The sequence below is a fragment of the Capricornis sumatraensis genome, chromosome 2 (assembly GCF_032405125.1).
Source record: "Capricornis sumatraensis isolate serow.1 chromosome 2, serow.2, whole genome shotgun sequence".
Lineage (NCBI taxonomy): Eukaryota > Metazoa > Chordata > Mammalia > Artiodactyla > Bovidae > Capricornis > Capricornis sumatraensis.
Genome location: NC_091070.1, coordinates 34142949 through 34431306, shown reverse-complemented (window position 1 = coordinate 34431306; position 288358 = coordinate 34142949). Strand labels below are relative to the sequence as shown.

Sequence of the window (288358 nt, the reverse complement as noted above, 5' to 3'; positions counted from 1 at the left end):
GGCTACAGGCCATCAACCATAAGGACTAAATACACTGACACAAGAAACCCGGTGGAAGGGAGTGGTAAGCTGTGAAAGGGCAGCAGCTGGGAGACGATGTCCCTGGGGCAGGGACTCAGATGTGCCACCACCAGCCCTGAGTTGTTCAGTCTGCCAGTGTCCACCTACCTCTGTTTCCAGACTCCAGCCCCGACCCTCAGTCTCATTTTTATCAAGAGACATTTACAGTTTTAACAGCTCATTGAAACCTGTCCACCATGTGGACAGGTAATGGGCATAACAGCTCATGCCCACCCTTGTAGACTTGACTTTTCCTAATCATTTTCATCTAATCATTTTGCTGATCTACCTCATTCATCTGAAAAATGCCAGCAATAATTTGTTACGCAGGTATTTGATTAGAGTTTTTGCAGCGAAACATCCTGGATCAAATATCAATAAATCAGGGTAGCCAGTGCCTTAACCCTTGATCCAATGCATTACTTTTCCAGGAGACCAATTCTAGGCAAAAAATGTCTTTGCGAGTGTGGAATAAAAATCTTTAATAGTAGTATGCAAAATCATAAAAATTTGGAAAGAAAAGTTTTTAATACTTGATTTAATTACATATTAAAGTATGGGATTACATAGTAGCCCTGAGAATGATATTTTTTAATAGCCTTCTTTGTCAGGAAGTCAGTTTCGGTTTTTTTTTTTTTTTTCCACAAGGTTTGTTTAAATATGAGAAACCCTAATAGGAAAAGTGGGATTAAGGGAAGGTTTTGAGGGAATTCCTTTATGTACTTCCTACCCATGTTATAAACTGGTAACAGAGTGTGGATGGCCAGAAAACCGCAAGTAAAGCTAAGCCTGTGTTTTCCAAATCAATCTGATGAGTGTCAGCAAGCATTTTTTCAAGTAAAAAAGAAAAAGGGAGAGAGAAAGGAATGGAAAATATCAGAGTTCATTGCATGAAGTAAGCATTTTTTAATGAAGCATTTGTTTCAATTGTGTCTGTGTGTATTGGTTCTAAAAATTTATTTATTTCTATGGACCTCATAAAAATTTTTTGGGGGAAAACTACTGGACAGACATGAGAGAAAATGGCAGTTTCTTTAGATTGAGAGGCTGAATTATTCTGAATGTTAATCATCAAGCTGAGGAATTTGGCTTCCTGTGGAATCCTTTGTACTTTCTTAGGCATGTAGAGTCCATTTTACCTTCTTAAGCATGTATTAAGAAATGACATGATAAAGGTGAAGTTTTAAAAACAGTTTGGCAGTATATGAGTGATAGCTTGAGGTTAGGGGCAGATATAGAGACTGGACAATCATTGAAGAGTCTCAGAATGGAGACTAATTCTTGCTATCTTAATTAAGCATGGAAGGAATTTTTCAAGTGGATTATTTTATAACTCACCAAAATGCTGTGAAATTTAGGGAATCAGGATGAGGAACAGAGCAGAACTGAAGGGAGCTGTGCAGCAAGAACCATTGTCTAACACCCCCACCAACCTGGTCAGGGGAGGACACTGTCAGCACAGATGCTAAACACTGAGTACCATGGCTTGGCTGACTCAGCACACTAAGGGCTTCTGGATGGCCCTGAAGACACCCACTGCCACTGCAGAAAGGGATTTTTCAACTGTTTCCATTCCTGTGCATTATAGCACCAGATTTAATGTCTGGGATGGATACCTCTGATTGGCCAAGCCAGGTGCAGGCACCTCTGCTCTAGCTGCAAGAGAGGCTGAGAGACAACTCATCTGCCCTTTTTGGTTTCTATGGAAGGAAGTAGTCTCTGCCTCTCATGATTCTGAACCCATTTCCAACAGGTAAGGGTGGGTCAGTGGACTGAGGAGTTCCCACACACCCCCAAGCAGTTCTTCAGACCAGCTGGGTGTCTACTCCATTCCGACACTATCTACCCAAAAGCATCAGATTCCACAGGTTAAGAGCTCAGTCCCACAAGACTGTCTTCCACTTTGGATGCCAGTGCAAAGTTGTCACCTGTGCTTCTGACCAGCTGGCTATGGAGCAGAGGCTCCTACGAGAGCTTTCTTAGGTTCAATTAATTTGCTCGAGTGGCTCACAGAACACAAAGAAATGTTTTACTTACTACAATACCAGTTTACTATGAAGGGGTATAACTCAGGAAGAATCAGATGGAAGAGATGCATAGGGTAAGGCTCAGGAGAAGGGTGTGAAGCTTCCACACCCTCTCTGAGCTTGCTAACCTAGACGCTCTCTGAACCCCCACCCTTTTGGGTATTAATGGAGGCTTCAGTACAGAGGCACAATTGATTAAATTGTTGGTCATTGGCAGTTGATTCAACCTCCAGCTTGTCCCCTCTCCCTAGAGGTCAAAGGGGTTGGGGAGGGGTGGAGAGGTGGGGAGCAAGAGAGGAAGTGGAAGTTCCAACCTCCTAAACACATGGTTGGGTTCCGTAGCAACCTTTGGTTACCTAGGGGTTTTCCAAAAGTCACCTCATTAACATAACAAAAGATACCTTTATTTGCTCTCATCACTTAAGAAATTCCTTGAGTTTAGAAGCTCTATGTTAGAAATGCGGACAAGGACCAAATATATTTCTTAGTATAAATGACATTATCACAGCCTCCCATTGAGAGTCACACAATGAAGAACTCCTTAAACACAGAAAAGGAGTTGGTTAGTCGTAGACTAGCTGGATGATTGCAGTATTCCAGCTGAGGTGATGAGGGCATGAAGTTGTAAAGAACCTCACAGAACTAAAACAAAAGCTTAGTGGAAGAAAGAAACAAACACGTGATGATGGATTGTGTACAGATGATTAATGATGGGGAATGGAAAAAGCTAACCCTGGGCTTCTGTGCTGGAGGAGATGAGAGGCTGACAGACAGATATCTGCAGACGTATTAATGTAAGGACTGAGACAAGAGAAAAATAAAGAACGCTGGTGAAGTAGTATGCAATGGGCCATATGGCTTAATCATTTTGAAGTTAGTGACCGAGAATCTTGGAGTTACAAAATTCCTGCAGTTAGATTCATTCGTTAAGACCATCTCTGTAGACTAATCGCATGATTACATCACTGTCTTTTGTGTGACTCATCTGTACCTTGTCCCTGTGGTCTAATATTCTTATGGGTTCAGGATTTCCTAAACTAATGTTCCCATGTAGCCTATATCATACACAATTTCAAAATGTACTGTTACATGCATTTTGAACACTTGGACTAGAAAGATCCCTAATGAATGTTTTAAGTCTTTTGCAACTGAAATAGTTAATACCCACATGAATCATAATATCCCATGGAGATTTACCTTGTTTAAAAAACTCAAGAGCATATGTATAATGCAAACTCAGAAGCACAGAAAAATATGAGATAATAAATCCATATGGCCATAGACTGCCCATACTTTCCCCTCCCAAGACAAGAAGTTGTCAACTATCTGTCACAGCTCCAATTCCCTTTATTCTCCCCATTTGGAATGACAAGTAGAACTCCATATCTATGGATCAAGTTGATGTGAAGACTTTCTCTTTTGTATCTGATGTCTCACTACAATTTCTAACTGCTCTAGACTGTGTAGTTTAGAATGTGCAATGGGTTGAGCTGTTAAGAGAAGATGGAAAGAGCAGACATGAGAGGCACTCAAATCAGTTTGCAGTAAGTTACATCTAGAAGAATGACTGAAAACCATTTCCAGTTCTAACAGCATTACTTCCCTGGTGCCCCCTTTCCTCATTACTCTTTCCCATCTCCTTCTATAAGCAGAGCTCACTTACATGGTTCAGATTTCCTTGCTTTTAAGATGAAACCAAGATAATGAAGTCTTCCTAGTAGTTCTAAAGCTTGTATTTCCCATCTGGCATCATGATCTCTATGCTTCCAGAATTATGCTCTCTTCCTTTTATTTCAGGATAATAAAGTATAAGTAAGGAATTGAAATTAATGGGAATTAGGTGAAAATCAATTGAGAAACATGTATGCAGGTCAGGAAGTAACAGTTAGAACTGGACATGGAACAACAGACTTGTTCCAAATAGGAAAAGGAGTATGTCAAGGCTGTATATTGTCACCCTGCTTATTTAACTTCTATGCAGAGTACATCATGAGAAACACTGGGCTGGATGAAGCACAAGCTGGAATCAAGATTATCGGGATAAATATCAATAACCTCAGATATGCAGATGACACCACCCTTATGGCAGAAAGTGAAGAAGAACTAAAGAGCCTCTTGATGAAGGTGAAAGAGGAGAGTGAAAAAGTTGGTTTATAGCTCAACATTCAGAAAACTAAGATCATGGCATCCGGTCCCATCACTTCATGGGAAATAGATGGGGAAACAGTGGAAACAGTGTCAGACTTTATTTTGGGGGCCTCCAAAATCACTGCAGATGGTGACTGCAGCCATGAAATTAAAAGACACTTACTCCTTGGAAGAAAAGTTATGACCAACCTAGATAACATATTCAAAAGCAGAGACATTTCTTTGCCGACTAAGGTCCGTCTAGTCAAGGCTATGGTTTTTCCAGTGGTCATGTAAGGATGTGAGAGTTGGACTGTGAAGAAGGCTGAGCGCCAAAGAATTGATGCTTTTGAACTGTGGTGTTGGAGAAGACTCTTGAGAGTCCCTTGGATGGCAAGGAGATCCAACCAGTCCATCCTAAAGGAGATCAGTCCTGGGTGTTCATTGGAAGGACTGATGTTGAAGCTGAAATTCCAACATTTTGGCCAGCTGATGTGAAGAGCTGACTCATTTGAAAACTCCCTGATGTTGGGAAAGATTAAAGGTAGGAGGAGAAGGGGACGACCGAGGATGAGATGGTTATATGGCTTCATCAACTCAATGGACATGAGTTTGGGTAAACTCTGGCAGTTGGTGATGGACAGGGAGGCGTGGCGTGCTGCGGTTCATGGAGTCACAAAGAATCAGACATGACTGAGTGACTGAACTGAACTGAGCTGAACTGAGGTGAAAATCAAGAGACATGGAGTGAGGTGAATCTTTTTCACTTCTGACAAAATATGAAAGACTGAAAACCAATGCTTTGATGACTTTAGAATGTGTGTGTTAGTTGCTCAGTCATGTTAAACTCTTTGTGATCCCATGGACTGTAGCCTGCCAGGCCCCTGTCCGTGGAATTGTCCAGGCAAGAATACTGGAGTGGGTTGCCATTCCCTTCTCCAGGGGATCTTCCTGACCCAGGGGTTGAATGCAGATCTTCTGCATTGCAGGCAGATTCTTTACCATCTGAGACATCAGGGAAGCCCATATTATTAAATTAGATCTACTTAAATCAAAGGAAAGATTAAAAATAAGATGGCTAGGAAAAAAAACTGCATGTTTTACAGTTCATTGGTCAAGAAGTACTAATATTCCCTGATTCTTGAGCAGTATGCACGGATCCACTTATATATATATTTTTCAACAAATATGAACTACAGCACTACCGGCTTTCCAGGTGGTGCAAGTGGTAAAGAACCCCCCCCTCCCCTGTCAAAGCAGAAGTCAAAAGAGACGTGGGTTCAATCCCTGGGTCAGGAAGATCCCATGGAGGAAGGCATGGCAACCCACTCCAGTACTTTTGCCTGGTGAATCCCATGGAAAGAGAAGCCTGATGGGCTGCAGTCCTAGGGTTGCAAAGAGTTGGACATGACTGAAGTGACTTTAGCACACATGCACACACACACAGCACTACATGTTGGATGTGGATCCTCAGATATGGAGGGCTGGTTTTTGATTGCACAGAGCAGGAATCTGTGCCCCATTCCCTCTTCCCCTCCTTCCCTCAACCCCTCCATTGTTCAAAGTTCAACTGCATACTGGAAAACACTTAGGATCTTTCCATTTGTAGTCCCTTCCACCTGGAAACTTCTCCTCCTCTGCCAGGCCACACCTGTTCATCTTAGTAACTCCTACTCATCTGGCTCTTAGAGTTCAGCTCAAATGCCGTTTCAGCGGGGTAGTCATCCTTGACATCCCCAGACCAGGATAAGTACCCTGTTATTTTTTTCATACCATTTGAGTTTATACTTGTAGATCTATTTTCCTACTACACATGAGGGCAGGTGTGTACCCTTTTGACTTATTTGTTCTAGTATATTGCATAGTGCTTGGCATTTAGTAATTGTTTAATAGCTATCTTATGTATGCATGTATATATTTATTTACAAGCATTCATGAATTGGGACCCTGGGTTCTAATTCTAGCCTTGCTTCTAACTGGAGAAATTTTCTAGTGAACTTGGAAGGATTTTCTTCATTTTGTTGTGCTTGATTTCTTCACTAAAGTTAAGGTTGGGGGTTGGCTCTTATCTTAGGAATTTCTGCTCCAAATTTCATGTTTCTGAAATGTTTTGTGCAAATAGATTTCATTTTAAGTATTATGAAGGTGTACCTCTAATAAAAATTCTATAGTAAACTCTGAATAATCGGTGAAGGTAAGATGCCATCTCACCAGTTTAAGCATATTATCAGGATAGACAAACTGATTATTCTGAGCCAGGAGGGGCTGCTTCTTTTGAAATGTTTGAAGATTTCCTGATTTCCTTAGGTTATCAGGTTTGGGGAAATTCATGATTGAATAAATTGCTGAGCACAGGGGTTCTCATCTTGAATAAATTGCTGAGAACAGGGGTGGGAAGGTATATATTAAGGAGAACCAAAAAGTCTGGTACAGCACTAACTGGTAGGAAAAGAAAGAAAAGAAAATGTTTACATCTGTACACTCACACACTTGCATTCTGCCCTGCCTAGGTGGATAGGGAATCCTTTGGAAAAGTAAATATCTGCATACTGATGGATTTTGTAAATTCAGACTTTCATCTAATGAGATCCTGAAAGCCCTGTCCAACTGCATTTTGATCTCTCTGCTTGCTTCTTTGTGTCAAGCTCCTCATCCCATAACCTTAAAATCAGTTTTAGAAAAATGCTCTAGTTGAACATTAGATTCCACAAGAGGCCCTAAGTGGGAATGCATTTCTGCTTCTGATAATGACCAAAGAAAATATTCCCATGCTAATATTTGAAATTCAGACAGAGACTTTTGACATTTTTGCCAATATCATTCATAGAATGTCTAAAAGAGAAACTGCTGCCCAACCATGTTAGAAATGTATCTCATTTTGCTCCAGGACGTTTATCATTCTCTGTTCTACTCTCAGCTCTGCTTTGATCTCATGGGAGTTTTCATTAAAATCCGATCTGAAGAGCAGAAGCCGTGTCAGTGTTATGAATGGGGACAGGTTTCTGATAGCATCTCCTGGCTGAACTGGGATGCTGGGTGAAATGCAAACTCTAGCTGAGAAATAGTCCTGGAGGAGGAGGAGATGGCGATCAGGTGCTGAGCTGGGATTGTGCCCACCCTGCAGTCCAGTGCTCAGTTAGAGGGACAAGAGAAGGCTTAGTAGGGCTGCTGCCCCCGAGAATCAATATCTAATGTACAGTATGCTCAGTAATAATATATTATTTACTTGAAAGTTGCTAAGAAAATAGAACTTAAAAATTCTCATTACAAGAAAAAAATGTGAAACTATGTATACTGATGGATCATTTCCCAGTATTCACTAATATTGCATCATTATTTTGTATACCTGAAACTAATATAATGTTACACATCAATTATATCTCAATTTTTAAGAGTAATGCAGGTAATACTAGTGTTTCAGAAAGGTTTTCTATAGAACACATTTTTACAAGCTAACAAAATTTCTAATGATTAACCATGTTAGAATTGTGTACTGTAAAAAAATGTAATTCAGAGCTAACAAAATAGCCTTATTTAAAAATGACATGTACACACTGGTATATATATATTTTTAAAGATTTATTGTTTAATTTGTTTTTTGGCTGTGGAGGGTCTTTGTTGCTGCACACAGGCTTTCTCTAGTTGCAGTGAGCGGAGGCTGCTCTTTGCTGTATTGTGTGGCCTTCTCTTTGCAGGGTGGCTTCTCTTGCTGCAGAGCACAAGCTCTAGGCATTCAGGCTTCAGTAGTTGCAGCAGATGGGCTCAGTAGTTGTGGCACATGGGCTTAATTGCTCCTGGCATGTGGCATCTTCCTGGACTAGGGCTTGAACTGGGGTCCCCTACATTTCAAGGCAGATTCTTAACCATTAGACCAAAATGGAAGCCCCACACTGCTATATTTAAAATGGATAACCAACAAGGACCTACTGTATAGCACAGGGAACTCTATTCAGTATTATGCAACAACCTACATAGGTTAAGAATTTGAAAAAGAATAGCTACATGTACACGTATAATTGAATCACTTTGCTGTACACCTGAAACCAACACAACGTTGTTAATCAACAATACTCCAATATAAAATAAAAAGTTAAAAAAACAAAATGAATCAATGACATTCATTGCAAGAGGAAGAAGTCATCAGCCCAGAACCCACTGCTTCAGGCTTTCTCTGGTGTGTTGCCCTTGGGCGTACCCCTGGGGTGCAGTGTAGCTTCTTCCTCGTAGCTCCTGATAACCCTCGAGGTGAAGGCAGAGACTTCAGGTCAGGATGCTCAAAGGCTGACAGTTCCTGGTCCCTCGTCACTCAAATGTCTCCTCTCGTCTCCCAGCAGGATTCAAGTGAAGAGACAGGCTCACACAACAAAACAATAATAGCTAATTGTTGAGAGGTTTTGCACCAGCCAATGGGCTAAGCTCGCTCTATACATTACCTCTGTCATTTGCACAGCAACTTTAAAAATACTTTAATTCTTTAAAACCGAGTGGTGAAATAACTTACTCAAGGTCTCAGGTTGGTCAATAGTGGGGCCAGGATTTGAACTCAGTAAATAGGACTTCCCTGTCCACTGCATTATTCTATGACCAATCATCTAGACAAAGCATTGAACACTTATAGACTGGTTAATGGTCATGTGACCCTCAATCAGGCCCCATGCTTGATAAAGATTAGACACAGTGCTTCCTGTCTTTATAGAATTTGCATTTCTGTATCTTATCATAAGGATTCTCCCTCTATTTTTTAGAAAATACTGAATGCTAGGGCAATGTAAAGAAATAATTTGCTAAAGATCAAAGATCAATTAGACTTATGGATAAAATCATGCCTTATAAGAATCCTGTCTCTTATGAGATTTCAGCCACAGAAAAACCTTCATTATTTCTGTGGCTCATGTTTGAGGCAGAGAAAGCACTGGCGACCCACTCCAGTACTCTTGCCTGGAAAATCCCGTGGACGGAGGAGCCTGGTAGGCTGCAGTCCATGGGGTCGTGAAGAGTCAGACACAACTGAGCGACTTTTCCCTTTTCTCTTTTCCCTTGCATGCATTGGAGAAGGAATGGCAACCCACTCTAGTGTTCTTGCCTGGAGAATCCCAGGGACGCAGGAGCCTGGTGGGCTGCCGTCTATGGGGTCGCACAGAGTCGGACACGACTGAAGCGACTTAGGCGCAGCAGCATGTTTGAGGGCTTATGAAACAGGAGTGAGGAAGTCTTGAGGTCTGGAGCATGACTGTGAAAGCTCTGTGGTGTGAACATCGAAGAGACCTGAGTCGTCAATGAGTTCTGCCTTTACTCAGGAACCCCGGAGTTTGGGTTTCTCTTTTGAAAAGTGAGGAGTGGTGACACCTTACAGTGACACCTCAGAGTCACCTGAGAAGTTTCTAAAACTAGAAATGCCTGATTCCAGCCCAGGAGACTCTGACTGAATGTGTTTTGGGTTGGGGGGAGCCTAGAGAGTCATTGCTTTTTCAAGTTCCCCAGGTGATGCTAGTGTATAGTCAGGTTGAGAAGCTGTATCTCTCATTTCTCTGATTGACCTAAAGTCCTGAATCTGTGCTACAGAATCACTAGGCCTGGAAATAGGAAACTTCCTATAGAATTCTATGGAGTTTCAGTCTCAGAAGTACAGAAGGTTGAATGATATATATATATATATATATATATATATATAATACATATATGCTGGCATATGCTTATCTGTTCATATATATGCGAAGTGATGTCAATTTTAAGCACCAAATCTGGTGCGGTATGAGGACTGGGCAGTGCCTCTGCATGAGGCAATCTTTTCATTCTCTTTAAACTGACATAAAAAAGTTAGCTAAAATCCCTAAAATACTCTAATTTGATTTAGCCTGTTTTGGCAAGCTATGAAGTGCACTGTTAAGAGCAGAAGTAAAGCCTAAAAGCATGTAACAGTGAAATCTGTGAAGGAGCCTAAACAAGAGAGTGGGAAGAAGTATTTACTTTATAAATGTATAGCTCGAAGTCTTTCTTGGTAAGTGATTCTTTGAATTAAGCCTGGTCTAGAATTCTCTTAGGAAAGAGTGTGGGCAGGACAGGTGGGCAGTAATGTGAACACATTATGTCACCGGTGATTATACTGGTAAAGGTTTAGCAAATGACTCTTAAGAAAAGAAGGCCCTGATTTGAACTGGCAGCATTTGCCAGCTCTGCTGGTATAAGTACTCCCACCATGGCTGCTTTCAAGCTACCAACCTGCTGTCACTGAATGCAGAATTAAAAAGAGATGCACACAATTGGCTCTTATAAACCACTGTAAACTGTTCCAGCACCCCACTGCTTAGGTCCATAAACAGAGTAGTTGGATTAAGCAATCAGATCGACTTTCTCTGTGACTGAGACATTTGAGCAGCCTGAACGTTCAGGACTGACAACTGGGGGTAACCAAATGGATGGGGGAGGGCGGGATGAGATTAGTGAAGAAAGATGGGAGGTACAACCTGATCAGGTGTCAGTCATTCAGTACATGTTTATAAGCAGCTGTTATTTGTGAGCTGCGTGAACATGCACTTGGTTGTGGGTAGGTGAACTGTCCATACAGTTGGGAAAAGAGTAGATCCTTTCCTTCGATTGGTTTACAATCTGGTTTTGCCCAGAGCTGATTACTGAATCTTGGACAGGGTTGATGGTGATGGAGGGGATTGCTACCCACCTTTTTGCACTAATGAAGCACTAAATGGATCCTTTATAGCTGTATAAAGACTTGATGGGCAGGGTTACTGTCTGGTCTGATGATCAGATAATCATTAACAAGTGATTGTCCTGCTGTTAGTGTTTATGGGAAAAGAGCAGCAATCAATACTGCCATCTTAGGAGAAAGAGGAAAAGGGAAACCTCCCAAATGTCAACCCCTGCCACTCATTCAGAAGCATTCTGTGACCATATTGCAATTGATCATTCTGTTTAATCTTCGTTGGGCCAACTAAACCTTATTTTGGGGGGGCACATATACTTTCGGCCAGCTGTTCAAAATGATTTGAAGACGCTTGTTCTAAAACTCCTGTCTTGTATCAGCAGAAAACCTAGCTGGCTAAATGATGATGCATTGTAATATCTGCTGCTTTCAAATAGGCAAGATGTTTTATTTCTAGGCAGTGCCAGATAACTGAGCTATATATTCATTCATTCATTTATTCATTCATTTGCCAAATGTTTGTTGAGGGTATTCTCAGTGCCAGGCCCTGCAGTAGAAACTAGAGCTACAACAGAGAACTAGAGAGTTATTCACTCCCCTCATTATGTTTAAAATCAACTGGAAAGAATAAGGCAATAAAAAGTCAGAAGCCAATGATTACCAACTGTGGAGGTATAAGAAGATAATAAACAAGGAGCTAGTCTTAGATAAGGTATCCAGGAAAGCCCTGAGTAGATTACATTTTAATTTCAGCATGAAGGAAGCCGCACAAGGTTTGGAGTGAAGGGTGCAGGGAGCCCTGAAGAGCAGACCAGGGAGCTGTCCAGGCAGAGGAAATAGCATGTGTATGCACCTAATACAGGAAAGAGCTTGGTGGATTTGAGAGCTAAAAATAAGACCAGACACACCTATAAAGACAGGAAATAGATTAGTGTTTCCTTGGTCTGAGAAGCTGGGGGGAAATGGGGAGTGACTGCTAATGGGGGAGAGGTGATAAAATGTTCTAATATTGACTGTGGTGATGGTATATATTGAGAGACATTCAATTGTACATTTTAAATGGGTGAATTATATGATAGGTGAACTATGACTTGATTAAGCTGACTTTAAAAAACAACCACCTGAATGTTTGGAGATTAAGGAGCAAGAGTGATGGAGAGTAAGTGAGATGAAATCAGAAATTCTCAGGCAGGCTCATAGCACCTGGGGTCTGTGGCAACAAAATTGGTTTTTACTTCGGGTTCAAGGGAAGTCATCACATGGGTCGCAGAGTGGATCTGAGGTGGGATGGGAAGGCAAGGGTGGAAAGAGAGAGCACTTGGGAACTATTGCAGAAATGTAGGTGAGAAATGCAGGCTAAGATTGGGTGATTGAAGTCAGTGTGGAGAGAAAGGGATGCAGAATACATTTGTGGGGGTTTCTGTAATTGATAGGAATTGAGGAAGAATTAAATGTGCAGGATGGGGAGAAGTGATATATTAAGAATCTCTTCTAACTTGTGTGCTTTCCAAACTGCAGCTTCTAGATCCTGAAGCTGAAGACACAAAAATAACCAAGGCCTGTGGCCATCCAACCCAGACCTTCCTTCAAGAATTTCTGCCTTGTGTGTATAGCTATTGTTAGTACTGTGTGAGAGTTAATAATCTTGGTGTGTGTTGGTCCCTCAGTTGTGTCCAGCTCTTTGCAACCCCATGGACTGTAGCCCACCAAGCTCCTTTGTCCATGGGGTTCTCCAGATAAGAATACTGGAGTGGGTAGCCACTCCCTTCTGCAGGGGATCTTCCCAACCCAGGAACAAATCGGGTCTCCTGCATTGTAGGCAGATTCTTTACTGTTTAACCCACCAAGGAAGTCGATAACCTTGGTTGTTGTTTGGTTGCCCAGTCATGTGACCTCCCTGTCCCTCACCATCTCCCAGAGTTTGCCCAAGTTCATATTCATTGCATTGGTGATAACATCCAGCCATCTCATCCTCTGATGTTCTCTTCTCCTCTGCCCCTGATCTTTTCCAGCATCAAGGACTTTCCAATGAGTCATCTGTTTGCATCAGGTGTGCAAAATACTAGAACTTCTGCTTCAGCATCAGTCCTTCCAGTGAGTATTCAGGGTTGATCTCCCTTAAGATTGGTTTGATCTCCTTGCTGTCCAAGACACTTTCAGGAGCCTCCTCCAGCAATATAGTTTGAAGGCATCAATTCCTTGGCATTTTGCCTTCTTTACCCTCCAGTTCTCACAACCGTGTATGACCACTGGGAAGACAGTGGACTTGAGTATATGGACCTTTGTCAGCAGAACAACATCTTTGCTTTTCAACACACTGTCTAGGTTTGTCATCGCCTTCCTGCCAAGCAGGAATTGTCTTCTGATTTCATGGCTACAGTCACTGTTCATAGTGATTTTGGAGCCCAAGAAGGGAAATCTGTCACTACTTCCACCTTTTCCCCTTCTATTTGCCATGCAGTAATAGGGCTGGGTACCATGATATTAGATTTTTTTAACATTTAGCCTTAGGCCAGCTCTTTCACTCTCCTCCTTCACGCTCATCAAGAAGCTCTTTTGTTCCTGTTCACTTTCTGCCATTAGAATGATATCATCCACATATCTGAGGTTGTTGATGTTTCTCCTGCCTATCTTGATTCCAGCTTGTAACTCATCCAGCTCAGCATTTCTCATATGCTCAGCATATAGGTTAAACAAACAGGGTAACAGCAGACAGCTCTGTCATACTCCTTTCTTGATCTTGAACTAGTCAAGATTTCATACAGAGTTCTAACTGTTGCTTTTTGACCCACATACAGGTTTCTTAGGAGACAGGTGAGACGGTCTGGTATTCTAGTATTTCCAAGAGCTTTCCACAGTTTGTCATGATCTACACAGTCAAAGGCTTTAGTGTAGTCAATGAAACAGAGATAGATGTTTTTCTGAAATTCCCTTTCTTTTTCTATAATCCAGCGAATGTTGGCAGTTTGAACTCTAGTTCTTCTTCCTTTTATAAACCCACCTTGGACATTTGGAAATTCTTGGTTTGCGTAATGCTAAAGCCTAGCATGCAAGATTTAAGCATGATCTTACTGGTATGGGAGATGAGTGCGATTGTCTGGGGTGTTAGCACACTCTTTAGTGTTACCCTTCTTGGGAATTGGGATGAGGATTGACCTTATCCAGTCCTGTGGCCACTGCTGGGTCTTCCAGATTTGCTGACATAATGAATGTAAAATCTCCATGGCTTCCTCCTTTAAGGATGTGAATAATTCTGCTGGAATTTCATTGTATCCACTAACTTTATTAATATGGATCACTGCTTTGTCATGGTGGAGGGGCTTGTGTAACTCAATGAAGCTATAAGCCATGCTGTGCAGGGCCACCCAAGATGCACAGTTCATAGTGGAGAATTCAGACAAATTGTGATTCACTGAAGAAGGGAATAGCAAACCACCCCGGTATACTTGCCATGAGAACCTCATGAACGGTATAAAAAAATAACCTCGGTACACACTGCCAAATAGTTTTCCAAATAGTTATCACAACTTCTATTTCCACCAACAGTGTGTGAGACATTAGATGCCAGAGGGAAGAGGGAGAGCATCAAAATACAATAAGTTAAACTGACAGTATGTTAGAAGATGGTAAGTGTTATAGAAAAATAAAACAGGGAAAGAAAGACAACTTTAAAGACCAAGTTCATTTATGTGTTCCTATTTGTCTTCTTCTAAACATATTTCTATTTAATCTATCCAGGGATGACTTAATCATCTTAAGGGGATTTATCGAGCATTTCCTAGGTTTCCAGCACTGTGTTAGAGATACAGAAGTACAAGGCAACATCCACAGTCAGACAGAATCAACACTGTGGTTGGAAGTCACAGTGAGCACCGATCTAACCACTCACGAGAGTGTGTGTTCAGTGTTGCCCTGGGATGGACTGTCAGTGTCAGGGAGAGAAAAGTGTCAACTCTAGTAACTAAGGGACTACAGGTGGAAGAGAGGCTGGAGAGAGGTGGAAGCACTTGCCATGGTGTAATCTTATTTTTTCACATTTTCCTCCCATTTAAAGGCCCTCCCATTTTGTATTCAAAAGGGCCTCATAATATTCTTGTGCAGCTGTAGCCTGCCTTTTTTGGAAAGATGAACAAGCCATGCATTATTTCATATTTCAATAATGTTTGGTGCACTTGTTCTGTCAATGGGCATCAAGCCTCAGCCTCATGCCAGGCCAGATACCAAAGACACACAGATGCATCGAAACAATCCCTGCCCCCAAGAAGTTTATGATCTAGTAGGAAAGATGAAGTAGATGCACAAATAACTACAACAAAAGAGAAAGTAGATTTCAGCAGTTCCGCTTTGGGGTATGTAGGTGAAGGAAATGAAGTCAGTGTGTTAGAGAATTATCTACATCCCCCACGTTCACAGTATCCTTATTTATAATAGGCAGCACACGGAAACAAGCTAAGTGTTCATCAGCAGGTGAATGGATAGAGAAAATGTGATACATATACAATGGAATATTATCCAGCCATTAAGACGGAGATTCTGCCACTTGTAGCGATGTAGCAACATGAATGGCTCTTGAGGATAATACGCCAAGTGAAGTAAAGAGAAGGACAAGGATTGCAGGATCTCATTTAAATGTGGGATCTGAAGCAAACAAAGTCTGGAACAAAGAATAAACTGACAGTTGCCAGAGGCAGGGGTAGAAGGTGGAGGATGAAGGAGATGAGTGGTCACAAGATACAAACTTCTGCTCCTGGGGATGTAATGGTCCAGCGTGCTGACACGGAGAAGGCAATGGCACCCCACTCCAGTACTCTTGCCGGGAAAATCCCATGGACAGAGGAGCCTGGTAGGCTGCAGTCCATGGGGTCGCTGGGGGTTGGACACGACTGAGCGACTTCACTTTCACTTTCCTGCATTGGAGAAGGAAATGGCAACCCACTCCAGTGTTCTTGCCTGGAGAATCCCAGGGACTGGGAAGTCTGATGGGCTGCCGTCTCTGAGGTAGCACAGAGTCGGACATGACTTAAGTGACTTAGCAGCAGCAGCAGCAGCATGCTGACAATACTCTTTTGTATATTTGAGAGCTGCTCAGAGATTACCTCTTAAAATTCCCCACCACAAGATAAAAAACTGAAACTATGTGAAGTGATAGATGTTAATTCAGCTTACTGTGGTGACCATTTTGTAAGGCCGTTGACCCTTAACATGGGTTTGAACTGCATGAGTCCACCCATACATGGATTTTTTTTCACTAAATATGGACTATCCGTAGATGGGTGAATGCCAAACCATGCATGGAGAGAGCCAAAAATAAAGTTGCACATGTGTTTTCAGTTGTCTGGGGGGTGGTACTCCAACCCCTGCATTGTTCAAAGATCAATTGTGTATGCATATATCAAATCATTATATTGTGTACCTTAAACTAATACAATATTATATCACAATTCTATCTTGATAAAATCAGGGAGAAAAGAGAAAGTAAAATGTCATAAGAAAGGTGTTGGCAAAACATTTCAGGAGTTTGAATAATAGATGTTGAGAATGTGTGTGCATGCTAAGTCGCTCAGTCGTGTTTGACTCTTTGTGACCCTATGGACTGTAGACCACCAGGCTCCTTTGTCCAAGCGATTCTCCAGGCAAGAATACTGGAGCGGGTTGCCATGCCCTCCTCTAGGGGATCTTCCCCACCCAGGGAGTGAACCCAGGTCTCTTATGTCTCCTGCTTTGCAGGCAGGGTCTTTACCACTAGTGCCATCTGGGAAGCCCAGATGTTGAGACCAAGCAGCTAAAATTTCACATAAACAACACACACATGCACACGCACACACGCACACACACGCACGCACGCACACGCGCACACACACACGCACACACCTGGTTAGCTGTTTCTGTGGCCAGTAGCAGAACCCCTACTTGGCTGAACAAACTGTATCTTTTCTCTTTTGTATCTTTCTCACACTCTGAGAGTTAATTCTAAAATGCTGCTTGGAAAAAGAGCTTTCATTTGTGAATCCTGCCATCTTCCTGTGGGATCAAGCAACCCCCAGTGCCACCTCAGCAGCAGCAAACCCTTTAGCTCTGAGATGGGCCTGCTGGACCAAAAGCAGTATGATAATGAGGGCAGGAAATGCAGAAGGAGAACAAGGAGGTGAGTGAACGAAGAAGAAGAAAAGCAGTCCCTAAGAGGAGGGCTTCAGGCGCCCATGCCTTGTCTAGAGTAGGCAGGGAGGGGTGTCTCGAGATTTCTTGTGTGTATCATGCTCTCATGGATGTGAGAGCTGGACCATAAAGAAGGCAGAGCACCAGGGAATTGGTGCTTTTGAACTATGGCGTTGGAGAAGACTCTTGAGAGTCCCTTGGACAGCAAGGAGATCAAACCAGTCAATCCTAAAGGAAATCAACCCTAAATATTCGCTGGACTGATGGTGAAGCTGAAGCTTGAATACTTTGGCCATCTGATGCAAAGAGCTGATTCACTGAAAAAGACCTTGATTCTGGGAAAGATGGAAGGAAGAAGGAGAATAGGGTGACAGAGGATGAGATGGTTGGATGGCATCACCGATTCAATGGACATGAACTTGGGAAAATTCCAGGAGATGGTGAAGGACAGGGAAGCCTGGCATGCTGCAGTCCATGGGGTCATGAAGAGTTGGACACAATTTGGCGACTGAACAACAACAATAATCGCACCCTCACACGTAGAAAACACACACTCTCATATTGCAGACTCACTGTGTGTGACTCTCATGGAACACAGAGGCCAGTGGTTTAGGGAAAATCATGCAGAGAGTGGATCCAAGTCTGCCTTCTTCGTCCCTTTCTCCTCTAGCTTCTGAGGACAGGGTTGAGACGATTGCTGCTCCAGGCTCTGTCTTAGACCACCAGGGTGAAGCCATTCTCTCCATAGGGAGGAGCTGCATGGGAACACAGCTGCCAAATTAGCCCTGGACTGTCTACCTCCAAAGTACTGCCCTTGCTTTTTGGGTATCTGTTATTCACAGTTAAGCCTAATTCTGAGACAGAATTTTTTCTGATACAGCATGGTTTCCTTAACAAATTAAAATTCGAAACCCAATTACCAGACGATTTCCATTACATATGATGAGAGCTGATGTGATCTTTCAATTATATTTTAAATCTCAAAGGCAATTTTGTACTTCAAACAATAAAGGGATATTTTAGGAAAGAGTGAAAATTTATCTTTGAAATGCTCATCTTCCTCCTTCCCCTCTACCAAATTCTACTGTCTCCAAAACAAGTACTGTTTAGTTCATGATCATCTTTTTAGGTCAGTCTTAGCTGGACATTTACGAACATATGTGAGCATTTTACAGAAACTTTTTAAAAAATGACCCTACTATGTATATTATTCGGCAGTTTTTTTTTTCACAGTGGTGAAATGTAGAGTGAATATCTGTTCATATGGGTGTATTTTTTTCAACCACTTTGAAGTACTCCATAAGTGTGGATGAACCTCATTAATTAACCTGTTGCCTGTTGATAGACTTTTAGTTTCCTTCTAATTTTCAGAATCATGAGCCATGTGCATTCAGCAGTCTTGTGAGCATGAGTGAGATTTTGGTGGGATAGATTTCTAGACGGGAATCTGCGGAGTTTTGACCTTCTGAAGTGGACTTCTACGTTCTTTAAGGATTGGAAGTCGCATGGCAGTTTTCCTTGTTTTGCCTCCCAAGAGCAGCTACCAGATGCAGAACTAGAGAGTGAAGGAGGATGGCATGAAGATCAAGTGTCCGTTTCATCCTCCTGTCCTTTTGAACTTTAGGAGACTGAGAAAGGAGCTTGCTCATGACCAGAGTGAGGCTTGGTGTCTCCAGGGAAAGAACAAGGCCTGTGGTCAAATATGGCCGCTGGCTAGCTGAGCAGGTATTCACCCAGCTGCGCGCGTTGTTCTTTATGGCCCTTTGAACGTTAGGATTGGGATTCAGGAAAGGAGAAGACCTTCCTAGGTATAGTTCTACACTTTGCTTGGCATTCCTCTAGGCTGAACAGATTTTGAGACATGCAAACTCTGCTGAGGGATGTTCATTTTAAGAGTGTCTAAGTCATCACCTTGACTCACGGTTCTCATCTGCACAATTTCCTCAAGACCAATAAATGAAACCAGCCCAGAGCACATTTTGAATGAGAGCTGGATCTATAAAGGCCAACCACGTCAGGGAGAAGGCCAGGGTAAGCACAAACCTTGTTTCTTTTTGCAGTGAACTATTTCCTTTCAGTCCCATTCTATTTAAGGAGCCCCTGGAATAGGTCATATCCTTCTCAGTGTAGCATTGCTCAGCAGAAATCCGGGAATTATTGACCAGTCCCGAAGGCTTCAAACCCTGGACTAGAGATTCTTGACCTTTCTTTGGTCCATGGATGTATTTGGCAGCCTGCCGAAGCCCATAAACTCCTTCCTCCATGTTTTTAAAACGCTTCATATAAAATACATGAGATTACAAATGAAACAAGTCCTGTTGAAAGACAGTTATTAAAATTATGAAAAATTCTCAGCCATAAAAAAGAACAAAATAATGCCATTTGCAGCAACATGGATGACCTGAGTGAAGTAGGTCAGATGGAAAAAAACAAAAATCATATGATAGCGCTTATATGTGGAATCTAAAAAAGGGTACAAGTGAACTTATTCACAAAACAGAAGAAGAGACATAGATGTAGAAAACAAATTTATGGTTACCAAGGGATAATGGGATGGAGAGGGATGAATTGGAAGATCGGGATTGACATATACACACTAACATTTATATAATATAACTAAAAAGGACCTATTGTACAGCGCAGGGAACTCTACTCAATACTCTGTAATGGGCCACATGGGAAAAGAATCTGAAAAAAGAGTAGAGATATGTATACGTATAACTGATTAACATTGCTGTACACCTGAAACTAAGATTGTAAATCAAATATACTCCAATAAAAATGTTAAAAAATATGAAAAATAAACGGTATATAATGTGTATGCATGCAAAGTCGCTTAAGTCGAGTCCTACTCTATGCAGTCCTATGGACTGTAGCTCACCAGGCTCTTCTGTCCATGGAATTCTCTGGGCAAGAATCCTGGGGTGGGTTGCCACGCCCTTCACTAGGGGGTCTTTCCAACCCAGGGATCAAACCTGCATCTCTCGCATCTCCTGCATTGGCAGGCAGATTCTTTATCACTAGTGCCACCTGTGCTTTTTTGTTAATAATAAATAATCATCTTTTCCAGCATATTGAGTAACTACTATCATTTTGAAGAAATAAATGTAAACAATATTTTAACATGTCTGCAATAACTGAAAAATGGCATGAAATGGTGATTTCTATCTGCGACGGAGGCAGAGGTGCTGCTGATGCCACTGCGGTTTGTTGCCCAGGCACATACAGGAAATACAAAATTTGAGTTAGAAGTTAGTGAAAATAAAGTTGTAATTTTTTTCTGCTCAAGTTCACAGGCCCTAAAGTCTTTTGTATAAGAACCCCTGCTCTAGATGCAAGTATCTTGCTCACTGGACCACTCCCTGGAATTCCCCAGACAATACCTGTTCAGCAAGTGGAGTGAACTGGTCCTCTTCCTCTCTGTCCCCATTGCCTCCCTCTCTCCACACTCACCAGCCCTCACCCAAAGCCCAGACCTGGGAGTGACCTGCTTCCTCCTCCCCTCACACTCTCCTCCTGTGTGGCTCCTCTCCTCTCTGCCCCTGTCCTCTTAGTGGAGTCTCAACTGGATGTGCCCTTGTGGTAGTCTGTCTGTCTTGACCCCTGCCCTCCAGTCTGCCCCACGGGTGAAGAGGTGACTGTTCCAGAACTCTTTGCAGTTTGCATATGCTTTAACCTTTGCCTGGCCATAGAGTCCAAGCTCCTTAGTGCAACACAGAAGGCCTTCTGGCTCCTCCTTATGCAACACAGAAGGCAGTCTGGCTTTCTGCAGTCTGGCCCCCGCCACTTTGTCATCCCTGTCACTAATTCCTTCACCAACTCTCCAGGGCCCCACTTTATGGAAAGGCTTATACTCCTCTCTGTCACATCCTGGTTGTTTTGCACTTCCATGGACCCCTCCTTGAAATGCCCTTTTCCACCCTGGCATCCTGGTTTATGCCAACTCATCTTGACATGTCTAATCAACCTGCAACACCCATCCCCCACCACTCCTGGCCACCCCTCCATGCACACACATATACATACAATTGATACACTATTTTCACCTTGGTTTCTTCACTGCTTCCAGTAAACACTTCCATTAATAGCAACTGCAAGATCTCATTTCTCTCTCTCTTTTTTTAATCTATCATTTTCTGCCAGGTACGAAGAATATTTCAAGGGTTGATATCATGTTTTTGTCTGTTTTCTCTTTTGATTTTTTAACATTGAGCATGGTATTCCAAGGAATCTTCTCGACCCTGGGATCGAACCCAGGTCTCCCACATTGCAGGCAGAGTCTTTACTGTCTGAGTCACCAGGGAAGCCCCAAGGATACTGGAGTAGGTTCCCATTCCCTTTTCCAGGGTATCTTCCCAACCGAGGGATAGAACCCAGGTCTCCTGCATTGCAGGCAGATTATTTACCATCTGAGCTACCAGGGAAGACGTGTAGCATGTAGAACATGCTTAATAAATGTCTGTCTTTTTGAAAGCTAACCAAAGGGCCAATGAATTAATTAGTGAGAAGAAAAAAATGCACTTGTAATTTCTTGTCTTTAAATAAGGCTTCAGTCGTAGCACTGACTCATAATAAAGAATACTGGGGGGCTAAAAACACAGAGACCCTGTTATCTCATTTCTTCTTCAGCCATTCTGTTGTGCATGCTCTTCAGAGATGAAGGAACTAAGAAATGGAGAGAGTCTTTTATTCTGCTTTGTATCTGAGGTTTGGTGGAGAGAATCCAGGACGCCATCTTTGGTAAAGCTGCTGATTTGCTAGGAAATATGTGCTAAGGAGTATAGGCATTGCTGGTCCCAGGAACTTGTGTTTTCTTGCCAGCCAGGGAGTGGAAATTTCCAATTCCTATTTGAAATGAATTCCAGGCTTGGAGGTCATTGAGCAAAAGTCTCATGACCTCTCACTGAACAAAACTGTACTTTCGGCTTTCTACTGTATTAAGTCTACGCTTATCGCCTTCTGGGGCCACTGCCTGACAGTCTTCTTTAATGGCCTGGTCCCTCACTCTTGAAACCCATATTCCTTCTTAAAACTGTGTTGTTATCCCCCATCTACCATGTTAATTTGTAAATAGCCACTGGACAGCACTAACCTGTCCATGTGATTACCTACTGGTACTACAGAGCTTCTTCCCAAATGGTGTGCAGTAGGGATGGGTGGGGACAACTCCAGTTTCCTAGAATTCTTCTAAATGAGGAAGCAAATTTAACCTTGCTTTGTTCAGTTCTGCTGTGCTCAGTATATTATTATTCTTTGGGTTAATAAAGAAAAGAAGATGTTTGTGAGTTTTTGTAATCATTACTTAGAAACTGCTATTTTTGAAAGCATTACTGTGTTAGTATGTTATTACTATGTATCTCAAGCCAACAGGGTTCTCCTTGGCTGAAAATGTATGCAAGATAGGTGGACAGAAGCAGTGGCCTTCAACTCAGGCACCAGAGCGTTTGACTTTCTTGTTAGGAAGACCCTCATTATCACTAACTTGAGAATTGTTGCCAGTTATAAGACAGATGTGATGTTGCTACAGTTATTCATCAAACGGAGGGATAGAGTGACCTTTGACATCTATTAGGATGAGATGGAAAGCTCTGGTATTGGCTCAGTTAAAATGGTGCACAAGCCCATGCTGACCCCTTTAAGTTCAGAGTCAGGGCACTGCCTGTAGTCACTTGACTAAGCTCTCTGCTTCTGCATAGAGGAATCTTTACATAATTCAGACTCTAGTTCCAAGAGACCAAAGCCTTTCATTGCCACCTGCCTTGGGACAGACTTCTCATTCAGTGCTCTCCATGTTTTTAAGGACAGGAGACAGCTTTTGCTAAACGCTGATGGAATACATAGACATTTAGTTGCAGCTTTAAAAAAAAAAAAAAAACAACTCCCACCAGAGCTAGCTATCTTTAGCGAGGTCTCCCCTTTTTCTTTTTTTGGAATCACAAAGCATACGTTTCTCCTGCTAATTAGTATTTCAAGCCAGCTCGGAGACAAGGCAAGGAATCCAGAAAGCTTTTAATTTGTAGAAATGTTTTGTTTTTGATGCAGCCAAGGTGGCTTAAACACAAGCTTTGTTAGAAGCAGGAAGGTGATGGGGAAATGAATCTGAGGTCTCAAAACTTCTTGGGCACACAGTCTGCAGAGCACCTAGAAATCCCCACAGGGATGTGGTCTCAGGGGCTTTGGAGGCCAACTCAGTGAGGGATGTCACAGGAGTGGACCCTGGCAGCTCAGCTTCCTGTACGGCCACCTTCACATTTGTCTACCTTATTCCCCTTCTGCCAGTACCCTCTCCATCCCACACAGGGTTGGTTGCCCTAGAGACAAAACTAGGACCGGAGAAAGTGAAAGTGCCAACTGGGCCAGGGTGTTGTGTACTCCGAAAGAAGCAAAAAGGAGGTGCTGGGCCATAGACTGAAGCTGTCAGGGCAAAGCCCCTGCCAGACCCTGGTGTCAGGGAGAGAGGGAGTTCCAGGTGTCAGGAGCCAGAGCCAGACACAGAGTCACCACCCACAAAGGAGGGAAGGAGTGGAGATCCCAGGTCACTAACTGCAAAATCCAGGGATATCAGACATATCAAAGAAAAGTTCAGAGGACAGCATATGCACTAAGATGAAATTGGGGGGAGCTTACTATTTTTTAAGCTGCACCTTGTATAAATTAAAGTAGTCTGGGCATTTGTAAGTAGAAACCAATCCTCTTTCCCATATCATAAGGAGGCATCTCTCATCCTCCATCCAAACCTAAGGCCTCCATCAGAAAACCGGGTTCCCCGTCTCTTCATCTTCTCTACAGCTATGCTCTAAATTATTCTGTCCCTGGTATCCTGTCTTTCTTTTATATCAACTTTATAAGTCTCTTCCAGTTTTTCCCATCATAGGAAAAACATGCTTCCCTAAGTTCTGGCTTCCCTATAGTGATAAAAAATGAAAGGAAGGAAGGAAGAGAGAGAAGGAAGAAAGGGAGGCACCTTTATGTTTAAGAATGTATACATTGTTTGTAAATTTGTTTTTCAAATCCAGGAAGTGAATATTACCAAGGTCAAGATGGAATATTACAAAGGTCAAGATGAAAGGACAAGAAGAGAACTCTGCCTTCTGGGGACCTGATAGTATTCTATGTCTTGATCTGGACAGTGTTTATTCAGGTGTGTATTTTCTTATTATTTTGTTAACTGAATATATATATATGTTGAATGGGATTTCCTATAAGTATGTCCCCTTTTAAAATTTTAAGAATTTTTTTTTCTTTGAAAAAATGAAAGAGCAACAAATTCTGTGCTTAGGGTTCTGTCCCTTCTTCATCTCTCATCCTACGTGGATTGAAGTCCTTCTAAGGCGGCTCTGATACACAGTAAGAACATTCAGCATGGGCACACTTCACAGTCTGCAATCCAGAATGAAAACAAACACCTCTTCTGAGACCTGTATATCAAGTCTGCAGGACAGTGTTCCTCATTTTGCCCACATCCACCAGTGTGCCAGTAAGCTGACTTTTCACAGGGACAGCGGGTAAGGCTTGATTGGCAATGTTTGCCAATTTCTGTGGTGTAAACATCTCCACTGAGGCTGACTTTAAGCTACAGATGTGATGCCACTTGTGGGCTGGAAGGACCTGGCTCCAACATATCACTGCCATGGTGCTGATCAAATCTCTGTGGCCAGGGTGATGTGAGGCATACTCTGTTCATCTTGGGGCAGGAGGCAAGCAAGTGTGGACAGGATACCCGAAGTTTGCTTCACCAGTGCTGCATAGAGTCGGGGAGGGTGGCTGGTTAAATGATAAATGAGGAGGTGGCACCAGAAGACTGGAATGAACACTCACACTTGAAAATAGCACATGCCTATTAGACTGCATCTTTTCCTCTCTCCTTTCCTCTTCTGTGTGCTTCCTCTGTGATCTCATCCATCCCCGTGGCATCAATGCTGATGAAATAATGATCTCCACAATCCACATCTTCAACCCTCACTTGGCTTCTGAGCTCCAGTCTTGCCTTTCATCTGTCAGTGGAGTATCTCCATCTGATTGGCCCAGCAACCACACACTGGGCATGCCCATAATCAAAGTCATTCTCTCTCTAGTTCACTAGTTAGAAACTTCAAAATCATCTCACTCTTTTCACTCTCCCTCACTCCCACCCACCCTCACCCCACAGAGCTGGTCCACAAAAGGCATTAGTTGCTCAGTTGTGTCTGATTCTTTGTGACCCCCATCTTCCCAAACCAGGGATGGAACCCAGGTCTGCCTCATTGCAGGCAGATTCTTTACCATTTGAGCTCCCCGGGAAGTCAGCAAGCCAAAGTTCCTTTGATTTGTATCTCTAAAATATCAGATCAATACACTTTTCTCCCTTCTAGTGTCATTGCCCTAAATCAAACCCACAATCTTACCAAATTTTTACCTTTGACTGTATATATGGTTTCCAAGCCTTCTCCCATTCATCCAAATTTCAAACAACATAATCTTTAAAAAATAGAATGCGATTATGTCCTTTCTCTCAGTCAAATTCATTTTAAGGCTCCCCATTGCCCATAGGATAAAGTCAATAAGCTCTATCTCCATCCCCAGGTCACATCAATTCTCACACTTTGGGGCCTTCGTATGCTGTTTTTTCTGCCTAGAATGCCTTCTTTACCTAATTGTCTGACTGGTGAACACTTACTCATCCTTCAATGCCCAACATAAACATGAGTTTCCCCTCCTTGCTACATTATCTGTGTTCTCACAGCTTATGGTCAAAACCTTAGTAATAATGCTTTATACTGTATTATTAACTGTTTATTCATAAATGTTTTTGAATGAATGATGCATTCTAGAGGTATAGCAAACAGGAAAGACACATGATCACACCTACCAAGCTCTGCAGTCCTGGTCTTTTTTTCCAGTGATCCAAATATCTGTTCTGCCTTTCAGACAGTAAAAAGTTTTATTTCAATGTTAAAAATAATAATATTAAGCCATGTAGGCAGAGTCTTGACAGTTAAGACCATAAGCTCATCTAACAATTGGCTGAAAGATGCTGATAGCTCAAGAACACATTTTCATTAAGAAAGAAATCTGTATTTACATCTCATATATAGATAAATGCATTTCATTTTATTTCATTTGTAATCAAATATATTTTAATATTAAAGAATTATTTTTGAGACAATCTTCCACTGCATCTGTGTGTTAGAAGTCACCGTGCTGCATGGTATAAGAATGAAATCTTTCCCTAGTAAACCTGGGATCAACAGGAGCATGGAGGTATTGTCAGCGTTTTGTGACTCAGGCTATTAAAGTGCAGAGGCAGTAACTCATTATCACTCATTTTGCCAAAAGACAAATTTAGGCACAGAAAAGTTGAGTTTGACTTAAAGGAAAAGAATTTGATCGGTATACTGTATTATTTGCTCTAGTTTCTAGGACACACTTGGCCTCTTAAAGAGGATTAAATGGCTCCAAGTGGGAAATTAAGAGATTACTAAAGAAATCAGATTACTGATTACTGAAGAAATAAAGATCTTGTTGTTATATACATGGGAAGACTTGAGAAAAAACACAAAAACAGGGATAGACTATGGAACAAAAATTGAATCAATTTTAAAACTATCATCCACTGGTTCTAAGTTCTATAGGACAACATGGTTTTAAAGTTGAAAATATTATTGTACTTGAAAAGCATTCCCTTTCTTGATATTGGCATTGACATTTGACTATATGCAACATGAAAATGAAAATCACCAATAAGCCTCAACTAAATTTTATTTTTTTATTTTTTTTTAATTTAAGGATTTATGTTTTGGTTTTTTTTTTTTTTTAATTTTCATCTTTACTTTATTTCACTTTACAACACTGCACTGGTTTTGCCATACATTGACACGAATCCACCATGGGTCAACTAAATTTTAAAATCAAAGACCTGATGCTAGAATGAAGTTACCCTTGGCCCTTTACCTACTATGATAAACATCTATGGCAGGAAGAGGAGGAATTTTTTGCTGGTTTTTCCCTTGCTTTCATGCCCAAGGTCAACAGCAACATAGAACGACAGCACATGTTATTATAATCTGTGTGCTAGTCTTCAGTACAACATCACTGGGGGAAGCCATCAGTAATCTGTCACTGTTGACCCACACATGGTCAGCTCAGATGCAACACTCAAACCAGTGACTTTGGGGGTGTTTAATACAGGGATGCTTGCTCTGCTTTGCCACTCCTAGGCCTGAAGTACAATTGGTTTGAAGAATCCAGACAGAGTGGCTGTATGGAGAGGGCATTTGAAAGGAGCTGTGGCCTTTGGTGGTGCAGCAGCCAAACCCTTGCAATCTGGCAGTGGGTGGGACCGGGAAATAAATACCCAGGCCTCCCTCTTCTCACCCCCTCAATCTCCTGCCAGTGTGCTCCATTAATCCGGCCCGGTTGGTACGGTCTGTACTGGGCAGCCCTTTTTGCATGGAGTGGAACAGAGCAGAGTGGAGAGTAGGTCTAGATGGCACAATGGCGTATATCTGATTGAGGACAGATTGAACACATGTCATTTATAGCTACCCGATTGTGTTGTCTTCTGCAAGGGGTGCAAAGACAAAGTAAAATTGGATGGGCTGCTGACTCTAGGATACCACTGAATTTCATGTCTTCATTTTCCCACTGGTTAGGCAGGAGTGAGCCTGTAGCCTTCTGAGGTAGATGATGCAATTCCCTAAGTTTAACATTCTGAACCAATTGAGTCGTTGGCAAGAGAGTACCAGCCGATGTTGTTAGAAAGATGTGATAGACTATTTTGTTTCTAACGTGTCTCAAGCAAAGCACCCAAGGAAAATTCCTCTTTCTCATCTGTCTACAGGTGGGATCCTTGTTTCTCTGGAGTCATCTGTGAGTGTTACTGATCCCCACTCTGAATCCCCAGCCAGTAGAGAAGCGTGAGTTTTCAGGAGGGTTTATTCATATCCCATCTATATATTTTTGATGGAAACCTGATATCTTGATTCCAGAGCCAAGTGTCTTGTGATCTGCCATCATCCAAATGTGTTTTAAGACCTCATCTCAATGGTGTTTTCTTCTGCTGCAAATAGGGTGTTGTTGGTTTCTTTTCTGTTGTGGAAAATGTCTTGTATGCCAGTTTTCAAAAATAAAAATTCTAAAACTGTCCATGGAACATTCTAGGAGGACTCTCAAGAGTGGAGAAGTTCTTGTTCAAGTAGTGTTTGTGTTAGCATCTGGCCTGTGTTTAAATGATCACATTAGGAAAGCAGCCTGTGGGATTTCAGCTTAATTACCTATAACATACACTATTCGTGCAAAGAGGAATGGGGGGAAGTGAGGGAAACTGATATTAAAAATGAATGCAGTGTAATGTATTGCTCCCCATCCCCCAACCTTTTGGTACAAAGATAAGTAAAGCAAAGAGGTGCAAATATATAATTATATATAATTTATCACTATTTCTTATCTGACCGTTTAAAAATTTATTCAAAACATGTTGATCGTCAATGTGGTCAGTGTATCTTATTTACGTTTCATCAGGAAAACTAAAGGAGAATCTTGTATGTTTTCTCTTTGCATTTAAAGACATTTGTTCACTTTAATATTTAAAGAGTACATATGAAACAACAAAATCCTTTTCTTTCTTATACTTCATGTTTGACAATCATCCAAATCTTGATAAATAATAAGCTTCCAAGTACTGCTGTGAGATTTATTTTATTCTCCTTGGGCCTGGAATCTACATGAGAGAAAGAAAGGCTCAAAGCCACGGGACAGGCCTGAGGCTGCCCTCTCTTCTGTCACCTGCCCTCCCCTCTTCCTGCTGACTCTCTGGTTCACTGGTTCCCTAAGCACTCCTGGCCACTCCTGCCCTCCTCCTCAACCCAGATGCTGTAATCCCCATCACCCCACCCTCACACCATGTAGTTCGTTTGTGCTCTCCTCCTTTGCTTTCTCTTTAACACTCACGCCTCCTGCCTTTCCTGAGCCATCCCATAACTTAGGGCTGACTTTGGAAGATGCTTGAGTCTCTAAATACTCAGCAGAACCTACTTATCCTTCCTATCAGTTCAAATGGGTCCAGCCTACCCAGAGAGATATACCACATTAGCAGGTAAAAGGGTGATTAAAATATAGTTCCTGACCTATGGAGCTTACATTCTAATGAGGGAGTTAGAAATACACACACCCAACCAGATTTCAAAGTAATAACGCATATAATAATAAGTGCAGAAATGGGAATCTTTTTAAAAGAGAGGCATCCAAGGAAGAGTTCACTTCTGACCAAGGATGAAAGAGACTGGAAGGCTTCATGGAGAAAGTGGCATTAAGGATGGGCCTTCACTAGAGGAAGGAGAGTGAGGAGGCCTCCAGCTAATCAGAACAGTGCCGGGGGTTAGAGATGCACCCATCACCCAGGGCAGAGGGAGGGCGGTGGGAGAGTCAGACTTCTGAGGGAAAGAACACAATAGGAGAAGGGAAAAGTGAAAGGCAGCAGCTAGGAGCCTGCTGATGGTTAAGAAAGAGAGGCCGGAGAGGGGGTTAGAGAAAACCATCAGCGACGGAAGGAGAATCAAGAGCTCAGTGGCCGGGAAGCTAAGGGATGAAAGAATTTCTAAAAGAAGGGATGGCTAATAATAGTCATGCGGAGAATAACAACTAACTCTTTACCATGTGCCAGGAATCGTATGAAAACTCGAGTTAGGACTTGTATCCAGGTCCAACTGATGCCAATACCCTTAACTCTACAAATGCTGAATAGAATGGAGATGTAAAGCATGTCATTAACTGTGGTGATCGGGAAACTGCAGTGCAACAGTCGGGACAGGTTGCAGTCGAAGAAAATAAAGGAGTCAGATTTAGCATTTCTTCTCAAAAGTCTGGCAGTGAAACTTTAGAAACGGGGCAGTAACTTAAGAAAATGGGAAGGATTTTTTTTTTTTCTTTTAATGGGAGCTATTTAGAAATTAGCTTGAATATGAGCTTGAAAATGTGAGAGGAGATTCCCAGGGAGATGGGAGGAAGTGGAATCAAGGACACATGGGAAAAAATTATTGTGGAAACATTGCTTCCTGCCTCTGAGATAAGAGAAGGGAGGACAGGGTGAGCATTGAGCAGATCTGCTGCCCAGAGTGGGGAAACTGAGGAAGTTGGCTGAGAACGGCCTCCATCTTCCTACAGCGGTGCTGATGAAATGAGCCAGGAACTCTGCAAACAGAAAATAGCTTGGCCACTGTAGATCGTGTGCTCGAAAAAGATGATCTGTAAAAAGTCATAAATGTCCCCTTGGAATGCCTAAGGAGTATATTTGGGACAGAGAATGCGTAGCAGGCAAACACCACCACCATGGATTAGATGGAAAATGTTTTTGAAAGTAAGGAATCCCAAAGACAAAAAAAAAAAAAAAAATCAGATTCATATTCCATTTGAGCGCCTAGACTTCTTCCCTGACTGGCTTTTTTGGCTATGCAAACAATAACCGAGCAGTTTGGGGATCCGTATACCAAAGGCTGAATGACAAATGAAAAGTTACCTTGGCAGAAGGCAAGGTTCTGAATGCTAGTGTTGTAATACAAGGTCCTTGGTAGCATAAACTGCACAGCAAGAAGGTTTGAAGTGGGAGTTTCTGAATTGCCTGGGGAGTCAGCGAGGGACAGCGCAGGAGAATCCTTTCTCATTGTCCTGACACACCATTTGCCTTTCCTAATTGACTGTGGAGCAAAGTAGAGTGAGAAGAGTGTGACCCTGAGCCCCAAGAGACCAGGATTCAAGTCTGAGTCCTCTCCTTACCAGTGCCTGGCTTTGGGTAAGTTACTGACTGTCTCTGAATCCCATCCATATACTGGAGATAACAACACCTGCCATACAGAGCTGTCAGGATGGGATAAGGTCACCTATCCGTTTTCTGCTCCTTTTCCCACCTGCCTGGAAAATCTGAGATTCTAAGTAATGGAAAAGGATATATTTATTACATCCATCAGAGTTCTATCAGGTCCCCTCTCAGAGATTTAAGCATCTTTTTTTTTTAATGGTAGAAAATATTTTTGTTAAGCAGAGGAAGAAATGATCAGGGTCAAGTCCAGTGAAAACCTGGGGAATCCGTGGAGATGCAGGCACTTGCCTAGGATTCCCCAGGGGTCTCTTTTTGGTCCGCTCATCACCACTGCCATCTCCAGAGCATGTTCTCCTGAACATCTGAAAGGATATTTGACAGAGAGGGGGAGCCTCGTGGAGAAGAGAAATGGCAGGCACTCATGAAATCAAGGTTTTGTGTCTCTGCCCCCAGGGAGTGACAGAATCGGGTGTGTGAGGCTTCCATGGAACCATCTGAGCCACTTGTGAGGAATTTGTTTCCAGAAAGACAGGCCTAGTCTTAACATAGGAGAGCCTCTTCTTCAGAGCGTGATAAGTTTGGCATAAACTAAGAAGAGAAGCGCAACCTTTGTCAGATTTCCCAGCCAGAAAATTCTCAACATTGACAGTCCCGAGCTTCATAGAGATGTTGAGAAGTAAGCTTTTTGCTAGAAGCACACACTACTTCAGCAGGAAAATGGAAAGGATCAGAGGAGACCTATCCCAAGGCATTACCTTACATTTGCCAGCCCACCTGCCTTCCCTGCTGCGGCTGTGACGACGTGACTTTGTGCCTGCCTGTGGCCTGTGTCTCCGCCGGGGCACTACACCATCCCTTCAGCCCCATCTAAGGATGTCTTCTCCAGCAATTCTCCCAACCCCTAGTCCTTCAAGTCTCCCCTCTCAACAGAATCATTCCCTCCAGCAGAAAAACATGTTGTTATGCTGAGCAACTTAAAACTAATCCACTTCCTCTTCTGGTTATACTTTATTTTTCTCTTTCCCTTTAGAGAAAAACTTCAGGGAAATAGGCATCTGTTGTTGCAACCTCCAGTTGCTTCTCTCTCCCTCTCTTCTGAACTCACTCGAGGCATTATCTGAGCCCCACTCCTCCCCTGACTTTGCTCAAGGCCACCATTGAGCTACAAGCTGGCAAACTCTAATGTAACCTCTTAGACTTCAGCTTGATTGACCTACAAGCAGCCTTTGACCAAGTCAGTCCCCCTTTCCTCCGAACACTTTCTTCTCCCAGTATCCAGATTCTCCTGGTGTTCCTCCTACCTCACTGGTCAAGGTCTTCTTCACTTCTCCAAACACTTAATGTTGGATCTCCCCAGAGCTCAACCCTTGGATGTTTCACTTTTTAATTACATTCACTCTTTTGGTAAATGTTTCCAGTCTTAAGACATTAAGTACCATCTTTGTGCTGATGACTTCCAAAATTGTATGTCCCATAGGAGCAGAGAGTTTTCTGGAGTGTTTTTCACAATATTACCTCAGCATTTGGAAAATAATAGCATCTATTGAAAGTTTGAATGAATGGATTTTATTGAATGTATTTGAATAGCAAAAGAAATAGTAGTTAAATTTTTAAAAAGGTGTTTGGAGAAAAAGTGGCAGAAATCTAGTGTTCTGGAGTATTTACACTCATGCCAACGCTATCACTCCTAGTAGTTCAGATGGTAAATAATCAGCCTACAATGCAGGAGACCTGGGTTTGATCGCTGGGTCAGGAAGATCCCCTGGAGAAGGGAATGGCTACCAATTCTGGTATTCAGGCCTAGAGAATTCCATTGGACAGAGGAGCCTGGCAGGCTACAGTCCATGGGGTCGCAAAGCATCGGACACACCTGAGTGACTAACACTTCATTTCAGAAATATCACCCAATATAAACCGAACCCATGGTCATCGAGAGGGAGATAATCAGAGGTAACCTTTTCTTAGCTGCATGCTGATGCAGGTCTCCCTCCAGAGAGCTTCTTTCTGCTGCCCGTGAAGAACTAGCTTTACGGCTCGAACATTAAGAATAAACCTGTGATGGTCACGTATACCAAGCGAGGACTCCTGGGCAGAGTGGCATCGTTCCTTCATGATTTATAATATCAAAGCGATGGAATAATGTCTCAAGGCAGTGAGGAAAGGCACCATGTTACGATCTCGGTTATGGTTATGGATGTAGATGGGAAAATCTGTTCTGCCACGCTTGTGACCCAATCACATTTCCGGGGCTCAGAAACGTGAACTGAATTAGACTGAATGTTTCTTTTTGTATGAGAGAAGCATGGCCTCTTTTTTTTTTTTTTTTTTTTGAGGAAGGAAGTTATACTTGAAGCACCAGGTACAAGAGATTTATGGATAATAAACACGAGGTAGTAGCTGAAGTTATAAAGAAATTCAAACTTTTTCCTTCAAAATATTCATTAAATGACTATCTTGTGAAGTTAGGTAAGTTTCTTGACTTTTTGGAACGACAATGTCTGCATCCATGATACAGTATGGTCACTAAGGCCAATTTCTATTCCCTGAACATGGTATCAACTAACCCCTTTTCCTGTAAAATAAGACAAAATTTGTCCTCTATGGTTCATCATTTGCTTAAGATGCTCAAATGAGTTATTTCTGAAACTACTTGGTAAATTAAAACACTTTGGTCATGCAAAGCTTTGACTATTACTATTCCCCACAGCCTGGCGGGCTACAGTCCACAGAGTCACAAAGAGTCGGACGTGACTGAATGACCAACACATACACATTATTTTGATAAGCTGTGTTTAGATTGTTATTTTCCCCAAAATATTTTTAGGAAAAAACTCTAGTGAAGAGCAAATTTGACTATGCTAATACATAAAGCACTTAGATAACTGTCCCTTGAGTGTTTTTAAAGGAAGGTAATTCTTAAAGCTATATTAGTTATGATTATTTTGCCTCTTGATAAGGGTGAAAGAGGAGAGGGAAAAAAACTGGCTTAAAATTCAACATTCAAAAAACTAAGATCATAGCATCCAGTTCCATCACTTCATGGCAAATAGAAGGGGAAAAAATAGAAGCAGTGACAGATTTTATTTTCTTGGCCTCCAAAATCACAGCAGATAGTGATTGCAGTCATGAAATTAAAAGACACTTGCTCCTTGGAAGGAAAGTTATGATAAACCTAGACAGCATATTAAAAAGCAAAGACATCACTTTGCCAACAAACATCCATATAGTCAAAGGGACTCTGGTTCCAGTAGTCATGTACAGATATGAGAGTTGGACCATATGGAAGGCTGAGAGCCAAAAAACTGATGCTTTCAAACTGTGGTGCTGGAGAAAGTTCTTGAGAGTCCCTTGGACAGAAGGAGATCAAACCAGTCAATCCTAAAGAAAATTAATCCTGAATATTCATTGGAAGGGCTGATGCTGATGCTGAAGCTCCAATACTTGGCCACCTGATGTGAAGAGCTGACTCACTGGAAAAGACCCTGATGCTGGAAAAGACTGCAGGCAAAAGAAAAAAGGGGTAGCAGAGGATGAGATGGTTAGATAGCTTCACTGACTCAATGGATATGAATTGGAGCAAACTCTGGGAGATAGTGAAGGACAGAAAAGCCTCGTATACTGCAGTCCTTGGGGTTGCAAAGAGTCAGATACAACTTAGCAACTAATCAACAAAAATGTTTATTATGTGTGATAGATGATATAAATCATCCCATGTGAAAATGTGAATGAAAAGTAAAGTCTGAAAGGGCCTGGACTTCAGGTGTGGCTTGATCAGGCTTACGTGATGGTATTATATACTGATTACTGATATCAGCTTTCTCCATATTGGGGCTTCCCTGGTGGCGCAGAGGTTAAAGCGTCTGCCTGCAATGTGGGAGACCTGGGTTTGATCCCTGGGGTGGGAAGATCCCCTGGAGAAGGAAATGGCAACCCATTCCAGTATTCTTGCCTGGAGAATCCCATGGATGGAGGAGCTTGGTGGGCTACAGTCCATGGGTCGCAAAGAGTCGGACACGACTGAGCGACTTCACTTTCACTTTCTCCATACCAGGTCTAATCTCAAGCCTTAAATATTACAGTGATAAAGTATCTTCCAGCAGTCCCCAAGGCTATATCCTTCCAAGTTTGAATTAAACAGAAAACGGCAAAGCTTTTATACATCCAGTGATTCACACATAAACATCCTAAACCAATTTCTGTGATCAGGAGAAATATAGTATATTGATTGATTTAGGCCTAGATATATGCTCTATCCTGGGCTTCCCAGGTAAAGAACCCACTTGCCAATGCAGAGGATGTAAGAGACATGGGTTCAATCCCTGGATCAGGAAGATGCCCTGGAGGAGGACAGGGAAACCCACTCCAGCATTCTTGCCTGGAGAATCCCATGGACAGAGGAGCCTAGTGGGCTACAGTCCATGGGGTTGCAAACAGTTGGACACAACCGAACTGACTTACCACACATGTACACATGCATAAGTTCTATCCTAAGACCTTTACTGAAACCCTGTTTAGCCCTTCTGGATTAGATGTGAGTAGAAGTGGATCCCCTAACCAAAACTGGCCCATTGACTCAGCAAGAGAGGGGACTGGCCGAATGTAGACATTTCCTAAGAAAAATCTAGGCATCAAGTCTTGCCACTGCTGCTATTACCTCTCTAGCTGCCAAGAGAACAACACATCCTTCGGCCAAACCAATGAGCTGGCCGTTGAGAGATGATGTTAACTTTTGTTAATAGAAAGCTCTGAGCCTGCAGAGGAGAGTCAAATCTCCCTCAGGAGCCTGTGCAGTCAGCAGTGTTTATCTTGTCCTGGCTTTCAGGTAGTGTTGCCTGGAACAGATCAGCCAGGCCACTAACAGCCATGAAAATTGCAGTGTCTCTCACAAGCTTTGGTGTGGACCTTTTCTGGGGCTCTGCAGCTAGGCATCCTTCTCGCGTGGCTCAAGCGGGAGAACTCAGTCTATCTTCCAAGAACAAATTAAACACAACTTTGTGGGTTTGGTGGTTAGCTGCCAACAAGAAGACTGATTCCTGAATTAATAGCTCGTGACAGGATGACTCCGGAGTTCTTGGCAGAAAGCAGGGTTTCCAATACTGATGCTCCTTATGGCAAGAAAAGGCATCTATGCTAAGTGGCCCATAGTCACTGGTAGTATTTGCATAAAGAATCAGCTCTATTATTTTATTCAACACCAAGAGTCCCAAGATGAAGGAGATGGTCGATACTCAGCGTGAATATGGTAATGTAGCTGAACCCCTACAAGTCCTGTAAACAGTTTAACTGCGGAGGATGTACCATCAACATGACAGGTTTTCACAAGAGATTCCACTCTCCTATGAATATGAATTTCCCTCTGTGACATATGAGAATGGAATCTTATAATGGAAGCTCGGCTACAAGGAGATTTGGTTAAGCTGTCAGATGGTTAAATAAATGGTCTCTTACAATTTGTTTATACCTTTACCGAGTGCATTTCAATAAAGAAGGAAAATTTTAACTGCCTGAAGGGAGATAGGAAAGAGATTTCTGAGTCTGTGTTGGTGGCCGGCCTTTATCTCATTTCAGGAACTTAATTTGGGGGGACATTGAGAAGAAAACAGTAGCATAGTTGTTTTAAAGCTTCAGGAGGGGGGAGCCCATACATCTGCTAAAATAGCTAAGTGAGCTCTTGTTAGCCAAATCAGCATCTTTCCCCCAATAATTTGTATTGGAAATAGAAATCAAAGTCTGTACTGTCAAAAAAGTCTTTGTTTTTTTCCTGCCTTCATTGTGATGCTTCTGGATTTAAAATGACACAAAACTGTCCCTCATGTGGAGATTAAAGAACAGAAAAGAATGAAAAATCCTAAGGTTAGAAGTTCACATTATTTTCCTTGCAAACTCTTGGCCTGCTTTAAAATTTTGCCATTTTTGGTTTGTGAGATTGCTAAATTTTATCCCAGGATATTTACCACCAGAACCACCACAGGAAAGTTAGACTAACAATGAAGTCTCAAAAGCAACTGCTCCAGTTAATTCCAAAGTTTTCAACAACCAGAACCAGCTGCTCTCCAAAAGAGACTCGTCTCTGGCCATGTCTCTGTTCCTGTATACAGAACTCATGGGAAGAGGTTGGCTGAGGCATGCCAGTGTAGCCCTTTATTTATTCACAATGGGACTAGAAAACACATCCAGGGCAAGCTTTTCCTTGAAAAGTTCCAGAGGTACAATTATTTGCATCTGTCAAAGACAGACAGGTGAGTGTTGTGGTTAAGTGTTCAGATGCCAGGATCGGATCTACCTAAGATATGTGACTTTATACAAGTTACTAAATCTCTCTGATCTCCAGTTTTATCATCTCTAACATGATGATAATATTAATCTCTAACACAGCATTGTCTTGAGAATTAAATAAGGTACTGGGCATAAAGATTTTAGCATAGGTTCACACTCAATTGCTCAGTAAATGTTAACTATTATTACTCAATTTATCTTAAATATTTGCTTTTGCTCTTATGAGCTGAAAGCTATAAAGACAGAAAAAAGACTATAATAATGCTGGAAGATGCTTATGTTCATGTTTTCAGAGATGGAGATAACCAAACTTTTCTTTAAAATATCACATATTAGAAATCTAAGATTTTAATCCCAGAGCCTAGTTAGATGTAGTGTGGGATTTTTAATTTAAGAGATAACATAATAATATAGGAGATAACATAAGGCTCATTCTAGAGTTACTCTAATGGAACACAACAGGTTATTCACTTTTACTTTGAATACACTGTTGCAGGAAAAACTTCTAAATATTGGATACTGCTGTAAAGATAAAGTATAAGTGTAAAGTTTTCTTGATCATCACACACACATTCACCTACAATCTGAAGGATTTTATGACCGGAACAGTTACCCCTTTGTGGTACTTTTGGATTTGCTGAAATGTTTCTCTTGATGGTGGTACATCTGAAAAAGGAGTTTTAAAAACATAGTTTTGTCTTCATGGACTTAACAAAGCCAGTAATATCTTGGGGTCACATGGAAGGGCCGAGGGCCTCTTTGGTCGAGATGAGCCTTGAAGGACCCAATTCCTAAGGATCCATCAAGCAGGATCTGCAGCTGATGAAAAAGGAATGTCAGGCAGCTGCTGCCAGCCATGCCATTCCATTTTGCCCACCTAAAGGGTTGACCAGATATCCTCTCCCCAAATAACCTAAAAGAAATTACAAATACATACTTACACTTTGAAAATTATCATGTGAACACAGGGGGGAAAAAAAAGAAGTTTCCCCTTTTCCTTATTTTAAGAGAAAAATATCCTTCCCATTTCTTTTTTGTGAGACAGATGCATCAGTAAATTCTCTAGGTAGTGAGACAAAACATACTTTTATTTCCTTGGCTGATGAGTTTTAGAATTGGAATTTGGGGGGGAAATATTAAAATGGAAAATAAGTAAAAGGTAGAGCCTCCTCTGGTTTCCTTTGTTACCCTGCACATTCTCAGCCATTAACAGGGTAGCCCAGCCAGGACGATTGATGGGCGGAGATGGTGGAGTCCTGGTCTCAGGTGGTGCGTTGCGGGTCACCAAGGCTATGGCCTGCAAATGGAAGGCGCGGGCCATTTAACAGTGTGGGGCATTGCTAATTAGTGGCAAATTTGGCTGGTGTCTGTCGTGAGAAGCTTGAGCTGATTCTGGCCCCATCTGCTCTAAAAATAATGATGAACAAATTTTATGCAAAGGCTATTCTTTCACAGGGAACTCCTATTTGGTCTTTCATGGGAAAATGAACTACACAAATTTTTATTCTCATCGTTGCAATTATTTTGTTGTTGTTTTAATGTACAGAGGATGTTCCTTCATGATGTTTTTGTCTTGAGGCTGGTATTAAAAGCCCGCCAGTTTGAGATGATTCTCCATTTCTTTTGTTAAGCTGATTCTCCCTCAAACCCTGAATCTGTGGAAAATACTTTAGAAAAGGAGATTTTAAACTTAGCTCTGCAGGATCAAGTCGTTTCCCTATATTCCATCTGCCTCTGTTCCTCTTTTACAGCTATACAGGAGCCATGCCTCCAAAAGCTGATTTATTGGGGACTGACTTTTCTTGGAGAAAATGCCAGGAGACTCTCCCTGTTCTCATAGCGGTTTCTGACCTGGGAAACTCATTTCCTCTTGTTTCTATGTGTGTGGATTTACTTTTTTTAGTCAGGCAGCAATTGCTCACGTTTTCCTGTGTAATCACAGTTACCTCGGATTAAAAATCAGGAAAAAGTAAGCAAACAGAAAAACAAACACACTAAGAACAATAGCATGCAAATTTTCTCAGATCCTGTGTATAGATTCCAAAAAATAAGTGAGTAAGCAAGATAACAGACTTGTTTCATTAAAAAGTTATTTTATTGAAGTATATATACTTGATTGACAGTGTTTTGTTCATTTCTAGCATACAGCATGATCTTTTTAATTTTTCCTCCCTTTTCATAAAGGACAGAGCAGAGAAGTATCTGATCCCTTTATGTATGTGTGTATCCATGTATGTATGCATTTGTGTACTTATGTGTTTATTTTATTATTCTTGTGCCACCTAATCACTTTCTGGATTTTCTTGGAGCTTTCATGCGTAACCCTCTTTAGCTGGAAGCTAAGAATGCCCAGCACCTCATTTCCAGCAACATTAAAAAAAAAAAATCCAGTAAGAATGCAAGAGTCTGATGCTACTTACAGCAAGTAACTATTTCTCTGTTAATTATGTTGTTCTAATCTTCTTGCTATGACAAGGATTTTGCTTGCATATCCATTCACTCTGTAGCCCAGCATAATGAAAATTCTGCAAGAACCTTTGCTGATAGGTGTACCTTTGAGTTTACAAAGATTAATGATTTAAAAATTGACTCTACAGACCACTAGTAATGAAATTGACCATATCCAATTTTGAAAGCCCTAAGACCTGAAAGAAACCGCAGATTAACAGTGAAATGGTAGCAGGTTCCTGGAGATGTGAAGCCCAAGCTGATGTTGCTCCAGTGAAGTGTTGCAGAATGCAGCAGGTTAGGTTAATATTGTCACACGTGGTCAGAGACCAGCACAAGAATGAAAAGTGTGCGCAGCCTTAGGAGACATTTGCAGTGAAGAACTTGAAATAGGGACAAGTCAGTGACCGTATGATTAGTTACAATGATTAGTTATTATATCCTACTGGCATGGGATTTGAATGAAAAGAAGGAATTAGTTGAGGTGTTTATTTTGCTTCTATTGAGGTAATAATAATGGTGGCCACAATACTAGCTAATATTTATTGAGTTTTTACCATGTTCTGGGCATTTAATATTTGTTATTTTATTGAGTTCTCACCAAAACCCTGGGTAGTACATATTGTTATTATTGTTCACATTTTACAGCAGAAGAAACTAAAACTTAGGAAGGTTAAATAACTTGCTTGGCTTAACCAGTTATCAAGCAGCAGATATAAGACTTGAACCTCCATCTACTTGATTAAAAAGTAAAAGTACTTGGCCTCTATCTTTTGCTGTCTCTTGATAGAACACTGCTGCTGTATTTTGTAAGAATAAAATTGACAGGAAGGGGTAGCCAAGATGGCTGCTATGGGCATAGCTTTAGTCTTTTAAATGACATCTGCAGCTTGCTGTGGGAAATTTTTTTGTTTAAAAACCAACTTAAATTCCTTATGCTGTCCTCTCAAACTCTTAGCTGTCATTTCCTTCCCCTGTGCAATTAAAAGCTCACACAATGGGATCCTCTTCCTTCTTCTTAGAAAATGGATCCAAAGATAAGTTTTATGGCCTCTCTACTTCCTTAGTTAGCATCCCCAAGCTCCCAGCCAACTCTCAATGACACCTTTCCTGTTGTAACATTTGGGCATCTTCCTGGTTGAGGTATGCAACCTGGGCACTCAAAATGCCTGGCCTCTCAACCAAGTGACTGTAAATGCTAAGGTGCCAATCCCTGCCAAGTAATAAGATGCAAATCACTTCCTATTCTGATGTAACTCAATTTCCCCTTCAAATATTACAACACAGGATTTGTAATTCAACTTGTAATTCAAGTGTCTTCTCAGATACAGATTCCTCTAGTCATTAGTTAAAGGGAAAAATGCTATTTTGAAGTTGTGAGATCTAAAAGTTTTTATGTTCTTTCTCTTCTCTACTCCCCTTCCAATGCTAAATGTAGCATTTCTCAATGGCTCTGTTCTTAGCAATACCACATGCAAGTTGAATACGTGCTTTACAGTAACAAAAGCTAGAGTGGTGGGTGTACTGGATTGATTTTCAATTTCTTTTCAAGAAAAACTAAGAAAGCTTGGCTCAAAATAAGGGCAATCAGAATACTGCATTCTGCCTATTTCTCTCTCAACACTCAGCGGTTGGTTTGGCTGCTTTATTGTATCCCTCTGTGAATCTTAACATTTATTTTAGACTCTAGTCTCAACTGTACTACCTTTTGGACTGAACAGTCTCAGTTGTGACCTGTCTCCAGGTGAATTCTATTTATGTGAAATAAGATTAGAAAAAGAAAAATTGTATGTCATCTCAAGCACTAAAAAAGTGTGCCATGTCATATGACTGTAACCCTCTCTTTTCTATACCTCTCTCCCAGTCCATTAAGTTCCAGGATAGTTAGAATACCCAGGACTAAGTGTTCACTATAAATGAAGCTCTATCAAGTCCAGAGAAAATAAAATGGAATGGACAGATGAGCTCTTCTGTCTTTACTTGACAGCTTTATCAGTTACAAGAGCCAAATGAAACTGCAGGTTTGCATTTCCATCACATGGAAGACAGCATAATTTTTTTGCAGTCACGTCACAGTTCATCTAAATTTGAATATGTGAGACATAAGACTCTCAAGTTAGATTTTCTGGCCTATTTCTATAGCAACTGGAGTACAGTGCTATATACAGAGGAGCAACTCTTTAAATACGTGCCAACTTCAGCACCTCTCAGCGTTACAAGTTGCCACAATGTTTAAGAAGCTCCAGAGAGAGGTAGATGAGAATCATGAGCACGAGAAGGCAGAAGTGATGGGTTGTTACTGATATCTTAGCTGCCTGGAGCCTCTATAAATTATGAGAGCGTGAGCTGATCCCAGCTACTGATTGCTATGGAAAATGTAAGGGGGATTCCAGTGAATCCACCAGAACAAGAACTTTTCAGGGACATATTGAAGTATGCAGCTGGAAGTATAATTACTATTGAAAATTAGGGGATGAGGAGGTGTGACCAACATTTGATAATATCATTTAATATAAAAATATGCTTAAGCACAGATGACAATGATGGAAATAATAGCACTTCTAAAGTGGGGAAAGACTAGAGATCTTTTAAAGAAAATTAGAGATACCAAGGGAACATTTCATGTAAAGACGGACACAATAAAGGACAGGAAGAGTATGGACCCAACAGAAGAAGAAGATATTAAGAAGAGGTGGTAAGAATACACAGAACTATACAAAAAAGATCTTCACGACCTGGATAACCACAATGGTGTGATCACTCACCTAGAGACAGACATCCTGGAATGTGAAGTCAAGTGGGCCTTAGGAAGCATCACTACGAGCAAAGCTAGTGGAGGTGATGGAATTCCAGTTGAGCTATTTCAAGTCCTAAAAGATGATGTTGTGAAAGTGCTGCACTCAATATGCCAGTAAATATGGAAAACTCAGCAGTGACCACAGGACTGGAAAAGGTCAGTTTTCATTCCAATCTCAAAGAGGGTCAGTGCCAAAGAATGTTGAAACAGCTGCAACATTGCACTCATCTCACACGCTAACAAGGTAATGCTCAAAATTCTTCAAGCTAGGCTTCAACAGTATGTGAACTGAGAACTTTGAGATGTTCAGGCTGGTTTTAGAAAAGGCAGAGGAACCAGAGATCAAATTGCCAATATGCACTGGATCATAGAAAAAGCAAGAGAATTCCAGAAAAACATCTACTTCTGCTTCATTGACCATGCTAAAGCCCTGGACTGTGTGGATCACAGCAAGCTATGGAAAATTCTTAAAGACATGGGAATACCAGACCACCTTACCCACCTCCTGCAAAACCTACATGCAGGTCAAGAAGAAACAGTTAGAACTGGACATGGAACCACAGACTGCTTCCAAACTGGGAAAGGAGTTATGTATATTGTCATCCTGCTTATTTAACTTATATGCAAAGTACATCATGAGAAATGCTGAGCTGAAGGAACACAAGCTGGAATCAAGTTTGCCTGGAGAAATATCAACAACCTCAGATATGCAGATGACACCAATCTAAAGGCAGAAAGTGAAGAGGAACTAAAGAGCTTCTTGATGAAGATGAAAGAGGAGAGTGGAAAACCTGGCTTAAAACTCAACATGCAAAAAACTAAGATTGTGGCATATGGTCCCATCAATTCATGGCAAATCTATGGGGAAACAATGGAAACAGTGACAGATGTTATTTTCTTGGGCTCCAAAATCACTGTGGACAGTGACTGCAGCCATGAAATTAAAAGATGCTTGCTCCTTGGAAGAAAAGCTATGACAAAAGCTTAGAAAGCATGTTTAAAAAGTAGAAACATTACTTTGCCAACTGAAGTCTGTATAGTCAAAGCTATGGTTTTTCCAATAGTCATGTATGGATGTGAGAGTTGGACAATAAAAAATGCTGAGTACTGAAGAATTGATCCTTTTGACCTTTGGTGTTGGAGAAGACTTTTGAGAGTCCCTTGGACTGCAAGGAGATCAAACCAGTCTATCCTAAAGGAAATCAGTCCTGAATATTCATTGGAAGGACTAGTGCTGAAGGTCAAGCTCCAATACTTTGGCCACATGATGCAAAGTACCTGCTCATCAGTAAAGACTCTGGTGCTGGGAAAGATGGAAGGCAGGAGGAGAGGGGGATGACAGAGGATGAGATGGTTGGATGGCATCACCGACTCAGTGGACATGAGTTTCAGCAAGCTCTGGGAGATGGTGAAGGACAGGGAAGCCTGGCATGCTGCAGTGCATTGAGTCACAAAGAGTTGGACACGACTGAGTGACTGAACAATAACACAAGTCTTTGCTTACAAATTAAAGAAATGCTGGGATTGGGTATTGGTTGACCCTGGACAAAGGAACATGGAAAGAGAAGTAGCAAAACCACAAAAAAATATGGTTGAGTAGAAAGGCACAGAAGGAACTGTTTTAGTTCCAGCTTTGTGACCAGGGCAAGGAACTCAACCTTTCTGAGCTTCAGGCTCTTCATCAGTCAAGGCTACACTGGGCCTCTACTCTGAACTTCTTGGGAAGATTCACTGAAATGAGGGATAGGAAAGTACTTCATGCTCAGCAGGCTCCTAGGCTTGTGGTAGTTGGGGTTACTGGGTGGTCTCATTTCCTGGGGCTGCTGTAAGAACTGATCACAAACTGGGTGGCCTCAAGTAACAGAAATTAAGTTTCTCTCAGTTCTGGAGGCCAGAAACCCAAAACTGAGGTGTCAGCAGGCCATGTTCCCTCTGAAGGCACTGGGGGAGAGTCTTTCCTTGCTTCTCCCAGCTTCCAACAGCTCTAGCCATGAGGCTTGGCTGTGTTGCTCCAATCTCTGTCTTCACATGTCGTTCTCTTTTGTGTTTCTGACTTCTCCTTCTGTCCTTCTGTCTTCTTATCAAGACACCATTGCATTCAGGGCTCACTCAGTTAATCCAGGGTGATTTCATTTCAAGATCCTTCACTTAATTATATCTACAAAGACCCTTTTATGAAAGAAGGTCACATGCCCAGGTCCTGGGGTTTAGGAGTTGGACATATTTTTTGCTGTTGTTCAGTTGCTCAGTCATGTCCAACTCTTTGTGGCCCCGCAGACAGACTGCAGCATTCCAGGCTTCTCTGTCCTTCACCGTCTCCCAGAGCTTGCTGAAACTCATGTCCACTGAGTCGGTGATGCCATCCAACCATCTCACCCTCTGTCGTCCCCTTCTCCTCCTGCCTTCCGTCTTTACCAGCAGCAGGATCTTTTTCAATGAGTCAGCTCTTTGCATCAGATGGCCAAAGTATTGGAGCTTTGGCTTCAGCATCAGTCCTTCCAATGAATATTCAGGACTTATTTCCTTTAGCATTGACTGGTCTCATCACTTTGCAGTCCAAGGTTCTCAAACACCACCGTTCGAAGGCATCACTTCTTCGGCACTCAGCCTTTATGGCCCAGCCCTCATATCCATATATGACTGCTGGAAAAACCATAGCTTTGAATAGATGGAGCTTTGTTGGCAAAGTAATGTCTCTGCTTTTTAATATGCTATCTAGGCTTTTGTCATAGCTTTTCTTCCAAGGAGCAAGCATCTTTTAATTTCATGGCTGCAGTCACTGTCCACAGTGATTTTGGAGCCCAAGAAAATAACATCTGTCACTGTTTCCATTGTTTCCCCATAGATTTGCCATGAATTGATGGGACCATATGCCACAATCTTAGTTTTTTGCATGTTGAGTTTTAAGCCAGGTTTTCCACTCTCCTCTTTCATCTTCATCAAGAAGCTCTTTAGTTCCTCTTCACTTTCTGCCTTTAGATTGGTGTCATCTGCATATCTGAGGTTGTTGATATTTCTCCAGGCAAACTTGATTCCAGCTTGTGTTCCTTCAGCTCAGCATTTCTCATGATGTACTTTGCATATAAGTTAAATAAGCAGGATGACAATATACATAACTCCTTTCCCAGTTTGGAAGCAGTCTGTGGTTCCATGTCCAGTTCTAACTGTTTCTTCTTGACCTGCATGTAGGTTTTGCAGGAGGTGGGTAAGGTGGTCTGGTATTCCCATGTCTTTAAGAATTTTCCACAGTTTGCTGTGATCCACACAGTCCAGGGCTTTAGCATAGTCAATGAAGCAGAAGTAGATGTTTTTCTGGAATTCTCTTGCTTTTTCTATGATCCAGTGCATATTGGCAATTTGATCTCTGGTTCCTCTGCCTTTTCTAAAACCAGCCTGAACATCTCAAAGTTCTCAGTTCACATACTGTTGAAGCCTAGCTTGAAGAATTTTGAGCATTACCTTGTTAGCGTGTGAGATGAGTGCAATGTTGCGGCAGTTTCAACATTCTTTGGCACTGACCTTCTTTGAGATTGGAATGAAAACTGACCTTTTCCAGTCCTGTGGTCACTGCTGAGTTTTCCATATTTACTGGCATATTGAGTGCAGCACTTTCACAACATCATCTTTTAGGATTTGAAATAGCTCAACTGGAATTCCATCACCTCCACTAGCTTTGCTCGTAGTGATGCTTCCTAAGGCCCACTTGACTTCACATTCCAGGATGTCTGTCTCTAGGTGAGTGATCACACCATTGTGGTTATCCAGGTCGTGAAGATCTTTTTTGTATAGTTCTGTGTATTCTTACCACCTCTTCTTAATATCTTCTTCTTCTGTTGGGTCCATACTCTTCCTGTCCTTTATTGTGCCCATCTTTGCATGAAATGGCATATCTTTTGGGGTACGAAAAGGCATACCTTTTGAGGAGACAAAGTTTAGCCCACTGCATTAAGTTTGAAGACTTTGATCATTCATATCTCACTGAGAATTAGGTGAATCAAATAACAACTCTATGTCAAGAGTGATGAGAGTGTTGCGGTATTGAAAACTAAAGCAGAGCTGTCTCGGCACTGGGGACATTTCGGTGAAGGGAAGAGGAGAGCAAACTCCCACTCGTGGTGCTGGTGATAGGAGCAGAGACAGCCTCTCCTGGCTTTGAGGGAGGAGGCTAGGGAGCAAAGCGGATGGGGCTTAAAGACAAATGTCACCCTTCTTATGTTCTTCCCCAGGGCCCTGGTGGTTGCTTCTGTGCTACATTGACACAGCTGCATACTTGAGTCTTAGGTCTGGCCTGTTACATAAATGTGACGTGAGCTACACTGGTCTCCTTAGAGAACAAGCATGACTTTGAATCAGGTAGCCAACCCCTGTGGCCAACCCCTGTGGAATGATTATGAACGTATATTATTAAATTCTCAGGGGAATTCCTCATTGTGATGAACAGATGAATAGGCGGATATGGATTCTCCAGGCTGTTGGGTAGATGCTCTCTATTAGCACCTCATTCTCACTACCTAATCCTGCTGAGAGCTGCAGCAAACATGTAGCATCTCTTAAACCAATAGTTCCTTTTTTAAAAAAGTTATTGAAGTATAGTTGATTTACAATGCTGTGTTCATTTCTGCTGCACAGCAGAGTGATTCAGTTATACTTACATGTCCATTCTTTTTCATATTCTGTTCCATTATGCTTTATCACAGGATAACCTGTGCTCTACAGTAGGACCTTATTATTCATCCATCCTATATATTATAATTTGTATCTGCTAATCCCAAACTCCCAATCCTTCCCTCCCTTTACTTCCCCTCTCCCTTGGCAACCATGAGTCTGTTCTCCATGTCTGTAAGTCTGTTTCTGTTTCACAGATATATTCCCTTGTGCCATATTTTATATTCCACATCTAAGTGATATCGTATGGTATTTGTCTTTTTCTGTCTGACTTACTTTACTGAGTATGATAATCTCTAGGCCCATCCTTGTTGTTGCAAATGACATTATTTTATTCTTTTTTATCATTGAGGAGTATTCTACTGTGTATGGTATATATATCAGCTCAGTTCAGTTGTTCAGTCGTGTCTGACTCTTTGTGACCCATGGACTGCAGCACATCAGGCCTCCCTGTCCATCACCAACTCCCGGAGTCACTCATGTCCATTGAGTCTGTGATACCTTCCAACCACCTCATCCTCTGTTGTCCCCTTCTCCTCCTGCCTTCAATCTTTCCCAGCATCAGAGTCTTTTCAAATGAGTCAGCTCTTCGCATCAGGTGGCCAAAGTATTGAGTTTCAACTTCAAGTCCTTGCAATGAACATTCAGGACTGATTTCCTTTAGGGTGGACTGGTTGGATCTCCTTGCAGTCCAAGGAACTCTCAAGAGTCCTCTCCAACACCACATATCACCTCCTCTTTGTCCATTTATGTGTTGATGGACATTTAGGTTGTTTTGATGCCCTGGCTATTATAAACAGTGCTTCTATGAATATAGAGGTACATGTATGTTTTTAATTTTAGTTTTGTCTTAAACCAGTAATTCTTAACCCCATTAGGGACCTTACCTTGGCAAAGTAAGGTAAGTCCTTACTTACTTGTCTTTAAGTCCCGTTTCTACCTCTCTGCCAGCCAGAGCCTTAGGTGATCTCAGGGTATTTTTATTGACTTCAACAATCTGCCTCTTCCTAGCACTCCTGGAATAACTGAATTCCAGAGGGCAGCTTAGGAAGAGCAATCTGGACTCTATAGCTCTTCCTTGTTCTAAAACCTGTGATATACACTCATTTATTCTAAATCACAGCTAAGATGCAGTGAACATGCAGTTCCGTCATAAACACTCTTTCACATGTTTATGTTGCATTATTTTCCTTTAGTTCTTAAAAGAATTGTGCAAGGTGGGTATATTATTGTCTCCACTTTCAAGGTCAAGAAACTGACAACCGGAGAATTTAATTAACTTGCCCAACGTCATATAGGTGGTAGGTGGAAGCTCCAGAAATCTAATTCAGATGCCTCTAACAACAAACTATAACCCACAGCTCTGGGGGGTTCCTTTGGCAGCAATTTGCACAGTAGAAGGAACCAGGGAGGTGTCCAGACAAAAAGAAGTATCTCACAAGGAAGGAGAGCTCAAAGACCTAAGAAATGAAGCCGCATTTTCAGACGACGTGGCAGGTTCAGTTCCGTCACGGCTCAGCACCCTGGCCTTGCGTGTCCCCCGCTGTTGGCGTACAGCCTCCCACAGACACCGATGAGACAGAGCGGAGCTGCCTGCAAGAAGGCGGTGCAAGCTGACAGTATGGAAATATTTCAGGTCAGCTCTTACTAGACTTTCTGCTTTGAAATCAGGATAGCCTGGAAAAAAAAAAAAAGCAGGACAGAGGACAGATGGTTGTTCTCAGGAAAGCTTTCTTTAAGAAATGGGATTCCATGTCCTTATTTAACACAGAGCATACCCGGTCTTCGGGTGTCTTGGGTCTCTCCCTGGCCACAGTATTACAACTTTGGAATTGTAAGGCTGGAATCTTCATAGTGATGCTGGGAAGGGAGCAGCATAGCTGGCTAAGAAGAATTCAAATACATGATAAATGCGAGTTGATCGAGACCCTTTCAAAAGTCGCTGTGAATAATTCTGAATCTGAGACCGCTTGCTATTTAAAATGCGCAGTGATAATTGAATACAGCTGTTTGAACATTTCTAAATGATTTTTATTTCAGAGTTAGGAAACACCAGAGAGACTTTTGCTGCTCCAATTAAAAAAAAAAAATTTCTTCTTGGAAACTCCAGTTCTAGAAAAATAATTGTATATGTATTGGAGAGGAAAATCATGTGAACTTTTTTGGCATGTAATTCATAAAAATGAGTCCCATGGCCTGCCCATTAGCTCATAAAAGAAAAATATAATTTTAAATGTACATTCTATGTTACTCCCATGGCTTATTATATTATAAAGAGGGCCATATTTTCTGTTAACCAAACAATTTTTTTCACATGTTAACTCCAGAAAAGTTTAAAATAATGGAAATTTCTCCTTGAAAGAAAGTGTTCCCGTTACTACTGCTGCTGCATAATAAATTGCATCAAAATATAGCAGCTTAAAATAACAGCCATTTTTAATATGCTTATGGGTTTTGCTGGTCAGGAGTTTGTATAGGGCACGAAAGGAATGTGTTGATTCTGGTCTACAATGTCAGAGGTCTCAGCTAGGAAGTTTTAAAAGTTGGGGATGATTCAGAATTCTGGAGGCTGCTTTACTCCCGTATCTGGCACCTGGACTAAGATGACTTGAAGAGCAGGACTGCTGACCGGAGCACCTACAAGTGCTTGGCTTCCTCACAGTCCACATGGTTTGACTTCCTCACAGCTTGGCGCCTCCAGGGCTCTATATGCAAGCATTCCACTAGACGAGGCAGACACTGAATCACTTGTTCTAACCCGTAGCGTCACACTCCACTGGCTAAAGCAATCCAAAGCCCAGATTCGAGGGGCAGTGGATGCCACCTGTTGATGGAGAAGGACAGGTCACTTTGCACAGGAGCATGTGAGATGGCAGCTGTTGTTGTAGTTGTCTTTGGAAAAATAGCATCTTCCACAAGAAGAAAAAAGTGCCAAAGTGATTCAAAATGTGCATTATTCAAAACATGAGTTGACAACTGGCAGGAAAAACTTAGTTGAAATAAGCTCCTCATTTCAAGGAGGGATAAATATTTTATTCAGGTTACAGATAACAACAGTAGTAATAATGATAGTAATTAAATTTTATAATGTTCACTATGTGCCAGACACTGTTCCAAGTGTCTGTATTAATTCAGTTCATCCTCCGTGGAAACTGGGTTACAAAGAGGTTAAGTAATGAGCCCAAAGTTATAGAGCTAGCAATCAATAAAATCAGGCTTTGAGCCCTGGCAATTTAGCTTCACTTGCTGTGTGCTTTAACCACTACTCTGGATTACCTGTCCATTCCAATGGGAAAAATACGTAAAGTACAATGAAAAGCATCATTCCTTCCAAAGAACACCCAGGACTGATCTCCTTTAGAATGGAATGATGCTAAAGCTGAAACTCCAGTACTTTGGCCACCTCATGCGAAGAGCTGACTCATTTGAAAAGACCCTGATGCTGGGAAAGATTGAAGGCAGGAGGAGAGGGGGATGACATAAGATGAGATGGTTGGATGGCATCACCGACTCAATGAACATGAGTTTGGGTAAGCCCTGGGATTGCTGATGGACAGGGAGGCCTGGCATACTGCGGTTCATGGGGTCGCAAAGAGTCGGACACGACTGAGTGACTGAACTGAACTGCACTGAACAATGAAAAGCAAACTGCAAATGGACATTCATTTCTAGGCTGTACTAGAGAATAGGGACTGATTTTTATTGATTACCCACTCCATGCTAGCTATAATGCTCTGCATGTTACCTCTCTTAATTCTTACACTGACCCTATGAGGTAAGTGTTATTACTGCCATCTCTCAAAAGAGAAAACTGAGGTTCAGAGGTGTTCAATAACTTTCCCAAAGTCATAGAGCTGCCAAATAGTGGCCCTGGGATTCAAAACCAGATTAATCAATTTATTTGTTCAACTTTACCTGGTCTTTTCATTTTTCCATAGCTACAGTCTACCTACTCTTAGGGTTTTTGTGTAAGGACCCATTCAAAATAATTCACTATGGAGTCTTTTGCTTCTCAGTAGCATGGCATTTGGGGAACATAACTGAGTGATGCAGAGCAGCTAAAATGCTTTGGTTTGACTAAGGAGCTTTGGGGACTAATATTGCAACATTTGAGCTTGACTTTGCAAATTCCTTCTGGACATGCCCTATGATTTTATCTGGGTAATAAGCCTGAATTCTAGAAGGACTTTCCTCTCTCTCTAAGAAAATGACTTATTGAATACCTGACATTCTCAAGAATTTATCCTTTGTCCCATCAGACCATTAAGTGAGCAGTAACTGCTCTAAAAAAGTCTGCGCTTTCCTTGGTCCTCAGCTATAATTTGATAGGCACTCACCTGTAACATTATGATTATGAAGCACTAAGGGATGATGCTATCTGTAAGATGCTTTCTAAATGTTTTCTCATCTTGTGCTTCTCCCTTTTAGTCTCCAATTCCAACTCTGCTCAGGCCCTCAGTTGATTCTAAGTGAGTTCCATGAGCTGTCATGGGAGAAAGGGGTTATTTGATTTTAGGATCCAGAGATATTTATACACTCCTCTTTATTCCATTAATGCGACCGACGGCTTCAGCCCTTGTGCCTGATTGCTCTTTTGACTTGTTTCCTGTGCCAACAAACTGGTATTTTAGCTCACTTGTGATGTGTGGATTCAGAGGGTTATGTTGTCAGCCTTTTCCTTCCACAACAAAAATGGCCCCAAATATATCATTGCTTAAAGACTAACACCATGCTTAGTGGACTTTGCTAGACTTAATTCACAAGGTGAGTTGAGGGCTTTCAGCTATTAATGCTCTTCTCAAGTTGTAATGACATTATTTGGAATCATATCTGTTTTTAATAGGATAGAATATAAACTAATGATAGGAGAAGAAGTCACAGAGGTCTTAGACAGTTACACAACCCACCAACACAACATCCAGGCATCAGTACAAAGAGGAATCTAGTGTATGGATGATATTTCTTATCAGGATATAAAAGCCGTTTGGACGTGTTTAGCTTAGATCACTTTCTAGTACAAGGAGCTAAGCTCTTTTCATCTTAGTGTATGTTTAGTGCCCAGGACACAGTACATTTTAAATAGAGGTCTACTGACTTGTTCTGGATTATCTCAGAAACTTGCTCACAGGACTTTGTTTAAATTTGTAATCCTTTGTCACAAAAACTCAAGCAAGAAAGGGCTGAATTTTTTTTTTTTTTAATGTGCGGTTCAACCCCCTCAAGTCTCCAGGCCAGTGTTCTCCATTCGAAATCATCCTCAGCTTTCAGTGGACTAAGGCATATTATATAATAACTGTGACTTACTCATGGTCCCACTGGAAACTTTATTTATAGCTCACCTAATCTCCTTGAGGGCTCCAGGACTGTTCATAGTACTTAGCAGATAGAGTGGACACTGAATATAATATGTTGAATGATTGCAATGCCTGAAGCATCCATTTTATTAGGAAAAGCTTTTCTATTAAGTTCCATTTCGGTCATAGAAGTTACTCATCAAGGTCCATCCTGGGTGAAACAACTGGTCTTTGCAAATACTTCAGATAAGTACACTTTGGTGTTTGCCTTCCACTTTCTTTAGGGAGCACCAGTAGCGGAGACCATCCCTTCTGTCCCTTCTGTCATTCAAGGCATAGTAAATGCAGTTCATTCAGTTTTAAAATATGCATACAAGAAACAGAATTATCTTAATCTCATCACAAAAAAAAGAGAAATACTCAAGCTAGTTGAAATAAAGAGGAATTTATTGTAAGAATCCTATGAATCTAATGATACAACTGGTGACTTATGAGAACTCTAACACCTTAAGGCAGATCATTTCTCGTTTGTCTCAGAACATTGTCTTCTCTTCTCTTTGCATGTCAACTTCATCTTTCCTGTGGAAACCAACTTCTATAGACACTTTAGGGTCCATTTCCCCATAACTCTGCCTGTATCTAACTTTGCATTAGCTATGTTTTAATTTTGGCCATAAAATCAATTCTATTACTAGTTCAGTATGACCTTGTGGCTCTGGGGGGCTTCCCTGGTGGTTCAGCAGTAAAGAATCCGCCTGCTGATGCAAGAGACTTGGGTTTGATCCCTGGGTCAGGAGGATCCTCTAGAGTTCAGTTCAGTTCAGTCGCTCAGTTGTGTCTGACTCTTTGCGACCACATGAATCAGCATGCCAGGCCTCCCTGTCCATCCCCAACTCCCAGAGTTTACCCAAACTCATGTCCATTGAGTCGGTGATGCCATTCAACCATCTCATCCTCTGTCATCCCCTTCTCCTCCTGCCCTCAATCTTTCCCAGCATCAGGGTATTTTCAAATGAGTCAGGTCTTCTCATCAGGTGGCCAAAGTATTGGAGTTTCAGCTTCAACATCAGTCCTTCCAATGTACACCCAGGACTGATCTCCTTTAGGATGGAGTGGTTGGATCTCCTTACAGTCCAAGGGACTCTCAAGAGTCTTCTCCAACATCACAGTTCAAAAGCATTAATTATTCGATGCTCAGCTTTCTTAACAGTCCAACTCTCACATCCATACATGACCACTGGAAAAACCACAGCCTTGACTAGACGGACCTTTGTTGGCAAAGTAATGTCTCTGCTTTTGAATATGCTATCTAGGTTGGTTATAACTTTCTTTCCAAGGAGTAAGCGTCTTTTAATTTCATGGCTGCAGTCACCATCTGCAGTGATTTTGGAGCCCCCAAAAATGAAGTCTGACACTGTTTCCACTGTTTCCCCATCTATTTGCCATGAAATGATGGGACCAGATGCCATGATCTTTGTTTTCTGGATGCTGAGCTTTCAGCCAACTTTTCCACTCTCCTCATTCACTTTCATCAAGAGGCTTTTTAGTTCCTCTTCACTTTCTGCCATAGGGTAGTGTCATCTGCATATCTGAGGTTATTGATATTTCTCCCATCAATCTTGATTCCAGCTTGTGCTTCTTCCAGCCCAGCGTTTCTCATGATGTACTCTGCATATAAGTTAAATAAGTAGGGTGACAATATACAGGCTCGGCATACTCATTTTCCTATTTGGAACGAGTCTGTTGTTCCATGTCCAGTTCTAACTGTTGCTTCCTGACCTGCATATAGGTTTCTCAAGAGGCACATCAGGTGTTCTGGTATTCCCATTTCTTTCAGAATTTTCCACAGTTTATTGTGATCCACATAGTCAAAGGCTTTGACATAGTCGATAAAACAGAAATAGATGTTTTTCTGAAACTTTCTTGCTTTTTCAATGATCCAGCGGATGTTGGCAATTTGATCTCTGATTCCTCTGCCTTTTCTAAAACCAATTGAACATCTGGAAGTTCTCAGTGCATGTATTGCTGAAGCCTGGCTTGGAGAATTTTGAGCATTACTTTACTAGTGTGTGAGATGAGTGCAACTGTGCAGTAATTTGAGCACTCTTTGGCATTGCCTTTCTTGGGCATTGAAATGAAAACGGACCTTTTCTAGTCCTGTGGCCACTGCTGAGTTTTCCAAATGTGCTGGCATATTGACTGCAGTACTTTCACAGCATCATCTTTCAGGATTTGAAATCGCTCAACTGGAATTCCATCACCTCCACTAGCTTTGCTCGTAGTGATGCTTTCTAACGCCCACTTGACTTCACATTCCAGGATGTCTGGCTCTAGATGAGTGATCACATCATCATGATTATCTGCGTCATGATCTTTTTTGTACAATTCTTCTGTGTATTCTTACCACCTCTTCTTAATATCTTCTGCTTCTGTTAGGTCCATAACATTTCTGTCCTTTATTGAGCCCATCTTTACATGAAATGTTTCCTTGGTATCTCTAATTTTCTTGAAGAGATCTCTAGTCTTTCCTATTCTGTTGTTTTCCTCTATTTCTTTGCACTGATCACTGAGGAAGGCTTTCTTATCTCTCCTTGCTATTCTTTGGAACTCTGCATTCAGATGCTTATATCTTTCCTTTTCTCCTTTGCTTTTTGCTTATCTTCTTTTCACAGCTATTTGTAAGGCCTCCTCAGACAGCCAAGGTCAGGGGCAGCAAATGAGAGGAGCAACCCCACATCCAAGGAGTGGTGGCCGCGCAGGTGCAGGATGGTTGAGAGGAGCTACTCCACATTCAAGGTCAGGAGGGGTGCCTTGTCCAAAGTAAGGAGCTGCGGCTGTGCTTTGCTGGAGCAGCCGTGAAGAGATACCCCACGTCCAAGGTAAGAGAAACCCAAGTAAGACGGTAGGTGTTGCGAGAGGGCATCCGAGGGCAGACACGCTGAAACCATAATCACAGAAAACTAGCCAATCTGATCACACGGACCACAGCCTTGTCTAACTCAATGAAACTAAGCCATGCTGTGTGGGGCCACCTAAGACGGATGGGTCTGACAGAATGTGGTCCACTGGAGAAGGGAATGGCAAACCACTTCAGTATTCGTCTTGCCTTGAAAACCCCATGAACAGTATGAAAAGGCAAAATGATAGGATACTGAAAGAGAAACTCCCCAGGTCAGTAAGTGCCCAATGCTACTGGAGATCAATGGAGAAACAACTCCAGAAAGAATGAAGGGATGGAGACAAAGCAAAAACAATTTCCATTTATGGATGTGACTGGTGATAGAAGCAAGGTCCGATGCTGTAAAGAGCAATATTGCATAGGAACCTGGAATGTTAGGTCCATGAATCAAGGCAAATTGGAAGTGGTCAAACGAGATGGCAAGAGTGAACGTCGACATTCTAGGAATCAGCGGACTAAAATGGACTGGAATGGGTGAATTTAACTCAGATGACCATTCTATCTACTACTGTGGGCAGGAATCCCTTAGAAGAAATGGAGTAGCCATCATGATCAACAAAAGAGTCCAAAATGCAGTACTTGGATGCAATCTCAAAAACAACAGAATGATCTCTGTTCGTTTCCCAGGCATACCATTCAATATCACGGTGATCCAAGCCTATGCCCCAACCAGTAATGCTGAAGAAGCTGAAGTTGAATGGTTCTATGAAGACCTACAAGACCTTTTAGACTAACACCCCCAAAAGATGTCCTTTTCATTCTAGGGGACTGGAATGCAAAAGTAGGAAGTCAAGAAACACCTGGAGCAACAGGCAAATTTGGCCTTGGAGTATGGAATGAAGCAGGGCAAAGGCTAATAGAGGTTTGCCAAGAGAACGCACTGGTTATAGCAAACACCCTCTTCCAACAACACAAGAGAAGACTCTACACATGGACATCACCAGATGGTCAACACCAAAATCAGATTGATTATATTCTTTGCAGCCAAAGATGGAGAAGCTCTATACAGTCAGCAAAAGCAAGACCGGGAGCTGACTCTGGCTCAGATCATGAACTCCTTATTGCCAAATTCAAACCTAAATTGAAGAAAGTGGGAAAAACCCCTAGACCATTCAGGTATGACCTAAATCAAATCCCTTATGATTATACAGTGGAAGTGAGAAATAGATTTAAGGGACTAGATCTGATAGCCAGAGTGCTGACGAATTATGGACGGAGGTTCGTGACATTGTACAGAAGACAGGGATCAAGATCATCCCCTAGAGAAGGCAATGGTAATTTGCTCCAGCATTCTTGCCTGGAAAATCCCATGCTAGAAGAGCCTGGCAGGGTATAATGCATGGGGTCACAAAGAGAGACACCACTGAGCTACTATACAAAGATGGCTCTGGAGCCTAAAGTGTCATTTAATTTAGTCCCTGTCTTTCAATTTCCAAAGTTCTTAGAAGAATTTGAGTGGCCTTGCCTGAGTCAATTGCCCACTCTTGGTTTAGTTACCAAGGGGGCGGATCATATGCTTTTAGGGCTGCTTAGCAAATACGTTCTCCAAAAATGTGGTGTGGGCAAGAGAGAATGATGGATATACCGAGAATGTGAAGTTTCTAAAAATCTGATTTTGAAAGGAGAGACTTCTGTTTCAATTAACTGTCATGAGAACATATAAAATAAAAATGATAAAAATTCATCCTCATCCTTTGTACCTAATACTACTTCATTTTTTTATTACTAAAACACATCTTTATCTCTGAATATGCTATTTCTCCACCACAAATTATCTTTAGAGGATAATTTTGTGAACGCTGACCTTGTAGGTCCTAAGTTGGAAGCCAAATAACAAAGATAAATTCTTCAAACATTTCTCGTTGCTTCTGGTAGTTTCATTTGTAATGATCATTTGGCCTAAATTAAAGTGAAGTTAAAGATAGTGGAAATCAAACTCCAGGGAAAAGATTGAAAAAGCTAAGGATACTTTTTGAAGTTTAAGAAGATGAAAGAGATCGTAAGCAGTCTTGAACCTTTCTTTGATAATTTACTCATTTAAAAATCTGCTCTTTTCAAAAATAACACATGACTTTATTGAAGAATTAACTTTGGAAGTTGTGGATAATCTTACGTCTTAAAGATTAAAATACAGACTGTCTAAAAATGACTGTAAATTTGAACAATAAAAAAAATTTTTAAATGGTGTTATTTTAATTTAATTGTATAAAATGTATAATGTTAATAGCCTCTTACCAAGAGCTTGGTTCAATTCAGCCTCAGAAAACCCATCTATGGGCTTCCCTGGTAGCTCAGCTGGTAAAAAAATCTACCTGCAATGCAGGAGACCCTGGTTCGATTCCTGGGTCAGGAAGATCTGCTGGCGAAGAGATAAGCTACCTACTCCAGTATTCTTGGGTTTCCCTTGTGGCTCAGCTGGTAAAGAATCTGCCTGCAATGAGGGAGACTTGGGTTCAATCCGTGGGTCTGGAAGATCCCCTGGAGAAGGGATAGGCTACCCACTCCAGTATTCTTGGGCTTCCCTGGTGGCTCAGACACTAAAGAATCCACCTGCAATGCAGGAGACTTGGGTTCGATCCCTGGGACGAGAAGATCCCCTGGAGGAGGGCATGGCAACCTGGTCCAGTGTTCTTGCCTGGAGAATCCCCATGGACGGAGGATCCTGGTGGACTACAGTCCATGGGGTCACAAAGTATTGGATGCGATTGAGCAACTAAGCACACAGTACAGCCCATCTACACTAGACATATTTACAGTGGTTGCCAGCCCACAATAGCTTCTGGTGAAGCAACGTCTACTTAAAGGAGAGAAAGAAAGAGCCATTGACTCTTTTTCCTACCATATGATTCGTCCTCATCATCACAACTTACTGGACCAGGGGAAAAGACCCAGCCTGAAACTGATCTGTGACTGAAGAGCCAATATTCAAAACACATGTTGAGCTAATTGCGTTCCTTCTCTTAGGAATGTGGACTAAAACATGCCAAGTGAAAGAATTCAGGAAGTATTAGAAGCAGAGGTTGAATCATTGTAACATAGAGAGACTTCATTTCCAACGTGCTCTGCAAAAGTCAGAGGAAAGAAAACATGACTCAGCAGAGAAAAACCACCTAGAGATAGAGAAAGAGGAAAACAGCAATACATCAGGCATTTTGTGGGGGATGGACAGCCCCTGGCCCCTAGACCTGCCCTACAGCCATTAAAAAAAAAAAAAAAAAACTTTTAATTTTGTATTGGGGTATGGTCAGTTAACAGTGTTGTAATAGTTTCAGGTGAACAGTGAAGGGACTCAGCCATATGTATACATGTATCCATTCTCCCCAAACTCCTCTCCCATCCAGGCTGCCACATAACATTGAGCAGAGTTCCCTGTGCTATACAGTAGGTCCTTTGCGGTTATTCATTTTAAATACAGCAATGTGTACATTCCCATTGCCATTTTTAATCCACGTGGAGACTTGCAGAAAAACCTCCCTTTCCTAAAGTATCATGAGTGGCTTTCTATTCCTTGTAACTCAAAAGATCTCACGTCAACACTATCTTATCCTGGGTTCATATAAAATGGCCAAGGACTGCCAACTTACCTTAGACAATGAAACTTGATAATGATGTTCATGATGCTGACATTGATCCTTTTAATAATAAAATTTGAGAAAATTTGGGGTTGGCAGCAAAGCATCTGCAAGTTGGCCTGCTTTCCCAGAGCAGCGAGTTTGGAATCCCCCCTCCCCATCACAGGTTGATGTAGGCAAACTCAGCAGCTGGCTTAGGACTTAGGGACAGGTAACACATCCACAAGAGAGAGATGACATGCTTGTGTTGCTCAGAGCTGTCTGGGCCCTTCCAGTCCAGGGTCTTTTAAGTGTAGATTGGGGGAAGGACGGGATGCCTTTCCAGTCCCTGATCAAGCAGGGGGTCCCTCAGCAGAGCCATGAACACCTGTCCTCGGTGTGGGGTGTCAGGAGGGCACTGAAGCGAAGCAGGCCGTACCGTCCTCTGTCCCCTTGCGTGCAGTAGTCACTCTGCTAGCTTGAGCAGAAGTGACCAAGCAAAGGCAAATGTGCCAGTCCCTCCTTAAACATGAGACCCCGAGTGACGTGTGTGCCTGTGTGTGGTGCCGAGGCAGTGGAGCTGTAAGGAAGAACGAGGTTTTAATCACTGGCATCTCTCAGGAGAGAAATGACTCGGGGAGCATTCGAAGGGCCTCAGATGGTCTCAAGACCTTCGGCCAGGACAGGTGATGGTTCCTCCGCACAGTATATTGTGAATAGGCCTCTCTGGTCCTGTGGTTTTAGTCATGGTGGGACGAGGAAATACATCTGGTTAGTTAAATTGTCTTAAATGCTGGATATGTATATACGACAAAAACTGCTATTGTGAATAGATGTGTTAAAGGACATTCAGCCAAAATTGCCATAGGTATAAATTTTAATTTAAAAATGTAAAAGATTAAGAGACACCATAGCATGTGTATGGACGCTGGACTCAGCTATTTTGGATCTAAAGTCCAGTTTCACTACTTTTTTTTTCAGAAGTCGCTCAGTCGTGTCCAACTCTTTGCAACCCCATGGACTATATAGTCCATGGAATTCTCTAGGCCAGAATACTGGAGTGGGTACCTTTCCTTTCTCCAGGGGATCTTCCCAACCCAGGGATCGAAACCAGGTCTCCCGCATTGCAGGCTTACTAGCTGTTTAACCTTGGTCAAAGGACTTAAATTCTCTTTATGTCAATTTATTTATCTATGTAGTGGGGATGACAATCATAGTATCTATCTCATTTGGTTATCATGAAGATTAAATGCTTACTTGTGTAAAACCTATACAACAGTGCCTGGCCCATAGTAAACATATTAAGCCATAGAGAGAGACTTATTGAAAGCCATAATGAGCAAAACAAAGTTCCTGTTTGACACTGGTTCTTTAACACTAACATAAAACCAAACTTTGCATTTCTCATGCCTCTGAAAAGGAGATATAGGGGTATCCATACTTTAACCTCAATTATAGGTGAAGAAAACTAAAGAATAGTTTTAAAGGATGAAAAATGAAATTTTATTCTAAAGGTGATTCCCTCTCTAATTTGCTGTTTAAAAAAATTATTCTGTGACTGAGCAGTTCGACTTCGCTGTCATTCTCTCTGTAATAAAACACAGGAGTAGCTGCACAGGCAGCCCTCCAGCAGTGTGAACACTTCAGATGCTCTAGAACCATATCATTAAACAATCCCAGGATTCAGTGCAGAGGCTGGCACATAGCAGACGTTCACCTTCTATTTACTTTCTTTGCATGATTGAATGTCTATTTCAGTTCAGTTCAGTTGCTCAGTCGTGTCCAACTCTTTGTAACTCCATGAATCACAGCACACCAGGCCTCCCTGTCCATCACCAATTCCCGGAGTCCACCCAAACCCATGTCTATCGAGTCAGTGATGTCATTCAACCATCCCATCCTCTGTCATCCCCTTCTCTTCCTGCCCCCAATCCCTCCCAGCATCAGGGTCTTCCAAATGAGTCAGCTCTTCTCATCAGGTGGCCAAAGTATTGGGGTTTCGGCTTCAACATCAGTCCCTCCAATGAACACCCAGGACTGATCTCCTTTAGGATGGACTGGTTGGATCTCCTTGCAGTCCAAGGAACCCTCAAGAGTCTTCTCCAACACCACAGTTCAAAAGCATCAATTCTTCGGTGCTCAGTTTTCTTTATAGTCTAACACTCACATCCATACATGACCACTGGGAAAACCATAGCCTTGACTAGTTGGACCTTTGTTGGCAAAGTAATGTCTCTGCTTTATAATATGCTGTCTAGGTTGGTCATAACTTTCCTTCCAAGGAGCAAGCGTCTTTTAATTCCATGGCTGCACTCACCATCTGCAGTGATTTTGGAGCCCCCCCCCCAAAATAAAGTCAATTTCCCTCCTGACATTTTTGACCTGATCACCCGCTGTCTCAAAATCTTCTGTAGGACTTCTCTTCAGGTTTAAATTATGCATCCTATATTTCAAATCTTTCAGGGATCTCACCTTTTCCTTATCTCCTTTTATTTATTTACTCTTCCCTGCTTGCTTCAGTTAATGTATCTTCTTTGGCTCTGTTCTACTTAATCATTCTTATCCCACACATAGTCTTAAAGATAACTCCTTCTACACTTTAACATTTTGTTTACACTCAAAGTTTGATGTTTTGTGGCCACCAGAATTATGATTGTAGACAATTTAGAGGTGTTTTCCCAGCCCATCTGCTGTCTTCTCTAAAATTTGCTCCCATAGCAGCTGTGCTTGAACATCATGACCCTAACCCTTAACTGCCCAAGGGCGGTTTTTTGTTTTTAGCCATTAAATTTTGGGGTATTTTGTTTTACAGTAAAAGAGCTGATACATTATTCTTCTCAAAAGTTGCTTCATAAAATCTCTAATTGTGAGTTAAAAAAAATATGCTTTAGGGCCATAGTCCTTTGAACTTAATAGTCATATGCTTTTATTATAAAAAGATTATAGAGTGTAAGAAACTTCTCTGTTGAATATGATGTATCGTATAAAACATATGGTAAGTCTGTGATAAAAGCCAGAACGATTATGATTTTTAAAATGCCTAGAGGAGGAGGGAGATGGCAAGGGATTTGATTTTTTAAGAATTTTCTTTTCTTGCTTTCGGCATCTGTTGTCCTGGTCATGGAAGAGTATATAGATAACAAAACATTTAACATTTAATAAAATGTTTATAACTTCACAGAAGAAATTAATTTGGCTTGTTCAGTGAAGATTCTTTACTTTCCTTGTGTTTGATCAACTGTTCATCTTTCTGTCATATTGACTTTAGCCAATAATGACACAGGGACTGAGCTAAAGAGGGGAAAGACCGCTCATATAATTGGCCAGTGAACAAGCAAAGAGAAAGGTTAACAGGAACTTAGATCGACCAGGCAGGTGAATGTTTTACAAATTAACAGTCTTTATTTTTGTGGATCTTAAAGTGTTTAATTCCCTCATTACTCTGATTAAGTTGCCGCCATGTTTTAAAATCTTGCAAAAAGGAATGGAAAATGCTTTGCCTTATTATTTAGCTTAGTGGAGCAGTGATAACTTCTATTTGTTATCAGGTGCCCATTCCCACTTCAGTGGTTGACTGTGGGAGTCAGTTCCATCTGTGCTGAGCTTGTCTATCAGCATGCCTTTGGAGTTTTTTGTGTGAACTGGCATGTGGTAATGGACACTAGGTCACTCTGCTTCATGTGCTTTTTGCTGCTAAACACACCCAGTCACTGCACATGTGTGATTGTAATGACTGAAATTTAAAGATTTTGAAGAGGTAAGGAGAAAACAAATGCATTCAGAATAACTTACGTTCAAAATGGACATTCATAAGCAAGTTGGAGATGGATGAAACATCAGTTCAAAATGTTAGATTGAACTTCCTGATATCAGCTGATCTTTTAGCACCCCCTCTAATCATGGAGAAGGCAATGGCACCCCACTCCAGTACTCTTGCCTGGAAAATCCCATGGACGGAGGAGCCTGGTACGCTGCAGTCCATGGGGTTGCTAAGAGTCAGACACGACTGAGCGACTTCACTTTGACTTTTCACTTTCATGCATTGGAGAAGAAAATGGCAACCCACTCCAGTGTTCTTGCCTGGAGAATCCTAGGGAAGGGGGAGCCTGGTGGGCTGCCATCTGTGGGGTCACATAGAGTCGGACACAACTGAAGCGACTTAGCAGCAGCAGCAGTAACTAATTATGCTGTTATATAGCACCTTACAGTTTGGAAAGCATTCTCATTTCGGTTCACTTCTTTATGTATTCCAATTTTCTAGCTGCTGCAACTGGAAAATTTCACAACCAGCAGAAAAGCTACAGATTGTGGAGACTCTGCCAACTGGAGTCCCACACCCTCCCTCACTGTCCCTCATCTGAGATAAGGATTTTACCTCCAAAGTATGAGCTCTTGGGACTCCCAGCTATATCTATTACAGTGCCTTAACATAATAGATCCTAAGTAAATATTTATCAAATTAACTTACTTACAGAGCTGCATAAAGCCAGTGCAGGAAGCTTTCAACACATATTTATTGATTCATTGTTATTTAATATTTCCATACCCCCATCCCACAATATTCTTCCTGCAGTTTTATTTAAAAATGACAATGCTAAATGTGTCCTCATACTTTGCGGTACATTAGTTACTGTCATCTACTTTATCTTATTGGATTTTCTCAAAAACCTTATGAGCTATATAGGCAGGAAATTATTTTTCCTAGTTCACAGATGGGCTAACTGGAAAGTGAAAGTGTTAGTCGCTCATCGTGTCCAACTCTTTGCTACCCCATGGACTGTACCCTGCCAGGCTGCTCTGTCCTTGGGATTCTCCAGGGAAGAACACTGGAATGGGTTGTCATTCCCTTCTCCAAGGAATCTTCCCAACCCAGGGATTAAACCCAGGTCTTCTGCATTGTAGGTGGATTTTTTTGCCATATGAGCCGCTGCTGCTGCTTGCTGCTAAGTCCCTTCAGTCGTGTCCAACTTTGTGTGACCCCATAGACGGCAGCCCACCAGGCTCCCCCATCCCTGGGATTCTCCAGGCAAAAACACTGGAGTGGGTAGTGAAGCCCAAACTAAAGACATTAAGTGATGTAGAACTGAGGTCCCTGTCTTGTAAACTAGCCTGTTTTCTACTCTTTGAGGATAACTTTTTCCTGCCTCTGTTCAACCTGTTTCCTGGAGTCCCTGTCTCAGTGGTGAATGAGGGTAGGGAGACCTTTTTCCAGCACAATCTCATTGTTACAAGTGCCTTTCATTGTTTGCAATAACTCTGGTCCTAGGCTAAGAACATAAAACTGAATTCTTTATTCCAAAGTCATTTATCTGTGTATATTGATTTTGCATTTTTACGGTTTCATGATGTCTATGTAGGTAAAATTGTTACAAGATTTTATTATTTATTGTTTCAACAATCCTGCTCAACTCTCCAGTGATTTCCAGTGTCAAAGAGAAGCAGTCATGATCCCGATGTCCTGTATGATCTGGCTCCTACCTACCTCTCCAGCTTTATCTTTTCTTTATTTATCTATCTATCTGTTTATTTTGGGCTGCACTGGGTCTTTGTTATTGTGTGCAGGTTTTCTCTAGTCGAAAAGAGTAGGGGAGTGGAGAAGGCAATGGCACGCTACTCCAGTACTCTTGCCTGGAAAATCCCATGGATGGAGGAGCCTGGTGCACTGCAGTCCATGGGGTCGCGAAGAGTCGGACACGACTGAGCGACTTCACTTTCACTTTTCACTTTCATGCATTGGAGAAGGCAATGGCAACCCACTCCAGTGTTCTTGCCTGGAGAATCCCAGGGACGGGGGAGCCTGGTGGGCTTCCATCTCTGGGGTCACACGGAGTCGGACACAACTGAAGCGACTTGGCAGCAGCAGGGGTATTCTCTAGTTGTGGTGTGTGGACTTCTCATTGAGCTGCCTTCTCTTGTGGCACACAGGCTCTAGGTGCAAGGGCTCAGGAGGTACAGCTCATGAGCCTAGTTGTCCCATGGCATGTGGAATCCTCCAGGACCAGAGATTGAACCCATGTCCCCTGCCTTGGCAGGTGGATTCTTATCCACTGTATTTCCATGGAAGTCCCCAGCTTTATCTGACACTCCTCTCCAGCTCACACAGTAAGTTCTGGCAACATGAAGTTCTTTCTCTTCCTAATATATGCCGAGCACAGTCCTACCTTAGGGCATTTGCACTTGCTGCACTTTGTGGATGGAATATTGTTTCCTCAAATCTTGCACAGGTGACTCTGTTCTACCATTCAGTCAACTGCTCAAAGCCTCCTGAAAGAGGACTTTACTGGTCTCCCTGTTAAGCGAAAAAAGTTAGGTATATAATAGTACACATAGTGTGCTGCCATTTCTGTGTTTTTTTTAAAAGATTATACAAACATACACAGAGCATAGTGCTGGGAAGATACACACACAAAAAAATGAGAACTGGTTTCCACTAGGGAGGAGAACCGCTGGATAAAAGTAAGATTAAAACATTTTTTACTCTTTTCTATAATTTGAATTATTTACTATCTGTATCTGTTACTTTTTGAAATAATTAAAGCCTCTTTAAAAGAATGAGAAAAAAAGAGCGCAGTTGATTGTCTAAACCTAACGAATTGGAATAAAAACAGGAATAAATATTTAATATTTTACTTAATAATTCAAGTGTACAGATCCTGGTGAGTTGGATTCTGCTTAAAAGCAGTTTATCTGACAAAGACCTAAGATTTTGTTGATCACAAGCTCAACAGGACCCAACCACATGGCTGTTAAAGGATTGAATGCCACCACCCAACAGCGGCAGAATATAGATTCTTCTCAAGTGCACATGGAACATTCTCCAGTATAGATTACATATTAGAGCACCAAACAAGTCTTAACGAATTAAAAGTGATTGAATTTATATCTAGTATCTTTTCTGATCACAATGGGCTAAAACTAGAAATCAATAGCAAATAAAGTCGGAAAGTTCACAAATATTTGGAAATTAAACAACACACTCTTGAACATCCAAGGAACAAAGAAGAAATCAAAAAGGAAATTAGAAAATATCTTGAAACAAATGAAAACAAATATACAAATACTGGGACCTCCCTGGTGGTTCAGTGGTTAAGACTCTACCTGCCATTGAAACATGTGTATTACCACATGTGAAATAGATCACCAGTCCAGCTTCGTTGTGTGAGACACGGTGCTCAGGGCTGGTGCACTGGGATGACCCTGAGGGATGGGATGGGGAGGGATGTGGGAGGAGGTTTAGGATGGGGGGACACATATACACCCATGGCTGATTCATGTCAATGTATGGCAAAAACCACTACAATATTGTAAAGTAATTAGCCTCCAAGTAAAATAAATTAATTAATTAAAAAATTAATTAACTGGGGAAAATTGACATCTTTATGATACTCAATGTTCTAATCCAGGTTTGTCATCTACTTCTTCCTTGATCTACATTTTAACATTTTTCTCAGTTTTGTTTTACAATTTGCAGTGTAGCAATCTTCAAACATTTTCTCAAACTCATTTCTTAATAAAGTTTTCAAAGTATTTATTTAAAAAAAAAGAAAGAATCTACCAGCCAATGTAGGGGACACAGGCTCAATTCTTGGTCAGGGAGAATCCCACATGTCAAGGGATAGCTAAGCCTGTGTGCCACGATTACTGAGCACACATGCCTAGAGCTCATACTCTGCAACAAGAGAAGCCACTGCAATGAGAAGCCTGTGTACCACAATGAAGAGTATCCCCTGCTCGCCACACCTAGAGAAAGCCTGTGTGCAGCAACAAAGATCCAGTGTAGCCAAAAGTAAATAAACACATTTATTAAAAAAATACAAATACCAAAACTTATGAGATGCAGCAAAAGCAGTACTAAGGGGCAACTTTATAGTGATAAATGCCTATATTAAAAATGAAGTAGGATCTCAAATATGAAAACTATTGCTATATATAAAGGAATTAGATAAAGAAGAGCATAAGGCTGACGTTAGCAGAGGGAAAGCAATAAACATTAGAAAAGAAACAAAATAGAAAAATGGTAGAAAAAATAATCAGTGAAACTAAGAGTTGGCTTTTTGGAAAGATTGGCAAAATCAACAAGTCTTTAACAAGACTAAGAAAAAAGAGAAAGACTCAAATAAAAAAATCAGAAATGAAAGAGGACCTTATTACCACTTCCATAGAAATAAAAAAATTACAAGAGTACTGTGAATAATTGTATACCAACAAATTGGATAACCTAAAAGCAATGGATAAATCTCTAGAAACATATAACATACCAAGATTGAATCATGGGAAAACAGAAAATCTGAAAAGGCCAATTACTTAGTAAGGATATTGAATCAGTAATTAACCTCCCAACTAAGGAAATTCCAGGATCGGATGTCTTCACTGGTGAAGTCTACTCAACATTTAAAGAAGAATTAATACCAATCCTTTTCAAACTCTTCCACAGAATTAAAGATGAGGTCAGTATCACCCTGATTTCACAGCCAGAAGATGTTGCAAGAAAATAAAAGAAGATTACAAGTCATTGTTACTGATGAATATGGATGAAAAAGTCCTCAACAAAATACTAGAAAACTGAATCCAGCAGCCCATAAAAAGTTTCATATTCTATGAACAAGTGAAATTCATCCCTGTGATGCAAGGATGGTTGAACATATGAAAATCAACCAATGTAAGATAGCATATTAACAGAACAAAGGATAAAAATCTCATGATGATCTCAACAGCTGCAGAAGAAGCAATAGATAAAACCCAGTACCCTTTCTTGACCAAAAAAAAAAAAAAGACTTAACAAACTAGGAATAAAAGGAAATTATCTCAAAATAATAATGGCCTTATACAAAAATATCAAAGCTAACATCATACTCAATGAAAAGCCGAAACATTTCTACGAATACACAATGGGAAAGGAGGGTTTCTTCAGTACATGATGTGGGGAAAATTGGATAACCACATGCAAAAGAATGAAATTGGACCCTTACCTACACCATACACAAACATCAACTCACAATGGATTAAAGACTTAAGCAGAAAACGTGAAACTGTAAACTCTTGGAAGACAGCTAAGAAGGAAATCTTTGTGATAGCAATTTTGGAAATGATTTCTTGGATATGATGCCAAAAAAGCATCAGCAACAAAAGCAAAAGTAGACAAGTGGAACTATATTAAATAAAAGTAGGCACAGCACAGCAAAGGAAACAGGCAGGCTACAGAAAGGGAGAAAATATTTGCAAACCATATATCTGATAAAGGGTTAATATTCAAAACATATAGAAGACTCATATAACTCAATAGAAAAACACTAAATAACCCAATTTCAAAATGGGCAGAGGTAATGAATAGACAGTACAGATGTCTTCCTTGACCTTGCAGTTGCCCTCCCAGTGCAGGGAGCATGCCAGCCTCCTTGCTTCCAAAGAAGATAAGCAAATACAACAGATATCTGGAAAGATATTGAACATCATTTTCATCAGGGAAATGTAAATCAAAATCACAATATGATACTACTTCACACTTGTTAAGATGTTCATTGTCAAAAAAACAAAATAGCAAATGTTGACAAGGATGTAGAGACACTGGAACCCTTGTGTCCTGTTGATGTGAAATGGTGTTACCGAAGAAGAATGGCACTTCCTCAAAAAATTAAAATAGAACTACCATACAGTCCAGCAATCCTACTTCTGGATACTTATTCAAATAGTTAGAATCAGGATCTCAAAGACAGTTGCATTCTCATTTTCATTGCAACATTATTCACAATAGCCAAGAGGTTAAAGAACCTAAATACCCACTAAAGAATGACTTGATAAAAAATTAAAAAGTTATATATACATACAATGGAATATTATTCAGCCATAAAAAGGAATACCGTTATATGCCATGTGTGAAACCTGAGGACAATTTGCTAAAAAATAAGCCAGTCACAGAAGGATAAATACTGAATGATTAAACTTATATATCTAAAATTGTTAAACTTCTACAAGTAAAAAGTACAATTTCTAGGAGAGGCAGGGAGGGAGAAATGGGAGTTGCTGTTCAATGGGTATGAAGTTTCAGTCAGGCCAGGTGAAAAAGCTCTAGATATCTGTTGTACAGTAATGTGCTTATGGTTAACAGTACTATCAGTTCAGTTCAGTTTAGTCCCTCAGTCGTGTCGGACAATTGGTGACCCCATGGACTGTAGCACACAAGGCCTCCCTGTCCATAACCAACTCTGGGAGCTTACTCAAACTCGTGTCCATTGAGTCAGTTATGCCATCCAACCATCTCATCCTCTGTTGTCCCCTTCTCCTCCCACTTTCAATCTTTCCCAGCATCAGGGTCTTTTCTAATGAGTCAGCTCTTTGCATCAGGTGGCCAAAGTATTGGAGTTTCAACTTCAGCATCAGTCCTTCCAATGAATATTCAGGACTGATTTCCTTTAGGATGGACTGATTGGATCTCCTTGCTGTCCAAGGGACTCTCAAGGGTCTTCTCCAACACCACAGTTCAAAAGCGTCAATTCTTTGGTGCTCAGCTTTCTTTATAGTCCAACTCTCAACATCCATACATGACTACTGGAAAAACCATAGCTTTGACTAGACAGACCTTTGTTGGTAAAGTTATGTCTCTGCTTTTTAATATGTTGTGTAGGTTGGTCATAACTTTTTCCCAGGGAGCAAATGTCTTAATTTCATGGCTGCAGTCACCATCTGCAGAGATTTTGGAGCCCCCCAAAATAAAGTCTGTCACTGTTTCCATTGTTTCCCCATCTATTTGCCATGAAGTGATGGGACTAGATGCCATTATCTTAGTTTTCTGAATCTTGAGTTTTAAGCCAAACTTTTCACTCTCCTCTTTCATTTTCATTAAGAGATTCCTTAGTTCTTCACTTTCTGCCATAAGTGTGGTATCATCTGCATACCTGAGCTTATTGATATTTCTCCCAGCAATTTTGATTCCAACTTATGCTTCATCCAGTCTAGCATTTCTAGTGATGTATTCTGCATATAAGTTAAATAAGGAGGGTGACAATATACAGCCAGCCTTGACATACGCCTTTCCCAATTTGGAACCAATCTGTGGTTCCACGTCCAGTTCTAACTGTTGCTTCTTAACCTGCATGCAGATTTCTCAGGAGGCAGGTCAGGTGGTCTGGTATTCCCATCTCTTTAAGAATTTTCCAGTTTGTTGTGATACACATAGTCAAGGGCTTTGGCATAGTCAATAAAGCAGAAATAGATGTTTTTTCTGGAACTCCTGTGCTTTTTTGATGATCCAACGGATGTTTGGATCTCTGTTTGATCTCTGTTTCCTCTGCCTTTTCTAAATCCAGTTTGAACATCTGGAAGTTCATGGTTCACGTACAACTGAAGCCTGACTTGAACAATTTTGAGCATTACTTTACTAGCATGTGAGATGAGTGCAATTGTGCAGTAGTTTGAGCATTCTTTGGCATTGCCTTTCTTTGGGATTGGAATGAAAACGGACCTTTTCTAGTCCTGTGGCCACTGCTGAGTTTTCCAAATTTGCTGGCATATTGAGTGCAGCACTTTCACAGCATTATCTTTTAGGATTTGAAATAGCTCAACTGGAATTCCATCACCTCCACTAGCTTTGTTCGTCGTGTTGCTTCCTAAGGCCCACTTGACTTCACATTCCAGGATGTCTGGCTCTAGGTCAGTGATCACACCATCGTGATTATCCAGGTTGTGATTTTAATATAGTTCTTCCGTGTATTCTTGCCACCTCTTTTTAATAACTTCTGCTTCTGTTAGGTCCACACCATTTCTGTCCTTTATTGTATCCATCTTTGCACAAAAATTTCCCTTGGTACCTCTAATTTTCTCAAAGAGATCTCTAGTCTTTTCCATTCTATTGTTTTCCTCTATTTCTTTGCACTGATCACTGAGGAAGGCTTTCCTATCTCTCCTTGCTATTCTTTGGAACTCTGCATTCAAATGGGTATATCTTTCCTTTTCTCCTTTACCTTTCACTTCTCTTGTTTTCATAGCTATTTGTAACGCCTCCTCAGACAGCCATTTTGCCTGTTTGCATTTCTTTTTCTTGGGGATGGTCTGATCACTGCCTCCTGTGGACTCTGAAAGTTTTGTTGAGGGTAGATCTCATTAAAAAATTGGTAGATCCCAATTTTTTAAAAAAGTGAGTGTACCTCACACTAGCAATCAAAGAAAGGCAAATAAAAATTATCACCTGTCATATTAGTGAGGGTTTAAAAATGCTAGTGAGAGTTCCCTGAGGCAGGCTGTCTCATTTACTGCTGGCTGCAGTATAACTTGGCAGGCATAATCATTTTGAAAAACGGTTTGGAAATATGCATCAAAGGGTCTTAAAAATGTTCATGCCCTTTGATGTAATAATTTTACTTGTAGGAAACTGTTCTCTTGCAGTAATAACTAATATAAATATGTTTATTATTTGAAGACCAAAAGTTAGAAATCTTCCCAATGTTTCATAAGAGGAAGAGAGGGTAATAGATGTTGATACACATGAGAAAACAACAACAAAAAAGCTGCTCACAATGTAATAATAAGTGGAAAAAAGGGGGTAAACTGTGTGAGAGGTGACTAGACACAGTATTATCACACCACATAAAAACTTTAAAAAGGTGAAGGAAATACATAAAAATGTTACCCAGGGTTGTTTCTGGGTAATTAGCCTATGGATAGTTTAAATAAAATAAGATACAAACATATCCCCTTTTTAATGCTTTCCAAATTTCTGACAAGGAGCTCAAGTTACTTTCCCAATCAGGAAAAAAAATATATATGTATATATAAAATTTAATAACAAAAATGTGATCTAAGTTTTCATGAAATAATGATGTTTATCATAAAATATATTTTTGAATGTATCTTCTTACTCCTTAGTCTTTGCAAACATAAACATCTAAGGTAGAATGGAGAATGACTAAAAATTAGACTATTCTAGAAATACTGGAAGTTATTGGATTGATTTTATTTAAGGTATGGCTAAGGCAAACATAAACTTCTTCAGTAAACCTTTCATTCTAACTTAAAAGAGATAGGTATAACTGAGGCAGGGGTAATGTAAGAGGAAGCGTAACATTTTTTATTTTGAGGTTAACATATGGCCTTAGGTAGCCCAAGAAGCAGAATCAGCCCCCTGTAGGACACTGTGGGTGGGTCATTCTCTTCAGGAGAGTGGTTTAGGAGAGACACAAATGGAATGGCAAGCAGGGAGGGAAGGGGTGGGGGTCTGCCCTGGCAGCCAGGTCAGTCAAGCCCACTCTGGCTTTCAGTGGGTTGGCAGATGGCACAGCCAGATTGTCCCACCAGCCTAGAGCTACTAACTAAAACAATTACATTCAGAAAGAGAAAAATTTATGCTACAATCAGATTCCTAATGTTAGCAGGGAATGGTGAGGGTAATGCTCTAATTGGTTTAAGTTGTGAACAGAAAACTGTAATGAGGAATAGACAGGAAAAGGTGCAAACTGGTTTTTATAGGGACACAGCCACGGACGCTGAAAAAGATTAAGTTTGTGCCCCATCACTCTTTTCCCCTCGCAGCCTTGCCATTTGATTCCCCTTGAGAGGTGTTTTTGTTTTGTTTTTCTGTTTTTTTGTTTTATTTTTTAAAACTTTCACTTATATATTTTCTTTAAACCAGACAAAAGCAAATTTGGGGAACTTGGGCCCAATCTAGAAAACAGACATGGTCTTGGTGGGTCTATGCTGTATTTAAAACCTAACAGCAGGACTTGTATGAGTTGCCTACAAAAGTTAAAAGTTAGGAGATTTGGCATAAAACACAGGATTTGCACTTTAAAAGAAAGTCAAATATAGCAACTTTAATAAGTAAGCTATTATTGTCACATGGCAACAAGTAACTGGAGAAGAATGACTGATGCCCCTCTGAGATGGCACCAATTTGCCACAGTCCTCACTCGGCCGTTTTGCTCATTTGGATTTCCTTTCCTGGTCCCTGTATGCATTCCTGAGGTTTTCCAGTGTATGATTCCCCGAACTGGTTTGCCAGCCCTGAGTTGCCTAGGATAAAAAGCTTCCACTGCTACAAAAACTAGATTCAAAGCAACATTTCCTTTAAGTAACTCTGATAAAGATAGACCTGATGACGAACTTTTAAACAAGCTCAAAGAAATGCAGGGAGAGCAAAAAGAGAGAGATGGCCTTCTGGAAGTCAGAGACGCTCTATGGGAAACTCTCCATTCTGGCAGACAGCTAGAACAGAGGTCCTGCAAAGACTGGGCACTTTATGGGAAACTCTCAGCCTAGTGTTTGAAGCTTAGTAGGAGGTTAATAAATGTTTGTTTCCATCTTCCTAAGAGCAGATGCAGAGCACAGCAAGGAGGAAATGGAGCCAGAACAGTGTAATGCAACGCACAAAAGCACAGCATGCCAAGAGAGAAGGAGAGAGGGGGTAATTGTAGCCTAGAGAGCAGTAGCAGCGACAGAACAAGCCTAGAGAAGTTAGAATGACAAAGCCAGGTACTATAATAACCGGAGACTTCATAACCACAGCATGATTCTGATAGATCTTTGCTAGTCACCCATCTATATGGTAAGTAGGAGCATAGAGTAGATAGATGAAGACTACATTAATTAGGCAGAGAAATTCAGCCAGAAATTCACACCAAGACTCTAGTGATGAGAAAGCATTCAACTCTTTAGTGAAGGATTGTTGGTTAAAACTAATAATACACACACAGATGTGTTACAGAGGATATGTAAAATATGCAGGATAGCTGTGTGCAGTTGAAGTAAAGAAATTTTATACTTAGGTGAAGTTGTTTAAAATTTGTGTGTGTGTGTGTGTGTTTACCAATGGTGTGGCTTTAGTTACTTTGAAACAATTTAATTCCAAAGCCCCAATTAAAAAAAATTAGTCACTAACTGAAGTAAAATTTCCTGCAGATCATGTCACTGTAGCAATAACCTATCAGAGAATGTTAGACAAAGGCTACTGAACAGCACAATGGAAGGTTATCGCAATTGTGATGAAATTTTTTTTCCCTAGTCCTTTACTTAGGGTGATAGCCAACCAGTCAGTGTTTATACATAGGGTTTGCAATATGTATTTAAATATTTAACAATCTTGAGAGGCAGTGACTGACAATAATATGCAGTGTCCAGTATGAGTGCTTAATAAGTGGTAAAACAAAATACTGCATGATGAGAAACAGCAGTCAGTAAATTATTATACTCTAAAATATTTCAAAGCCTGGTAACTATTTAGAAACGCATAGAAAAGCAAACATCATGCGTTGGCTAAATTATGATAATAAAGGAAACTTTATATTCACTAAAAAGTTTACTCAAATAATTTTCTTTTAAATTGCTTAGGGGATTGAGAGAAGGTATGGGAAAGGGGAGAGCGTATGGATTTAAATCACACACACACACAACTTTTTTTTGAACCACGTGGAAGTCTGCTGACGACAGACCGGGATGTTACATCCTGCACAATGGAGGGGTGCTCCAAGCGCCTTCAAATCTCCCTCTAATTCAGTGCCAACTGGCAAAGCCCTCCAAATTTCTAGACTTCTTCAAGCTTTAAAGGACTGGGTTTCGGAAGAGGAGGCTCCTGGTGCGCGTGTGGAACACCTCCGAAAGTGTGCCGCGACACGGTGACACCGGGAAAGCTAATGCTCCCATATCCGGAGAGCAGGTTCTTTATTTACAGCTAGTTAACCCGAGGAAACTGTTAGGCTTAGGAACCTAAACCGCCGTGCTTCCGGGGATCCTGCGCAGCCTTCGGCCGCTGGAGAACTCGGCGACCAGGGCTGAGGTGCCCGCGCGGTTAAGTTCGGGGAAGGAAGCGAGAGAGAGGAAAAAAAAATAGAGCTGCTCCTTTAAGAACTTCCTTTCCCTTTTACTCTATGTTTACATAACACGGGGGCGAGCCGCCGCTGAGCCCGAGGGGGGCGGGGAGTGGACCTGGGCGGCCCCACGCGCCGGGGGAGGGGGCGCCGGGTGGGCGGAGGGCTGCGGACGGCTCGCGGAGGGCGGGGCGGCTCCCACCTGCCCGCGCGGGCGGGGCGGCTCTGCGGCCGGCCCCCGCCCCTCCCCCGCCCGCTGCCCCCGCCCCTCCCTGGCTCGCTCGCTCCCTCCTTTCCTCCCTCCCGCGGGGCTTCGGCGGCGGCGGCGGCGGCTGCGGCGCTTCGCGCGGTGGGTCTCCCTGCTGCCCGGTCCCATTTGTTGCCGAGTCTAGCTCGGGGCAACCGCGGCGCGCGGAGCTCTTAGAGAGCCCGGCAGGGCAGCCACGCAGCCACGACGGAGCAGCCGCGGGACTGGCCGCCCCGCGCCCCCTTCGCCGCCGTGCCTTTCCCCGGCGCGCTCACTCCCTTCTCGGGATGGGATTGTAGCGGCGGCGCGGACTCAGCGGGGATCGCGGCGGAGGCGGCGGCGGCGGCGGCGGCCGAGCAGGGCTCCATGTTTTCCCCCGGCCAGGAGGAGCACTGCGCCCCCAATAAGGAGCCCGTGAAATACGGGGAGCTGGTGGTACTGGGGTGAGTCCGGGGATCCCCGACCAGGGGAGCTTGGGGGCGGGCAGCAAGCGCTCCGGGTTGGGTGGCCGCCGCGCACCCACATCCCGGAGCAGGGCCATCGGGGTGGTTTGGGGGTTCTCTGGCCATCGGTAGGGCGCTTGGGCCGGTAGAGCGTCTCGGAGGGCTGGGACGGCGGGAGTGGGGGTGGGATGCCCCGATCCGCGCGCGCGGGTCGCTGCAGGCACAGGGATGCGCTATCCGCGCCGAGGACGGTGGCGAGGGAAGTGGCGAAGCGCGGTCAGCCCGGGGCGAAGGCAGCGGCGGGGACTGGGGCGACCTCGGAGCCCCGCGGGGCATAGCGTTCGGGGACTAAGTCCTTGGCATTACCGCGGGGGCAGAGGCTCGACTTGCCCGCGTGCCCCGGGCCGGGTGTCGGGGATAGGGACCAGGGTTGAAGCACAGCCGTCGTGGGCACCTCGCGGTGTCCGAGGACTACCCCTCCACCTTGGCGAAACTGAGAGGGCCCCAGGGTCCCTCTGCTCCCTCTTATTGTGAGCCCCGGGCCCGGAACTCCAGGCGCGGCACCGGCGTCTCGGCGCTGCGGGCAGTAGGATCCGAGCGAGGGGCGTCCGCGGGCAGCGCCTTGCATATTGTTATGGTGACCGCCGCAGCAGCCGCAGCCCCAGGGCAGTGAACTGTCTGCGACCCGGGCGGCCGGGCCGGCCCTCGGCTCTCTCCGCCGGGAGTGTCGTGGAGCGGGCAGGAAAGCCGCTGCACCCGCCCGGGCTCCGGGGCGCGCGGGGCTGCATCCTCTCTGTCCCTCGGTCCTGGGATTCGGCCTCGCAGATGTCCTCCCAGCGGCGGGGAGCTCGCCATCCTCGCTTGCCTCTGCTCCCTCTCGGCTTGTGAAAACCACATTCTGAAGATAGTAATTATCTACAATCTTTAAACGGCAGCAATTAGAGACTTCATCTACTTCCTGAGTTTCCTTGTGACATTTCTATTGTTTACCCTTAATAAGCCTGGAGAGAGGCTTCGCTGGGATTAAAGCAGGATAAAGTGGGCAGTGAAAGGGGAGCGGAATGGGGTGGGGAAGTGCGGTAAATTCTGGAGAAGGAGCAACTTGGGTTTAGCCTTGAAGGAGAAAAGAGAAAGGATTATTTTTCCCTTTGGATCTGTCACTCTCGGAAACCCGCGCTTTTGTCTTCCTCTCTTGAAAGACTTGTGTTCTGAACATTAGGGGTGCTGAAAGGTAGGCTTAGCACACGTGTGAAGAGTCATGGGTATGGAAGAACTCAGGGCACTCTGAAAAATGTGTTTTGATAACTGAATACCTTGAAGTAAGTGCCGGCTTAAAGATAATTTTAAAGCTAGGAATTTTTAAGAGAAGCTTCCAGACACAGCCCAGCTCAAAGTTGTCCAGTTTGGCGTACTTTGTAGCTACAGTGTTAGGTGGAGTATCATTGGAAAGCTCATTTACCTATTTGGAAGCTGTTTCAGATAAGCATTTTTCTCACCTGCATCTAATTGAACTTAAAAGACAAACATCAAGATTCAGTGGAAGGAGAGAGGACTGGCAGGCAAAAAGCTAGAGTTTAGCTTGTATTATGTAACCTCAGCCCAGCCTAATTTTGTGCAGTTTGGTTTTGTTTGTGTGGCTGGCTTCAAAGTATGTTTAACATTGTGAACCTGACACGAAAGATTAACTTAGGCCAGGACTTTATTTCATTATTTCCTTTTGAGGAAATAGTCGTTGAGATGTTTCATGAAAGCAGGGTGTGAGTGGGTCTGGAAAGGGTTTGTGTTCATAGCTGGAAGTGCAGGACATTCCAAAGCCCCGAAAAGGATTTTTACCCTGAATTGTCCTCCGATCAGGCTTATACTAAAGCAGGCTATGTAAATACTTTGCCAGTTGCATGTGCTCTGTTATTTACAGATGTTTTTCCAGGAGACACTTAGTATGATGGAATTAAGTGTTAGTTGCTCAGTCGTGCCGGACTTTTTGCAACCCCATGGACTGCAGCCCACCAGGCTCCTGTGTCCATGAGATTTTCCAGGCAAGGATACTGGAGTGGGTTGCCATTTCCTTCTCCAGGCAATCTTCCCAACCTAGGGATCAAACCCGGGTCTCCTGCACTGCAGGCAGATTCTTTAGAAACTGAGCTATAAGGGAAGTCCATGATGGAATTAGCACTTATATTAATATTTTAGGCCACTCAGCAGTTTGTGGGCACCTACTATGTGCCAGCACTGTTTAGGCATGGAAGATCCAGAAGTGCACAGGGAGCTATTTCATTGTAGTGTGGAGTGGCAGATATAAACAGAAGGAAACATGTAAACAAATGAATAATAAATGGCAGTTTGGGGGCACTGCCAAATTTTCAACAGAAATGGGTTAGCTTAGGAGACGTTTGCAATAGGCAGGTCTTGCCTTCTGTAGCTGGGAAGGCAGGGAAGGTTTCTCTGAGGAGGTGAAAGGTGAGTTGAGACCAGGCTCTGAGAAGATGCTAAGTTTGGTTTTTCAATACTTGAGAAGAATTGGGGCCATTTTCTGTTTTTGAGAGTAGTTCTCTGACTCTCTAACAATATTGACCACACTGAAGAATGTGGGGAAATAGTGAAAAGGTAGGTAGACTCTAAGACAACCCTTATTAATCATTATCGTACCCTTTGGACTTGAGGTAGCGCCCTCCCTCTTAAATCACCAGTGATGATCAAATAAAAATTATTATCATAACATAACATATCATAACATAATGTGAAAATTTCTATTAGATTTTTTATTGATGAAATTAATCTTGAAATCTAAAAATGCCCCATATTAGTATTCATAAAAAGCTTTTTGCTTATAAAATACAGTGCATTTTTTCATTAAAAACAAAACTGTTGTGTGATTGCCCTTTTTTTTCTCTTCTAAATTTTGTAGCAAAATGTTGCTAAGAAATCCTGGAGTGCAGATTGAGGAGCTATATACGTATATGTCTATATTCATACGCAAATACTTCTGCGTCTTTTCATGCATTACACAATGTTAAGAGAATCCCAGTTAGGATTTTAGTAGGGTCATCATTTTCTTAGCAGCTTGGTAGAATTTAATTTTTTCATGATTCCAGCCAGTGAATGCATCAGAGCCACTACTTTTTGCTGCGTCCATTACATAATGAAAGATAGAGAAATGACTATCTACCTGTCAGGTCTTTTTTGCTGTTCATTTTAAACCTGACTAAAATGTTAAACTTGAGGAAGCGTGTCCGGATTTGAGAGGTAGTTCGATGTAGTTTTTTGGTAAGAGTATGAATCAGCATTCAGAAGACCTGGACTGAATTTCTCCTTTCTTGCCCACTGGCTTTGTGGTAGTGGCTTAGTCCTTCACTCTCTGGCTTCCCAGGTGTCCCAGTGGTAAAGAATCCGCCTGCCAATACAGGAGATGCTGCAGAGGCTGTTTGGGTCAGGGGGATCCCCTGGAGTAGGAAACCTGCTCCAGTATTCTTGCCTGGAAAGTTCCACGGACAGAGGAGCCTGGTGGGCTACAGTCCATGGGATCGCAAAGAATCGGACATGACTGAGTACATGCACCCAGCCCTCACTTTCTTCCTGTTTCTTTAGCAATAATGAAATATGATTGGATTGTGTAGTTGTCAAGAACCTTTCTGGTTTATACCTTGTAATGTTGGTCAGTGGCTCAAATGTGGAAAATGTAGTTAACATAATCTCAGTAATTCTGCATGCATTGATTTTGTGTATTCCTTGCTGGGAGAAACATTAATAACCTCAGATATGCAGATGACACCATCCTTATGGCAGAAAGTGAAGAGGAACTAAAAAGCCTCTTGATGAAAGTGGAAGAGGGGAGTGAAAAAGTTGGCTTAAAGCTCAACATTCAGAAAACTAAGATCATGGCATCCGGTCCCATCACTTCATGGGAAATAGATGGGGAAACAGTGGAAACAGTGTCAGACTTCATTTTTGGGGGCTCCAAAATCACTGCAGATGGTGATTGCAGCCATGAAATTAAAAGACCCTTACTCCTTGGAAGGAAAGTTATGACCAACTAGATAGCATATTCAAAAGCAGAGACATTACTTTGCCAACAAAGGTCCGTCTAGTCAAGGCTATGGTTTTTCCAGTGGTCATGTATGGATGTGAGAGTTGGACTGTGAAGAAAGCTGAGCACTGAAGAATTGATGCTTTTGAACTGTGGTGTTGGAGAAGACTCTTGGGAGTCCCTTGGACTGCAAGGAGATCCAACCAGTCCATGCTAAAGGAGATCTGTCCTGTGTGTTCATTGGAAGGACTGATGCTGAAGCTGAAACTCCAGCACTTTGGCCACCTCATGCGAAGAATTGACTCATTGGAAAAGACTCTGATTCTGGGAGAGATTAGGGCCAGGAGGAGAAGGGGACGACAGAGGATGAGATGGCTGGATGGCATCACCGACTCGATGGACGTGAGTTTGAGTGAACTCCGGGAGTTGGTGATGGACAGGGAGGCCTGGTGTGCAGCGATTCATGGGGTCGCAAAGAGTCGGACACGACTGAGCGACTGAACTGAACTGAAGGTGGTGGTGCTAGAATTTGAATGGGAACTGTGGTTTAATAGTGGAAAAGATTGATGCTGTGATTACTTTTTTGGAAGTTGGTATGTGCAAAATAGGCATTTTTTAAAGTTGTAATGGTATACATATATCTGACACATTGGTGTTAGATTGTACATGAGGGTGTTCAAAATTTGATAAAACTTTCTGTTCCAGGTTTTAGGAGGGCAGTGATGTTTCAAAATTAAGCTCAGTAGGCTAAAATAACCAGCACAAGGAAGAGATAATCTGATGATGAAATTTTAGAACTGAAAGGGCCCTAAGAGGCCATGGTACATACTTCACTCTTTAATTTTAGTGATGAGGAACGCGAGACTCCCAGAAGGAAGGAGGTTTGTCCAAGTTCATAGTTGAGCTGGATCACTGCACTGCCAGGTCACAGGTTCCCCACTTCAGGGCAGATTCCAGCAGTGCTGTCAGTTCCCCAAAGCTGCAGGTTTTTTGTAACTTGCATGAGGGAAGCTGAATCTCTTTCTGGATTCAATTTGAAGCATGCAGCTCTCTCTCTGACTAATGGCCCGTCATGATTTTTGGAAACATATTGGTTTACTCTTGGTTCCCTTCACCTCACTGCTGAATGTATAATGCCTTTTGCAAAGCTTTCTTTTTCATCTGATGCTTCACAAAAGGTATTTTTATTGGATATCTCAACCAAAGGTTTCTAACCTAGAGTTCACAGATGGAATCCAGGGTGCCCTTGAACTGGGATGGCGGGAAAATATATCTTTGCTTTTACTGGATTCAAACTGAGATTTAATATTTTACTCCATTATGTGTATAGGCAACAAATAGACCTGCTGCTGGATTTGCTATTTAATGCATTAATCCAGAAATGCATACGTTATTGTATCACAACTTATCTTTGATAACCAAATGACTGACTTCATTTTTAAGCCTTTGTATTGCATTTTATACATGTAAAATTATTTTTCTGCAAAGGGCTCAGTATACTTTAAAGACTGCCAGAAAGATCCTTTGCACAAAAAAAAAATGGTTAAGAATTTCTGCAGATATGCCTCAAAAATAACATGTTGTAGTTGAAACTGCTCAAGATCTACAAAAGGGGGAAATCAGGGGGTACGTGTGGTTTTCCCTTTAGACTGTGCAGCATTTTATCAGGTAAGACAAAGAGGGCTGTTGCTAGGAGAGTTTATGGTCTTTATTTTTTGAAACAAGCAGCTCCAATTTCTAGATGCCAGTTTTGTCTTAACCTTGGCACTGTGCCTTGGCCCCTCCCCTTGGTAGTAATAAGAAACCTTAAAATATATCCTAACACTTTTCCTTTTCTTGTCCTCCTCTTTAATTTGGGCCCAAACATCAAACGCTAGTTTCCTTTATAGACTGAAAGGTCTTTGAACTTAAAGCAAAACAAAACAAAATCTTTGCTATCTCTCAGCGTTTGTGGTGATCTGAAGAGCACAGATCTGTTTGTGTGGATGGAGTGTCTACTTCTGTAGGCTATAAAGGGTTGTGATGCGACTGGCTTTGGGTTGCTATATTTTCCTTTACTAACTTTAGCCTTGTTTGGAGTATGTGGCTGTCTGTGTGGTTTCTTGTCTGGGTCTCTCAGATTTATTTGTTTCTCTCTTTAACACACAAAGCCTGAAACCTTCATTAGGACTTTTCATTTTCAGTTGTATTTCATCAGGTGATCCATATGGATGCTTTAGGTAAACAAAAGCAAAACCAGCTTGCTTCAGATTTTAGTAACTTTGCATGTGTGCATGCTAAGTCGCTTCAGTCCTGTCTGATTCTATGTGACCTAATGGACTGTAGCCCGCCAGACTCCTCTATGAGATTCTCCAGGCAAGAATACTGAAGTGGGTTGCCATGCCCTTTTCCAGGGAATCTTTCCGACCCAGGGATTAAACCCACGTCTCTTAAGTCTCCTGCATTGGCAGTTGGATTCTTTACCACCTGGGAAGCCCTCCAGCAGCTTTACCAAAACATATCAGTAAAATTGGCAAAAGGATGAAACATATATACAGAAAAGACCAAAAAACCGAAAGCATACCAGTTGCTGTATTTGAAGGAGACCACCCTTGTCATGTTGAGGCAATGGTTTTGTGTCTGCTATGCAGGAATCAGCAACATGGAGACATGGATTGGCTTTGAAACAGAGACAGTGTAGCCCTTGGTGGAGCTCCTTGGTGTGGGAGTAAAATAACTGAACAGGAATTTCTAACATCATCTGATTTAACTAAGGGTTTCTCCTAGGGTGAGCAGAATCTATTTCATAAGAAGAAAATGGAAGGTAAGAATGATTCTGTTAATGGTTCTTATTGAGCTTACTGTTACCTTCATCTTCTGGAGAATAAAAATAAGGAGAGCGAAAAGTGCTTCATAGTTCTTAGCTTTGTCTAAATCAGCTGTTCTCAACCACTGTCTCAGCCACCTTACATGTGATGATCAGTTTTGAGGTATGTGGCCAGTAATTTATGACATGTAATAAAGTATGGATCTTTCAAATGATTCCAAGATGTCTCGGTAATAATGTGACTTTACCCACTTGCATTCTGCTGTGTTCTCCCAAGTGGGAGAGAAAGGGGTGGGGTTACATCAGGCAAGCCAGGAATTTATTCATTCAACAAATATTTAATGGGATTGTACTCTTCCAGGCACGGGGGATATAGCTAGGCAAGGCAGACATGTGAATTACTGTTTTATTCTTGTCACAACCCTTTAGGGAATGGCTATTACAAATATTCAGTTCATTTATTTATTCCACCAATATTTGAGCATCTGCTACCGGTCAGATGCTGTCCTTGGCACTAAGGGATGCAGTGAACAAGACAGGTATCATCTCTGCTGCCGTGGAGCCTACAGAGAAAGCAGTCTAGAGCATAGGCTGTGATGGGGGAGCACAATGGGTCACCTAGCCCCTGTGCCGGGACAAGAAGAGGCTAGCCAGGCGGAGGTTAGAGGGAACAATTGCTCTAGGAGGACGGCCCACAGTATTCTAAGATCCAAAGATGAGCGCACATGCTCCTTTGAGGAGTGGAGAAAAGTCCCAAATGGCTGGAGGGTTGAAATGAATCGTGAGCCAGGAGGGTGGGAGGGCAAGCCCCGCAGGACTGGGGACTTTATCCTACGGGCCTGGGAGACTGTAGCTGAACTGTCATCTAGGAAACTGGTAGCAGAGAAAGCACTTCTGCAGAGCGGGCTGCAGCAGCGGCGGGTGCAAGGAGATGCTCAGGCCGAGGCATGTGGGAGCCAGGATCTGATTCCTGTCCCTCAAGACGTCCAGTCACACCACTGTCCCAGGTTGTGAGTGGGCTGCCACTCGTTCACTGACTCAGAAATACTGACTGAGGAGCAGCGCTGCCCTGGGCACTGGGCTGCATACAGTAGGAGTGAGGTAGACAGCCCAGCAGAGAGCTCACCTTCCAGTGCAAGAGGTGGACGGTGCAGACAAGCCAGCACCTTGGTAGATACAGCTTTAATTCAGAGGGCCCCGGGAAATCTCACGCAGGACATGGGGCAAGAGAGTGCTTGGGTGGCAGGGCAGGGGGGACTAGTTGGGTCAAGTGCAAGGGATAAGGTAGTGGGGCCCTGGGAGATAAAAAAATCAGGGGCAACATTTCTCAGAAATTAACTCTGTATCATCTGAGAGCTCCCACCTTTTTCCAGTTTTTTTCTTTACTTTCAATCCTGTCTAAGCCACGCTGGGTAGGTTCCACTCTTATGGGCCAAAGGATTCTGAGTAGTCTATCAGTGTCACATGCTCAGGGTGGTAATTACATTCTCTAGGGCTCCTTGATGGAGAAGGCAGTGGCACCCCACTCTAGTACTCTTGCCTGGAAAATCCCGTGGGCAGAGGAGCCTGGTCGGCTGCAGTCCATGGGGTCGCTAAAAGAGTCGGACACGACTGAGTGGCTTCACTTTCACTTTTCACTTTCATACATTGGAGAAGGAAATGACAAGCTACTCCAGTGTTCTTGCCGGGAGAATCCCAGGGACGGGGGAGCCTGGTGGGCTGCCATCTATGGGGTCGCACAGAGTCGGACATGACTGAAGCGACTTAGCAGTAGCAGCAGCATCAGGGCTCCTTGAGACGATTTGCTCTTCCCTCCTAGAGGACAGGGTTCCTTCCTTAGGGTACGGGGTACACCTTTTCAGGTGCTCAGGAGGTGGGATTTCTCTGGCACACTGCAGCGCCCTGCTCAACTCAGCCTCATCTCTGGGGCTCAGGGACTGTTTCCTCTCTTGGGAAGGAACGCGGATTCCCGAACACAGCTGCAGTTTTGTAAACAGCCCTCCCCACCTGAAGAGCCCAAGTTAAAGGCTTCCTGCGATACTAAACATGTACTTCATTGACATCAGATACTCTTGTTTCAACTTTTGTTTGTTTTTCTTTTTGTCAGTCACCTAACAGTCATTTTGTCACCTGCAGAACGTTCTGCCTTGAAGGGAAGCAGGCCATCTGTTCCCATTCCACCAGCTGCCGGAGCTGCACTGCGGTGCACAGGGGTGGTGCCGAAAGGCTGCGGTCATTAGTGCTGGCTAACGATGGCTGGGGTGCAAGCCTCCTCCTGGATGATAGACCTAATAAGTATGCATTGAGGGTATTTTCAGCAGCAGATTTAAGACTACTGCAAGTCATTCTTGATTGAGGTTTTATGTCCAGCCATCTGCATAATGCTTCTCACTTGCAAACACTTAACTCCATTCATACCCTGCTTTTTCGCTCTGTGTTTAGGATAAGAATCTCTAGCCTTGTGCTCCCATTCTAATTAGTACTGGTTTAGCAGAATCCAACCCAAGTGAGCAGTTGTGTGTTTGGCTTCCAGGCTGTTGGTATGGAATGGCTGTTTACTATTTCCAAGCACCTTCCAGGCGCCTTCAAAGCCTGCCTCCCCCCGCCTCCTTCAGTTTGTACCTGGCCTTCTTGTGCCTCCTGCTGCAGGGTTGTGGGGCCTCTATCTATCTTCAGAACTTGTGATGGGTGAGCAAGGAGGGGTTTCTGGAGCGCTTGATTGATGAACTGATTACCTTGAGGAAATCCGGCCCTTTTTGCGCAAGGACCGCAAACACAAAGAAGTGTGCTTCTTGCCAGATCCCCAGAAACGTACAGACTGGGTCCTTGCTGTGGTACATGAGACTGCATTAGAGTTTGGGTGCTTTTATTATAAGGTGCTCTCAGATAGAATGCAGAATGGAATCTGTCGTTTTGCTGCATAGCTGTTTGTCTAAGGTATGCAGGAGAGCTACTGGAGAGAACAGAGGGCTGTACTGTGTATGCTTCTCAACAGGGTTTCTGCATTCTTGAACTATTTCCACATAATAAGCATTCAGTTGTTTGACTCTGTAAACCATTCAGTGAAAGAACTGTATTTAAAGGCTGTGTGTTGAGGTGGACATTACCCGACTTTCCCAGTAGGACTTGCAACCAGTTGGAGATCAGGTAAGAGAATCTGGGGCTTTAACTTAGACCCAGGTTTTTCCCCAAGTATCTTCAAATCAGGCCTGCGTGCTGGACCTCTCTGAGGAGGTGACTCCCCTCCCCCTGCATGTGGGCTGGTTTTGTAATTTGCTCTGAACCATCTTTGTGATGGAGGTCTGTGACTTTTGGATGCTGCCTTAAGGGGTGTTCTAGCTTCCGTTTTTGTTCTCTATACTAATCTGCCAGGCTGCTCTATAACAAAACACCATAGGCTGGGTGGCTTAAACAGCAGAAACTTGCTCATAGTTTTGCAAGCTGGAAGCCTGAGATAAGGTGTCAGCAAGTTGGGTTTCTCCCGAGGCCTCCCTCCTTGGCTTGCAGGTGGCTGTCTCTTGCTGTGTCCTCATGTGGCTTTTTCTTGTGTAGGTGCCCATCCTTGGTGGCCCTGCCCCTCATATGAGGACACCTGTCATGTTGGATTAGGGTCCACTTATGTGACCTAACTTAACTTTGTTTTTTTTTTTTTTTTTAATGAACTTTCTTTTTTTTTTTTAATTTTAAAATCTTTAATTCTTACATGTGTTCCCAAACATGAACCCCCCTCCCACCTCCCCTAACTTAACTTTGATTTTAAACTCTTTAAAGGGGCTTCCCCAGTGCCTCAGTGGTAAAAAATCTGCCTGCAATGCAGGAGACATGGGTTCGATCCCTGGGTTGGGAAGATCCTCTGGAAAAGGGCATGGCAACCCATTCCAATGTTCTTGCCCAGAGAATCCCATGGACAGCAGAGCCTGGTGGACTCCAGTCCAGGGTCACAAAAAGTTGGACATGACTGAAGCAACTTAGCATGCATGCACACACCTCTTTAAAGACCTTGTCTCCTAATACATTCACATTCTGAAGTGTACTGAGGCTGAGGACTTCAACATATAAATTCAGTCTACAGCACCTTCTTAGAAGGCAGTTGCCATGTAAAGAAGTCTTGACTGCCCTGCTAGAGAGGGTGGCCCTGGCAGGATTACAAAAGGAGAGAGGCCTGGCCAGCCCCCAGCCACTGCAACCACTCTGCTGAGGCAACTGACCTTGAGTAAAGCCATCTTGGCTCCTTGGGCCCATCACGCTGCCCAGGCCACACCACATGGAGCAAAGATGAGCAATTTCCTTCTCGTTCTGCCAAATCAATGAGTTCTGAGTGCTGGTTGTCCTTAGAAGCTGTTGTGTTTGGGGGTGGTTTGTTACACAGCAGTAGACAACCTGAAACACCGGTATTACACTGGCATGTGATTCAGCTGTCACATCTGATGGACTAATGGGAATTAATTCACTGAGTTTTTGTTTCTTTCAGGTTATTGATTATTTTAATAAGCACAATTTCAGCCTTTTAGATGAGTTATTCCAAACATTAAGTACTGTATGGCCTGAAAAGCTTAGCTAACAAAAGCATTTGTGGAATAAGTTTATTATGTGTAAGTCATCTGTGAGTCTCTCTGCGTTCATTAATCTCCGTAATCAATATTATCTCCTGATATTCTTTGAGAGCAGGCAATTGAAGAATGACCCAGCAGAGCTGAAAACCATGCTTCTGGAAGACTGGAGCATAAGCAGCTTTAACCCCAGGACAGCTAGTGGATGATGGACTTTCAGGCTTTTAAAGGCCACCCAGACGAAATAACAGAACTAACAGAGATTTGAGGAGGTGGGGAGGTCATCTATACTAGCATCCTGCAGGTACAGGGCAATGAAGAGCTCATTTGTATGAGTTGTACCTGTGACTGTCAGTGATACGAAGGAAGTATAGTTCCTGGGTCTCATTTTTCCCATGGGCTGTGTGCTGGCTTGGGGGCAAGCAACGTCAGAAGGTGGCCTGGCATGGTGCGGGGTGGGCTGGGCTAGTGTTCTCCCTTCAGAAGCGGACAGTGTGACAGCCGAGCTGCCAGCCGTGAACATAGTCCTCAGGATGGAGAGAAAGAGCTGCAGGCACAGACTCTGCAAGTGACTGCCTTCCAAGTGAGCAAGCAGCTTGACATAAAAAGAGGAAAAAGGATTCGTGTAGTAGCTGCAATGAATGGAATATCTTAAAATTCCCCCAAATTCTGTTTAAAAAGTTTTAACATTTGTCATTTGTAATCAGAAGTGCTGATACATATAAAATGAAAACTTATGCATTTAAAATTTATCAACTAAGTGTAAAAGAAGTTTAAATAAATGCCCAAATGGTGTATTTTGTAGCTTTTATAATTTTGTAGATTGTAAAGCTTAAAACTACACTAAAGGGACTTCCCTAATGGTCCAGTGGTTAAGGATATGCCCCGTGTAGGGGACATGGGTTCAATCCCTGGTAGGGGAACTAAGATCCCACATATGGCCGAGCAGCTAAGCCCAAGCACCGCAACTAGAGAATCTGTGGACTGCAGTGAGAGAGTCCGCACGAAGCAAGGAAGACCCCTAATGCCACAGCTCGGACCTGACGCGGCCAAATGAATACTAAAAAAGAAGGAAAAAAACTATACTAAAACTACACTAAAACCTATACAAAAATGTATAGGTAGATATATTTTATATTTTATTGCACATGTATGGATTTATTGAATTAAATGTGGAATTCACTGAACATACTAGAAATTGGGCAGTATCTAAGCGTATGCAGTAAACATTACCCACTCAGTCTGTGTGAGGTGATGCTGTTATGGTTGCTGTTTTGGTGATGCTGATGATCTAACGTCTAGGAACCCACATAAGGAAATGCCCTCCAGGGGCCTACAATCTAAGGGCAAGACAAATAACTAAGCAACGAACTATACGTGGTGTCGAGGAGAGATGGATGGCGGGAGCCGTTATTTCAGGTGTGCTGTGTGCCAGATTCTTTTGTGTTTTTCTTAATCAGTCCCAGGAGTTAGATTGCATTATTTGGAAAGTGAGGCTTCTGCTCAGGTAACTCACCTTATCAGTGGCAGGGCATGACTGGAAGGTAGGTTTGGATTACTGTGAGGCCTGATTCTCTCTACAGAGTGAAGGTTAAAGGCATGTGAATTGCTGGGAACTGGGGAAAAAGTCCTGGAAAAGGCAGCCTTTGAGCAGAGTTTTGAAAATTGGCCTGGATTTTTATAAAGCAGTAGTAGTAACGGTGTGGGGTTTAGGAACCTTGAAGGATTTGGCTGGAGATTGAAGTCCTTGGGGAAGGAAATAGAGTTGGAGCATCATCAGTTGGTTGGCATCTTCTCACGCTGGGGATACAGGGGGTGATAACAGAGTGGTCCCTGCCTTCTTGGAGCTTATGGGCTTTAAGCAGATTAAGCCTGGGCTGGTGAAATCTTTCTTCTTTTGCCGTTGTCTGTGATGACTTAGGCTCACATGTGTATTTTGTTTACAGCTTGGAAAGGGAGCTTCAAGCCCTTCTCTCTGCATTTGCCTGGATTCTCACGTCCCTGTGTATTGATTTTTTTTTCCTTTTCTGTCTCTTGATCTTCCTGTTAGTATTGATTAAGGGGAAGAACCTCCCCACTCCCTCCATTGCCTCCCTGATGGTCCTCAGTACAACTTGTTACAGCAGCAGCACTGGTTTGCTGCTAAGTTGCTTCAGTCGTGTCCGACTCTGTACGACCCCATGGACTGCAGCCTACCAGGCTCCTCTGTCCATGGGATTTTCCAGGCAAGAGTACTGGAGTGGGTTGCCATTGCCTTCTCCTAGCACTGGTTTAGCTAATCTGAAAAGCACAGGGCCAACAGTAGGCCAGGAAAGGTGTGGTGCCTTTTAATTGCTTATTCTAAGTGTGTTAACTTAGACCAGATGCCAGTAAGACTTTGATGAAACTTTTGACTTAGACCCTTCTGGAAGCTGGTGTGGCTTTATGCTGTTCAGTTTCAACCTTCCTGTGAGGGCAGTTAAGCCTTTTCCATTACAGATGTGAGGTGCACATGACCCAGGATTTCTAAAAAAATACCCTTAACAAATAGACATCCTAAGATATCAGATGCTAAAATACTGAAGGACAAATATAGCCTCTTGATAAGCAATGTTAGATGTTGTATGGGTGAAAAGCAGAGACTTGGACGCTCTGCAGGGAAGTAATTAAATCAGGAGGTTCTGATAATGTAATAAACTACACAAGGGCGAAACTTGAGTGGTTTACACACTAGAATGCCCTTTGATTGAATCATTGTCTTACAATAGTTGTCTGCCCAGGTACTACTGTTTTAAATATTAAACAATAGCACAACTCATGTTTTCCCCAGAGGGGAGAGAAAAGGCATAAATCTTCATTACCTTAATAATTTGTGTGCCCTGCTTCTACCCACCACCTTCACCTCCCATGACTGTCAAAGCTCCTGTTTTGGGTTTACTAGTTGAGAAATGCTGTCCCTGATGATTAAGCATACAGCCTCCATGTTGGATAAGAAATAGCACTGCTCCTCTGAGTATGCTGGGAAAGTGCAGCCAGGGTGGTGAGCCTGCTGGCTTCTTGAGCTCCGACGGGATCCTCTGGAGGAGGAGAAGTTCTCCCCTTCACCCTATCTTCAGGGGCGGCTGGGTGGAGTGGCTTTTCTTTCTGTAGGGAGCATGGGGGTCCCAGCAGGGCTTTCCCTTTCCTGCCGTCTCTCAGCTGCTGTACCATCTACTGACTGCAGGAGGCAGCACTCCAGGTCCCTTGCACAGTGTGTGATGCCTGTTAGGGAGCCCCAATCCCTGCCGCCAGCCAGGTGGTGCTGAGTTTCCTGGGCCCTCAGAGGAGGTGATGTCACCACCTCTGTTGGAGAAATGGGGAAGCAGAGATGCCTGGAGATTGAGCTTCACCTAGGATCCTGCACAGTTATTAACAGTAAAGGATTGGAAGCTCAGGAAGTTGAATCCGGGTCTCAGATTCTAAGGCTTGCCCATATTGGGCTTCTCAAAACCTGTACATCTTATGTCATTATTGGTAATACCTTTTGTTTACGATCTGAAGGGTGGAATGCTTCATGTTTGGCATTAGATTCTGAAGTTGTGATTATGACAGTAGAAAGGCGGGCGATTCCCCTCTGGACCAGCCAGGCTGGGGTACACAATGGTATGCGCGACAGCTCTGCGGGGAGCCGGCCCCTCCTCACAGTGTGACGGCTTGTCCTCTTAAACTCCCTCTGTGTTCTTCTCCTTCAGGGCCATGAAAGGGTCAGAGGATGCCTGCCCCTGTTTTTCCTGTTGCCTCTGTTCAGATTAGATTCAGACAATAGAGCTTGCCCTCCCTCAGCAGATAGGTTCTCCTGTGGCCCTTTACTCTCAGCTGAAATGCATCTTTCTCTGATCTAATTGTGTTTTTTAAAAATCCACTTGACCACTCACCATGTTAGTTTACCATAAATCACATACTCTTCGATTTTGCCTGTGTACTTATTTCACCCCAATTTCTCCCGGGGTTAAACCAGTTTTAAGTTTGTGTCCAATTCTTGTAACTTTTAGAGGTTAACACTAATCATTAATACTAATCATTTAGCTTTTCTCTACTGATAAATTCGTAAATGGATTTTTTTTTTGAGGCAGACCATTTATATTCAGGTAATATGGAATTAGTTTTAGAAAGCTGTATGTTAAAAATATTGTATAGAGAATATTAATGACAGTTTTGGAAGAAGGAAGACAAATCATCTATGATGCTAATGTTATTTTCACTTTTTGCACATACACTTGTAAAATTGTTTCTGCACAAAAATATTTTATGCACTTCATTTTATACATGGTTTATGGGCTATTTTTTGAAGTGCTAGTTAACTGACCCTGATTTTAAGAGAATTTAATTAATGTTAGAAAGACATTTAAAGTAAGCCAAATGTATATACATTTTTAAAGATTATCTAACACAAATTCTGCTTTTTTGTGGGGGAGCGGTTTGCAGAATCAGAATTGCCATGTGATTTCTAAGGTCTCTGTTCTAACAGAATATGTGGGAGGAGGAGAATTATTCAGGGTTATTCTAGCCACTGTTTGAAGACTTTAAAAGATCTCTGAAAGGTTACTGTGTATGCTAAAGGCATGATTTCTGAAAATACGTTTTTTAGGTACTTAGAGAAAAGGACCCTTTGAAGAATACTGAATTCTACACGAGAAACATCCAGTCAAGCCCAAGATAACATACTTCTTTGCCTTGGGGCCTACTCTCTGAGCCCCATTTTGCCCCCCATTATGTGTTCATGGAGAAGGAAATGGCAACCCACTCCAGTGTTCTTGCCTGGAGAAATTCATGGACAGAGGAGCCTGGCTGGCTGCAGTCCATCGGATTGCAAAGTCAGACACGACTGAGTGACTAACACTAACTTCTAACTAACTATATGTTCATAGAACTTTCTTTCTCCTCTTCTCAATTGCTTTCACACACATGGTTCTCTCTCCTTGCTGCATCCTGCTCACCTGCTAAGATTGAACTCAGCTGTTATCTCCAGCAAGAGGCCCTTCCTGACTCCTCCTCCCTTTTCCTCCAGGCTAGAGCAGTTATTTCTCAAGAGCTCTCTGTGCCTTGTAAACGTCCTTCCTTATGAATCCTGGACATGGTAGGGCTGGAGGCTCCCTTTTTTGCACTCAGTTCCAGCTTTGTGCTACAACCTGGCACTTGGTGGATCAGTCAAGCATATGGGTGAGAAAGTGTGGCTCTGGAAATGTGAGCTTTAACGTGGATGGTCTCCTTTCCCATTTCTTCGCTCCCTGATCCAGCTTTTAAGAATGATTATTTACTTTTCAGTAGGTATTTCATGCATTTATGTTTCTTTAATTAGCTTCCTAAAAGTATTCTCCTGTTTGCATCTTCCAAGGTAAATTGAAGAGTTCTTCAGTACATGAACATGGTGAGCACTCGTTAGCAATTGTTTAGCCCTGAAATGATGGTGGGTTTAAAATTTTCCTTTTACACGTAAAGATAAGGGGTTAAAGTCACTGAGTGCACAGATGTGGTCTGAAGCTGACAGGAATTTCAGCTTTCAGTTTTAAATGTAGTATTAAAAATCTCCTGAGAAAAGTCAACAGATCCAACCAAACACATTTCGATGGTGATAAATCTTTTTTTTTTTTTTTTTACTTAAAATTAGTTGCTCTGGTTTCTTATCTTTCCACTCTGAAGTCACAGATAAATATTCTTTCCATTATTTCTTTACTGATATTTATCACAGCTGATTTTTGTGTTTGCATGCTGGTTGGGTTGGTGTGTTTTCTCACTCTTTATCTCTTCCATTCCAACTCCTTTCTTTTGATTTTTAGAGAGCTTTATACTTATATGTATAGTGTTTGCTGTCCAGCCAGTTGCCCAATGTATTCTTTTTTCATGTGCCTGCAAACATCCTTGCTGTTTGTTGACTTTTCCTCCATTCTGCCACATTGGTTACAGCTTGTTATATATTTGAAGCAAGACAGCTGGGGTGCTCTGGAAATCAACTTGAGTTTATTTTTTCATTCCTTTCCTTTGTTTATTAAAAAAAAAATCATTATCACGAGGAACCAGCAATCTTGTCATTAAACTCCATTTCTTTTGCTGGGAGAGTTGTGTATAGCAGAGGGTACAAGCATCTTTCTTCCCTGGTTTTCTTTTATTCTGCCCCTGTCCCACTCCAGTTTCCCATCCTGCCTGCTGTTTAGAAGTTAGAATTCTCCAATGAATATTTGTCTCCTTTCTCCATTCCAACTCCAGTTCTTAGCAGGACCATAATAGATAATGAAATGTCTAAAATTCAGGTTATTCGTGAGATTTATAACAAATAAAAAGGGAAATGCGGTGATATTTTTTAAAAATTACCTACCCATTGGAGAGCAGCTTGGCGGTATACATTATTATTATTATCTGTATTAAGAACCTTTTTTGTGGTACCTCTGCAACCCCTGAGCTATATTCTAAGTATCAAACGTACACAAGCCTGGCTCTGTGAGCAGTGTGCTGACTCATGACTTCCTAGCAAGGAGAAAGGAAATGGTCTGCTGCTCAGCGTGTGCACACATCTTTGGCAGTAAGCTGCAGTCCGTATGATTTGTGAATTGTGGTTCTATAAAGTGGCTTAATGAATGTGTTCATTTAGTTTTGATTGGGTTAGAACAAGAGACTGTTTTATGGTATTTGGCTTATTATTTTTGCCTTGTTGATTTTCTTTCTGCTCTATTATTTGGCACCTGCTCTCAATAAAACTATGATCTAAAAATTGCACGTGCTTTCTCAGAATGAGAAATGATGTTTACAGACGGTAGCTCAGTGGTTTTTGGTGAAATGCTGGTTGATGAGTCAGTTTATTACTGAAGGTCTGTTTCAAGTGCAGTTTCTCCAAGAGTTGACATTTTTGGCTTTGTGTTATAAACATATTAGCTATACATGGTCACTATTATTAAGTTGAAAACAGCCTTTATTTTTCTGATAGGATATACTTCAAAGGCTGGAACTCTTGTCACTTCTGTACCAGAAGTAACTGGGTTAAAAAACGACTAACAACATGCTGCATTTTCTGCTTATTAAGTAATTTTAACCATGTAACCTCAGTCTTATACAGTACAGAGCTCAGTGAAATAGAATGCTTCAGGAGTGGCATACTTAAGGACCATTGAAGTTTTACATTAACTGATGATTAAGCAGAAGTCCCTGTAGAGGAAATTTTTAAAAAGTGATATCTAACTGACCTGTATAACATTAGTCGTTTCTGTTGTACAACAGGATGATTTGATATTTGTATATACTGTGAAATGATCACTGTGGTAAATCTAGTTCACATTCATCACTATACATAGTTACATTTTTTTTCCTTGTGATGAGGACATTTAAGATTTGTAGAAGATGGAAAAAAAAAAAACAGTTCATGATGATGCTATTCCAAATCCAATGAGTCTGCTTGAGTCTGTCTTTGATGAATTAGGCTTGCCTTGTTGATCCTTCTTAACATTAGCAATCATTGAATACACTGTAAATTTAAAAGGCAGAAAACTGGAACTCAAGGGAGTCCTCTGCAGTGCTTCTCAAACATTTTTTAAGTTAGATTTTTGAAATAAAAAAATGTTAAAGGTAACTGAGCTCTCTATAAAGACCTGACTGTAAGGACGGCATTTCTGTTGGCCAAGGGCTTCATGGGTGCTCTTACATTCTGCATATTTGGGTTTTCCAGCATCTCCCAGGAGGTGGGGTGGAGTGTTGAGGTCCTCAGCTTCTTTGATCAGAACCCTTAGGTTCTGGATTTAGATCATGTGGCAACAAAATAAACACATTTGCTTCTGTAGAGCATATAATTTAGAAGCATCACTACTAACTGCCCGATTATATTTTTAACCTTTTAAACTGGTGGTTTCACTTAATCTGTTGGGTTGTTGAAGATGAGATTAAATCTAGGTTTCAACTGAGAAGGACTGGGACCAGCAAGGAAAGCTCGAGATATCATATGTGATAGATCATTCTCCAGGGCTGTTCAGTTAGAGGGATGCCTTTTGTTGAAACAAGAATAAAAATAATAATTGAGTACTCCAGCTCACTGACCTTGGTGATTGTGACATCCTCTGATGTAACTTATTGAGTGCCAAGTGTTTTTAATTGATGGATAAAGCGTGGCATTTGTATGGGACGCCTGCCAGTGGTCTCACTCTGAAGTTGAATGCCTGTCTTTCTTCTACTCTTTCTTTTTCTCTTCCCTTTCCTCCCCTCCTCCCCCTCTTTTCATAGGTGTGCGCTCTGAGATCATTCCTTTCCAGGGAGACCTTGGCAGTTTGCCTTTGGCAACTTCCTCTAGGAGTCTCCTATGAAGAGCCCGCCAGTGTAGTTAGTCTGTGTTCCAGCTCCCCCTTGAAAAGCCCATTTGCGCTTCCCTACCCTGTGAATAAACGTGACGATGGTTTTGTGGGGCTGGTCCTACATCTGCTGGGAAGGTTTGGTTGGGTGATAACAAAGAGAATTTCCCCCACCCAGTAAAAACTAATTTTCATCTACTACTTACTGCAGGGGAGATGCAGGCATCAAGTTTATAGCCGGGAGCCTAAGATGGGGGCTATAACCTCTTCCAGAAGGTGATTTATGGCTTTCATTAGCCTAAGAATCCTACCGTAACTTTTCTTTCCTTGGGAGAGGCTGTTGACTGTGCATAATAAGATGGTTTTCTCAGATGAAATTTGAAAAATTTCTTTTCAGTCATTGGACTTAGTAATAAGAGAAAAAAGAGCAGTTTGAGCTGTGTAACAAGTAATTGCTTTGTATCTGGATTAACGTGGAGGAAAAGAATGAAAACCTAAGCTGCCTGAAACTTAGGGAACCATTGGATCCTGTTCTGTGGCCAAGATAGCACACTTTTCCCCAGGTCCGCCGTCTCCTTGTCACCTCCAGAATACTGTGATCTTGGCATGTTAGGATTGATTCTTCCACTGAAGATGATGTACACATGTAGAAAAGATGGTTTTGTGCTTGTTTACCTTCCCGGGGTATGTATTTAGCAGGATTGTTTGTGAAAAACCACTACTCACCTTCCTTTAACTTTTCCATCAGTTGTTTAAAAATCACAGTTGTCCATGTGATCAGATTTGAGGCTGGTGGTTTGGATTTAAGATCTTAAACTGTTCCGAGTTTAAGTTGCCAAGATGCTTTATTTAGGGAAGTAAACACAGCTTCATTTTTGCAGAAGAGTTCAGAAACCTGTTAGAGGGATGATTGGATTATTCTTGTAGCAATGTTACCCGATTACAGACATTTCAATTTGAAGTGAGGGCCAGCTGATCTGCTCTGGGCCGCAGTTCCTCTCTGACCATCACTTCCTTACCTCTCTGGATTCTGGGGGGCCCCAGGATGTTTGCTTCCCTTGGGCAGTGTCTGCTGGGGGAGGGTGCTCCCTGAGCTCTGCTCTCTGCTCTCAAGGCTTCCAAAGGATACCGCCTGCCCCTCTGACCCAGCAGCCTGTGTCTGTTCTGTGCTCATCAGAGCATCACAATGCTCAGAAAATTAATTTCTCCATGAACAGGCTGTTTTTGTTTAGAGTAGTCATTTTTCATGAGTAGGTAAAAGTAAGTTCAGGAGCGTTCTTTGGAAATTGTACACATAGTTAGCGGAAAGTGCTGAAAGCCCAAACTGTGTATTTTACACAAAGCATCTTCTGTTCAGAGTTTTAGTTCTACCGTGGAATTAGCAAAGCAACTTTCAGAATTTGAGCTTATCTTCTCTTTGAAATTCCCTGTAACTTTAAAATCAAATCAAAATACAGGTGGTTCTGAGGGGTTTTTTTTTTTTTTGTCTTTCAAAGACTGAAAAATATTCATGAATTATTATTTGTCTACAGAAAAAGATGGAAATGGCAACTATTTTACAGAAATATTGTATAATAGGGTATTTCCAAATTTGAATTTGTAAAGTTCTGACTTTGGAAACTTCATAAAATGATCTATTTGGCACATTTAAGAAAAAGTGGAGTCCTTGTCAGAGATCTGTGAACAGTGATGAAGTATTAAAGTTGTAAAGATTTGATCCATCAAGTTAAAACAGTATTCACTTTGTTCCCAACTGTACTTGATTTGTGGCATAACAAAAAGATACGGGGAGTGAATTGTTTTCAATATCTTGTCAATCTAGTTATGTCTATTGTACATGCACACAACTTGTTTGAAGTCTCGATAGCGTGATTATGGAAATACTCAGTTCATGTTGAAACAATTATTTCTCCTGTGTTGTTGCTGTGTTTGTTTTCTCAGGTGCCTTTTCCCAGCCTGGCTTTCTCTTCTTTCCTGCTGACAAAATTGATAAACATGTAGGGAGGCTGTGGGAAAGGATGGGGGTTACAAGGGATTCAAGCTGGTCCGGCCGCCGGGAGCTGAAGGGATTTTCAGGATGTAGGCAACACAGTTGCAGGGACAGCTGGGTGGAGGTGGACTCACTGCATAAGCCACAGAATCCTTAATTACCTAACTGTAGGCCTGGCTTCTCAGATACCCTGCATCATGGGGCATAACCTACCCAGTCCTTGGCCGTGGTGTGGTGCTGGCCGGGGGAGGGGCAGAGAGCGAGGCAGGGCTTGTGAGGTTGAACAGAGTGGGACTGAAAAATGCTGGGTTTCCTCTGTGTTTGGTGGTTTCAAGATTTAATTGTCTTAGACTGGTTATGAAACTGTAATGAAAACTAGTAGTCTGTGTTTTGTGTATGCAGTTGAGTTTAAGCAGAGTAAAATGTAGTTTTTGGTTTATCGCTGTATTATCGTTTCTTGAACCAATTCCTTTTTCCTGCTCTGCTCCTCCTCTTCCCATTGTTTACTTTCCTGCTTTTCCTTTCCTTGGAGTTCCTTTGTATTTTGGTCTGTGTTTTAAATCTTAGATTGACTTCTGGGTCAAGTGCCCAAGGGCCTTTTTCACTTATGCCTGTTTTTGGGTTTCTGCTTGCCTTGTTGTCGTGGTTCTTCCATGTTGCAAGTTTTTTTTTTTTTTTAATTTAAAGTTAAGTTTCTAAAAATATAATTCTGGTAACCAGGGAGACTCCCCTAGCACAGATGAAAAACAGAAAAGCTGGAGCCAGGAGAAGCCCTGACAATAATCACATCACGCACTCCTCCCATTTGATTAGCCAGCTTTCTAGTTGGTAAATCAAGCTCCTGTCTTTGGAAAGGGTGGTGCCCACCAGCTTCCCTATTAAAAAGGAGAGGTGGGATTTCAGTATTTGAAGCTTGTTATTGGTGAGGCATGTCACTGCTGCTTAAATTTGCTTTCATCAGAAATGAGTAATTTTCTGAAAAAGAATCTTTTCTTCCTTCCCCCTTCTCTCATTTCTTCCTTGTTGAAATCTCAGTGCACATCTGTGAAACAAAGATGCAGCCCTGTTGGTTATGACTGAGTCGCACATCATGCGTGTCGTTCAGAGCAGGTGTCTCTTCCACCTACAGATCTAAGTTGATTGTACTTATATCTGAAAAGTTTGTAATTTTACAGAACCGATGCATCTTTCCCATTAATATCTTTAGGATCTGTAAAGAATAGGTAATAACAACCTCTTCCCCCCAAATAAAAACAAACTCTTTCCAATCCCGGATACCTATTTGAAATGATTTTAAATGGTACTGCTGCTGCTGCTAAGTCGCTTTCAGTCGTGTCCGACTCTGTGCGACCCCATAGACAGCAGCCCACCAAGGCTCTGCCATCCCTGGGATTCTCCAGGCAAGAACACTGGAGTGGGTTGCCGTTTCCTTCTGCAGTGCATGAAAGTGAAAAGTGAAAGTGAAGTCGCTCAGTTGTGTCTGACTCTTCATGACCCCATGGTACTAGTGGTTGCTTAAAATGAATCATTTGAATATATTCTTGTTAGGTGCAAATTATTTGAACTTTTTTAAAGTAGCAAAAGCTAGAGTCAATACAACAGTAATGGATCCTTAATTTGTATTTAACTTTTACCGTGAAGGCTAAAAAGAAAAGGACATTAATTTTAAGCAAATCTTTAAGCACTCTTTCTTTGGGAAGAAACTACTTTTGAGTTTCTGGGTAAAATGTTACTTTAAAGGGTTATGTGCAGAGGCCACACAGCCCTCAGCGAGATCCCAACCTTCTTTGTTTTTGTTCAGTTGCTAAATCGTGTCTGACTCTGTGACCCCATGAACTGCAGGACACCAGGCTTCCCTGTCCTTCACCATCTCCTGGAGTCTGCTCAAACCCATGTCCATTGAGTCAGTGATGTTATCCAACCATCTCATCCTCTGTTGTCCCTTTCTCCTCCCGTCTTCAGTCTTTCCCAGCATCAGGGTCTTTTCCATTGAGTCTGCTCTTTGCGTCAGGTGGCCAAAGTATTGGAGCTTCAGCATCAGTCCTTCCAATGAATATTCAGGGTTGATTTCCTTTAGGATTGACTGCTTTGATCTTCTTGCCATCCAAGGGACTCTCAAGCATCTTCTCCAGCACAACAGTTCAAAAGCATCAATTCTTTGGTGCTCAGCCTCCATCGTCCAACTCTCACATCTGTACATGACTGCTGGAAAAACCAGTATAGCTTTGGCTATACGGACCTTTGTCAGCAAAGTGATGTCTCTGCTTTTTAATATGCTATCTAATTGGTAATAACTTTTTTTCCAAGAAACAAATGTCTTTTAATTTCATATCTGCAGTCACTGTCTGCAGTGATTTTGGATTCCAAGAAAATAAAGTCTGTCATTGTTTTCATTTTTTCCCCCATCTATTTGCCATGAAGTGATGGGACTGGATGCCATGATCTTAGTTTTTGAATGTTGAGTTTCAAGCCAGCTTTTTCACTCTCCTCTTTCACTTTGATCAAGAGGCTCTTTAATTCCTCTTTGCTTTCTGCAGTAAGGGTGGTGTTATCTGCATATCTGAGGTTGTTGATATTTCTCCCAGCAATCTTGATTCCAGTTTGGAATTCATTCAGCCCAGCATTTCGCGTGATGTACTCTGCATATAACTTAAATAAGTAGGGTGACAATAAACAGCCTTGACATACTCCTTACCCATTTGGAACCAGTCTGTTGTTCCATGTCCAGTTCTGACTGTAGCTTCTTGACCTGCATACAGATTTCTCAGGAGGCAGGCCAGGTGATCTGGTATTTCCCTCTCTTTAAATATTTTCCACAGTTTGTTGTGACCCACACAGTAAAAGACTTTTAGCGTAGTCAGTGAAGCAGATTTTTTTTCCTGGAACTCTCTTGCCTTTTTTATGTTCCAACAAATGTTGAGAATTTGATCTCTGGTTCCTTTGCCTTTTCTAAATCTAGCTTGTACATCTGGAAGTTCTCGGTTCATGTACTTCAAAAAGCCTAGCTTGAAGGGTTTTGAGCATTACCTTGCTAGCATGTGAAATGAGCACACAATTGTGTGGTAGTTTGAACATTCTTTGGTTTTGCCCTTCTTTGATATTGAAATGAAAACTGACCTTTTCCAGTCCTGTGGCCACTGCTGAGTTTTCCATATCTACTGACATATTGAGTGCAGCACTTTAACGGCATCATCTTTTAGGATTTGAAATAGCTCGTCTGGAATTCCATCACCTTTACTAGCTTTGTTCGTAGTGATGCTTCCTAAGGCCCACTTCACACTCCCGGATGCCAACGACAAAGGAGAAGCCAACCCTCTTTACTCTTTAGGAGGGTCTTTGTCAAGCCCATCCCATGGAATAAGCAGGAAAAGAGAATGTTGAAGGCTTAAAATTATTTTTAGTTTTTAACTTTACACCGAGGACTCAGCGTTTTCAGTTTGAAATTTTGGTTCAACCGTAAGACAGGGAAAAATTGGTGATAGACATGCGCTAGAACTGATACGGTCTGTGGACGAGTTAGGGGCTGACTTTTCAGGAGATGCTGGTTTTTCCGTGGGCGAAGGAGGAAGGCCAGTAGAATATGCAGATGCAGGGAGCTTGGAAGATTGCTGGCCAGAGCTTGTGGAAGTTGACACAGCAGCTGAGTGTTTATTTCTATCCTCATTACTCTCGTAGTTTGTCTAGTTGTCCTGTCACCCAAAGAGAGTGTTCATTCAGTAATAAAAGAACAGCAGTCTTGTCTGGTTGGTTGGAACCCAAGAGGCTGGCGGCAAAGCTTGGACCGTTAGACTGTGATGGCTGGTGCCTAGTTCTGAATTGTTTCCTTGTAAACCTGGGGTTCCCATGGATGAGATAAAAGTATAATTATTTTTTTGTTTATTTTGTTTTCTTTTAGTTTTGAGATAGAGTTGGTGTACAGCACTGTGTATGCTTAAGGTATATAGCATAGTCCCTTGACTTACATTCCTTGCAAAATGATTACTACAGTGAGTTTAGTTACCATCCATTGTTTGTATAAAAATGTAACTTGTTTTAGTCGATTTAAAACAAAGTGATATGATTCAAAAACTAAAATGTTTAAGACTCTTCAGGTGTTATTATGTCTCCTGTGTGTCTAGCTCTGGAAAATTAAATGCAGCATAGATGTTGTTAGATCAGAATCTCGCATGAACCTTCAGGACCCTTGCCTTGGGACCTTCTATGAAGGACGGGCTGGCATCCTTTTTTGTCTGCTAAGATTGTTTTGAGGTGGAATTTGTCTCCCAGCTCTTAGGAGGTGATTTGTTTCATGGGCCATATTCATGGATTTGAGGTATTTTATTACAAGGAAAGTGCCTTGTAGCATTGTACAAAGGCACGGGCTTAAGCAAATGAGCAATGTATTGTTTGCAGCCATTCAGTGCAGTATCAGCGTGTTCTGATCTTTTCCAGTTCTAGAGAGTTCTTTCATGAACAGTGATCTCTAATTTACTGTGACTTGAACCCACCCACCCCTCTTTAGTGACCTTTGAAATAAAACGTAGCTGTGAGCCCATGAGCAGAATTTCACATACTGACAGTGTTTAGCCTTTTACATTGTTGCTCATCCTCGTAAACTGAAGTTTTCTTGAAGTAAATAAACAATAAATATCCATTAAAAAATCTGTGGTATAAATTTGGGACAGGCCACATCTTGAATGTGATAACCTCTGATGGGTCTTTGTGTCCCTACTGAGCTGAGACCCTGTGGGGCTCACACTCGGAATCTGTTCCACTGATCAGTGACTGTCCTTCAGTGCTCACAGCCCAGTGTCAGAGTTAGGGACTTTGTGCTTAGAAGTGAGAGCTTTTCCACTAACTCTTGGAGTCTGTTTCATTTAGAGCCATTTCTTCCCAAATGCGAAAAGGAAATCATCTCCTGTCCTGTCATTTCCCTGAACACTATTCTTGGAAGAAAGGGTTACTAGAGGAAATCTCAAGGTTACTAGAAATCTGCAGTCTCAGCAGTGGCAAATTGACATAGCTTCTCATTTCTTTTTTCTTTTTAACAAATAATTGCCTTTTCTTAAGGAAGCTGTCACGTGTTTGTCATTGAAGATAGGGAAAATACAGAAACATGTGAAGGCGGACATCAAGTGCTCACAGGTCCCAGCACGGGAGGAGACAGCTGCCGCCGTGTCCCCTGGCCATCCGCAGGTCCCACCTGCTCCTTTGCCCGGCACACTCACCCAGCACGTGCAGAACCAGCTAGAATTGGATCTTGTCCTGGGTCTGCCTACACTTCTCAGTGGCTCCCAAGGCCCTGGTGGTCTGGCTTATGCTTCTGTCTTCTCCTTTCCTCCCCCTCAGTCTCTGTCCATCTTTATGGACCACTTCCTATTTTGTATTTTATATTTGTTTATTTGGCTTTGGTCTGTCTCTCACAGTGGAACGTGAGCTCTGCGAAGCACGAGGGCCATGTCACCGTAGTATCCCTAGGGCTGGCAAGTGCCTGGAATATTGTGGGGGCTTAGAAGTTTACGATGCAGTGAGTGAATGAATGAATATACACAATTATATATACACATTTGTCCTTTACAAAATTCTGTTTGTTTTTTTCCTCCATATTAGTAGTTTCTTTTCATTTTAAGTGAAGAACATGAGATTACAATGGCATACTTTTTTTTAAAAAACACTAAAGATTAGTGTTTTAAAGACACTAAAGATTAGTATTTTTAGTAAAAAAAAAAAAAATAGGAGTATGTAGTCTTTCTATTTAAAATTAAAAAGATCCAGACTACTGCACTATATTTAAAACTTAAAAAAAAAATTTAGGCTGGATTTAGATCTCTTTTTTTAACCTGTACTTCTTTTTTTTTCTTTTGAATAATTTTAATCTTACATAAAAATCACAAAAATGGCGCAGAGTTCATGAATACTCTTTGCCCCTCCTCTAATGTTTATAAACTTTTATAACCATGGAGCAACAATTAAGATCAGGAAATTGACACTGGTACAATCCTAGAAGCTAAACTACCAGCGTTACGGACGTGCATTTCGCTAGATGGTCCCCCGCTGCCTATCTCCCGTTCTGGGACCCAGTCCAGGATCTCACATTGCATTCGCTGTCCTGTCTCCTTAGTCTCCTCCAGTGTGTGACAGTTCGTCAGTGTTTATGACCATGACTCTTCTGATGAGTACTGGTCAGCTGTTTGTGGACTGTCTCTCAGTGGGTTGGTCTAATGTGTTCTCATGAGTAGATGGAGGCTAGGCAGTTATCTCGAGAAGTAACATGCTCTACTCAGGATAGCCTCTCAGGAGTATGTGAAGGTGAAATGTCTCACCTTGAGCATTTGGCTAAGGTGATAGCTGCATAATTTTTCCTCTGTACTGATACTGTTTTTCCTTTGGATCAGTATCTTGTGGGGGGAGACACTTTGAAACTGATTTTCGTGTTTTCTGTAAACATCCCGCATCCGTGTTGCCTGTAGCAACTGGCATTGTGATGTCTGCCTGGTGGTGATTTTGTGTTTTCTTCATTCTGCTTACATTTATTAATCGGAATTCTTCTGTGAAAGGTTGTCCCTTCTTCTTTTATGTATTTATTATTCATAGCGAGATGAAGTTATGGATATTGGATTTTGTGGGTTATCTCTGAAAGTATCACTGTTCATTTTATTGCTCCAGTTGTTCCGTCTCCACTGGCAGCTCCTTCGGGTTGTCTTCCTTGTCCTTTTGTCATATACCCCAGCCTTTGTCAAATGCTTCTTTGTTTTCTGGCACCACAAGATGTTTTAGGCTTATCTTGTATTTTTCCTGCCCCAGCGCTGGAATCAACCATTTTTCCAAGGAGCCTTGGTTCCTTCTATTGGAGAATGATATTTCGAAACCAAGGTCTTAGTGTTAAGTGAGCTCATTGCTACTGGGGTATTATTGGTTCTTTGCTCTCTCAGTGGACAGAGCTAGGAAAACATATACACACACATATACACATTTATGTATGTGCTGTGTCACACGTCTGACTCTGTGAGACCCTGTGGACTGTAGCCCACCAGGCTCCTCTGTCCATGGGATTCTCCAGGCAAGAATACTGAAGTGGGTTGCCTGCCATGCCCCCTTCCAGACCCAGGGATCGAACTTGGGTCTCCTGCATCAGTAGATAGTTTCTTTGCCAATAGCGCTGCTTGGGAAGCCCGTTTATACATGTGTCTGTGTATACTAACCTGTGCTTCCATGTACATCTATATTTTTTCTGTATCTTTGTATCTGTAAAAATATATTTATTAAGAGCCATTGGTTTATTAAGAGCCATTGGTCTATACTGATCCCTCTCATTCCAGTCCAACATCACACATTTCATTCTAGTCTTCTCTCTTATTTCTAACATTTCTTAGGCAAGGAGAAATCTGATTCTCATGATTTATAGTGTATTTCGTTTTCAGTTCAATCCTACTGTATCATTGAGGTTTCAGCTAGAGAAATAGAACTATTAGAAGATATATTAAAAGACTTATTGCAAGGAATTGTCTTATGTGATTGTGTGGGCTGGCTCAGCAAGGCTGAAATCATAGAGCAGGCCATCAGAAAGGGCAGAATAGGACTCTTGGGGGGTAAGCTGATGCTGCGTCCACAGGTGGGATTTTTTAAATTAATTAGTTTTAGTTGGAAGGTAATTACTTTACAATATTGTGATGGTTTTTGCCATGCACCAACATGAATTGGCCATAGGTATCCATGTGTCCCTTCCATCCTGAATCCCACCCTATCCCTCTATGTTGTCAGAGTACCAGCTTGCATGCCCTGCCTCATGCATTGAACTTGCACTGGTCATCTGTTTTACAGATGATAATGTATATGTTTCAATGCTATTTTCTCAAATCATCCCACCCTCTCCTTTTCCCACTGAGTCCAAAAGTCTGTTCTTTATGTCACAAGCAGGATTTCTAAGGAAACCTTGGCTTTGCTGTTAAGGCCTTTCAACTCATTGAGGCAGTCCCATGCAGATTAGCTGGGATAACCATAATCACCTGGTTATGGGCTTTCATTACATGTACAAGATACCTTCACAGCAACCCCTAGGTTAGTATTTTATTGAACAGGTGGAAACTATAGTCTAACCACATTGGCTTATGATACTGACCATCACACCTTGCATGTGAACGAAATGGTGACAGAATTGCTAACCCGTAACTCTATGAGAAGCAGATAGAGTAGTGCAGCTTGGCTTTTAAGCACTCTGTTTTCTGTGTAAAATTTATAGACACAGTGGCGAATATAGAATGACATTTGTCATAATCTCCAATTACCCCTGCTGTGTGTAATCTTGTTTATTGTTTGTCTTCTTCACTGAACCCCTATTAATTTTTGCCCTGTATCCCCAAGACTGGGTCTGGTGCCCCGCACAGTGACTGAGTGTTGAATGAGCAAAATGAGTAAGACCACCCGTATCCTAGTCTTTCTTTTCTGCCGACTTTCTCCTTTCCCAGTGTTCAAGAGAGAATAGTGAAATAGAGGACGCAGCTTGGAAGGGGATTAAAAAGAGACTAAAAGATGGGTGATAGGTTAATAAATCCTGGTTTCCAGGGAAGTGTTTTACAGGTGTTCTCTACATTGGGTTAAGAGCGGAATAGTCACTAGAAGGCGGAGGTCCATCCTGTCCCTCCCTGCTCCTCCCACTCTACCCCCACTCCTACAACTGTGAGTTTTTTGTCTTTGAGAAAAGAATAACTTCCATGGTTTAAAGCTTCAGAATAGATTAGTTGCGGGCATTACCAGACAGTAGCAATTCCCATTTTTGCAGTTTAGGAGTAGTAGCATGATGTAGACTGTCATTTATTGAACCATATTTTATGAGTATTTCTCCTATGCTGTGCATTTGGGCTACAGAGAGGAAAAGATGCGGACTCTGCTATTAATGTATATATATTTTAGTGCACTGTTTCTAACTTCAGTAATACATAGTTCTATTTCAAAGGGAAAAACGTATCTTGCATCCTGTGTTGACTTAGGTATGTACAACCACGTTACTAGGAATGAAGACATTATGCTTATATCTCTTTTACCACTAGAAACCAAAGCCAATTTGCAAGTCATGTAAATCCAAATTAACCAAAATTAATGTGACAGATGATGTTGTTTTGCTAAATCAAAAGCAAAAATGTTTGTATCAAACATTTTTGATACAGAATTTTGCATTGACTCATAAGGGTTGCATTTTTTTAAAATATAAATTTATTTATTTTAATTAGAGGCTAATTACTTTACAATACTGTATTTTCAACATGAATCCGCCACAGGTGTACACGTGTTCCCCATCCTGAACCCCCCTCCCACCTCCCTCCCCACACCATCCCTCTGGGTTGAAGTTTTAATGCTTCCATTTCTCACTGTCAGTTCCCTTCGGGGACTGAAGTCTTTGTTCTCCTTCGGTGCAGTATAATTTCACTGGGCCTTCTCTTGACCCCAGGTGCTTCATCGGCATAGTAGGTCTGCCCCCACTGGTTTCTTGTTAGAGCTAGACGATGAACATGGGAATAGTTTGCATTGTCTCGATTCTAAATGCAGAACAAACTGGGCTGCTGAAAAAGAAGACAGAAAATATGCTTCTTGATATATTATAGAGCACCCAAGAGTACGTCCATGAATCCCTCCTGGAGAAATATTTGTTCAGGATAGAGATGTGCAAACAGTTCCCACATGAACCCAGTGCTGTGCTGGAGTTATATGTAAGGTGCATTGGGATGGTAGGCGAAAATGTTAGTGTTTGCAGGGGAAGCTTGAAGGATGAGAAGGAGGCGTTGGAGAACCAGCAGCATGTAGAAGGTTGTGGGGCCTTGTAACATGGGGAGTTCAGTAGTGTTGTTGGAGTATGCCTACTACAAAGGAGAACTTTTGAAGTTGATGGTAGTATTCTAACATATTCTCATTGTGAAATTCTGGTGTTTACCTGCTGACATAAATTTTGCTTGTGCTAGAACATTCATCTTAAGAGTCTTCATATTTTTTTTTCTGTTGACAAGCAGTCTGTTTTTCTTTTTTACAGCCTTATTGATATACAATTTATATACCATTCCATTTACCTGTTTCAGCATGTATTTCATTGGTTCAGTAATTTATATACTCATTTATGCATTCATCACCCCAGTGCAGTTTTAGAACACTTTCATTAGCCCATAGTGTTCCCTCATGCCAGTCTGTAGTGAATTCCTGTTCTCTCCCTTGGCTCTAAACAACCACTGATCTGCTTTCTGTCCCTATAATTTTGCCTTTTCTAGTGATATCATTGGAGAAGGCAATGGCACCCCACCCAGTACTCTTGCCTGGAAAATCCCATGGATGGAGGAGCCTGGTGGGCTGCGGTCCATGGGATTGCGAAGAGTCAGATACGACTGAGTGACTTCACTTTCACTTTCCACTTTCATGCATCGGAGAAGGAAATGGCAACCCACTCCAGTGTTCTTGCCTGGAGAATCCCAGGGACAGGGTATCCTGGTGGGCTGCCGTCTATGGGGTCACACAGAGTCGGACACGACTGAAGTGACTTAGTAGCAGCAGCAGCAGTGATATCATTGGATCACACTATATGTAGTCTTCGTGTCTGGCTTACTTCATTCAGCATAATGCTTTTGAGCTTCATCCATGTTGTAGCATGTATCAGTATATCATTCCTTTTGATGACCACATGCTATCCCATTATGTGGATGCACCACATTGTGCTCATTCACCAGCTGATGGACAGACCCCTTGGACTGTTTCCAGTTTTTGGCCATTGTGAATAATGCTGTTGTAGTCATTTGCTGTTGGCAAGTCTTTGTATGGACATATGTTTCAGTTTTTGGGGGGTTGTAGAATTACTGGGTCTCATGATAAGTATCTTTAACTTTTTAAGAAACTGCCAAACTTTTCTAAAGACAGTGTACCATCTCACTGAGTGTATAGTCTTATTGGCAACACGTCATTTTGTATCTGGGACAGAGGGAAGGAGAAGAGATCAAAGTCACTGTCGTGGGCCGGGTTACTTCTTTCACTCCCACTCGATGTCCTGGATTCCTACACCAGCACCAAATTGCACAGGATGGCATGCTGACGGTGTTGCTTTCTTTTTTTCTTTTATTGGAGGATAATTGCTTTACCGTGTTGTATTAGTTTCTGCTGTACAGCAAAGTGGATCAGCTGTGTGTATGCGTATGGCGTCTCCCTCTTAGGCCTCCCTCCCTCCCCCATCCCACCCTCCGAGGTCATCACAGAGCATTGAGCCGAGCTTCCCATGCTATACAGCAGCCTCCCACTAGTATTTGTTTTACACGTGGTATTGTATATATCTCAGTGCTACTCTCCCAATTCGTCTCTCCCACTCTTTCCATGCTATGTCCACTTTCTGTTTGATGTTAATTACTTTTTCTCTTTATGAACTCTGGTTTTATGTGAACTATTTGTCAGACATTAGAATCAGCAAAAATACCCCAATAGTAATCTCCAACTGGATTAAAACAGTACCCCCATAGCTGTCTTATCCTTTAATAAACTACTCTGGCCCAGCTTTTAGGAAGTAAGGGAGAAGCCAGCAATGTTGTAGGAGGATGAGCAAGTATTTTTAAGTGTATGGTTTGGGTGTGTGTTGAGAAAGAACGCTGGAGTATCTTGAATATCATTACCCATACGGTATGTTGACCACAGCGTCATTCTTCTGGCATTGTCTCTGAATCAGACTTGGCACAAGACTGAATATTCTGTTTGTAACTAGCCCAGGGACAGACTGGCTGAGGTTTAAAGTGTTAAGAGCATCAGGTGGGACGTACAGATGATGTCCTACCTTTTGGTCATGATGTGGAGTCCAGCACCCAGATCACTGTCTCTTCAACCTGCCTCCTTTCCTGAAGTCCCGGTGTAATTGGCCCTGCGGGCTATGCAGACCTTACCTGGAAGTCAGCCTAGATCCTTCTTTCACGTCTCACATCAGGGCGTTTTAAAACATTTTCTTCCTTACATCCCACCTGCCTCCTCTTTCCCATCCCCTCCATGTCTGTTGCCTCCTGATTCTTTCTCATCTTCTCCCCTATTCTAGTTCACCCTTCACTGATCTACTGGAGAGGTCTGTTCTCAATGGAAAGCAATTTGTGTGACCCTGTTAGGATTTGTGTCAAACCCTGTGTGTGCATGTGTGATTGACTACAGGATAAAGTGTAAATTCTGCATGGGGTAGAGACCTTCACATGGGTAGCCTGCCCTCCTAGGCTACCTCCAGTCTGAGTGTACCGATCTCAGCCTCCTGCCCTTCTCTGGGGCTTCCCCCCTCTTCAGGTCCTGCTCTGGTGTCTGGGAGACCCTGTCCTTCCCCACCCGTGTCCATTCTTAACACATAACTTCAGCCTTCTGCGAGTTAGTGCCCAGGCTGCCTGAAACCTTCCCAGATGCCATACAGTGCCCTCTGGTTCTCTTGCCTTGCAGGGCTTTTCACAGACCCCTCTGTTTATTTGATCTTGTCCCAGAGTACTGTCATGCTGGGCTCCTCTGTCCCTCTCTGGGCTGTGTACTCCCTGGTGGAAATGCTTTTCTTATACGTTTGTGACCTTGGCGTCTAGTGCAGCACGTGGTACCAAATGTGCACTCAGTAAGGATTTGCAGGTGAGAGAGCCAAGGGGTCTGGGCTGAAGGTGGTGGGAGCAGCAACTGCTCAGTCACTGCAGCTTCATGCAGCTTTAGATCCAAACCCACCTGCTGTTGAAAGGACTTCATGAGAAGTGCGTCCCCTTCATACTGTTTCAGTAATGAACACCCTCACGCTCAGAAAATGGAAACTTGTATTTTACCCAGATCCTTTATACTAGGGCTTACGCCTTCTTTTCTAGCCTTAGTATATCCGGATCCTTCTGTGAAAGTAAACAAAACATATAAGCCAGAATTGTAATAATTCATAGCACTGAAACAAGAGTTGGGAAGTTAGATGCCAAGATGTGTGAACTTATTAGATAGGCCTTAAACCGTATATATCCCCAAGTATTGAAAAGTGAGGGCTTTGTATACAATGCACCTTTTCCTGTTTAACTTTCTCTTTATGCACAGTTCTGCGTTGCTTTGGGTATATATTCTGGATGTAGCAATTCATTCTTTATCCCTTTTTATTTCTACAACTTGCCCAGTGTAATGCCACATGGGATTATGCTTTATAAAATAGCGCCTGCCTGCAGGAGCTTGAGCCGTCTGTGAGGACACTGCTGTGAGGAAGGGAATGGAAAGAGAATCTATCCCATCACCAAGTATTTGGTTTCAGTGGTTCCAGTTTCCTTGGAGGTGGGAGCCTACCTTTTACATTTTTAAAAAACTATAATACAGTTGTGAAGGATCTTTTTAAGTCATTCTACTACATTAATTTTTACCTGATCATCAGGAGTTGTATTCTTAATTCATTTCCAGATTTTATCACTTCTCATACTTCTGCAGCATGTGTGGCTAAGGTGTTCAGATCTCTCTTTGAAATATTGGATGCTTTATTATTTTTGTTCTTGGTTTAAGAGCAGGTATCTTTTGGTGGTGGTGGCGGGGGAGGGGGCATTGCTTCCCAAGTGGCACTAGTGGTAAAGAATCTGCCTGCCAGTGCAGGAGGCACAAGAGACACGCTTCAATCCCTGGGTCGGGAAGATCCCCTGGAGGAGGGAGTGGCAACCCACTCCAGTATTCTTGCCTGGAGAATCTCATGGACAGAGGAACCTGGTGGGCTACAGTCCATGGGCTTGCAAAGAGTTGGATGCAACTGAACACACACACACACACATCTTTCAGAGGATAATGCAGATATTTTGTGTTTTACTTTTATAATTTTTAAGGGAGGTTTAATGTCCTTTATGTTCAAAGCATACATTCTTTTTCCTGCCTTCTTCCTTTTTTGGTGATGAGTTGAGGAGAGACTTAACAGCTCCTGCTTTCCTATAACTTTCTGTGCTGGCCCCAGTGACATTGTGGATAAGATTGATGGCTTTTTCTAGAAATCCGTGGCATAGACATTACCAATATTGTTGAGAAGAAATTTTAATAACTTAGACCTCTATAGTTATGCTTGTTACTTTCCTTCTCAAGGCAGGTGTAAGAATAAATAAGGTAAAGTGCTTTGATCTCCTCAAAAGCAAAACAGTTTGAGAAGGAATTATAATGGGGATTATGTCCCTGGCAAAAAAAGCACTGTGTAACTGTCAAGGGCGTCTGGTAGTTAGCATTAGGATTCAATGTTGACTGCCAAAATGCCAACTTGAGGGAAACCATTTCTCCACAGGTAGCCAAAGTAAAGAAACTCATTTGAACAGAGTTTAAGAATTGAGATGTATTTTAATAAATGCTGTGTGTGTTGATTGATCCAATATAACCTTGGCATTGATTCCATTATCTATTTCTCTTATGTTTAGTTTTTTTTTTTTTTTCTTTTACCATTTTGGTAAATACTTTGAGTAGTCACAAAATAATTTTTTCAGGTTAGCCTGTAGATCTGACATAGTACTTGGTGGTGCAATATTTATTCATGAATTTTGGGAGTAGATACTTTACATAAATAAGTGTTTAAATATCTGCTTACATGTATTTTGAACTGTTTATAATACTTGGAAAATACCTTAGAATCTTTTATTTCTACAATTATAAATATTTGAAAGCCTAGCTGGTAGAAAAGGGACAGGTTTAGTTGTGTTGCTTAAGAAGACCTGACACGGAGAACTCAGTAAAGAAACTAAATGTAATGTAACGTAGAGAAGACCTGGATGGGCCCCAGCACAAGCTGGCTGCCCCATGGCTGTGTCCCGGTAGTGGGCGGCTGGGTGGCAGTCTGTCTCAGACACAGAAGAGTTGGTTGTTGGTGGCAATGAGAGGGCTAGACCAAGTTTTCTTCATCCTTCAGTTTGTGACCCCATGGACTGCAGCACGCCAGGCTTCCCTGTCCATCACCAACTCCTGAACTTACTCAAACTCATGTCCATCAAGTCAGTGATGCCATCCAACCATCTCATCTTCTGTCGTCCCCTTCTCCTCCCACCTTCAACCTTTCCCAGCATCAGGATCTTTTCCAGTGAATCAGTTCTTCACATCAGGTGGCCAGCATATTGGAGTTTCAGCTTCAGCATCAGTCCTTCTAATGAATATTCATGACTGATTTTCTTTAAGGTGGACTGGTTTGATCTCCTTGCAGTCCAAGGGACTCTTAAGAGTCTTCTCCAACACCATAGTTCAAAATCATCAATTCTTCAACCCTAGATCCTGAGAAATCTGATAGAACTTTACAGATAAGACTGAAGTGTTAGGGAGATTAAGTGATTTTGCCTTTTGGAGGTTAAGAACTTAAGGAAACAAGACCTTCAAGCACCTTTGTCATGTTTACGGCCAGAGCTTAGGGAAAAAAAAAGTGAAAATGAGGATAAATTGAGTGTGTTACTGACCAGTATCTGGCAGTGACATCTGCCCGCATCCATCCGGTACCCTGTGTTACTCTGAAGCATTGCTGTTCACTCTAGGAGCAATTTTAGGGCTTTAATGCCACAGAGCTGTTGCATATAGAGTACCTTCTGTTTCTCCCTGTCCCCTGCCCACTTCGCCCATCCATCTGGTGAATTTTTTAAATCATTCTTTTTGTTTTTACTTATTTTTCTGAATTAAATTTTTAAAAATTAATTTTTATTGCAGTATAGTTGCTCTACATTGTTGTGTTAGAGAAGAAAGTTGTGGACTGATGCACAGGTGGGAAGTAAAACTTCATCTGATTCATCAGCTATAAGTATGCGTAGTATGTATAATCTTACAGTATATTATGTTTCTCCCCTGTGACCTCTCTCTCGACCCCTGTGTCTCTTTAGCCCATACTTGACTGACCCAGGCTTCCCTGGTAGCTCAGCTGGTAAAGAATCCGCCTGCAATGCAGGAGACCCCGGTTCAATTCCTGGATCAGAAAGTGATAGGCTACCCATTCCAGTATTCTTGGACCTCCCTGGTGGCTTAGATGGTAAAGAATCCACCCGCAATGCAGGAGACGTGGGTTCAATCGCTGGGTCGGGAAGATCCCCTGGAGAAGGGAACGGCTACCCACTGCCCTAATCCTAACCCTGCAGTGTTCTGGCCTGGAGAATTCCATGGACAGAGGGGCCTGGCAGGCTACAGGCACGACTGAGTGGCCTTCACCCACTTCACTGACTGGCCCAGGTGCGCCATTTTTGGTGCTCTCTTTGGACTTTAACCAGATCCACTTTAGAACAACTGTGTTGTGGTGGTGTATGTTTCTCAGGGGACTGAACTTGTTAACCATGAACTTGATAATGCTTCAACCATTGGAACATACCTGTTCTGCTAGGACTTAATCAGAGTGTTTGGGTTTTCACTCCAGCTCTGTAATTGTCAACTGATTGCTTCATGGTGCCTCAATTTATCATCTATTGGTTGAGGATGTTAATAGCACCCCCCTCCACCCACTGCCATATAGGTTTGTTAAAAAAATAAAGGAGTTAATATGTGTGTTTAGAATAGTGTCAAGTAAGCATTTAATAAGTTCTAGTTATTACCTGGACCAAAACTGAGAACCAGGTTATTAAATGCATTACTAAGTTTTTTTTTTTTAAACAAAAAAAAAATGTTCTGAGCTAAAACAAAAATGAGGCTAAGTTTCTCTTAATAAAGATACTCCCAAAATACACCTAAATAATAGAGCTGAATTGTAGAAGATGTTCCCACTCTCATGAAAAAGCCTAGCATGGGTCAGTATAAGAAAGGTTTATGAGCTGTGTTTACAGCTTTGACCTCTTAGTTTCTCATTTCTAGCTCCTCCTTCACTGTGGCTTGTCATTAATATACCAAGGAAGTAAATTAAAGGAAACATTCTATTTACAACTATATTAGTTTATAACATTCATTCTTCATTATAGTAGTTATAGTAGTAAAAAGATGACTGTAAAGTGAAGTCCATTTCCAGTTGGTGTTAATCAGAAAATGTGTATAAATGGAAAATAGAATTGTAATATGCAATCCAGCTGTTTCTAACTTCTGGTTTTTCCCCCAAGACATTATCCGCTGCGTTTGTAGTAACAATGGGCTGCATGGTGTAAGTGCATACTTCCCTTCGCAGTTCCCAAACTTGACTGCTTTGGTCCAGGAAATTGTTGACTCTGCATGTGCCGTGAGAGTGGGATGTTAGACCAAGTCAGTGGGAAATACTGTCTGCCATGTCTTCCGCTTGGTGATTCACGGGACATATTAGCATATTATGGATGTGAGCAGGTAAACCTGCTTAGTTTTCTTTAATTCACTTGACAGACTGACTTCAAAATGAATTTTTTGGTTTATTGATTTCAGTAGTAAGGCAATGGCACCCCACTCCAGTATTCTTGCCTGGAAACTCCCATGGATGGAGGAGCCTGGTAGGCTGCAGTCCATGGGGTTGCTGGGGGTTGGACACGACTGAGTGACTTCACTTTCACGCGTTGGAAAAGGAAAGGGCAACCCACTCCAGTGTTCTTGCCTGGAGAATCCCAGGGATAGGGGAGCCTGGTAGGCTGCCATCTATGGGGTCACACAGAGTCGGATACGACTGAAGTGACTTAGCAGCAGCAGCAGCAGTGATGCTATAACTATTTCTGGTGAACAGGATTCTATATGTACTGGCTTGGACAGTATGAAAACTCCCAGTCTGCCTCCCAAGTTTAATGCAAGATCAGGCTGCTAATTGTATGAGTTGCCTGCAGTTCCTGATCTTAACTGCATTCAAGTCAAAGTGTGAACATAAGGCCTAATACCCTATTCATCTGGAGGGAAACCACCATGGAAGTTTGACATTGCCTGATTAGTGGTGCTGAGAATTCTCTTTTTTAAGGAATTAATCTCTTCTTTTAGGTAACAGGAATTTCAGACTTAAAATTTTCAACAGTCTCTGTCTTTAGACCCTAGAAATCATTTTCCTACTCTAATGATAAATTACAGGGGTTAGAAGTTTGACTAGGATTGTACATAAAATAAGTATATCTGTGTCAAGAAGATCTATAGTAGAAATGGAAAACTTGGGAATTTTTACAAGTTTTAAAAGTTCAAGAATGATAGGTGCGAAGAGGTTTTTGTAGAGTAACAGCTTTCACAGCTGTGAAAAACCAAGTTCTCCTTGTGTGCCTGAGAAAATCGATGCATGAATGGTCTTTTCAATGTGGCCATTTAACAATTTAGACACATTGTGGCCTTCTTTTGAGTATAAATTTAAATCTTCTTCCAGTCCTCAGTGTTGATTTTGTTTCTACGTCTTGTTTCAGATCTAAATTGATTAATACTGTACTCTTAGAGGTCCATCTTTATTTAATGAAATATATACTTTTAAAACATTTAATTTGTTTGAAAAATACACTCAACATAGGTTTTTTAAAAGATACTGAAAATATAAGAACTAAATCATATAGTAGTTTCTAACAATAATCACTTAATATTTTAGTGTGCTTATTTCAATCTTCCCTATTAAGTATTTTGAACATGTTAGAGGGGATACCATATGCATATTTTTTATTCTCTGGTTTTCAAAATCCTTTTTCATTGCTATTAAAAATTTGCAGTAAATATAATTTCATCATGTAGAATTATAATTATCAACTTAATCCATTATTGTTGAACATTTAGGTTATTTACAGTCTTTTGCCATAATAATTAATGACGTAGTTAACTTTTTTGTGCATAAAACTCTACTTATATTTCAGAACTATGTTGTGAGGATAGATTCCTTCAAATTAGAATTACTAACTCAAAGAACATAAGTATATTTATTAAGGCTGTTGATACATGTTACTAATTATTTTACAATGAGGTTGTGCCAATTCAGAGTCTTACCAGTGATATACTTGAGTTCTGTGTCATTTCAACAGTTTCATAATTTTATTGCCAAATAATGGTCTTGCTTTAATTTCATTTTCTGATTACTGATGAGACTGAACATTAAAAAGAAATGTCCATTAGCCATTGTTTCTTCTCTGTGAATTTTCTATTCATGTTCTTTGCTTGTTTTTCTGTAGTATATCTGTGAGGATGTCTGTTTTTCCTTTTACTTGTAGCAGCATTTACCTATTAATGTTATTAATCTTTTTCATATTATTACCAGTGGTTTTTCTAGTTTTGTTGGACATATAATTTTAGAGTTCTTGATATGTAAAAGTTTCACATTTTTACATATTTAAATGTACCAATATTTGTGTTTGTAGGTTTTTTTTTCTTTAACTGTGTTTATGTTTAGAACATTATTATTGACTTAAGTAGGGCTTTCCATGGAGAAGGCAATGGCAACCCACTCCAGTACTCTTCGCCTGGCAAAACCCATGGACGGAGGAGCCTGGTGGGCTGCAGTCCATGGGACACGACTGAGTGACTTCACTTTCACTTTTCACTTTCATGCATTAGAGAAGGCAATGGCAACCCACTCCAGTGCTCTTGCTTGGAGAATCCCAGGGACGGGGGAAGCCTGGTGGGCTGCCGTCTATGGGGTCGCACAGAGTCGGACACGACTGAAGCGACTTAGCAGCAGCAGCAGCAGCAGCAGCAGGGCTTTCCCGGTGGCTCAGTGGTAGAGAATCTACCTACCAGTGCAGGAGACGCAAGAGATGCCACTTTGATCCCTGGATCTGGAAGATCCCCTGGAGTAGGAAATGGTTCCGCACTCTAGTATTCTTGCCTGGAGAATCCCATGGGCAGAGGAGCCTGTGGGCTACAGTCCATGGGGCCACAAAGAGTTGGACATGACTGAGCACTTATAAATAGTCAACTTTGGAATTTTGGGGTAGAATGTAACATGCAGCTCTAAGAAATTTTTTTCTTTCAAAGTAGATGGTTGGTTTCTGTACACGATTGAATAATCCAGTTTCTTTTGCATTGTCTAGTGGCCCTTACATCATCTTATATTACTTTACGTAGCCAAGGGTCTGTTTCTGGGGTGTTTCTTCTCCGTTGGCATGTGGTTTTTGTTCTCAAGTAATACGTTGTTTTAATTCTTACAGCAGTAATACTAGTTTTACATCTTCTTTCCCTCCAGTTAATACCCCTTATTTCTAATTTAGTGTTCTTGGTTAGACTAGGATTTATTTTAGAATGGTGTTTAATAAAAATGGTAATGGTAATGGTAAGCATTCTTGTTTTGTTCCTGATTTTTAATATAAATGCTTTTTATTTTACTCTTTTACCTTTAAATAATTATGAGAAGAAAATATTGTTTTATTCTCAGCTCTTAATGACATTAATCTGAAACAGATGAAGACTTCTATCAAGTGCATTTTCAGTGTCTGTATTAAGTATGCATTTTTTAAAAATCCCATTTAATACAGCCTTAGAAAGTTACACATTTGGAATTATTTCTAATTATCTCTAATTTTGGACTTTTTTCTTCATAGTGAAAGAGAATTCTTTATATAAAACTTTCATTTGGTATATATTTTATATTTTTGCTTTTTTAGCCCAAAGTTTTTAGATACTGAAGAAACTATTTATGTTAATTGCTTTTGAAATTCATTTACTTTTTGCTGTGTAATGCTGTGTAACAAATCGTACCCAAACTCAGTGACTTGAAAACAACAGTCATTCGTTCTCAGGAGTGCGTGCTGGCTGAGATGGCTCTGCTCTGAGGTGTGATGGAGTGGCTCTGCTTACGCCATGTTTGTGGGGTCTGGATCTCCTCCAGGTGCCACTTGTCCTCTTTGGCAGGCTGGCTGGGACATACTCTCCTGTGGCCATGACAGAGGATGATCCCAACTGCCAAGCACAACTCAGGCCCCTGCTTGCATCGTACGTTCACATCCAGTTGGCTAAAGCAGCTCATTTGGTCCAACCCAAAATCCAGGGCAAGGAGATTAACTGGAAGTATAAAGTCATGTCAAAGGGCATGTTTTCAGGGAGGAGTGAAGAACTGGGACCAGTATTTCAGTCTACCACATACAGTTTATGCACCTGTCTTTATTGAGGTGATGAGATTAAAATAAAGAAATATTGGAGTGATAAAAAATGAATGCGTGGGCTTTAATTTGGTTTTCAAGATTATCAATTGGTGACCAGTGTGGAGCGTAAGATGGTAATAATTCTAGAGACTTCCATATTAAATGAAGTAAATCAGACAGATAAGTATCATATGATATCATGATATCATAAGTATCATGATATCATCATGTATGTGTATTTATATGTATAACTGAATCACTTTGCGTACACTTGAAACTAACACAACATTGTAAATCAACTATACTTCAAGTTTTAAAAATGGTTAAAAAGAACACGTGATTACTAATGGCAGAGCTGTGACTCAAACTGCCCTCTCTCCCAGAAAAGACGGTGCTAATTCAAGAATAAGATAAAGTGATAAGTTTTTACCTGGTCTTGAATTGTACAAATCTTTTACTGTATTAAATTCATTTCTTGTTATACTTTAGTTTTTTCCCTTTGTGTCATATTTTCTCTTTTTGTTGTTGCTTTAGTCACTAAGTCGTGTCCAACTTTGGCAACCCCATGTACTGTAGCCCAGCAGGTTCCTCTGTCCATGGGATTTCCCAGGCAAGCATACTGAAGTGGGGTGCCATTTCCTTCTCTAGGGGATCTTCCCAGACCAGGGAGCAAAGCATTAACACTTAAACAATAATTTTCACCCCTAGGGTAAAAAAAAATAGGTTCTTTGATATAAAACACTAATATTAATGTCTTTAATCAGAGCTATTTTGGACTGTTGAAGCCAATGGCAGAATAAAAGATGTAGTCATCAGTGTTTTAAAAATAATATAAACAGCCTTCTCTATGCCTCATGCTTTGTGTACCGGCCGATATTCAGTGAAAAAAAACTCTTGCTAAAAAATCAAAGATTCAGTACAGTATAAAAACAAAGACAAAACCTTTATCTGGTGTTTTTTTAGCGGCAGTACCAGTTTAAAGTGGAAAAGGGAGGAGAAAGACTTCAGATAATATGCACATGGCTGAGTATTAGATAATCAATATTTTTCTTTTTGCGAATAGTTCTGTGGACTGGATTTGCTTTGCATGCTCTTTTCTTTCCTGTGACCTGGTTGAAAGAAGCAGCAGGTGGGGGCGTGCAACCTTTAGTTGCAGGAGTTGAATGAGTGTGGAGAGAACAGAGAGAACAGGGGTCAGTGAGGGGTGTGCTGCTGATGAGGCTGGAGTTAGGGCCTCTCGGGACAGCTTTACCCTCATCTCCTACCCCTAAATGGTTCCCAAATCCAAGCTGTAGGATGTTAGACCTTCTTCCTACTTTATGGGAAGGGAAAGTGAGGTTCTGAGATGTTCAGGGACTTGTGTGAATGTGGACCTCCTTGCAGGGCCAGAGTGGGGCCTCTGTCTTGCCTTCCTGCTGTACCGTTTGCTGCAGAGAGGCTGAGTGAGGATGTGTGGGTGTATACATCCCGGAAGAAGGGCTGAAAATCTACTGTGTGTGGGAGCAGTTCTGTGTTCCTGATAACACAGAATGTTTTAATGTTTCGCCTTGGGAAATACTGTGGTACAGGGAAGCTGGAAAACCTCAAGATAAAAAGCAATGTGCAAGCGTATGAACGGCTGCACCTCAACTGCCGTAAAGACTTGAGGGGTCTTTGGATAGCCACAGCCTCACCCTTCTGAGACAGGATCCTGGTATTTGAATTGGAGGAAATGCCTTCTCCATATTGAATTGAAATGTTTGAAAGAGGTTTGGGAATCTCTTTTTAATATTGAAATTGTAACTCTGTGTTGCTATCTTTGTAGCTGAGAAAACAGTCTCATCTTAGGTAAGTTCACAGCATGAGCTGGGAAAAGAATTGGAGCTAGAAATCCTCTCTTGATCCCTTAAACAGCTATCATTATTTCCATACCAACATGGTAACTGTTTCATTGAGACTTTCCTTGGTTTTAAGATACCGTGTAGAGGTGAAGGTGAGGTATACAAAGACACAGGAACTCCTCAAAGAGCGTCCAATCCAAATGTGTGTGTGCATAGCCTCTGTACTTGTGTCTGACTCTTTGTGACCCCATGGACTGTAGCCCACCAGGCTCCTCTGTCCATGCGATTCTCCAGGCAAGAATACTGGAGTGGGTTGCCATGCCCTCCTCCAGGGGATCTTCCAAAGCCAGGGATCGAACCTGGATCTCTTATGTCTCCCGCATTGGTGGCAGATTCTTTACCACTAGTGCCACCTGGGAAGCCAACAGATACATATGATAGCTCAAATAATGAGGCTGTAATGATGCTTTATTGACTATGCCAAAGCCTTTGACTGTGTGGATCACAATAAACTGTGGAAAATTCTGAAAGAGATGGGACTACCAGACCACCTGACCTGCCCCTTGAGAAATCTCTATGTAGATCAGAAGCAACAATTAGAATTGGACATGGAACAACAGACTGGTTCCAAATAGGAAAAGGAGTATGTCAAGGGTGTATATTGTCACCCTGCTTATTTAATGTATATGCAGAGTACATCATGAGAAACGCTGGGCTGGAAGAAGCACAAGCTGGAATCAAGATTGCTGGGAGATATATCAATAACCTCAGATATGCAGATGATACCACCTTTATGGCAGAAAGTGAAGAGGAACTAAAAAGCCTCTTGATGACAGTGAAAGAGGAGAGAGAAAAAGTTGGCTTAAAGCTCAACATTCAGAAAACGAAGATCATGGCATCTGGTCCCATCACTTCATGGGAAATAGATGGGGAAACAGTGGAAACAGTGGCTGACTTATTTTTCTGGGCTCCAAAATCACTGCAGATGGTGACTGCAGCCACGGAAATAAAAGACACTTACTCCTTGGAAGGAAAGTTATGACCATCCTAGACCGCACATTAAAAAGCAGAGACATTACTTTGCCAACAAAGGTCTGTCTAGGCAAGACTATGGTTTTTCCAGTAGTCGTATATGGATGTGAGAGTTGGACTATAAAGAAAGCTGAGCACCGAAAAATTGATGCTTTTGAACTGTGGTGTTGGAGGAGACTCTTAAGAGTCCCTTGGTCTGCAAGGAGATCCAGCCAGTCCATCCTAAAGGAGATCAGTCCTGGGTGTTCACTGGAAGGACTGATGAAGCTGAAACTCCAGTACTTTGGCCACCTGATGTGCAGAGCTGACTCATTTGAAAAGACCCTGATGCTGGGAAAGATTGAAGGCAGGAGGAGAAGGGGATGATAGAAGATGAGATGGTTGGGTGGCATCACCGACTCAATGGACATGAGTTTGGGGAAGCCCTGGGATTGGTGATGGACAGGGAGACCTGGCGTACTGTGGTTCATGGGGTCACAAAGAGTCGGACACGACCTAGCGATGGACTGGACTGAATGATGTAAAGCCAGTGTCAGGCACTTCCTTACTGGTTTACGTGTACCTTCTTATGCACAGTTGCCGCAGCGTGTTAGTGTGTTCACTGTTGTGGTGAATTGACATGCACGCCTGGAGTCAGGGATCAAGGTGTGGGGTTTATGAGACTCCACGCTTCGTTTTCACATCTGTTGTCTCTAGTGTCCCTGGCCTGTTCATCTGCAGCGTCTCAGTTACAGTAGTTGCTTGTGGTTTATCTGTGCTCATGACAGAGATGTTGCTTTCGAGGGAGGGCAGCGCCCTCAGTCTGTAACAGGAAGCGAGGCTGCCTCTGGTTTGTGGCCATTTGGTGCTGACGGTGCCTCCTCTCCTGTAGCATACGTTCTCATTCCCGTCCTCACAAGTAGTGCTCTGTGAGTTCAGGCTGGTTAAGATCCAATGTGATGCCTCTGCAGTGTTCTGGAAGCCCTTGGCGTGCCCTCTCTTGCTGTTATTTCCTATAGAAAAGTCTTTTTGACAAATGCAATTTTTTAGGTGGCAGGTGTCTTCTCAAGAATGTATCTTTGTGTTATTTGCCACAAGATGACTTGAATTTAAAAGTTGTCAGTATTGGCTACTGGAAACTGCACAGTTTGGAGTCAGGCAAAACTGGCTATAGATTTGCGCGCTGCCTGCCGCTTCTCGACTTCTCAGGTAACGCAGTGGTAAAGAAGCTGCCTGCCAATGCAGGAGACTCAAGAGATAGGGATTCGATGCCTGGGTCAGAAAGATCCCCAGGAGTAGACAATGGCAACCCGCTCCAGTGTTCTTACCAGGAAAATCCCATGAACAGAGGAGCCTGGCAGGCTACAGTCCATAGGGGCACAGAGTCAGACATGGCTGAGCACATATTCATGTACTGCCTGTTTCCAGCCATGTGATTCACGTGTGGTCCAGTCATTCGAGCCTCTTACCGGCCCTCTAGGAGCCTCCCTCACAAGGCTTCTTGGCACATAGGAAGTGCACAGCAAATGCCATTAAAAAGAATTAATGTGTGAACTCTGGATTTTAAACCAAAAGAAGCCATACATTACTTGGCGAGGTTTCTTACAAGTGTTTTTCATTGTCCCCGGCAGCTTCTAAATAAATACTAATTATTTGCCCTGCATATATGATGAGCTACATTTTCATCACATGTTTATTCAATAAGTGGAATTTTTTTTTAAGTCTCCAGATTTTTTTTTTTTTTAAATGTGAAGCTTGAAAGGCAACTTATGGGTTTGAATAAGAATAGCCCTGTTTAGCAGCTGAAACAGATGTGCCCGCAGCGCTTGGAAGTCTTGTTTTTACAAAGTCGCTGGCTGGAAACCTTGCTAAGCCAGAGAGCATTCTAACTTTCTTTCATAGACTAGTCATTTTTTGCCTTTATGAGCAGGATCTCATCTGTCTGTCTGGGCTCTGCTCTGCTGCACAAAAGACAGACCGTCTGTCATGCAGTTGGCTTGGCAGGTATTAGTGCCTGTTGCGTGCCCAGGATGTTGCGTGCCCAGGATGGAGTCACATTCCGGGGGCGGGAGGGTGGCGTGGGGAAGGAACCAGGCAGGGAGGTGAGAAGGGCATGGGGAAGATCTGGTGACAGTGCTTGCCTTGCATTAGATCAGAGGTCAAAGGGGAGGCTGTGTAAGCAGGAGAGGGAGACCATGCCGAAGGGTGGGGCTTGTCCCAGGCGTCTGTTACAGGTCGTCGTCTATGCCAGACCTAGGGGATGAACACATCCACCATCGTACTTACCACATGATTCTCGTATGTGAAGCACACTGACTGAAACCGCCCACCCTGGCCAGGCACCATAGTAACCATTTGCATGAGTTGTTTTATGTCAAGAGGTCCTGGTAAGGAACACAGAACTAATAAGCTACCACCAACCAGAAGAATTCGGGAAAGGTCAAAAGGAGACACCATGTGTCCGACCACCTCCCAGAATCCTTCTTGGCTAAGCAGTGGATGCACCACCAGGAAGGACTTTGAGTCAGAATGAATGGTCAGAGACAACCGGGAAACGAATTCCATCACCATAAAGCCTGAGACTGCAAGCCAGGTGGCAGAGCAGTTCTCCTGTTCTGGAGAGGTAAGCTTCCCTCACCCTGCTGCTCTTCTCCTGGGTGCCCCTTCCCCATAAAAATCTCTTACTTTGTCAGCACGCATGTCTCCTCGGACAATTCATTTCCGAGTGTTAGACAAGAGCCCACTCTCAGACCCTGGAAGGAGTCCCCCTTCCTGCAGCATTTCTGTGAGGCAGGAATCCGGGTAGTACTCAACCAGGCAATTCTTCTGTCCCGTGTGGGATCAACCTAGGTCACCTGGTGTAGTCAGCTGATGGATGGGCTGGCCTGGAGGGTCCACAGCAGCTTCAATCACACGTGTGGTAACCTAGCAGGCTGTCGGAAGGCTGGACTCAGCTGGGACTGCTGACTGGAGCCACCTCCATGTAGCCTCCTTGGCGTGGCTGGGGGGGTGTGGGGGGGTGGGGGTGTGGGGGGGTGGGGGGGTGGGTCCCAGCTTCCTTACAGTTCAGCTCTGAGCTCCCAAGAGACAGAAGTTCTAAGGCTTTTACAAGACTTGGCTTTGCAAGTCTCAGCATGTCACTTCCTTCCCATCCTGTTGGCAAATAAGCCACTAAGGCCAGCCCAGGTGTGGGGAGATGGAGTTAGACTCATGGTCCCTGGGAGAAGTAATGGGAACTTCTGGCAATTTTTAATTGACCATGTTGTGTACCTTGATAGGAGAGCCATTGAGAGACATAAGGTGGCAAGTTGGATGATGGGTAGATGACATCATCAAATGTACTTTTAGATTTGGAGGCAGATGATGTGTGCTCAAGGTTGGAATTGGGGTGGTGCGGGTGGAGTCCTGATTCAAGGTTCTTGCTTGTGAGGAGATTAGAAAGAGAGAGGAGGCGCTGAGTGAAGCTCCGTGTTGGAGAGGCTTGCTTGTTTTTACTTGGCGGTTTGCTCTGAAGATGGGTGAGGTCATCAAAGACCCATTCTTTTCCAAATCACACTGGCCTCTTAACTGATGACAAGTCATTGAAAGTCTCTCTTCTATCTTTGGTGATACAACTTTCTCCTGGTCCTGATTCTTTGGCCTGTGACTAAGAAGGGTTTACTTATTTATTTGAAGATATAAAAGGTATTTCTTGCCATATCTGTGCGTCTTTGCTCCGCCTATTGAAATTAAAATGTTTCCGTATATGTTAAGTTGACATTGCTGGTTTTTGTGTTTTCATCTTTATATTAGATATGGCTTTGGGGTTGCGAGTAGAAGAAAGCAATCTGAGTTAGCTAAAACCAGAAAGGATTTCATGAACAGGGGTCAGAGTACATCTGGGCCAAGAGATGCCCTTGAGGATCCTCTTTCCATCTCTTTTCATTGCTTGTCCTTGTTCATCTGCTTTGCTCCTCACTTCTCTGCTGCTTCATCCCAGAACAGACTCTGACATCCCCACAGCTCCCATGCCTACAGTTTGCAGCTCTGGCCATCCACACAGACTGGTGGGTTGTCTCTGGGTCCTGGCTTTGTGTTTTCTGAGATGAGACTGTCATTGGCCAATTTGAACCAAACGTCTGCCACCAGCCACTCAGTGGGGAGGGTGCTGGCCTGGCCATGTCATTCAGATGTAGTACTGGGCTTACCTTAGGGTGTTCAGGGCTGGATTCCCTAGAAGGGATGTCATAGTGAGCAGATCTCTTAAAAAGCACCTGCCACAATCTTTGACTAGTTTCATTGACTAGCAGTGTGTAGTTGAGAGAAAGGTGCAGTAGAGAGCTGGGCAAATGTGAGGGGCACAGGACCCTTTGCCAGATCTTGTACCAGTTCTAGGCCACAGTGATGAAAACGTCCCTTTAAATTGTTTAGGCCCTGCCTTTGATTGACATATGTTTCTCTTAATACAGGGTGCTCATCCTGGTGTAAGTGATGTGCAAATATATTAAGACACAGTTGATTTATAATGGTTGTTTAGTTAGGGATATGTTCATTAGAGTAGCGATCACAGGTATGTTTAAGAAAATCATGCCCATTATTCTGATCTTGCCTCCAAAAAAGGAGAGAGGAGTAAGACTTGAAACAAATGATTTCTGTACTCTGGAGACATTTTCTGTAGCTGATGTTCCTTTATGATGGAGATGGAAACAGATTAAAAACACCACAGGAATAACTCCTGGTAATTTAAATCCATTATCGTACTGCAGCTACAGAATAGTAAAACAAACACCACAAACCCTTGTTCTGACTTTTTCTGTTCCCCTTGGGCCTCGTGTCTCCTTTGCCATACGGCCCACTGTGCTCACTGGGTGAGATGGGCGAGTGGCAAAGGCAGGACTTCCAGGAGCCACCACCCACGTCACCCCTTACTTTGGTGCTTGGAAGGAGCCTCAGAGTTGTCGTGTTTATCCACACAAATTTGAAACAATTCCTCTCTTGGTTCTCTTCAAAAGAACTTCTGCCAAGAGGGAGCTGGAGAGTAAACATGGTATGAGACAGAAGTCAGAATGTACAGCGACCTGTAATCTAGATTAGAAAATACAGGTGAAAACGGAAATGCTCTTGCAAGCCTGCATTCTTTTTAAACACTGGTATTGGCTTTCAGGCAGGGATCCCCAGTGACCCCCCCACAAAAAAAAACCGGGGGACTGCACAGCAGGAGGTGAGCAGGTGAAGCTCCCCATTGCTCATATTACAGCCTGAGCTCCACCTCCCGTCAGATTTGAGATGGCATTAGATTCTTCCCTTGTGGCTCAGACAGTAGAGCATCTGCCTGCAATGCGGGAGACCCGGGTTTAATCCCTGGGTCAGGAAGATCTCCTGGAGAAGGAGTATTCTCCAGTATTCTTACCTGGAAAATCCCATGGACAGAGGAACCTGGTAGGCTACAGTCCATGGGGTTGCAAAGAGTCGGACACGGCAGAGCAACTTCACTTTCTTTCTTAGATTCTCATGAGAGAGTGAACCCTACTGTGAGCTGCTCATGCCAGGGGTCTAGGTTGTGTGCTCCTGATGACAATCATCCCCAAACCATCCCCCCAACCTACCCCCGGTCTGTGGAGAAATTGTTTTCTACAAAATCTATCCCAGGTGGCGAAAAGGTTGGGGACCACTGGCTTAAAGTATTAATTTAGGGGAATCTGCTTAAGGCAAGTACTATTTCCCAGGTGACTTTTTAAGATATTTGATAGTTTGTGGACTAAAACTCTTCTTTTATACCTTCAGGCTTTTTAATGGGCAACCTTATAGAGGCATACTTTGTTTAATTTTTAAAGGCTAGCTTTCACTAACCTGACAGTATAGGGTTCAAATAGCAATTAGAATGGAGGTAGAGAATTCAGAACTTTTAAGAATGCAAGCAACTAAATTTGATCTTCTTACAAATAAAGATCCTGCAGACATTAAGATGATTTGAGAGTGAGAGATGAGGTTTAATTAGTATGCTCTTTTCTAACCAATTCATTTAAAAATATTTCTTGAGTGTTTCTGCAGGGTCCATTAGGATGACGTTTGTTGAATTGAGCTGCCGCTAATAGAGCCTCTGCAGAATTCTCATTTGCTTATTTATACTTGGTCTCTTCTGAAAAGATTTGAAGAGTCTGACTTTATAGAATAAGGAACCTATAATTACTTTGTATATCACTCTTAAATTAAGTTTCTGGAAGTGATTTGAATTTCATTACAGCCAAAGTCTCTAAGTCTGTTTTGTATCCCTTTTGTAGGGTGGTTAGTGGACAAGTCTTTATGAGCATTCCTGTCTTTTCCCTTAATTCCATCAGACTTTTATTCTGAATGCCTTTAAAAATCTACAAATAAATGAACTCTTTCATCTCTGTTTATAGGTACAATGGTGCGTTACCTAATGGAGACAGAGGCCGGAGGAAAAGCAGATTTGCTCTCTACAAGCGGCCAAAGGCTAATGGAGTCAAACCCAGCACAGTCCATGTGATATCCACTCCACAGGCGTCCAAGGTAGGAGACTCCTTGGAATGGGGAGGGCCGACAGTGAATCATGGGTGTCCTTGTCAGCGGCTCCTTCCTTTCAGCCTCATTTCTCTGTGGGCCAGTGTCTCAGCCATTTAAGCTGGGTAATCTTGGTTGCGGAAGGCTGTCGTGTACACAGCCCATTGTGTGTTTCACAGCATCCCTGACCTCTACCCACTAGAGGCCAGGAGCACATCTGTCCCCATGCCCCCAACCACTTTTGGGACAACCAAAACTGTCTCCCAAACTTGGAACATGTCCTCTGGGGGCTAGGAGGGTGGGCACACCTTCCCCTTTGTCCCCTACCCCCATCCCATAATGAACCACTGCTTTAGGATGTCGTGGCGTCAGCATATATCAATTGAGGATAGTTGTGGTTGAGAGAGAAATGATGTTCCTTTTCCTGAAGAGTGTTCTGTATTAAATTTTGGTACAAACCTCATTAAGATTTGCTGTTTTCCTCTGTTACTTGAGTAGTGGATGTTTTCACATAATTTGCATGTACATGGAATTGAATTTGTGTAATTATTAGATTGGAAGTAAACAGAGCTAAGTGCAATAAGAAGTCTATGATACATACTTCTTGGAAGTGTGAAGTATATAAAATGTTCATTTTTTATGAATATTTCATTTGTTTTCTGATCTGTAAGTATAGAGGAAACCTGAATTTCCATTCTGGTTTATATAGTCTACCTATTAGATTTTATAACAATTTTTCTTTTAATTAAACATGTTACTTAATGTGTATAGTTTACTTTTTAGAAAATAATTATATCTACATGAAGTTATTTTATATGGGGGCACTGGCTGTATATATTTATCATAATGGGTTTGAATCATCTGGAATAAATAAGAGACTTTCTTTCGATTTTTTTTTTTTTTTTTTTTGCTGAAAACCAGTGGTTCAAAGAGAAATGAACAGCTTCATGGAAGCATATGTGGTGTTTATACTCAGAAACAGGTCACCTCTGTTAACCTTTTTATTTAAAAGTTCTTGTTGTTTCTGAAGCAGTGCTGTGGAAGAAGTTTGCAAGATTGTGCCAATTAAGAATCTCTTGTATTAGGGAGGGAATGGTTAGATCAGAATATATCAAATAACAAGGAAACAGGAAAATAATACATAGTGGCCATATTTTTGGCTAGAGAAAGGGAAATAAGGTGCAAGTTTTAGGAAGGGAAGGACACTTGCTAGGGTAAACAGAGGAAATCAACCTTACTGATTCCAAGAAAAGGAGGAAGTGAAATGGAAACAGAATCTTGGAAAGTCAAAAAATTATGAGAAATATTTTATAGTCCAAAAATATTTGGAGGGGAAGGATACCAAGACAAATGTTTTTAAGCATGTGATGAGTGCCAAAAATACTCTGATATTATAGACATGGTCTTTATAATTTTGTCTATGTGTCGATATTTATCTTTTCTTCTTTTGGTTCTGTACCTTTTTATGTCTCCTTTTTTTACTCTAGATTTTACATTGATACAGTGGCTTCAGATATTTTAAAAAATTATAGAAATCTTTGGTTACTTAGGCTTCATGTTATGGTAGGATATGAAATATACCTTCCAATAGCTACTCTTAGAATATCATGGGTCTTCCTTAACCCTTACCCACCTCCATCTGCTCCAGTTTTAGCTTTTTCTATTTTACCTTTGTATCTAGATTTTATCTGATGATATTTAGAGTATAAATCTTTTGGAAGCTGCCTAAATCTGTTTAAAAATATCATTGAGAATACTAATAGTAGGGGAAATTGTGTTTTGGTGTTCCAACCTGGGAAAAAAATGCATTCTCAGAGCCTCAGTTTCTTATTTATAAAATGAGTTTGTGATGGTCAGGAGCCATGTGGATTCAGGGAAGGTACTTTGGTTACAAGCAGCAGAAATGATTCTGGCTATATCATGCCAGAAAAAGCAAATGTGGAGACATTATTGAAGGTTAGGATACAGATAGCTCTCTGAATTGGGGGAAATTAGAGTAACCAGGTTTTGTGAGAGAAGTGAAGCCGAGTGTCCACAGGAGTTAACATAGATATTCTTTCCAGGGTGTTATAAAGTGGCTCCACTTTTTTTAATTTTCAGGAAAGAGAATCCGATAGGTGTGCACAGGGTCAGTCAAGCACGACCAAGGGAGATGAGTGGACCCGACATATTTATCATGAGCTGATCACCTGCCCATATTGCCTTTCCCTTATTCATCTTGGGACCTGTATGTCCAGGACCTCATGCACAGTACTTCATCCTGGTAACTGACGAAGGTACCTGAACTGGTACCTTCCTGAGTCACAAATCCCTCTGTTTTTCTGTTCCCTTTTGAACTCCCACCCCCAGTTGGCATTGCCCGGCTGCTTCTGTTGCCACCTGCTCTGTTGGCCCTAGACAAAGGCTCTTATGTGTTAAACCTTTTTCTCAAATGCTGCTCCTCTACCTCACCTTAACTGAGTCCCTTTTTCCATCTCTTTAGTTCATGACACTAGAAATGATTTCATTTTGCTTCCATTTCAGTCTCTTCTCTTGTAACCCTATGTTTTTCCTCTAAGTTCCCTCTTCCCCTCCTCCTTCGGACCTCACTGATCTATAGCCCACTCTTCTGCATGTTTCCATGACCCAGGCCCAAGCTCAGTCTCCCTGACTCTCCAGGCCCTATTCAGCCATATAGGAGCATCCATGGTGTAACCTTTTTTTTTTTTTAAAAAAAAAAAAAAAAGAACACATCCATGGTATAAATTGAAAAATTGTAACTTTTCAGTTTTAGAGGCTGTCACTTCTGTTCCACCTTCCCGACTGATATGATGGACTTGAGAGCCCACCGTTGCTTAACCTCTACTGTTACCATGACCCTGAGTTCATTCTGCTCATGCCTGCGTGTACTTTGCTTATCTGCCTTCATCCGGGCTTACAGTCCTTTAGCCTGTCCTTACTTGCCATGATTGTTAGTGTGTTTCTAGTCTGCCTTCCCACTCATCCTGTTTCCCATCAGAAGGCCTGGGTAGGTGGTGGTCTTGGCAAAAGCCATTTGACCTGAACCAGCACATGCTTTGCTGTGAAATTTCTAATGCTGCAGTATTGGTAATGAAAGGATCATCTTTGAGTGGAATTGCACAACTGAGGTCTATTAGGGTGGGGGTGGTTACTGTTCTTAGAACGTGAGGGCTTGGCCTCTTGACTAGGTTGTTTCTTCCCTCTGCCACAATCATTCCTTCTGCCCCACAGTTTGGGGAGAGACCAGGGAGACCCCTTTGCTGATGGTGGTGGCAGCTGGAAAATGGGCCCTCTTAATCTTCTATGCATCCCAGTATCCAAGCTAAGTCAGGTGAGGGTGGCAAGTGTGTGCCACTGTTGTGTAATTGCTATTTGTATAATCACTATTTTTATAATCTTCATTTGTGTACACATTTGCTCTTGAAATAGTAATACTCAAAGATATTTCTCCTGTTATATAATGTGTTTTAAAAAAATGAAACAAAACCTGAAGCCCTGTTTTACTTTTAGCAGGTCTGTTACATAGATATAGGGCATTTCGCAATTTATTTCCATTTGTGTTCAACGGATATTTATCTAGCCCGTTTCTGTGGCCAGGCATCATGCTAGGTATTAGATGTACTATAGGGACCAAAACATGTCTGCATGGAGCTATTTGTCTTGTGAGTAGGCAAACAATAAGTTATCATGTGGATACATATTTAACTGCACATTTTGAAGAGCATGGTGCAGAAAAAGAATAAGGGGCTGTGAGAAGAGGAGGTGCAGAGTTTAGTCTGGGTGGATGGAGAAGGATCTCTAAGGAAGTGTCCTGTGAGCCTCGAGCTGAAGAATAAAGAGGAGTTAGTCAGGCGAGCAGAGAGGTCTGGAACTCTTAGAGTTCTGGCTGGAAAGTTTTTTTTTTCCCCAAGGAGAAACACTGAAGGGTGTTCAGCAAAGAGCGTGGCATAGTATGACTTAGAATTTAGGTCGATTTGTTTGTTCATTTACTTTTCAGTGGTGGGGGTGGGCAATGATTCTACTCTTGCTTAACCTGTAAGTAGTAGATGGTTGTGGTGGGGTTGGTGATGATGCCTGATGGGTAAATATTTTGCTGGCAATGTGGTTTAAATTTAACAGCATTACTGTGGAAAACTCTTCATCCTGGTTTCCCCTTCTTAGATTGTGTTTTATTGAAATCTCCTTTTTTGGAAATTTTTACTTTAAAAAAGAAGTTGAGTAGCACTGTGTTCCAGTTGGCATTATTTCAGAATGGAAAGTGTCAGTGGTCTTAAGAGTGACAGTTTAGAGAAAAACTAGGGCTATTTAGTGTGACTGTCACAACCAGGACTGCTTTTAAGCTCTTTACATTGGGATGGCTCTACTGGTTGCTAAGATATTTAAACTCCTTATCAGTCCGTGAATGATGTAATAGTAAATGTGAGAAGTGGTAAAAGCTAATAATACACATTTGAATGGGAACTCATTAGTTCAGCTCATTTTCTGGGCTTTAGTGGGGTCTGTTTTTGCAGCACTCACGGTCTCTCCAGCCTGGGTCTTAGTGGCAGTAGAGGCATATCTCCACTGCACATTCCTTGTGAAGCTGGAGCCTTCTGTGCTTTCAAAGAGTCATCTGTTTCTCATTATCCTCAGATTTTTTAAATTGCTACAGCTTTTTAAATAGTTGAGTTTTAAATAGTTTTTATTTTGGTTCCTTTCATTGTTACTGCACTATAATTCTTGAGTTAGTAGTGTCTGTTCTGATATTTATAAGTGTAAGAACTAATTTTATTATATTATTATAAATGAAGAGGCAGCAAAATTTTATTGTCTTAGACATCATAAACATGAATATTCTGAATCTGTCAGAGGCGATAAAAAAGAAATAGTAGTAGTAAGCTGAAATCCAGAATATCTCTTGATACGCCACAGGAATACAAACCTAAAACAAATGATTTGTATGTCTAGGATGAAACACAGTTTGATTATTTTAACAAAAAACATAAACATGAACAGCCTATCTTTTTAAAAATTTATTTTTTATTGAAGTATAGTTGAAATACGGTGTTGTGTTAATCACTGCTGTACAGCAAATGAACAACCTATCTTTATACCTCAAGGGACTAGCAAAAGAACAAACTTAAGCCCAAACTTAGTAGAAGGAAGGAAATAATAATAATAAAGGTAAGAGCAGAAATAAATGAATGAGCCCAAGGAGATTATAGAAAAGATTAGTGAAACTAAGAGCTGGGTTTTTATAAAATATAAACAAAAGAGAAGTCTTTAGCTGGATTCAGCAAGAATAAAAGAGGACTCAAAATTTGAAATGAAATAGATGTTATAACTATATTGTAGAAGTCAAAAGATCACAGGCGACTGATATGAACAACTATATACCAATAAATTGGTTAACATAGAAGAAATAAATTCCTAAAAACATAAACTCTACCAAGACTGAATCATGGAGAAACAGAAAATCTGAACAGATCAATTACTAGTAAGGAGATTGGATCAATAATCAAAAACCTCCCTACAGACAGAGGTCCAGGCCCAGACTTTGGTGAATTCTACCAAGTGTTTAATGAAGAATTAATACCAATACTAATCCTTTTCAAATTCTTCCAAAAAGTTGAAGATGAGGGAAAAGTTTTAAACTAATTTTTATAAGGCCAGTGTTACCCTAATACCAAAACCAGACAAGGACACTACAAGAAAAGAAAAAGTACATGCCAGTATTCCTGATGAACATAGAAGCAAAAATCCTCAGTAAAATTTTAACAAAACAAATTTAATAGTACATTAAAAGTGTACATCATACACTTTGATCAAGAGGGATTTATTTCAGGAAAGCAAGAGTGATTCAACAACTGTAGATCAATCAGTGTGATATGCACATAAACAATATGAAGGATAAAAACCATGTGTTCATCTCACTAAGTGCAAAAAAGCATTTGACAAAAAAATCCATTTATGATTAACAAAAGACCTCAGCACACTGAGCACAGAGGGAATGTACCTCAATGTAATGAAGACCATATATGATAGCCCACAGCTAACATCGTAATCAGCAGTGAAAAACCAAAAGCTTTTTCTTTAAGATCAGGAATAAGACAAGGATGCCCATTATGGCCACTTGTATTCAACATAGTACTGAAGCCCTAGCCAAAGCAATTAGGCAAGGAAAGAATGAGAAAGTATCCAAATTGTAAGGGAAGAAGTAGGATTGTCTGTTTGCTGATAACTTGAAATTGCATATCGGAAACCCTAGAGATTCCACCAAAAAACTTTTAGAACTAATAAATTCATTAGTGCTGTAGAGTACAGAATTCAGTAATGAATTATAAGAATAATGACAATAATTCCACTTACAGTTGTATCAAAAAGAATAAAATTGCTCAGAATAAATTTAATCAAGGAGGTGAAAGATCTGTACACTGAAAACAAAAGTCATTGATGAAAGGAATTGAAAAAGACACAAATAAATGGAAGGCTATTCTCTGTTCATGGATTAGAAGAATTAATACTGTTAAAATGTCCATTGTACTCAAAGCAATCTACAGATTCAGTGTAATTTCTATCAAAATTCCAGTAGCATTTTTCACAGAAATAGAACAGATCATCCTGAAATCCTCATGGAACCACACAAGACTCTAAATAGCCCATGCAACCATAAGGATGAAGAACAAAGCTGGAGATGTCATACTCCTGCCTTCATTCTATATTTCAAAGTAATTGCATCATAATCAGAGCAATATGGTATTGGCACAATAACAGATATATAGAGCAATGTAACAGAATAGAGAACCCAGAAATAAACCCACACATATATGGTCAATTTATGATGGAGCCAAGAATACTCAATGGGGAAAAGATAAATGCTGTTGGAAAAATCGGACATCCATATACAAAAGAATGAAACTGGACCACTTACACAAAAATCAACTCAAAATGGATTAAGGATTTGAATGTAAGGTTTGAAACCATACAGTTCCTAGAAGAAAATATAGCTTTTTGACATTGGTCTTACTGATGATTTCTTGGATTTGACACCAAAAGTAAAGGCAACAAAAGCAAAAATAAACAAGTGTGTCTATACTAAACTAAAAGACTTCCGGCACAGCAAAGGAAACTATCCACAAAATGAAGAGGCAACCTACTGAATGGGAGAAAATATTTGTAAATCTGTGTCTGATAGGGGTTAATATCCAAAATATATAAATAACTCATATAACTCAATAGCAAAGTAAAGAAACCATAACGATATGATTTAAAAATGGGCAAAAGATCTTAAAAGACATTTTTTCCAAAGAAGGCATCCAGACGACCAACAGATACATGAAAAAGTGTTCAATGTTACTAATCATCAGGGAAATGCAAATTAGAACCAGACTGGTATCACCTCATGCCTATTAGGATGGGTGCAATCATAAAGACAAGAAATAACAAGCATTGGAGGGAACACTTGTATACTGTTGGTGGGATTGCAAGTTGGTGTAGCCACTGTGAAAGAGTGGAGATTTTTTCAAATAACTGAAATGACAGTGACCATGTGATCCAGCAATGTAACTCCTACACGTGTAAAGGAAATGAAAAAAAAATCTTCATGAAGTATCTGCTTGAATGAATATCCCATGTTCATTGCTGTGTTATTTGCATTAGCCAAGGTATGGGAACAACCTATGTTCATCAACAGTTGAATGCATAAAGGTGTGACATATACGTATATACAATGGAATATCGTTTAGCCATGAGAAAGGAGGACATCTTGCCGTTTGCAACAGCATGGATGGACCTTAGGGGCATTGTATAAGTGAGTTAAGTCAGGGAGACACAGATACTGTATATCACATATACATGGAATCTAAAGAGCTGAACTTACTAGAAACAGACTAGAATGATGGCTACCAAGGGGTGGGGGAAATGTGGAGATGTTAGTCAGTGTATAACCCCCCGGTTACAATTTGAATAAGTTCTGGAGATCTAATATATAGCGTGCTGGTTATAGTTAATTATACTGTTTTATATATTTGAGAACTGCTAAGAGTAAATCTCGAATGTTCTCACCATACGAAAGAAATAGTAATTTTGTGACATGATGGAAGTGTCATGAAATATTTCATTAAAATATCAAATCAATCTTGACAACATACCTTGACAACAAGGTATATGTTGTGTACTTTGACAACATATCTCATTATAGCTGGAAAAAATAAACAGAAGTCAGTTTTCAAAAAAATGAGAAAATAACTTCCCAAAATATTTTATCAAAGGGTATTGCTAAAGCAAAGGAAAAAGTATTTATGAAATACTGACACAATATACTATATAAAGTAACCTTCTGACTTGAAGTATTTATCAACACTTCAAAAAATAGTTCTTATATGAGTATATCATGGCAGAGTTATCGTCCTGATTGTTGTAAAACACATCTATTGAGGTAAGGAAACAACTTTTTGGAAAACAAGAATTAGGCAGTAAAATTTTAGTTATAGACAAAGCTCCTTACCATTTCACATAAAAGTGGTTTAATAATTTACTTAAAATGCAATATTCAGGATTTTGTTGATCTCACAGAGCTAAAAGGAACAATGTCTGAAATGTATTAAACTTTATGTCATACTCCAGAAAAATGGTCTTAATGAGAAATATTTACATGAAAACTTTATGAATTTTGTTCAGGTTCTTCAAGTATAGTGCTAGGGAGAAAAAAATCTGAAATTATAGGAAAACTTCTGGATATTTTTATTTGATGTTTACTTATTTCTGGATCATGGCATAAAAAGATAGAAGTCAAATAAACTTATGATTTATTTGGTCTTGTGTTATTTAACTTTCTGCTATTTGGTATACGTCAGAACTTGGAATTGAAATAAGTACAGTTGACCTCTGAACAACACAGGCTTGAACTGTATGGGTCCACTTATACATTCTTTTTTTCAGTAGTAAATGCTGCAGTACTGCCTGGTCTGCAGTTGATTGAATCCCTAGATGCAGAGGAACCATGGGTATGGAGGGCTGACTATAAGTTATACTAAGATTTTTGACTGCATGGAGGGTGTTTGCCCAAAGCCCCCATGATATGAACTTCAAGGGTCAGTTGTAGTTGCCTTTGGATAGACTCTGTTTGGAAAACATATAAAGAGAACTGCTTACTTTAGTAGATAGCATTTGAATAATTAGTTTTTGTTTTTTTTTTACAGATTTAACTTTATTATATGCTATTCTAACTATTCTTATTTCTTAATTTTAGAAGAAAGAAAATTTCTAATTATTAGAATGAATAAATTTCTTTGACAAATAATAGGTAATAGACCATATAAAACAAAATACAGGAAACTGATAGAGAAGCAGAGAATATTAGAGAAACATTTCAAATGAAGTATTCCAAGAGAAAAATTATTAAATTATCCAGCAAGTTACATGAAAATACACTTATTTGATGATAAATCTGAGGAATTGTTCAAAGAAGTTATATGTATTTAATATATTGGTTCTTTTTAGTATATTGGTTCTTAGAATTTAGCTAGTTGATTGTTATCAAAGTACCATAGATTGAAGGTAAACAGTATTTTGTAAAAATAAGCTAGATAATTGAATATGACAGTTCAGTAAATGATTTTCATAGTGGTGATAGAAATAGTGAATAATATTAAGGTTAGAAAAAAGTTGAATTTAACTGACATTAGTTCACCATAAGATAGTACAGTATTTACCAAGAACAGTACTGTGTTATGGAGAAAACCTGTATTATCAAGACTCAATTCACCTGTTGTCTTTCAGTAACCTAGGGGGTGTTCCTGAAGGAGCTTGGTTTATTATACTGAATCATATCTCAGACATTGCTTACTTGTGAAGATGCCCATCAAATAAAGGATTACACCAGTATTTTTAACAATTAACAGATGACTTGGAAATTATTAACACTATTTGATGAATGTTTGGTGTTCTAACTTGCAGTTTTAAACTGTGTAGTTCATTCTTAAAGAATAAATGGACGGCTAAAACTTTTTTGGTTTATATGCTTATTCATTTTCATTATAATTCTGATTGTTAAATATTGTCACTCCTGCCATGAATAATTTTAATATATCTGAGATTAGGTGATTATCTCATTTTTTGTTTTATGTAGCGTGAGTTTTAACATCAATAATTGGTTATTATTAACTAGTACATTTCAGTAAATTGTAACTCAGTACATTTATTGATGTTTTTCTGAAGTTTTCGATAGTTGCTACAAATAGCGTTACATGTAGCGATTTGCAAGTTCTCTCCCCCGCCACTGTTTTGGTTTAGCTTTGACTTCTGTTGTTCACAGAATAAGCAACAGTAGGCTTTCTTGTTAAAGTGAATTTTCTTTGAAATCACCAAAGTAGTGTTGCGAATTTTTACTGCTGTGTTCAAGTGAGGCAGCTTGACTTGTTTTGGTACTTGGATTTGACTTGTACTGGGACAGCATAATGAGCACCATTTCCCCATTCAGATTTGTGTGAGAGCCTTTATGGTAGATTTCAAGGTGTTGTATAGTACTTTTAAAATTAAAGTTTGAAATGTGATTCACTGCTTACTGAGAATTCCACAAAGTTGAGGACTATTCCATTTTTCTTAGTCTCTACAATTAATACAGTTTGGCACTAACATTTTTGTTTGCTCTAGCCCTTCTTCCAGGATACACAGTTTCATTGTTTCAAGCACTAATGTCTAATTGTGAGGGGTTTTGTGTGTGTGTATGTAGAATAATTGCTGCCTTCCTTTCTGTTCATTGATATTTAATCTAAACTTATGCTTTGCTGTGTGGTGTGGGCAAAATTATTCATTGGTTCCTAGCAAAAGAGATATTTTTGTTTTTTGTATTTAACATGTGATTGGCAGACTAGTGCCCAGCTGCCCCCCTCCCCCCACGTCCCCACCCCAATCAAGATGCTCATGCCTGGTCTGTGAAACCTTGTGAGTATCTTGCATGGCAGAGAAGACTTTGCCAGTGAAGGTCGTGGAGTTTAAAATAGGGATTTTACCTTGGATTGTTGGGGTGGCCCAATGTAATTGCAGAGGTCCTTACAAGTGGAAGAGGGATGTGGAAGACTCAGATGTGAGGGAAGGAGCAGCAGGAGGGTTTGAAGCGTGAGCAGGACTCAACTTGCTGCTCCTGGATTTGAAGACAGAGGAAGGGGGCTATGGGCCTAGAAATGTGGGCAGCCTCTGGGAGCTGAGAACAACTGTGGCAGACAGCAGCAAGGTAACAGGGACCTCAGCCCTGCTGTCACAGGGAACTCAGTTCTGCCAACAACCTCAGTGTCCCTGGAAACAGATTCCTCCTAGAACCTCATAAAGGCCCACAGCCCTCCTGACCCCTGGATTTCTGCCATATGAAACTTGGGTAGAGAAACTAGTTAAGCCTACCAACACCAGACCTGTGCGATAATAGAGGTGTGGTGTTTGTAGCTGCTAAGCATGGTGGTAACTTTTTACAGCAGCAAGAGAAAACTTATATATAGTATTTCATGGGACATGAAGTACAAAGTTCCTTGAATTCTGAGTAGTTCTTAAGTTTGAAAAGGATAGGGAAGCCATCAAATAATTGACAGGCAGGGAAGGTGGTTTTCGGTTCTTTTCTCTCAGATCCAGAGTATTGGAGCTGGAGAGCTTGACTCTAGCACGTAGTAAATCATCAGTGTAATTATCTGCATTACTGATAGGTAATAATTATATGATTGACTTGATTCATGTATTAGTTGGAAAAATCATATTTAATTTGTGTTGTCCTGAAAGCACCATTTTATTAAAAAGTTGCTTTTAACATGTCAGTGTGGGTTAATATTTGTATTTATATTTATAATTAAGCCTTTGCCCAAACCTATTTGAATTATGACTGATTCAGTCACTTCAGCCCATCCTGTCTTTTCATGGAGGAAGAGAATCTATTGCTATAACTTTCTTTAATAAAAACATGGAACATGAAAGTTGGAAGGATCTGTATTCAGACTTACTTTTCATTTTACACATGAGGGACCTTAAGTGCAAAGAAGCCCAATAAGCAGCCCAATAAGCAGTCTCAGGTCACTGGGCCAAGTGTGTTGCCCAGGACCTAGGAGTATCAGTCTTTAGGTGTAAGTAGCAAGTGAAAAGGTAATGGCAACCCACTCCAGTACTCTTGCCTGGAAAATCCCATGGATGGAGGAGCCTGGTGGGCTGTAATCCATGGGGTCGCAAAGAGTCAGACATGACTGAGCAACTTCACTTTCACTTTTCACTTTCATGCATTGGAGAAGGAAATGGCAACCCACTCCAGTGTTCTTGCCTGGAGAATCCCAGGGACGGGGGAGCCTGGTGGGCTGCCGTCTATGGGGTCGCACAGAGTCAGACACGACTGAAGCGACTTAGCAGCAGCAGCAAGTGGAAAGTGCCATGCAGGACAGGAACCAAGCTGGATTCTGCTCTTAGATTCTTACCTCCCAGGAGTGTGACTTGGAAAATCCATTTGTTTCCAAACTGGGACTCCTGTGATGATGAAAGAGATGAATGTGGTATTAGTTAGTAGAAATGGAAGTTACTTTGTGAACTTAAGGATCATTAGCATCCTTAGGATAAGCTGTCCAGTTGGAAATCAGGTGCTTGGCAGAGAGAGCCTTTGCTACAAAAGGAACAATTATGGAGACTTGGATTGAAGCAGCTGGGTTGTTTATGGTGGTAGTTACAAATGGCAACAAGTGGTAACAGGTTCAGTTCAGTTCAGTTCAGTTGCTCACCATGTCCAACTCTTTGTGACCCCGTGGTCTGCAGCACACCAGGCTTCCCTGTCCTTCACCACCTCCCGGAGCTTGCTCAGACTCATGTCCATGGAGTCAGTGATGCCATCCAACCATCTCGTCCTCTCTCATCCCCTTCTCCTGCCTTCAATCTTTCCCAGCATCAGGGTCTTTTCTAATGAGTCAGTTCTTTGCATCAGGTGACCAAAGCATTGAAACTTCAGCATTGATCCTTCCAATGAATATTCAGGACTGATTTCCTTTAGAAGTGACTGGTTTGATCCCCTTGCAGACTCTCAAGAGTCTTCTCCAACACCACAGTTCAAACGCATCAATTCATCAGTGCTCTGCTTTCTTTATGGTCCAACTCTCACATCCATCCATGAATACTGGAAAAACCATAGCCTTGACTATGGGGACCTTTGTCAGTAAAGTGATGTCTCTGCTTCTTAACATGCTGTCTAGGTTGGTCATAGTTTTTCTTCCAAGGAGCAAGTGTCTTAATTTCATGGCTGCAGTCACCATCCGCAGTGATACTGGAACCTAAGAAAATGAAGTCTGTCACTGTTTCCACTGTTTCCCCATCTGTTTGCCATGAAGTGATGGGACTGGATGCCATGATCTTCGTTTTTTGAATGTTGAGTCTTAAGCCACCTATTTCACTCTCCTCTTTCACTTTCATCAAGAGGCTCTTTAGTTCCTCTTCGCTTTCTGCCATAAGGGTGGTGGTATCTGCATATCTGAGGTTATTGATATTTCTCCCAGCAATCTTGATTCCAGCTTGTGCTTCTTCCAGCCTGGCATTTCTTATGATGTACTCTGCATATAAGTTAAATAAGCAAGGTGACCATATACAGCCTTGACATATTCCCTTCCCAGTTTTGAACCAGTCCATTGTTCCATGTCTGGTTCAAGGTACCTCAAAGTGAATTTTGTGCAGCTGAACAGAAGTCGCAGCCTCTGAGGGACCATTCATTGACTGACTTGAACTTGCTGTGGCCTGTTCTGTTGCACCTCTGTCTTTCTCATTGTAGTGCATGGTTGAACTTATCTTTTGTGAGAAAGTGCTTCAGCCTGTTTGAAGTCCTGTGCTGCTGACAGTTTCACAGGGATACCTGCTTACAAGCTCTTTATTGATCACACTCTTGTCACGGGTGAGTGTGAAAGAGTGGCTTTGGGAACCTCTGGCTTTGTGCTACCAGATTAGAGTTAATGGGAGCTTGGAGGAGCCTGGGCACAGGAGCTGTCAGGGGCATGATGGCTCCTGCTCGTCCCTTATTCTGCCAGCAGGTGAGCCCTGCAGGATCAGCCCTCTCACCTTTGTGTTTCAGCCTGAGGTTCAACTTAAATTCCCGAGGTGGCCATGTTTTCTCTTGCCTCCACACCTTCCACGTTCTCATTTTTTAGGATGTCTTCGAGCCCTGTGCTCTCCCATCCTTTAAAACCCAGCCTAGATGTCATACCCTCCAGGAGCTCTGACACTCCTCACTCCCTGCCTTAGAGAAGTCCTTCTGTGGACTCCTGAAGTTCAGAATACATGTGTAAGTCTCTCTCAGTGCCCTGATGCTGTGTTAGAGTTATTGGTTTGCTGTCTCGTCATATCGGGCAGCAAGCTCCTTGAAGGCAGGAGTAGTCTTTCTTGTCTGTGTTCCCAGTGCCCAGCATAGTTTGTGGGGTTAGTAACCAGATGGCATGACCTGCCTTGGGGATGTGCTGGGACAGCTGGTTGTTCTCATGGGTCAGTGACTGATGTCTTGGGATTCTGCAGACCCATAGGCACATGCACAGGTCAGCTGATATTTCAGGCATATTTGGTAAATTAAAATTGAAATAATCCTTTTCCTATTGTTTCCCAGTTTCCTCCTCCTTTTTTTTTCTTTTACAGTTATTTTTAAATTTTTGGCTGTGCTGGGTCTTTGTGGCTGCACAAGCTTTTCTGTAGTTTCAGTGAGCAGGGACTTCTCTCTAAGTTGCGGTACCTGGTTTCTTTTTGCGGTGACTTCTTTGTTAAGACCCTGTGGCTTCAGTAGTTGCAGCGCATAGGCTTTGCAGTGGCAGCTCTTGGGCTCTGGAGCACAGGCTCAATAGTTGTGCGGCATGGGCTTAGTTGCTCCATGACGTGTGGAATCTTCCTGGATCAGGATTCGAACCCATGTCTCCTGCATTGGCAGGCAGATTCTGTACCACTGAGCCACCAGGAAGGCCCCACGTTTTCTTTATTATTTACTTATATTAATAAAAAATAATAGTTTGTAATAAAGATAAGCAGCTTTGTACGAAATTGTGTGTCCATCTCTCATCTTTTTTCCTTTTGATCTCAGGAATCACATATTTGTTACTGAGAGTTTTAAGAAGTTATATTTGTTTTGTAAAATATGAAGACGAGAATTGAATGACGAGTGTGTGCATTGGCGTTTTGACTTCCTGAATTCTTAGTTTCCTCTGTTTACTTGCTGTAGACTCTTGGGTAAAATACTTTTCAGTGGCTCACATTCCACTTTCATACAACAGAGATTTGTCTCAGGCATTACTGGCCTGTTTAACCTGAAGTAACAAGGAACTCCCAAATCTCAGGGGTTTTACAGCGACACATCATGTTGATTACTAACACTTTGTCATGGATTAGCATGGAGACTATGTTCATCACGGACATTCAGGAACCCAGTTGGAAGGTACACCTTGACTTAACAGATTTAAAGATCATGGAGGGAGGTAAGAGAGACAACACAGCTCTTAGAGGTTCTGCCTGGAAGTGACGTACTTGAATTTCACTGGCTTAAGCAAATGTTCTGGCTGCTGCCGCTGCTGCTGCTAAGTCGCTTCAGTCGTGTCTCACTCTCTGTGACCCTAGAGACAGCAGCCCACCAGGCTTCCCCGTCCCTGGGATTCTCCAGGCAAGAACACTGGAGTGGGTTGCCATTTCCTTCGCGAATGCATGAAAGTAAAAAGTGAAAGTGAAGTCATTCAGTCGTGTCCAACTCTTAGCGACCCCATGGACTGCAGCCTACCAGGCTCCTCCATCCATGGGATTTTCCAGGCAAGAGTATTGGAGTGGGGTGCAATTGCCTTCTCCAGTGTCCTGGCTAACTGAGTTCAAAAGTTAGGGACACATATCCTTTTGTGGGAAAACATCAGATATTTGCAAATATTAGTGCAGTCTGCCTCCAGGTAGTGACTTATGAAGGAAAACACTTGGAACATATCATGTGACTAGTACATGATAGTGATGAATGGAAGCTAATATTATTAGTGATTGGTTTCTCTGCAAAGTATTATATGTTATAAGAAGTTATAAATGGGCTCAGGATGCAAAGAAACCTAGTATCCATAATGAATTATTGGCAGTTTGGTTGTATTGGGTTAAAAAGTTGTGTTTAAAATACACTGGTAGATGTAAACTGCAGCCTCATGGTTTGAAGATATGTTTCCTCTAGACGTTAGAATGTAAATATATCATTTTCTTTAGATCACAGCAATTAATGTTTAATAATGAATAGTTTCTGAATTATTGAACCCGCTAACATAGAAATTCAGAGTATTGCCTCATTGGAAAAGCTACTTACCAATTATAACATTTTAGAAAGATATTCTTGGGTGAAAATGCTTCTGGCCTAAGTTATTTGGTTCTTCAGGTATTCCACAGACTGCTAACATTAGCTTCATTCCTTGCCTTTTGAACAAAGAAGTAGTTCTGTATTTTTTCAGTGTAGAATTAAACCTTTGTTTCACATAAATAGTTAAGTCATAACAGTTTGTCTTTCCATAGTGCCTAGTTGAAATAAATATGAATTTTAGTGATTTCCACCACCCTCAACCTGCATTTTAGGAAGTCATGTTTATTATTTTATTCTGCAACTTAGTATCATAGATCCAAGAATATAATTTTTTAAATTTCTGAATCCCATTGATAGACATTTTATGAGCAAGCTAGAATGAATGTTATAAAATTTAATCCTTATATATGGCTGTGTCCCTTTGCTGGCCACCTTAAACTACCACAACATTGTCAGTTGGCTATAGTCTGGTACAAAATAAAAAGTTAAAAATAAGTTAGGATCCAAACAACGTTAAAAAAATGCTTAAAAATGGGAAATTGGGTCAAGAGATCTCACCTAGCATTTTAAAAATGTTAAGATATTCAGTGGATTTTCATAAGGTGAACAGACCATTTAAGAAGTATCCAGGGCAATAAACCACACTGCCAGCACCCTAGAAGACTCCCAGGCTCATCCTTCCAGTCATTGCCCCCAGCCCTAAGAAGGAACCAAGTAACCGTCTTCGTGACCTAACACCATAGACTAGTTGTCCTGTTTTTGTACTTTATATACATTGGGTCTAGTAAGCACATTTTTAGGGCCTCCCTGGTGGCTTTGGCGTAAGACAGTAGAGAATCTGCCTGCAATGCAGGAGACCTGGGTTTAATCCCTGGGTCAGGAAGATCCCCTCGAGAAGGAAATGGCTACCCATTACAGTATTCTTGCCTGAAAAATCCCATGGACAGAGGAGCCTGGTGGGCTACAATCCATGGGGTCGCAAAGAGTCAGACACAATTGAGCAGCTAACAGTTTCACTTCATTTTTCAAGCACATTAAAAAAAAAATTTGTTGGCGGTTATTTGCTTTACAGTATTGTGCTGGTTTCTACCATACTCAACATGAATCAGCGACAAGTATCATATGTCACCTCCCGAATCTGCCTCCCATCTCCCACCCCATCCCACCCCTCTAGGTTGTCACAAAACACTAGATTGAGCTCCCTGTGCCACACAGCTATCTATTTTACCTATTTTCCCACTGGCTATCTATTTTACCTATGGTAATTTATGTTTCCATGCTACTGGCCTCTCAATTTGTCCCAACCTCTCCTTCCCCCACTTTGTCTACAAGTCTGTTCTCTGTGAACAAGTACATTTTTATTTCTGATCAAAATAAACAGAAGTCAGTCATAGCCAATGGCATTCACATGTATAGCCTGCAGCAGTTTAAAACCTTGCTACTTGTTGAACAAGTGAAAATGTTTCCTCGCTTAGAAAACTGGTGATTTTGCTAAAATAGCTATGATTTTACAGAATTGAGTATCTGGGGGAAGAACTCTAAGTTTATACAGAACCTTGAATTTTATGGGGTCTTGTTTTCCTCTCCTGAAGAAACTATCTGTGTGACAGCTCAGGGCCTGCATACCAAGTTTTTCTCACTTTTCACATTTGTGAACTAGGGATCCACCCTGACATAGGAGGCAGAAAGCACACAGACTTCAATGCAAAATGAACCTAACTGAGTCTTGGCTCTTCTCTTTGCAAGTCATACAGCCAGGGCATGGCTGCATGCACAGAGCCCCTCCAGGTGTAATAGCTGCTTTTAAAGTTGCTATTAAGTTTTGTAAAATATGAAGAAGAGCCTTGAATGACAAGTGTGTGCTTTGGAGTTTTGACTTCTTGAATTCTTAGTTTTCTCCACTTAGAGAATGGCAGTGCACACACCTGCTGGCTAGGGTAGGCTCTTGGGAGTTAGTAGCTGTTCTTTTAGTAACTTAGCACGGAAGTTGTAAATACGTGATGGAATCATATGATCCTTTGAAAGCCACTCTATGCGCCGCCAGTATAGGGCTTCCCAGGTGGCTCAGGGATGAAGAATCTGCCTGCCAATGCAGGAGATTCAGGTTCAGTCCCTGGGGCAGGAAGATCCCCTGGAGAAGGAAATGACAGCCTACTCCAGTATTCTTGTCTGGGAAATCCCATGGACAGGGGAGCCTAATGGGCTATAGTCCATGGGGTTATGAAAGAGTCAGACATGACACGACTTAGCAGCTAAACATCAGCAACGCAACAAGCCCTCCAGTGTGGTGGTTTTTGTTCAGCCTGAGCTGAGGCAATTTTCTTAACATAATCAGTGACTTGAAAAGACTTTAGAGTGACTCCCTCCTCAAATGCCATAGCCGCTCATTCTCATTGTGTAGCTGGAGTTTGAGTTTATGAATGTAAACAAATCTTTCAAACTTAATTATTCACTTGACACCAAAAATAGCATCTTTAAAACTTTATTTTTTTAATTAATTAATTTTTAATTGAAGGATAATTGCTTTATACAATTTTGTTGTTTTCTGTCAAACCTCAACATGAATCAGTCATAGGTATACATAAATCTCCTCCCTTTTGCGTTTCCCTCCCCATCCCACCCATCTAGGTTAATACAGAGCCCCTGTTTGAGTTTCCTCAGCCATACAGCAAATTCCCAGTTGGCTCTCCATTTTACATATGGTAATATAAGATAAAACTTTATGTTAAAGAAAGTTAGAAGTTTGACCATCCCCAGATGCTCCCTCCCTGTGAAACCTTGACAGTGCAAACCCCACCTTGCATTAGACCTGCCCCAGCAAGTCTCCCTCCGCTCCGCAGACTGTAAGCTCCAGGGATCAGGCCCTACCTTTACAGACAGGGCCCCCGAGGAGAGTGTGCAGTTGCTGATGAAATGCACAGGAGGCATCCATGATTTTTAGAATCCATTGCTACTCAGTTAATGTATGTGGTTTCATGAAAGTGCCAAGAAGTTTGGTAACTTTTGCCCAGAGACAGATGAAAGCTTTTTTCAGACAGTACATGTTTTTAGCTTTACAGATAGTTGAACTGGTTGAAGCGTTTTCTTATTGGTGAGAATTAATCTTTATCTGACACCCAAATGGAATCCTCAAGGGGGAAAATGAAGTATGGCTGATTGGTAGCTGATGAGTCATGTGGGAGAATTTTCCAGCAACAAAGGCCAAACTCCAGTAGAAGTGTTGACTGGGGTGGGCGTACAATGACGAAAGCCTCAGACATCCTGAAATGCTACCGTCCAGATAGGTGGATGCAGTCCTCAGTGGAAGACCCTTACCTGCAGGGTGTTGCTGGTACCCAGGAGGAGCCCCTGTCTGCTTTGTCCCCCTTCTGGGCCTGAGAGATTAGACAGAGACAACATGAGTTTCTCTAGTGGAGTCACTGCTCCACTATAATCTTTAAAATTTGGCGACTAAAACTGTAATTTTGGGAACTTTTTATTTCACTTGAGCTGTGATATAGAATCAATTTGTCCAAGAAGTTTGGACTCTGATTGCCACTTTTGTTTTGTTCTTCAGAACAGAACACTTTCAATTTTTTTAATAGGAAGCTTTTGGGGGCTTTTGTTTTTTAATTGAATAAAGCATTTAGTACCAATTTACTAACTTTTCTTCCACTTAGTGTTTTAAATCACTGATGTGTTTCTAGTGTTGTGTGATTCTTGTTTCTTATTCCCTGCACTGAGTCATATTGAACATGGTAGAAGAGGGAAGAATGATTAAGAAGTTTAGGAGTATTTAGATCAGAGTTTCTGAGCCTTGGCACTATTGACAGTTTGTCTGGATCAGTTTGAGGCAGTGCTGTACATTGTTGGATGTTTAGAAGCATCCCTGGCCTCTAGTTACTCAGTGCCAGTAGTTGCCCCCAGTTGTGACAACTCATACTATCTCCAGACATTGCTGAATGTCCCCTCTGGGGGCAGAATGACCCTAGTTGAGGACCACTGATTAGACTCTGATCAGTATGGAATGTGATTCAAAGTGTATGCTTTGGAGTCACATTCCCCATGTTTAAGCCCCAACTGTTCTTTGGCCAAGTGATAACCACGTGGAACCTCAGTTTACTCATCTCTCAAGTGACAAAAAATACTAATACTTTTCAGCCCCTAGGTTGAAATACGTGAGTCAATACATGTAAAGTTGTTAGCTTTTAGAGTGGCATCTGGGACATTATAAATGCTAGATAAATGTTAACCATGATTATTATTTCTGCTTATAAGAATATTGGGTATCATAGTACTTCTTTCCTTCCTTCCATAGCTATTTATTTTTGCACCGTGTCACAGAATGGAGACCTAAAGGGAAAGCATAATTGAGAAAGTTTTTCCGCACATTAATCTTCATTCTTAAAAGCTGTATCACCTAGTATTTTGGCAGGCGGTGTGGCAAAGTGAATTGATATCAGACTCTTCAGCGATTTGTGGGCTGTGTAGCAGAAACCATTGCTCAAAATCAGGCTTTGTGGAGATAGAGAGGGGATGTTTTACAAATTGACTTTGCCTCTGGGGTTAGTCTGGCTTTGGCCTGGATTGAGAAGGGATTTTGAAAGGGAGTATGGGCTGGAAGGAACACTATTTTTCCCTATTACCCCAGTCAGTCGAAGCTCCCTCTTTCTTAAATTTCATCCATTATCTGATTTGACAAACACAAATACATTTTGCCAGAGCTTTGATTATGGCTGTGGTTGCTGATTTCATAGAATAAAACAAGCAGTATTGGGGAAGGGGTGGGGTGGGTCAAGAGCTTGAATGGGGGACATGGAGCAGGGACAGCAGAGATTTTTGTGAAAGGAAAAAAGTTCTCTAAAATCTGAGCATGGAAACGGAAGAGGAGGAGTTAAGACAAGCGTGTAGTCATGCATATGAAAAGAGCCTTGAGATCACTTGTCAGAACAGTGTCTCCTCTGATGATTTGTGTAATTGAATTGCACACATTTTATAGGTTAAAAAAAATCCATGAGTTAACCCCAGATATGTTCATGACAAATATGTTTAACATTTTATTGGGTTTCTGACTCTTCAAACACACTTTTGATAAAGAATAGAAATTTTCAGTTTGGAAAAATATTTAAGTAAACATGAGATTTTAAAAGGTAAGTCAGCTTCCTTTTTTGACAAAATAAAGGAATATATAATTTGTCCCTGGTTATGATACCATTTTTCTGTAGTATTGCACTGGGAAGATTCTGGTTCCTTCTGGGCACATTTTTCAGGATGAAAACTGAAACCTAGAGTTACAGGACCTTTCTGGTATTGCTTCACGAGTTGAACTAAAGGCTTTACATTCGATTAGGTGTTTTGTTGTTAGATTCGGTTTTTGAGAAGTTGATAAAAGTCTTTTTACTACTTTGTTCTTTTTTATTAAAGTCGTCATTGTTGCTGAACTCCATAGATTCTTATGTAGTAAAAGCACTTTGGAAAACACAGCTGGGTGTAAGACCTCTCTTATTGCAGGATGTGGAGCACAGACCAAGAGCTCCCAGCATCTCTTCCCACCGTTGCTGTCCTGGCATCTGCTCCTAAACCCACTTCTCTCCTCTGACTCATCTGAACGTCCTGGTTTTGGTTCTGGTCCCGTCACCACCTACCGCGTAGTTTAAGTGTTAACACGGTCTCATGCTTGACTTTTCCTTTCCCTGAATAACCCCGGTACCACCCCTACCAGTGAGCCTGCAGATCCTGAAGAGCTGATGTCTACGCTGACCCTGGACTCCCTCTCCCCATCTTCACTGGCAACCCCTGCTTTGCCATTTGCAGTGTTTCTTGAATGGAAAGACGGATGAAGTCCTGATCATTTTCCTTTCTCCCCAGGCTGTAGTTGCTTCAGCATGCTAGGTGCCACTGAGGTGCTAAAATGCTTTTAAGGTCATGTGACGCTCTCTCTCCACTTCAGACCTCTGGGTCTGCTGAGCGACATCTCTTCACCCAGTTGAAACATTGAATCCTTCTCGGTCACACACAAGATAAGTTCCCCCATGCAGAGAATGGCACTGGAGGTCTTTCAGAGAATGGCTCCCATGCCTTTCTGGTCTCCTTTACTCTCTTCCGTAATTCAGTTAGAGATCGTAAGGGGTTAGTACTTTTAAGATCTTGTTCTTTACCTGTGTGAAAATAAGGACTGAGTGTGGTCCTGTTTGTTAGAGTTAAGGGCCAGCCATGTGGAGTCCAAGTGTTCCTGTGCTCCCCGTGTATGGTGATGGCCCTAATGAACCCTGAAGCATTCATGTCCCACTGATGAGAATTAAATATAAAGCTCTAAACTGGGTGCTGATTAATTTAATGTTTTTTCTTGACACATGTTTCTACAGCTTTCCGTAAAAGCATTTTCAGGCTTTTATGCACATGGAAGAATACATGCAAGTCAGAGGTAAATAGTCTAGAAATGAATGTAATTGCTGTTTGGCATTCCCTATAATCAGCCCTGTAAAAACCACTCCCCCCACCACCATAAAAAAGCTTTATTTCTAAATATCTCTTGTGGCTTAGCATTCACACTGTTTACTTACAATGTTATGTCTTTATGTCTGCTTCATACCATTTCACCATTGCCTGGTTTTCTTAGTAGGGTGCAGAGAGACAGACCCTGCCCATCCCAGGACAGCAAAGCTGGGCTACACCCTCCCACACACAGATCCACTCTTGAGATGCCCTTGCTCTTTTTTTAGATGGTGCTCCAGTGGCATCATCCATTCTCACCTCGCAGCTGGTTTGAGGCTGAAGCCATTTTCAACAGCATCTGTTCACTAAGGCAGTTCTGAAGCTGGTTGGGCATTTTAATGGCCATAAAACAGAATTACTGTGTGAGAGACCTTTCAGCAATTTAGCTAAAGGCTTTAGAGGCAGTGGAGATATTTTCACTTATGAAAATTGGCACTAATGAAACATGGGGGGATACCTTTCCTCTAAATGCCACCACGTTCTTTGTGAAAATCATGCACACCACCCATCAGAAGCAACTTCCCCGCCTTTGCTGTTGTAGATTTTATGATTAAACAATTTCTTAGATTTTGGAGTGGTGCCATGGAGATCTTTTGCTTATTTAAATGTTTGTTTCTCTTTTTTTGGCTGCACAGCATATGGGATCTTAGTTCCTTTACCAGGGGTCAGACCCATGTGGAAACAATGGAAGTGTTTGTCAGTAGATGAGTCAGTAAAGAGGAGGGTGAGGGAGTGGTGTGTGTGTGAATATTATTCAGCCAGAAGGAAGAAGGATATCCTGCCATTTGCAACAACATGGATGGACCTCGAAAGCATTATTCTGATTGAAATAAGTCAGATGCAGAAAGACAAATGCTGCATATCACTTAGATGTGGAATCTAAAAAAGCTGAACTCATAGAAAAGAATACAGGCATATCTTGTTTCACTGCACCTTGCTTTATTGTGCTTTGCAGATACTGTGTTTTATTAACGAATTGCAGGTTTACGGCGACCCAGCAGCCAGAAGTTGTGTTGGTTTCGTTTTCCCAACAGCACCTGCTTGCTTCATGTCTCTGTCACACGTTTATCATCCTTGCAACATTTAAGAAATTTTCATTCTTACGTTTGTTATGGGGATCTGTAATTGGTGGTCTTTGATGTTCCTACTGTGACTCCCTGAAGGCTTAGATAGTGGTTAGCATTTTTTTTAGCAGTGAAGTATTTTTGTATGTATGAAAGTGAAAGTTGCTCAGTTGTATCCGACTCTTTGTGACCCCACGGACTATAATAGTCCGTGGAATTCTCCAGGCCAGAATACTGGAGTGGGTAGCCTTTCCCATCTCCAGAGGATCTTCAGAACCCAGGGATCGAATCCAGGTCTTCCGCATTGCGGGTGGATTCTTTACCAGCTGAGCCACAAGGGAAACCCAAGGTATGTATATTGTTTATTTAAAATATCGTACTATTACACTTGATAGACTACAGTGTAGTATATGCACTAGGAAACCAAAAAATCTGTGTGACTTATCCTGTTGTGATACTCTCTTAATTGTGGAGGTCTAGAATGAACCTATAGTACCTCACAGGTATGTCTGTGCTAGAATAGTAGTCACCAAGGGCTGGAGGGTGGAGGAAATGGGGAGATGTTGGTCAGAAGTACAGATTTTCAGTTATAAGTTCTGGGGATCCAGTGTGATTATAGGAAATAATACTGTATTACATACTTGAAAGTTGCTAAGAGGGTAAATCTTAAATATTCTCACCACACACACACACACACACACACAATGATTTGAACATGATGGAGGAGTTAGTGAAAACTGTGGTAATAAGCATTTTATAATATCAAATATACACATATATCAACAAATCAACAGGTTGCATACCTTTAACTTACACAATGCCAGTCATCCCTCAGTGGATTGGCTGTTAAAAAGCTTAATGGGTTCAGCTGGCAGTTTTGGACACCGTTCCTAGAGGCTGAGGGCTGTCGCAAGCTGCTGTTTGCACGTGTAGTTGTCAGGCAGAAGGTGAATGGTGCTCCGACAGCAGTGCGCTGTTTCTAAGAGTGTATTCCCGGTTGGCAGGTTGTATTTTTCATTCAATTACAAGATGTTAATTTAGGAATACCACGGTAGGGATACGGGGAGATTCTGATAGAATTAGACATTTACTCATCTTAAGAGATGAGAGAAATAGAGTACAGAAACGCTTAAAATAGCAGCTGTGATTTTTAAATGCAATTTCCCAGATTGTGGGAGTTGTATTATATGAACAGAACTGATACCAAGTGAATCTGAAAGCTAGAGAGACACAAGAGATTCCTGAGGAGTAATTTCCCTCCTTAAAAATAACTGTATCTGTTTCTAAAGCTTTTTTTTTTTTTGGTGAGGGGATGCATGTTGTGAATTTTGAAACTAATGTGTTTGGCATTCATTTTTGAGGAAGGTACTTCTGAGTCTGTGTTTACTGAGGAATTCAAGTCACTGAAAAAAATTTTAGTCCTTGCTGTTTTGCTATCTGGTGAGGAGACTGTAATTATGCCCCTGTTTCATGGTTGGTGATCTTTGTTTTGCAAAATGAGTAATCCTCTACTTCAAACAAAGTCTGTGCGGATTCATCGCAGATGTAGCTGTAAGGAAGAAATCTCTAGCCCCTCCTTTCCCACATTCCTTTCTCTCTCTGAAGCTGTCTGGCTCACTGCATGGAGACTGTACACAGCTGCCCACTTGAAAAGTGACCAAGAGAACCATTTTTAAAATCATTATCTTCTGTCTTTAACAAATGTTTTGTATTTTTATTTTTTAAATGTCAGTTAATTTTTGCCAATCTGATGGGCTAAGACTGGAATTTCTGCTAAATTCCTGACATTTATTACATATCTAACGTTCAAATTCCTTCCCTGTTTTTGAATTGTATCGTTTGACTTTTTTAAATGTGTAAGACCTGTGTGTTACGTATATATACATATTGCATATACTTTAGTTGTCTTTTAACTTTGTACATAGCATCTAATCACATATTTGAGATTTTTAAACTTGGTGTAACCATATGCGGATTTTTTTTTCCAGTTACAATTTGTAAGTTTCTTGTTTTGCTTAAGAAATAGTCTATCTCAAAGCTTACATATCTTTTTTCCCCCAATTACTATTTTGATTTTGTTTTTTATATTTAGGTTTTTCTTCTGTTTAAAAGTTTTGCTGTTTTAAAACTGTCTTGATATTAATATTTATTAATATTAATTTAATTAATTAACTTTGCCAATTAATTATTGGTTGAACATCTCTGTGCCAGGCCTGGGGCTCTGGCAGCGATGAGTTAAACAAACATGGTCCCTATACTAGTGGAGGCTGAAGTGGCAGAGACAGGCAGTAAATAATCAGCAGATATGCAGTTTTCATCCTGCTTGGTGCCATCAAGGAAACAGTGATAGAGAATACTGTGTGGTCCAGGGACACAACCTAAGTGATGCTGAGGAATACAACATGTCTATGGACGAATCCATAGACGTTAGCTTTGCAAAGAGAGGGAGGTGGACTATAACCAGCAGCAGATTCCAAGACCTTGAGGCAGATGTGAGGGTTGGTTAGTGGAGAGTTGAAGCTGGGGATGAGATGAAGGTCCAGAGGTGACGGATCCTTTGGGTCTTGGTAAGGGACCTTGGTTTTAATCTAGGCATAGTAAGAAGCTCTTGGTGGGTTTAAAGAGAGATCCATGAAGGAAGAGAGGTTTTTGGCTTTAATATGGAGGGTGAAGATGGAAGCAAAGAGAACTTATGAGGCTACTGTAATAGGTTAGACCAGAGCTGCAGTGGCTTAGATTCAAGTGACGGTTAATTTTACGTGTTAAGTTGACTGAGCTACTGGGCCTAGATATGTGGTCAAACATTATTCTTGATGTTTATTTGAGGGTGTTTTTGGATGAGATTAAAATCTGATCAGTGGAGTATGAAGAACAGATTGCCCTTCATAATGCTAGTGGACCTCGTCTAAATAGATGGAAAGCCTTAATAGAGCAAAGACTGACCTCCCTAAGCAAGAGGGGATTCTGCAGCAGCCTTCAGACTTGAACTGTAGCATCAGCCTACCTTGCAGACTTTGGACTTGGCAGCCTCTATAATCACATGAGTCAGTTCTTTCAAATAAAGAAAAATACTCTGTACACACACAGACACACACACACACACCACCCCCCACACACCACAGAGATTCTGTTTTTCTGGACAATTCTAACTAATACAACAGGTAGTCACAGTGAAAATACAGAGAAGTGAACATACATTGGAGGAAGAAACAGCAGGACTCCCTAAAAAGAATAAATTGTAATTGAACAGAGAGTGATGCCAGTCACTGAAGTGAAGGCAGTAGAGAGAAGCCAGTGTAGGGAAAAACTTGAGAGTTTTGTTTGGGACCTGCTTAGTTTGAGGTGCCAGTGAGGTGTGAGTGGAGGGGCTGAGGGTACGAGGTGGTGATGTGATGCTGAAAGTCAGCAGTGTAGAGAGGGCGGAAGATTTAGAACTGAACACTGGAGAACCCAGCCTTTAGAAAAAGACAAGGAGGAGAAACCAAGAGGGCTTCTTATGCTGGAAGATGAGAGCAGAGTGTCTCTCGAGCAGAAGGGGCGCTCTGACAACATCTGATGTTACTGAGTGGTATAGAAGAGGAAGGCCAAAGAAAAACAACTGTTAGCTTTGACAGCTTGCAGGTTGGTGGTTATACTGGCTAAAACACAGTTGATGGAGCAGTGGGAGCAGAGCGGAGGATGGAGTGGTCTGTGGAGTGAACGGGAGAGGAGGAGTGATGAGCACAGCTGTCGCAGCTCTTTGGCGAAGTGTGGTGATGGGAAATAGCAAACCCAAGAGACCAGTACTTGAGGGTCTGGAGAGGTCAAGAAAGGTACCTCTTTTTTTTACTTTTTATTGATGGGTGATTGGAGAGCATGTTCACTTGCTGATGGAGATGATTTAGTAAAGTGGAAGTTTGATGAGGAGGAGAGAAGAGAGTGTGTAACTGAAGGAACAATTCTTGGGTCAAGGAAAGATGCGTCTCAGAGCACATGCAGCTAACTGCCTGTGAACAGGAGTCTGGAGACAGAAGGGGAGGGAAGAACCTGGCTGCAGGCAGATGTGCATGGGGAGGGTGGGAGAGGGGTCGGGATGAGGGACTCCCATGGGTTTTCAAAGGGAATGGGATAGTAGGAAGGAAGCTTGAAGAAAGAGGTGAAGAGGTAGATTGGGGAAGAAAGTTAATTCAAGAAACAGAATTGCTGGTTAGTGTTGAGAGCCTGCTTGAGGGGTTGAGACTGATTTAAAGTGACACTAATCTATCTGAGTTTTTCCAGTGTAAATATTTTGCTGCTTGGCTGTGGCTATGGAAAAAGAAGAAAATTGGGTTAGAGTCTGACAGGCAGGACAGAGAGAGAAGTTCTTACAGGAGAGATTAAAGTGATGGATGGAATTTCAGTGTGATGAAAAGAGTACTCATGGGTAATTAGAAACATCCAGCAACTGTGGTGAAGGCATTTGATGAGAGGTTTTATGTATATGGTGTGAGGTAAGAGGTCCAGTAGTATTTTCAGGAGAAGCAGTTGTGCCCCACTCCTTTACTGAACAGTCCATCCTTTCTTCACTGGCTTTACTTGCTACTGTTGCTGTATATTAACTGTCCATATAATGCACGGAGCCCTCTTGGCCTCCCCCCAACCTGCTCCTGGATCTCTTTGCCTCTTGCTCTGTGGGCACATACTCTTTTACTCTGGGGCAAAGTGGTTTCCTTCAGGCACATGTGAAATAGTTTTCCAGACCCACTGCCTGGAATGGAGTTGCTTGGTAAGAGGTAAGTTCATCTTTTGCCATTGTGTGCTCAGTTGGTCAATGGTGTCTGACTCTGCCCCGCCATGGACTATAGCATGCCAGGCTCCTCTGTCCACGGGGTTTCCCAAGCAAGAATACTGGAGTGGGTTGCCATTCCTTCTCCATGGGATTGTCCCACCCCAGGGATTGAACCTGAGTCTCCTGCATTGCAGGCAAATTCTTTACTGCTGAGCTATGGCTAATTTGGCTACAAGAAGTTTGTAGAATTTTACACCCCTACCAGCAATAGGCAAGTTTCTGTTTCTCCACATTTCTACAAATATGTGATATTATCAGACTTGCATTTTGGGGAGCGGATTTTGCTGACCATCTCACTCCATCATGCTGGAAGTCAGAAGATTTCATATTTTAATGTAGTCAGATGAATCTGTTTCTTCTCCACTTTTTCTGGCTTTTGCTTTTGTGTCTCTTATTTAAGTAATCTTTCCCAGTGCTGATGCCATAGGCATTGTTTCTGATAGTGTCTTTTAATATGTTTTAAGGTTTTGCTTTCCATAGTTAGGACTTTAAGCCATCTGGAATTTATTTTTGTGTAAGTTGTGAGCTAAGTAAAGATTGAATTTTGTTTTTCCATGTTGACAACTAGTTTTCTCTGCACTTTCATGTGGACCCACATATATAGCTCTCTATTCTCTTCCATTGGTCTGTTTATCCCTGTACAAACATACCCCAGAGATATTGTGGATTTGGTTCCAGACCACCAAAGTAAAGCAAGTATTGAAATAAAGCAAGCCATACAGATTCATTGGTTTCCTAGTGCATGTAAAAGATATACTTACATTATACTATAGTCTGTTAAGTCTGAAGTAACATTATATCTTTAAAAAAGAAAAAAAGAAAAAAAACCCAGTACTTTAATTTAAAACTATTTCATTGCTAAAAAAAGAAATGCTTGTCATCGTCTAAGCCTTCAGGGAACTGTAATCTTTGCAGTAGTAACATCAAAGATCATTCATCACAGATCGCCATAACAGATACAATAATTTGAAAAAGCTTGAAATATTGCAGAAATTACCAAAATGTAACACAGAGACATGAAGTGAGCAAATGTTGTTGGAAAAATGGCACCAATTGACTTGTTTAATGTAAGGCTGCCAAAAACTTTCAATTTGTAAAAAATGAACAAAAAATGCAGTTATCTGCAAAGTGAAATAAAACAGATATGTACCAACATCATATTATTTTAATTACTGGACCTTTATGATAAATCCAAATGTTGATAAGTCCCACAAACCTTGTTCTTCAGGAATGTCTTGACTATTCTTGGCTTTTTCCTCTTCCAAATGAGTTCTAGGATCAGATTGCCAGGTCCTACCAAAAGAAATTTTGTTAGGATTTTGATGGGATGTGCATGTAATTTACGGGCTTCCCTGGTAGCTCAGCTGGTAAAGAATCGCCTGCAATGCACAGACCCCAGTTCGATTCCTGGGTCAGGAGGATCACCTGGAGAAGGGATAGGCTACCCATTCCAGTATTCAGGGGCTTCCCTAGTGTCTCAGACTGTAAAGAATCTTCCTGCAACGCAGGATACCTGGGTTTGATCCCTGGGTTAGGAAGATTACCTGGAGAAGGGCATGGCAACCCACTCCAGTATTCTTGCATGGAGAATCTCCGTGGACAGAGCCTGGTGGACTACAGTCCATGGGGCTGCAAAGAGTCAGGCATGAGCCACTAAGCACAGCACACAGCATGTAATTTATTGATCAGTTTGGGGTAAAAGCTTTACAGTATTGAACATTCCTATCCATTAATATGATTTCTCTTTATTTAGGTTACTTTTTTTATGACTTTTAATGAAGTTTGTTTCCACGGGGATTTTTTCTTTTTAAAAATTTGGTCTTATATAACTTTTAGTTATAATTGTTATAAATAAATCTAGTTTTTAAATTATGTTCATTTGTAAAATGGAGTGCTATTGATTTTTTATATATCCAGGCATATAGTTTTTTGGGTCCTGTTTTCTGCCTATTTTTGGATCAATTTTATATTTTCTTTAAATATTACTCCTTTGCTCTGGATTTACAGACAAAGTTATCCATAATGTACACTTTATATTTCTTTTAATCATTCACATCTGTAATAATATCCTTTTCTCTTGCTAATGTTATAGATTTTTGTTTCTTTTTTCCTCTCTTTTTTGCTGAAGTATTTTTTACTTAGATATTTCAAAGAGCCATATTTTTACTTCACTTATTTTTCTGCTGCTTTTTCCTTAAATTTCACTAGTTTTAGCTCATATCTTTCCCTTCTTACAGTGTAATTCTTTAAACAAAAACACTTTCTTTACTGTCATGTATGAGCCAGAAGTTGCTGTCTTACTGCTCAAGGCCTGTCTCACGAGAATGGTCACATGACATTTCTGAATCATCTTTAGTGACTGTTCTGAATGTCCCCGCTTATCCATGTTTGGAAACTGAATGTCTTAGTTCTGTGTGGGCTCAGAAGCCATCTCCTTCTGTTCCATTTGTGTGTTTATACTGTGTTTAGTCTGGGTCGTTTCTTCTCATAGGTCGCTGCTGAGAATCTAGTTAAAGAAATAAGACCTTTGAGAATGACAGGTCCAGCTAATCATCTAAGATGGCAGATTCCCAAATTTAACTTAAAACCATTTTTTTATTATCAAGAACTAATATCCTTGATAATAGAATGGAAACATTAATTAATCTACCCAATGCTTCATGGTTCTATTGATTTTTCAGAGTGTGGTTAGCAATGACCCTAGGTTTGTAACTGGCAGGTATGAGTGAAAAAGCCCTGTTATAACCAATTAGGTTTAATAGTTTAGAACATTTTCATTGTATTTATTCTGATTAACCTCAAACCCTACTAGTCACATAGACAGAAAAAGTTATTTTGATAAAATATGTGAATATACATGATAAACCAATCTCTCAGCTTTTTGTCCAAACTATATTTATGTATAATTTGCACTCAGTTTCCTGGGATGCAGGATTGCGTTCTGCTCCACTGCAGGTCTTGTATATGGTCATGCCATGTATACAGGTGGTACTCCATAAAGGTTATGTTGACGGATTGTACCTGCAGTTTACCTTCCCTGTAGAATCCACCTTACAGGCATGGCAACACTCGGTGTATTCACCTGGTAGATAGCAAGTCTGTATCAAGTCTGGATGTCTTAGCAGTCAGCAGTTTTAAGTGTTTAATGAAGAATTTATATGAAACAGGGAGCAATGATTTAAAGCCAGAATTCAAGGCCTTAAAGTGAGTGTTTATACTCTTTGCAGTCTAGTTGATGATTTGTTTTTCAGATATTTGTTGTTGTTACATTTGTTACTGGAGGAAAACAGAATGTACTTCTAGCTACCTTGCTTTGCTTCTGCCTTAATCATAACCACACCATAATCACAGTGAGAACTCAAGGCTGCTTGCTGTATCTGGCATACAGCAAGGGTACAATCTGGAACTTGAAGTGATGCCTAAGAAGGAAAGAAATCTTATTAAAAGATGGCAAAAGAACCAATGTAACTACCATTCAGCCAAAAATATAATCCTGTGTGTTGAAATCTTGGATATTAGGTTTTTGGAATGTTGATGTAAGTGAGCATCCTCCAGTCCTGTTAGACTAGTTTTGAATATTGAAGCAGGCTTCAGCAGAAGAACTATTGGCATTTTTATTATCTTACATTTACATTTCAAACATTCTGATTGTTTGACTCACAGATTTTGCCCTGTCTAGAGGCCAGTGTGTGCTCAGTTGCTCAATTGTGTCCAACTCTTTGCGACACTGTGGGCTGCAGCCTACCAGGCTCCTCTATCCATGGGATTTCCCAGGCAGGAATACTGGAGTGGGTTGCCATATCCTACTCCAGGGGATCTTCCCAACCCAGGGAGGATCAAACTCCCGTCTCTTGTGTCTCCGGCACTGGCAGTCAGATTCTTTACCACTGAACCATCTGAGAAGCCCATAGAGGCCATTAGTGATCGTTATTAAAGGAAGCTGTCACAGGATCTCACAAGTATGTTTGATTTCACAGGCCACCATTTTTGCATCAGAAAGGCACACAGAGTCATCTTTAATGTTAAAATATATGTGATCTGGACATAAAACACTACATAAAAGAATATCAAGCTTTGGCCTTAAATGTATTCCCAAGGCAGAGTACTGGCCTGTGAATTTGGAGCTCAAGAACTTTCTCTCTGCTAGGAACTCCAAAGAAATGATTTACTGTCTGAGCCTCAGTGAGGAAGCTGTAAAGTGACACTGTAAATATGTCCTGTTTCCTGCAGTTCTTCATGATTCATTATTCCATCAAAGTATGATTCTGGATTGGCTGGCTATTTTTCCATAAGGATGTTACTTAGGAGAAATGTAGAAAATATAGAGAAAGATAAGCTGGAACCTACAACAGAGTTTTCTCGTTTTTCTTTAAGTAGGCTTGCAAGGTGCCTTCTACTTAGTGTAAGATAGCTTTTCATCTTGGGGTTTTAGACAATAATGTATCCAATGGTGACAGTTATCCAGGAATGGTTTAAAGATTTTAAAAAGTGTAATGGGGTACTCTGCTTCTAAGTTCATGTTCCTGTGTACAGTGAATTTTATATGTATTCACTCAGCATTTACTAAGGGCCTACCATATAGATGTTATTTTTCAAGAAAACTGTATTTCTCCCTGTAAACTTTAGTTGAATTGTATTGTCAGACTCCACCTGAAACCATTTTGTTCTCATAGGCGCTAATCCATGTAAACTGCAGAGTAATATGAAGGGAAGTGATGCTTTTGAGCTGCTGAACGTCTTTTTTGTTCTTTTTAGTGGGCGGTTCAGTTGCACTGTGGTTTACCAAGATGCAGTAAGGAATGTTTACCAAGAATTTGACTAGCTAATTACTGACAGTAATTTCATGAACCCATGGTCAATCAGCACATATTCTTTTTCTATAAAAGCCGAATTCTTATTGCTGAGTCATTTTAAAGTTAAAACAGGCTTCTTGACATTACAATATAATATTCACTATGATTGCAAAAGTGTGTTGAACATTCATTATGTACCAAGTTATTCTGTGCACTTGATGCATTAACTCCTCTTATTTTCACAACCCAGTGAAGTAAGTTCTGTTACCCCATTTCACAGATGAGGAAAGTGAAGCACGGAGACACATGTGGGGTGTCTTGCCAGTGCCACACAGCTGGTAGGTGACAGTGCCAGGTCGCCAAAGCCCACACTCCTGACCATCTGAAAATTGTCCAACTGCAACCGTGTAAGGTATTTTTATAAAGAAAGGCTCTCTTGTCACCGAATAACAAGGAGGATGACAGTAAAAATGGAAGAGTGTGTGTGTGTGCGCTCAATCACTGAGTCGTTTTCAACTCTTTGCAGTCCCCTGGACTGTAGCCTGCCAAGCTCCCCTGTAAAGCAGATAGAAGATCATCCCTTTAGCAAAAGAATTATTTTAAGAAAGTTTGCCTGAAATGTAAAAACCGTCCTCCAGTTAGGAATTGCTTTTTGTCGTTGTTGTTGCTTAGCTTTTGGTTTTTCTAGAATAGCTTCCTACTGCCTCTCTCCCCTAGAAGTGTCAGTCTCCTCTTAGAGCATCTGTCTCATCTGTTACCTGTCAGCTGTCTTTCTTAGTGGAGATGTTCCTCCCGGACCCTCCACTCATTGACTTCACTCAAACTTGTTGCTCTCCAGGCCTGCTTACTCCCTGCCAGCAGCCTGCTTGCTGTCTCTGAAGGTTTCCCTAAAACCTAATGGTACCCAGTTGTCAGTTCTCATGTGAGGCTGGGGTCTGGGTGTGGAGAGGGGGCAGGCTCCTGTGGGAGTGGACTGCATGGCAGAAGATGGAGTTGGGGCAGGGCCGTATCTTCTCGGGGTTGCGTCTCCAGATGCAACAAGGAGACTGCAGGGACCTGGGACCTACTCTTGACGTCTTTGACCTGCATCTGATCCCTGAGAAACAGCCAGACAAATCCAGATCAGGGGGCATTTTACAAGATACCTGGATTCTTCAAAAACATCTGTTGTGGGAGACCAAAAACTTTTTAAAACAGACAGTGGAGCTGTTCCTTATTAGAGGAGATTACATAGGCAGGAAGCCACACACAGTGTGTGATCGTTCTTCTGATCCTGGACTTGTAAAAAAAAATGCTACTAAAGTGCAATTTTTAACTACTTGGGGGACTTTGAATATGAGATGAAATAGATAATCATTGTATGAAGGTTAATTGTTTGGATGTGGTGATGGTGTGATGAATATGTAGGAAATTGCTGAAATATCTAGGAGTGAGGTATGATGTCTGCAACTTACTCTGAAGTAGTTCAGCCAGAAAAAAAAGTTTATTTGTGCATACATGCCTCTTTTTCTCACCACACAAAACATACACTCTGTATCTATAGCTCACTTTCTCTATAAACATAGATACCACACCACCTACCTACCTACCTGTTGGTTGAGAGAATGGGTGCACATGAGCAAATGTGGCAAAAATGTTAACAATTTTGAATCCAGATGAAGAATATCTGAAGTTTTCTGTAGATTAGGGTATGTCCGAATGAAGTTGGGGTGGAGACTTGACCTAGCATTTTTGTTATGGTGAGTCATATGGCTCTTCCCCTCAAGATCAATTCTGAGATTAAAACTGTTTCTAACTTGCGGTAAAACACATTTATGAAGGAAATCAAAGCACAGCTTGCTCTTTAAAGTGTAGAAGAGTTAAGTTAGTGCTTGCTTTGGCAACAAATACACTAAAATGTAAGAGTTAAAAGATGAGATACTGATTCAAAAAAATACATCTTCACATTTTAATAACTGAAATCAGAATATGATTTTACAAAATCTCACACCTTAGTACTGTATTATAGTTTAATTAACATTTCTTTTTTACTTGTGTTTTAGTGGCACGTTGAATTGTGATGTGATGTCTTATAATCAACAGTGTTCTTGGAATATAGTATTGAGCAGAAAACCTGATATCTGGACATAACAGAACTTAAAGATGGGAACATTGTATTTTTGGCTCTTCTTTTAATGCTGAATCCTGATAGCAGAGGCTGGTACCCAAAAGATGCTTGTGTGTGAAAGTGTTAGTCACTCAGTCATGTCCGACTCTTTGCGACCCCATGGACTGTAGCCCTCCAGGCTCCTCTGTCTGTGGAATTTTCCAGGCAAGAATACTGGAGTGGGTTGCCATTCCCTTTGCCAGGGATTGAACCTGGGTCTCCTGTATTGCAGACAGATTATTTACCATCTGAGCCAAAAGTAAGTGAATGGGGTGTGTTGATTTCAAATGTGTTATTTGATTTTTGCAACTTTTTACCATAAAATAATGAGTGACACTGTTGATTCATGATGATTTCATGAATATTGGACTTAGTCCAAATTTGTTGTGAAACTTATTAAGCTAAAATTGTTGGTTAAACTTCATTTTTTATATCCATTTGTAACTGATAGAGTCTTGTCATTAAATTGAAACCTCTGGTATCAGTTTTTGATGTACCTTTCAGTAGTTCTGGCTTTCCTGAGTTTTGGGTCATTCCAGTGAATAAATAATTTGATTTTCTAGATAGTGAAATGGGTACTAAAGGGAGTTCTGGCATCAAACTGAAGATCAAGGAAAAGATGAATGTATTTTTTTCTCTAATTGAGAGAAAATGGGCATGCTGAGAGGGTGTCAGATTGCTGATCATTAACACTTTGATGTGTGTGTGTATGAATGCCTGTCTGTATGCTTACATGTATTTGTATAGTGTGCGTGTGAGATGTATATATGTTGACATCCTCTATATCTGTAAACTTCTTGGGATTATTTTATTTACTCGAAAACATTAGTGTTTACTTGTCAGAGTTGGACAGTGAAGGACAAAAAATGATTCAGAATTCAGTGAATCAGTTGAAACATGATGGTTATAGGGTCACTTTCTTTATAACCCCTATCTCATATATATATATACAACAGGAGCTCCCACCTACCCTGAAGGGTAAAGAGAATCAGCTTCTACAGAAGGCAACTTTTCTGCTGAGTTTTCTGAAGAAAGATGAGAGTTAACTGTGGTAAATGGGGAACTGGATAGAAGGATGGAGAGAAAATATAGGATGAAGGAAAAACCAGAACAAAGGCCTTGTGGCTGGAAAAGATGATGAGGCTTCCTGCTTTTGCTTGGGGGTGGTGGTGGGGGGCGGGGTAGGTACAGAGACCGAAGTTGTAAGCAGGGCTCAGCTCCCCAAAGGCTTGTCAGCCCCAATATCAGGCAGGCATCACCGATTTGATGGACAAGAGTTTGGGTGAACTCCGGGAGTTGGTGATGGACAGGGAGGCCTGGCATGCTGCAATTCACGAGGTTGCAAAATGAACTGAACTGATGAGGGCTTTCAGCAGGGAACCAAGGCATGAAAGTCCCATTCTGGAGTAGCCACAGTGGTGATCTCCTTAGCATTATAGACACGGGCAGGGATTTCAGAGGCTGGTGAATACCTGGAGGTCAGTTAGGAGCGGTTGCAGCAGCCCAGGTAGGAGGTTGTGATGTCGTAGACTGGGCCGGTGGCAATGGGAATAGAGAAGTAGGCGCATTAGAGTGACTGATGCACAGAGTGGATGACCTGGATGCTTGAATCCGTCCTTAGACTCGTTGCATGTGGCAGGTGAAAGAGCAAGACTAGAATGACATCTGAGCTTCTGGCTTGAGGACACAGAAGGATGGTGTGAATCCTGGAGAAGGGCTGAGGGCCTAAGAAGAGATGATTTCTGTTTTGGATGTGCTGAATTTGAGAAGTTTGTGAGACTTACAAGTGCTGGTTTTCTAAAGGCTCTAAGATGAATGGGTTGGGGGCTCAGAAGTGAGATTGGGATATGGTGAGAGAGTTAGAAAGATGGCTTTAGAGAGAACATGTGCCCCTGGAGGGAGCTGGAGGAAGAAGGAAACCTTGGGAGCATATATCTAGATAATGACTCAATGAAAGATTAAAATGAATATGTAAAAAGTAAAGCCATTCATTGGTTTGGGAAGTAAACACGGTTTTGTACCTTCAAATAGTATTCCTGTGGGGCCAAAGATACAGCAGATGGCCCTGTCGAGTACAGCAAGGACCGCTGATGGTTGTTGGGGGACATGTGCTCTGGGACACCCTCCCTGTGCAGGGTGCTGGATCTTGGGGTTAGGAAGGAGCTGGGGAAGGCAAGGGAGTGGTTAATTAAATGCAGTTGAAATAAAAGGCTATTCCAGGCTGCTTCCATGGCCTGAGTATTGTAAACAGTGCTGCAGTGAACAGTGGGGTGCATATGTCTCTTCAAATTATAGTTTTCTCTGGTTATATGGAATTGCTGGATCACATTGTAGTTATATTTTTGGTTTTTCAAGGAAACTTCATACTGTTTGCCATTGTGGTTGTGCCAATTTACATTTCTACCGGTAATGTAGGAGGGTTCCTTTTTCTCCACATCCTCTCCAGCATTTATTATTTGTAGACTTTGATGATGGCCATTTTGACCAGAGTGAAGTAATACCTCATTGTGGTTTTTATTTGCATTTCTCTCATAGTTAGCAATGTCGAGCATTAGGAAGCAGCTTAAATGTCCATTGACAGAGGGATGGATAAAGAAAATGTGAGATAGATATGTAATGGAACATTCAGTTCAGTTCAGTCGCTCAGTCGTGTCTGACTCTTTACGACCCCATGAATCACAGCACGCCAGGCCTTCCTGTCCATCACCAACTCCCGGAGTTCACTCAGACTCACGTCCATCAAGTCAGTGATGCCATCCAGCCATCTTGTCCTCTGTCGTCCCCTTCTCCTCCTGCCCCCAATCCCTCCCAGCATCAGAGGCTTTTCCAATGAGTCAACTCTTCACATGAGGTGGCCAAAGTACTGGAGTTTCAGCTTCAGCATCATTCCTTCCAAAGAAATCCCAGGGCTGATCTCCTTCAGAATGGACTGGTTGGATCTCCTTGCAGTCCAAGGGACTCTCAAGAGTCTTCTCCAACACCACAGTTCAAAAGCATCAATTCATCAGTGCTCAGCTTTCTTCACAGTCCAACTCTCACATCCATACATGACCACTGGAAAAACCATAGCCTTGACTAGACAGACCTTTGTTGGCAAAGTAATGTCTCTGAACATTACTCAACCATAAAAAGGAATGGAATAATGCTGTTTGCAGCGAATGGATGGACCTGGAGATTATTAAGTGAAGTTAGAGAAAGACAAATACCATATGATATTGCTTATATGTTGAATTAAAAAAAGGATACATATGAACTTTTTTATAAAATAGAAATAGACCCACAGACATAACAGTTGTTACCAAAGGGGCAAGGGAGGGGAGAGGGATAAATTAGGAAATCCAGATTAATATATACAGACTACTGTGTATAAAATAGGTGAAAAACAAGGAACCGCTGTACAGCACAAGGAACTCTACTTAATATCTTGTAATAACCTGTAAGGGAGGGAATCTGCAAAAGAGTATATATGTGTGTATACACACTCATGCACACATACGTATGTATGTATAACTGAGTCACTGTGTTGTATATCTGTATCTAACATGACATTGTAAATCAACTATGCTTCCATTTTTTCTTTTAAAAGCTATTCTAAGTATCACAGGTGTTTAAGGAGGTAACTGGAGATTCAGACTTTTTTTTTTTCTTGTGAAGTAGTCAGTAACCATTCTTTTGATGCAAGAGAAGACCACAGATAACCCAGCAAGGCACAGTTAACCTGTATGCAAGAGTTCCCCAGCAGGGAGCTTGACAGGCATTCAGAGGGCTTACTCTCTCTGGCAGAAGCTGAGGACTGACGTGGTGCACCTCATTTACCAGGGTGTTTGCGCTAGGAAGGTGACCTAATTAGAACAAATGGAAATGCCAGGAACTTTCTAGTCTTCTGGTTACAGGGTCAGTGCCTCAAATTACTTCGCTTTACTTGACTTGAAAGGGATTCGTTGTGACTTGTGACTAATCAGGGGAAAAAAAAACAATGTTTATATTAAAATGCGGGTTTGCATATCACCCTTCCATTTCCTTTCTAAGGAAAAAAAAAATTTAAGTTATTCTTGGTTGAAAAAAATCTCTTCTGCTTTGTCCTCATCTTACAACACTCTCCTCCACGAAGTGGATTATGCTTGGTAAACCTTTTAAGAGCTTCCTTCCAGCTGACGTCACTGTTCTGCTCGCAGCAGGTCCGCCAGTAAGTTGTCATCTCAGAGTTCAGTAAATGCTTTTCTTCATGTGCAAGCCTGGCTGTGATATTTCTATTTCCAGAATTCCATTAAAGGCCACTTGTTTTTCTGACGGCTCTACATTCCTAGAATACACAGAGTGGTTTTCCTCCAGATGTTTTAAAATAACATAAAAATCATGGAATTCACCACCAGCCATGTCAGATTCTGTGACTTTTCCCGTTCCTCCTTGAGCATTTTCTTCATTTCCCGCTGTTCAGTGTTTTATCAGTCTAATAGCAATTTCCCTCTCGGTGTACGGCTCTCAGACACTGGCTGGTAGCCTTTGATGTGGGACTTTGTCAAGTGTTTTCTGAATTCCGAGATCACTGCTGCTCCTTTTATTGAAGTTGTCGGCCCTATCCTCAGCAGGGTTCACCACGTGCTCTGTGAGAATGGCTGGCCGTGCCCGAAAGCGGGCTGCCTGTGTAGAATCAAGATGCATTTGACCAGTTATCAAATAAGGGCCCTTGGTTTTCAGTGATTACATGACTATTGGATTGTGAGTCTGCAGTGAAATCCTGGGAAGACGGCGGAAATTAATAACGGGAATTACCTACCACTCAAGAGCAGAGCGAACATGGGGTTTTAAGATTCCAGAAGTGCTTCATTTCTCATGGCATTTAGACACATGCTAAGATGATGAGATCCTAATAAATAATATTCTTTGCACATTGCCAGCGAGGCCAGTAGAGCAAAAAATTACTAAATGGTATGTATAAACCCTAATATTGTTGTCACTGTTAACATGTCACACAGAACATCTTTGCCTTGTTGGCTCCTGACTGCGTCCCGTCACTGCATTAAGAACTTTCCACACGTTATCTCGTATAATTGCCTCAGCAGACACATTTTGAGCATCTGCTGTATTCCAGGTACTATGGTAAGTCCTGAGGGTATTTTAGGGCTTCCCTGGTGGCTCAGATGGTAATGAATCTGCCTGGGGATATAATGCTCCATGACCTCTAGGAATTTATAGTTTAGTCAGGAGGTCTGTGCGAGAAAATTAGAAGACCCTCTAGAGCAGTATATGGCTGAGGTGCATTAGGCACAAGGACTGATTCCTCTAGCAGGTTCATTTTCCTCTACGAGACTGTATTTCCATAGAAACATAGTATCACACAGTGGATAAAGCACAATGAGGCTTTATTGTCACTTTGACCCAGTGGGAGGAAAGGGATGGGGGACCGGTAGCCAAAGATGGCTGACAAAGGCGTGCATGGCATCACTTCCGTGGGCTTTCACGGCAGCTGATGGCTGAAAGGGGCACAGCTGCCAGGACAGTTGAGGCCTGTCTTACCTGGTCACAGGTCAGAGGGCACCTGCAGTGGCAGAGTCCGCTGGCACAGAGCAGAATCCTGCCCCGGTGTGGCCCCTGTTGGCTTTGCTGTCCTGGGGAGATGGCCATCATGCTTGTTCTCCGGAAGGAGCCTGGATCCTTACCTAGATGACAGACACATTGGATCTTCAGGAATTCAGGACTGGGGCTAACCGGGCAGACCTGAAACTCATCTGTTTCAGACTTGGAGGTGGTAGAAACCAGACACCTCTTGCATGTCAGGCCTGGCCTTGGTGCCTACATTCAAAGTGCTGTCTGCGTTTTCAGGTTGCATCAGCCAGCTTTATAGAGATAGCTTTAATTTGGGTGTAAGAGTCAGCCTGATGAGCAAAGAAAAAATCACTCTTGTGTGCCTGCCAGGATGAAGGAGGGCGCCAGTGGGGAGGGGGTTCTCAGGAGCACCTTCCCAAACTCCCTGACCGTAGCAGACAGGCACCGTGGGAGTGCCAAGCAGGTAACCTGACCTGTTCTAAGCGACATGGCTCCAGACCTGAAAAATAAACCAGGGCAGAGACGGGGACATGACAGCTGAGGTAGGCACAGCACAGCCTGCTCCAAGAATCAGAAGTATTTCCGTTTGCCTAGAAGGAGTGGAGAGAGAGGAGACTGTTAGGAAACTGTTGTATGTGTCTTTGTATTTGTCTTTCTCTGTGTTGACATGTGCACTTAGAGGACAGAAGCAATGGTGGGTTGGGACTTTCCTGGTGGTCCAGTGGCTAAGACCTCACCTTCCAATGCAGAGGATGTGGGAACCATCCCTGGTCTGAGAGCTAAGATCCCACATGCCTCTTGGCCAAAAAAAACAAAACATAAAACGGAGTCAATATTGTAACAAGTTCAATAAAAGGACTATAAATAGTCCAAAAAAAAAAAAAGCAGTGATGGGTAAAACTACTGGCACCTTAGCCTGAATCAAGAGACCGGCTCCAAAATAGTTATTTTATTCACAGCCATAAAAGCACCTGCAGTTTTGTTTTGTTTTGTTTTAAATGTGCTTTCACTAGTTGAAGCAGTGAACATGATTTTGATTAAATCTTGACCCTTCAGTATCGACTTTGTCTCATGCGTGAGGAAATGGAAAGTGCAGATGAAGAACTTGCTTCACCTACTGCAGGATGAAAGTCATCTTGAGAAGGAGCACTGGTGCAGTGTGGGTTTGCATGCTGGCCTCGCCACTCTAAGGGAACAGCATTTGCACTTAAGAGAATAACATATACATGTGGTTACTCAGATTTGAGTATTTGCCACCTATATCCTAAACAAAAGCCATAGAGAGCTTTTGTTGCCTATGTTAAAAATCAAGCTTTCAAGTAAAAATTAGGATTCAAGAAAACTCGTATCTGCTATCAAGTCTTGATAGTTCCTAATACTTAAGACTTTTCTGATGCATAGGGGTGATATTAATAAATACAGATTTTGATACATAACAATGAGATGTGGAAGAACACATTTGGAAGAGCTACATAACTCAGTCTTCTCAGGTGGCACTAGGGATCAAGAACCCACCTGCCAATGCAGGAGACATAAGAGATGTAGGTTCAATCCCTGGATTGGGAAGAACCCCTAAAGGAGGGCATGGCAATCCACTCCAGTATCCTTGCCCGGAGAATCCCATGGACAGAGGAGCCTGGCAGGCTACAGTCCATATGGTTGCAAAGAGTTGGACACAACTGAAGCCGCTTAGCACACGCACATATGTATGTACATGGTTAAAAGATCCATTCAAAGTATAGTTAAATCAATGAATTTTTATATGGTAATTCTGTTTTTAAGTTTTTGAGGAATCAATATATACATACACAATGCCAACCATGATGGCTGTACCATTTTATATCCCCACTAGCAGTGCATAGATGTTCCAATTTCTTTACATCCTTGACAAAATATATATATATTTTTTGGTAATAAACATCCTACTGGTTGTGAGGTAGTATCTCACTGTCTTTTCGGTTTGCATTTCTCTAATGATTTATTATGTTGAGCATCTTTTCACATGTGTATCGGTCATTTGTCTTCCTTGAAGAAATGTCTATTCAAGTCTTTTGCTCATTTTCTTTCACCAGGTTGTCTGATTTTTATTGTTGCATAAGAGGAGTTTTTAATTATTCTGGACTTTAACCGCCTGTCCGATATATGATATGCTAGTATTTTCTCCCATTACCTAGGCTGCCTTTTTACGCTGTTGATTGTGTACTTGGATGCACAGAAGTCTTAAGTTTCGATACGATCCAGCTTCTGTTTTTTTTTTTTTTTTTTTTTTTTTTTGCTTCCTGTGCTTTTGTTTTCATGTCCAAAAAAGTATTGCCAAATCCAGTGTCATGAAACTTCCCTTCTCTGTTTTCTTCTAAAATTTTGTAGCTTTTACTCTTACATTTAGGTCTTTAATCCATTTTGACTGATTTTTTTGTGTGTGGTATAACAGAAGGGTTCAGCTGCACTCTTTGCATATAGATAGCCAGTTGTTCAAACCATTGGTTGAACAGACTGTTTTTTTCCTCTTAAATAGGCCAAAAGATTTTAATATGCCACAGTAAGAAAGGCTCAATGATGTGACTTCAGATTCCTCATTGCAACAAATCTTTAAGAAATGATGAATTGTCCAGTTTGGGTATTGTATCACAAGAGTGTGATAATAGTATTGCAGTTACGTAGAGTAAATGTCCCTCTTCATAAAAGGATTCTGAAGTAGACGGGGTGAAATGTCACATTTCAGATAGTTTAGCAGAAGAGAAATATGTATATGTAAAATGAGAGGGCACATGTGATGTATTATTTAGTTCAGTTCAGTCGCTCAGTTGTGTCCGACTCTTTGCAACCCCATGAATCGCAGCACGCCAGGCCTCCCTGTCCATCACCAACTCCCGGAGTCCACCCAAACAATCATTGGTAAATTTAGGTAAAGGGTATACATATAGAGATATTCACTGTACTATTTTTTAAAAACCTTGTTTTAAACATTTACTTTTTTGAAGTTTTTTTTTTTTTTCAAAATGTTGATGAAAAATATAATAACCAGGATAAAAATAAATCTATCAGAGGCTTGGAAAAATATCTCCTACCGTGTAAAACAGAAAGATAAAAATGATGGAAACTAAAAATAAAGTGAGGGAGGAAAAAAAGGCTCAGTCTAGGAAGTCTAACATTGAGTAATTGTAGATCTTAGAAAGCAAACTGGAAGGAATCAAAGGAATAATGGAATAAAGTGGGATAAAGTAACCCAGAACTAACGAGTCTCCAGACTGAAAATGCATACTAAGTGCACAACACAGTGATGGAAGGAGAAAGCCACATCAAGGCACAGCATTGTGAAATTCACAAGAGTTGACTGGTTTTCTCCAGGATGGAAAGTCAATATTGAAGGAACGACAGGGCTGAGGATTCTGTTTCGTTTTAAACCTTACAGAAGGACTTGAGTTGTTTTTTTTTTTTTACTTTAGACTGTGTATACATGTGTTTTTTAAACAAAAGCAGGAGTTTGTGGTAAAATTAGTTCAAATTTAGGATTTCCAGGCACAAAGAAATGGTAAAACCCAGAGAATGGCCTTCGGAGTGGTGAATGGTGAATGACCACAGTTAATGAGGTCAGAGAGTTGAAAGACTAAGGTTCCTCCTGACCCCCTGCTGCTGCTGCTAAGTTGCTTCAGTCGTGTCCGACTCTCTGCAGCCCCACAGATGGCAGCCCACCAGGCTCCCCCGTCCCTGGGATTCTCCAGGCAAGAATACTGGAGTGGGCTGCCATTTCCTTTCCAATGCATAAAAGTGAAAAGTGAAAGTGAAGTCGCTCAGTTGTGTCTGACTCCTAGCGACCCCATAGAGTACAGCCTACCAGGCTCCTCCGACCATGGGATTGTCTGGAGTAGGGTGCCATTGCCTTCTCCATTCTGACCCCTAGGTGTGTTGAAATCGCCCACAAAAATGACAGGATTTGAGGTGCCAGACAAATAGTGCCTGGGGTCACAGCCTTCAGTCTGGAGCGTCATGGTCAGTGAGTAGAGATGCTGGGACTCAGCTACTTCTGTCTGACCTGCAGCTGGATGTCTTGAATTTTCCTTCGCATATATTAAAAATGAGTGTTTCTCTTTAAATAATTAAAAATAACTTGAATAGACTATTGTTACTTTTGGTGGTACCTATTGCTCATTTCCTTGGTCTTAAACAACCACTAAGAGTGTGTGGTGCGGCTCATACAGTCTGAGCATATCGTGTGTGCAAGCTTTCTAAGCAGCTAGAATAATGCTTTTAAGCCTGTCTGTGGTTCTTTATCCTGCAGCACAACTGAGAAGCCATCATAAGGGAAGAGAAAAGTCTCAGGGCTTTGGGCATTTGCTCCCTCACCCTCTCATCTCCTTCCTAGCGATGGTGGAGGTGGCTCCCAGCCCTGAAGGAAATCCTGCTGGTCACTGTGAGTGCTGCTGATTCCGCAGTTGCTGGCTGACTCACTCTGACCACCAGAAAGGTCGTCGCAGAGTCATAAGGTGTTTTTTTTTTTTTTGGTTGGTAGGTGGGCTTCTGAGTTGAGATGTCACAGCTTTGTTGTGGTCACCTCCTGTGAAGTCTGTCCTCCAGTCGCCACCCCTCCCCTGGAATCCACAGGGTTAAATGCTCCAGTTGTATGTATGCCTTCATTGTTTGGTTGCTCAGTCGTGTCCGACTCTGCAACCCAATGGACTGCAGCACGCCAGGCTTCCCTGTCCTTCACTGTCTCTTTGGAGTTCGCTCAAACTCATGTCTGTGGTATCAGTGATGCCATCCAACCATCTCATCCTCTGTCAGCCCTTTCTCCTGCCCTCAATCTTGCCTAGCATTGGGGTCGGAAGAGCCGACTCACTGGAAAAGACCCTGAAGCTGTGTATTCATGTGAACGTCTTATAGAGTAGCTCTATAAGTGTTTGCATTGTTTTTCAGCCTTGTTAGGGTAGAGAACACGTTTTATTGGTATGTGTATCATCCACTCTAATTAGAGTACTCAGCATCTAGTGAAAAATGTGCATTTTTGGTTAGATGGATGGGTGAATATAAATAAGAGGCATTTAACTTATATCAATGTTTTAGAGAAATTTTCCTATAGAAGTATTAAATATTCTATTTGTTATTCCCAGCTGGTAAGTTTGCCAGACAGTTGAATTCCAAGTCAGAAGTGTGTGTGGGGGATACTAGTTAAAGACTCTAGGTTGACTTTTTTTGTACATATAGCTAAGTCACTTCTTTTCCTTTTTTTTAAGAGGGAAAAAGGATCCCTGGTTTCAAAACTCAAAATTGATATGAATGCATCCATGTTGGCTTTCCCATGGTGGTACAAGTAAAATTCTGTGGAACACTGAAATCAAAAACCCAAAGTCAAATAGCTGACTAGAACCTTCATTCAGTCAGGGAGCAGTGTATTTAGAAGAGCTTGTTATGCTCAGAACAGCTATGGTGGTCATTGTTTGAGGCAAAAAAAAAAAAAAAGCAAAAACTAACACTGTGAGAACTAGTTGTAGATGTCACCAAAAAAGAGCAAGGCGCTAAAACCAGCCGGAGGATGGAGACAGTTTCCTTGGACATTGTGTCCAGAACCAACTAGGGGCCCATGTCTGAAGTCCCTGAAATAGTCCATTCTTTCACTTTGTCAGGGCCTGGGCAGAGCTTCCTTTTTCAAATTCTACATAGCTCTGCCTTTCAGAGGTATTACCGTACTGTATTTTTTTTCCCCCCACTGAGAAACTTTCACTCTTTCCCCCTGAACTCCAGCCAAGACTGACTTTCCATTGGTCACAGACGCTGAGTCCCTGCTCCTGAAGAATCCCAGCTCTGGACGACTGCTATCCCTGGCAGACTGGTCCTGGCTCCCTGGGTGAGGCTCTCTCCTGGGACCCTGAGCCCCACAGGTTAGCTGAGCTCCTGCCAGGGAATTGAAAGACATGATATATGGGGTGAGGAAGGAAGGAGTGTGGGGTGGACTTCCTGAGGACATCTGAAGTTCCTCTCTGCTGCCTTACAGATGCTTTTGGAGGAAGGAGATTGTGACTTGGGGTTCTGTCACAGTCGTGCAAGTGAGAGCTCCAAGGCCAGGGATACACACTTCCAGGGGTCAGCCTGGGTGTGTACCCTCCAGGAGAAGGGGAGGCATAAGCCATGGCTAAGAAATCAAACTGAGGCCGGTGGTCAGAGGCACCAGAGGTGCTGGGTGTGAAAGACAGTGGTCTAGAGGAGGGGGCTTGGCTGCACAGGCCACTTGAAGGGAGTGGCCAGGGTCTCTTTCTAGACCTGCAGCCTGCCAGTCATTGCTCTTCACAAATCTTATGGCCTCTAAAATTACCAAGTGACTGCACAGGCAGACTGCCTAGCCTATCAGATGAGAAAGAACACAAACTCTGGCCTTGGGAGACATCATTATCGCTTCCTCAGGAATTAGAGACACTGCCTGGATAATGTTATCTATTCTCCTCCAACATGTGGGGATGAAGTTACAGTTTGTATCATTATGAGTTTGCTTTTTATCTGCTTTGCATCCTGCCTTTTGGGCTCAAGCAGAAGTTTTGTACTGCGGAGGCAGAAGGAAATCCAGAAAAGAATTAACCCTTTAGAAGTCCAGGGAGCAGTGTCCTTCAAGGGCATAGAAGGCATGGTCAGAGTTAGCAGGGGAGGGCAGGGGCAGACCCACTGTGCAGTTGAGTGCAGTTTCCAAAGTGTGAGAGGCATAAGTGGAAGATAATCTGGGATCGAAGCCGTGGGTGGACTCTTGTCCCTGAGAGTTTGGTGGTTTGATGATGAAGGAAAGACTGGTGGTGGTTTTCGGACAGAGGGGGCAAAAAATGAGTTTGTTAGTGAGGTTAATAAGTCAGTTGTTGGGGGTTATCAACATAGCATGAATGAGGCTCGGGGTGAGCATTATTGATAATGGGTAGGAAGATGCCCGCAAAAAGCTTAGCTTTATTTTAATATTTTGGTGGTTTTCTCCTGAGGGTTATATCAGTCTTCTGTAAGGCTTGCTTTAATGTCATTATGATTAAAACTCATAGATTCCAAACTGAGATCCACAGGGATGTCTGTAGTCTTAAATTAATTGGGATGCAGAACCTGAAAATCTGTCTTGCACTCTCATCCAGGCTCCGGAACCAGGGAAGCCAGCAGAACTGGGAGTCTGCGCTGTGAGGCGGGGTGGGGGTGGGGCAGGGGTTGGGAGAACAGTGGCTAGGGGGCTGTGAGCCCTGTGCTGTGACTTTGCCAGGTGCCAGGTGAGTTTGGATTAGAAAATGATGCTAGTTTTTCCTTGAATTCATTTTTGAATGTTAATGACACACTCATTGGACTGGCTGGGCTTGGAAAGTATTTGGAATATCCATAGATGATAACATGCCCATGGTCATTGCTCTTGTAGAATATCCTCATTCATAGTCTTTCTTCCTCTTCCCAGTCTTCCTCCTGAGTACGTCCAGTGAGGTGAATTTTGTCAAACAGTTGCTTCTTGGTTTGTTCTCTTGGTAGGTGGAGGTTCAGACCTATATGTCCCAGAGGGAACTGAACTTAGAGCCCAGCTGCATCAAGGGTAGCCTTGGAGGGGGCCACCTTTGGAGTCTGGAGGATGGATATTCACCTTTTTAAAAAAGTGGAACATTTAATATATATTTTGCATCTGTAAGATATTTAGATATTGAAGGACCCCAAAACAGCATTTTGAGGTACTATGCTTGGTCAGCAGGAGAGAAGGTTATTTGGAAGGGAATACTTTGAAAGGAGACCTTGAGAATGTGTTGAATGTCACACAGAGAGTGTCCTTTCAGACACTGGCTCCCACCTGGGAGTATTGGGGAGCTCAGCATGATGCTGGGGATGGATGGGCTAAGAAGACAGGTCTTACCCTCAGGGATTTCCCAGCCTGGGGAGAAATGGCCAAGGAGATAAACAGTGAAGCTCTGAGTTTGTTTGTTCTTTTTTAAATTTATTTATTTTAATTGGAGGCTAATTACTTTACAATATTGTATTGGTTTTGCCATACATCAACATGAATCCGCCACGGGTGTACACATGTTCCCCAGCCTGAACCCCGCTCCCACCTACCTCCCTGTACCATCCCTCTGGGTCATCCCAGTGCACCAGCCCCAAGCATCCTGTATGATGCATCAAACCTGGACTGGCGATTTGTTTCATATATGATATTATACATGTTTCAATGCCATTCTTCCAAATCATCCCACCCTCTCCCTCTCCCACAGAGTCCAAAAGACTGTTCTATACATCTGTGTCCCTTTTGAGGTCTCGCATACAAGGTTATCATTACTATCTTTCTAAATTCCGTATATATGCGTTAGTATACTGTATTGGTATTTTTCTTTCTGGCTTACTTCACTCTGTATAATAGGCTCCAGTTTCATCCACCTCATTAAAACTGATTCAAATGTATTCTTTTTAATGGCTGAGTAATACTCCATTGTGTATATGTACCACAGCTTTCTTATCCATTCATCTGCTGATGGACATCTAGGTTGAAGCTGAGTTTATCTCCTCACTTTGAGAGGGGGAGCTCATGGATGGAGTTGACTGCATGGGGTCAGTAGTCTACCTAATTTTTTTTTTTTTTTTACTTAGAGATGCTGGAGGTTTTATTAATTTCTTTCACTTGAAGTCATATCTTGAAAATTTTGAAGTAACGGTCACACACACAGTTGATCAGTAACCTGAGAAAAGGAGCTATCAGTAATTAATATCTGCCTTTTGCTTAGCTTTAAAATGCTGACACATCTCATTCATGAATCTCATGCTGTGACCATCTATGGAATAGTTTCACGTGGTATTATATGTGATGTCAAGACAGCGCTGTATCAGTTTGATTTATGAAAACTCAGCGCTTGAAATTGTTCTCTTTCTCGTGCTTAGAAGTTACTGAATAGGAAATAATTCTGTAGACTATTAATAATGTGTCTTGCAGGCTAAACCCTTTTCATGGAGCACCGAGGGCTTCGCGAGAGGGCATTCAGGGGTAGATACGCTCCCATACTGATGCTGAAGCAAAGCAGCACACAGAATAGCCAAATGAAGGGAAATGCTGATTGGCTCGTGAGTGAATTTACTCTGGTGCTCTTTTCACACAGCTTTGGGTTCAAATAGCTGGGCAGAAGGAAGCAATACTTGTTTCCTAGATTTAAGACTCATTTAGAGCATTTAAAGCTTTTTAAAAGCATCATTAGTGGGCTTCCCTGATGGTACAGTGCTCAATGATCCACCTGCCAGTACAGGGGATACAGGTTTAATCCTTGGTCTGGGAAGATCCCACATGCTGCAGAGCAGCTAAGCCCATGCAAGGCAACTACTGAAGCCTGTGTGCCCGGAGCCCCTGCTCCACAGCAGGAGAGGCCCAAGCGCCACAAGAAGAGCAGCCCCTGCTCACCAGAACCAGGAAAAGCCTGCATGCAGCGATGAAGACCCAGCGTAGCCAGAGATGGAGGATGGATGGATGGATGGATGGATGGATAATTTTTTAAAAAAAGCATTATTAGTTCATGAATCAAGACTAAAGGGTTTGATCAGGAAAAAAATAGATCAATTGTTGAAAGTTCACATTATGTTGAACAGTAGTGGTGAAAGTGGACACCCTTGTCTTGTTCCTCACTTTAGGGGAAATGCTTTCAATTTTTCACCATTGAGGATAATGTTTGCTGTGGGTTTGTCATATATAGCTTTTATTATGTTGAGGTATGTTCCTTCTATTCCTGCTTTCTGGAGAGTTTTTATCATAAATGGATGTTGAATTTTGTCAAAGGCCTTCTCTGCATCTATTGAGATAATCATATGGTTTTTATTTTTCAATTTGTTAATGTGGTGAATTACATTGATTGATTTGCGGATATTGAAGAATCCTTGCATCCCTGGGATAAAGCCCACTTGGTCATGGTGTATGATCTTTTTAATGTGTTGTTGGATTCTGATTGCTAGAATTTTGTTGAGGATTTTTGCATCTATGTTCATCAGTGATATTGGCCTGTATCAGTTCTGATGAGATGGATGAAACTGGAGCCGATTATACAGAGTGAAGTAAGCCAGAAAGAAAAACACCAATACAGTATACTAACACATATATATGGAATTTAGAAAGATGGCAATGACGACCCTGTATGCAAGACAGGAAAAAAGACACAGCTGTGTATAACGGACTTTTGGACTCAGAGGGAGAGGGAGAGGGTGGGACGATTTGGGAGAATGGCATTCTATCATGTATACTATCATATAAGAATTGAATCGCCAGTCTACGTCTGACGCAGGATACAGCATGCTTGGGGCTGGTGCATGGGGATGACCCACAGAGATGTTATGGGGAGGGAGGTGGGAGGGGGGTTCATGTTTGGGAACACATGTAAGAATAAAAAAAAAAAAAGTTCACATTAGGTGTTAACTATACTATTATTTGAAATGAAGTCTACATTTTGGTAGTAGAAAACATGAATTAAGGAGCACTTTATTTTCAAAATTAACTGGATCTTAAAGAATCAGTCTTGAAATGTAGCCCAGTTTTACAAATGCAATTTGTAATTGAATTCATGGCTCCTCTTTAATTATACCTGTCAGGTCTGGTCACTGTCACTTGTGGTGTGGAGTTTAGGTACCCAATGTTAGCGAGCTTCAGTAAGTAACTTAAAGCCTGCATAGTGTGACTGCAAAGTAATAGCATTGCAGTGGCTTATGGAAATCATGCAGTTTTATTTTGTAGTCACATTTCACGTTGTTATGATGCTGCGGAATACATGTCATATTTGTCCTAATGTTAAATTTTATTTTTTAAATGTATTCTTAATTGAAGGACAGTTGCTTTACAATATTGTGTTGGTTTCTGATAATTTTATTTTTACATGGGAAATACATGTCAACACTACTCAGGAACTTGCTTCATCTGGCTTATGTTTTGCAGAGGTATCGCCTCTCAACTTCCAAAGTAGCAATGAATTTTATACTTCCTGCTTAACAGCATTGTAGAAAAATTAAAACCAACCAAACAGAAACCTAGTATACAGTGGCTAGTGCATTTGTGTTTTATGTAGCCATGAAATCATTCATCTTTTATTTGGTTCAGACTATGTGTATGGGTGTGGATGGGTCAGTTTTTGACTGGTGGTGGGGTGCTGTGTGCTGTGCTTAGTCGCTCAGTCAGGTTCAGCTCTTTGTGACCTCATGGACGGTAGCCCGCCAGGCTCCTCGGTATGTGGAGATTCTCAAGCCAAGAATACTGGAATGGGTTGCCATGCCCTCCTCCAGGGCATCTTCCCAACCCAGGGATCGAACCCAGGTCTCCTGCATTGCAGGCGGATTCTTTACCATCTGAGCCACCGGGGAAGCCCCTGAATACTGGAATGGGTAGCCTATCCCTTCTCCAAGGAATCTCCCCAACCCAGGAATCGAACCGGGGTCTCCTGCATTGCCAGCGGATTCTTACCAGCTGGGCCACCAGGGAAGCCGTGGTGGTACAGCGGGGCTGTTCAAAGTCTTCGAGTTGCACTGGATTGCCTTTGTTTGGTTGTGGTGTTACTTGCTAAGCTTCTTTTCTGTTTCGTTTCCTGCTTTATAAAGCAGTTATGGAGTTACCCTGTGCTCAATCTTCTTCTCTCGATGCATTCCCAAGTTTGTTTTAACAGTATATTAAACTACTTGTTCAGCAGAGGATGAACTCGCATAGTTGAATATTCAGGACTGTTATTTGTAAAATACACATAATCATACCCAACAAGGCATAGGCTGTTTCATGGCGCAAAGCATAGTAGCTTCTAAGTGTGGATATTTCATGTAATTTGTAAAATTTTTGTCAAATGTTTAATTCCCTGTCTTAGCTGCAGTGCTTGAGTCTGCATACATTTGATGATAGTTTTTCAATGAATACAGTTAGGCAGTTATAAACCAATTGTAAATTGCATTCATTTTCATCTAATTTAGAGGGAAGAAAGGAATAAAACTCTGCAGGGAGGGGCCATGTTCAGACTCCACTGCTATCAGAATTCATGACATTGAGGCTCAGTGTTGTGGCTCCTCTGAAAAGCTAATTCAGTTTCTTTAGGCATCGACTTACCGAGCAGACAGTTGGCTCCCTGCCATGAGCTGTTGACAGTTATTGCTTCTTCCGAGGCTGATTAGCATGCAGTGTTACAATGTCCTGAAGAATCATTTTGCTTACCTATATAATAATTTAAGGGTTTAATCATTTCCAAACATGTCCTAAGTTATTCAGTCCTTTGTCAGCATCTCATTTCAGCTCTTTTTTTTTTTTAAGCATCTGCTGTAGGTGTAATAGCGTGTTAATACATTAAGAAAAGTGTTCCAAATAGGTGGTTATTTCTAGTAATAGAATTCTTTCCATTCTTTTGCTGTTTTATAGTTTCGCATACACCTCACTTGATGGCGATAAAGAAATATAAGCAGTGTATCTTCCCTTTTCGCAGATGAGGCAAATGAGGCCTGGAGAGGGTAATGGGTTTGACCAGATCCACAGAGCATGTATGTGCTGTAGGTCAGCCTGCAACCCAGCAAGTCCTTCTACACCAGTAAGCTGACCAGATTAGATTCGTGCTGTGTCGTTATGGGAAGAGGAGGATATTCCTGGCTTTGGAGAGAATGTGTCTAGCCTGGCCAGGGCTCCACTAGCTGCTACCACTTTGAGTGACAGCTGAGGCCTGGACCATTCCTCCTTGCCCCACCCCCCCAGCCCTGCTGCCTCAGGAAAGCCTTTCACACATGCCATTTCTGACATTTGTATTAAAGAAAACACTTGATACTCTTTGATTCTGCTCCACGCTGAAAGCTAGACATATATTTCACTACAGGAAAAACAAAACGAAAAGCATGTAATAGAAAAAAGGCAATTTATACATTTTATCATCGCCTAACCTTTGAGGCTTGAACATTCTGGCAGCCATCTCTCTGTTCTCTTTTATTGTGCTGTTTGGTCTAATGTGGAGGCATTTCCTCTTGGTAGGCTTCCCTCTCCTCTTGGTATGCCCGTTACATCCCCGTCTTGCATGTCTTTCAGGGAACACTATTGGTGTTCTCAAGCCCTTGGCTCAGTTAGCTAATAAAGAGCTCCTGCTTATTAAGGATCATTTGTCCAGCAAGCACTTGGCTGAGCAGGTCTCAGAGGGCATCTCATATAATTCCTTCTAGCCACCCCATCACTTGGTGTTCTAACACATCCCCATTTTGTATCCCCAACCCTATCCCCCCCCCCAAAAAAAAAGTGTGCTGTCAAGAAACCTGCTCAGTATCACACAGCTAGTAAGTGACAAAGCTGGGATTCACCTGTTCTGTCTGCCACCAGAGCCGGTGGTCTGATAACACAGACACACTGATGGTGTCCCTGCCTGTGGCCAGTTCAGCAGCTGTGTGCTCTTATTATTTTGTGGGACATCTCCTTTCACAGAGTGTAATCTGGGCTGTCTGTTTTAATAGCTAGCTGATTTTGCATTTGAGTTTTTTGTTGTTACTGGCTTAATAGCTGCCTGATTTTGCACTTAAAGATTTTCCCCATTCTGATTCTCAAAATTAGTCTAGTGTTTAAAACATAAGCCAAAAATCTCATTTTCTTCTTATTTATACCTTTATGGTTGCAGAGCAGAGAAGTTTGCTTAGGTGGATCTCGTGTAACAAAAATAATTGGTTGTTGGAATCCACATTGCTGCTTTCTTAATTGTTGCCCATTTGGACGTATTTGAGGACTGCATAGAAACCTTCTGTTGTATAGAAGTTTGTGTTTTGTGACAAATTTTAAGGCTAATTTACTGCTGCCTACTCTTGTACCTCCTAGAAGTTTTCCTTTATTTTTCTCCCCAGAGATGGAAATGTTATTCTGCTTTGTGGGTAATACATTCAGAAAATCAGATCCGTGTGTGTGTGTGTGTGTTGGTTTGTGTATGTGAGATAGAGAGAGAGGGGAGAGAGGGCAGGGAGAGAAAAGAAGAAAGAGGAGGAGGAAGAAGAAGAAGAGAAAGAGGAAGAAGAGTTAGGGAGAGAGGGAAGCAGACAGGGTTTGATTTGCAAGATTATACACTCAGCTACCAAAAGCTGTTGGTCTGAAGCCGTATCTGTAGTGGTCAGTATGATTCACACACAGAAAATGTGGTCACAATTAAATGTGATGAGAGTTTAGTTCTCAAGGATGACGTATATGAAGAGGGTGGTTATGCCATGCTGTGAGCGTATTAAAGCAGCTGACAACATTCTTCTGCTGCTTTTGCCTGGACTTACAGGATGCCTGGTTCTTAACACTTTCTTGAGCATGACCAGGTTGATGGTCCTCTTTTCCCTTTACCTTCTTTACTAATAGTAAGCAGATTCCTAAGAAGTGAAGGTGCATTCAGACACAAGCCATTTGGCGTATCCTTGTCTCTTAATTCTTCGTAGATTTTTTTCATGAATGTTAACTTTGCCCAAAGTTGGAAACTGTGTTCAACTCTAGTTCAGCATTCTAGCTGTTTCCAGTGTCCAGGCCCCTTTTATCGTCCTTTTCCTCCTCCAGTAGCTGCTAGACGATCTGTTTTGCCCCTTAGCGCTCAGCTCTCACAGCTGCCTCTCACCTTCTGCAGCCACCTCTCCATCAGCTGGAAGCAGCCAGCAGCAGTCAGGATCAGCAAGGAAGCCACCCAGGGGTCTGGGAGCTGCCAGATGCTACACAGGGATCCTTAGCCCTACTCCCAGGGCTCGTTTGTTGTTTTTAGACTCTTCTTAGCTGACTGATTATTCCAGTAGATGGGGAAAATTATACTGCGATTGGCAAACTAAAGAGTGACCCAACTCACCTTCGTTTAATCCGGCTGCATTTATTTGTCTATTTCTGTGTCCTAGTACCCTGCCCTCTTCCTCTTCAGGTATGAGACCACTGACATCCTCACAGAAAGTGCCCCTTGTTGTGTCTTTAAGGGACACAGACTCTTTAAAAAAGCTTGGGTTGAAAAACCTGCTGCATAAAATATTACCTAAGGGTTCTGCTAATGCTTTTCATTGCTCTATCAATCGGGAATCCAGTTGTAAGCAGTCCAGGTAAATGGTGAACCAACGCAGAGATGGAGAACTTGTCTATTTCACCAAGCGTGTTTCTGACCTGCAGGCTGCAGATGAGGGGTACCTGCAGATGTGTTCCTGATGCTGGCCGCCTGTGATGGAGCAGCGTCACCAGCGCTGGGGCAACGGCAGTGGGCCGCGTGCCTGCAATGATGGTTTCATTCTCTGCAGCTCGGAAGGCAGATTAATTTCATTTGTGCACAGGCACACAGGCAGGGAAGTGTTCTACGGTTTGACACACAGATGACAGTCTGGCTGGAAGCTAGCAATTGGGGGGAAAATAGCTGAAAACAAAATGATAGTTTTGAAGGCAACATAGTTACAAGACCCAGTATGTATTTATCATTTTCTTCTGAAAATCAAAATTGTCACGGTGGAAAAAGCACCTAGAAACCAAGCAGTGCCCTCCCTGTGTTTTAGCATTTATGTAGCAGTTTGTATAGAAGGACACTGTTGTATAAAGTGATTCTAGTATGGTTGGTTAATTTTGCCAAAACCATGAGATGAAACAATTAGTATGTTTGCTCTTTTTGATTTGAAAATGTTGAGTATCTCAGTGTAAAGTAGGGGTGGGGGAGGGTGAAACCTGCCCTGTGACTGAAGGGGGCAGTCACAGCTTGGTGGGAGCATCACTTGAAAATCCAGCTCTGTGCATGAATAATTGGTAGAGAGCCACCACCAAGCGCTAACGGAGGGGCGAGAAGTAGGAGCTAGGAAGGAGAGGCATCCCCAAGTAGTGCCAGCCTCAGTGACCGAAACCCAGAACCCTATAAGGACAAACAGCTGCGCAGTTGAACTTAACGCAGATATTACCCTTACTCACAGTTTTCAGAAACACGTGAGTGCTGTGAAGGTGATGAGAGACACGTCACCTGGTTGATGAGGTGCGCAAACAGCTAAGCCCCGTGCGGCTCTGTGTGATCAGGGCAGACCAGACCCAGCCACCCTCACTCTGGGAGCTGAGCTGTGTTTGGCAGAACACACCTGAGACTGATTGTCTGCCCCTAAAGCAAACACACAGCGTGCGGGAGACTTCATTTAGGCAGCTGAGGAGGAAAGCTATTTAAGGAGCTCAGCCCCTCTCAGATTCTGAAAGGAATAGCTCAGGTGACTAGCTGAAGGAATGACGAGCAGGTGGAGGTGAAGTGACCAGAGAGGGTCACTGACGAATATGGAGAGGTGGGTTCCTGGCCCTAACCCTGAGGTGTTGGCAGCAGATGCTAAAGGTTTGCCTGGTAACTGTTGAAGCAAAAATCAGAAATAAGCACACTTTTCTTCAGTGTCCCAGCCTCCACCTACCCATGATGCTCAGGAATAATCATTTCATCGTGTAAAACAAACAATAGAAGCCTCCTGTGTGCCTAACCTGGGGTCTGAAAGTATCTCTAGCTGCCAGGATAGCAGGTTCAGTGACACTGAACTGCAAACCCAGGGACGAGACACTGGCATTGCGAAGTCTCCCGCCTTTTTCTTTTCTGTAGATGAGCAAAGGAAAATGTTATGCAAGGACACCTTCAGCTGTTCAGACATCAGTGATGAGTGATTCTGTACAGATGCGTTTTATAAGTAGGTGGTGGTGTAAGATCCCCACTTTATTTTAATCTTCTTTTGGGTTGTTATGTTCTCTCTCAACACATTGTTCATATTTGTTGTTCTTACTTCCCTTTTATGAAAGAGGGGTGACCGTGCCCAGCGAATAGAATTGTGACAAGCTCAATGTACACATCCCAATAGTGCGTGGCTGCCAGAGGAAGAACACGGTGAAGCTGAACTCTGCCTCATCCCTCCCGCAAAGAGAGCACAGAGCACTCGGGGCTGACTACAGTAACAGTTATTTGTGTGAGGGTATAGTCCCTCTAGGCATAATGGCCGTAGGCCAGTGTCCTTTTTTAGTTTAGGACTGCTTTTGAATTTTTCTGCCTCCTTTCCTTAAGGTTTTTAAAAAATAAAAGTTAACTGAGCTCCTGCTGTGTTATGCTAGGAGCTTTTATCTGTGTCAACTCATTTAATTTTCATGTAAAGATATCCCCCTCATTGGTTTTCATATATATGGCTTATAATTAAATACATTTTGTAGATGCAATACATTTTTCCAGTTCCAGCAGTCGTTTTGCCTGATAAAGATTGGAAACAGCAAAGACTTAGTTCTCTTAATTTCTCCAAGGTAGATCTCTCTCACATCATTGTTGAAAGTATTGGACATGCTAGGTAACACCAGCATTGAATGGCACTTTAGAAGGTAAGAGTAATAACATCTCATATATTTAGTAGGTGGCTACCACGTGCCAGGAACTGTTCAAAACTCATTATTTTTTTGTTTATTTCAATTAAAACAGCTCTATTTGACTTAAAGATGAACTCAGTGCACAGGAAAAGATGTGCTAATGTCATACGATGCCTTAAAATGAAAAATGTTTTTATCAAAGAGAACGTAAAAAGATTTTGTTTTGAGGGAAGACCACTCTTTTTAGTTCATAATGCTGACATAAAGGGGCAGGGAACAGAGCTAGCCTTGGTCCTGTAGAGGAGAAAGTGGGGTGCTCTCTCGGCAGATGCTGCCCCTGGGCTGCCAGGCGTGGTTACCGGATGGTGCTTTGGTGCAAAGTAGGAAAAGGCCTCCTTTTCTCTGGCAGACACAGTCCATCACCAGGGTGTGCGGCCAGAGAACCAAGTGCAGGCTGGCTTTTGACCCCTTGTGTGTGAGACACAGCTTGGCTTTACAGGGCAGCTCTGGGGGATGGATGTGTGTATAGAGAGTGGATGGTGTGGGGGGGCTGGGTGGCATGCAGGGAGAAGGCTGCAAAGTTGTCCATGGAGAAGGCGGGGAGTGAATCTAGGACAAAATGGGCAAAATGATACATTGTTTGCTGGTTCCAGGTGTAAGGACTTTCAGAATGGGAGCAGGGAAGAATGGCTGCGCCCACTTCTGCTCAAGGCATGTAAGGCAGTTTTGTCCCTGAAGTGACCCTTGATGCCGTGACCTCATTCATCTCCAGAGGCTAGGGGCAGAACCCACCAGGGGGTCTCTGCAGACCCCAGGAAAGTTAGGCCGCTCTTAACCACCTCCTGCCTCCAGAACAGTTTTTCTTTCTTTAGCTTAACTTCCTTTCCTGGTCATTTCTCTTAACTGCAGCATTTAAACACAGAGTTTAGTCCGAGGGGGCAGAGCTTATTCCTCAACTCCCAAGGCTTTCAGGGAGCATGGAAGTAAGAGATTGGAGCGCTGGGATGAAATGTGGCTGTTTGACATTCTCTCCCTTCGTCATAGGTAGGTTCTCTTGAACAAACTGATTCCCTGCTACTGAATTTTCCTCAGCCCAGAGGTCGTGAGAGCTGTCCTTGGTCTTTGAAAAACAGCCCGGTCTATCCCTGCAAGACCCCCGCATATTATTCTCTTCCCCCTGTGGATTGCAGATGTTGTTCGGAGAAAGGCCACAGTTGTGGGTTGGATGCAGTCCTAATAATAGGAAAGCAAAATACGGAAGCAAATATGGGTTGAATGTGGAGAAAGGAAAATCGAGTTGTAAGAGAGCCAATGTGTAAAAGGATACACATCTTGATTATTTCTTTTCGTACTAGAAAATATTCGATCATTTATTTTTAGCTTCACTGAGAGCCAGATGCAGATTTTAATACCACATGTAGTAACTTTCTAAAATTGCAGAAGGGTGCCAGAAATCACAGGGATTTTTTTTTCTTTTTTCATTTTTCACGTTCAGAAATAAACTCAAATTTCACACAAATCAGTGATGTTTGCTGCAGTTCTAGAAGATTAATTTGTGTATGTATCATATAATACCTGTTTTCCTCCTCCCAACCCCCATTTTGGCAAATGGAGATGTGTAAGGATGCTGAGATCAACATACTTTACAGCGCATTTCTGAAGGAAAATAAATGACTTCGTGGTCTGAAAAGTAATGGGGCAGTACAAATTGGTCTTATGTGGAAATATGGATGAACATGGCTTTTAAAAGGAGAGAAGAAGTCTGAGGAAGTTCTGGTTTAGAACGCATGCCAGGTTCAGAAGTATCCGAAGTAATACCTGGATGGTTTGGATATCCATTTGAATGGGCTGGTTTCACGCAGAGAGCTCCATGTTCAGTTGTAGGAATAGTAGTTGGCTTTGGTAAAGTGATTTAATATTGCTCTCAGACATGGAGACTTGTGAGTTAGACTCAGGGAAAAACATGGTCTTTGCTTGGGCACCTATTTACTTACTCTATCCCAAATTTCATATCCCAGCAAGGGGTGGCCGTGGCTGGTGTGCTCTGCAGTATTTAAGCTTGGGTTTCCTTACTAGGCAAGTCCACTGCTATCTTGCCCTCTAGTGGCTTTTTAAAAGCTCCTTAATAGTTCACTCTGAAACTTAGCTGGTAAAATTGTGGCTCTTGAGAAAAGGGTCATCTGTTCAAAGTTCATTAAGGACAGAATTCCCACAACGGAATATGATGTTTTCTGTCTTTCCTTTCAGAAACTGAGCTCATGGATGAGTTCCACTCACTCTAGTTTGTCAGAATTTTCTTTTCATTATTAGCCCTTGAACACAAGTCAAAACCTTCGTGGTATATTTTATGTGTAACAGAAGGTTTTGCTACCTTTGTGCAGGGTTTCTCATCTTCTGTTTTAAGAAGGTTAGCTTTTCCTCACTGTACTTGGGAGACTTGGAAAAGATCAAATGTAAAGCTATAGTTGGATCAGAAGGTAAAGACCTGGTTCCGTGTCTTTTCCTCTGCTCTTCTGGGTCCCCTCATGTTCTGTACACAGTCCTGTCACAGAGGAGCCATGCTGCCCATCTGTTGATTGTTTCTCCTTGGTGCTCTGCGTAATTTGGAGGTCTCAGGGCATGAGATGCCTGTGTGTCTTCGGTGTATGTGTCCCCAGAGCCTACCATAATGCAGGGTGCTTTGTACGCAGAAAGTGGGTAAGAACACGGACCCACGCGTGTGTGATCAGTCCTTGGTAAAGACGATCAAAGAGAACAGAGTCTGACCTGGGAAACGGGGGAAGGGTTCTGAGCAGCTATATGAAGTTGGGCTCTGGAGAGCCAGGCTGAGTTGGGCATCAGGCCAGTGTTAGGAGAGCAGTTTTGAAGCAAGGCAGAGGGGCTGGTTTCTCCAGAAATCCGGGTATCTGAGAATTCCAACTGAGCACTGAGTGAGAAAGGAAGGTAAAAGAAAAAAAGAAAAAAAGTGACAGTGACCCAAGGCTCTTAAGAGCTAGAGGAGCAAGTGGAGATTAGAAAGAAGCCCCACAGGAGGCCTCTTGTGCTGAGCCCTTCCTGGAATTCCATGGGTGATGGGGGAGGGTGCCACCGTTGACCTGGACTGGACGTGCTTTCAGGCGGGGGCCCGTGCTGCTGTGTAAGGCATCGTGTCCTGGGCTGTGCTCCTGCGGACGTGCAGGGGAGCCGCAGTGAGTATTCTCTCTGCAGGGGAGCCCTAGTCTGCTGTGGGTCTTCTCCGTTCTATTTTTCCTGCCCTAGAGGAGCAGAAGCTAGCAGAGGGGCATGGGGGGAAACCTGGCCAGAGAAGCCTTCTGACTCAGGGCAGCCCCCAAATCTGCTTCCCCACAACCGCCCTTCCATGGTTGCCCACTTCCCCAGGGTGAGGAGGGGGTACTCCTTACTCTACTGATCCCCATTCCGGTGTTTAGGATCCACGTGTCATGTGGAAATGCAGCCCAGGATTGCTGCTCTCCATCTGTGTGATGGGTCCCCTCTGTCCACAAGCCTCTTTGGATTCCAGTTATCAGGGGTAAAGAGGTGCCCTGTTAATTCCTCATTGTGCTTTTTTTCCTAAGCCACTTGGATGGATTTCGAGGCTTTCCTGGTGGCTCAGATGGTAAAGAATCTGCCTGCAGTGCTGGAGACCCAAGTTTAATCCCTGGGTCGGGAAGACCCCCTGGAGAAGGGAATGGCAACCCACTTCAATATTCTTGCCTGGAGAATTCATGGACAGAGGAGCCTGGCAGGCTACAAAGAGGTCGCAAAGAGGCAGACGTAACTGAAGTGATTAACACTGGATGGATTTCAGACCAAATTTCTAAATAAATATACAGATAATTAAATATCCCTACAATTCTGTTGATTTCATATGCCTTGTACTGAAATTACTTGAGTTCCTGGCTTACTCCCCCTTCCAGACATGGATGTATTGACACTTGGGTTAAGGTGACAGTTATTTGTGAGCTATTAAAACTTCCTGAATGGACCTTTTCATTCATTTTATTGGAGAAAAAAAATCATGGTTTGGGGCTTCTATGTTACAATGGAATGGTGTTCTGTTTTGTTTGCTTAGGCATAAGTTGTAAAATTCTAGGGTACATTGACTAGTATTTAGTGAACTTTATATCTTTAACCAGCACTTAAATGACCATGTTTCGTGAAAATCAACTTTTGCAGAGCAGACACTTTAGGAGGGATTATTCACACTACAAAACAACTTTTTGCTACTAGTTATTATGAAATAACTTGCCATAGTGTTATTTTAAGTAGAAGGCCCCTAGGACTCTAAAATGAATTTTCTGTACAAAAACGTAAATGTCTGTGGAAATTTTCAGGACTGTGACTGTTATATGAAATGAAAATGTACCACTTGCCATTAGTTATACTTTATTTTTTTAATTAGTCTTGCAGAGATTTCAGAGATGTACCAGTCTGGCATTTTTCTTACACCTTTCTTCTTCTAGATTAAAATTATTACCAAATTCTTCTCCTTCTCCTTCCTCAGCAGTTCAGCCCAGAAGCCACTAGGTGGGACCAGGCAAGGTAGCGGTTTGTGTGGGAAAGAAGGGGTGTGGACCATGGTGATACAGCTGGGGTGAAGAGCGTGTCATCTGAGCGGGGCAGCCCAGCACTGCTGTCAGAACCTGAGGAAGGCAGCCCCATGGCGGGAGGGGCACGGCTGCGACCTCGTTCGGGGTGAGGAGGGCAGCCTGGTGTGGGGTGTTTGATCCTGAGGGGTGAGATGGGACCTGGGTGGGGTGGCATATAGCAGTATTAACCTGTTTGATGCCCAAATAGAATGAGGAGTGTTCCCACCGGGATCAGTGTCAGCAGTGAGTTGAAATACGTGTAAGAAGTTGGACCAAGTACGTTAAGTACATCAAGGAAAATGGAAGCCAGGGTTTACGGGAAGGGAGAAAACTAGAATGAATGTGTGGTGCCAGGTTGAAATTGGATGGATTTCTGTAAACTTGGACGTACATAAATGCAGAGGAACTGTCTCTCTTCCTAGTGCAGTCCCCAGGTATGTTCTCTGGCAGCCCGAGGGTAGCAGCATTCCAGTGGTGATGAGCACCCCTAGGATATAGATCTTAGTTGCTAAATACCTTCCTTCTCTGAAAGGAGCCAGGACTTGGGGAAATGGTCCAAGTCCAGGGCCTGAGGAGGGCAGGTACAAGGTGAGCCCCAACGTTATGTTGTGTGAAAAAGGAAGGAAGGGCTCAAAACATAATGAAGACATGTCAGAGGGACTCAGGAGTTATTGCTTTCATATCACCTCTCGACAGAAAGTTGATGCTGTAGCAAATGAGTTGTTAACTGCTCCAGAAATAGTTAATAAGACCACAACGTTAAGAAAAAAGAGTAACCGTGACAAATACAGTGTCAGAACATCTCTCTCCACATTCGGATACTTTTCACCGAAATCTTTAAAAACGCACATTTTTCTTAGAGGGAGACCGAAATCTTATTGTGGCCGCTCAGTGTATGTGGTCCAGTCTCCTCGGCAGTGCTTTGGTAACTTTGATAGGACCTTACTGCTTTAGGATTTGTTACACAGTCATATTCTGTTCTAAGGGGACTTTTCCCAAAATAAACCATGCTATATGAGCTGAGAGATAACGTGGCTGTTTGCTTTTGTTTCCCAGCCATGGATCATTTCCTGTGTTCACTGAATGAAATACTAGAGAGTTCTTAAATGTTTGTTCTGACCTTTCTGTCTTCTTTCTTGTACAGAATCCTCTGTACAGCATCAGTACATCCGTTGACGATGATCTTGGCCTTTGTGGTGGCCAAAAACATGTCAAGATTCCAGGGATGGTTGCTGTGTTGTGGTTGGGACTTTTTCGATGCCAGAAGAAACATCCCAGGGCTTCCCAGGTGGCTCAGTGATGTGGATTTGATCCCCGGGTCAGGAAGATCCCCTGGAGAAGGGCAGGGCAACCCACTACAGTATTCTTGCCTGGAGAATCCCATGGACAGAGGAGCCTGGTGGGCTAGGGTCACAAAGAGTCGGACATGAGTGAAGCGACTGAGCTCGCAAGAAACATCCTAGAGCTAGGTCAGGTGGGGTTGACTGGGGACAAGGAGCTGTAAAGTCAGCACTGAGAGTTCTTGGGGGAGTTTAGGGCAGCTGGGCCTCTCCTGTTCTTGCTTATTGTCTTTGTGAATCTATTCTGGTCTCCTTTCTCCCTCCATCTCTCTGCTATGTAGGTTCTCCACTCTTGTGCCTTCAGCCTGGAGGTGGTCCCTGTTGTCTTCTGAGACCCCGGTTCACCTTGCCAGCTCTCATCTTCTCTCTGTGCTGAGGGCTGGCATGTCTGTGTGTCACTTCGATGCCTTTTCAGAGCCAGGCCTAGAGCCACTGGGCAACCTATGAACTGACTGCCCCAGACTCAGACTGCCGGCCCTGCCATGGTCACTTGTGTACAGGGCCTGGCCATGTCAGAGTCGTGCAGCCTGAGCCTCATCACTCAGGATGCAGTGAGAGAAGCAGGACCTGTTCATGGAGAGTCATGGCAGATCTAGCAGTTTTATGAAAGGTTGGAGGATGAATATTTCCATTTCTAATGCATGAGCATCTCCCCTGCAGAAGAGAGCTAGCTGCACAGTTTTCTAGTTGGTTTATCCCATCCTGCTTTTAAACCACAGAGGAGACGCTGAAGGGAGACGCATTTATGCATACTTTCAGGTGCAAGGGGCATATCCTGTTTCTGGATGCTGGGGTTAGGTCTCTGTGTGTGCATGCACGCACGTGTGTGTGCACGCTGCTTTTAATTCACTTGGATTAGTTTTATGACTACAGGAATCAAATTCTGAAGTAGTTTAACTTTTGGAATTTGCTTTTGCATTTGTTTTGGTGCTAGTGGGACTCCACTCCCTCATGCCTCTTTGTCTGCATTTTCCTAGATATTTGGTGGGATATTGGAAAGGTTGCATTAGGAGCTTCTAGCTGCATAACCTTGTTTTAACACGACTGAACATTCGACAGGTTCAAAGCTCCAGTTTAACATCTGTTCCCAGGTGTATTGCATCAGTCTAATAAACCTGTTCATCTCTCTGACTCATCACCATCCACTTTTGAGGGTTAGTAGTGTTTGGACCGTGGCAGACCTTCCCAGAGAAGGAACCATATGAGGCACCGCCAGGGTCCTGAACTTCTAGCAGCACCAGGTATCTTTTTATGGGGTCATTGAAACTGGTGGAACGAGAATGCTGCTGTCCTTGGGTGACTTTGCCTGACACACGTTCTATAGATGCACATTAGCCTTAAAGTCAAGAGCTAAGGAAAGAGGATTGGGTAATGGAGAGTCCACTTTAAACTTGAGTTAACCTCTCTGTCTTGTAGTGAAATTTCCCAATGTTTGGTTTTGTTTTAGTTCCACACTCCATTAGCTGAAGACTCTGACTTGGAACCCATACCAGTGACCATTTCCCACTTTTTCCTCGATTGCCTTTGACAGTAAAAGTGGCAAATGAGTTTAGCATGAGGATGAGAATTTCCAAGTGGCAACAGCTGCTGCAGAATTCAGGTATCACTCTAACATGTTTTGTATTTGTTGTAATTTTTTCTTAAACAACTCTTTTGTGCGTTTGATAGAATCAGTTTGTATGTTTGACCACGTCTACCTATGCTAGGATGTTTCAAAATAAGCATACTTGTTGATTTAAAATACATGTCCAGGACTTCACTGGTGGTCCAGTGACTGAGACCTTGCCTTCCAATGCAGGGGGTGTGGGTTCGATCCATGGTCAGGGAGCTAAGAGCCTACATGCCTTGTGGCCGAAAAAAACCAAACCATGAAACAGATGCAATATTGTAACAAATTCAATAAAGACTAAAACCGGTCCACTTAAAAAAGGTAAAACACATATACACAGGCATGTATAGACAAGAACTTACACAGCCTTGTTCTAGCTACAACTCTTTGTACAGAAATAAGCTAGTCTAATGATTACCAGGAAGAGACTTTGATGCTCAGGTTTTGATTATGCTGTAAGTATTAACTTTTACAGCGGTTCTAATAGTTAGATGCTTTTAAATAATGAATGAGACTTAGCTTATGCAGAATCCTGGCCAACTTAGAGAATCGTGTGTATGGTACATGTTTATACACGTCTTCTGCCTCAATTCTGTTTTTGACAAATGCAGTAGCTAAAGCTTTTGTAATTCTGATTCTCTGTTGTCTTTGCTAGCTCTTAATTAATGGTGTCTTACGTTTCTGTGTTGCTGGAGTTTTTTTGTTTTGTTTTTTGAGTTTCTACTGTGAGTTCATAATCCTTAGATTCTATCTGTGGGAATTTTCTGCCATCAGAGTTGAGGGTGGATTTCCCAAGAGAGGAATTGCCTTTGCTTCTCTCAGATGAATGGAGTCCTCTCCAACCCTCAGAATCCCTGGAAACTCAGCTCTCAACTTGAGGTGTTTTGGAGCTCAAGTTATTTCTGCCACAAATTTGTATAAAGCCTGATTTGTGGTTCTGAATCCTTGGAGGTACAGGAATCTCCTCTCTTCACCTAGCACCAAGATTTGAGGTCAGCAATTGTCTTTGTAGTTCTGAAGTATCAGTTTACTTCTATCAAACACTGAGGGTGTGGTCCTCTGATTTGTCCCCAAAGATGTTCCTTTTGGGAGGATTTTGTTGTGTTTTTCCCTTCCCTCTAGCACCACTGTGAGACTGAAAACAAAAGCGGAAGTCCACCCAGACCAGCAACTGCGCCCGAGATAGAAACCACTGCGAGTCTCTTCCTTGTGTTTGTGTGTGTGCTCAGTTGCTTAGTCGAGTCCAAATCTTTGCAGCCTGTGGAATTTTCCAGGCAAGAACACTGGAGTGGAGTGTCATTTCCTCTTCCAGGAGATCTTTCTGACTCAGGGACTGAACCGGCGGCCCTTGAGTCTCCTGCTGTCACTTACTCTTTGGCTTCCAAGGTGCCTTCCTAACCAATTGGGTCATATCTAGCTGTCTGTTTCAATGCTTTCCCCAGTATTTTTAGGTTTCAGTGTGAAAATCACTCAGAGCAATGACTTGGACAAACCGCTGGAAATTGATAAAGTTCTCAGTTATTTCTTAGTACTGCTTTGAACGTTTCTCAGTTTCACCAGTGTATTTGCCACTGCAGGACCTGACATTCGTTTTATAGAATCTTGTGAGACAGGCATCCAGACCCCACTTTAACATTCATTGCTCATTCGTTGCTCACCGCTTGTTTAGAATCCCATTCCGTTCAGACAAGTATGATTCCACGAAACTAAATTCTGGCTCTCTTTATTTCTCCCATTGCTTAATATTCTGCTCCTTGAAGCAGGACAAGGTAGATCTCCCTTTTGCATGTGGCATGATCTGAGATCTCCATCCGCAAACATCAGGATTGTGGATATCTCTACCTGGTATCTAGTTTGTCAGCTCCTCAGGCACTGCATATTCAGAACTGCATCAGACAGTAGTCTCAGCATGGCCGGATCATGTCATAGTGTGTGGACTCCCCAGCCGCTCTCTGTGGCTTTCTGTAGTAGCTCTATCAGCAGGTTCGTTCCGATTCACTGAGCTGATGATCGGTTCTTCCCTCCCCACTCTCTCTTCCTCCTCCTCCTCACCCTGATCTTTTTCATGCAAACTGTTTTCAGCCAGATCTTACTTATCCTGAAAGATTGAGTAATGTGCACTTTTAAAAGGTAATTCCTTTTGGAATGGGCATATTAAATAATCCCTGATAATATTTTATTTAAGGATAATTTCCTTGAATGGAAAATAATCTAGGAAACAAAAATTCCTCAGTTGTTGGTTTAAAACCCTAGCACATTGACTTGATAGGTTGCCAGTCAATTCTGTCTGTAAAGTTATTCACTTAAAATTAATAACTAAATCTATTGAATTAATAATATGCCTCTGGCAGTTACAGTGACTCTTAAAAGATACAGAGGAGTTTCATTTAATATCTTTAATTTAAGGGAAGAGATTAAAGCTCTTAAAATTTCATTTTATCCAACGTTTGATATCAATTACTATTTTTTAGTGACTGCATTAATTAATTAGATTTCCTGCTGATTTTGGCCTTCTAGTACATAATATAACAAAAAATCTATTAGTTATAATTTAGGTTCTCGTCATAAATAATTTTAGAACACTGTTCCAGCAGGGGTGGTAGCCGTTAAAGATGTTTCAATTTTTAATCCATCTCTACAGTTATTTTGCTCTTCTCAAAATAAAACCTTGATCCATCTTTTTCCTGTTGTGATTTCCCGACTTTTGACTGTGAGGCTCGTTAGTTTTGTGTAGATTGACCACGGTTAAATGTCTGACAAGATACGTTCTAAATTTCAGACAATCAATTTGGTGTCTAATTAATCAGTTATTAAGATGATTCATGAAACTAATTATACAGGAACAGGCAGCCTGTGTCTGAAAGCCAGCCGTGGCAGTTTCAGTGCCTGTGAACATGTTTGACAAAGATGTTAACCAGGAGGATTTGTGGGTTAAAGTTATTTTAAGGAAATAACTTTGTGAGGAAAGGATTTGTTCAGTGAACTAGGAAGAGAAAATCCTTGCCTAGAGATGAGAGATTAGAAAGGTAACTATTTATGAAGGTAGCTGAAAGCTTCCTTCCAAGTGATTAAAGCAACTCAAGCAATAAATTAAGCTTGCTTCATTGTTAATGGTGAAAAATGTTTTTTCGTTGATTTTGGTGGGAAGCATGAATTAACTCTAAATCCTATAACCTATTTTTTGGAGAGGACTTTTTATCCTATCATGTGTTAGTGACCTGGGGATTTTATCTTAAAGTAGAAAATCCTCTTAATAAAAGGGCTAAAATAATGAAAACTTGGAAACATTATTAAACCACAAGTGATAGTTACTGCTCACCTTGGTCTGTGTAGTTTCAGAATTGCAGAACAGTTACCTTAATCAGTTTTAGATAATCTAGAAAAGAAGCAATATTCATATGTTCTTTCTTTGAAATTGAGAATAGGAAAATAGTCTTCAAGAAGAGAGTATCTTAGAATATCTGCCATTTTAGAATTCTTGATCACCTTACAGGAGAAAGCCTGACTTGGGTCTCACTCCTACGTGACAGGTGAGAACTGACTTTTTAAAGAGCAAACAGGAATGTAGTAATGCCCTTTTTGGTTAAGCATGCTATAGACTTTTACTTTTAAACCTGCCTTTGTTATACTAAAAGCATATTTGTAGAGTCCTTTCCTGTTTCTCTTCTCACTTGATTTCCACAAGAGCTCTGAGAGGCAGAGTAAGCATTACATTTACCCTGTGTGTACATACACACCCGTGCACACGTGCCTGTATTGCAGCTCCTTTTAACAAATAAAGAAACCAAGATTCAGCCAAGTGAAAGGCTTAAATAGTTCTACAGAGTTTGTAGACTGGAGCCCAGGTCTTCTGAGTTCAGTGCTCTGTAGATGCTGCTGCCGCGCCCCCGCTGTGCCCCCCAACTCTGTATGTACCCCTCAACTCTATACGTACCTGTGGAGAGAAACTTCCCTGGTTAGCACCTGTGATTTGGGAAGTCCAATAGAAGAGCATGGACGGAGGAGCCTGGTGGGCTGCAGTCCATGGAGTCGCTAAGTTGGACACACCTGAGCAACTTCACTTTCACTTTTCACTTTCATCCATTGGAGAAGGAAATGGCAACCCACTCCAGTGTTCTTGCCTGGAAAACCCCAGGGACAGGGGAGCCTGGTGGGCTGCCGTCTCTGGGGTCGCACAGAGTCGAACACGACTGAAGCGACTTAGCAGCAGCAGCAGCATCGAAGAGCAGACGGAGCACAGAGCTCAGGCTGAGTCATGCTGGGCTCCTGAGGAAATGGGTGACATTGAGCAAGTCCCCAACTCCACGTTTCTTCATCTGTCATCAACTCTTGGTCCCATTTCTTAATAGAAATGACAAGGAGGATGGATCATGCGGAATAGACAATGTAAGAGCCAATCCACCAGGAGCAGAATGAGGTGTGGTTTAGAGATGAAGACCTAGATTCAGACTCTAGTCCCAGGGCTGGGGAACTGGCAGTGGCAGCAAGTCTCCTGACCCCTCTTAATGACCAATTTCTTATCCTTACCTTTGGACCAGATCATGAAGGCTTTTTATAAGCTATGATAATGATTTGGAAAATTATTTCAAGGGCAGTGAGATGCCACAAAAGTAGTTTAAGCAGGGATTTGACGTGATCAGATTTGCATTTTAGGAATGTCATTCTAAGTGCTGTGCAGAGGGCAAGACTCGAACTGGGGAGATCTGTTAAGAGTAATCCAGTGGTGAAATAATGGAGAGAAGTGGATGGGTCACAGAAATGTAATGGAGGTGAAATTGACCAGCTCAGCAATTTTGCAGATATGTTCGGGTACGGGGGAGATTGGAGCCAAGGATGGTGCTGAAAAGGTGGACAAGGTTGTTACTGGTATTGGCAAGAAGAGTTTCCTTGGCATTATGGGAGTGGCTGCCACATTTTAGAGAACTGATGAGTGAGGGGTTAAGGCAGTCTTAGAGAGAACGCAAGAAGATTACTCTTTATGGTTGGCCTTCAAGATGTTAATATAGAGTGATAAGCAGATGGAGATGAGGGTCAAGATAAATTTTTTAAGCCATGCAAGTCCTAAGTGTGTGTTTGAATGCCAACTTAAGAAGGCAGTCAAGGAGAAAGGGAGAAGCTACAGATTGGGGCATGCCGGGCAAATTTTCATTATTGACCTTTGTGGTTGGGCTTCCTATGGATGATCTCTGAACATGTGTAGTAGCATCGTTTATACTATGCATCTGTCCTATGAAATTCTTCTCTAGATCATAACATATCCTAGATGGTAGATGGTTTTGTAGTTCTTTTCTCTATTTTAAGCTCTCTTTATTTTTTGGTCATGCCATGCAGCTTGTGGGATCTTAGTTCCCCAACCAGGGATCAAACTTGAGTCCCTGATGGTGAAAGTGTGGAGTCCTAACCGCTGGACTGCAAGAAGACTGCTGAAGTCCCTGTAGTTCTTTTTCTTAAAACCATGTATTTATAGTTTAAATTTTTTTTAAGTAATGTAAAACATGTGCCTATTCTGTACCAGCAGGAAAAATCTCTTTATTCCAGGACAGAGCAGGGCACAAGGACAGGGCGGTAAGAAGTCTTCCATCCCACAGCACAGTGAGCCATTTCTGGGCACAAGATTTGGGTTGTGGGATGTGTACAGTCAGGGGTATCTCAGAGTGTCTGGTGAAGCTGAGTAGTCAACCTTTTTTTTTAGGGAGGAAATACTGATATTTGGAGTTAAAGGGTTGCTGGAGAAGGATTGCTTGTAGAGAGTCTAGAGGCCTCTTTGGAGAAGAGGGACTAAGTCCATCCTTTGCCCCCTGACACTCAAAGTCACAGAAGTATGTCAGGATGTGATGGTGACCACGGCCTGTCGTCAGGGTCCACTTGGGTAGTGATCATGGCCCCTAATCATTATGGGGAGGAATGTATCTGGCTAGAGGAAAGGCCCCTGGTCTTTTGGAAGTGTTTGCTAAGAGCAGGAAAATGGTACCTTATTGAAAATTGGGGATCAAGTGAATGCCCACATGCTGAATAGTAAGCTCTTCTGTTGTCTTCCTTCTCTTGGTTCCTAAAACAGTGGAAGTGAGACCAGTAACATCGGCCAGGAAATCTGAGGATTCATCTCTGAGGAAACCCACCAGACCTAGAGAAAAAGACCTACCAGCTGCCAAGTTTCAGAATTCTGTCCCCTTCAGCAAAACAGATGAGACTCTTGATTACTCAGAGCTGGGCCTATAAGAAGGAAAGAACTAATAACTTAAGTATTTGGTAACCAGAGGCTAAAGCAGCTTTCAGTGATAGGAAGATCAAGGTGAAGGTAGGACAGTGAGGAGGAAAAGAAAAAAACACTTGGGAATCAGTCAACTCAGGAGTCCAACCCCTAACTAATGTGAGTTCCAGAAAACAGTCGTGGGGAGAAAACTACAAAGAAATGATTCAGGAAAAAGCGTGTGCCTCCAGATTAAATGGGCCCAGCAGGCACAGACAAACTTCGTTCTTCCGTCCCACTTGGATTTGTTGAGCAACCGCTCTATGACAGAAGTATGGAAGAAAAGAAATATACCCATTGTGTGTGTGTGTATATATATATGAAGCCTATAAATATTTATACTCATATACTGTAGACCCAGCTGTGGATATTAGGTAGATAGTCATAACCATGACAACAGGGAATATTTAATAAAAAATTATATTAGCAAGATGAATGAGGGAAATCTGGCTGAGAAAGTTACAGGCTCATCTTGCAAAATAGGAAGTCAGAACTAACATGTAACTGAAAACCGAAAGAGAGTACCTCGGTAGGTCATGTCACACTGAACCGACTGTCAAGAACATCTGTGGAATTTCCACCCTGGTGTGACTTGAGACAGGATGGAAAAGTAATCTTTCAACCCTTTGCTGATGACTTTGATGACCGGATTTTGTCTCTGGGATAGGTGGGGTGGCTTTATCTCAGTGAGATTCCTCAAGGAGCTATGCAAGCTTCTTAGGGCAGGCTTGTTTAACATACCCTTTCTAAGGGATACTCTTGGGTTACAAGGACTGCATCAGTGCATTCATCTTATTCTGATAAGCCCTGATCTCTGCGAGTTTCTTTTGTCCTATTTGAAAAGGAACATATTATAGGAAAAATACAGGCTCTGGAGTTGGACTGCCTGGTCCCACATCCTGGTTCTTTATGACCTGGGGCAAGTGAAGTCACACCTAAGTTTCCCCATCTATAAAACAGTGATAATAATACTGCCTCCTTCCTAAAGTGATTGTGAAGAGTAAATCAGTTAATATACTAACTAGGTAAAATCTTTCAACTAATGTATGGCACATAGCATACAGTTGTACGTTATTTTATATTAATAGTTTTTTATTTAGTTAACTTTTTTATTTTCTGCTATTACACTGTTGTCTTCTTTATTCAGTTCACGAAAATGGATCAGTAATTTAGAAGCAATTCATTGAAAAATGAAAGGAGTGGCAGAAATAGGAATGAAATACCACAGCTCAGAATAACATAAACATCAATAGCGACCAGAAACCCAGTGTAATTATAGAATGCGAGTCTTGATGGGCAGAGACCAGTGAATCTGCCAGGCTGATTGTTTTACTCAAGTGACAGAAAAAGAAAAATTGTGAACAGAAAGGAGCACAATGACTGTCTGAAAATTGAATTTTACTTGGCAGGTCATTTTTTTGGTCCACAGTCTCCAGTGCTTTCTCTGTTATGAAACTTTGTCAAATAGTGACGTGAAACCCTCAACACTTGTGAGTCATTTTCAGGCAAAGTACAGTGGCCTTTCCTAGTAAGCCAGTTGTGTCTTCCCAGATCAAGTATACAATAATGTTTTCCAGGGTGAAATTGATGAATGTTGTCGCTAAGGGTCCAGAATAGAATACCTCGGAGGCATCGTTCAGAATTCCATTCGTCATAGCCAGGCAGATTTGCCGAGAAGACTGCAACATCAGCCTCGAAGCTGATGGCAGATATACTCGAGAAAGAGGGACAAGCTTTTGGCGAAATCACTGTATCAACTGCTGCTGTTGCCTGTCACATAACGTCAGTGGTACGGGAAAGTCATCTTGGGTGTGGGGGTGAACATTTTACTTTATAGTTTGTTGAAATCATTGATATGCAGGGTACAAGTCAGTCCTTAGCATGTATCTGATAACACATATCAGGGAGAAGGGTTCAGGACTTTTCAGACAGAGAGTTTTTTGGATGCTTACTTTGTGAACTCTGATGTCAGTCGGGGGGTCCCTTAACATTCCTAATGGCAGAGCACCAGCTGAGTAAGCAACTGGGAAGATGTGGCTATGTGGATGCTGGCCCTCATTTCCCTTTTCCACCAAAAGAGTGATGAAAGCTTTGTCATTGAATGTGTCTTTCCCACTGGGCTCTACAAAGAAACATTCAGCAATATCTCAGCTTTTTTATGTTGAATTTTGCTAGCTATTGCTAGCTTATCTTTTATGAGATAAGATATGAAAAAAAGTCTTTGTTCGTAATCCTATTGTGAGCAAACACCATTTCTATGACTTCATTTGGATGCGGTGGCATATCATACAAGTATTTTTTCTAATTTAGTCAGTCTCTTTCTGATCTATGACAGAAATAAGATACTGACAATTTTAGAAACTGGATGATGGCCTTGACAATTTGATCAGCAGGAATTTGACTCTTTACTAGCATATGCTGATTTTCATCAAAAAGGCAAGGAAAATTTGTGGTTCAGTCACTAAGTCATGTCCGACTCTTTGCGACCGTCTTGGACTGCAGCACTCCTGTTTTCCCTGTCCTCTGTTATCTCTCAGAATTTGCTCAAAGTCATGTCCTTTGAGTCAGTGATGTTATCTAACTTCTCATCCTCTGCTGTCCCCTTCTCTGATCAGTCTTTCCAGCATCAAGGTCTTTTCCAGTGAGTTGACTCTGCATCAGGTGGCCAAAGTATTGGAGCTTCATCACCAGTCCTTCCAGTGAATATTCAGGATTGATTTCCTTTAGGATTGAATGGTTTGATTTCCTTAGGGTCCAAGAGACTCTCAATTTGAAAGCATCAATTCTTTGGTGGTCAGCCTACTTTATGGTCCAACTCTCATATCTGTACATGAATACTAGAAAAACCATAGCTTTGACTATATAGATCTTTTCCTTTCAAAGAGCAAGCGTCTTTTAATTTCATAGCTGCAGTTACCGTCTGCAGTGGTTTTGGAGCCCAAGAAAATAAAGTCTGTCACTGTTTCCACTTTTTCCCCTTCTATTTGCCATGAAGTAATAGGACTGGATGCCATGATTTAGTTTTTTGAATGTGGAGTTTTAAGCCAGCTTTTTTCACTCTCCTCTTTCACGCTCATGAACAGGCTCTTTAGGTCCTCTTCACTTTCTGCCGTTAGGGTGGCGTCATCTGCATGCATGAGATTGTTGATATGTGTAGCCCGTTAATTATTTAAAGTCAACTACTACTCTTCCACTAAGACATCACTTCTAGGGCTGGTTGCTCCAGTCCTTGGAATTCTTTCTGTCTGCTTCCCATTACCTTCCGTGTTTTAGCCCTTCTGTGTCTTTGCATTTGGATGTTCTTCAGGACAGTTGTGGTCCACCTGCATTGTTTAGACTAGTTTCTGTGTTATGTAAGAAGCAGTGTTTACTGAGGGAGGTCAACTGCATACCAGGAAATATGGGCTTGGCATGGTCCTGTTATTTAACCCATAGAACTTTGCAAGTAGGCTTGATTATCAACAGCAGACTGATAAGAAACAGACCAGATGTTAAGTAAGTTACTCAAGGTAACCCCCAGGAAGTAGCAGAGATGCATGTCCTGTTTCTTTTTATTATTTCATTGCACCATTAACTTACATTACACAACCTCTCTCATGCTTACTGCCTCAGCCACATGCCTCCTTGTGAATTAAAGAAGTACTACTGCCTTTCTGAAAACATTTAAGCTATATATAAATGTTTGAATCTTTCCCCACCCCAGGAATTCTGCTGGTAGTGTGAAATCTGATTGCCTTTTTACATTGTTGATCTACTGCTTAACTTTAGTACCTAAATGTGACTATGTACCTGTTCCATTATAAGGATTGAACAAGACAATGTATATAAAGGACATATAGAATAGTGTCTGGAATATAGTAAGAGCTCAAGTGTTAGTTGCTCTTATTTAGACAAAGACACAAATACAAGCAAATTCTTATATATGAAAATAAACATATATAACATATGTACAGTCAACTAATGTTTGACAAGAAAGTCAAGAGTACTTAACTGAGAAAAGATAAATGGTTTGGGAAAAATGGATAGCCACATGCAGGAATAAAAGAGAAAAACTAGACTCAATCATAACCCATAAAATTTATCTCAAAATAGATTAAAGACTTAAACATAAGACCTGAAACCATAAAACTCTTAGGAGAAGACATAAGGAAAAACCTCCTTACCTTGTCTTGGCAACAATTTTTGAAAATGATGCCAAAAGCACAAGCAACAAGAGTAAACGCATGGGACTGTATCAAACTAAAAAGTTTGTGCAAGGCAAGAGAAACAGTCAACAGAATGAAGAGGCAGTCTACAAAATGGGGGAGAATATTTGCAAACCATATATCAGAGAAGGGGTTAATCTCAAAAATATATAAGGAATTCATACAACTCAAAAGCAGGAAGACTAATACCCCAATTAATAGATAGGCAGAGGACCTGAATGGACATTTTTCCAAAGATGTACACTTGGCCAATGGGTACATGAAAAGATGCTCAACATCACTAATCATCAGGGAAATGCAAGTCAAAACCACAATGAGATATCACTTCACACCTGTTTTAATGACTGTCATCAAAAAAACAAGAGGTAACAAGTGTGGGCAAGGCTGAAGAGAAAGGACCCCTTGTGTACTGTTGGTGGAAATGTGAACTGGTGCAGCCCCTATGGGAAACAGTATGGAAGATCCTCAAAAAATTAAAAGTTTAAGTAACATATGACTTAACAATCCTAGCTTCTGGATATTTATCGAAGGGTAAAGAAATCACTTTTCTGAAGAGAAATCTACACCCCTATGTTCACTCAGCATAATTTCCAATAACCAAGACATGGAAACAGCGTTGCTGTCCATTGATAGAAGAATGGGTAAAGAAAGTATGGTGTGTGTGTGTGTGTGTGTGTGTGTGTGTGTGTGTGTGTGTGAGTATGCAAGGAAATACTCAACTATCAAAAAAGAAATATGAACCAACAATCTGTGTATAATATCCTCAACCTGTTTTTTTCACACCCAGATTTATCCAGACATTCTTCCATAGGCTTCCTATAGTTTTTTCTTCTTAGAGCTGCACAGTATACTATATTCAGTTAATATATTTATTCCCTTGTTGATGAATATTTATGTTGTCTTCTTGCTATTACAAGTAACAGTGTAGAGGGCAGTGGTATACATATCCTTATTCATGAGACTTGATTGTCTGAACCTACACATAGAAATTTACATTTGTCTTTTTCAGAATATTTTATCTTGTTAAGATTTGACCTGTTTTTATAATGTCTTGTTATTGGATAGATTTTGACACTTTCGGTGGCTTCACTGACTTTTGTTTTGGTTCATTTTCATTTTTGTGGTCAACCACTTCTGAAAATTTTGGATTAAAAAAAAAGATTGAATTCAGCAGAGATTAGGACAGAATTCTATAGTTGCCACCAGAGGGCTTCTATTAGGTTGAAACGGATCTTCTAAGCATAGTCACTCACCCAGTTATATTTTCTAACTTATTTCTCCACTGTATGCATAAAAATGTCATTACAGACCTTATCAGATGCCTTTATGAAATCTTGTTAAGAAAGTAGTCATTTAGTGAGTCGTCTTTGCTACCCAGTCTGGAAGGATGCTACTTTACTCTCTATTTGGGGAAACTTGAAATATAAACAACAGATGTCTGTAATTTGGGAAATGTCTGAAAAACGTCTAAAAATGCCCACAGTTTCATTGCACACACACAGCAAGTATGAATGCTATTTTGATTCACTTAGGCTAGCTGCCACAGAACTGACATCAGTGTTGATGCTCCATTTGGAAACTTTGCAAGATCAAATTTAATATAATCGGTTAAGATGTATTTTCAGAATATTGGGTTGATTTAGACCATTAAAAGCAGTTCCATGAATGTGAAATAGCGTACAAAAATAATTTTGAGTCTCTTCTACGCTAACTATTAGTATGCAGCAAACATGTCATATGAGCCAACTAAAAATGAGGCTGCATTGAACATAGTAAACAATGAGAACATGAAGTTCTGTGCACATTTTTATTCATCCTTCAGCTCCTTAAGATTTTAGAGGTTAGAACCACGTACAGAACCTCGTTTGCACCTTTCACACGCTCTGAAGTGACAGAATACAGATCATTCTTCCCATTTTCTTTAGTCGAAGGAAGTGAAGCACAGAGAAATAAAATAACTGCCCAGCAGAAGGAGCAGTTTATTCGGATCATCAAGAGAGACTTGGAAAGCTTCACACAAGAGATGGCCTTTAACCAGGGCTTATTCTGTTAACGGGTGATTTGTGCAAAGGGGTGTCCAGGCCGAGCAGCCAAGGTGAGGAGGTGTGGAAGAAGCAGAAGGGTCTGGAAAATAGAGGGAAGGCCAGTGACTGGCACATACCAGGAGGTTGGCCCGAAAGGGTGATGCAAGGTCAAACCCTGGACCATCCTGAATGCCTGGCTCAGGAATTTGGACCTGCATCCATCACAGTGGAAGCTGGCTAAAAGGATGAGAGGATTAGGAACAGAGTGAAGACCTGAGAGAGCTGTTGCTGCCACCTACTATTCTGAGGCTTAGTTGTTTGGAGTAGCCTGTCTTCCTTTCCGAGGATGCTCTAAGTAGGGTTTATCCCACCCCAGCTGTAGTACCACGTGCTCTGCCCAGACCTCGGCTTCTGACTTGTTTCCAGTAGCCACCATCCTTGTTTCCAGTAGTCCAGCCACTGCGCTGGACTTGGGGAGTGCTTGGGCCATCCTGGTAACATTGCAAGCACACTGCCAGACAAGTCAATCCTGGAAGTTATTAGTGGTCTCTAGATTAGGTTCTTTAAATGCAAAGCCTGGATAATGGTTTTTCAAGGAATTGCTGTCAGAAGAAAATATAAGGAAGCGAGGGGAGAAGGAGAGCCAGAGAAGAACCTGAGAAAAGGTGCTGTTATCCAACGTCTAGCCTCAGCCTGGTCCCTATAGAGCCCTGAAGGATGGGTCCACAGTCACCAACTTTTTTGTTAGTCATAGGCTGCAGGCTGCTCTTGGAGAAAGGGCATCCTCTTCCAGGCATTTCTGAACTAGTGCTCAAAGGGGGACCTTCCCCAGAAAAGGGTTCAGTTGGGAACCTTCAGTGGCCCACACTCAGCTACCCACAATCCCCACGGGGGGAGAGGGAGGTAGTGTGCTGGCCCTGTGAAGTCACTGACAGGCCTGCTTCTTAGGCAGAAGTTGACACGTGTACTTCTTAACCTTTCTGTGCCTATTTCTATCACACTTGGAATTACCCTCCTAGCAAGATAGTGGCATAATCTTTGTACAGAGCTTTGAAATAAAAAAATCAAGTTCATTTTCTTACTTTGCATTACCCTGGTAAGTAGGATAGTTATTGATGCTTTACAGTTGAGAGCATTGTAATTTGGTAGTGACTTAAGGTCAAGTAGCAGTATTTTCATAGGGTACTGTTTCAGCCTTGCAGGAGTTCTCTAAGGTGGCTGTTGTTATCCCCAGGAGTTACGACACAGGGAGGTTGTGTGACGTGTTCTCAGCTGCTGTGCAGTGGACTGTCCTGTGTGAGTGAGTGGAGTTCAGTTGCTCATTTGTGTCCTACTCTTTACAACCAGATGGACTACAGCACATCAGGCCTCCCTGTCCATCACCAGTTCCCAGAGTTTACTTAAACTCAAGTCCATTGAGTTGGTGATGCCATCCAACCATTTCATCCTCTGTCATCGCCTTCTCCTCCTGCCTTCAATCTTTCCCAGCATCAGGGTCTTTTCCAACAAGTCAGTTCTTCACATCAGGTGGCCACAGTATTGGAGTTTCAGCTTCAGCATCAGTCCTTCCAGTGAATAGTTAGGACTGATTTCCTTCAGGATGGACTGGTTGGATCTCCTTGCTGTCAAAGGAACTCTCAAGAGTCTTCTCCAACCCTACGGTTCAAAAGCATTAGTTCTTCGGCACTCAGCTTTCTTTATAGTCCAGCTCTCACATCCATACCTGATGATTGGAAAAATCATAGCTTTGACTAGACAAAGCTTTGTTGGCAAAATAGTGTCTCTGCTTTTTAATATGCTGTCTGGGTTGGTCATAGGTTTTCTTCCAAGGAGCAAGAGTCTTTTAATTTCAGGGCTGCAGTCACCATCTGCAGTGATTTTGAAGCCCCCCAAAATAAAGTCTATCCCTGTTTCCATTGTTTCCCCATCTATTTGCCATGAAGTGATGGGACCAGATGTCATGATCTTCGTTTTCTGAATGTTGAGCTTTAAGCCAACTTTTTCGCTCTCCTCCTTCACTTTCATCAAGAGGCTTTTTAGTTCCTCTTCACTTTCTGCCATAAGGGTGGTGTCATCTGCATATCTGAGGTTATTGATATTTCTCCTGGCAATTCCAGCTTGTGATTCTTCCAGCCCAGTGTTTCTCATGATATTCTCTGTGTATAAGTTAAATAAACAGGGTGACAATATACAGCCTTAATGTACTCCTTTTCCTATTTGGAACCAGTCTGTTGTTCCATGTCCAGTTTTACCTGTTGCTTCTTGACCTGCATACAGATTTCTCAGGAGGCAGGTCAGGTGGTTTGGTAGTCCCATCTCTTTAAGAATTTTCCACAGTTTGTTGTGATCTCTCTTGTGTAGACCACCTGTTTTAACTCCACACCCTGCTTCAGTCCCACCATACCCTGCAGCCTCTGCTATTTAGGCAAAACCAAGTCCAAGACCTAAGTTTTTGACACCTACATTTCCTGAAAAGAGGGCTCTAAGCGTAAATGATGGGAACTATTGGATGTGGCGTTCTAAGTGTTAATTGTTTAAAGCTAGCATGGAGTATCAGGATAGGCTGACAAAGGTCTGGAGTTGCCACATCAAGAGTACCTGCGGACATGATACTTCAGCTGTTTGGCTTATATTCCTCTTGTGCTCCTGCCTAGATGGACATGACAGCCTGGGCTTCCACACATTGTGTACCGTAATTCTCTTGGTTTTGTTCATAGTGAGGCATACACGGGTGAGGAGGTAGAACTTCCAGAATTTTTAATTAAATTTAAGAATAACACAGGGAAATAATGTCTCAAGCTTCTAGAATGCTTGAGAGGATTGGGTATTCTGGTTCAAGAATTGACTCATTTGGCAAAGACTGAGTACCCTCTGTGCCAGACATCATGTAGCTAAACAGTAAGGAGCTGACACTTTATAGACAAGTAAATCATCACCCTGGCACAGGGCAGGTCAAGTCGCCAGACTTGAAAAAATGATGGTTTGGCCTTTAAAATTAGTTTCATAGTGAATGGGTTGCATACCACTGTTTTAAAGTAAGATTTCCCAGAGCAAAAATGTTCCTACCCCATGTTCATTAACACAGCCAAGTCTTTACTGGAACATCTGTTGGACCTAAATTTCTATAATGCAGTCCCTTCACTTGCCAAGTCAACAGGCTTTGAAAGAGGTCTTAGAAAACAGGATGGTAATGGTATTCATGTGACAACACATCTAGCTTGTAACATATTATGTGTATTGGTGTCATGATGAAGTCACCTGGGGCTACACAAGACAGAAAGTACCATCACTTCAGAATAAAACTAATCAGAAATTCAGAAGCAGGCTGATTCTGGAGAAAGGGGGTATCCAGAAAACATTGATTGAGATCCAGTTGAAAATACATGTAAACTTCAAGTTGTCCCTGTATCTTTTAGCAAAGACTTTATTTTGAGGCTGACTCCTTTTTTTGTTTTAATTTAACACAAATTGTAGTTAGAAAGCAAAAACTTTAAAACATCTTGGGCAGTAACTAATATATAGACTGAATGAAATCACTCTTTAACATAATCTGTAAATTCTTAAATAACAAAAAGATTTTGTCACAGGTAGGTTTTAGATAGGTCTCACCTCCTTAATCTCATATGCTCTCATTAATATAGGTCATGCCTTTTAAAGTACAGGTTTCAAGTGTATGTAGCTTTCATCCTTATGTTCATAATAGTGCATACTGCTAGAAGGTGCCAGGAGCCTGAATATTTCTATAGGATACTCTCTGTTCTTAAATACTGTTTACTTTGGCAAGCATTAGGATATATAGTGTTGTTTTTTCTTTCAGAATATGAATTTGAGCATTTCTTTTTTAATAATTGCTTGGCTATACATAGCTGCTGCTGCTGCTAAGTTGCTTCAGTCGTGTCCGACTCTGTGTGACCCCAGAGACAGCAGCCCACCAGGCTCCCCCATCCCTGGGATTTTCCAGGCAAGAACACTGGAGTGGGTTGCCATTTCCTTCTCCAATGCATGAAAGTGAAAAGTGAGAGTGCCTGACTCTCAGTCGTGTCTGACTCCTAGCGACCCTATGGACTGCAGCCTACCAGGCTCTTCTGTCCATGGGATTTTCCAGGCAAGAGTACTCGAGTGGGGTTCCAGTGCCTTCTCTGGGATATACATAGAGCCCTATTTTAATATTATCTGGTGAACATTAAGGGCAAATAGGATATAATTTAACCCAAATCAACTATATAACAAATATGCGTGTTTTCTTCTTTATAGGAGAGATACCTACCAAATTAATGACTAGATGTATACATTGTCTTATAAAGTAGCTGTGTTCTTTGTGTCCGAGAAATACACACAATTCACAGCTACTTTATAAGATGATGTGTACTTATAAGTTTTTTGTGTACTCTAGGTACTAGAGATAAATCAATGAACAGCATAGAAAAAGTTCTTACCTTTTAGAAATTACTTTGTGATATGAGCTAGGAGGAAGACAGTATACAAATAAAATAAAATTTAACTATTGAGTGTTCAAGAAAAATAAATAAGATTTTCAGGAACTGAATTGGAGTACAACTCATATTTAATGTTACTAGGAGTAATGCTCAAAATTCTCCAAGCCAGGCTTCAGCAATGCGTGAACCGTGAACTTCCTGATGTTCAAGCTGGTTTTAGAAAAGGCAGAGGAACCAGAGATCAAATTGCCAACATCTGCTGGATCATGGAAAAAGCAAGAGAGTTCCAGAAAAACATCTATTTCTGCTTTATTGACTATGCCAAAGCCTTTGACTGTGTGGATCACAATAAACTGTGGAAAATTCTGAAAGAGATGGGAATTCCAGACCACTTGACCTGCCTCTTGAGAAATCTGTATGCAGGTCAGGAAGCAGCAGTTAGAACTGGACATGGAACAACAGACTGGTTCCAAATAGGAGTACGTCAAGGCTGTATATTGTCACCCTGCTTATTTAACTTATATGCAGAGTACATCACGAGAAACGCTGGACTGGAAGAAACGCAAGCTGGAATCAAGATTGCCGGGAGAAATATCAATAACCTCAGATGCAGAGGACACCACCCTTATGGCAGAAAGTGAAGAGGAACTAAAAAGCCTCTTGATGCAAGTGAAAGAGGAGAGGGAGAAAGTTGGCCTAAAGCTCGACATTCAGAAAACGAAGATCATGGCATCCGTCCCATCATTTCATGGGAAATAGATGGGGAAACAGTGAAAACAGTGTCAGACTTTATTTTTGGGGGCTCCAAAATCACTGCAGATGGTGACTGCAGCCATGAAATTAAAAGACGCTTACTCCTTGGAAGAAAAGTTATGACCAACCTAGAGAGCATATTCAAAAGCAGAGACATTACTTTGCTGACTAAGGTCCGTCTAGTCAAGGCTATGGTTTATCCTGTGGTCATGTGTGGATGTGAGAGTTGGACTGTGAAGAAGGCTGAGTGCCAAAGAATTGATGCTTTTGAACTGTGGTGTTGGAGAAGATTCTTGAGAGTCCCTTGGACTACAAGGAGATCCAACCAGTCCATTCTGAAGGAGATTAACCCTGGGATTTCTTTGGAAGAAATGATGCTAAAGCTGAAACTCCAGCACTTTGGCCACCTCATGCGAAGAGTTGACTCATTGGAAAAGACTTTGATGCTGGGAGGGATTGGGGGCAGGAGGAGAATGGGGCAACTGAGGATGAGATGGCTGGATGGCATCATGGACTCGATGGACGTGAGTCTGAGTGAACACTGGGAGTTGGTGATGGACAGGGAGGCCTGGCGTGCTGCAATTCATGGGGTCGCAAAGAATCGGACACAACTGAGCGACTGAACTGACTGACTGAGGAGTATTAAAATTCAAGAAAATGAATTGCTTAAGTTTAAAATTGTCATCACTTCAAGTGTACCAGATTCTACCCCTGGTCCCCAGATTTCTAACTGTATATAAAAAAGAGTTTTGTTTCTACCCATCAAGAATTATCTCCTACAGAAACTTTCTCTCTTCCCTTGTTGTACACAATGAAACATTGGGCAAAATATATTAAAAACTGTTTGCAAACATTGGACCATAGGCAGCTCAGTGCTGTGATCTCCAAAAGAAGGAAAATGAATGAGATAACTCCCACTCCCATCCTGATGGCCCGAAGGCAGTTTCCAAGCCCAACCGCAGAGATGAAGAACCACACAGCTCTGTGAGCTCACTGAGTTGAAGAACCAGGTATTACAGGTGAGGCAGCTAGATTTGGAGAAAGAGAATCCAGAGATGGGGGCTTCATAGGGAGGAAGAGCTCCTGATAGCTGCAGAGGATGATGCCCATGAGCCCCTGGGGAAGCACTGCTTTGCTCACCTGTGGGGTAAAAGTCCACAGTGTGGGAAAAGAGCCATTGGAAATCGGTGGGTTAAACCACTTCTATAGCTCACAAAGGACTGGAGATCAGTTCATGTTCCCACTTACAGAGTAGAAAGATTTCATAATACAGGGGAAATAGGATAGAGTCTATAGAAGAATAGGAGATAATGAGGCTAAAGGATCCCTAGGTCAAAGTCTTCCCCTGAACTTGCCCTAACAAAGCTTACAAGCAAGCCCTGGGAGAGAAAACTGATCCAAAGTTAGCATGACTGCTTGCCAGAACAAGTTCAACACTTTTTAACAAAATTCAGTACCCCAGAACATGAAAATAACAGTGTCTGGCATCCAACCCAAAATTATCAGAAAGGCAGAAAAGTAGCAAAATTATGACCTTTACTGAGACAAGAGTGGTGAGAATCAACCAATAGAAACAAATCCAGAAATGATAGAATTAACAGATAAGAATGGTAAAACAACTGCAATAGTTCTATTCCCTGTGATCAAGAGTGTAGAGGAAAACAAAGACACGCTGAGAAGAGGAATGGAAGTACAGAAAAGGACCCAACTGAAACTTACAAAGTAAAAAATGAAGTGTTTGAAGTGAAATACACACTGGTTGAGGTTGACAGCATTTTAGAAACTGAAGAAAAGGTCACTGAGCTGGAAAACATAGCAATATAAAATATTCAATATAAGGAAAACAGCTGAAAAAACAATGAAGAGAGCCACAGTTAAAATGTAGAAAAATATCAAGTGGACTTAAATATGCTTAATTGGTGTTTTAGAAATATGAGAGTAGAGAAAGAAAGAAAAGAATGATCAGACACACTACTACATATACTAATAGATTAAGGAGCTACCGTATAGCATAGGGAACTCTGCTCCATACTCTGTAATAGCATATATGGGAAAATAATCTGAAAAAGAGTGGATATATGTATATATATTCACTGTGCTGTATATTTGAAACTAACATAATGCCATAAATCACTGCAATAAATTTTTAAATGGTCATTTTTCCCCCAAATTTAATGAAAATGAAAAACCCAAGATCCAAAATGCTCAGTGAACCCCAAAGAGACGAAACACAAGGAATACTACAGTAAGACTTATCACAGTCAAATTGCTAAAGACTGATATAATAAAGGCTATGGTTTTTCCAGGGGTCATGTATGGATGTGAGAGTTGGACTGTGAAGAAAGCTGAGTGCTGGAGAATTGATGCTTTTGAACTGTGGTGTTGGAGAAGACTCTTGAGAATCCCATGGACTGCAAGGAGATCCAACCAGTCCATTCTAAAGGAGATCAGTCCTGGGTGTTCTTTGGAAGAAATGATGCTAAAGCTAAAGCTCTAGTACTTTGGCTACCTCATGCGAAGAATTGACTCATTGGAAAAGACTCTGATGCTTGGAGGGATTGGGGGCAGGAGGAAAAGGGGATGACAGAGGATGAGATGGCTGGATGGCATCACAGACACAATGGATGTGAGTTTGAGTGAACTCCGGGAGTTGGTGATGGATAAAGAGGCCTGGCGTGGTGCGATTCATGGGGTCGCAAAGAGTCAGACACGACCAAGCAACTGAACTGAACTGATATAATAAAATCTTGAAGGCACCCAGAGGAAGAAGAGGCAATATGTTCAGGGGAACAAAAATAAGAATGGAAAAACTAAACAAAAAAACTTACCAGAAATGTTGCAAAACCAAAAGACAGTGGGTTGACGTCTTCAAAGTACTGGAAAGGAAAAAGGAGGAGGGAAAGAAAAGAGGAGACTCTCAACCTAGAATTCTATACCTAGCACAAATATCTTTCAAAAATGAAAAGAAAGACCTATTTCAAACAAACAGAACTAAAATAGTCATCAATAGCACAACAATAAATGTTAGATTTTTAGGCCGCAGTAAAGTTACCAGAGGGAAATTTGGATTTACACAGAGTACTCTGAACACAGTAAAACAAAGGGTAAATATAAAAGACATTTTTATAATCTCTTCAGAAAATAATTAACAGGTTAAAGCAAAATTAATGATAATACCCAGGGTTTATAAGGCTTCCCTGGTGGCTCACTGATAAAGAATTCATCTGCCAGTGCAGAAGATATGGGTTTAATCCCTGAGTCAGGAAGATCCCCTGGAGAAGGAAATGGCAATCTACTCCTTGTGGCTCAGCTGGTAAAGAATCCGCCAGCAATGCGGAAGACCTGGGTTCCATCCCTGGGTTGGGAAGATCCCCTGGAGAAGGGAAAGGTTACACACTCCAATATTCTGACCTGGAGAATTCCATGGACTGTATAGTCCATGGGGTCGCAAAGAGTCAGACACGACTGAGCAACTTTCACTTTCCTCCCCAAACACTATTATTCTTGGCTGGGAAGTCCCATGAACAGAGGAGCCTGTCATACTACAGTCCATGAGGTTGCAAAAGAGTCAGACACAACTTAGTAACTAAAAAACAACAATAGCAGGGCTTATAATATATGGAGAAGTCAAATATACGACAGTGACATCAAGGGCAGGAGGGAGGAATTGTAAGAGTTCAGGGTTGGCTTGTTATTCAAAAATCAATATATTTCTTTATGTCCCCTGCCATATTCATGAATTGGAAGGTATTATTGACATGTCAATTTTCTCCCCCAAAAATTGATCTATAAATTCAACACAATTTCAGTCAAAATTTCAGATTGCCTTTTTTGTGGAAAAAAATTAAAATGCAAACTTACCATATGTAAAATAAGGAATGCATGTCATTCTCTGCCCCCCAGTTCCTGCTAATTATTTTATCTTGACCTCCTTTTCTGGTATAGTGCTCCTGAGCAATAGTGTTTGCTGCAGAGTTTGTATTGTAAATCCCTTGGAAAGTCCTGGGTGATAAGAGTATCTTTTGTTCTAGCAAAGCAAAGGCAACTCTTGGTGGGCTCCTGGATGGAGCGTGGTCACCAGAGTGACCAAGCCATGATTAGAGATTTGGAACTTTCAACCCCAAATCCCCATTCTCCAGAGAAGTGAGAGGAGCTGGAAACTGGGTTAATAATCAATCACGCCTACCTAATGAAGCCGTCATAAAAAAATGTGAGGTTTGGAGAGTTTCTGGGTTGGTGAACACATCTGTGTATTGGGAGGATGACACACCCTAGTAGCTCCATGGGGACAGACCCTCCTGGGTATGGAACCTGTCCAGACCTCTCCCTGTGTATTTTCATCTGGCTGTTCATTTGTATCCTTTAAAACACCCTTTGTAATAAATCAGCAGTAGGGAGTAAATTCTTCATGGGTTCCATGAGCCACTCCAACAAATTATCAAATCCAAGATAGAGGTCATGCAAACCTCAATTTATAGCCCAATTGGACAGAACTTGTGAGGAACCTGGAGGCTTACTATTTGTAATATCTAAAGTGGGGAGCACTCTTATGGAACTGAGCCCTTAACCTCTGGGGTCTGTGCTAACTCCAGACAGTTAGTGTCAAAATTGCATGGTGTAGAAAATTCACACTTTTGGCATCGGGCATGTTGTGAGAATGAATTAGAAAAATAGCAGAAAAGAGTTTCTTCCCCTGCTCGTCTTCTGATCCAGCAGTCCTTTCCTAGGTATTTACCCAGGAGAAATGAAAACAATATCCACAGCCTTGTTTGTGATAGCCCAAAACTGTAAATAATGTGAATACCCACTAACTGATGAATGGATAAGCAAATCATTGTCTACCCATACTGTGGAATATCACTAATAAAAATGAACAGGTTACTTGAACGCACAATGTAGATAAATATCAAAAAGGCTTTGGTAATTTAAAGAAGTGGGCTGTTGGTCTAGGGGTGTGATTCTCACTTTGGGTGCGACAGGCCCCGGGTTCAGATCCCAGCCCAGCCCAGAGGTTTGGGCTTCCCAGGCAGCACTAGTGGCAAGGAACCCGCCTGCCAGTGCAGGAGGTGGAAGAGATGCAGTTTCTATCCCTGGAATTAAGCCAGATACAAAGGACTACAGATTAAGTGAAAACACATTGTTTTCATTTATATGATACTTTAGAAAAGACGTAGCTATCATGACAGAAAGCAGATCAGTGCTTACTGGGGCAGGGGGAAAGAGAATTGGCTGCAAAGAGTAAGGAGGGAACTATTTGGCGTGCTAGAACTGTTCTGTATCTTGCTTGAAGAGATGGTTACATGACTGTATTTATTTGTCAAAACGCATCAAATTGTGCACTTAAAATTGGTAAACTTTTTAAAATGTAAATTATACTCAGAGCTGATTTTTTAAAGTATGTGAAACAGATTTTCATAAACGAAATTTGAGGGTTTGATGATACTCCTAGTGTGAGTAAATAGTATGATGAGTACCTCAAGAAGCCAACACAGTCTTATGCTGAAGCTATACAAGCAGGGTTGCCTGCTTGTTCTCATCAGCCCATATGTAGATTGTTATGTTCTGTTATGGATATTTCAAAATGAATGTAAAGAGACAGGTCTGTGTTCAAATTGGGATAGCCAGGAGAGGAAAGGGATTTGAAGTCATGTGTTTTGAAGGAAAAACAGAAGTAATGAAAGATGTGTCACCAAGTGAAGGAATACGGAAGGTGAGGTGCAAATTGCCTGTCTCTACATATTTGAGGGTCTTTTGTATGGGGATTGGCTATTTTTGTTTTTTACCTGAATGTCCTGACTACAGGGAAATAGATTTCTATACACCACAAAGCTTTCCAGGCTATTCAGGTTCAACACTTATTTGGACTAGATGGTATTGATAAGAGTGGTATGCCGTCAAGGAGATTCTAGAAACTTCTGAACAATATGCCTTTCTTTCAACTTGTGTTAATAATTTTAACCTATAACACTGTGATTGCACAAATGATTTATATGCATTGTCCTCCCTGATTTCTGCTTCTTAATCTCTCTGCCCCAGTTTCAGTCATCTCTTGCCTTTGTAACTCATTCTTAACATTTTATTTGCATGATGCCATACTTTTCTGGTTCTCATCTCATTGTCACTTATGGTTCTTCATTCCTAATAATGGAAAGAATATTTGATAGGTCACTGAACTGCATTGCTTTCGAAGTGATTTGCCAGACTATGACCTCATAAATCATATATGATTATCAAAGTTGATATAAATGCCCTCCCCCAAAGTTGGAAATTGTTTTTCTATAAAGCAATAAAGTATAATGAAGGGAGTTTGCAATACAGTGTAGGCTAACACATTCACTAAGGAAATAACTTACTTTTCCCAAGTCAGTTTTCTTATTTCACAAAATAGGGATAGTTATGTTTACATTATAGTGGTTGTGTGTGCCAGATGATCAAGTAAAATAATATTCACGAGAATGCTCTACCTTGAAAAAGCACTGTATATGCAGAAATCATTACTAGGTTGGTTACTAAGGTGCAGATGTTTCTTATTTTACAAATCTATTTTGAATTTCTTTTTTTAGAGTTGTACTCAAGCTGAGAATTTTATGCATGTTGATTGCTAACCTAATTAAATTTAACATGTAAATATATGGCTGAAGGGTGTTGACTTTCCTAGTACCATAAATGAGACTTGCTCTGGTCACATAGGTTATTCTTGAAAAGTTGCTTTGATAGGTAGCATCTGTAGGGTTGGGTTTCCCAGGTGGCTCAGTGGTAGACTCTCTTGGCTCAGAATCTGTCTGCCTAGCAGGAGACTTGGGTTTGATCTCTGTCGGGAAGATCCCCTGGAGAAGGAAATAGCAACCCACTCCCATATTCTTGCCTGGGAAATCCCATGGACAGAGGAGTCTGGCAGGCTTCAGTCCATGGAGTCACAAAGAGTCAGGTACAACTTAGTGACTAAACGACAACAATCTGTAGGGTTTCCCACTCAGCATAGGCTTCATCCACTAGATAGCAATGCATTTGTTTGTTGAATATATTTATATCCTCTCTCTTCCCCAAAAGTATTAGAGACAGGGCTGTGTTTTGTTTTGTTTTGTTTTTTAATTAGAGTGTAGTTGTTTTACAATGTTGTGTTAATTTCTGCTATACAGCAAGGTGAATCAGTTATACATATATCTACTCTTTTTTAGATTTCTTTCCCATTTATGTCACCACAGATCATTGAATAAAAGCTGGTTTATTTTAAGCAGCAGTCTGCAGGCAAAGTCCTTAGGCAGATCTGTCCCTTCATCTGTCTTCCTTTAGCTGGACAGCAAGTATAATAACACAGCATTGACCCTGCTCATTTTTAGCTGCAGTTCTCAGAGTTTCCTTCCACAGCATTACCCAAGGAATACACATTGTGTTATCTGCTGCATGGATAGATCTTTTCATCAGTGGTAGTAATCTTATTGACTTAATAATCAAATCAGATCTGATTCCCCAGTGCATTCAGTACCAAGCCATTTTACTTTCCCATTGATTTCTTATGTATAAATGGAGTATCTACAGATTTTTCACATCAAACTGTTTCCTCTGTGATGTCCCTTATCCCCTATTCTTCTCCTTTAGCCCTTAATTTCTGAAGGAATGTAAACAATTTTAATAATAGCTGAGGTTGGGTAGAGGATGATAATGATACTTCTCCCTATTATTATTGTTTTCTAGTCACTGAGTCATCTGACTCTTTGCCAGCACTCCAGGCTCCCCCTCCACTGTCTCCTGGAGTTTGCTGAAATTCATATTCATTGACTCGATGATGCCATCCAACTATCTCATCCTCTGTTGTCCTCTTCTCCTCTTGCCCTCAAATCTTTCCCAGCATCAGGGTCTTTTCCAGTACATCAGCTCTTTGCATCAGATGGCCAAAGTATTGGAGATTCACCATCAGTCATTCTGATGAATATTCAGGGTTGATTTCCTTTAGGACTGACTGATTTGATCTCCTTGCTGTCCAAGGGACTCTGAAGAGTCTTCTCCAGAACTACAATTCAAAAGCATCAGTTTTTCAGCACTCAGCCTTCTTTATGATCCAACTCTCATGTCCGTACATGACTACATGGAATGTGTCCTTAGAATGGAAAGCGGCATTCTGTGCTGCTGCTTTTCCTCTTTTACCAGATTTGTAAGGTTTTTGTAATATGCAGAAGGACTCCATTAGTTGGTGTTGGGCCTGACCGTCAAACTGACTTGCTCCTGACCTGACATTCTTTCCACTGTCACATTATGTCCCAGTGCTGTTGTCCCCACTTGATTCTTGTATTATATAATATCCCTGATTTCTTTGGATGATATTCTTACCAAATATAGCCAGATTGTAAAAGTCTTAAGATAGAATATGCACAGAGGAAAACATTTTCGTATACAAGATCTTTCATCCATTTTTATCAATGACACATTTCATCTGGGGGTTGTCTGAAAGGTTATTGCACTATGCTAGATGCTTAGAGTTTTTTGCCCAAGGGCTTCATAATCTAGTGACCCAAAATTTCTTTACTTCCTCCAAATTTATTTTATACAAATATTGTTAAACATGCTTGAACTCAAGATGTAGAACTTTTATAACCCCTCACTGAAGAAATTACTAGAAGACAAATTTCAGCCAAATAGGAAGTGAGTGGAGAATTGTTGGCAAAGAGACTAACACCTAAATGTTGAATTAAACACTCTCTGTAGGACTCAGTTCAGTTCAGTCGCTCAGTCGTGTCCGACTCTTTGCGACCCCATGAATTGCAGCACGCCAGGCCTCTCTGTCCATCACCAACTCACGGAGTTCACTCAAACTCACATCCATCCAGAATAAAGTAAAAGTGACTTGTCGCAGAATAGAATGTAAATGTTATAAATTCTACAGTGTAGAAATAACAAATAATAAAAGATGAGAGAGGCAGAGGAGAAAAGGTGGAAAGTGTATTATGCATGCTAATATCCTCATTTTATAGCTGGGAGATAAAAACTATCATTTAAAACAGAAAAATATAAATATATTCAATGGTTTTTTCAAACGCAAACAGCAGTAGACATTGTAAAATCAATTAAAAGTGTGTGGGGGCGGATGGTAGAGAGGAAATGAAAATATTCTCATTTATCATTGCCCTTATTAGAGAGTTAATGAGTGCAACCATATTTATATAGTTGTATACATAAAAGTGGAGAAGGCAATGGCAACCCACTCTAGTACTATTGCGTGGAAAATCCCATGGAGGGAGGAGCCTGGGAGGCTGCAGTCCATGAGGTCGCTAAGAGTCAGACATGACTGAGCAACTTCACTTTCACTTTTCACTTTCATGCATTGGAGAAGAAAATGGCAATCCACTCCAGTGTTCTTGCCTGGAGAATCCCAGGGACGGAGGAGCCTGGTGGGCTGCCATCTATGGGGTCACACAGAGTCGGACATGACTGAAGCGACTTAGCAGCAGCAGCATACATAAAAGTAACACAGGAAAGAAATATAACCCTTTCTAAGCAATCATTATAAAATACAGAATGTAAGGCAAAGAAAGCATAGACCATAATGTGCAAGATTTAAGACACTACAGAAGCTCAGAAGTTGAATTTTTTTAAAAAAAATACCACTTAAAATAGCATCAAAAATGTAAAATACAGTTGACCTTCATTATTTGCAGGTGCCATATTTGCAGCTTCACTTACTAGAATTTATTGGTAATCCCAAACCAATACTTAATGGCACATTCACAGCCATTTGTAGGCATGCGCAGCATATGGTGAAAAATTTGAGTTGCCACTTGAGGTTGAGCAAGGTGACACTCTGCCTATTGGACAATTAATTATTTGTGAGAAGTATATATTAAACCAGGCATCTTTAAACAGAAACCCAAATAAAACAAGGTTATATGTTGATCAACTGACAAAATGTTGTGACCCAAGACTCACGGGAGCCTTATTTCTCCTAGGTATTCACAAATTCCATGTTTGTAACAACTTTATAGAATATAACTCTGGTGAAAACAGGAATTAACTGTACTTAAGGATGAAGCTAACAAAAGATATGCGAGACTTGCACACTAAAAACTACAAAACATTGCTATAAACCACATCTCCAAACATATAAAGGGAAAGTCTGTGTTCGTAGATCAGAAAATCCAGTATTGATTTCAGTTCTTCCCAACTTGATTTGTAAATTCCACACATTCCTTATCAAAATTCCAGCAGACCTTTAAAAAAAGAAACTAATGTTTACTTGAAAATGCAAAAACCTAAAAACACCAAAACAGTTTTGAATAAGAACAGAATTGGAATACTCATACTAAGTGACTTCAAGACTTTTTTTTGGCCATGCCACACAGCATGTGGGATCTTAGTTCCCCAACCAGGGATCATATCTGCTCTTAACCACTGGACTGCCAGGGGAGTCCCTTTCAAGACTTTTTTTAAGCTATAATAATTAAGATAGTGTGGTATTAATATAAAGATATATAAATAGATCAACAGAATAGGGTCCAAAAATAGGCCTGCACGTATATGGGCAACTGATTCTCAATACAGGTGCAAAGGCAACTTAATTGAAAAAGATACCCTTTTATACAGGTGATTTTGGACCATATGCAGAAATACAAACTTCGATCCATTCCTTTTATCATGTAAAAAAATTAGCTTAGGATGAATCATAGACCTAAATATAAAATTTCTAAAAGGTGTACCGTGAACTTCCAGATGTTCAAGCTGGTTTTAGAAAAAGCAGAGGAACCAGAGATCAAATTGCTGACATCTGCCAGATCATCGAAAAAGCAAGAGAGTTCCAGAAAAACATCTATTTCTGCTTTTTTATTATGCCAAAACCTTTGTCTGTGTGGATCACAATAAACTGTGGAAAATTCTGAAAGAGATGGGAATACCAGACCACCTGACCTTCCTCTTGAGAAACCTATATGCAGGTCAGGAAGCAACAGTTAGAACCGGACATGGAACAACAGATTGGTTCCAAATTGGGAAAGGAGTATGTCAAGCCTGTATATTGTCACCCTGCTTATTTAACTTATACGCAGAGTACATCTTGAGAAACAATGGGCTGGATGAAGCAAGATTGCTGGGAGAAATATCAGTAACCTCAGATATGCAGATGACACCACCCTTATGGCAGAAAGTGAAGAGGAACTAAAAAACCTCTTGATGAAAGTGAAAGAGGAGAGTGAAAAAGTTGGCTTAAAGCTCAACATTCAGAAAACGAAGATCATGGCATCCTGTCCCATCACTTTATGGCCAATAGATGGGGAAACAGTGGAAACAGTGTCAGACTTTATTTTTTGGGGCTCCAAAATCACTGCAGATGGTGATTGCAGCCATGAAATTAAAAGACGCTTACTCCTTAGAAGAAAAGTTATGGCCAACCTGGATAGCATATTCAAAAGCAGAGACATTACTTTGCCAACAAAGGTCCATCTAGTCAAGGCTATGGTTTTTCCAGTAGTCATGTATGGATGTGAGAGTTGGGCTGTAAAGAAAGCTGAGTGCCGAAGAATAGATGCTTTTGAACTGTGGTGTTGGCAAAGATTCTTGAGAGTCCCTTGGACTACAAGGAGATCCAACCAGTCCATCCTAAAGGAGATCAGTCCTGGGTGTTCATTGGAAGGACTGATGTTGAAGCTGAAGCTCCAATAACTTAGTCTACCTGATGCGAAGAGCAGACTCATTTGAAAAGACCCTGATGCTGGGAAAGATTGAGGGCAGGAAGAGAAGGGGACAACAGAAGATGAAATGGTTGGATGGTGTCACTGACTCAATGGACATGAGTTTGAGTGAACTCTGGGAGTTGGTGATGGACAGGGAGGCCTGGCATGCTGTGGTTCATGGGGTTGCAGAGTCAGACGCAACTGAGCAACTGAACTGAAAAGGACGCATAGAGAAAAAACTAATTTTGGATTAGGCAAAGATTTCTTAGACCAAACTAGATTTGTAAAAGAACAAATTGATAAAAATTGAGAATTTCTGCTCTTTGAAAGAAATTGTTCATAAAATGGAAAGGATACACCAGACAGAAAAATTTGCAAATCATACTTATGATAAAGGATTTGTATTCAGAATATCTATAGAGTTACAGAATTCAATATTAAGAAAATAACCTAATTTTTTAATAGGCAAAAGATTGAACATTTTACCAAAAAAGATAAAATATAGATGGCAAATTAGCACATGAAAAGATTCTCAGTGTCATTACTCATTAGAGAAATGCAAATTAAAACCACAATGAGATACCACTTTGCACTCATAAGGACGAATGAAATGAGAAGATGACAATACCAAGGGTTGGCAGAATGTGGAACAATTCCTTGCTGATGGGAATACAAAATGGACAACCAATTTGGAAAACAGTTTGGCAGATTATTTAAAAGTTTAACAACACCTACCATATGTCCAGCTATTTCACTTCTAGATATTTGACCAAGAGAAGTGAAAGGATATGTTTATACAAACACTTGGACATAAATATTCATAACAGCTTTATTTGCAATAGCTAGAAACTAGTAACCTGATATCCATCAACAGATAAATGGATGAACAAAATTATAGTATATTCCTATAAGAGAATATTGCTCAGCAAAGAAGTAATGAACTGTTGATACATGCAACAACACAGATCAATCTAAAAAGAATAAGGCTAAATAAAAGAAGCCAGATTTAAAAAATAGTACATAATGTAAGATTTCAGTTCTATAAAATGATAGAAAATGCAATCTAATGTCTGTAGTGATAGAAAACCAATCCTTGGCTGCCTGGGCATGAGGAAGTGGTTGGAAGGGAAAGATGAATTGCAGAGGTGCATGGTGAGGAAGTTTCGGTAGGTTGTTGATAGGTGCATAATTTTGATGATGATGATGGTTTTATGATGTGGAGAAATGACTCATTGGAAAAGACCCTGAGGCTGGGAAAGACTGAAAGCAGTAGAATAAGGGGAACAACAGATGACAAGATGGTTGGATGGCATCACTGACTCAGTGGATGTAAGTTTGAGCAAGCTCTGAGAGATGGTGAAGGACAGGGAAGCCTGGTGTGCTGCAGTCCATGGAGTCGCAAAGACTTGGACACGATTGAGCAACCGAGCAACAAAACATGTCAAAACATCGATTTGTGCACTTATTTATCATGGCTGAGCTGGATCTCCGTTGTGGCACCTGAGCTCCTCACTGGGATGGGTGGGCTTTCTCTAGTTGCAGCATGGGGGCTTCTCTAGTTGTGGAGCCCAGGCTCTAGAATGTGCGGGCTCAGTCACTGCAGTGTGCCAAGTTCTCTGGGTGTGGCACACAGGCTCTCTAGCAGTGGCGAATGGGCATTCCCCGCAGCATGTGGAATCTTAGTTTCTTGACCAGGGATCAAACTTGGATCCCCTGCATTGGAAGGCAGATTCTCCACCACTGGACCACCAGGGAAGTCCCTGTACATTTTAAATAGATGCAATTTACTGTCTTAATTAGACCTTAGTAAAGAGTCGGACACGACTGAGCGACTGAACTGAACTGAAAGCTGTTTCTGTAATAAAAGGCAACAACAGTAATAAAGCAGAGTATAGATATATCTTGTATCTATCGATAAATGTAAATATTCTAAACTTACATATTAACAGAATTGGATCACATAGAAAAATGTGATCCAGTTATAGGCTGTATATAAAATACATCTAAAACAAAATTATTTAGATTAGAGGTAAGATTATGGAGCATATCAAAGAAATGCAAACAAAAAGAATTGAAGTTGTCATCTTAATATTAAAAAGGATTGAATTTAGAGTAAAAAAAAATGTATTAATAATGCAAAGGGATGCAACCCAATGAAGGCCTAAGAGTTATGATCATTATGTATCAAATAACAGAATCACTTTCTCTAAACAAAATGTGCAGAAAATACAAGGAAAAAAACATTTTGCATGGTATGCATGTATTGTGACTTTTATGTGCTAACAATGGAAAACTTATCTTTACAACCACTTACTACTGTTCAAATAAGTGTTCAAGTAATATTTTTAATCATAAGTAAAATCATAAATGTACTAAAAAATGGAAAATTGTTCACTTTATTTGGGATTGAGGAAAGCCTTACTAATTATGAGGTAAAAATCTGGAAACCATTAAAAAATTATTGATGTATCACTTGATAAACTTCTATAAAGCATGTTGTTCAGTTAGTCACTTAGATGTGTCTGACTCTTTGTGACCCCATGGGGTGTGGCCTGCTAGGCTCCTCTGTCCATGGAATTATACAGGCAAGAATACTGAAATGGGTTGCCATTTCCTTCTCCAGAGATCTTCCCAGCCCAGGGATTGAACCTGGGTCTCCTGCATTGCAGGTAGATTCTTTACAGTCTGAGCCCCTAGGGAAGTTCATTAAAGTCAGAATCCAATTGAGTGGGGTAACTGGCAACTCTTATCACAGACAGTGGGGGTAATAATGTAAAGAGTACCTACAAATCAAAAAGAAAAAGACCAATAACCCAAAATAATGGACAGAAGATATAAACAGTTCATAGTAAAGAAAAAGAGATGACTTTTAAGCACTTTAAAACATTTTCAGCTTCAGTAATGATAATAGAAATGCTTAAAGGCCACTTTTCACATATCATACAATACAGACCATGACACTTAAACTCTCTGTATTGGTGAAGGTGGGGAAAATATGCTCCCAAATACATCTGATGAGAATTTAAATTGGTATAACTTCTAGGCAAAGTAGTTTGACAGTAACTGTCACTATTAAAAGTGCACATTTGATCCAGCGACTTTCTCTAGGAATTTATCTTTTAGATATATTTCCCTGTATGCAAATTGAATGCATGGATCTTCATTGCAACATTGCTTGCAAAATAGAAAAATGTTTAAATGAACTTTAAAAATTGATAAAGTGGGCTACATCTGCACATCAAAAAGAATGATGTAGCACTAATAGCCAGGTGATACAGATCATTGTACGAGTTGTATTGTTAGGTGAGAGAAGCAGGGTACAGAACACTGTGGACAGTGTGCTGTCATTTCTGACATCTATGCTGTGTTAGCATAGACATAGATTTTCCCTAGAAGGATACACAGGAAACTAGTACTAGAGGTGCTCTCTCTGGAGGGCTGTATCGGAAGGAGCATATTGTTCCCTGGTAACGTTTGGTACTCTGCATACATACTAGCTTTGGGACTTCCCAGGTAGCGCTAGTGGTAAAGAACCCAGCTGCCAATGCAGGAGCCGTAAGAGATGTGGGTTCGATCTCTGGGTTGGGAAGATCCGCTGGAGGAGAGCATGGCAACTCACTCCAGTATTCTTGCCTGGAGAATCCCATGGACAGAGGAGCCTGGTAGGCTATAGTCCGTGGGGTCACAAAGAGTCGAACACGACTGAAGCAGCTTAACACACACACACATATTAGGCAACGATATGTAACAAGATTCTTTGCCTTCCAAAACAATCAAGAATCTGGAGGACCCTATATAATTAAGTATTAAATGACCTGATAGAGATTATGAATGTTTTAGTCATAAAAATAGCTGACTAGAATAATAATTATTATTTATTGGGAACTGGATTCTGTGCCCTTTAAAAACATCATTCGAGGTTTTCCAACAACTCTTCAATGCAGATATGGTACTTTACAGGTTAAGAAATAGATTCAGAATATGGCCCAAGGACACAGATAACAGAGGCCCTTCTAAGAAATTCAGTTGATTGAGGCTTGAGGAGGAACATCCAAAGCATGTATGAATGGCTTGCGTGGGGGCAGGTATACATGTTAGATACATATATGTTTCCTTGTACTTCAGTCATTGTCTTACTCAAAGTTTTGTGTAATAGGATCACAACCTACATCATTCCAGCAGGCTGAACATCTTGAAAATACCAGCTGCCAAGACAAATGTTGTCTTTTGAGAGTAAATATTTTCATATTTCTACATAACTGTGATGTGGCCTTATTCAACTGGTTTTATTCCGTGAAGAAAATGAGATTCTTCAGCAGATGGACAAATTTTAAGGCCAAATTTTCAAGGCCAGGCCTTAGAAATAAAATCCCAAGTAAAATGAAGGAAAAAATTGAACTACCCCCCCAACTTTTCATTTTTTTTTAATGTCTTTTAAATGAGAGCTTTTGCTTTTTTCACTATAGATAATCAATAGAGTTTTGTATTTTATTTTGAGGCAAGGGTAAATTTTAGTCTTTTTATTCTTCAGTACTCAAGGGATCATTTTGATAACTGATAAACTGGCCTACATATTAAAATAATTTTATGGTAGGTCTTTGGATATCTTAGTATAAAATCAATTTATGTCATATTCAATTTATAGCACTGGGAAGTTTGCCTGCTTATGGCAACAAATTAGACCTTGCATTTACTGGTGGCTCCCTGTAACACATAGTTTATGGTAGATACCTGTATATCTTTGGAAACAAAAGATATACTTTGTTTTACCCAGTAAATGCACCATTTATGAAAAGTATATAAATGGAATTATTGAACAATGAATTTCACTTTTTCAGCCTAGTCGTTTTACAAGATACAGTTATTTATAATTCATATTTATTAGAGTTCATTCTTTCAATTAGCTTTGTCTCCTGTGACAGGTAGCTCTTATGTATGCAGATACTTAAATATTCAGATAAGTAAATTAGGTGTTGCAATAGACAAATTCACACCCATCTTTTAACGCATTGTCCATTGACTGACTAAATATGTCTCCATAAAGTTTACCATCTCCTGTTATGAGAGACCACGGTTAGATTTCTCTCTTCTTCTAGTTTTAAGGTGTACAACAAAGAGGTATCTCATTGGTGTTTTCATTTTCACTGAAATACATGGCATTTAAAATCCATTGCATCTTCATCTTTTCTTCCTATATCCCTTCTTACTCACATGTAACGTTCCAGAGAAAACAAACTGCTGTTCTGGTGAATGTATTTGTTAGAAGTCAGTTTCTCTGTCTCCTACCAGATGGGTGTGACCCCCACCCGCTCCATCCTTCTCCAGGGACCACAGTGGTCGTCACTACCTAGGTAGTCAGCAGCTCTGACATCTGCTGTGTGGGCCTTGAGATGGGGGAAGCTTCAGAGTTCTGCCTTGCGCTATCAGGACTGTACCCCTCCCTCGTCCTCTCCTGCTTTGTGGGCACTGCCATGCAGCCAGTGTGGGGTGATGTCTTTGAAAAGTCTGCCTTTTCAAAGTCACCATTAGAAACAGACCATCACTAATGGTGACTAGTGCACACCTGTGATTGGTAATGTAACCTGTTCATGTGTCTAGATGTGTGTCCTCTGTGGGAAAATGGCACATCGTCACTATTTTCCAAAAGACAGGAGAAAGAATAATGGAAACAGGGGACTGCACATGAGGATAGCCTAATAGGTTTATACAGGCTCGGATCTGAACCTGTCCCTCGTTCAGCACTTGGTGGTAAACCAGGAAGATATAAAAGTCACTAAAGCATCTTTGCTCTCAGATAGCTCTAACCTTCCTGGACCCAGGGCCAGCACTTGTAAGATGACAAATCTGAGGCACGGAGCATTTAAGTAACCTGCCTAGGGTCCCACAGCCGGTCATCAGTGAAGTAGGAAAGCCTCCTGATCTGTACTTTTAGCCATGCAGTATTCTGCCTGAATCGAAGACTGATTCAAAAAGACAGGAGTTCCTGCCCTCAAGGAGGTTTTCTTTCCATCAGTGTAAGCGGTGTACAAGTTCCTGGGAACAGATCGCTACAAGGCACATCAGCGTGTTCCTGCCCAGCTCTCCAACCACAGCCCTCAGTGGGTCATACTCTCTGAACTGTATCAGGTCATCTCCTGTGTTTGGTCCCGTGACCAAATCCAGCTTCAGTGTAATTAGGAGTGACTCCAAGTTAGAAACACGTTTCCGCTCAGACATCCTCTCTGGCATCTGTGTTTGCTGGATTGATTGACCGCGTCTGCCCCAGCCCTGTGCATGCACTAGGTTCTCTGCCAAGGTTTGTGGAATAGCTCAGTGAGCCAATCCCAGATGGGCGTGGGTGTGGCACACTGCCAAGTTCAACGCCATTGCCTCTAACAAATAGGCTTATCATTTTGATTGATTGATTTTATGAAACACTGTTGATTTTGATGAAATCCAAGCAGGCATTTTGTGACTTTCTAATTGTAGCTGTGGTTTGGGCACTCATTTGAAATATGGCTCCTTGAAAAGATAGAACATTTTAAAGAGTGTATTTATGCAGAAATAAATTATGAATTCCCTTTAGCCACCTCCTCTCTTTAGAAATAGTACTCATGCATATTTTATACATAAATTGACAAGGATGGCAGAGATCTCATCTTCCCCGCAGCAATCTGAACCAGACTGATTGACGATTTATTGCCTAATTATACTTGTCAGCTTGACATAAAAGTCATTAGTTCTGGAAAAACATGTTTTTCAAACCAGGATTATCTCTAATTAATACAGTCAATAGCTAACATATATTTAAAGCTAAGCTAAACAGAACAGTAGTCTCTAAAGCTTGTGTTATGGACCACAGGAAAGTGATGGCTCCGAGCACAGGTTTGTATTTGAGGAGAGACAGTGCCGTGCTGTACATGATTCCCTCTGCTTTGAATACAGTGCTGTGAATGCTGCTGACATTGACCCATTCTGTTGATAAATCATCAAGGTAATAGCAGATGACTTCTGTGAAATGGTGACAGTGGGTGAGTGACAAAAGTAGGATCTAGATCTGGGGCCCAGAGTGTGGCTTTTTCCTCAACATCCGAATCCACTGGCCACTGATCTCTGCAGTGTCCACAGATGGTCTTATTGTCCTTTCCTAAAGATTCCCTAGAGAAGGGAATGGCTACCCACGCCACTGTTCTTGCCTAGAAAATCCCATGGACAGAGGAGCCTGATGGGCTACGGTCCATGGGGTTGGGTTGCAAAGAGTCGGACATGACTAAGCGACTAACGCTCTCACTTTTCAAAGTACATGTAAACTTGGAAGCTCAGCAGGATAAACCAAGTAGTCATATTGAGACAGCCATCTGGCGTAAATATTCCCTTTTGCCCCATGTTCAGGCATGTGCTGGATTATCAGTGGATGTTGCAATGAGGCAAAGCAATGCCAGAGACCTATAGGGCAGCTACACTGTGCCCATATGTGCTGGTACCCTCTAGTACCCACCCCCCACCTATACTGCCCCAGCATCGCACAGTGGACACGATGCTCTGGGTAGTAAAGTCATTCATCAGTTATTTCCAATATGCTACAGAGCTCACAGCAGACTCATTCATCTGCTCATAAATGTGCGCTTTTCTGCTCTAAATATCAGAAGGTGTTTTTGAACAAAGAAGGTTACATTCATTGGCCCAGTTCAGTCCTACCCCATAACAGACTCCATTATTAAGTTTTTCCATGTCAATTAAAATGTTGTTTCTATAGCAGTCCACCCTATCACAGAAGGTTTGTGTTTATAACCAGAATGGCTGAGAAAGGTCAATGTAGTCATTTCCCATTTTATCAGCTCCTTTTTGCAATAATAGTTTTGCATAGTTATGTATTTGAATTGTACAATGGGCTGAAATATTAACGTACAAATTAGAATGAACAGTTAAAGTAGCTTAAAATAAACTTGCCTAAAACATGGCTGGGGAGCCTGTACTCAATCTACTGCGCCTTATTGAAGAGTGCCGAGTCGTGGACATCGTCCAGAAGGCTGTAGAGAACACAAGCTCTTGTTACGTTTCTTGGTGGGACCCAGAAGACCAACGGGTCTCTGGCTCCATGAGTAGACTGTTCAGGACATTTTTAGGCTTGTCCCCATCTGATGGGTTGTTAGAGCATCTCTAACTTCTTTGCGAGATGTTTCTCTAGAAACTGAAAGACAGGGTGTGGTGAACAGCATCACAGAATGTCACCAAGTTCAGACACATGGTGCAGACCTCTTCAGAGCAGCTGTATGAAAACTTGAGATTTATCTGGAAAAGGTTCCTTTAATGCCTAAGCCATACCTGGTGTCTGGTCCTCTACTTTGGCAGGCAAAAACAACACTAATTCTATCTATTCACAAGAAGAGAAACTATAGAGGCTGCTGCTGCTTTCAAAAACACACTCATTGGATTTAGTCTGATGCTATGTGGCAAAAGAGCAGTAATCAGTTCTGTAGTAGTCGGCATCCTGGACGTCTCGACAAGGGGGATTGTCGAACCCTTGGGTCGTTTGGTTCTGAGATACAGCAATAGAAGTATGCTGTGGATTTGAAGAAAGAGAATTTCATTTCACTGGAAACCCAGATTCACACACACACATACACACAAATCACATCACATCCCCTTGAATAAGGCTGACTCTGGTTGAGTAAAACATGCCCCATTGTGTACATAACACGTGTGATTTGCCAGAGTTGGACATCATAACTTCCACAGTGACACCCGCAGACATCTGGGTGATGGTGTTGTGTGCAGTGTGACTCTCACTTTCTTTTAACCCGATAACTGAAGATTATCACAGTAAAAATATATATTTGTTATAGCCACAAACAACCTCTTAATATGCATTCAGGAGCCTTTGAAGGTGCCATCAGAAACACAACCCCTGTTCTCTGTAGAGGCACTGTGCTTATCTATACCTGCCCCATGCCCTGGGACACACAAATCACCTTGTTGCCTTATGTGATAAGTCACATAAGACAGAAAAGATGCTCTTGTCCCAGTAGGCCATGAAAACGGATTGGCTCAGCTGTCATTAGTTGTATAGCTAACTACTGCAACACTTGGTGGCTTAGCGAAAACCATTTGATTTTGTTCCTAATTTTGTGGGTCAGGAATTTAGGAAGGGCTCCTGTGAGCAGTGTCTGATCGAGGCAAGTGCTGGGATAACTGGTACTGGAGGGTCCATTTCTAGGGTGGTTCCTTCACTCACATGTCTGGGTCTTGCTTCTCCATGGCCTCTCTCCCATCATATGGCATTTCAGTCTCCAGGACTCTCCTCGTAGCTTGGACTTCCTCTAGTGTGGTGGCCTCCGGGGAGTTAGGTGCCTTCCATGGTGGCTTAGAATGGCAAGAGCAAGTGTTAGAAGGCAGCAGGGGGAAGCTACAAGCCTCCAAGTGTCATCTGTCATTTCTGCTGCATTACATTGGTCAAGTAAGTTACTATGGGCAGCCCAGATTCAAGGGAAAATGGATTAGATTATACCACCAATCTCCAAAGCAGAAAGTTATGGGCTATAAAGGAGCTGGTTGTAAACTCCTTTGGGGAATAAATCAGTTTTGTAATTACTGGTTGCCCAACAGCTACTTTGTATCTGAGGAGAAAAAGTGAAATGTTGCAGATTGTTCTGCTTTGTATTTGATCTGTGCCTTCATGCAGTAAAATCAGTGAGCTTGCCTTTGACTCACGGTTAAATTTTAAGTATGAGGGTAATTTGTTATTGTTTAGTCGCTAAGTCGTGTCTGACTCTTTGTGACCCTGAGGACTGTAGCCTGCCAGGCTCCTCTGTCCATGGGATTTCCCAGGCAAGAACACTGAAGTGGGTTGCCATTTCCTTCTCCAGTGACAGTAATAATATGGACAACAGTGGCAAGAGAGGGCTGAGAGATGACATAAAAGACTTTTATTTTTTTAATATTTATTGGTTGCATCGAGTCTTAGGTGCAACGCACAGGATCTTTCATTGTGGTACAGGGACTCTTGTGGCACGTGGGCTTAGTTGTTCCACAGCACATGGGATCTTAGTTCCCCAGCCAGAGATCGAAACTGCATTTTCTTAACCACTGAACCACTAGGGAAGTCCCAACATGAAGGTTTTAAGCATGACTGGTTGGAATATGGTTACTCTATTGACTGAATTAGGAAACCCAGGAGGAGACAAAGTTTGGGCTAAACAATATAATGATGCTTTACACTACAAGTAACAAAATACCCAACCGAAAGCACCCTAAAGCCCTTCATTTTTCTCACAGCAGTAGTCTGGGGCAGATACGTTTCAGATTTGGCTCAGCTCAAAGATGTCAAGGTTCAGCTTGCTTCCGTGAGTCTTTTGGACTTCCTTTCATGTTGAGTGATGGCCATCTCAGCTCCAGCCATCCCTTAATCATTGTTCATTTCTTGTATTATCAGAAAAAGGAAAGAATTCTCTCTTGATGTCTCCCAACCCAGGAACTCCACACCAGATTTCTCGCAAGTCCCATTGATCAGGATTGGGTCACCTTTCCATGTGCTAGCTTTAGAGGAGACTGGAAGAGCTGGTCTTTTCATTTTCAGGCTTTTTTGTAAGCAGCCAGCTCAGCTAGCAGGGTGAAATGCATTAGGTAGGTAACCAACAATGTCTGCCTCCATGATGAATATCATTTTCTCTCCCTACAGAGTTGATAAAGTCTCACTTAGAAGCTTTATAAGGCTTGAATTAAATGGGCTAAATTGTAACGCTAATAAATTAGTATTTTCTAGAAACCAGTTAGTTTCTCTTTGGGCTTTCTCCCTTTTACTTTGTGATTGAACACCAGTCCCACTGCTGCTTATTAAAGATTAGATTATTTCCCTTATACTTTAAAAAATTGAAAGCTTTTTAGCTTTCATGAATACATGAATCCATCTCATCAGGCATCTTGTAGAACTGCCTTTCTGATATTATTACATATTACATATCTTTATTCAGTTCAGTTTAGTCACTCAGTTGTGTCCGACTCTTCGTGACCCCACGGACTGCAACACGCCAGGCCTCCTTGTCCATCACCAACTCCTGGAGTCTACTCAAACTCATCTCCATTGAGTCGGTGATACCATGCAGCCATCTCATCCTCTGTCATCCCTTTCTCCTCCTGTCCTCAATCCTTCCCAGCATCAGGGTCTTTTCCAATGAGTCAGCTCTTCGCATCAGGTGGTCAAAGTATTGGAGTTTCAGTTTTAACATCAGTCCTTCCAGTGAACACCCAGGACTGATCTCCTTTAGGATGGACTGGTTGGATCTCCTTGCAGTCCACGGACTCTCAAGAGTCTTCTCCAACACCACTTATCTTTATAAGTGCCTTATAAAGGCTTGTATATGGGGCTTCCCTGGTAGCTCAGTCAGTAAAGAAACTGCCTGCAGTGCAGGAGACTTGGGTTCAATCCCCAGGTCAGGAAGATCCCCGGGAGAAGGAAATGGCAACCCACTCCAGTATTCTTGCCTGGAGAACCCCATGGACGGAGGAGCCTGGCGGGCTACAGTCTGTGGGGTTGCAAGAGTCAGACATGACATAGTGACTAAACCACCATATATGTGTATAGGGGCTTATAAGAGGAAGACAGTCCTGTAGACATTGTGAACCTTGGTGTTTTGTTTTGTTTTGTTTTGTTTTGTTAACTTTTTTGTAAAGTCTGGAGGCTTGGAGGACTCTGTCATTTAGTTGGGGTTGAACTGGGAAAACCAATCCACTGCCTGGATGTCAGTGGATAACTCAGCTGAGCCAAGCCTGTGACACTAGTAGAGCAAACCCAAGAAGTAAAGGTCTTCAGCTGGGAGGAAAGAGTTCTGACTCAGGAAGGGCCATGGTTTGGGCATCTGAGCAGTGTATAGCTTCCTAAGCTGGATAAAGTTGGAATCCTTTATTCTCTGGATCTGTAATTGTCTAATCTTTAATTGTCAAATTGTGATATTTTTTAACCTGAAAAAATTCTCACATAATAAATTTGATCTAAGAGTGTTAGTGTTAGTACCTTTGCTGAAAACTGAAGTCGCTCAGTAGTGTCCGACTCTTTGCGATCCCATGGACTGTAGCCTACCAGGCTCCTCAGTCCATGGAAGTTTCCAGGCAAGAGTACTGGAGTGGGCTGTCATTTCCTTCTCCAGGGGATCTTCCCAACCCAGGGATCGAACCCAGGTCTCCTGCACTGCAGGCAGACACTTTACCGTAGTGAAAGGTAAAGGAGAGGTGGAGAAGACCCGAGGAAAGACACTGCAAGTGCCATCTTGAATCTGTAGCAGTTCATTCACTCATCTGACCTTCCTTGAATGCCTCCCATGCTCACGGTGCTGGGGGTGGAGACCACAGGCCACCAGACCTGTCTTTGAGGCACTGATAGTAACCTGACACAGTGTCAGCCACCTTGCTTCCCCATCACAATAGAAAAGTGAATATGGCAGATCAGTATTGTCTGCCAGGCGGGTTGGTTAGGCTGGTTCCCCTTACCATTTTAAAGATCTTGGTCTCTGTATTTGAATGAGTGTAGTGAAATCACTTTATATTACAGTAACTGTGTTTGTACTGAATTCTGTTGAATGCCAAGAGAAGGCCAGCCTTACCTACTCTCCTTTCTGATATTTCAAAAATAGATCTCAAAGCAATTCGGTGTCTTGGGGAAATGTTTATTTCCAAATTACCTAAAATGATTGATTCAAGTCAGTGAATCTGTAACTTTCTAGAAACTGTCTTTCTGAGAGCCATATCTTAAAATTACTGCTGAGAAAATGATACTTTTCTAACCCCAGAAAAGTTTAATGCCTCATATGCAGAGAGAAAGCAAAAACTAATGCCAGGTTTATTAAACTCCGCTCTTGCCTTCCCTTAAACCCCCAAGTCTGGCCCAACTCTAGAGTTAAATGCACAGACCAAATCATGTGAGCCCTGATTCATGGCATCAAAGGCAAGTGGACACTCTCCATTATTTCTGGGGGGCCCACTGGTGGCCAGAGGTGGCCTGGGTTTTGACTGCCCCCTTTTGCTCCAAACCTCAGTCCTGGCTTAAATCTCCAACTTATTTCTCCAGGACTTAAGTCCTGGCTAACTTATCTCCATGCTTCTCCCCACTATAGGTGCAGCCTATTGGGTGGGGCTCTTTGCAGGAAAGGCCTCCCCTCCCCACTTATCACTCACAGAAGGAGACCCCTGCCAGACAGGAAATGATTTAGGTAGGTCACAGGGATCTGAAGTTCCTCAGCCATCTCCTCCACAGTGGGGAGTTCATCACCTTCTGGGACTTGTTCTCCTTGTAGGATCCCTTTTCCCACTTCTCCATCTTCCCTAAATCCAGAGACGCCCAAAATGGAGCTCTTGTTTAAAACTTTCTTAATTAAATAGTCTCAGAAAATGTGTTTTCCTATGCTCAAAGCATTCCCCTTTCCTAAGACTGGTGATCCACATTGATAGCCACATTTGGGAAACTGGAGGAAGTCTGAAATTGTAGTTTGTCTTTAAATGGACTCATCATTCAAGGTGTCCTGAATCAGCATTTAAAGCCTCAGGGTCTCCTCGGGCAGGGGCTGGTCCAGATCTTTGGTTCCCCTGGTTTTGGTCTGTTTCCAGGAGTGGCACTGGGCTCAAGCTCCCTATAAATAGCCTTATTCTCTCTTATGATAGTCTGGGTCGCAAGAGTAATTTTAGAATAAAACACTCTAGAAGAACTGGGCCCAGAAGCAACTTAGGGCCTATAAAATGCCTATTTTCAGGACTTCCCAGAGTAGCCCAGAAGCTGCACTAAGTCATGGGGTGAGCACAGCAGGTCTTCCTGGGCATTGATTTCCCAGCAAACTTGTAAGAAATGTTTAAATGTTAAAACTACAGCATGTTAAGGAATAGAATACAAACTTCAGACTGATTTCAAGGTAAGATGTTTCAAGCATGAGAAGCTTCACTTCCAGGCTACTCGTACAAAAACGTCCAACTTTTTAAAAGGCGTTCTGTTCTGGCATTTGTAAACTCCTTCTTTTGCAGATAATTTGAAAACTAGTTATTTTGTGTAGCATATGTGCCAAAAAAGTTGAGTTGATGTACTTATAAATGGAAAACTTAAATGTAATAGATACTTTTTAAGGAATCCTAAAATAAGTTATAATAAGTGTATAAATAATCACTCCCTGGTTATCAGTGTTGTAACTCTGAGCTTAGTTAAAATATTTTAAGTGGGTTTTTTCAATTAACTATAAACATCCATTTATCTTAATTGGAAATAGTTCTTTATTAATTTGATTTTGAAAAAATGTCACATATCAATAAACCACTGATTTCATGTGACTTTGAGCAATGAAAATTTAAGATTTATTACTGGAGTTGAGTAATCTAAAAAGTATTTTTTTAGATCCCTAATAATATTAAATGTATAAATTATTATTTCTAATACTTGAATTATCTTCATGACGCATGTACAACAAAACATCAATTCAATGATGACGTTCTTGAGGGCAGCTGATTAAATAACCATGAGGTTAACCAGGCTAACTTCAAAGCTGATTTGTAATCTTATACTATTTATTACTATAAGCAATTGTATTAGTTAAATGTAAATGTTCAGAGTATATTTTCATTAATGTGCTCTATATATGTCTAGCTACTTCCAAATGTTTAGTCTTTCTTGGCCTTCATACAGTGATCATTCAGTTAATGTTTACTAGATGGGCTTATTAAAGTTTTATTTATTATATTTAATGTAAAACATTAGAAATGAATATAAATTAGGTTAAAGTGGAATGGACAGTGTAATTGAAATAATCTGGAGTAGAATTTAAATAAACTTCTTTTGTTAATTTGGAAATTTAAAACTATGTGACCGCAACTTAAGATATAGTAAAATATATCATTATGGAGGAAAAAAGAACAATATTGTATTATTGGTTTCTAGATTCACTAAACCAAAGACTATTATGTTTAGTCTAGTCTGAAAATAGAGGTGATGAAACTTAAAAAACGTAGCTAAGTTAGTTTCATATATTAACTCAAAAACTATCTGGATTAAGCAACTGCTTATACAAGATTTAAGTAAGATGTAGATCGGAGTATAATTATCATTGGCTAAAATAGTACATTATTATATGGAAGTTTTAATAGAATATTTACTTTTTTCCAGCAATTGTTTTACTCTCATTATAATCCCTATCATGTAGGAAAAATACCATTACAAAATGTTATTGAGTTACCTGTTTCATTGTGAAATTAAGAAATTTTAAATCACGTTAGTCTGAAAAATTCTATTACTGAGTTAAGGTGACATGGAGAAAGTGTATGTTTTTCTAGGGCTGTGATTAAATCAGGGCTTGGAAACTAGTAAATTTACTTTGATTTGACTTAAGTAAAATATTGTTCCTGTTAGGGATGAATATTTGGTAAATCCAGTCTTGTTAATGTGGACTCTTCTGTAATTTAGGGCATAGCAGGATCAGGCTCTGGTCTTTAGGAAACCACTAGCTTGTGCTGGGTTTTGCTGATAGAGTGATGTCTCTTAACTCTAAGCAGAATTGTGATAAGTTGTTGAAATTTTAATGCATTTTTATATATTTTTCTTTCACTATCAGGCTATCAGCTGCAAAGGTCAACACAGTATATCGTACACCCTGTCAAGAAATCAGACTGTGGTGGTTGAGTACACACATGATAAAGATACGGATATGTTTCAGGTAACATCTTTCTTTTTTCATGGAAATTTTTACCACATTTTTCCTTCGATCCTTCATTTTGAAACATAGTCAGAACTCCTGGCACAGTAGTGTTTGGTGATGTCCAAGGGGAAAAGGTGAAGATAATATTAAAATTATTCCTGTTTGGTTTTCAAAAGACTAAGAAAACAGTTCTAAAATTGCAAAAAGAAATTATAAAGACTACATTCTCAGATCTCAGTGCGATAAAGAGAGACTCTAAAAACAAGAACAGACTTTTAGAACCAGCTGTATTGAATTATAGCCAATTAACAATGTTGTGATAGCTTCATGTGGACAGCAAAGGGACTCATTCATACATATACGTATACATATACATATACATGGGCTTCCCTGGTGGCTCAGATGGTAAAGAATCCACCTGCAATGCAGGAAACCTGGGTTTGATTCCTGGGTTGGGAAGATCCCCTGGAGGAGGGCATGGCAACCCACTCCAGTATTCTTTCCTGGAGAATCCCCATGGACAGAGGAGCCTGGCAGGCTACAGTCCATGGGGTTGCAAAGAGTCAGACACAGTTGAGCAACTAAGCACATTTGTATATATATACATCTTTTCTCCCCCAAATTCCCCTCCCATCCAGGCTGCCTCATAACATTGAAGACAGTTCCCTGTGCTATACAGTGGGTCCTTGTTGGTTATCCATTTTAAATAGAGCAGTGTGTACATGTTGATCCCAAACTCTGTTAACTATCCATTCCCCTCCCATCCTTCCCCCTAAGTAACCATAAGTTTGTTCTTTAAGTCTTATTTGTAAACAAGTTCATTTGTATCATTTTTTTTTAGATTCCACATATAACCAATATCATATGGTATTTTTATTTCTCTGCCTGGCTTACTTCACTCAGTATGACAATCTCTAGGTCCGTCCATGTTGCTGCAAATGGCATTATTTCATTCTTCTTAATGGCTGAGCAATATTCCATTGTATATATGTACTACATCTTCTTTATCCAATTCTTTGTTGCTAGACATTTAATTTCCTTCCATATCTGTTGTAATCAGTGCTGCAGTGAACATTGGGGTGCATGTATCCTTTCAGACCACGTTTTCCTCTGGATATACACCCAGGAGTGGGACTGCAGGGTCATATAGTAGCTCTGTTTTTAGTCTTTTAAGGAACTCCCATACTCTTCTCCATAGTGGCTATACAATTTGCATTCCCACCAACAATATTGGAGGTTTCCCTCTTCTCCTTGCCCTCTCCAGCATTTATTGTTCATGGATTTTTTGATGATAGCTATTTTGACTGGCGTGAGATATCTCAGGGTAGATAAATGATTTATATTTACCTAAAAATTAGCAATGTTGAACATCTTTTCATGTGCCTCTTGGCCATCTGTATGACTTATTTGGAGACATGTCTATTTAGGTCCTCTGCCTGCTTTTTGAGTGGATTGTTCATTGATTCCTACTAAAGCACATCATTGCTTTGTCACCAAAAGAGCAAATGTCAGCATCTTCATATTATTATAAAACCAATTTTGGCTTCAAGGACCTGGGCCATGGAAAAGGTCTTGAAGACCGTCAGAGGTTCATGGACCAACTGGGTTGGTCCAACTGAAAAATACCAAATTTTACTATACTACCCTTTTAATTTTATAACTGAGAAATTTGTGTCTTTGAAAAGAAAGAACTTAACCTTAATTGGGCAAAAATGGCATTGGTGGCAGAACCCAGATTTAAGTCTCCTCAGTTCTCCAGTCTCTACATAATACCTACTCAACCGCTTTAAATAAGGCATGGTAATTCAGCCAAAAATTATAGATTTATTAAGAGAACATAACTCATTTCTTTTTACTGAAATAATCTCATACCTTTTGCAGACTAACTGGACATACTAGAGATTAATGTCAGATTAACCTGAGTAGAATTAAGCAGCTCTTAGAAGGCCCTAAAAAAATCAAGCTTGTTTTTAATTTTTTCCCCCTTTTAACAAGTTTATGTGTCTAAATTCTACCATTGAAAGAAATCACTGAGCAAAAGCACTGCAGCATTCATACTTCTCAAGTATGGACCTTGTTGCTGAGGGCTGTTGATTTTAGCCACTACCCACTGAAATGATTTGTAGGTTAACTGAGCATTTAAAAGCAGAACATCAGAATGAATCAAGAAAGGGCCTTTTGCTTCATTTCCAATAGTGGAATCAGATAATAGGCTCAGAAGTCAGAAATATTATTGTCTGAAAAAGTCAAACCTAGATCTAAATTTAAGAAATTAGTTAAGACTGATAAAATATGTTAATATAGTCAGAATAAGACCTTAGTCATTATTTTCTAGAATAAGGGTAAGTAAAGGGAACAAGAAATGAGCATAGGTATTGAGAAAGTAGAATATAAAGAATACAGTTTAGAAAAGGAATCAAAGGCAGTGATGAAGTGTCTTACAGAACCCCTGAAAGGGAAAGCAGTGATGCCATATTCATTCTGATCCTGGCGATAAGGAAACTGACCAGGTCCTGAAACCAGTGTTAACAGTCATTTCCCCCTCTGGTTTCTAAGTTTCATATGCTTCACACCTAAGTGCTGCAAGGCTTGTGTTCTGATGGGGTTTTTGGTTTTTTAGTTGGTTTATAGTAGTTCTAGATGGTCACATTTCATTAGCATCTATGTAGTTGAAAAAAATGTTGGACTGTTTCAAAATTATCTCCTAAAACGTTGTACATGTGTGTGCATGTTTGTGTATGTGGCTCACCAGGTTCAAGCTCACTGTCATAACCTTCCATTGATGAGTTTTATTTCTTGAGCACCTACTATGTGTCAGCTCCTCATCTAGTCACTGGAGGTAGACAGCTAAGGCTCCCCTCTCCTGGAACCTACATTCTGGAGTAGAAAAACAGACACAGAGAAGCAAGCACTATAGCAGTGCCAAGGCCCCACAGCAGAGTGGAGGAGGAAGAAAGTGGTGTGAGATGAACTCAGAGAGGTAGGCAGAGGCCAAGAGGGTAAGGGGCTTTTAGGCCAAGTAAAGAGTTTGGGTTTTATTCTAGAAGTTTTGGGGAAACTGTTGGAGGATTTTTTTAACAAGGAAGAGATAAAATTCTACTTCCACTTGGTTAAGATATCTCCAAGGACTGTCCAGAGAAGCATGTAGGAGGCAAGTGTGAAAACAGGGAGAAAGATTGGAGGCTGAGGTGATGCAAACCAACAACGAGCTGATGGCAGCTAGAGCTAGGGTGGGGAAATGTGGGAGGACTGATGATGTGTTTGGAGGAAGAGTTGATAGAATTTACACAAGGTTTAACGTGAGTGTGGAGAAATTGAAGAATCAAGGGTGGCTCGTGGGTATTGATTTTTAGATTGAGCAAACTAGGTGCCAGTCACTGACATGGGGAACAAGTTTTTCAGGAAGTATCACCAGTAGAATGAATCAGAGAAATGGAGCTCTAGTTTGAGAATTGCTTTCCAACAAAGGAAAGCATTTTAAAAGATGAGAGACTAGGGCTTGAAGAGGATCCAGGTTCTGCTGGAAACATGTCATATTTGAGATGCTTATTAGACATCCACATGGAGATCATTTGTGCTAGTCTGAAGCAAAGAGAGATACCAGGACTTTGGGGCTAGTAAATGGAATTTGATGAGATAACCTGGGGAGAGAACAGAAAGAGAAAGGGACTGTTTACCAGCTAGCCTGGAAGGGTTTCATCAACTTAATACTAGGTACAGATGTACCAGGACATGCTGAGTGTAAGTCCTGGAAACGTCAGTAAGCAGGGTTTCAGTGGAGCCAGGCCTGCTGAGAGCGTGATGATGGAGAGGCTCAGGAGTGGGTTACAGGATGAGGAAGGAAACAGAGGTAGTAACTAGTGACAAGTTTTTCAGGAAGTATTACCAGTAGAATGAATCAGAGAAATGGAGCTCTAGTTTGAGAATTGCTTTCCGACAAAGGAAAGCATTCTTAAAGATGAGAGACTAGTCTAGAACAGTGATATTCAGGCTGCTTAGCCAAGCAGCAAAACGTCCAGGATGAGGGGAGTGAGGAAGTTGGGAAGGAATGCATTTGGAAACTTGTAGAGCGGTTTGACATTCCTGAAACATCGAAGCGGATGATCATTTTTCTAATACTGATTTTTGTTATCTTTTGAAAAGACATTAAGCGACAGCTTGAAATTTTAAAAGCAAACCAAAAAAACTAGTCCTTTGCCTCACAGTCCCTATAATTTGAGAAGCTCCAGAATGTTTGACGGCTGACTGGATAGGAGCAGCAATAGCTCATCCTAGGAATAGAAGGGAAGTGACAAAATAAGGTTAACAGATGCAGGGGCACAGGTAGGACTGATTTGTTTAGAGAAGATGAAGGAGGCCCTTTCAGGTGTTTCTATACCATTTTACCCATACTGACTTTGACAACCAGGCAAACAAACATTTCTCATATGCAGACACGATTGAAAGTGCCATATGATTCTGTGTGTGTCTGGCAGTCAGCAGCAGGGAGAAAAATTCTCCCTGTGCCTACTATATGAATATCAGATGGAATTCAAATACATCATGGCTGGTCCACATGACTAACCTTAAAATAATGTAGAATTGATCCAACAGTCAGAGAAAGGACAGGCTCCAAGTCTTCCACATTGGGTGAGTTTTCATTAGGAAAGTGGCCTCGTCCCCCCACCTCTGGCAACATGAGGTTTGTGTCCTAAAGTATAGAAATATACTAACACTCTACAAGTTAGATTTAAGTGGAAGGAAACTGATAAACAAATATTAAATGACCACTTGAGTAAGTATCCTGACTTGAAATAATTGATCCTAGCAGTATGTTCCAGTTGGAATAAAATGTCATGTTTTACAGGCAATTTCAGTTAATTCATCAAGACATTAATTTAATACATGGGGGGTGGCCTTTCTTGAAGAGAGTAATCTCTGTAGACAAGGAACAGTTGTGTGACATTCTGCTGGAGTGTGGTTTTAGCTTTGAGCTTTTAACAGAGCGTGAGAAATCTTTGCCCTCTTCCACGGAGGTGACAGAAATTAGGTCATGGCCTGTATCTTTGTGAGAGCTCAGGGGTTTGTGTGATGGCAATTTTAGAACTTTTCACATTTTACTCCTGAGCTTCAGTGGAATAGAGGTTCAGGACCGATTTGTTCCTGAGTTTGGCATAGTCTCCTGTGTACTTTCCCTATATTTGTTAAATATTTTGCAGTGTATCTGTTACTTTTCTAATTAAAAAAACTAAAGTGAAATTAAACAGCAAGACAAATGTTGTATAATATCACTTATATGTAAAATACAAAAAAAATTCAAAATTATAAAAACGGAAATTAGAATGGTAGTTACAGGGGGTGCAGAATTGGGAGATGCTGGTCAAATACTGCAGGCTTCCAGCTGTGAGATGGGTAAGTTCTGGGTATATAATATACAGCATGGTAATCATAGTTAATAATACTGTATTATATACTTGAAAGTAGCTAAGGAGGGTAGTTTAAAAAAAAAAAAAAAAGCCTGAAAAAGATCAGAGCAGTCTTGAATCAGTAGAGCTTCTGAGTTACACATCCAGCTTTTCAGTGAACCTAGCAGAGGGAAGATTCTGCAGCTTTAGAAAGATGAATCGTAACACTTATAACCTAAATTTTATGTTGTACTTTGTAAAAAGGTGTATGTTTTCTCAACCTGAAATCCATATGTTTAGGATACATGCATCTATTTAAGTTTCAGTGAACCTGGTGGTTTAGTTTATTCCAGGAACATTTTAATAGGACAAGAAATTAAGCATGTTTAAAAAAATAATAAGAGAAAATAGATGTCTGTTGCCTCTTCTTCACAATGCTTATGCTTTAGGTAGAATTTTGAGATCAGGATAAAGATACCTAGGAAATTGAATTTGGGGGCCTTATATACATATGTACCTTGGAGCTCTGTGTGTTCCTTCCACTGACAGCTTCAGAATCAGAGTCACTGCTGTTAGGAGAGAACATTAATATCATGTTTAACAAGATATTGTTTACATATAAATTATTTTAAGACATATCTTTGGCATATATAACATTTATTACTGTTTCCTAGTTAGAGAGTCATAGAACATCATTACACAAACAATTTAGTATTTTGTCATGAGGACTTCCTTACCTGTAACAAATATTTCCCAGGACACAGCAGTACCTGTCTTATTTGGATTTAGTGAATATGAAAAAGCTTTGTTGGAACTCTTAAGATCATGCTAATGAAATATATTCTTTCTGGCAGCATTTAAACTTACCAAGGAAGTAAGCCAATAAAATATTATTGTCAGCTTTTTACACTTTGCCAGGATAATTCTTTAAAAATTCAAAATTGAACTGTTATGACCGGCATTTTTAAACCTCTCATATGACTATCTCAAGCTTTGGGCTGACTTGTATAGCGTTTCATACCATTCTCACTCACACTGAGGAAGGGAAATAGGCGCTGGGTCTCTTAAGTCTGGGGTAGGGCTCTGTACTGTGCCATGAGTCACAGGTGGATTCACTTAGCGTAAAAAACCAGGCCCTGGAGTCTGAAGCCTGGCAAGAATAGGGGAAATAGGGCTTTAGTTTCCTGGCTGCCTTTAAAATCTTGGTTTTTTGTTTTTTGTTTTTTGTTTTTCACTTGGAAATACAAGAGGGGGAAAAAGGAATGATTTTCTATGACAGTAATAAATTATGTTTCTTCCTGATCATACACCTGTTTGGGGTGAGATGTATTTTCTTCCAGAATAGAAAATGGAGCTTTTTTCTTAACATTTAAAATCTGGTGGTTGGTTACCATAACATCTCCCTTAAACAAGAGAAGGAACAGACTTGAGATTTTTTATTCTAACCTTCCTAGTAGAGATAATGAATATTAAAGGATCCTGAACACTTATTTCATGTAATGAATATGGTGACATTTTTGGATATGAGTGGATCATGAGTATAATTTGATTTATTTAGGTGGGCAGATCAACAGAAAGCCCTATCGACTTCGTCGTTACAGACACAATTTCTGGCAGTCAGAACAATGATGAAGCGCAGATTACACAGAGCACCATATCTAGGTTTGCCTGCAGGATAGTCTGTGACAGGAACGAACCTTACACAGCACGAATATTTGCAGCTGGATTCGACTCTTCCAAAAACATATTTCTTGGAGTAAGTACTATTAATCAGTACATTGTTTCTAGAAAAACACCCATTATCATCACATATGTAACATTTAATTGTGGCCAGAATATTTGCCTTACAAAATGCTTCTGGTTTTAGATTTTGAAATTTTCGTTTTCGTGAAAAACTTACTAAAAATCTGAAAATATGGCAAATATAACAAGTAATGACCATTAACTATGAAATGTAGAGTGACTTCTTAAAAGTATGTATATTACCACATATAATGTATTTATGGTAGATTTAAGGGGATTTATTTCAGCAAGAAAAACAAATGATCAGATCTAGATAATTGGGGTTCAAAAAAAATGTTGTTCATTTATTCATTCAAAAATTTGTTAGTGTTTACTTTGTTCCGTATTGGGAGTTACAGACGTGATATCACAAAGAACAAAACTAAAACAGGACTAAAAATCTCTCTCCTCGTAGACTGTCCATGTAAATAAAAAACCCACAGTTGTAGTGAATATCTAGTTTTAATATAGTCCCTTTTTGAATCAAGGTATTTTTTCAGGGGAGAAAAAGCTCTCTTAAAATGACCTAAATGGTAATAATAAAGGGTCATCCCATGTTACAAGAAATGCCCAGGAAGGCCAGCTGCAAGATTGGTTGATCCAGTGTAATGTCAGGGGGGCCAGATTTATTCCATCTTGCCCTCTGGTCACACCGCTTTCCTCAGACGCGGTCCTGGTGTGGGTGAGATGGCTCCTGTACTTCCACACCCTCCCCGCAGCATGACAACTCGCTGAAGAAGGGCCGTATTTCTTCCTGGTCTCTTTAAAGAGCAAAGAAATCTTTACAGGAAGCTTCCCAGAAGGCTCGCTCAGGTCTCATTGGTCAGAACTCAGTCACATGCCCACCCCTAAACCAGTCATAAGTGGCTTACCTTAATCAGATTTACCCGAGTCCTGTGAACAGTAGCTGGCTCTGTCCCCAAGAAAGAATGGCCGGGTGTCCAGTCTTCCATTATTTCCAGTTGCTTGCACCTTCCACCTTTGATGATATAAACACTGATCCTTATGAAAACAAAACATAGTGGCCCCAACCTGTTGGCCTGATGTATTTTGAAATTTTGTTGAATGAAAAATTTTCACTTCCTTCTAGTACTTACATGATAATGAGTTCATACAAAACATTATTAGATAATAGGATGAAAGCACTGCACAAATAGAATTGAAGAATACGTACTGGATTCCTGAAATCACCTGGGGTTGGTGGGGTTGTGGGGGTGGGAGGAATGTGGTTTGAAAAAGAATCTCTGAGGTAGAGGCCCAGACATCAGATTTTCTTTTGTAAAAGCCCAAGATAAATATCTGTCTCCAGTGATAAATCATTCATCTATTCTTACACTTCTTTCATTTTCTCAGACTAATTGTGTATTTTATCCTTCTGATTATTAGCTTTAAACAGAGAATGAAAATTGCTCACTTTCCTCCCCTCTGCCCTTACCCAATATTTTGGAGAGATTCTATAACCTTTTTGTGTTGAACATCATCTTTTCTGGGGGATGCTTTCCAGGAAAAGGCAGCGAAGTGGAAAAACCCCGACGGCCACATGGATGGGCTCACGACCAATGGCGTCCTGGTGATGCATCCGAGAGGTGGCTTCACTGAGGAGTCCCAGCCCGGGGTCTGGCGTGAGATCTCCGTCTGTGGAGACGTGTATACGTTGAGGGAGACCAGGTCTGCTCAGCAAAGGGGAAAGCTGGTAAGTGGACTTCACACAAAAAAAATGCATGAAACTACAAACACATAAGTTGAACACTGTCATTTTTCTCCCCTAAAATTCAGAATCTTTGTCTAGGTCTTAGGGTTGTGTTCCATTGACCCAGGAGAATCGGAATTTTCTCCGAAAATAAGAAGGAAATGGCCTTATTCACTGTCATGATTAAGCTTTTCCAATAGTGGAAGAAAATTACCTTTTGTTCCTAATTCTATTGCTATACATAGAATTCTGTTTAAATTCACTTTAAGAAAAATGAACTTATTTTTAGTGTAAAACTTCACTAATTTGGAAAAATCCTGAGCAGTCTAAAACTAATTAGTGAAAATTATGAATTACAGAATTATTTACTAGGCTTTCTGCAGACAAAAAAGATAATTAAGTTAGCTTTTTTTTTCTTGTTCATAAGAAATTATAGTTCCTTATATAGTTCAAAGTCATAGTTACTGTTTTACTTGAAATAGTTCATATAGTACATTGACTTGGCATGTTAATATTTTTTCTATAAATATTACTGCTTATCCTAAATCTGTTGGGTTTTTAACCCTTTCTTCTATGGAGAATCATTTTAATACCTTAAATAGTAAGTTTGGGGTGTCTCATACTGCCATGGCTGTGTGGCACAGCACTAAAAGGTTCTTAGTAAATTTTCTACTCCAGTACTTTTAATTAATTGTTGGGTAGAAACTAGAGCAAGAGAGAACAAGTGTTTTCTTTCAAACTACCTGGGAAATAATAATATAAATAATAGAGGATGTGATCTAGTTCACAGAGAAAGATGATATTTTTAAGATAGAAAAAAGAAGATGGGGGATTTTACAAAGCTGGTTTGCTATTCTCTACTGGATGTTTGTTTTTAGGGGATAGTTATTTTTATTACTTGCTTACACCATTATTCAGCTGCAGGTATAGCTTCTGCCTTTTGTGATAAAATCCCAATCTTGGAGCATTATGACTAAAAATGAAAAACACTTTCTATGAAAGCTAAACAAATTCAATAAACTTTGCTGAAATATGTTTCAAGAGATTGTAAATAGGAAAGAGGATGTAAAATCTGTTTTTCAAAAAAAGTTTTGATCATAGGATAATTCTACACAAAACTGGGTTAGGATGGTCAAATGAGTTATTGATCATTCTAACAGCAACAGTAAGTAAGCAGTGTGTGTTTGCTGGGTGCAGACACTGCGTTAAATGAGCTAATGTCTCAGAAATGTTAATCTGCACACCAGCCTTGTCAGGGAAGTGGAATTATCCCCGTTTTATGGATGAGGAAGGTGTAGCATAGAGAGGTTGAATATTGCCCAGTCACAGAGTTAGAAGGTGGCAGCAAATGGGATTTTAAATCAAGGAGGGCCTAAGTTTAAGTTTGAACTCCTGGCTTCTACTCAGTACCAGCTTGTAGAGAATCACACTTGGTTGGCACCACCCTGGGCAGATAGAAAGCATACACTGGTGTCCAGGAGGGCACATCACAGGATAAGTTTCTTGCCAATTCTCATTCATGTATTTTGTTCAAAGATAGAAAGAGCATGTAAAAATAATGACTAAGAGGGAAAGCATGCTGCTGTTAGCAGTTACTGCATATTAATAGTTCTGAAGTCAAGCCATAGTTCCAGGTCCTGATCTACCACTTAGCTCTACAGTTGTGAAGTGGTGACTTGACCTCTTTATACTTGGCCTCATATCCATGTAACTGGAATAATACCGGTACATACCCTTTAGAATCACTATGAGAACTGAGTAAGAATGGAGCAGTGCTATACCCAGTCCCTAATTGGTTGCCATGACTAAGCAGGAGCTAAGGGGCTGGGAATCTGATAATGACCAGGATGCCCCGGGCTCTGCCCTCAAATTGTGGAGTCTGGAAAACATTACAGGTGAGGCCACAAATCATTAGCATATTTTGTGATCAGCACAGTCATAAGAAAGTACTGGAAGGCACAGGAGTCTCTCAGAGGGACACCTATCCTAGACATAGGAGTCAAGAATATGTGGAAAATAAGAGACCATAGACTCAAAAGTTACATTATTTACCAAGAACTGCCATGCAGGAAGAAAAAACGTTGTTCAACCTGGCGAGGGGGTTGAGACAAGATGATAGAGTAGAAGAATATGAGCTCACCTCTATGTATGAAAAGTGAAAATCACAATGAACTGTTAAACAGTCATCAACAACAACCACAACAACAACCCACCAGAACCTACCACAAAAGATATCCTACATCCAGTGAAAAGGGAAGAAGCCCCAGTGGAGTGGTAGAAGGGGCACAGTAGTAATAAAATCAAATCCAATACCCACTGGGTAGATGTCCCACAAACTAGAAAATAATTATATTGCACAGGTTCTCCCATAAGAGTGAGACTTCTGAGCCACACATTAGGCTCCCCAGCCTGGGGTTCTGGCAACAGGAGGAGGAGTCCCCAGAGCATCTGGCTTTGAAGGCCAGTGGGCTTTGATCACAGGACTGGGGGAAACAGAATGTCCATTCTTGGAGGGCATACACAAGGTCTTGTGCATGTCAGGCCCCTGGGAGCAGTGGGCCGGGGGTGGGGGGCGGGGGTGGGGAACAATGACCACTTAGGGGCCTGACTAGACCTACCTCCTGGTATCAAAAGATTTCCTGTGTAGGGAGCAGCTGTGGCTCACTGTGGGGACGACAACACTGGCAGTGGTATTCTGAGGAGTACTCATTGGCATGAGCCCTCCTGGAGGCCACCATTTTTTCATGAAAACCTAGCCCCACCCAACAGCCTGTAGTCTCCGTTGCTGGGATGCCAACCAACCAACAGGGTGGGATCACAGCCCTCCTCAGTAGGAGACAGGCTGCTTAAAGTCTCCTGAACACATAGCTGCCTGCTCAACATATCCCTTGACATGACCCTGTCCACCAGAGGGATAAAATCCAGCTCCACCCAGCAGTGGTCAGGAAGCAGTCCCTCTCACCAGGAAGCCTGCATAAGCCTCTAAGACCAGCCTTATTCACCAGGGGGTAGATAGCAGAAACAAGAACTACAACCTTGCATCTTTCAGAATAGACACTGCAAACACAGAAAGCTACACAAAATGAGATGCCAGAGGGAAGAATATACCCCAGACAAAGGAACAGATAAAACCCCAGAAGAACAACTAAGTGAAGTGGAGATCTACCCAGAAACAATTCAGAGTAATGATAGTAAAGATGATCCAGGGATCTCAGAAAAAGAATGGAAGCACACGCTAAGAAGATAAAAGAAATGTTTGACAAAGAAGAAATGTTTGTTCTTCTGCCTAAAACAGAAGAACAATACAATACAATAGAAGGAATCAGTAGAATAACTGAAGCAGAAAAATGAATGAGCAGGAAGACATCACTGCTGTGGGACAGAATAAAAGAATAAAAAGAAAGGAGGACAATCTAAGAGACCTCCAGGACAAAATTAAATGCACCAACATTCACATCATAGGGGTCCCAGATGGAGAAGAGAAAGGACTTGAGAAAATATTTGAAGAGATAGTAGCTGAAAACTTCCCATCATGGGAAAGGAAACAGTCACCTAAGTCCAGGAAGTACAGGAGTCCCAGGTAGAATAAACCCAGAGAGACATGCCAAGATACATAGTAATCAAATTGACAAAAATTAAAGACAAAATATTGATATTTAACCTTGAATGTAAATGGATTTAAATGTATCTAACCAAAAGACACAGACTGGCTGAATGGGTACAAAAACAAGACCTGTATATATGTTATGTTGTCTACAAGAAACCCACCTCAGACCTAGGACACATGCAGACTTAAAGTGAAGAGATAGAAAAAGAAAGCTGGAGCAATACTCAACAGATAAAATAGACTTTAAAATAATGACTTTATAGGAGACAAGGAAGATCACTACATAATAATCAAGGGATCGATCTAAGAAGATATAACAATTATAAATATTTATATTCCCAATATAGAAGCACCACAATACATAAAGCAAATGCTAACAGCCATAAAAGGGTAAATCAACAGTAACACAATAATAGTAGGGGACATCAACACCATATTTATACCAATGGACAGATCCAGACAGAAAATAAAGAAATAAAAACTTTAAATGACACAGTAATCCACACTAGATAGATATTTATAGGAAATTCCACCTAAAAGCAGAATAGACTTTCTTCTCAAGTAATAGAATGAACATAGAACATTCTCTAAGAGAGATCCCACCTTTAATCACAAATCAAGCCTTGGTAAATGTAAGAAAATTGAAATCATATCAAGCATCTTTTCTAGTCACAATGCTATGAGATTAGAAATCAATCACAAGAAAAAGAAAACTGTAAAAAACACAAACACATGGAGGTTAAACAGTACTAAATAACCAAGAGATCAAGAGACTCTTGAGAGTCTCTTGGACAGCAAGGAGATCAAACCAATCAGTCCTAAAGGAAATCAACCCTAAATATTCATTGCAAGGACTGATGCTAAAACTCCAATATTTTGGCCACCTGACATGAGAAGCCGGCTCATTGGAAAAGACTGATGCTGGGAAAGATTGAAGGCAAAAGAAAAGATTGAAGGCAGCAGAGGATGAGATGTAGACAGCATCACTGATTCAATGGAGCGTATTACAGTCCATGGGGTCATAAAGAGTTGGACATGACTTAGCGGTTGAACAACAACAAACCTCAACATAATAAACCCCATATACAACAAACCCACAGCAAACATCATTCTCAATGGTGAAAAATGAAACCATTTCCTCTGGCTCTAGAACTTAGACAAGGCATCCACTCTCACCACTGTTATTCCACAGTTTTGGAAGTCCTAGCCACAGCAATCAGAGAAGAAATAGAAATAAAAGGAATACAAATTGGGAAAGAAGTAAAACTGTCACTGTTTGCAAATGACATGATAACTGTACACAGAAAATCTTAATGATGCATCTGAAAACTGCTTGAGCTCATCAGTGAATTTGGTAAAGTTGCAGGGCACAAAATTAATACATAGAAACTTATTGCATTCCTATACATTAACAATGAAAGATCACGACAAGAATTTAAGGAAACAATGCTATAACCACTGCAACAAAATAATAAAATACCTAGAAATAAACCTACCTAAGAAGGCAAAAGACTGTACTCGAAAACAATAAAGCACTGATGAAAGAAACCAAAGATGACACAAACCGATGGAGGGATATACCATGTTCTTGGATTAAAAGAATCAATATTGTGAAAATGGCTCTACCACCCAAAGCAATCTACAGATTCAGTGCAATCCCTATTAAGTTACCAATGGCATTTTTAACAGAATTAGAACCCCCAAAATTTACAATTTGCATAGAAACTCCAAAGACCCTGAATAGCCAAAGTAATCTTGAGAAAGAAAAGTGAAACTGGAAAAATCAAGCTCCCTGACTTCAGACTATCCTATAAAGCTACAGTAATCAAGACAATATGATACTGGCACAAAAACAGAAATATAGATCAATGGTACAAGACAGAAACCCAAAGATAAACTCACAAACTTGTGTCATGCAATCTATGACAAAGGAGGTAAGAATATACAATGGAAAATAATCTCTTCAATAAATTAGTCCTGGGAAAACCAGACAGCTACATGTAAAATAATGAAATTAGAACATTCTTTAACACCATATTCAAAAATAAACGCAAAGTGAATTAAAGACCTAAATGTTAGATCAGACACTATAAAAAAACAGAGGAAAATATAGGAAAAACACTCTTTGATATAAATCACAGAAAGATCTTTTTGACCTACCTCCTATAATAAAAATTTAAAATAAACAAATAGGACCTAATTAAACTTTAAAGCTTGTGGACAGCAAAGGAAATGATAAACAAGATGAAAAGATAACCCTCAGAATGGGAGAAAATATTTGCAAATGGAGCAACTGACAAAGACAGTTGCCTTGGAGGATTAGTCTCCAAAATAAACAGCTCATGCAGCTTAATATCAAAACAAAAACAACCCAATCAAAAAAATGGGAAGACCTAGATTGACATTTCCTCAAAGATGACATACAAATGGCCAGGAGGCTCATGGAAAGATGCTCAACATCACTAATTATTAGAGAAATGGAAATCAAAACTACAATGAGGTATCACCTCACACTGGTCAGAATAGCCATCATCAAAAAAAATCTATAAATAATAAATACTAGAGAGAGTGTGGAGAAAAGAGAACCCTCTTGCAGTGTTGGTAGGAATGTAAATTGATACAGCCATTATGGAGAACAATATGGAGGTTCCTTAAAAAACTAAAAATAGTTTGTCATATGATCCAGTAATCCCACCACTGGGCATTCACCCTGAGAAAACCATAATTCGAAAAGATACAAGTACCCTAGTGTTCATTGCAGCACTGTTTACAACAGCCAGGACATGGAAGCAACCTAAATGTCCATCAACAGATGAATGGATAAAGAAGACATGGTACATATATGCAATGGATTATTACTTAGCCATAAAAAGGAATGAAGTTGGGTCATTTGTAGAGATGTGGATGGACCTAGAGTCTGTCATACAGAGTGAAGTCAGAAAAATATTGTATATTAATGCATATGTGTGGAATTTAGAAAAATGGTACAGGTGAACCCATTAGCAGGGCAGGAATAGAGGCACAGACGAAGGAACACACATGTGGATGCAGGGGGGTGAAGAGGAGGGTTTGACAAATTCAGAGATTAGTAATGACATATATACACTACCATGTGTAGAACAGATAGCTAGTGGGAAGCTGCTGTATAGCACAGGAAGCTCAGCTTGTTGCTCTGTGATGACATAGGTGGGTGAAATAAGAGGGAGTGGAAGGAAGGTCCAAGGGGACAGGATATATATATATCACATATAAATGATTCACATCCTTGTACAACAGAAACTAACACAGTATTGTAAAGCAATTGTAGACAATTTTTTTAAAAAAGAGAAAAAGGGCAGAGGGCCCAAATTATTAAAATTACAAATGAAAATGGAGAAATTACAACCACATCACAGAAATACAAAGGATCATAAGAGACTACTACATGCAACTATATGCCAACAAAATGGATAACCTAGAAGAAATGGACAAGTTCTTTAAAAGGTACACTCTCCCAGAAACTAAACCAGGGAAAAATAGAAAAAAATGAACAGACCAATTACCAGCGCAAAAATTGAGTCAGTAATTTTAAAACTTCCAAGAAGCAAAAGTCCAGGACCAGATGGCTTCACAGGTGAATTCTACCAAGCATTTAGAGATGAGTTAATACTTATCCTTTTGAAACTACTCCAAAAAATTGCAGAGGAAGGAACACTTCTGAATTCATCCTCTGGGGCCACTATTACCCTGATTCCAAAACCAGATAGATATCATACATGCAAAAAGAAAACCATAGGCAAATATAATCAATACAGAGGCAAAAATCCTGAACAAAACACTAGCAAATCTACTCCAACAATACAGTAAAAGGATCATACACTATGATCAAGTGGGATTTATATCAGGGATGCAAGAATTTTTCAGTATCAGCAAATCAGTCAGTGTGATATACCACATCAACAAACTGAAGAATATAAATCATATGATCATCTCAAAAGATGCAGAAAAAGCTTTTCATAATAGTCAACATCCATTTTGGATAAAAATGCTTCAGAGAGTGACCACAGAAGGAACATATCTCAACGTAATAAAGGTGATATATGACAAACCCACAGCTAACATCACACTCAACAATGAAAAGCTGAAAGTATTTCCTCTAAGATCAGGATTAAGACAAGGAGATCTACTCTCACTACTTCTATTCAGCATAATTTTGAAAGTCCTAGCCACAGCAATCAAAGAATAAATAAATAAATGGAATCCAAACTGTAAAAAAAGTAAAACTGTCACTGTTTGAAGAGGACATGATTCTGTACATAGCAAATCCTTAGCATCCTAAGATGCTACCAGAAAACTACTAGAGCTCATCAGTGAATTTGTAAAGTTGTAGGATACAAAATTGATGCATAGAAAGCTGTTGCATTTCTATACACTAACAACAAAAGATTAGAAATAGAAATTAAAACAATTCCATTTATCATCACATCAAAAAGAATAAAATACCTAAGAATAAATCTACCTAAGGAAGCAAAAACCTATATTCTGAAAACCATAAGACACTGATGAAAGAAAACAAAGATGATGCAGACAGATGGAAAAATATATCATGTTCTTGGATTAAAAGAATCAATATTATGAAAATGGCCATACTAGCCAAGGCAATCTACAGATTTAATGCAATCTCTGTCAAATTACCTATGGCATTTGTCATAGAACTAGAAATCTTTATGGAAACACAAAAAAACCCTAAATAGTCAAAGCAATCTTGAGAAAGAAGTACAGAGCTGGAGGAATCAGTTTCCCCATCTTCAGACTATACTACAAAAGTACAGTCATCAGAACAGTATGGTACTGGTGCAAAAACAGAAATATACATCAATGAAACAAGATAGAAGGTCCAGAAATAATCTTAGGCACCTATGGTCAATTAATCTATATCAAAGGAGACAAAACTATATGATGGAGGAAAAACATTCTCTTTTATAAATTGTTTTGGGAGAATTGAACAGCTACATGTAAAATAATGAAATTAGAACATTCTTTAATACCATACACAAAATAAATTCAAAATGGGTTAAAGACCTAAAAGTACAAAACCCTTGCAGGAAAACATAGGCAGAACATGGACAAAAATCATAGCAATATTTTTTTTTGGCCCTGTCTCCTAGAATAATGAAAATAAAAACAAAAATAAATAAATGGTATCTAACTAAACTCAGAAGCTTTTACACAGCAAAGAAAACCATAAACAAATGAAGACACAATCCATAGAATGGGAGAAAATATTTGTAAATGATGCATCCCACAAGGAATTAATCTTCAAAATTTACAAACGGCTCATGCAACTCAATATCAAAAAAATAAAAAACAGACATTTCTCCAAAGAAGGCACATGAAAAGATGTTTACCATCGCTAATTATTAGAGAAATGAAAATCAAAACCAAAATGAGATGTCACCTGAGACCAGTCAGAATGGCCATCAAAAAATCTACAAACAGTACATGCTGGAGAGGATGTAGAGAAAAGGGAAGGAACTCTCCTACAGTGTTGATAATGTGAAAATGAAAGTGTTAGTTAGTCCCTTAGTCATGTCTGACTCTTTGCGACCATGAACTGTAGCCCACCAGGCTCTTCCATCCATGGGATTCTCCAGGTGAAAATCTAAAAGAGTTACCATGTGATTCAACAATTCTACTTCTGGGCATACATCTAGAAAAATTCATGATTTGGAAGGATGCATATACCCCAGTGTTCACTGCAGCACTGTTTACAATAGCCAAGACATGGAAACAATTTAAATGTCAACAGATGAATGGATAAAGAAGCTGTGGTTTGAGATGGTGTCGCCTGGAACTTGAGCCAACTGCACAAGGGTATTGGAGGTCTGGTGAGAGACCATGGCCAAGAACAAACTAATAGGGCAGAAGTCTAGGAATGTATTCCACATAGCCAGCCAAAAAAGCTTTAAGGTTAAAAATAAAGCAAAACCAGTTGCCACTAATCATAAGAAGATAAACATTGTGAATGATGAAAAAGTTAACAGAGTGAATAAAGCTTTTGTAGATATACAAAAGAAACTTGCAAACTTCTCAAAAGGCCTTTCCCTTGAACCTCTGCAGAAATAGCTGATTTGTCAGCAGTGTCATGAAATATTACTTAGTTCTTAAAAAGAATGAAATAACCTCATTTCATTGCAAGATGTATAGACCTGGAGATTATCATACTAACTGAAGTAAGTAAGAAGAGAAAGACAAATATCATGATATTCTATTACATGAGGAATCTTTTAAAAAGTGATACAAATGCCCTTACTTACAAAACAAACAAACTCACAGAAGTGGAAAACAAGCCTGTGGTTACCAAATGGGAAAGTTAGGGAGAGGGACAAATTGGAAATTTGGGATTAACATAAACACACTACTATATTTAAAATAGATTAACCAACAAGGTGATGGACAGGGAGGCCCGGCATGCTGCTGGGGTCGCAAAGAGTCGGACACGACTGAGCGACTGAACTGAACTGAACCAAGAAGGACCTACTGTATAGCACAGGGAACTCTGCTCAATATTTTGTAATAACCTAAATGGGAAAAGAATTTTGGGAGGGATGCTCAAGAGGGAGGGGACATAGATATACCTATGGCTGATTAATGTTGATGTTTGGCAGAAACCAATACAAACTGTAAATCAATTATCCTTCAATTAAAAATAATTTTTAAAAGAATAGATATATATGTATGTATCACTGATATAAACAAAAAGCAATGAATAAAAAGTAATCATAAGGGGGGGAAAAATGTGACCCAAACTCCAGTTTATTACCACAGCAGTGTTCTTCTTACCCAGTTTGATGCAGAGATGAAACCTCCCCTGAGAATTATGTGTTGTCAAGAGAGAAGGGAGACTCCTGACATCTAGCAAGAAGGGAGGAGATCAGGAGGTGTTCAGGGGAGCAGTGGAGTGAGGAGAGAGATTCAGCAACTTAAAGGCTATTGAAAACCTGTCTGTGTTTTTCCTGTAAGATATTAAGATCTATCATTTTGTTGGGATTTTACCTTTTTCTAACTACTAGTATTTGATACTTTATTAGAGAAGGACTGCTTTCATTATTAAAGGACAACTTCTAGGCAAAGTGCCATCCAAGTAAGCCTTGAATGTTGAGTGGGAGTTTGCCAGGCCCTGAGGTAGACTAGCCGGACGGAGAATTCTAGGCAGAGGGGACTCATGCACGTGCCAGAGGGCAGTTCACCTGAGTGCATCCATAGAGCGCAGGTGGCACACGGAGGCAGGGATGAGGTTTCTGTGGCCCATGTCTAACTGTTAATCAGTCTTGTGAGCACTTGGTGTGTAGCACTGCCAGTCTTTTAAATGATGTTCTCAAGCTCACAGTAAATGTCTCTGCTTCAAACCTTAGAATTGCAGGATAAATGATAGATCACGTGAAGCTAAAGGTCACCAGGAATCACTGGCAGCAGTGCAGTATTTATTGCAAGGCCCACCAAGGGTCTTCTGAATTGACTATGGTCGAAATCAGCATAAGTCTTCACCAGATGAACTGGTTGGACATCGCCTATGCCTTATGAGACCAAGGAGGTGTTGTTCTGTTGAGGAGGAAAAATAAAAATCTAAGGAGATTTGTGAAGTTTGTTAAAATAACCACTACAATTACAACCACAGTAATTATCCTCCAATCAAAATAATTTTTTTGAAAAAGAAAAATAAACCACTCCATTAATTGAACGTGTAAAAGTTAGTGTATTCAAGCCTGGGCCTTTATGTGTATCACATATATGATTTATATCCAATGTTCAGATGAGGAAAGGGAGACTCAGAGGGGCTAGTTACCCCCCTAGTTTTCAAGGAGGCCGTGGGATAACTGCCCCGTTTTTTATTTCATAGCTGATCTTTAAGAGGAAAGAACACTAGCGAGATCTGCCAATTTTTGCTTTAAAAAGACATGTCTGTCAAACTCGTAGGTGGAAACTGAGACCAACGTCCTGCAGGATGGCTCCCTCATCGACCTGTGCGGGGCCACCCTGCTCTGGAGGACGGCAGATGGCCTCTTTCACACCCCAACCCAGAAGCACATCGAAGCCCTGCGGCAGGAGATCAATGCGGCGCGGCCGCAGTGTCCAGTGGGGCTCAACACCTTAGCCTTCCCCAGCATCAACAGAAAAGAGGTGGTGGAGGAAAAGCAGCCCTGGGCGTATCTCAGCTGCGGCCACGTACACGGCTACCACAACTGGGGCCATCGCAGCGACACGGAGGCCAACGAGAGGGAGTGTCCCATGTGCAGGACAGTGGGCCCCTACGTGCCGCTCTGGCTTGGCTGCGAGGCGGGCTTTTACGTAGACGCGGGACCGCCCACTCACGCTTTCACCCCTTGTGGACACGTGTGCTCAGAGAAGTCTGCGAAATATTGGTCTCAGATCCCGCTGCCTCACGGAACTCACGCCTTTCATGCCGCCTGCCCTTTCTGTGCCACACAGCTGCTTGGGGAACAGAACTGCATCAAATTGATTTTCCAAGGTCCAGTTGATTGATGCCCTCAAGAGCCATCAACGACTTTATTAACAAGTTACTGTGAAGATTTTGCCACTAACTCTAGATTTGACCTTTTTATAATGCCGTTTATTAGGGGGAGGGGGGTCCTGAAGCTGGGAAGAAAGAGGGGCACGGTGATGAAACATGCCAGGCGTTGACCATAACGGTGTGTTGCATGCTCACGACAGCGGCATCATCATTGAAGTGTGCTTGATTAAACCATAATACCTTTGTAACAATTGGATTTAAAATGCCATGCTTTCATTTCAACCTTGGGGTTTCTTTGGTAAACTGGGACAGGAGTTTAAATCCTGTTTTAAAACTCCAGAAGAAATGTATTCAAAAGTTGTTGGCTCTTAATTGCAACCTTCGGTGCTGCGTGGTGTAGATTTTAGTCATGCCATGTCTGGAAATACTTAATACAGATTAGAATCTGACTAGATGCCAAAAGGGTGGCTCTGTAAGATGATGTTGGGGACAGGAGACCTTAAGTACAGGTGGTTGTTTTGAAATCTGGGGCTTTTTAAATTTTTGAGGGGAGGGAATATGTTGTCATTATTATTATTATTATTTTTAACTTCAGTGGAATTTAATTACTTTATACACACATCCATCAAATCCCTTGGCATTTCAAACAAAGAATTTTCTATAACTTTTTGGTCTGCCTTTTGTTATTTTTGATCTGCCGTGGTCTGTGTCCCTGACACTCATCTTGCATGGGTAGAACTATTTGGTTGATTAAAATGTAACAACTCTTATTAAACATTCATTAAATGAGGGTGATTACTGCAGCAGGAAACATGGCCCAGGTTATATAATACCAAGTTCATTTGCTTACTGAATAATTGAAGAGTGATTAGAAATAAGGTTTTACTCTTTAAAACCACTTGTTGGGGTTTCCTAAGTTTTTCTTAAGAAAGCCAATATTCTGTGAACTTAAAAGCAACGTATTACAACGATGCAGTCAGTTTTGTTCACTCCCCTTCTGCCATCTGTCGCCTTCCACTGCAGCTTACAGAGCCCTGTAAGTTTTGAAAATGTTTGCAAATCAAACTAAATTTAAATGTAATCATTAGATACACAACACCAAGTGGTACATCTGCAGAGAGCATTTGAAATTCCTGATTTCAAGAGAGCAAATGAGTGTTTACTGAGGAATAATTAAATCAGAATTTCATATGAGCTCCACCAGCCCTCTCTGTTAGTTTCATTTCATTTTTGAATAATAATTCTTGGATGTTCATTCTCTGTGCTCCGTACCAGTGTATCACCATTCCCATGAAGCAAAGATCCTTCAGGACATGCCCCTGCCAGAGCTGGCTGGGATGAAAGATTCCTGCCACATGGAGCAACTATGTTTAAATTAACATCTTAAATTGACCATTGCAGATTCGTGCCGCAATTTTTTAACCTTTGTAAAGATATATAATTTATATGATTCTAATATACTGTATTCCTGTTCTAATTGGATTTTTCCATGGTTTGCCTGCTAGCAAATATTTTGCCTATTTTCATTTGTTCTAACCCATTTTGAAAGCCCTTTTCCTTAACATGATAAGATCTATTCATCTTGATTGCTGCTGCTTAAGTTGATTTAATATATAAAAAGTTCAGCCTCTAAGTTTTCAAATAGCTTTACTTCTTAGTGGAGATTATTGTTTGATGAGGTGGTTTTGTTTTGGTAATTTTTAAGTGCTGTGAAAATCCAACAACAGTCCTCTTATTGATAGCTTCCTGTATTCTGTATAGCTTGCTCAACCTGCAGACAGAGAATGAAAGAAAAAAATGAAATTGCCCAGAATATCGAATGCCTTTTGACATACCCAGAGTCTCCCATGGTTAGCTTTTACAAGTGCAGTCTGTGCCGCTTTAGGCTCCACAAAATGATGCAGGGAGCACACAGTCCCTTTTCTTGCCATATGAAGAAAGTGATTTGAGGAGTCTTGATACCCTAAAAAGCATCTTGTAAGATAAATAGGTAATATCTAGCCTTTCTAGATGCAAGACTATCAAAAACTTTTTTTTTTCCAAAAAGTTACCATCGGATATAATTTTCTGTTTCAAGGACTGTAGTAGTTAAAGTGTAGTACTTCTACATGCAGCTATAGTTATGTTCCAACTTGAAAGCTTTGACTTTTAGTAAGCTTGGGTAAGAAATTCCAAGCTCTTGGAAGGGGTAACAGTGACCCACCCTGTTAGTGCCACATTTTTTCTTCTGACTTCCAAGTGAGATTCCCTTTCCCCTGCCTGGGGAACCACATCCAGGTCGCACCTCTGTAGAAGGAAGCCAGGCTCATCTTGGCCACTTCCAGTAAGATCTTCTAACGTTGATTAATGACACTCCCCCTACCCCTTATATTTGAGAGCAATTTCATTTGTGAGAATAAAGAACTCTAGCTCAGAGTAGAGTCATATAGTTCAGAAAAGGTAACTTCTCAGAGGTCATGCCTGTTATTATGTCTTGCTTGACATCACATTCAAGGACAAATCCCACTTCCCAGGTGTATACATAGGAAATTGCAGACCAGTTATCTTGATCTCAGCCTGACCAAAATGCCTTTTGTGACTACATTTCCAGAAAAACCCCAGTGATGTATTCCCATAGTTTTCCACCCCCCAATTGTTTATGCCAGTTTATTACCAAAAAAGAAGAAAAAGAAAAAAAAAGAGTTCAGAGTTAATGGGATACAACCCTGAATATTTTTCTAGCCTGGAATTTTTTTTTTATTATCACTAATTGGTGCTGCCAGGTCATGCATGCTGCAACTCTACATTTTCCTTATTTGGTTTCGCTTTTTGCAAGAAGGGCTACAGTTCACATGGCAGAATAAGTATTATGCTTTCTGTGTTTTTTTTTCCTAACTGTAGCCCAAAAGAATGAAAATCTTTTAATATAAATAGCATATTTATCATTCCTCAATAGTTAATTATAGAGTTTGGTACCTTTGTGCCTCAGGGAAGCCACGTGACATAACTGGTTATAGAATTTCAGGGTTAGGGTTTAAAGAAAGGAGAAAGCCATTGGAAAAATGATGGGCTCCATTAAGGAGACTAATGAATCTGGATGCAGAAATATGCCAGGAACTGGCATACACATGATTGTAGTAGATTTTATTTCCAGGATCAGTAGGGAAATTATTTTTAAGTTATTACATCTACTATATTAGCAAAGTTGAGGAGAACTCTTTTCTTCATAAAGCTTCAGTGCTTTATTTTTGCTTACATTAAAAAAATTTTTTTTTCAACCCCTGCTGTTTGGGAGCTCAGTATTGTTATTTGGGCACTTTTTGAGAGTTTCAAAAGGAGCATGTTTTCTCCTTCTTAATTTAAGTGTAACATAGGTTACAGAGTTGTTACTTGCAGTTCTATGATTTTGATCAATGTTCCTTTTTAAATCCATTCTGTTCTTTGGATTGAAAGGATATGTGATCACAACTTTGTTAATGCTGGCTAAAAAACGCTTGCCAGCTTCGTGCAGTCCTGCCTTGTAACGGTGGAATTTCTGATAGACAAACGACAGAATCTTGATTTTAAGCCGGATCCAGCTCTGTTCCTTTGGCTGTAGCTCTTACATCCCCACGGTTTAGCCTTCATGAGCAGAGGGTATGAAGTTCCTCCTTGAGTGCCAGAAGGAGAGCATGGCTCTTTTATCATTTCTTTATGACCCAGTCAAAGACCAGTAAGACAACTCCAGGACCTTTTTAAAAGAATGTAAGCATTTTTGAAGCAGTAAAACAGAAGGTTCAGTATTTCTTTTTAGCAGAACTAATATCCTCTCAAGTTTTCACCCTTATGCAGAATCCCTAGAGGAAGCTAGGGAAAAGCAAATATTTTTCCAGTTCTACTTAACTGTTTCTAAACAAACAAAAGCTCCATGAAAGGGAAGTTGTTTCTTTTTAGCTGAGATGACAGATTGTTTCTCTGTATTAAATAGTCTAGAAGCTAAGAGGGTGGTCATATTTACCATGTATAGTGTTATGAGCAGTTAAATTTTATGGATATATTTGTAAAACTGTTCTTTTATATTTCATGTCAAATTGAAAAGTTTATTTCTTCACTGTTGTATCTGTGGAAATACAAGCCATTTTACAGGAAAAAATCTTCAAAACCTATTAAATGGATCTCGGTATCTTTGTGAGTCATTGTCTTCATCAGACCGTTCAGTAGGAAGTAGATAGAAAAGTAGACTTGACTTCTGTGTTTTTCAGACTTTCAGGTTGATCCCAGACAGTTGAGCTGATCATTGTTTTATATTCTGCACAATACCTATTTAAATCTAGATTCTGAAAATCTCAATTTTATTATTTGAAAAATTCCATTGGTGTTTATATTTGTGGTATTACATCACAGTCAAATCTAACTTTCAGGAGAATTTAACTTGGCTTGTAGAATTAATGGATTTTCTGCATGGCCACTAGAGTCACATTGGTACCTTTTTGATAATCTTCATTTACTTTTTAACAGCATAGCATTATGTGTAAGCCTCCAAGAAACTAGTATGTCTTTTCATAACAAAAGGTCTTTATGACAGTTTTTTTTTCCCTCACCACATTGATATTTAAGGAGTCTTAGTATTGTTGAAGGAAATAGATTTTTCATCCCCTCCCCAAAATACACATTTATATAGGCATTTATTTCAGGATTAAGTATTCTAACACTTTAGTAAATCTAAAATGCCATGTGTTATAGAAAAACATAGCCAGTTACAGTTGTGAGATGCATTCCATTTTACAAGAGTGTGAGAACAATTTAGTGGGGAAAGAAGAGTATTTAACAGATGGAGCTGGGATAACTAGATATTCACATGCAAAAGAATGAAGTTGGACCCCTTCCTCACACAGTATACAAAAATTAACTCAAAATGGACAGAGCAAAAACTGTAGAAGAGTAAACCTTTGTGACCTTAGTCAATGAGTTCTTAAACATCAAAACCCAAGCAACAAAAGAAAATAAATTGGACTTCAAAACTATTTTGTGTTTCAAAGGACACTGTCCTTTATACTTCGTCAAAAGTAAAAAGACAACCCATACAATGGAAGAAAATATTTGGAAATCATATCTAATAAGGAAATAGTATCCAGAATACTTGGAGATCTCATAACTCATCAAGAAAAGGACAGATGGCCCAGTTTAAAAATGGTCAAAAGATTTGAATAGGTATTTTTCCAAAAAAGATACACAAATGACCAATAAGCACGTACAGATTACCAGGAACATTAGGTATCAGAGAAACACAAGTGAAAAACCAGAAAAATAGCACTTCAAACCCACTGTGAGAGTAGCAAGGAAAGAACAGAATCTGACTCCTTGTTAGATCCGCTTTACTTTAACCTTTGCTCTCCATTGTTTTTGTTACTATAACCACTGAAAGGATGCTGTCTATAAGCTGTAAGCATACATAATGACCTGCCTCTCAGCCTGAAAGTTCAACTAAAGTGCTTTGTTCAGCTCACCGGGAGACATTCTGACCCTGCCCACTTGTGAAAGGTTGCAGAAAAAAGTTATCCCAGCCCCTCCTCGCTGCTGGCTAATCCAGGAGATATTCTGCAAGGCTTATGGCATTTTTTACTTCCTCACCTTGTCCCTCTCTCTGTTCTACAAAAGATACTAGCATCCAGACCCAGATAAGACTAGAAACACTTGTCTGCCATCTTCTCAGATGCCCAGCTTTTCAAATAAAGTCATTGTTCTTTCTGTTCGTTGCCTCAATACCTCATCTCCTGATTATTTGCCTGTCATGCGGCAAACAGACCAAGCTTGGATTTGGTAACAATAGCTAAAATCAGAGAGACAGTAACAAGTGTTCAGAATGTGTTGAAAAATTGGAATTTTCATGCACTGTTGGTAGAATTATAAAATGGTACCTGGTGGCTCAGATGGTAAAGAATCCGCCTGCAATGCAGGAGACTAGGGTTCGATCCCTGGGTTGGAAAGATCTCCTGGGGAAGGGAATGGCTACCCACTCCAGTATTCTGGCCTAGAGAATCCCATGAACAAAGGAGTCTGGCGGGCTATAGTCCATGGTTTTGCAAAGAGTTGAACATGAATGAGCGACTTAAGCACTCACACAGCAGCCACTTTGGAGCTAATAGGATATAGCTCCTCAAAATGTAAAATAGACAGTTACCCTGTGACCCAGCATTTTCACTCCAGAAAAGTGAAAGTGACTCAGTTGTGTCCAGCTCTTGGTGACCCCCTGGAATCCCCCTATATAGTCCATGGAATACTCCAGGCCAGAATACTGGAGTGGGTAGCCTTTCCCTTCTCCAGGGGATCTTCCCAACCCAGGGATCAAACCCAGGTTTCCTGCATTGCAGGTGGATTCTTTACCAGCTGAACCACAAGGGAAGCCCAAGAATACTGGAGTGGGTAGCCTATCCCTTCTCCAGCGGATCTTCCCAACCCAGGAATCGAACTGGGGTCTCCTGTATTGCAGGAGGATTCTTTCCCAACTGAGCTATCAGGGAAGCCCTATTTTCATTCCTAGTGTGTACCAAAGAGAATTGTGAAACCAAGCCAGGACCCTGTGGGCTATCCGGGGTATAGATCCTTTCTTTTCATGTCCCAGTTTATAGTTTGTAGGAAAGAGGCTTTGTTCAGCCTGCCCTGAGTTCCAAAGGGTGAATTCGGACTGTTGCTAATCAGAAAAGGGAGGCGATGCAGAAACAAAGAGCAGTCAAGAATCAGTAGTGCAGTAACATGGCAGGGTCCTGGTTCCTTCTCAAGGAATAGACACAACAACATATCTTTGAGTTCTTCTGCAGGAACTAAGGCCCCCACTACTTAGTTGGGGACTAAGGGAACTATCCTCTATCCCCCACCTGGATAGAGGATGGTAACTTATGGCTGAGCCAAGATTCCTGGAGCACCACCTTGTTACCTCTCTACCACTTAATCACACCCTGCAGCACTCACCTGAAATTATGCCTGTAAAACCTTGTCCCCAGAAACCACCAGAGAACTCAGGAGTTTAGTTTTCTTTTATCATGAGCCACCCTGTCCTTGCATGGTCCTGCAGCAGAACTGTCTCTGCTCTGGATTCTGATGTTTTGGTTTGTCTGGCTCACTGTGCATCAGGCACACGAACTTGTGTGTGGTAACAGTAGTGACCACATTGCACAACTCTGAATATACAAAAAGCAACTGAGTTTTATACTTTAAAGGGATGATTTATGATATGTGAATTATATGTCAAAGCTAATTTTTAAAAGATATATACTGAATTCAAAGATGTTAGAAAAATGTGATTCCTAGAATTGACTATAGTAGCATATAGCAAAGGAAACCATAAATAAAAGGTAAAGACAACCTGAAGACTGGGAGAAAACATTTGTAAATAATGCAATGACAAGGCATTCATTTCCAAAATATACAAATAGCTCCTACAACTCAACAACAACAACAAAAAAACAACCAAAAAATGGGCAGAAGACCTAAATAGACATTTCTCCAAAGACATGCAGATGTCCAAAAGGCATCTGTTCAGAATTACTAATTATTAGAGAAATGGAAGTCATTGAGATACCACCTCACATCAGTCAAAATAACCATAATTTTAAAATGTACAAATAAGTGCTGGGGAGGCTTTGGAGGAAAGGGAACCCTCCTGCACTACTGGTAGGAGTGTACATTGGTGCAGCCACTATGGAAAACAGTATAGAGGTTTCTTATAGAGTTGCCATATAATCCAATAATCCCACTCCTGGACATATATCCAGACCAAACTATAATTTAAAAAGATACATGCACCCCAATGTCCCTAGAAGCACAATAACCACAACAGCCAAGACATGAAAGCAAACTAAATGTTCATCAACAGATGAATGGATAAAGAAGATATGCTATATATATGCGTATATATACACACAATGGAATGCCACTTGGCCATTAAAAAAATGAAATAATGCCATTTGTAGCAACAAGGATGGACCTAGATATTATACTAAGTGAGGTAAGTCAGAAAGACAAATATCATATGATATTACTCATATGGGAATCTAAAATATGACACACATGAACTTATCTATGAAACAAAAACAGACTCACAGACATAGAGAACAGACTTAAGGTCGCCAAGGGGGAGGGATGGATTGGGAGTTTGTGATTAGCAGATGGACACCATTGTATATAGAATGGATAAACAACAAGGTCCTACCCTGTGTGTGTGTGTGTAACAACCATTTTGCTGTACAGCAGTAATTAACACACTATAAGTCAACTATATGTCAATAAAATTAAAATATAGTACCACATACTTTCTTAGTCATTGAGATAAAAATATTCAAGATCTCAAATTTTTGCCTATCTTGAGATGTTTTCCAAAGTCTTACAACATAGATCATTTCTTTCTATCTTGCTTCCCACTGGTCATTAGCTAAAGAGAATATACACATAAGCCTACTTAAAAGATTACAAGAGAGCATCATATTCTTAAGGACTGTCTGTTTTTGCTCTCAGGATGAAGAAATAGAACACTATTTCTGAATGAATAGAATGCTGTTTTAAAGAATAGAATGCTATTCTGAGACCTCAAAATTGACTTTCTTTCAAAGCAAAAATTTTTATAACCAAAATAAAAGCCAACAGAGTCCACTGTAAAAACAAACAAACAAACAAACAAACCTACTAAGTATGAACTTCATAATCCCACCACCCAGAGAAAAACGCTTAATATTTAGAGGCTTATCTTTTCTAAACTTAGATAAATTTTAATTGTGACTTCAATTTCAGTCTTACTCTTAGTTATTTGATTACAAGAACTTTTTAATGTCAATTAGGAAATAGGTTTTGGGAACAGAGGGAAACATGATGACTTATATGTTCTGTAGTGGGTTTCTCAGTAAACAGCTCCAGAAGAAAGTTCTCCTTCCCAGAGACACAAAATGTGCCCAAGACTGGCAAAATAAGACCACAATGGTTATGGCTGCCAAAGCTGTAAGCCTGAGAAAGCCATGTTTAAACTGTTGTGGCCCCCTGAACACCCATTGCCAATTGTGGGACTTGCACTGGAATGCCCAAAGAGACTAGTCTTAAGCATTGCTTACTTCTTTTATCTTTTAAACACGTTCTAGTTGAATCTCAAGGCCATTCTTACTAAAAAGCTATCATGGACTTTCTTTTTTGCCTAATTCCATGTTTAAACTTAAGATAACATCAGCGTGCCAAGAAATGTTGCTTATAATGCAGATTCCTTAGTCCCATCAACAGAGGCTGATATTGCAGTTCTCAGTCTCTCCAGGAATTTACATTTGACAACCTAGGTGACCGAGAAGACTGCAGGTAATCCACGTTCCATGCTTTGAGAAATTCTTCAGCTAAATGACTGTGTTGATTGTATGCCTCTGTGGTCAAAATAACTAATTCCACTCTGTGGATTTGGTTCTCTGCCAGGGTCCAGCCCCGGTGGATCCAGGGAATTCGAAGGTGGGGACGGCGTCGGCGTCCTTGGAAAAATACATATTTAATTACAGATATAGAGAGAGATTAGAAACGGATAGTGTAGTAGGAAGATTAGTGGAGAAAAAGAGGCTGAATAACTTGGATTATGTGGAATAGCATCCATGCTCCAGATGGGAATTCAGCCAGAAAAACGAGGAGCAAGAAAGAACGACATGGGGGTATCAGTCTTTCCGGAAACTGATCTGATTTCTTTAGTTTTGGGTTTGCTTATATACCTTTTGTTACACATAGGGATGAATACAGAGTCACGTGGGGGTCAGCAGTTCTGACCTTTATCAAAATCAGGTGCTTCACATAAATGTATAAAAAAAAGGTCTTAGGGATATTACATCATCTTCTGGCCATGAGTGAGACCTGCTGACATTTTATGATCCTTTCTTTCAGATAACCAAAAAACTTATTTCTTCCAAGGGTGTTTTTTCTTAAACCAGGCACCACCCTCCAAATAAAGTTACATTCCTGTAGGGTGAGGGTGTAATGAGTTACAATCAAGAAAGGAACTTATTTAACCCAAGGTTAACATGATTAATCTTAAAGGTTAATACTTATTTCTCCTATATGCTTAAAGGTTAATACTTATTTCTCCTATATGTTAGTTATATTCATTATAAGGGCAGGGAATATGGAGATTTAGCAGCAAACATCAGCCCAACAAATGAAAATCCTTTCACCAATGTTCCCCTTAAGATCTGTTTAGTCTTAAGATAGTGATAAAGTTACATTTTTACGTAGCAAGGACACAGTGATTTATAGCAAAGCACAGTGATCTAATACAAAAGAGAAAATCCATTAACTCAAAAAGTCTAGTATTGCTAACCTTAAAAACTACTATATTTCCTTTTCTATAGTCCAAATACATTGATTAATATATTCCCAGGTGCCTAAGGATATGGAGGCCTGGCGGCAATCATTGACTCAACAAGAAGAAAAAGCCCTATGCTAATTAAGACTCTCAAAATACTCCAAAACTCTCTGTGCTGTTTATGGTTGAGAGGTAGTAAACAATCATGTGCGTAGTGGCAGCAGTATGGATAATCCTGTCACACAAGCTAGTCTGTCAGCAGAGAGGTTTGACCTGAGACATCCTTGTCCTACCCAGAGCAGGGAATTAGCAGCAATTATTGACACAACAAATGAAAAACCCTTCACCAATATAATTCCTAACCAACCCACTATACTAATAATTTCCAACTCCCCAAGAGAATTTGCCTTTAGTAAGTCTAAAACATCTCGTGCCTCTCAGGTTGGGAGGCTGTAAACAATCACATGTGGCCGGATGAACATATACAGGCGGGTTAGATAACCTTCAGAGGAGTCCGTAAGCTGAAACACTCTTGTCACGCCCAGAAATTTTTATTGCCTTGGAGCTGCACGTTTACTCCTTCTCCGAGAGAAACGGTTATGGGGGAGAGCCCCCCGTAAAGTCAGAGGTGTAGGTGAGAGCATAAAACAGACTCTGGTTTTGGGGTTAGATGCTCGGGAACAGGGGGTTTCCTGAGGCTTGATCACACCTTTGCATATGGCAAGCCTCCTTCCTCATGACCTTTGCCATGGGCGGAGTTCCTCACGCTGGCCCCCGGCAGTTCTCCCAACCAAGTTTCATAGGAACTTGAGGTGTATGGACCCACATAGAGATGGGAATGAATGGCCTGACCAGTCAAGTGTTCTTCCTACCCTGTGATTCTAACTTCCACTTTCTCTCACATGACTGGACCTTACTCAACTTCACTGCTTCTTTTCTAAACTTTTGTTCCTTCTCCTTTAGGACTGATTTAATACATACTTAAACCATTTCTATGTTACAAGGAAAAAAAGCTCCCAAAATGCTCAAATTAGTTTCAGGGAGTTAAGAGTTAAAAATAATTTTGGGAACTTGCTGAGTTTTCACAATTGTTATTTAACGTGATGAAACTTGCCTGGATCAGTAAACTGGATATCATCACAGCACATTTCACAGATTTATGGTTCCTATCACTTAGTGATATATTTCTAGTAAAACTTGGAAGGGAGCCTTTTTTAATCCCAGAGTTTGACTTCTGCATATATTCTGTAAATGTTCTGCTGTTTAGATCCATGGCATTAAATAGACAAGTACTTCCTCATCTATAAAACAGAAGTGGTAATAGGCTTCAACTCCGTGGAGATGTAAAGGTAACAGTATAGGCACTATGGTACGTAATTGCTCAATAAACAATAGTGGTTTACAATATATTGCTCCCTTGCGAGTGAAACCTGACAGGACCCTATGGTACCCTCCCAGATATGAATACTTTTCACGTTCCCGGTTTATTTTTTGTAGGAAACAGGCTTCATTCCTTTCATTGACTTTCCCTGAGTTCCAAAGGGCAGGTTCACACTGTTGCTAATCAGGGAAGCAAGAGAATGCAGAAACAAAGGAGTAAAAATCAAGAAACAGTAATGCAGGGATGGGCCTGAAGATTATCCATAAATATCACTTATATGTGGAATCTAAAATATGATACAAATGAACTTATTTATGAAACAGATACCGGCTCACAGACATAGAAAGCAGGCTTGTGGTTGCCAAGGGGGTAGGGGTGGGAAGACTGGGAATTTGTGATTAGCAGATGAAGATGCAAGCTATTGCATTTCTAAGAACATGGAAAAATAACAAGGTTCTACTGTACTGTAGAGTTCAGTTCAGTTTAATCGCTCAGTCGTGTCTGATTCTTTGAGACCCCATGGACTGCAGCACACCAGACTTCCCTGTCCATCGCCAACTCCCAAAGTTTACTCAAACTTATGTCCATTGAGTCAGTGATGCCATCCAACCATCTCATCCTCTGTCATCCCCTTGTCCTGCCTTCAATCTTTCTCAGCATCAGAGTCTATACATAATAATATCTTTGAGTTCTCCTGTAGGAACTAAGTGTCCTGTAGGAACTAAGCATCCCCACCTCCCCCCTCTACCTCCTCAACCCCCCTCCCCACCCCACAACCAGGTGGAGGTTGATAACTTCAGGGTGAGCACAAAATTCTTTGAACACTGCTCTGTTATGTCACCACCAGTTGGTTAATAAGAAGAAAATCTGCACAAGGTGGGAGATGATGAAGACTGATGCCTTCCCTCAAATGGTTAACGAAAATTAACTTTCCCTTTCTTCTAAGACTGTCATGGTCAAGCAGAATCTTTGGAACTGGTTTTTGGACACAAGTCCACTTTCTTCACAAGCTGCCAACCTCCTAAACAAAGCAGCCTTTCCTTTCCAACCAACACTGGTTTCTCAAGCACTGGCTTTCAAGCAGTGAGCAGCTAAACCTCATTTGTTTATATTTCTCAGTGTGTCATCTTTAGAACTTAAAAGTCTTAGAAATTGTTCCCAAAGAAGGCTCTATAACCTTGACAAACAATCTAGTACAGTCCATATTTAACAGACCTCCATTTTTTTCTCATATAATGTATTTTAAATTCTTGAGGAAAGCTTTAATTGTTAGGCTTTAGCCATTATGGACCCATTATCACACATTCTCAAGATAACTTATTTTAAATGAAACAAGTGAGCATGAGCCCAATACTGGCCATTATTATTCATGTGGTTCTAAACCCTAATCTTTAAATAAATATACTATTGTTGCTTATGCACTGCTCTGACTTAAATATTTTAATAGTTTTTATGCTGGTGACCATACAATGATATTACTTTATGAAAAGAATTATTTAGCAAATATACTTGTGACTACATATTTACTTGTGTGTATTTACTATATATATACTTGTGATTATTGACAATTATAGCACTCTTTGGTAGATGTTTCCTAACTTTAAATGCATTTATATTTGATAGTCTCAGAGTCTCAGTCTGTTTATTAGAATCAGTTTACTCACTTGGAATAGTGTACCTCATGGATTGAATGGACAGCAAGATGGATTACCACTCTGTGTTGCCTTAGGACCTTTGATTTGTTCTCCTGTTAGTTTCTTGTAGAGTAAGAACATTTAAAACACTACTGACTATACTACTAAATCCAATAAACTAGCAAAATTTCAAGTCCCTCCAGCCCACCAACATTTCCACTGAATGAGAACTCATTTATCTGAACCAAATGATAGCAGTTAGGTTCTCAAAATGTATTTCACAGTCTGCTTAGATTTCTAAATTTGTAGGATGAAGTTTGCTTTAGAAAATGAAGGATTCAGTGATTAATTGAGTCTAATCAACACAACTGAAAAAAAAAAAAAAAAGCCAGTGTGGTCACTGGGAAGAGTATTGAGTTAGGTATTACTTCCTGGTAATTGTGTGACCTCTAATTAATTGTGTAATCTCAGGCAACTGACTTAATCTCTGCCTGTTTTTCACATAAGAGATGATGAAATTAGAATAAAAATTGATCACATGTCAGATCACAAAACAAGTCTCAACAAATTTAAGAGACTGATAATTAAACTAAGTATCTTTTCCTGCTATAATGGAATAAAACTAGGAAATGACAATGTATGGGAAACAGTAAACTTCACCAAAAAAAAAGTGGAAATGCAACAGCACACATTTGAGCAACCAGTGTGTCAAAGAGAAAATTAAAAAATAAATTAGAAAATATCTTGGGGCAAATGAAAATGAAATGTCAACATATCAACATTTACATATTATGAAATTCTTAACAGTAAGTGCATACATTAAAAGAAAGATTTCAAATAAACAACCTAATTTTATACCTCAAAGAATCAGAGAACAAATTGAGCTCAAAATTAGGAAGAGCAGAAATAAAATTTAAAAAAAATTTAAATAGGAAACAAGTTGGCTTTTTGAAAAGACAAAACAATTTACAAACTCTTAAGCTGGACTAAAAACAATAAAAAATAAAATCAGAAATGAAAGAAGAGATATATAACAGAAATAAAAAGGACAATAGACTACTATGAACAATTATCCACTAACAAACTGGATAACTTAGAAGAAATGAATAAATTCATAGTATACAGGACCTTACCTGTCTCCTGAGAAACCTGTATGTGAGTCAAGGAGCAACGATTAGAACCAGACATGGAACAACTGACTGGTTCAAAACTGGGAGAGGGGTATGACAAGGCTGTATATTGTTGCCCTGTTTAACATATGCAGAGTACACCATGTGAAATGCCATTCTGGATGAATCACAAGCTGGAATCAAGATTGCCAGGAGAAATATCAACAAACCTCTGATATGGAGAGAATACCACTCTAATGGCAGGAAGTGGAGAGGAACTCAAGAGCCTCTTGATGAAGGTGAAAGAGGAGAGTAGAAAAAGCTGGCTTGAAACTCAGCATCCAAAAAACTAAGATCATGGTATCCAGTCCCATCAATCACTTCATGGTAAATAGAAGGGGAAAACGGAAACAATGACAGATTTATTTTCTTGGGTTCCAAAATCATTGTAGACGATGATAGAAGCCATGAAATTAAAAGATGCTTGCTCCTTGGAGGAAAAGCTATGACAAGCCTAGACAGCATATTAAAAACCAGAGACATCACTTTGCCCACAAATGTTCATTTAGACAAAGCTGTGGTTTTTCCAGTAGCCATGTACAAATATAAGAGCTGGATCATAAAGAAGGCTGAGCACTAAAAAAGTGATGCTTTTGAATGTAGTGCTAGAGAAGACTCTTGAGAGTCCCCTGGACTACAAGGAGATTAAACCAGTCAATCCTAAAGGAAACCAACCCTGAATATCCATTGGAAGCACTGATGCTTAAGCTGAAGCTCCAATACTTTGGCCACCTGACGCAGAGAACCTCTTATTGGGAAAAACTCTGATGCTGGGAAAAACTGAAGGCAAAAGAAGAAGAGGAGGCAGAGGATGAGATGGTTAGACAGCATTCCCAACTCAATGGACATGAATTTGAAAAAACTCGAGGAGATACTGGGAGACAGAGGAGCTAGTGTGCTGCAGTCAATGGGGTTGTAGAGTCAGACACGACTCAGCAACTGAACAACAACAATATGGGACCTAGCAAAAGCAAATCATGAAGAAACAGAAACCAACAGACCCATAACCACTATGGAGATTTACTCAGTAATAGAAAATCTCCCAAAGAAAATTCAGGATCAAACAGCTTCCCTGGTAAATTCTACCAAACATGTGAAGAAAAAATAGTGCCAATCATCTCAAACTCCGCTCAAGGTTGGAAAGGAGGAAGGAACCCTTTCAAACTCATTTTATGAAGTTAGCATTACTTTAACAACAAAGTTAGATGAAGACTTTACAAGAAACAAAAACTATAAGCCAATATCTCTAATGAATATAGATGCAAAAATTCTCAATACTAGCAAAGGATCTTATGCCATAACCAAGTGAGATTTATCCCTGAGTTACAAGGATGACTCAAAACATGAAAATTGATTAATGTGATATATCACAATGAGAATAAAGGATAAAAATTGCATGATTGGAAATGGCCAAGATGGCAGAGTAGAACCCTAAGCTTAACTCCTCTAATGAACACATCAAAATAATAATCTGCAGAACAACAATCATTGAAAAAGACTGAAACCTACCAGAAAAGATCATTTACAACTAAACAAAGAAAGAAAGAACCACAAGACTGGTAGGAGAGACAGACTTGTGATATAATCAAATCCCATACCCTCAGGGTGTGCAACCACCAACTAGAGGATAATTGTATTACAGAGATTCTCCCACAGTGATGAGAGTACTGAACCCCCCGTTAGGCTCCCTGGCCTACAGGCCTGGCACCTGGAAAAGAAGATCCCAGAGCATTTGGCTTCAAAAGCCAGTGGGCTTCATTAAAAGAGGCCATAGGAGTGGGGGAAATAAAGGCTTCATTCTTAAATGGTGCACACAAAATCTCATGCACCCTGATGAAAAACAAAAGCAAAAATTTGATAGGGAGCTGGGTTAGACATATCTGCTGGTCTTGGAGGGTCTCCTGGGGAGGTGAGAAACAGGTGTCACACTGGGGATATAGACACTGGTGGCAGATATATCATTAAGCATTGATCTATATGAGCTCTCATGGAGGTTGACAATTTGGCACTAAGACCTTGCCGCACCTAATGGCTTATGGACTGCACTACTGGGATGCCTTGGGACAAAAAGCAAAGTAGGCATGGACAGAGGCCCATCCATCATCAGACAGGCTGTCTAAAGATTTCCTGAGCCCACAGCCACCTCTAGACATGGCCCTGCTAACCAAAGGCCCAACAGCCAGCTCTAACCTCCAATAGGCAGGCACTGCCACCTCCCATCAGGAAACCAGCACAAACCTCTAGACCAGCCTCACCCACCAGGGGTCAGGTACCAACAACAAGACAACTATAGAAAACTAACCAAAATGATAACATGGATCACAGCCCTGTGTAACTCAAACTATGAGCCATGCCGTGCAGTGCCACCCAAGACGGACGGGTCACAGTGGAGAGTTCTGACAGAATGTGGTCTACTGGAGTAGGGAATGGCAAACCACTTCAGCATTATTGCCTTGAGAACCCCACAAAGAGTATGAAAAGGCAAAAAGATTTGACACAAAACATGAGCCCCCTAGGTCAGTAGGGGTCCAATATGCTATTGGTGAAAAGTGGAGAAACAGCTCCAGAAAGAATGAAGAGGCTAAGCCAAAGCAGAAACGATGCCCAGTTGCGGATATGTCTGGTGGTGAAATTAAAGTCCAGTGCTGTAAAGAACAATATTACATGGGAACCTGGAATGTTAGGTCCATGAATCAGGCTAAATTGGATGTCAAACAGGAGATGGCAAGCGTGAACATCGACATTTTGGAAATCAGTAAACTAAAATGGACCAAAATGGGCAAATTTAATTCAGAAGACCATTATATTTACTACTGTGGGCAAGAATCCCTTTGAAGAAATGAAGTAGCCCTCATAGTCAACAAAAGAGTCTGAAATACAGTATGTAGGTACAATATCAAAAACGACAGAATGGTCTCTGTTCATTTCCAAGGCAAACCATTCAGCATGACAGTAACCCAAGTCTGTGCCCCAACCACTAATGCTGAAGAAGCTGAAGTTGAATATCTATGAAGACCTGCAAGACCTCTAGAACTAACACTCCAAAAGATACACTTTTCATCATAGGGAACTGAAATGCAAAAGTGGGAAGTCAAGAAATACCTGGAATGACAGGCAAGTTTAGCCCTGGAGTACAAAATGAAGTGGGGCAAAGGCTAACAGTTTTGCCAAGACAATCCATTGGTCATAGCAAACACCCTCTTCCAAGAACACAAGAGACAACTCTACACATGGACATCACCAGACAGTCAAATGCAAAAAGGTAAAATGGTTGTCCAAGGAGGCCTTACAAAAGCTGAGAAAAGAAGAGAAGCAAAAGGCAAATGAGAAAAGGAAAGATATACCCATTTGAATGCAGAGTTCCAAAGAGAGATAAGGAGAGAGCTGCAAGGAGAGATAAGAAAGCCTTCCTCAGTGATCAGTGCAAAGAAATAGAGGGAAACAATAGAATGGAAAAGACTAGAGATCTCTTCAAGAAAATTAGTGCTATCAAGGGAACAATTCATGCAAAGATGGGCACAATAAAGACAGAAACTGTATGGACCTAACAGAAGCAGAAGATATTAAGAAGAAGTGGCAAGAATACACAGAACTATACAAAAATGATCTCAATAACCTGGATAATCATAATGGTATGATCACTCACCTAGAGCCAGACATCCTGGAATTTAAAGTCAAGTGGCCTTAGGAAGCATCACTATGAACAAAGCTAGGGGAGATGATGGAATTCCAGTTGAGCTACTTCAAATCCTGAAAGATGATGCTGTTAAAGTGCTACACTCAATATGCCAGCAAACTTGAAAAATTCAGCAGTAGCCACAGGACTGGAAAAGGTCAGTTTTCATTTCAATGCCAAAGAAGGGAAATGCCAAAGAATGTTCAAACTACCACACTATTCCACACATTTCACATGCTAGTAAAGTCATGCTCAAAATCCTCCAAGCTAGGCTACAACAGTTTGTGAACTGAGAACTTCCAGATGTACAAGCTGGTTTTAGAAAAGGCAGAGGAACCAGAGATCAAATTGCCAACATCCACTGGATCATCAAAAAAGCAAGAGAATTCCAGAACAATATCTACTTCTACTTCATTAACTATACTAAACCCTTTGACTGTGTGGATCACAACAAACTGTGGAAAATTCTTCAAGAGATGGGAATACCAGACCACCTGACCTGCCTCCAGTGAAAACTGTATGCAGGTCAAGAAGCAACAGTTAGAACTGAAGATGGAAGAACAGACTGGTTCCAAATAGGAAAAGGAGTACGTCAAGGGTGTATATTGTCACCTTGCTTATTTAACTTATATGCAGAGTACATCATGCAAAATGCCAGGCTAGATGAAGCACAAGCTGGAATCAAGATTACTGGGAAAAATCTCAATAACCTCAGATATGCAGATGACACCATCCTAATTGCAGAAAGCAAAGAGGAAACTAAGAGCCTCTTGATGAAGTTGAAAGAGGATAGCGAAAAGCTTGGCTTAAAACTTTGCTAGCATGTGAAATGTGTGGAATTGTGTGGTAGTTTGAACATTCTTTGGCATTTCCCTTCTTTGACATTGAAATGAAAACTGACCTTTTCCAGTCCTGTGGCTACTGCTGAATTTTCCAAATTTGCTGGCATATTGAGTGTAGCACTTTAACAGTATCATCTTTTAGGATTTGAAATACCTCAGCTGGAATTCCAACATTTCCCCTAGCTTTGTTCATAGTGATGCTCAGCATTCCAAAAGCTAAGATCATGGCATCTGGTCCCATCACTTCATGGAAAATAGATGGGGGAACAATGGGAACAGTGACAGACTTTATTTATGGGGGCTCCAAAATCTGCAGATGGTGACCGTAGCCATGAAATTAAAAGACACTTGCTGCTTGCAAGAAAAGCTATGACCAACTTAGACAACGTATTAAACAGTAGACATCACTTTGCTGACAAAGGTCTGTATAGTGAAAGCTACAGTTTTTCCAGTAGTCATGTACGGATTGACAGTTTGACCATAAATAAAGCTGAGCACTGAATATTTGATGCTTTTGAACTGTGTTGCTGGAGAGACTCTTGAGAATCCCTTGGACTGCAAGAAGATCAAACCAGTCAGTTCCAAAGGAAATCAACCCTGAATATTCATTGGAAGGACTGATTCTGAAGTTCCAATATTTTGGCCACCTGATGCAAACAGCCAACTCATTGGTGAAGACCCTGATGCTGGGAAAGATTAAGGGCAGGAGGAGAAGGGGGAGACAGAGAATGAGATGTTTGGATGGTATTACTGACTCAATGGACATGCTCAAACTCATGTCCACTGAGATAGTGAAGGACAGGGAATACTTGTGTGCTGCTGTCCATGGGTTGCAAAGAGTTGTACATGACTGAACAACTGGAAAAGAAGAGCAGTTCCTCAGCCTACAGATCAAGTCTGCAAATACACGGCAGACACCACCCTAGGACCAGCTGGCCCCTAACCTTGGGTGACAAGTGGGGAGTACACTGCTGGGATGCATGGGATAGCTCCTATTGAGGGCCACTGCTCCTAAGTTGAGAAACATAACCAACCTACCACATACATAAAAAGACAAATAGCAATTTAGACAAAATGAGGTGACAGAGGACTGTGTCTCAGGTGAAGGAACAAGATAAAACCCCAGAGGAAGAACTAAGTGATGTGGAGACAGGCAATCTACCCTAAAAAGAATTTAGGGTAATGATCATAAAGATGATCAAAGAATAAAGGAGGAAAATAGGTGACAGAGTTAGAAATGAGAACTTTTAATCAAAGAAATAGAAAATATAAAGAAAAACCATACAAAGAATACAATAACTGAAAAGAAAAATACATTAGAAAGAATAGTGGAATAAATGAGGCAGAAGAAGGGATCATGAGCTGGAAGATACAGTAATGGACATTACGCTGCGAAACAGAAAAAAAAAAAAACAGGATGAAAGAATGAAAATAAATGAGGGGAGTTTAAGAAACTACTGAGACATTGAGTATGCTAATACAATTGAGTATTGCATTAAAGGAATCCCAAAAGGAGAAGAGACAGAAAGAATGGGCCTGAGAAAATATTTGAAGAGATAATAGCTGAAAACTTCCCTAACCTGGGGAAGGAAATAGTCACCCAAGTCCAGGAAGCACAGACAGTCCTACACAGGAATACACTACAACACATTGTAATGACAAAAGTTTTGGAGCAAAAGAAACCCTCCTACATTGCTGGTGGGAATAATAAATTAATACAACTATTGTACTATGGAGAACAGTATGAAGGTTCCTAAAAAAACTAAAAATAGAGTTACCATGTGATCCAACAATCGCACTCCTGGCCGTATGTCCAGAAAAGATGAAAACTCTAATTAGAAAAGACACACGAGATCCAGTGTTCATTGGAGCACCATTTACAGTAGCCAAGACATGGAAGCAACCTAAATGTCCGTCAACAGATGAATGAATAGAGAAGATGTGGAATACCACTCAGTCATTAAAAAGAACAAAATGAAGCCATTTGCAGCAACATGGATGGACATGGAGTTTATCACAGTAAATGAAATAAGTCTGAGAAAGACAAATATTGTATGATATCACTTGTATGTAGAAACTAATAAAAATGATACAGATGAACTTATTTACAAACCAGAAACAGACTCACAGATCTCAAAATCAAACTTACAGTTACCAAAGGAGAAATCATGGGGTGAAGTGGTAAATTAGGAGTTTGGGATTAACATATACACACTACAGAAGAGGGAACTTTCCTCAGTATTCTGTAATAATTGATATGGGAAGAGAATCTGAAAAAGAATTAGAGGCTACATATATTACATATGTATAATCTGATTCACTTTGCTGTAAACCTGAAAGCCAACATTGTAAGTCAAGTATATGCCAATAAAAATTTTTTAAAGATAAAGAGAATATTAAATGCAACAGGGGGAATGCAACAAATAGCCTACAAAGGAATTCCCATAACTCCATCAGCTGAATTTTCAGCAGAAACTCTGCAGACCAAAAGGGAATGGCATGATATACTTAAAATGATGAAAGAGAAAAACCTACAACCAAGAATACTCTACCCAGAAGGCTCTCATTTAGATTTTATGGAGAAATCAAAAGCTTTACAGACAAGTAAAAGCTAAAAGATTTCAGGACCACCAAACCAGCTTTACAACAAAGGCTAAGATAACCTCTTTAGGTGGAAAAGGAAAAACCACAACTGGAAACAAGAAAATAACAAAATGAAAAAGTTCATTGGTAAAGGCAAACATACAGTAAAGGTGGGAAATCATCCAGGCACAGCAAGTAGGGAGTTAAAAGACAAAAAGTAGTAAAATCATTTGTAGTCACAATAAGCAGTTAAGAGATACATAAAACAATTAGATGTAAAACATAGTATCAAAAACCATAATGGTGGGGGGAGATACAAATGCAGCATATCTAAAATGTATTTGAAATTAAGAGATAAGCAATGGGAGGGCTTCCCTGGTAGCACAGTGGATGAGAATCCTTCCAGTGCAGGGGACACTGGTTTGATCTTTGATCTGGGAAGATTCCACATGCTGTGGAGCAACTAAGCTTGTGTGCCCATAACTACTGAGCCTAAGCTCTAGAGCCTGTGAGCAGCAACTGCAGAGTCCATGTGCTATAACTGCTAAAACTCGCATGCTCGAGAGCCCGTGAGCTGCAACTACTAAGCCTGTGTGTTGCAATGACTGAAGCCCACGTGCCCTAGAGCTGTGTTCTGCAAAGAGAAGCCACCACAATAAGAAGCCTGTGCACTGCAATGTAGAGCAGCCCCTGCTCACCACAGCTAGAGAAAGCCTGCTCAAAGCAACAAAGACCCAAAACAGCCAAAAAAGACAGAGATAAGCAACTGAAACCAAGCACAAATAAATGGTGACTCCTATACAAAAATATCATAGTAACCATACAACAAAAGTCTCTAATAGATAAACTAAAAAGGAAAAAGAATCCAAATATAACACTAAAGATAGTCACCAAATCTCAAGAGAAGAGGATAAAGGAAGAAAAGGGAAAGAGACATCTATAAAAACAAATTCAAAATGGAGAGAGTGGAGACAAGACGGAGGAGTATAAGGACAGCCACCTCTTCTCATGAAAACAACAAAATCACAACTAATTGCTGAACAACCATGAACCCCAAAAAATACTAGAACTGAAGCAGGAGAGAAGGGAGAAGGGCACAACTTTTGAAAGAATGACATAGTCTAAGGATACAACATAAACCAATTAGAATCAGATGGGTCCAAGATGGCAGACGAGTCAACTTTGATTAGACCTTGATCCTCAATCAGTAAGCTAAATGACACACCCAGAGGCGCCATGACAGTCCCTAGGTACCATCAAAAAGTGTTTGGTGACCCAACTCCTTTCCCCAAAATAGTTGGAATAATCTTCCCATTCATTAGCCTATGAATTACCCAGCCCATAAAAGCTAACCACGTCACATTTTCAAGGTCCCTGAACTCATGCTCTGTGATGGCCCACACTCTGTCTATGGAGTGTGTTTCTCTCCGAGTCTGAATACATCTACTTCTTACCTATCACTTTGTCTCTCACTGAAATTAGATCCTGAAACCAGGTATTGTAGGTTTTAGCTTGGTTCAAGTCCCAGCCATGTGGGTTAGAGGCCCAAACTGGGTTTTGGCTGGGTTTGAGTCCCAACCATGTGGGTTTAGAATCATAAACTGGATTTTGGTTGGGTTCGAGTCCTGGCCATGTGGGTCTGAGTTCCAAACTGGGTTTTGAGTCCAAGCCACGTGGGTTCAAGTCCTAAGTAGGGTTTTGGCCAGGTTCAAGTTCTGGTTATGTGGGTTCGAGTCCCAAACAGGATTTTGGCTGGGTTTGAGTCCCAATCTGAGGTAAACAATTTCAGAACCTACCAAAAAAGATATCCTACATCCAAAGACAAAGAAAAAGAAGCCACAGTGATATGGTAGGAGGGTTGTAATAGCAATAAGATCAAATCCCATACCTGCCAGATGGGCAACTCACAAACTGAAAATATTTATACCACAGAAGTTCTCCCACAGGAGTGAACAATCTAAGCCCCACATCAGGCTCCCCAGCCTAGGGGTGTGGCAATGGGAGGGGCACCCAGAACATCTGATTTTGAAGGTTTGATCTCAGGAATTCCACAGCACTGCGGGAAACAGAAACTCCACTGTCAGAGGATGCATACGAGGTCTTGTGCACTTCAGGACTCAGGGGAGGAAGCAGTGACCTCATAGGAGACTGCACCAGACTAAACTGTTGGTATTAGAGAGTCTCCTGCAGATGTGGGGGGTGATGTGGCTCACTGCATGGACAAAGACAGTGAGGGTGGTAGTTCTGGGGAGTACTCATTGGTGTGAGTCCTCCTAGAAGCCACCAAGACCTAGCCCCACCCAACAGCCTGTAGGCTCCAGTGCTGGGATGCCTCAGGCCAAACAACCAACAAAGAGGGAACACAACCCCACCCAGCAGCAGCTAAGAAGCCTGAAGTCTTTCTGAGCCCACAGTTTCCTACTAAACACACCCTTTGGCACAGTCCTACCCACCAGAGGTACAAGACCCATCTCGACACATGAGTGGGCAGGAACAAGTCTTTCCCACCAGGAAGCCTGTGCAAGCTTCTTAGATCAGCCTCATTCACCAGGGGGCAGAGAACAGAAGCAAGAAAAACTACAACCTTGCAGCCTGCAGAATGGAAACTGCAATCACAAAAAAATTACACAAAATGAGATGCCTAAAGAATACGTCCCAGACAAAGGAACAAGATAAAACCCCAGAAGAACAACTAAGTAAAGTGGAGATAGGCAAGCTACCCAAAAAAAGTATTCAGAGTAATAGCAAAGATGATCCAAGATCTCAGAAAAAGAACGGAGGCACACACTGAAAAGATTCAAGAAATGTTTAACCCAGAAGAACTGAAGAACAACAAAAAGAGGTGAATGATATAATGTCTGGAATGAAAAATATACTAGAATGAATCAGTTGCAGAATAAATGAGGCAGAAGAATGTATAAGCTACCTGGAAGACACAATGGTGGAAATAACTGTCATGGAACAGAATATTTAAAAAAAGAGAACAGTCTAAGAGACATCTGGGACAAAAGTAAATACACCAACATTCTCATTATAGGGGTCTCAGATGGAGAAGAGTTATGACCAACCTAGACAGCATATTAAAAAGCAGAGACATTACTTTGCTGACAAAGGTCTCTCTAGTCAAAGCTATGGTTTTTCCAGTAGTCATGTATGGATGTGAGAGTTGCACTATAAAGAAAGCTGAGTGCCAAAGAATTGATGATTTGAACTGTGGTGTTGGAGAAGACTCTTGAGAGTCCCTTGGACAGCAAGGAGATCCAACCAGTCCATCCTAAAGGAAATCAGTCTTGAATATTCATTGGAAGGACTGATGAAGCTGAAACTCCAATAGTTTGGCCACCTGATGCAAAGAACTGACTCATTTGAAAAGACCCTGATGCTGGGAAAGATTGAAGGTGGGAGGAGAAGGGGACAACAGAGGATGAGATGGTTAGATGGCATCACTGACTCAATGGACATGAGTTTGAGTAAACTCTGGGAGTTGATGATGAACAGGGAGGCCTGGCATGCTGCAGTCCATGGGGTCACAAAGAGTCAGACATGACTGAGCAACTAAACCGACTGACTGATGGAAAAGGGAGAAAAGACTCGAGAAAACATTTGAAGAAATAGCGCTGAAAACTTCTCTAACAATGGAAAGGAAACAGTCACCTGTTAAGGAGGAACAGAGAGTCCCAGGCATGATAAACCTAAGGAGGAAAGTGCCTAGACACATAGTAGTCAAACTGACAAAATTTTTTTAAAAAGAGAAAATATTAAAAGCAACAGGCAAAGACAACAAGTAACACACAAGGAGTCTTCCATAAGGTTATAATTTGATTTTCCAGCAGAAACTCTGCAGAGTATAATGGTCTGCATGATATATTTAAACTGATGAAAGGGAGAAACCTAAAACAGAGAATAACCTGCCCAGGAAGGCTCTCATTCAGATTCAATGGAGAAACCAAAAGCTTTACAGACAACCAAAAGCTCAGCAAATTCACCATCACCAGACCAGCTTTGCAACAAATACTAAAGGTGGAAGAAAAAAGACCACAACTATACAAGAAAATTATGAAAGTAAAAGCTCACTGTTAAAGGCAAACAAAATAAAGGTAGGAAATCATCCACATACAAATATGATATCAAAATCAGCAACTGTGATGTGAATACAGGAGAGTGCAAATGTGGGGTACTAGAAGTGCATTTTAAATTAAAAGACCAGCAACAAGTAGTCTTGTTGATATACAGACTGCAATATCAAAACCTCATGGTAACCACAAAGTGAAAATTCACACACATGAAAAAGAAAAAGGACACCAAACACAAAAGTAAATTTAGTTATTAAATCACAAACGAGAACAAGAGTGGAAGGGAAGGGGAAAAAAAAAAAGCCTACAAAAATAAATCCAAAACAATTAACAAAATGACAATAAGAACATAGATATTGAGAATTACCTTAAACATAAATGGAATAAATGCTTCAACCTAAACACACAGATTGCCTGAATGGATACAAAAAACAAGATCCATATATATATAGATCTATCTCAGATCTAGGGACATATACAGACTGAAACTGAAGTGATGGAAAAAGGTATTCCATGCAAATGGAAATCAAAAGAAAACTGGAGTACCAACACTTACATAAGACAAAATAGACTTTAAAGCAAAGACTGTTAAAGGAGACAAAGAAGCACAGTACATAATGATCAAGGGTTCAATCCAAGAAGAAGATATAACAATTGTAAATACATATGTACCCAACATAGGAGCACCTCAATATAGCAATATAAGGCAAATACTAACAACCATAAAAAGAAGTTGAGAGTAACAACATTAATATTGGAGAGATTTAACACCCTACTTTCACCAAGATCATCCAGACAGAAAATCAGTCAGGAAACACTGGCTTTAAATAATAGATTAAACTAGATGGACTAAATGAGCATTAATAGAGTATTCTATCCAACAGCAGCAAGATGCACATTCTTTCTAAGTACACGTGAAACACTGTCCAGGGCGGATCACATGCTGGGTCAAAGAGGGAACATCAATTAACAAAATCAAAATTATATCAAGCACCTTTTCTGACCACACCACCAATAAGATTCGAAATCAACTACAAGGGAAAAAAAGCTGTAAAAACACACACATGTTGAGGTTAAACAATATGCTACTAAACAGCCAAAGAGTCGCTGAAGTAATCAAAGAGGAAATTAAAAAAATACCTAGACACAAATGACAACAAAAGCATGATGATCCAAAAACTATGGGATACAGCAAAAGCAGTTCTAAGAAGGAAGTTTATAGCAATAAAATCTTACCTCAGGAAAAAATTAAAAAACTCAAATAACCAACTTAACTTTACATCTAAAGCAAGTGGAGAAAAAAACAAATAAAATCCAAAGTCACTAGAAAGAAAGTTCTCTTGTAGCTCAGTCAGTAAAGAATCTGCCTGCAATGCAGAAGACTCAGGTTTGACTCCTGGGTCAGGAAGATCCCCTGGATAAGGAAATGGCAACCCACTCCAGTATTCCCACCTGGAGAATCACGTGGACAGAGGAGTCTGGTAGGCTACAGTCCACGGGGTCGCAAGTGCCAGACACGACTTAGCGACAAAACCACTACAATTATATTTTTTTATTTTTTTTTATAGTTTTTAATTTTTTTAATTTTAAAATCTTTAATTCTTACATGCGTTCCCAAACATGAACCCTCCTCCCACCTCCCTCCCCATAACATCTCTGTGGGTCATCCCCATGCACCAGCCCCAAGCATGCTGTATCCTGCGTCAGACATAGACTGGAGATTCAATTCTTACATGATAGAATACATGTTAGAATGCCATTCTCCCAAATCATCCCACCCTCTCCCTCTCCCTCTGAGTCCAAAAGTCCATTATACACATCTGTGTCTTTTTTCCTGTCTTGCATACAGGGTCGTCATTGCCATCTTTCTAAATTCCATATATATGTGTTAGTATACTGTATTGGTGTTTTTCTTTCTGGCTTACTTCACTCTGTATAGTCGGCTCCAGTTTCATCCATCTCATCAGAACTGATTCAAATGAATTCTTTTTAATGGCTGAGTAATACTCCATTGTGTATATGTACCACAGCTTTCTTATCCATTCATCTGCTGATCGACATCTAGGTTGTTTCCATGTCCTGGCTATTATAAACAGTGCTGCGATGAACATTGGGGTACATGTGTCTCTTTCAATTCTGGTTTCCTCGGTGTGTATGCCCAGCAGTGGGATTGCTGGGTCATAAGGTAGTTCTATTTGCAATTTTTTAAGGAATCTCCACACTGTTATCCATAGTGGCTGTACTAGTTTGCATTCCCACCAACAGTGTAGGAGGGTTCCCTTTTCTCCACACCCTCTCCAGCATTTATTGCTTGCAGATTTTTGAATTGCAGCCATTCTGACTGGTGTGAAGTGGTACCTCATTGTGGTTCTGATTTGCATTTCTCTAATAATGAGTGATGTTGAGCATCTTTTCATGTGTTTGTTAGCCATCCGAATGTCTTCTTTGGAGAAATGTCTATTTAGTTCTTTGGCCCATTTTTTGATTGGGTCGTTTATTTTTCTGGAATTGAGCTGCATAAGTTGCTTGTATATTTTTGAGATTAGTTGTTTGTCAGTTGCTTCATTTGCTATTATTTTCTCCCATTCAGAAGGCTGTCTTTTAACCTTGCTTATAGTTTCCTTTGTTGTGCAGAAGCTTTTAATTTTAATTAGGTCCCATTTGTTTATTTTTGCTTTTATTTCCAGAATTCTGGGAGGTAGATCATAGAGGATCCTGCTGTGATTTATGTCTGAGAGTGTTTTGCCTATGTTCTCCTCTAGGAGTTTTATAGTTTCTGGTCTTACATTTAGATCTTTAATCCATTTTGAGTTTATTTTTGTGTGCAGTGTTAGAAAGTGATCTAGTTTCATTCTTTTACAAGTGGTTGACCAGTTTTCCCAGCACCACTTGTTAAAGAGATTGTCTTTACTCCATTGTATATTCTTGCCTCCTTTGTCAAAGATAAGGTGTCCATATGTGTGTGGATTTATCTCTGGGCTTTCTATTTTGTTCCATTGATCTATATGTCTGTCTTTGTGCCAGTACCATACTGTTTTGATGACTGTGGCTTTGTAGTAGAGCCTGAAGTCAGGCAAGTTGATTCCTCCAGTTCCATTCTTCTTTCTCAAGGTTGCTTTGGCAATTTGAGGTTTTTTGTATTTCCATACAAATCTTGAAATTATTTGTTCTAGTTCTGTGAAAAATATGGCTGGTAGCTTGATAGGGATTGCATTGAATTTGTAAATTGCTTTGGGTAGTATACTCATTTTCACTATATTGATTCTTCCGATCCATGAACATGGTATATTTCTCCATCTATTAGTGTCCTCTTTGATTTCTTTCATCAGTGTTTTATAGTTTTCTATATATAGGTCTTTAGTTTCTTTAGGTAGATATATTCCTAAGTATTTTATTCTTTTCGTTGCAATGGTGAATGGAATTGTTTCCTTAATTTCTTTTTCTACCTTCTCATTATTAGTGTATAGGAATGCAAGGGATTTCTGTGTGTTGATTTTATATCCTGCAACTTTACTATATTCATTAATGAGCTCTAGTAATTCTCTGGTGGAGTCTTTAGGGTTTTCCATGTAGACGATCATGTCATCTGCAAACAGTGAGAGTTTTACTTCTTCTTTCCCAATTTGGATTCCTTTTATTCCTTTTTCTGCTCTGATTGCTGAAAACCACTACAATTTTAAAGATCAGGGCAGAAATAAATAGAGACAAAGAAAATAATAGAAAATATCAATAAAACTAAAAACTGGTC

The 288358-nt window shown here is 41.1% G+C and overlaps 1 protein-coding gene across 1 annotated transcript; it reads left to right on the top strand.

Annotated features, from left to right (window-relative positions):
- The first annotated feature begins 75214 nt into the window (after positions 1-75214).
- PELI2 (pellino E3 ubiquitin protein ligase family member 2) lies at positions 75215-259004 on the top strand. Its single transcript, XM_068966223.1, has 6 exons — positions 75215-75291; positions 127028-127157; positions 237921-238022; positions 244947-245144; positions 246675-246863; positions 258424-259004. The coding sequence occupies exons 1-6, from the start codon at positions 75215-75217 to the stop codon at positions 258988-258990; spliced, it is 1263 nt and encodes a 420-aa protein (XP_068822324.1). The 3' UTR covers positions 258991-259004.
- The last annotated feature ends 29354 nt before the right edge of the window (positions 259005-288358 follow it).

Coding starts and splice junctions, on each gene's coding strand:
- PELI2 (XM_068966223.1), top strand. CDS start 75,215: ATGTTTTCCCCCGGCCAGGAGGAGCACTGCGCCCCCAATAAGGAGCCC. Junction 75,292..127,027: donor GGGGAGCTGGTGGTACTGGG/GTGAGTCCGGGG, acceptor CTCTGTTTATAG/GTACAATGGTGCGTTACCTA. Junction 245,145..246,674: donor CCAAAAACATATTTCTTGGA/GTAAGTACTATT, acceptor GATGCTTTCCAG/GAAAAGGCAGCGAAGTGGAA.